Consider the following 262,807-nt stretch of genomic DNA (forward strand, 5'->3'; position numbering starts at 1 on the left):
AATTATTTGGGCACATATATATTTATGCTGTTGCTTTTGATATAAGCAAGAAAGGAAGGTACACCATTTTCAAATCTAGGCCCAATCTTCTCCTTTGTCTTCCAAACCTTCTGCTAAAAATGTGTTGAGTTTTTTAGCAATCTTGTGGGAAGACAGGGCAAAGAAGAACATTTTTTCCCCACAAAAAGGCATTGGCTGGAACACCACATCTTTTTAAAATTCCTTTCATCTTCCAAAGAAAAATATTATCTTTACGGTAAAAAGGATGTTTAATATTTCCCTACTTTTTATAGTTTTATAGTTGCCGACTGGTTTTTCTCAAATTTTCAAATTTTTGTGCCAGTTTTCAGCTAGGAATAAAATTTTAAGCCAAGTTATAAACCACTGAAAGAGAAACATTGGTACAGCCTTAAGTATAATAACAATGCCTCTGTGTCCAGTATTTTGATATCTGCGATATTAATTTGTACATGTTGACTTCCTAGATACACATCTGCAATAAAAAGTGCAGGATTTTTTTCTAATTAGGAAATCATTGTTCCTTGCTGGTTGGAAAAGCAGCTACCACTGGTTTGTGTCATGGCTGAAATCCCAAGAAGAAATATGGGAGCTGCTGTTTTCCCCAGTTCCGCTGGTGTCAGCAGGAAAAAAACCTTGCTGAAGCTCATGGCAGAGCGGAGGTGTAGAGACTGTGAGAGATCAAAACCATCCCTGTTATTTCCAGAAGACAAATGATGGGTCCCACTGAATACAACAGGTGCTGTTTCAAGGAGAGAAGTGCCCGATAATGAAAAAAAATGTCACTTTCTCAACTTTATGGGAATGGCTTTCCACCGTAAGTTTAAAAAATTAAGTTAATTATCTGCTCCTTTGAGGCAGCCAGAAGTGTCATTTCCAGTGACATCTGAAGCGTTCACATCAGCAGCTCTGACAGCTGAAGGAGTGGCCGGCGGAGGGGCCGGCACCACTCTAATTTGGATAAGAGGAACCTTCAATTCCTTGATTGTTGGTCAATACTGTAATGGAGGGGACATCTCCCTGGGTGGGCACCAGGTAGCTGCGATCATCCCACAGCAAGATGGGTCATGCTGGAGGGGTTGGCTGAGCGATACTGATTAACCTGCTCAAAACCACCTGCAGAAGGACACAGGTTGGTGGAATTTCAGAAACGAGTTTATTGTAAGATAATGTGTGAGAGAGGCTTGGGCTGCATGTGCGTGTTTCTTTAGAGTACTGATGATTTTAATATAAAATTTTTATATCTATTATCAGTATATATATCTATATCTATAGAGTTTAAATACCTGGGCATTCAATTTTGGTGCAGCCAGGGCTGTATCCCCTGCATGGTGCATGAAGGTTCAACCTGCCCGTTGCCCTTGGTGTTCGCAGGTGTTCGTGTTACACAACTCATTGGATTCAGCTGTGAAAAGCAGGTTTAAAATCGGCTGTGGGTGGTGGGGAGCTGGTAGTTGGTGTCTGCAGTGCTGGGTGAAGCCTCTTCTTCAACTTGGGAGCTGGTAGGTTGTTCTACTGATTTTTATTTAGCCTAAATGCTTAGGATAAGTTTTTGTGTGAAAGTTTTAAACTTCTCTAAGCTTGATTTGTGGAATTCTGCAACTTTAATAGAGAAACAGTCTTTCAGCTTCCCCTCTACGTTTTCTGAATCTGTTAAAAAAAGCCACAAACAAACCCTTTCTTATTTTCTCTTAATGCTAAAATGGCAACTGGCTTCTTACGGCTTGAGCTGTGTGCTGTGAACTGGCTGCATGGTGCTGCTCTGGAACCAGTGTTCTTAACAAAATAAGCATGTAGAAATTTTGATCTTTCGGAAATTAGTATCAGATTTTTCAATGTTTTTCTGCTTTTAGCAGGTCTGGTACCTGCTGTCCAGGATTCTGCTCTATTTGAATGTGAATTTTAAAGTGAGCTCAAATACAAGTTCTTAATCTGAGCAGCTCCAACGGTGGAGGAAAGTCTGTATTTGAGTTTGATGTCTTAAGCTTACGTGTGATGAACTTCCAAGAGGGACATGTGCTTGAGAAAAGTTTTTCCCCTCCTGCTGAACCTTTAGAAAACTCTATGGGCACCACTCTACTGTCTCTGCTGTGTTTCCAGGTTTGACAAAAACTCAATGATCTTCACCATTATTGAAGTGACATGCTTAATATGCTAAGTGGGATGAGTGGGAATTGTGCCTGTGTAATAGCAAATGGTGTTTTCTTAAGGTCACCTTCAAGATTTTATTACACCGAAGCACCTATAGAACAATACATTAGATCAAAAATTGCGTGCTTAAACATTGAATTCTTTTATCACTCTGGATACTTGGACTTTTCCCATCCTCCACAAACATCAAAACCTTTCTTGATTGATAGAAGTGAAAAATATTAGGCTGCAGGTTCATTGCTTAATATACATTTGCTGGTTATTTTCACTTTATTCCTTTCAGTAGCATCTGATTATCTGTTTAAATAGTGGAAAATTCGATTAGGAAGACAAATAATAGCAATGGAGTGAAGGACAGAAACACAACTGTATTCCAATGAAATTCAATCCCTCGTTTTAGAATATTGTTAAACTTCCTCAGAGGTTACTGCAGTGGGTACTTAAATTGCTCCATCTTGACCTGTGCAGGATCAATAATGCTTATAAATATAAAATGTAGCTGATGGACACTTCAGACCTTGTCTGCTTGAGTGGAGAAATGATGGCTTGTCCCAAAAATAACACCTGCAAAGATGCCTGGTGTCACATAGAGTAAGTCTTCGTGTGTCATTAGTAAATGGTTTGAGATTGGTGCCCATATCAGAAGATCAGTGCAATGAGATTGTTAGCTGGCTCGCTGTGGAGAACATTACATCCTGGGGATTCGAGAGGTTGTCTGCTCCCCAAAGAAAGTTGCTGATGAATCAAAGTGGAGACAAGCCACCTTCTTTCAGGTATTTGCTCAAGCTATCTGTTAGCTTGGGTGGTGCATGGAGAAGAGACATCTGTGCTGCGGGTAGTCCTGGTGGCAGGGGCTTAGTAGGAGGTGTTTCTCTCTGAGCTGCTGCTGGAGCTGTGCTCTGGTTTGATGTCTGGGTGTTGTCAGTAAGGTACAACTGGGTCATGTTTTCAAGTGTTGATCTGTAACCACAAATACAAGTTGCTGACTTGTGTTTTAGTAAAAGTTCAGGTGTAGTCTGTTTTCTCTGCCCTTTACAGCTTTAAATAAAGCATTGGAATCAAGGAAAGGGCTTGTGATAACAGTGTGATGCTGATTATTTTTTTGGTTTTTAGATGTGAAGCCACTTGTGGTTTATGAGAGCCCCTCTCTGATCTCATAGCAGAGATTTTAGACACTGTGGTTGTGTCCCAACTGCTCTTTAGGTGTATATGTTCTGCTAACTAGATACCTCTGTGGGTTTAAATGGATGTTATTTATCAAATCTCTGTTTCTAATGCTGTTTGCGTTGTAAAACAGCCAAAATCTTTGAAACTGGAAATAAACTCATTTCACTGAAAGGAGTGATGTATTTGCATATTATATATGTCAGTTAGACTTTTTTAAAATGGCTTTTTAGGATGGTTTCATATTAAAGGTGGACAGAGCAGTTTCCTAGGAACCAGGTACTCATTGAGATGTCTGTAAAAGCAAAGAGCTGGGAAGCTGCTGATTACTGTATCTGTTCTGAGGCTGGTCTGCCTGGGTAAGAGGCCAAACCGTAGATGGTGTTTGGATGGATGATGTCACCTCCAGTGGGAAACTCTGCAAGGTCCCACATAGCTGCTGCTACTTGGCAAAATCTATTTCTGATGAGGAGGGTAAAATATCAGTGTTGGAAGGAGGTTATCAGGAGCATTGATAGCTTTTTACATATACCTACATAGTCCAATAATCGGTAAAATATGTAGGAAAAAATAGACTTTACTGTGAGTCACAACTTGTCTCAGAGATCCATTAGTAAGACAAAAGTCTTGTTCGCATTAGAATAAAAATTATTTGTACAACCAAGCAGCACCATAAAACGGCTCTATAGAATGCCAGAAAAGTTCAGATGCTGCTTTGTGCCTTCAGCGGGCAGGCCAGAGTGTGAGCTGGGCTCTGGGCATCTCCTGGAGAACATTTCTGCATCCCAGCATGGACAGAGGAACAGGCTGTTCCTATGCCAGGGAGGGTTGCTCCTTTCTGGGCAAGGCTATTTGTTAGCAGATGTTGTAGTCATTTATAAAAGAGCAATCCTACTTCCCTACTATCAGAGCTCCTAAAATGGCCCGGGTCCATCCGAGACCATGCATGCACGGTACCATGCTGGGAAATCCTTCGACTCTGGGGTGCTGCTCCCTGTGCTACGTGCTTTCAAACCGAGTGCTGAGACAGCCCCACTCCTGCGCAGTAATACAAAAAGGGGCTGATCAGAAGAAGTTATTAACCCAGCCCTGTCCTTATATATAAATCCTTGTGTGGAGGCTGGTGTGCCACAGGATTTTTTTTTGTGCTGGCTGCTACAGTTCTCATGGGCAGTATGTGAGGGCTGCTTAAGTGAAGAGCTGGTGTGCTTTGGGGAACAGGACAATCATGTCATTCACTTTTTTAGTGCATACTTCACTTATGTAAAAAAATCTGTTAAAAAAAAAAATCTTCCCTAATAGAATATTTCTTCCTAATGAATAGACCCCCTTGTTATGGGACAGCTTAGTGCTGTTAACATTTTTCTCTCTTGTTTGGCTTTATTAGGTGCTATCTCCCATGGCTATCTGCAAAGCCAATTAGTGGAGAAAATAACAGCCATATTAATCTCCCAGAGCAGTGCAAGAAAAAGAGTCATAATATCACAGGGAAATTGTTCTAAGTGTGAAAAATTACCCACTTCGTCTACTTCATTTTTCTCAAACTCCAAAATTAATGACTTTCTGAAAAAAAGATATATTTATCTCTGAGTAAAGGGAGAGATTTGATGAATGCTAAAGAGAAACCAATAGAGCTTTAATAAAAATGTGTATGTCCATAATCCTATGAAATCCTATGAATCCTATTCCAGCATGTTAAACTGCTGATTTGTATCTCCATGTCAAATATAATTACAGGCAAACAGGAGCTGTGTTATAATATCTATTAATCAAGATTATAATTAGGATTTTTAAGAAACTGCTTGCTTGAGTTGGGAACTGCAGCAAGGAAGTGCTGGAGCTCCTGAGCCTTCAGTGCATGGCACCGTTGGCAGCCTGGGCACAAGTCTTATGGGTGCTGTAGCCCAGCACCCCATGGAGGGCAAACCCTTCTGCTGAGTGGAGAGGACTGCAGTCCAGACGAAGTTCAACCTGTATTGCAGCATACACTTGGAGATGTGAATGGGGAAAAGTGGTCACTAGCTAAACAGCTGTTCGTGTCAAGACAGCAAAGAGTGTCAATTTTTGGGAGGTGCTTCATGCCATTTAGTGAGTCCCACCTGGTGGTGTTGGGTCCTTGCTTTAAAATAGTCCACTGAAGAACATCTAGATTCAGTCTGTTTCCCAACGTGGACGTTAAGAAAAGGTGCACCAATTGCTATAAAGAATATTTTTGAACACTTACGGGCCTTCTGACCTCTGTAAGTGCCATACAAACAAAATAGGGTTTGGAAAAGGGAGAGGATAGATGCTTTTGTTGTTGGCACAAGAGAAAGTAGGCTCAGAAAGTCCAATCCACTGTTAAAACTGTTGGTGGTTTGATATTTCAGCACATTCAGGATTTTGGCTCTCAAAACAGTAAACTTAAGTGGTTGGTTGTTTGGGGGTGTGTTGTGTCCCCCCTCAAATTTTTTGTCTTTTAAAAGACTGTCTGGTGCTCATGAGTTTGGTGAATTTGGATCATCTCCTTTGCCTGCTTTTTCTCTTTCCTTTCCTTTTTTTTTCACTTTTTATTCTTTTTTGTTCTCCAGGCGTATTTTAACTTCTACCAGGTCTAGTCATAACAACCTGAACATGGCGTGAATGTTCCCAGCCTCATTTTAACTAAATTAACTACACTTACAACCTCGGTGTCAAAGCTCTGAACAATGAAAGCTTGCCACCGAACACATGAAACAAAAATGAAATTAGCCAGTGGTAGGAAACTACAAACAGCTGAGGCATTCAATTGTTAGCCATTTGAAGGATTAACTTCTAAATCATGTAGAGCTCCCTTGGTAGTTTAGCTAGTTGGGCACTCAAGGGTATATAAAAACCACACTTTAAAGTAGAAATGTATTTCTTCACCTATAAAAAAGAGATTTACTGGCAGGTTGTGTTATTATTAATACTGGATTTTTCTGCCATCATCTGTAGTACTTAATCACACTTACTTTTACTTTCTACATACGCTTTTCTGTAGGATTCCCAAGGAAAGACAGTATAGATGGACTTGGTGTTGGGAGACAGATTACCTAGAAATATATTTTACCAACCTAAGTTGGTAACAACTGCCTATTATATGCACTTCTTGCATGCGAATAACTTCTTCCTATGAATACTTATCCATTAGATGTATAAAATACTCTTCTGATCCTAAATGTTTATATCTGGTGGTTGTTAGAGAGTTCTTTATTAGTGTAACTTTCTCACTCTACTGAAAGCTAAGATATGCCAGTGAAATAGGTTTTTAGTAAGAGCTGGTAAAAGATTTTCTTAGCTAATTCATTGCAAACAGTTGCCAAGGGCTTAATCAGAACCACAAGAAAGGAAAGTCTGCTAATTATGGTCATATGTTTATTTGAATTCAGTCTTTTCCCTATCACATGAGAACACTGTCATGGACCTATGGAGCTTCATAGGGGGAAAAATTCCCCAACTCTTTCCTTAATGTTTCCTTCAAACAAGACCCTGAAGTCTTCAGACAAGTGTTTATTCAATCAAAATCCTTCAGATTGCACAATTAAGATTGATGAATTTTATAGGGGTCTTTTTCTTTTTAAATGAATAGCACTAAACAGAGGTGACTTCCTCTCCTAACACAGGCTTGATAATGAAGCCACTGAATTTACTTATAATATAAATATATATTTGTCCAGAGAGTCTTTTGCAATAGAAGTCCAAAGCAAGAAGCTCATTTGGAGGAAAAAAGAAATAACAGCAGTAAAAACAACACAAAGCTGAAATAAAGGGGGAAAACGTAGAATCACAAAGAAACCTAAACAAATAAAGTGCAAACGGAGAGTGACAAGCGCACTCAGCCCCTGGATTGGTTATGGATGAGACGACAAGTATATGATGAAATTAATGACCCTCTGTCAACTTTTTAGATCTCACTTTTAAAGAGAATGGACCAAAAATCAATAGCCCCCAAACCACTAGTACTCCAGTGAACCAGTTTATCATTTATCTTACTGCTGGCACTCATATAGAAAGTGCAGCCAAGCACAGCGTAGGACTTTCATTGGTAGTCATCATTACATGCAATGTTTGAGCACTCCAGCTAAAGGTCAGAGGTGTGCGGTACAGCTCCTCTGAGAAGTACCTATTTGAAATTACCAATATCTGTGTATGGCTTACCCATGCTCTGCACTACTACTATTTTTCCCTCACCCATGCATGTTTCCCCTTTCTGAGCTTTACCTGCCAGCAGAAGCAGTGGGGCTGTAGCCCAGCAGTGGTGGCCCTGCACCCAGGGTTGAGGTTGAGCTGATGTTTCTATTATCCGTTGTGATTCTCAAAATGTTGCATCTCGGCTACTTCTAGGGGCATCAAGCTGAAATCGCTGACATGCGAGCTAACACCTCTAATGAAAATTGTTCTCAGCTCTCTGCCTTCAAAAAAGTTTTAGAATCGTATTTAACATCTGGTTTTTATATGCTTACTTTCAGAAGTCTAGAGCAAACTCAGCTGAATTTTAAGTCTATGTATTGTAAATTACTTTCCTGGTAGCTACTCCTAAATCTGGAGGGCTAGCAAGATCAGTTTTGAAAAAAAAAGATATCTGGAGGAGGGGAAAAGTGTGAAGATGACCTTTTTGTCACTCCTGGTATGCCATATTGTTGTATGATAGCAGTGAGATCACAACGAGTTTTGCCAGTTACTCTGCGCACAGAAGAGTTGTTGCCTTGAAATGCGCATGGTCCAAAGGGATGAGTTGGGATTAAATAGGGCAATAAACATCATCCTTTTATACAGATGGGAGACTGAGGCACCAAGCAGCTAAGAGGCAGTTTTGAAAACCACCTGAGTTAGAAACTGCCTGTTCCCATGGGAAAGCTAATGAAGTAGAGACATGAATCCAGGTTTCCTGAGTCTTTTTCCAGTGTTGACCAAAGATACCTCTGGACTGCTGGTGTTTGATGTTTGAGCCCCATTGGAGGGGATGTGAGCTGATACCTTCCCAGGTGCCTACACCTGTGTTGTGCTGTGACTGGGAGGGCAGTTTGATGTGTTTTGTCCATGTAACCGGTGTGTCTGTGTGCTGTGGGTATTAAGGGTTTCCTCCTGGGCTTTGCTGTGTACCTATACACGCTCACCCACACTGGTATGCAGGCAGGGCAGGCACTGGTTGCTTTGGGATCAAGATGGGTGTGCAAACAGGGCTGTCCTGACCCCACATGTGAGCCTGTCTGTGCCTCCTACTTCTGTGTGTGCCAAGCGCAGGGTCAAAAAGTCTGCCTTTACAGAGCCAAGGCACTCTGGAAATGTTGGCACAGCTGAGGGAGAATAAAATATTTCCTGCCACAGCGCTGTGGGAAGGACAGCAGTGAGGTATTTTAATGCTCTTTTAGAGCAGAGAAGTTTTCTCCAGATATCTGTAGTCGGTGTGCCTGGGGATGCCACCCTGGTCTGCGGGAGGGAAAGCTGTGCAGCCACGCTTCCATCAGTGGCTGTGGGACAACACAGTGGTGGCTGTGGGAGGTGGAGCACAAGTCCCCCAAAATACACCCTTGCTGCCTGATGGGTGTAAGGTTGTGTTGTATGTGCCAGGGAGGCAGACAGAGGTTCTGAAGGACTTGTAGGAAAGGTTGTGAATAACTACAAGGTTTTGCCTCAACAAAAGTTTGTTACTTTTGTGCTGTGCTAAAACAAATGGCTGTTGCTCTCCCAGATGGGGCGTGATGCAAGGACAAGTGTTAAGGGTAGTGGGAGACAGCAGCAAAGGGAGATGCAAGGTGTCCTTGGAGGGAGTGGGACTGACAGCACGGAGCATTGCCGAATTTCAAGTGAGGTGCATGTTCAGTAAAGTTCAGGCTCCTTGTACTGTACTTCAAATCTGCTGGACATGAGCAGTGCTACAGGATGCTCCAACTGCTAAGTGAGAAAATGCCTTTGATGCTCAACAGGGTTTTGAGTGCAGGGGCTGAAGTGGGAAGTGGAGTATCAGCATGTACACCAGTGTGATGGGCAACTGGAGACTTGAAGGTGGCAGCTCAAAAGAACAAAGATTTCAATTAATTTTGTGCCAAGAATTAGTTTTTTTTTTGGTGGATGAGTGTTAGAAGGCTCAGCAGAGGGAAGAGCGTTTGCATACACAGGTCACTGGGATTTAGTACAACTTCCACTGACGTCAATGGAAAAACTCCCATCGCTGTGGAAGTGGGGGCTGGATCTGCTATGGGTCCTTCTCAGAGCTGCAAAGTCAGTAGATAAAATTAAAACCACCATCACGCCTACGAACAACCAACCAACCTCTTCAATATTCAGCCCATGTTTTTTTTCCCAGTATATTGCGCCCATATTTTATCCGTGAGGATGAATGGAGACAATGACTGGAGTCACACCTATCGTATCCTGTTTGCTTGTACAATCAGTGCCCGACAGCAGAACGGTGAGCTCGCACTGTGTGTTCCTTTCAAACAGAAAAGGCAAGTTGCTTCAAGTAGAACAATTCTCGTACTAATTGCCGCCATTTCAGGTTTGCCACTCCAGGCTGGTTTCCTTGAACGAACAAGCTAATCTGTTAAGACTTGTGATATGTTAAGACATTTAATAAATATTTTCTTTTTAGTTTTTCTTTTTTGTTTTACAACTAGACCAGAGACTCTTCAGTGGAGGAAACTAGGGGAAAGTCTTGTTTACTTTGACATTAAATCATTCTATATTCAGTGTGGCAATAGCTTAGCTCCGGGGGATACTTGATAAGGCGAGGGGAGAAAGGGACTGTCTTTTACGCAAGCCTGTTCCTGGTTTCAGGCAGAAGTGCTTGAACCAGTTTGCTTCTGCATCCCTCCTTACAGAAGGGCAGGCACCATTACACTTGCATCCAGTGCCAGATGCATCTATGTTTCAAAGCGTTTATGATCTAGGCTTTGAATTTTAGTCAGTTCACTGGGAAAAAAATTTAAATAAAAAGATAGGTTTTCCTTCCCTACCTCCATGAGCAGTACCAGCATCAAACTATTATGTTTACTAATTTGTGCTTTTATGATTCGTGTTTCTAACTCTAAAGTAAATGTTCAAATCTGGGTCAGGACAATAAAAACTCACAAGTTGATTTAACGAGCAGAGCTTGGAGCTGCTCTTTGGAGTGTCTTTCGGAATGTGTGTTTCCTGCTGCGGGCAGACTGTCCTACTTTGCTCCCCCTGTCCACAAGCTGCTTGTTGAGGTGATGCTCCCTGATGTGGCTGGTGGGTCCTGGTCCGGTGGGGACCACATGTGTCCCTGCTGTGATCCTGCTGCTCTAGGAAATGAGCGCCCTTTAGCTGCTACCTGCATGGAGATCATGTAGGATCTGTAACTAATTAGTGACTGCACGCCTAATGTGTATGTTGTTTTTAGGAAAAGGCTTCCCATATCTTAACTCAGAAGGGTCATACCTGCTTTTGTGCATATGAACTAGGAATCTTTCTCTTTAAAATTGAGTATTGGACATGTTGTGTGTGTTAAGCTCAAAAGCTTCAGTGGAGCTGCATTTTTGAGCGTCGTATTCATTCTGGAACCGCACCACAATTAATCATATTAAACTTCATTTGTTGGAAGCCTTGCACTGGAATATGGGCTTGGTCTCTAAGGAAGTGCTTTGTTTCTGTATTCCTTACCAATAACAGCACACAGCACTGTCTTTTTATTACTCTGTGGCTAACACCATTCATATAGTGCATTTCTACATCAGGGCTGGAGAGACCCCCATCCTGCTGAAAAATTTAGACGGCTACAGCAGTAATCAGAAATACCAATAAAGTGTCCCTGGTCCTAGGTGGTGATGTGGGATGGAGGGAGAGAAAGATATAAAAATGAATCATGATGTGAGACAGCATTGCTCTGGCAACCGCTTCAAAACCTGAGAGCAGTGAGACCGTATAAAGGCTTGAGAATATTCCTATGATCCTAAAGAGACCCGCAAAGACATTGCAAACTCATCAGGCGGCCAGTGCTGCAAGGAGGAGGAGAAATGCTGTTTTGAGTCATTCATCCCCAAACAACAGATGTGCCTTAACCTAGAAATAGCTAACATGGCTTCCAACTGAGGTGAGCTACTTTGGATAAACCTGGTTAAAAAACAACCATGCATTTAATGCAGGAAGCTGTCGAAGGTGTAAGGAATGGCTAAGTAAGCGAGTGGGACACCATTAATCTTGGTTTGTTTCAGCACTACATCTTTAGCTGTTGAAGAAAAAAAAACCCCTTGCTCCTAGCTCATAACCCGAGTGTTAAAACTGATGTCCTCCCCATTAAGGCCTGTAAGCTCATTAGCACATGGCAATTTATCCTCTTTTATTTCTTCTCAATTATCCTATCATCCATTGTATCTGGATCTGATTACCCTTTCCCAGAGTCAAACATTATCTTGTAAATCATTCGCTTTAAGTCTAAGCCTGCCATTGCATTGCCCAGGCTTTGCTTAGGCAGGTAATAAATCAATTAGCATTAAACTTTTGGCGTCATCAGTTTTCTTTCCTTGTGACTGAAAAAAGGAGCACCTGAACTTTGCAAGGGCGTATCAGATTTCCTTAGGCTGTCCACACTGAGGTTTCCCTCTTCTTCCCTTCCTTTCCCCCACAACCCAAATCAATATCCATATACTTGGTACTGAATCGCAGACTAAAGCGGTCAGGGAAACCACTGTGGACCCAGATGGAAGGTGTATGGAAAGAGTCTCATTGACTTGGGATCCCTTGGATCCAGCCCCAAGTGAGACCCCTGTAGCCAAGGGACTTCTGGGCTCTGCTATTCTATAAACGTCAAAACCTGCATAGTGATGGTCGTCTAGCATGACAAGCCTGTGACCTCAGGAATGCGAAAATAACGTGATATTCCTGCCCTTCCAATGCTCTGGAATCTGCTGGTGGTCTGCCAGTCCCACACTGCCCCAGGGCTGCCTGTGCTGGTTATCTTCAGAGCTTCCCTCTGGTGCAGGCAGCCCAGGGCGGTGGAGGCATGGTGCTGTGCTCCTGTCCCCACTTCCTTCCCCGAGGCTGGTGTGATCGGTGTATCTGAGGTACCTCTGCCCAAAGTGGTGCTTTGACACAAAAGTGACCCAGAACTCTGGTGCGGGCAGCAGGAGCACAACTGGCTTTCATCTGCTCCTACATGCTCCTCCTCCAGACTTGCTCCCACGACTTTTTGGCGAATTCCCCAGGATCTGATCTGACAGTTACAACAACATTTATTAGCTGTAGTCTGGGCAAATGATGCAAAGGGAAACATTTCTTACACCCTTTGCACATAACCCCCCCAGAGCAATTGCTGAATCAGCTTTCTTGTGTTTGCATTTTGATGTACGCAGCCTCTATAGCATTATGCCCTTTTTTCCACATGAAGCCTTCAAAATGGGAGATGCAAAAATTTTAGCAACGCTGATTTTTGTGTTCCATCCACTAACTGCATGTGAGACCTGCACCGAGACCTATTCAGTGGAATGCCTGAGATCAAGTTTATCCAGTTGTCTCGCTTATTATGAGACATGTATTAAAAAGGTCTGAAGAATTGACTTAAAATACATTTTAAAAAAGGAAAAGCAGACTTGTTGAGACATGAACTTACACATGAGGGCTTTGAGTGCTAACTCTTGTGGAATATGTGTTGCTCCATAACTGCAAATTTCCCCTGAAAATGTTGTATCTTCCTTTGGAGGAGCTGGTGCTGGCCACTGCCAGAGATCGTACAGGGTCATCCAGCACTTGGGTTTGAAGTCACACATCTTGTCGCGTGTTGCCTGCTGAACCCTCCTGCTAAGGCCATTGCTGATGGATGTACCCAGGGCTCCTTCAGTGTCTTTGTCTTTGAGTCAGTGTTTCCATGGGAGAAAGTCCTCTGGTTTGTTTCAGGGATTAGTTGGTTGTTGCTGTGCCTTATATTTTGGTTGCTTCAGTCATTTGTGAACATCATGACTACTGTTTTTTTGTAAAAAAAAAAAAAGTGTAGTAGGAAATAAGAAATGCATACATATGGGTGACATGAGCTCTTCATTCTGAAGGGTGCTCATTAGATGTGCCTGGCTGTCAGTAGTGAGGATTTGGGTTTGTTTTTGTGGGTGTTAGAAGGTTTCCTATGGGTTCCAGTTGTTGACTCAAGTTCACCTGTGTAGCTAACGCACAGCTGCAGGTTTCTGCAGGAAGGGCCTGAGGAGTCTGGGCCCTCTCCTGTCCTGCCTCCCCCATTACCATCACCTGGAGAAGGTGTCAGCATCTCCTTTCTGTTGTGTATCTGTTGCTGCTCTCTCCAAATAAAGGAAACTTGTCTTTGTGCTTAACCTCGTATAAGTAACCTAGCACAATTGCTGAAATTTCTTCAAATGTTTTTGCTTGAAACGTTTTCCTAAGCCACGTGTTACACAATTTTTGTGATTCTGAAGGCAAACAGGCTCTTGCTTTGATCAACTGGCCGGTCACAAGTAGAGGTGTTGTAGCATCTGAGCCATAGAGTGAAGTGGCCTGGTGCGTTCCTGAACAAATTTGCAGGAGAGTTGTCTAAGATGGGCAATACAGCACTTCACAGATATTTATGAACTAGAGAAACTGAGGCAAGCAGCAATGCAATGGCAAGGTCACTCAGAACCTCTGTGGAAGGGATGAGAACAAAGCAGCCCAATTCTCAATCTTGTGGTGTAATTCCCAAGGCTGCTTATTTATATCTCGCTCTATTCGCATCCTCTCAGCATAAAGCATGTAAGAATCAGAGGGAGAGAGCGGTTCTCTTCCCAAAAGTTAGGATTTGAAATGGGAAGTTTTTGAAAGCTTTCATTAAAATCCCTTGGGATGACAGATAGAAGGCATTTCCTGGGACTCTTAAAGGTCATTTGTTGAACAGTTTCCTCTAAGCATATATGACAAATTATTCCCTTGGCACAATAAACAGGATGCAAGCCCTTTAATTATAATATAGCACTCAATATCTTCAGACATTTCAACGTTTCCTACGTATCCTACGCATTTCATTACAAGGAAAGGTTGAAGAGAATTAAAAGGGTGACGTTACCCAAAGATTAATAGTTTACCTGTCCAAAAGGGAAAAGTCGCAGTATAAGTGAGCACAAAGGAAAGTGGGATCCAAAACAAGTTTTGATTGCAGAGGAGACTCGGATAAGAGAGTTTTTATTATCCGCAGCTTTTAGCCTTATTTACCATCAGGCTATCTTGCCACAGGCATGCTTTTTAGTTCTGACAGCTCTGAATTATGACCATTGTGGGATCCTATCTCATTAACTGAAATGGGAGAATAAAACATCAAACAATCATAAAAATAATTTGGCACTGTGAAACCACTTAGGAGCAGCTGTCAAACAGGTTGGAAGATAAAGTTCTAAACAAAAAGAATAGAGAGAGCTGCAATGTCCTGCCATATGCTTCCTCTGCATTATAGACTCCTTAATAATATGAAGTGCCTGTGTTTATGCAGAATAGGCCAGACACTCCATATATGATATTGATTATGCCTTAACCCCAATTTAGTAAAGACATACTCCTCCTTCTCCTAATCAGATATTGCAGAAGCAGTTTTCTGAAAATGTCCCTAATGCCAAGACATATTTTATCTCCGAAGGCTGTGGCAGGAGATAGGGCTTTGTCTTGCCGGTTGTCATGGCTTGGAGCCCAGTTTTAGGACAGCAAGGCCCCTGTGGGGCTCTTCTCCAGCAGTTTTCATCCAGCGATTCAAAAACATACATCTTTATCAAGCTGTTGTTGTCAGACAACATTAGATAATTAATAGGCCATTTGTCAGCCTGCACAAAACATGTTAAAATCCCAAACACAATCAGGATAAATATAGTTGCCTGCTCTCTGAAGGCTTTTTGTTCTGACATGCAGGCATTGCAGGCAGATATTTACTATTAAACAAGACTCATTATTAATCACATCTAATGTTAATTAATTAACCGCCTCTGTGCATTGAGGGCTCTCTGTGACTTTCAATTGTTTTAAGGAGCTAATTGGTAACTTAGCAGTTTGCATGGAAGTTGTTTCTTGTTCAGTTCACATCAACTTTTTCAGCTTAATAGAATAACCGTGTTCATTAAAAAATATAAATAGAATGGGATATTTTTAGCAACCTAAATTAATATTGAAATAAGCCCACATCTGAACTTTTTAGGAAAGGTGTAATGGTTTCGTTCAGACCTGGCTTTATTACTGACACTGCTGAGTTAGGGCAGGTGCATAGATACAAAGCTCTCTGAGGGCTGAAAGCCAATTAGATGGGATACAGATGATATTGTCTCATGCCCCCACAGCCCAAGCAGTGCTCCTGGCAGATGCTGACCACCTGGAGACAGCACAGCAGCCTTCTTGAGCTACCAGCACTCAAATACAGAGCTGCTGAGGAGCAGTAATTAGAGATGTCTTTGAAAACCTTGGTGCTTTTATGGTTTGGTACTAATTCTCCTTAGCCCTACACCTTGGCTTATCATTGAGCAGTGGAGAATGAGTGTTGCTCCTACTGGTAAAATGCCAGAGTCTGGTTTGCATCCTGTTTGCCTGATATGTTTGACTGTCGAGGAAAGGAGCTATTGAGAAGACCCTTTCTACTTGAAGATGTTCTTCTAAACACTATTTATTTCTCATGAAAGGAGGAGACAGACAGCACTTGCCAACATAGGTTAGATCAGTGATCCACGTGGAAGACAACATGGCAACGCAACAATTAAGCAGTCACTTGGCAGAATTCCTGATGAACCAAACAAGAGGGCTGGGTCATGGGCTTATGGGCTGTGTGATGTACCAGGCTGTAGGTGCCACTTGATAGCATTGCAAGAAAGTTTATTTTTTTCTTTGTGTTTTTTCTTAACATGCCTGTTTTATTCTACGCTCTGAATGTGCCTTGACTGCTGTGATGTCTGGTTGTGCCGAGTAGGCGTGTGGCAACTAAACACACACATAAGAAGTATTAGCTTGCATAACTGTATGAAACCATTTTGTGGAAATGAGGGGGTGAGTGTTGCTTAATTACTGTTCCTAGAAATTTTACTCCTGCAAAACTTCCATGGAAATCAGCAGGAGTCCTGCATACAGAGAGCTCACAGCATAAATCCCAAACATGATTTTGTGAAAACTGTCTTTCCTTCATGTTCCCATTATATAACTTGGGGACATAAGTGTTTGGGCTACAAAAATGACAAATCTTTTAAAATAGTCACTGATTTCATCACCTACTAAATAAAGATGACATTTTTTGTGAAATATTTCATATTCAGGCTGTCTGTCTGGCCATGCTCTTGCTCTCTCTCCTCTTTGCTGTGTCAATATTTGCATTACCAACCCTATTTTGGAGGGTTTCTAACTTGATCTTACATTTATTTTGGCAAAGAATGTGGAACACAACTTCTTACTCTGAGAGACAATTTGTTTTCAGAGATGATGATGATGGGTTTTGACTTGGAGAGGGGCTGGAGTCCTTGAGGAAAATGCAGCCCTCCTGGGCTGGGAGGGGTTGGCTTAGCTTGGCTGGAAGTGTTGTCCTGCAGCTCAGAGGCACCCTGGTGGGAGAGAGATGTCTGTATCTGATGAAGGTGGTCCATGTGCTTCTCTATTGCCATAAGACATCACCTCCCTGTTGAGTCTGAAGGTTTGGTCAGTGGGGAATGGCTCACATAAGGCAATTGGGTTTTAGTTAGCAACTGGGTCTTGTAGCTTTGTGAGTCTTGGGTACATGTCCTGCTGCCTCTTACCTCTGGTGGGATCTGCAGATTTTCTTTTCCTTGTAGGAAGAGTGGGCCAGTCTGTCACATGTTGCCTAAAGCTTCTCACGGGTCAGCTAGCAAGTGAGTCCTGCTAGAGCTGGCTCGTTGCCCGGATCTCAACATTTGAGGTTGAGAATTGCATCATGGCTCAAATCTGTTGAGCTTCCAGTCAAAAATTCCTCAAATAATTAGGGAAATGGACTTTTTTGGGTTGTGGATGCAGATACAATTCCTGAGTGCCTTTGAGACTGTGTCTATAATTTCATATTTTAGCCATGTATTTGCAGAAACATCTGAAAAATCTGTCATGTACTTGTGCCAACATGTATATTCCTACAGATACATATGTTCGTAATCACGGATGTGCACAGGTAGATACATTTCAGACTTGCATTTATAACGTGTGTGTATCAAGTACTTCCTTGCACAGACGCACCTAAATAGCTCTTGCACAGCAGAACCGCGGAGCTCGGATTGTTTTACTCCTGCTGGAATGCTGACACCAAGTTGTATGAAAGGGGGAGCTTAGTCCAGAGTGAAAAATGTTCTTCGGCTCACAAAGCCTGGTGCTGGGATTAAACTTAAATCAGTGTTAGCATTACTGAAGAAGCCTCATTGGCTAAAACCGCAAGTGTTGAATGAAGCTGCAGTATATTGTCTCATTGTAAGCCCAACAATGTTCTTTGACTAAACATGTGTCAAAGGCACTTATCCTGAGGGCATGAAGCTGTTGCTGTTGGGAAAAGTTTGGTTTCCATTTGTAACCTTGCCTTCAAGTACTGAGTATTTGGGTGCATCACACCCCCATCCCTTTTGAGTACGTTTATCCAGGCTTGAATTTTAAGGAGATGCTTGGGTTGTCCATGTCACCTACCAAGGGTGTTAGTCACATTGGGTTGTGTGCTGTGGTCTTAGTGGATAAAATAAAACACCCTCTCATAGCAGCCTGCTCATCACACCATGCATTGCCTGCTGCTGTGGGCTTGTTGTTGAGTTCCTGGGGTAGCCCATTCATCTTACCTGTAGCCCCTAGGTCTCCAGCACTGCCCAAGAACTTTGTGCCCACATTGTGACTGGTCCGCACGGATCTGCCCCACATAGGAGCTGTAGCTGCATCGTTGGTTTAGTGGTATGTGTTCAAAAATCTAACAAACTCTGTGTTTCCAACAAGGGCTTCAAAAGATGCAGGATGAAGTGGTTAGGTTGGTTTAGGCTAGTGTTTCAAGCAAGGCACATGCTTGAGAAATAATATTTGTATTGGCTCTGTGCTAGCAAATATACAATCAAGAGACAAACCAGAAACATTTTGTTTCGAGCTGTAATGCTGTTTTAGGAGGAAGGGATACTTCATTTCCCAGATAGAGGAAGAAGCTTCTCTCATCCAAACTCTGAGCTGTGAAATGCTGTTTCAGGCAGAGAAACACCCTAAAAATCATGGAAATAGTTTTAAATAATAACCTTCAACCCTCCCTCTGCTGTAACCCCAGATGAGCAGACTTCCAAGGAAGGAGATTAAAAGCACAGCAATACCTACAGAGGACGCAGGAGTCTGGCATCAATTTGCATTTCCCCACCTGTTCTGGACAGGAGGTTTGCAGCCCTTCTTGGTCTGGGTTACACCTATGCCACTAAAAACACACACAAAAAAGCTCTTTAGCCCAACAGGCGATTTTATTGAATCACGTAATGATTACCAAGTGGTATCTAAGGCTGACCAATAAGGTTGTAACACAGATTTCCTTCTGGACTTTTAAACTAGGGGGTTGGGCAGCAAGAAATTTAAGGCTACCTTCACTCTAAAATACAAAGCCATTTCAAAGCAAGAAATAATTCTGAAGAAAATTTGTATATGCTTGATTGATTATCTTATTTTAATCCATATTAAAGCTTTAAGTCTTTAGGTGTGGCTCTTTAGTTCTAACATCCCATAAATTATGGCTATAATGAAGCAGTCATTTATCCAGGGCTGATGATAAATGGCTTGCCCTAGGAGGAACTAAAGAATAGGCAAGTAGATCATTTTCATATTTGGTGAAAACAATATGAAGTACCCAGACCTCAGTGATTGCCCTAATAAATGAATAATCTGAGGTGAGGGGCTTGGCAGTCAGTGTAAAAAATAACCTGAGCTTTCTCTGTCATTTGTCAGGCTTTGCTATGACAGCATGCATTATGGGTAAATGAGCAATCAGCAAGAACTATGTTATGGCTGGGATGTTTTTGAGAAATTTATCATATGCATTGCTTGGTACCTTTAAGACCTTAAGGCTTAATGGCTATAGTGCATGACTGCGAGCGAACACAGTTCTTATTTACCATCCCATGCTTCATTTGCACTGGATCCCCTTTTTTCCCCTGTATTAGGGGAATGTGCCTCTGTTGGTGTTGTTTCCCAGATTGACTTTCACTTGTACAGGATTCTGGCCTGCTCCATGTTAGTTCTAAGGCACCAAGATCTTTAAGGGATTTTGAGGATACTCTGCCCAGTATGGTAGAGATGTCAACTTATATTTAATGAGCTAAGTCAGTAATGCATGGATAGGATGTGTAGGAACAAAACCCAGGGGAAAAGTAAGGAAACACAATAAAGCACTCCTCCAAACACCTCAAGTGCAGTGGGAAATTAGGTGCTGTTACCTCTTAATTAGCCATGAAATGTTCAGGTATAGAGCGGAGACCACAGCAAAGGGTGTTGGCAGGTGTCCTGGCATGACATAAACCTATTTTTCCAGACTGCTCCCCATGGGAGTGCAGCACCAGTGGTGCACCACGCGATGCAGTGCGTGATGGCTAATGGGTTTGTGGCAATAGCCAACGTTTCTGCTCAAAGAGTGCCCAAATGGCTCCATTCTGCTGCTGAGATTTAGCACTTTATCTGACAACTCTACTCCAGGTCCTTTCAGCTGTAACTTAGTGGAAGGGAAGACCCAAAAGCAGTGAAACTCTGATTTTTTTTTTTTCTCTCTTCCATAATCATTTAATGGAAATAAAAGAAGGCATCAAACGATGGAGAAGAACTGGGGGGGACCCAGATGTGCTGAGGCGCTGGGAGGAACGAACCGGCGGTGCTGGGACTGCACATGTGGAAGGGGAGTCCCATGCAGCAGCCACTTCTGGAAATGTTGACATAAGTGATATCCTCAAGTGGGCACAGATGTTGAAATCCGGGGCCTGGATTTCTGTGAGACTTTTTAGTTGTGACTGAAATGGATAGGAATTTCTCTCTCCCTAAACAAACACAGATTAGCAGGAAAAGCAGTTAGGCGAAGGAGCGAGCAATGAAATGTGCTCTTTCGCTAGGCTGGGGCTTGTGAAACAAAGCTTGTCCTGGCATCACACCTACCTCTTCATTGGATGGTTATTGTATCAGATTGTTTTTCTCTAAATTTTCTCAAGGTTTTTGGAGGAGGAAGTGATGCGGAGACAGGAATAATCTTTTTTTTAAGATCTGGAAAGCAAAAGTGTACAAGCCAAGTCAGGACGTCTTCCACTGGCAGCAAAGACTGTCAAGAAGCAGCTTTTAGGGAAGTTCTTATCTGCAGCTTTCTGTTTTCTGCTCCTAAGAGTCATCCTGCAAGGTGCTGAGGACACTACCAGCAATAAGGTGTCTTTGCTTACTTTTATCTGGGCACTGTGCTGTTGTAGAAGTGCCAGCTCCGAGGAGCATGTTCCAGTGGTTTGAAGCAGGGCAGAACTACTCAGCATACTCCGGGGTGAAGCCCACAAAGTCTCCCCTCTGCCCTGCTCAAAGTTTGTCCTTCTGCTGATGTGCCATCTCCCCAGCAAACACAACTTTGGATTTTACTGGTTTTGTAATTTGCTTTCTTTTTTTTTGCTGTCATGGAAGAAAGGAATGCCAGAAAATTCTCTGATCTAGCTTTTCTGAAAATTTAAATGCTAGTCTGCCATGGCTTTCAATATCTCTTTACCTGCTGCCACTTATACCTTTCATTTCTCATTAAGGAAACGAACCCAGAAGATTAAAGCACTCCCAATTTAGCTTTCTAAATAGGAAGTGAAAGTTGAAAGCAGACCAACTGAGAATAAGCACCACGGAGAAGTGCAGCTGGGCTGATGCTATTAGAAAAAAGAGACCTCTTCTTGCTTCTGATCTGTCATTTAAGGAAGCTTGTTTATGTGTAGGCCTGACATCAGATGAACATGTAGTGACCTTTCTCATTGAGATGAAAGTTTTACTTTGGACTGATCAGATATCGCGTTGCTAAATACTAAGAGTTTTTTAAAAGCAGGGCAACAATCCTGTCTAGAGACAAGTTCATCTTTGTGAAGCCCACTAATATCCTAGAGATCTGCACGGGATTGGAGCCTGAGATTGGAGAGACTGATTTCAAACTCTCTTAAATGAATTTTGGGAGACTAAAAGATCAGGGAGATCTTATCCTTTCAGTACTTAAAGGGGGCCTGTAAGAAAGATGGGGACAAACTTTTTAGCAGGGCCTGTTGCAATAGTACAACAGGTAATAGTTTTAAACTAAAAGAGGGTAGATTTGGACTAGATATAAGGAAGAAATTTTTTACAGTGAGTGGTAAAACACTAGAACAGGTTGCCTGGAGAGGTGGTAGACACCCCATCCCTGGAAACATTCAAGTTCAGGTCGCACAGGCCTCTGAGCAACCTGATCTAGTTGAAGATGTCCCTCAGGGTGGTGGGACTACATGACCTTTAAAGCTCTCTTCCAACCCAGACCATTCTATGATATCTAAAGACTCTAATATTCAAAGAAAAACAATTAAAAATACGATACAAAGCGGCATTTCTAATGATACTGGCAGCTGCATCTATATGTATAGTTTTGGTACAGGTATCTTGGTAACCATAAAGTAGCGAGATAACATTAACAGACACATCTCACTAAACCAGTGCCAATAAGAACAGCTTGTAATGCAGAATGCCTAAAGTGATTACGGGAAAGATTAGAAATATCTGTTGTGTTAATGTGTTTTAGGATTTGTGATTTAGGCTTTGTGTCCGAACATCCGATTCATCTCTCTGAGTTAGTATCAGCAAATCGAAGGCTTCACTTTTTCTTGAGTTTCTTTAATAGTACAGTCTCAAATGGAAAATAGAAGTAGGGTTCACTGGTTGGTATTCTCCACAGGGGATGTGGATGCTAAATCTTTAACCCGGACTATGTGGTGTGCTAAATGATCTCTGTTTATACTACAGTATGTTACGAGTATCCTTTTGCTCTAAATAGATTGCTTCTAAATAACTCCTGACAAAGAAAAGGAAGATCTGAATATACCATGTCTCTTTTATTGCTTAATTGTTTACACTGATCGTAAATAATAACAAAAAAGTAGACTGACTACAGAACCCTCCCTAGTAAAATCTAGGAGCATTGGTACGGCAGAATTTCTCAGTTTGATGTGACTCTATCTTTGACAGTTCTCCTAAGGTAGGTTATTTTGGAGAAAACATATGTTTCCATTTTCTCTCCCTCGGCATCCCTTTTAGTCCCCAGGCTCTGCTAGGGTCACAGCAACATTAAGGCTTTTGTCACTGTGATTAATAGCTCTTTAGATCATCTTTAATTCACTCACTAATGACTGAGGGTCTTTCTGCTCTCCAAGTAATCGCGTGATGTATGAGCCGATAGTACACCTTGTGGCAGAGGTGAAAATCATTCAGGCAATGCAAATATTGTCACGGGGATGAATGTTTTCCCTGTTAATAAAAATTAATGAATTCTACCCAGGAGCTAGTTAGAGAAGCTCTAGTGAGAGAGATCCAAACGCAAACAAGTTCTTGCTGCTTGGAACCATTAATTCACCCTTTCTAGATATGTGGGGAGAACTATGATTAGTATTTCTGCATCTGCATAATAGATGAGACAGTGGCAGGTTGATTTAATTACACAAACCCATTGCACTGCAGGTAGATCTGTCTTTCAGTGATGCCCACGCACTGGTCTTCGCTGGTGAACTGGTGTTTAGCTTTGCCATGGTTGTACTATGGGTTCCAACTCTCTGCAGTCTCTAAACAAGGAGATGCCTGTTCCAGGCTGAACGCTTACGTCCAACCAGGAACCGCCTTGGTCAGGATAGCGTAACTGTGAAATGATGCAAAGATGTTTATGTTTTTTCGAGTCCCTGTTACACATCATAAAAGGCTGATGAAACAGGCTGTAAATTAATCGCTTGGAAGAGGAGGAAATGCTTTGAGTATCTTATTGTATTTATTGCACATATATGAATAGCAATAAAAATGCTCCATCCCTCAGCCAGGCCACTTTACGGGACAGTCGCTCCTGTTGCGATCCCTCCCCTCACTTGGGATTTGGGCTTCGGCGTGCGGAGACGTTGGAAAGGTGCGTTTCTTATTTACTGATGGAGCACGCGCCACGGTTAATGCTGTTGTCTTTTTGTTTCATTTTGATAGTTACCACTTCTTTCTTCTGATGACAAAAAGCTATTGTCTCAGTGGAATAAATATTTCTGAATTACTTCCCAGTCCCAACCCTATCGTTTACATCTTAGAACAAGAAAACAGTAAACTTTTAAAAGACATAATTTTACCTCTTCACAGTGCTTATCTACAAAGGAACATATTACTGAGGAGGGGAAAGAGCTCTAGATGTTACTATTATTTCTGGTAGACACCCAAGGAGAGTAGCTAATTTGTTCTTCATTAATGCCAAGGACAAATAAAAAAAGCAAGGACTGAATTATGCATTTATTTCCATTGTGCCTCTAACATGGGCTTCCATTCCCCATCATCCTCCAAAAAGAATTCCCAAACCTTTGCCGTGCATTTCATGTGATACCGTAGGGTGCAATAATATGGTTTTAAAAGAAGATGAATTTAGTGGTGAATCTTAATTGAAGGCAGAAAATTACATACAGCCCCCCTGCTGAAAAGAGGATGGACAGTCGGCTGCAATCAGAGGAGTATTTTTGCTACAGCTCAACAATAACCTTTTAGTGTCAGTTCAGAGGCCTGGCAAAAAATCTGAGAGTCAAATTTCTTTGGAATTTGAACATTTTTATTATTTTTTTAAACTTGGGCATGGAGGCAGTTCTTTGAATTGCACCACTTGTCTCCATTTTGTGATGCACTGAGATAGTCTTGGACCTCAGCTTGAATTGCAGGTAACTGGAGACGAAATTCCCAGCCAGTACAACCCCTTGGAAAATGAAAGTCATACAGAGCTGACCTTTCAATTATTAGCACATGAGTGTATGTACCTGAGTCCTTTTTTTGACAGCTAAATGCCACAGGGTCCCAGCTCAGCCCCTTGGCGTTGGAGGGCATTTTAAAGTGATTCACTGGGCTTTGGAGTGTCCCTCACAAAGGTTTTACACTTGTGTAAAAACCAAAGCACTTGGACTTGAAAAGACATTAATTAATAGATTTTTATGTGAAAACTTTTTTTATGCCCTGTAGAACACTTAAGTGTTCACTAAAAGGGATTTTTAATTTTACTGTCAAGAAATGTTTGGCCTTTGTCTCAAAATGCTATGACAAATTGTATTGTCTCATATATATAAACCTAATAAAATATTAAAAGAACTGCTATACTGTACAATATGTGTTGCTACTAAAATGTGTAAAGCAGCATTCAGAAATACATTGCCGTGCTAGAGACAGCTAATTTTGTCCCAGTAGAGTAACTCTGTGGAAAATTAAGGATTATTTTCTGGTATGTTTCTGTAGGTGTAACTGTGGTGTATTTGGGGAAATAAAAATCTGGATTTCTCAGCTCGCATCTAACTTCAGAAAAACAAGATATATTTTTTTTAAAGTTTGTTTAAAAAAAAAAAAAACATAAATTGGGAAGGATTTCTTACTGCTCCTCAATGATAAATTGCTGCAATGTTTTCTTTTATTATCACCCTGCAAGTCCTCTACTGCTCAGCCCTAAGTTAGGCATCTAAATAAGATCCAGATTTACCAAAGCGCTCAGGAGTCAGGAGTTTCCACAGGGAGACTTTTTCCTGAACTTCCAGAAGAATTAGGTAACGGAGACTGCCCGTTCAGTGTCACAGCGGGAACCAGTCTGTTTGGCAGCCTTGACCTGAAAGGTTTCAATTTTCTGGGTGGTGTTGCTCCTGCAGTTTCAGGCGTGTCTACAGGATAACGTAGCTATTTCTGCATCACCTCTCGCTGGAGAGCTCTTGCTTCTGGCATTGGTGGGGGTGAGAGGCGACGTCTCTCCAGAAAGACACTCCATTTTCAAATGCCTGAACCTGTGCTGTCATTCCGGGTGGTTGAATGTCAACCGCTTTCCTTGGCACCGAATTACAAAAGATTTACTGGAGTGTAATCTGCCTTGAGAAAAATTGTGGTGGTGTTCTGGTGGAAAGTTCTAACTCTGTCAAAGGTAAGTTATTAACACGTGAGTGTATACGCACGCACTGATTATTAGTAAGGGAAGAGCACTGCATTAGGACAGCACTTTGTCCAACTGTGGAGTGTTTCTTCCCTGTGAAGAACTAAGTCACCCAGAAGAGCCTCAGAGCACACCTGGCACGTTTGCATTTTGGAGTTTGTTGCTGATTTTTGTTTCCTTGGGCTTAGTTTCTCCTTTTCAGTTTCTTCTAGTCCAGCTCTCTTCTGTGTGGAGAGGAAATATTTTTGTACTGCAGAGAAAATGATAGCAGAAGCTAAACCAGGCTCAGTGCAAAGTAACTTCCCTTGCTTGCTAATCAGTTTGAGGTGGGAAAAGCTGAGGAGGGACATCAGTAGGACTTTCCCAATCCCTCCCTCTTTGTTTTCCCTTCAAGCTTCATGAGCCGAAGCCCAAAGGTCATGTGTGCCTGGGCTTCTGTGGGATAAAAGCCACCCTAACAAGTCTTTATCTCTCCAGGTCCAGGCCAATAGGTAGTGAATGGGTACAAGAGAAGGAGGGCTGAGAATTTCATTAGACCCATTTAAAAGAGAAATTTAAACAATTGCATTAGAAACTGTGCACTATATATTGTATAAGACGTGAAGGATTTATATCAGATGACTGTCTAATCTTCTGTGTAAGTGGAACTTCTTTGGCCTTATTTTGAACCTGAAGTAATAAAGAAGGAAACGAAAGCAAAGGTAAACTTAAAGTATTGTTTTACTCTAAATGCTTTCAGTAAAGGACCTTGTTATCTAATGATTGGTACTAGATGGCTGGTATAAATCGTGGTGTTTGTTCTCTGCACTCATGGTGGAGGAAAGCAGAGGCAAAAGGAAATCAATTGGAACTAGCAGGTAACAAATGACCAGTCTTAGGCAAGCATAGCAGATGGGGAAAATAGAGTTGTGGGCATACATTATTAGGAAATGCAACAGTGACTTTTCCCCGTTATTTAGGAAATGCAGCAAAGAAGGAATATTTTTGATGGAGGGGGCAGCTCAGTCAATTAAGAATGTGCAGGTGTTTCAGTATTGAGTCATATTTTCAATGCTTTCTTGGAAGGGGTTTTTGCCCTAGATGCTGAATTTTCAGTATCAACAGGGGAAGCAGAAAGTGTGACGGCAACTCTTGTGGAGACAGGCAAGCCCACTTCATGCCAGCTTCCCAAGGAGAGTGCTGATGGAGCCAGCCTGGCAATGTGCGGTTCAGAGGCAGCTCCAGAGTTGCCCAGGACTCTGGGAAATATTTTGGCAATTTGGTGCCAGACTGAGCCCTGCAGAGTGGCTACAATATGGCCAGATCTGAATTCAGATGAGGATAAGTTCCAGTGACTTTCTGTTTGGAGTTCTCTCTCTTCACTTACAGACTTTTATGTTTGTTCAAAAGATTTGTGTCTGTGGAGCACAAAACCCCCATAAAATTAACTCGAGAACAAGCTCTCCTACAGTGGTGGAATAGGGTTTTTACGGAGATACAAGCAGGGAAAGGACTAACTGAGCAGCAACTCTTTTCAAAAGGACCTGATGGGCACCTTGGCAGTGGAGACCAGGGGTGGATCGACCTGAGTGTGGATGCTAGTGAGTTTTTCTCCAGTTTACTTGCCATCTGCACCCAAAATACCAGTTTTGCACTGCTGGTGCAAGCAAGATTTTGGAAAACTGGAGCTGGGTGTAGGGAAGAAGAGCATCCCATGGATGAGTAAGCACTGGGACCCAGCAAGGTGGGAAATCTCCATCCTTGCTGGCTATGAAAACCATCCAGACCATGCTGCAACGAATTCCATGTTTGCCCTGTCTGGAGGCTGATGGTCAAGGTCACCTCTGGCTGACCTGGTTCTGGATTTGCCCTCCCACTGTGCTCGTTAAGGCTTCTTTGAGAGCCTAAGGACTGCTCTGAGTTATTAGTCCTTTACGTGTGGGTGTATGTGTGTAGGTAATGGGGAAAGCTTGCTTTTTTAAAAAAAAAATTTTCTCAAAGCATCTGAACAATATTCTCTGTATGTTGCCACAGTGTATTAGCTCTGCAAGCAAATCTGAAAGTTCTACTGAGGGGACACCCTAACACCTTGAAAAGTATCGGTAAAAACTGCTGAAAGCATTAAAAATAAATGAATCATAGGGTGAGAACAAGCATGACAGGTAAATAGGCACGACATCAAATGCCTCTGGAATCTGTGGGATATTTGCAGGTACAAGGGGGCTTCTAACCATGGTTCATTTACAATGTCTGGTTCCTCTCTCCAGGAAAGATTTCTAATAGATTCAAGGAGACTCCAAGATTTTTAGTAGGTCTTGGGAGAAGAAAGGGAGCTCTGTGAGGGAGAGAGGTTTGGTTTGTTTATGGAGAAAACTCACCTCTCACGTTCCATATTGTGTCCAACTCGGAAGAACAACTGAAGGCTTTCAGGCCGTGGAGATGGCATTTCCGTACAATAGCCGTGGCCGTGGAAATGCCATCTCCTCTGCGGCGTGAAAGCTTACCTGGAGACAGGCTTCCAGCCTTCTAGAAAGCCCCTGCTCCATCAGGAAGACATTTATGTTTTACAATGAGATACTAGGTATTTTGGGTTTTATTTTTACTGCCCCAGATCTGTTCCAGCCTGTGGCTGCTGCCGCATCTGAATGGTGGAGTTTTGCCAAAAGCAAACGGCATCGAACACTCTGTTTTCCCATAACAAGTGCAGAGGTGACTGAACGCTGTCAAGAAATGCTCTGTCGAATACTCTTTTCTGTTATTAACTGAAATTACTATTTTGCTGGTAAAAGTTAACAGCAGAAGGGGAATGTTAATTTCACATCTGCATGAACTTGTGCTGGAAATGTTTGGGGGCTCATTGGGTTGGGGGGAGTAGAAGCAAGCTTTGACTGCTCATTGCTAAACAAAACAGCTAAAATTACCAATATTTCCAGCCAGTCATGACTTTAAAAATATCCAGAAGCATATTTGAATAGGGGGACATGTAAGAGAATATCATAATCTGCTCAGGCTATTAAGTGAAACAGAAACACATTGAATAAATAAATCATTACCTGTATTTATTCATCCAGCTCCTACTTGTCTCAAACCACAGGCTTGTGATGCCTCAGCGGTGTAAAACAATATGCCTGGCCTCCTCCAGCTGCACATCAGCCCCAGTAGTCACTGGAATGTTGGATAATCGAATATGTTTTTATTTATACTTCATCAACAGCTCTGAGCATCTCTCTTGGTTCATAATAGCCAAAGAAATTGTAGTAGGGCTTTCAGTGCTTGGACTCTTCAGCCGAATCCAAAGCTTGAAGAAAACCAGTACTATGACATGCTCTATACACAGAGGAATATTTCATTCACTTTTTTCTTCTCGAAGAAAGCTCATCATTCGCCCCAGGAGGATTCAATGGCTATATCCTCCTAGAATGATGCAAGAAGATAAAAACATCCAGTTGATCTATTCAAACCTCCAGACTTTGAGGGTTGAAGGGATTTGAAGGAGCTCTTCAGTAGCTTAGGATTACAATACTTGAAACCAGCTTTGACACAGCTCTAGGACAGTTCTCCACTGTCCCTAAAAAATTGCCATGTGTTGCTTTGAAGGAGGCCTTATTCTGAACCCAGTGCTGGGCATGTGAAATGCGATGGTGTGACTTGGTCAGGCAGATGTCAAATGCAAAATGACCTAATTGATGATGAAAGGCAAAGTGAGAGGACATAATTATTTTGTTAAAACATCTGAGGTGGAGTTATTAGTGATAGTAACTAACTTCTCTGAGATGTGGGAGGTTTGACGTGACCATGTCCTCTCAGCTCTGTTTCTGGGAGAAGAGACTCTTTCCTTTTTGATTTTGGACAACACTGGGGGATGTTCAGCCATTACAGATTATTTTTTTCATGGAGAAACAGTTTTGCAGTGCTGATTATCTTAATTTATGGGCTGAATTCTTAGAATGTGGAATTGACTTCACTGAAGTTTAGTTGGTTGTGTTTTGGTTTTGTTTTTTAAATTACAGAAGCAAATAGAAATATTCAAATCAGATCACACTAATTAGTGAAACTAATTATGTTTTTCCAAGCACCCCTCTTCTTACCCATTCTGCAATGAAAAATCATTTGCTCATGATGTAAAACAGGAGAAAAGAGATTGCCATGACAATTAGCAGTAATTAATGAGAAGCTTTGAATTGCTTGGTGTTAACCTCAACATCTATTAGCAGGCAAGGCTTGAATTTGCTGGCTGAGGGGTGCAGATACAAACAAACTCCTTCCCTCCCAAAGGGAAGCAGAGAGATTTGGGAATATGACAACAAATTAAAATGGTTTCACCTATTCTTTAGTGAGTGTTAGAAATAGTCATGTGCACCTGCTGCAGATTCACACCTGTCATCATACTTGCAACAAACAAAATAAGTGTTTTAATTAAAAGGAATATTTCACTTTTTAGGGCATGTTTAGCTTGATTTGAATAAACACATGATCACTGCTGCTGTTTATCAGATGTCACTTATTTTCTACAGAAGCTTTTTATGTTTCAGAGTTTATTTTTATTTTACATTGGAATGAAAACAAATCTTTAGAAACTTTTTGTGAGGGAGCTGTATCAAAAAATAATGTTTTTTTAATACCAGTAAGATCAAACTTCTTCAAAGAAAGGTCTTTAATGAAAGGTTCCCCTCTGTCCTGAGACACACAGACACATACATACACATATATATTAATATGAGTCCACTTCTATTCAAAACTAAAAAATAAATAAATATTTTGCCTGAAAATCTCTTCAGCAATGATGCCTTTCCAAAGATGTTCCCATTTAGGTTAAATAGAAATGATTGAAAACACTAGGTCAAGCTCATACAGTTGCATTTTACAGCTTCCCCTTACTGCTTGTCACCCACATCCATGGCACATGTGAAATTTGTATGACAGAGCCTGATACCAGTGCAACAGAGAGCATGGATGACATCTTGCCCCGTGTCATCAATCTGTAGTTTGCCTTTAACAGCAGAGAGATCAGGATTTAATTGATGTATTTTGGATTGGTCTGTAAAATGTTTCAAAGTGTTTTGCATAATTTGAGATCCTCTGTGGCCAGTAGATAATATTTGCATTTAGGGATGTTTTCCTTTGGAAGTATTTAGATTTGAAGATGTGAGCCACACAACCAGCTCCTTCCTTAGAGGTGACATGTGGAAGAGCTGAGAAACAGATCCATCTTCTGCACTGCTGCTTCCCTGTAATTGCTTCCTGAGAGCAACTTGTCCTGGACGTGATTTCTGCAGCAACGTGCGAGGAAGTCACGTTTAACCCACTGAAAGGGGAGATGCTGTTTTCAATTCTCCTCTTGCTCCTTCTTTCTCTCCTGATTTATGGATTAATTGAATACTTGTTTTCGACACAACTTTGTGTTGTTTCCATCACAGTGGCTGGGATGGTAGCTCCTGTTCTGAGGCCGCTTGGTGTTAGAGTTGCACCGTCTCTAATTGAACAGTTGATGATTGATAATTGAATACAAGAATAGGCTAAAAATCTTGGCTTGTTTAGCTGAGGAAAATGAAGGCTGATAGAGGTCATGACTGATACTGAAGGTGATAAACGTGCCCAGCAAACTATTTAAGCTAAAAGACAATAGTGGAACAAATACAAATGGACAATAAAGTGCCCATGAATATTCTGAGGCTGGAAATGAGCTTTCTAGCAATAAGAGGGGTAAAGGTGAGGACCAGCTTCTCCACAGGAATGATGGAGCAAAGACTGTCTACTGGTAGAGCTGTGTGAAAGGTGCCTCCAAACACAACATTGGTGCTCCAGCACCCTAGTGGACCAGGCCACCATGAGACCAATGCTTTTGGTGGATGTATAACAGCAGGCACGGATTCCCTGGTGTTGCATCAATGTTTATAACATATTTTGCTGTGGATAAGAGCAATCCGCCTGTTTTGTTGGTTTTCACATGCTTGAAAGGGAACACTGTAAAAGGAGGAAAATATCTGAAGGTAAAAGACAGTAAAGAAACTAATTTTCTTCTTTCTGTCACTGCCAGGCTTTTCGGACCCCAGTTTGAACATGGCAGATGGAGAGGTAGGAAGCCAACCCCTTGTGAGATGGCGATATTTGACATTGAGACCTGGTGAGGTAGAACGAATGTGGAGACCCTTTGTCTCAAGGAATTTCATTCCTGAGCCTCGCATTGTTTCACTCCTATGATGTACTACCTATTTTGCCATGTTCTCTGCTGAGTTGGAGAAATAATCTGAAAGAGGTTCTTAGTGTGAAGGTCTGTCATTTTGTCTCAAGCTGTGGTGCTGGAGTCTTGTGCTCAGTCCTCAGTGTAATAATTTTGCTTTCAAGAATTGACGTTTTCAAAAACATTTGTTAGCCTCATTTTTCTTCCACTGACCTGAGCAGCAAACCCTGAGAGTGGAGTTAGCCAAGGTGGCTGATTTTTGAGAAGCCTTTTCCAAGCCCAAGGACTCTGGATCAGGTCTTGCTTTGCCTCTGCGAACCCCTGAGTTGCTCTGCGTGTCGTGCCTTGCTTTCTGTCACTGCTTTTAAAGCGAAATAGTTTGTTGCTGAAGTTTGAAAGTGCTTCACAGTATTTAATCTAATCAGTGAAAACTTCCTCATCTCATTATTTGGGCAATTTTGGGGGAGGAGTGGTTGTTTTCGTTTGGGTTCTATGATTTACACTTTATTTTTACTGCATGTTTGTTCAGGAGGAGGATTTTTCATTACTTTCCTTTGTAGCAATTGTTTTGTACTTTCTTGGGACAGAATCGGCTCTTTTGAAGGTCAGCGTGCTTACGTGCAAAATATTGGCAGATCTCTGAGTCTGAGGAATGCAGTGGAAACCGTAGTGCATCCTGTGCTTTGATTCCTGCAGATCTCCGTGTGCTGGTCGTGGTTACGAAGCAGAGCTTCTCACTTTTCGCTCTTATCAATGTTAGCTTCTACCATCGTCTTGTATTCCCATCGAGTTCATCGATATACCCACTGTGAGCTGATTTGGTTCCACTCCGAGCTGGGTTAAATTAGCCCTGGATCAGGGCTGTAAATGCTGTGAACAACGCTACTGGCAGTTCCTAATAGAACCAGGAAAATCACAAGTTTGCTGGCTTAGTTGTCCAGTTCGAGGCAGCTGCATGATTTTCTGGACTCCTACCAGGGGTAGGGTAGGTGCTTAAGCACCTTAGGGAGCCATGCCGTTGGTGGAAAATGAAATAAAAGGTTTCTCCATATATATAATGTCCTGGGCACGTTTTCTTCAAATAACGGTAGGACAAGGGTGTCTTTACTCGCACAACTAAAACTGGATTTAAGTGAACAACCACTCCTCAATGAGCATGAAGATTTTACGGTCTGATCTTCAGTTTCCTCTGTAGGAACTGAAATCTGTTTACCAGCGATAATCTGCATCGCCCTCCTCGATACGTGTGTCAGCAGAGCTCGTGCTGCAGTTCAACCAGTCGGGAATTGTATTTTACGTGTAGCTCGTAGGTTGGGATTAGGGAGAAAGAGGACAACAGTAACACTCAGGAGTTGCATGGGTGTCATCTGAGCTGGTTTGCATCTCCAAACATACAATTTGGGAACAGCCATCCTGCTAAAATCAAAGAAAATTGACTAAATCCTCTTCTGTTTTTGTTTTTGAGGGATTTTGGGGGCGTTGCTGCTTGTTGTTGTTGTTGTTGTTCTGGTAGTTTGGGTTAATTTGTTGGAGCTCCTTTTCCTATTTATTTTTATGGTTGCTTCTCTTCTGAGTGCTAATTTTCAAGATTACATCTTGTTTAAACTTCCCCGTTGCATGTGCCTCTTTAGCTTGTTCTTCTGTGTGTTATTTTCAGGGGAAGTGGAAGAGGAAAAGAGAAAAAATAATTCTGCGTCATTGAAAATAATATGAGCTTTGAGCGTTGTGATGTCCGCTCCGTATCATCAGGTGGCTCTTTTCCACTGGGAGGAACACAGCATTTGAAAAAAAACTCTATCCAGCAGGAGCTCTTCATGGGGTTAATGCTTTGAATTTTGCTGTTCTTCATCCCTGCTTTTCTGTGTTTTTCTTCCCCAGCCATATGTCACCTTGCAAACTCTGGCAAAAGTGCAATTATGCGCTCAGAACTCATGAGTTAAACTCCCTCAAAATGGAGACTTTTGAAAGAAATCCCATGGTATTCAACAGCGTGTGGTTTTGTGTGCTGCAAAGCCCTCTTGCCAGGCTGGTAAAGCAGTGCTCAGGGGATTTTGTCCTCCCCCACCTCCATCTCCATCAGACTCCTACATTTTAGGGCCCATCTTCTTCTTCGTTTCACTCATCTCACGGGGTTTTGGCTTTGTCAGGAAGTCTCCAGGTTGAGTACTAGTTATTTTGGGCTGTCAGACCCTGCACAACCCACATTTTGGTGTATTTTTTTTCTCCAGGAAATAAGTTATGACAAATCTGTAAGCATCTATTCTCTCCATCGCCATCACACATCACTCTGATTGTTGTGTAAACACCAATCCTCAGGATGCACTGGCACGACAGGCCTCCTAATATGTTGCACTTGACTTTTTTTTGGTAAATATTCTCTTTGTGGATATTAAATAGTAAGCAGATGTCCATCAGAAAATGTGCTTTATAGGCACTCCTTTGTTTGACAGAACTTTGAAGAGCGGATACGTATCGCCTAGTAGCTTTTATTTTTTGGATCTATTTATTTTAACAACTCAGAACAAGAAAAAAAAATTACAAATTAGACTCTCACCAAAATTGTTGTTTATATTGCAAGTCATTGTATTAGCCAGTTGTTCCCAGTCCCTTATTAAACTTAGAGTTATAAAGCTACATGATCACCCCCTAAACACAGACATGTACATGCAGAGGTGCGTGTACATGTGCTGGGTGAACGACAAGTGTGCCACCGGTCCCTAGAACTGTCACCCTAAATAACATCTGGCTTTTTCACATCAGGTGAGCTTTTGCCCACTGATTTCAGTGGATGTGGACCACATCCTTCTAATCTGACTCGAGTCTGATAGGGTCTCCTTGATTTTGCCCAAGAGCAGGGAGTGCTGCCAGGGTCTGAACCAAAGCCTCTTATACTCGGGCATCTGATTTTGGCTGCAACTTCATGTATATTTTACTACTAAACTAAATTTGCCAAATGATTTCCTAATCTTCAAAACAATTTTTGTCGTTTCTACCGTTAGCGAATAACACCATGGAAGAGCTGCTCTGAAGAAGGGAGGAATCACAGAGGGGAGCTCTTATCAGTATATTTCTCCAGCAAAAGCTTTGTGTGGCACCTCTGGAATCGATAGGAGGCTTGTCCCTGATTTCAGTAGGAATGCTTTGCTTTAAAAGAGGAATCAGACAAATCCCCTTTTCTCCATATATTTGATATATGGCACAGGATGCACAGTTTTTGCTGGCACTTCCCAAGTTCGTAATTTGTATTTCACCTTAATGCCACTTTGTGAATTTATTGGCAGTCAGAAGCACTCCATCAGGGTTATAGAGTTTTTCTTACCTTTTGGTGGTTATCACTTTTTTTTTTTAAAACAACATTTGGTTATTTTTACTTAGGTGCCACATGGGTGGGTCGGTACCAGCCTGCCACCGGAGCAAAGATATGTTTTCAAGAGACTGGGAGAATACATCAAAACTGCTAGTAGTTTCATGGATGGGGGATACTTGGTTAAATAGATGCTTATCTGGGAAAGTCATCATCTGGCCAGCAGCATACTGAATGTTTCTAAGCAGCTAACTTATGTATACTAAACAAATTTGGTTTGGCTGCAGCTAGAGCTGCCCTGTGGAAATTCTCAACATACATTTGTTTGATTGAGCTGTCATTTTCAGTTGATCTGCTGATGATCTGTGTCACTTTGTTTAAATGTCCTGGTGGTTATTTTTTTTTTTATACAGTGCAAAACCAGTCTGCTTTCTGTGATGGATTAAATTGAGGTGAAATTCGAGAGTTACTCCTGTTTTTGATTTCTGTGCTCTGAGACAGGTGGGCTGGAATGACAAAGAACTTCACACACAAACACATTAAAACCAAAATGGAGTGGATGCCCTTATGATTTAAAACATCCGTAGACGTGTCAACTACCAAATGCTCCTGTTCAAAGAAGTTGCTGGGATTTGCACTTTAAACAACAAATGGTATTTTTTTGGTCTATCCCGTTCAGCTAAAATACCTGCACAAAACCGATGTCGAGCTCTTTTTCTCCTGCAAAATTCCCTGTGGATGGACAAGTGCTGGGGGTTTGGCCTTTGGTGAGAGAACACAAGGTTAACCCCGAAATGAAGTCCCTGGTGAGCATCAGAGAATGGAAATGGGCTCTGCTGCATGGCAGGAGTCTACCAGCCCAGTCTGGGAACTGGGCAGCATCTCTGGTGGTCCCAGCCCTGTAAACGTGCTTCTTGCAAGCACTTTCTAATAGACCAAAGCTCCTTTTGGATTGCAGCACTTGGTTCAGGTTTTTTTTTTTTGATTTTTGGGAAGTATTGAGCTTTGGGCTGTCGGTTGTCCCTCATTGAGGGAAATCTTGGAGAGGAGAGGTGAAGGCTTCAGTGGGCAAAGCGGGATGGTGCGATGTGAGGAGGGGCACAGCCAGCTCTGAGCATGGCACCTGGGAGATGCATCCCATAGCCAGGCTCATCCTGGTGCTTGGCCCCGAACCCCACCTCCTCCAGCAGACCTTTCCACAGCGCCCGTCCAGAGCCCTCACTAAAATGCAGCTTGTCCCTCCCTGTACCCAACGTGGGCTCCTGTGTGAGGCTCACCAGATTTCAGTCTTCACTTTAGAGCTCTTCAAAGGCTTGTTTTGCTGATCTCCAGCTTTTTCCGTTCGGGCTGTGGTCCTGATGTGAAGCGCTAACTAACACTCTGTGGAGCAGCCGGGCCGTGGCTTTGTGGGGAAGCACTAAGGGATGCCAAGCCCAGACAACTTGCTTATTTTCTAAACCTGCCACCCGTTTGGTTTGTGACCCTGGGTTGGTCGTGTTCACCCACGTGGCTGCAGTCTGCCCAGGGGTGAGACAGAGGCACGGTTGTGTACTGAGTGGTCTTTCAACATGTCCTCGTGGTAATATTTTTATTCGTTTTTTCCTCTGACATGCTTGGAGTTACGCATGGCCTTACCCAACTTGCTGAATTAAGGTTCGTGGGAGTGTGGAGAAGGCCAGCTAAACACCAGTTTGATGCCCGCTTTGAAAAGCGCTTTAGGAAGAGCTGCTTTTATTTGACTTCAGCATCTAATGAGCTTAACAGGGAAAGTTTTTAAACTGCTATTTGTTGCTTCCACTTCCCCACTCAGAAAATCTATGCCGTGAGCAGCAATTGCATCGCTGCTGCTGGAGCAAGTGCAGCCCACGCTGCTCCTGCTGTGCTCTGCTCTCCTGGGACAGGTGCTGATGCTATGGTGAAGGGTGTCTGACAAAAGATCTCTTTTGTCACCACTTACGGCTTTGCAAAGTGTAACAGTCTAGCTTGAAAATTTCTGAGTCTTTTTGGCTTTATTTTGGAAAAAAGGAATCCAAGTTGCTCCCAGAACAATATCAGGAAAAGTCACATTATTTTCCTCACCTAGAAAAATACTCCTCAAGCCATTTTTGCTCAAAGACTCCATCGCTTCCATGATTTAGGATGTGTCTCTGTGTGTATATAATATTATGTTACATATACATGTTGTGTATATATACATTCTTGTCATTATAAACAGTACTTAAATCCATGTCCATAAACATAAATAGATATATAGTTAAGCACTCTTTATAACAGAAGATTAGTCTGTAGTGACATAATAAGTAGAATTAAAGTATGTAACAACCACATGTTAGTTTGAGTTTGTAGGGTCCTCTGCTATCCTTTGGGATGGAGAGCACTGCCTGGGCAGAGGTCTCTAATGGCATGGCATCCGATTACACCAAGGCTGAGTTTGCTCCATTAAGTGCTATGTATTTATTTAAGCTGTCATACATCAGCCTGCACGAGAAAACAATAGAACTTGTGAAGATTGCCAGTTTGGCGGGGGGGAGGGCAAAAAAAGAAGATTATTTTTCAAATTTGCTTCCAAGCTATTGGGATGAACCAGAAGCTTTCAGATTGCTGATTTATTGCTCTCTGCTAGTGGCTCACCAGGACCCCTCTGCTTCTCCAAGATCAACAGCTTCATAGAAAGCGATACAAGGTATATGGAACAAAGAGGGGAATAAATTACATTAGCAGTTAACTTTCTTTACAGTTAATATATATCAATAAATATCTACAAAACATTTGAGGCTTTGACCAGGAAGCCATGTAAAATAAACTATAGTCCCACTCTTTTTCTTTCTTTCTTTTTCTTTTTTTTTTTTCTAAAGTCAAAATAGATCTAACTGATGTTAACTGTTTCACAGCAGGGGTCTCGTTCTGGTTTCACACTGGTGTCACTGTTGATTTTGGAGGGGGGATGTGATCAGAATGAGGACTGTCACTCCTCCTGCCTTACAACAGGCTACTGGTGCTACGGGAACACTTAGCATTTCCATACTGTCCTGCTTTGCATCTTCAAAGCACAGGGAGAGATGAGCTATTCACCATGGGGCTCATCTGAGGCAAATGAGATAATATGATCCCGTGGAAGAAACAGGAAACCCAAGAGGGAATGGGAGAATTTGTTAGTGGATATTTTTGCAACAGCAACTGAACGTGCAGCGTCAGAACTACTTGTTCCCAGTACAAGCAAAGGCTCCACAGTTTGATAGACCCAGGAGGTGAGAGCCCAGGAGATCTTTCCTTTTAGTCCTGTGTGTGCTGAAATACCTTCTCCATCTTTTTTTCAAATTAGCTGGTCTTGAAAAACTCTGGTCTTTGATGGTCAAAAACTCCCCAATGGTTTCTGGGTCTGTAATATCTCTATCCATGAAGCTTTGGCTTGCGTGGAGGTCTCCAAACACATGAGACAAGGGTGCTGTTGGCAGTCAGGCTCCTGGTCCCTGAGAACAGCAGGGGAAAGATTTTCCCTGCGAGAACAGCAAAGCAGATGGATGTAACCAATTTTGCTCATTTTCCTCTGAAGAAAAAGGAAAAGGGGTGAACAGTGAGGTGTTATTCTGCGTCCAAGGGAAGGGTGTAGCAAGGGGTGTTTTTTGGCTGAGGTTGCAAATACTTGTGAAAGAGGGAGCAGGCACCTCCTGGCATCGGCTGTGGACACCAGCAGAGGAGAGAAGCAAGAGCGGAAAACTCTTAGATAGTGTTGAAAACCTCAAAGCAGTCAACCCACAGAGAGCTTACCCTTCAGAGACGTGCTAGGTAAAAATACAGCCTGCCAAACACTCTCTGAGAAGTTTCTAAATTGCATGAGGAGCAATTTTGTTGGAAAGAGGTGACAACATCCTGGATTTGCCTAATTTCTGCAAACACTTTTCCTGTTAAAACAAGTCTCTTGATTGCTCAGCAAAACTCTCAGAGCTGTGATATTTGGGGTTTGGATTTTATTTTATTTTTTAACTTCTCTGAATGTTTTCTTTTTCCATGAATTTTTAGTAACAACATAGGAAAAAAAACTGAAGCAGTTATGAGGAAAGTAGGAAGAGACAGAGATGGGGGACAGTGGAGAAAAAACCAAACAGTTTGCAGGGAAAAAGCTAACCTCTGTTTTTTTCAGACACCTTCCTGTAGCAGAGGATGCAGACACGGCCCGGGGAGGGAGCTGTGGTCACTGGCAGGGAGGTGTTGCAGCATCCGTTCGTGGGGCTGGAGGAGCACATGAAGCATCGTGGTGATGGAAGGGCCAGGCCCTCGTTTTATCTCCGTATGGGTGGTTTGGTTGCAAAAAACTAACATTTCCCTCTGTCCTCCCATATGAAGGCCAAGGAAAATAATTGCTACACATCCTTGTAGCTCATCACAATCATGTACGCCACGCTTTCTAGAAAAAATAAACTATCTTGGAAAGGCAACGGAAAATTGTAAGTGTACTTAACGGGTGTAGTTTTCTTTCGCCTCCGTCCTTGTTTAAAATCATACTGCCCTGGGATCTGGGGCTTGCTGTATGGCAGCAAGCAGCTTTTTCCCAGTTGTGCTTGGATGCCTGCAATAAACGTTGTCAGTTTTTACCAACAAACCTTACCTGCATCCCACTGACTTTAAGATATCCCATAAATCCCAAGTTTGCTGGGACAGACCCACTTTCCGAAGTGTGCTGTGAAACCCAAATATATTTTATTGATCACAAATATTCAGTTGATATTAAAAATTAACAAGTGTTTATTTAAAATGTGCAAGCGGGACGGGTAGAATTTGGCTTGTCAGAACAAACTGTGGAAGTGTTTGGAGGAAGGGGCAGTGTCTGGAGCAATAGGAGAGTGGGATCAGGGGAGATAATGTAGATAAATCAGTTCAGAATGCTTTTTTTTTCCTGGAGAAATGAAGCAAAAAAAGATTCTTGCTCTCTGAAAACACATGTATATTGTGATGAGTGAGATACTGATGAGAAGAACTCATCCAAGTTACTCGTGCCAGCTGAGGACCTAGGTTTCACAGAAACAAATGGGAACAAATTGTCATTCATGTCTTGGAATAATCCCACCCAAAACAATACTGTTACGCAGCAATAATTGTGTTCCTCCATACAATGAGATAAAACTATCCCAAAGGGTTTCATTGTTAAAAATATGACTTTACTCATGCAAATGTGGATATAAACATAAGCTGAAGCCCTACAGAATGACAGAGAATACACCCGCACATGTAACATGAAGTATAGTTGCTCTTAAGATTCATGATTTTCCAATCAGCTAAGTACGTCCTGCTGGTTACTGGGCGACCTTGTGGAGATACAGCTACAGCACATGCTGCTGAGAAGTCACTGGCAGGACAAATTGTGGCCTTGTGTCTCCTCGGAAACAAATGCTGGAAACCAGTCTTGCCAGACCTTGAGTTTTTGAAGTGGGCAGTATTGTAGGATTAATTATTTGATACTTTTCCTGATTAGTGTATTTGTTATGAGTACTTCTGTTAGTGTTTCAAGGACTTAACCACAGTGCATCACAGTGTCACTCAGATATAATTAAGACTCTCTCACTGTAATTACATAATTAAAAAGCTGTCTGGCTGCTGATACAAAACCTTCTGTCTCTGCTCTACTGCAGCTTGGTTTTCCAGAGGCAACTCCCTGAAACTCCAGCCCTTCCTGAAATACTTGGCTTTAGCATGCGAACAAGTACATCATCGGTACCCTACCGTGTCCACGGGGCCTTCTCTGATAATCCCTCAGCTCTTACTCTCATCCCCAGCTTCCTTCTCCCCCAGGTCCATGTCCTGTACTCTTCCCAAGTGGAGTGCAGGCAGTGCATTCCTTTGGGATTCAGGCAGGGCAGATCCCCTCCCTGATAGTTTCCCCAGGACCTATTTGCCGTGAAGGTACGACTATACAGGCATGAGAGCCTGAATGGGGTGGCTGAGCCTTCACCAATTCATTTATTTTTTTTAAGCTATCGGCGCTTAGAGTGAGAACTGCTCAGCTTCCCAAAGCAGATGTATGGGTATTTGGAGGCTAGTGCTGAAGTGGCTGCTGGCAGGAAGGAGTTAAATTCCTTTTTGTTCGTGATGTCCTTTTGAAAGAAAACTTCATGACCCGGTCTTTTTCTCCTACTCCCCCCTCCCCAAGTGACTACACTTCGCCGCATTATAAGGCAGCGAACGCATTTGTGTCTCAGGACCGTATGCTACCAGATACTGACATGTTCAACATCTCCCGTGGCTTACAAAACACATCAGGGATGTGGACCTCCCTCTGTTTTCTCATTATGCCAAATAATGAAATGTGGAAATAATTCTAATCCTTTCTTCTGGTTGTGCTGTACCTCTGAAAATATGATAAACTCAATCCAATTAAAAGTCATTACCTCTACAAGGCTCAGGCTCTATCTGTAACCTTTGTTTTATAATTCACTCTGTTATCTGTCTTCATTAGAATTGGGTGGAATAGTCATGTTTTATTGCCGCTTTCTGGTCGAAAGTGGCATGTGATTTCCAGTGCTATTTTGTGACATGTCTCAGTTTAAAACAGTAAAGGTCTGCTAATGAGCAAAAAGAAGTTCAGTTACACTGATTTATTACATGGAGATAAATTTTCATTTGCGTTGGTTATAATACTGTAGGTTTAAGTAAGTGTTTTGATTTAAAAATGTTCTTTTGCAGCAACAGTTTTCACTGTGTCAGGGACTGTTAAAACACGTTACCTTTCCTCTCTTACCCCAGCTGATGTGCATTTAGTAAAATTTTGTTCCCAGTTAGTGTTTTCTTTATATAAGTGGCTGATCTCACTAATTCACATTTAACCTTCACGTCCTTAGTTTTCTCCTAAGGACGTTGGCTTCTTGTCCCGTGTCAGCATGAGAATATATGTCATGTTTACCATTATGGCAATTGAACAATGAACAAAAGCTGGTTCCTCTAATCCATTTTCTCCCCATAGCAGTGACCAGTACTCAGGGCTCAACGTTTCAAGGCAAGTTTTTTTTTATTTTATTTTTTTTCCCTTGGGTCTACTCCATATAGAGAGTCACAAAGGGCATTAGTGAGTATGTGTTAGCTGCTGCATCTCTGCTCGGTTGAAATATTTTACTAAGATACAAATTTAAGCTGTTAGCTAGAATTTCAGCGTGCTTTGGGCTACCTCCCTGCCGGTGTGGATCTCTTGCTAGCTGCAGATCTGGCCCTCAGTATATCAAACCCTACAGCTGGCATTTCCCTCTTCTCTTACCCCCCACCCTGCATAACCCAGAAAAGATTTTGAAAGTCAAATATATATTTATTCCATTGAGGAAACTTTATCAACCAGCACCAAAGTTTATTGGCGCTAGCTAGTGATATAATGGGTAGTTTAAACCCTGCTAACTGCGAATAATTTTTCAGCGGTGTTTATGATTGCGGTAGACTCTAACAGACCAGAAGTACAGATAACATAAATATTTCTACCAGAGATGATTGTACTGGAACCATAAATAAAATTAGACTTAACTTGTAAATAAATTCAGTGCGTGCCAGCCAACGTTTATAATTCTCTGTTGCTGTGTGTAATAGTAATTTATATGGAAAGTGCACAGTAACACAAGCAGCCAAATTTTGCTTTTTGGTTACGCAGGTGCAACGTCCCCCCCATCAAAGAGAGCAGCTCCTGCGTGAACGAAAGTAGAATTTGACCCGTAGTCTCTCAGTGCTGGACCCTAATTAAAAGCCAGCGTCTGGTCCACGTCAGATGCTTTTGACTGTGTTACTCAATGAGACATGAATGACACTAGACAGAGCACCAAATGCTACTAGTTATTGTAGGGGATGATGGAGAGAATTGCCAGAGACAACGGGCAGGTCCCTACGCAGTTACTATATTATGACTTTGCTGATGTAGTATCAACCCTTGGTGATGCTGAAATTATCCTCTCTCAACGGCCTGATGTTCTGGAGCGTGGGTAACTCCGCTTCTGGCTTGTCTGCAGATGAGTTTCTCCCAAGCACTTGGTGCTCAGTGCTCATCCTACTATCAGGAGCTCACTTCTACTCCCAGTATGAACCTCTTGTTTCAGGGTTATTTTCTGTAGACACGATAATTTAAGGAGCAAAAGCTACTTCCCATGCAAGGAAGGCTTTTGATTTGTCTTGGGAATTATCTGCGCTGTTGTTACTGATGTGTATCTTGCCAAGAGACAGTGACAGAAGCTGCCAGCAGCCCTTTGCACGGGACGCTCCAGTGATGATCCAAACCCTTTCCGTTTCGTGGAGATACTACAGCCCACGGTGCAGCGCCGTGAGAAGTTGGCGATTTCCTTACTCCAGGCTCAGGCTGCCTTTTCCTCCCGCCTTTGTCTGCGCAGCTTTTCCTACAACTCCCTCTTCTGCCAGCGCCGCGGAAGGGTTCGCTCGGCGCCGCGGTGCAGGGAGGCTTTGCCGAGCGCGCCGTGCAAATGCCCTCTGCGAGCTGCAGCGTCACGAGCATGGAGGGAAAGCTGAAATCTGGGCACCACATTTCCCTCTCATTTTCTTACATTAGTGTCAATCTGAAGAAATTCGAGCGACTTTGGCTAAGTCCAGGACAGACGCTGATCTCATTTATTCCTTGGTGGAAGTCTAAAGCAATTACTTTGGCTTTAACAGTCGTGTAAGAGAAATCAGAATCTGGCCTCTGGGGCCACCGCACAGGCGCTTTAGTCCCCCTTGCTCTCGTTCCGTGGTCAATGAACGTAGTTTTCAGGGTTGGACCTTTTGAGTGTGTTCAGGACTCAGCTTTGGTTTTCTTGTGCGTGTGTTAGGGTCAAGTAATATCAGTATGCAAAATACCTGTGTTGTTTGAAGGGTAATGTTTGAGAAAGTATTTTTTTCCTTGGTAATTGAAGTAAGGATTTGAAGCTGCTTCAGGCACCGTGTTTATCTCTACGCTTGCTTGTGATCTCTTTCGTTTTGCAACCAAACCTTCTATTTGTAAAACAGCTTTTCTCTCCCCTGTTAGTTTGATGATTTTTGCCTAACTGGGGATTACTGGCTCTCTTCTGTTTAGAATCTAATTTCATTTGATTAGGTCTATCTGATGCTTTTAACAATAGGGTCCTGCCTGGGGCCCCCAGACTGTGTTACAATACAAATAATAATAAATAATCGTCGTTAGGTCCAGCTCTACAGAACAGTTCTGTGAACAGGGAGCGGCACAAACCAGTTTCAGGTGCATTAACTGATAAAATATTTAAGTAGAGTAATGGAGCTCTTGGATAGAGTCCCTTCTGTGCCTGGAGATAGTGACCCAGTCTGTGTGTTCCTAAAGCCAAGGATCCTTCTCTTCTTCTCCTCTAGAGGACGTAGAAGTGGCCACCTCTGAGCCATGCCTACCTGGTGTGGGATGGTCAGGTGGCTCCCATTTAGTTCACCCTGGCCATATTCTCTTTTTGAAGCTAATGGGTTTTCTTTTTATTTTCTGCTTTTCCTCACCTCCTGTGTTCTAGACCAATGTGGATATATTTTGTAATCAATCAGCCCCTGCCTGTAACAGTTTTCTCTTTAGCACTTGTTCAAACAGAAATTCAGATAAAAGTGTCTCGTTTGTATGCCACAGGAAATGCCTACCTCCTTTTCAGATATCCCTGCAAATATTCCACGCTGATTTCCTCAGCACTGAACAGAAATGCTAGGTCAAACAGATTATGAATGCTCTGTGGTCCATTTAAAGGATCCAGTCCAGGGCTTTGTGGCGCATTCAGGTCCATCCTCGCCTTAAGCAGGAGAAGGGACTAATTCACCCGTTCCTAATATGTTCTCCCAAAGCCTTTGTTACAGCATGCTTGCCAAAGGCTCCTATCAGGCATGGTCAACAGTGCTAGAGGAGTTCAAAGCTCCTCACATGTGATGGACTTCCCCCATTGAACAGACCCGGGTCCTTTCGATGTCTGGTCTTTGGGGCTAGGCATCATCTTTCTTGCCTTTGAGAAGTAGCAGGCATGAACCTGTGTGTACTTTCTCATTGCAAAGACCCACTTCCACGTTTATCTCAGCTCTTACTTTATCCTACCTGGAAGATGATGACATTAGAAACACTTCTGAAGTAGGCTCTCTAGATGCTTTTGCTTCCAGCCTACTTGCTTCATCCGGAGTAATCAGCCCTCCAAATTATGATTAAGTCACTGCTAGCCATGTGCATGACTCCAAGTGCGAAGAACTGGATTTATGTGCTAGAGAGCTTATCAGTCAATAGTTGCCTTGGGAATATATATCCTCAGGCACAAATTGCCTCTAGCAAGGGAGAATGGATAGTCTGTTTGGATACGTTTCTGTTTGTTAGGGGTGGCTTTGGGTCTGGAGATCTGAATGCAGACTTGATCCTCAGAGGACTTTGTGTGAACTTTGAATTGAAGACCACCCTGAAATGCTGCTAGCGCGTCCCCTTGATGTGAGAAGTCATGCAGCATTTTAGCTTCAGAAAGGCAGGATTTTGTTGAATGTGCGGCCCAGTGTGCTTTTGAAAGCAGCATGCTTGTGCCTCGCTAGCAATTGCAGGCAGCGCAGAGCAGTCGGGTTGTGTTCAGCAACCTCTGCCTCCCTTGGTCATTAGTGCCTCCTACCTAATTGCTCTTGGAGAGGAAGAGCGTGCCGAACTGCTAAGAAACATCCAAATGGAAGGAAGTCCTCTCCTCCTCCCAGCCATGCACAGGAGCCCTCTTGGTCTTGAAATGACCCCAGGCCCCAGAGTTACAGCGGTAGCTTTGGCACGTCGCTCTCCCATTCTCATCAGGCACATCCCCAGCACGCAGCCACGTGGACTCTTTCCTGCTGGCATGCAAGGTTGTGTCAAAAATGCAAACGCAGGTGTCCACCCTGGTCTTTTAGTAGCAATTAACCTTTCCTCCTGGGTTTCCTTTGAAGCTTGCTCATGTTTTTATTGTAAAATAGCGGTGAAGAATTTTATGGAGGCTAATAACCAAGCTTCCACATTACCTAATCTCATCTGTTCCCTTATCAGGGACCCTGATTTTATTTCATCCCATTTCTACTGTGGATAATTACTGGACTTTAAAGAAGCCATCTTGAATTTCAAAATTGCAGTGATATCTGTGTGAATGATTTGCAGTTCACTGGGAAAATGATGCTTACTGGCACAGTCGTTGGGTCTAATTCTAACCTCAGAAAGATTTTCTATCAGTCAATATCCCACAGTTTTGCTGGAAGTCCCTCTGATCCAAGTGGGTGTAAATTTTAAGGGGAGTAGTCCCACACCCTTTGAAAATGAAGACCAGATCCTGGTTCATGGACATTGATTTTAATACAGCTTCTTCTATCATTAATTTCACAAATACGTCTTAATGGTCTTCCTGTCTTTTGGTCAGTCGTAATTCAACTTTCTTGTTTATTTTGAGGTTTTAAAATATATTTTTGTTAGAATACGTTGCTATTTCAGGCAGAATAATATTTCAGTAATCCGTTTTACCCACATTGTTAGGGCTTTGGGGCATATAGGCGGATTATATTTTCCAGAGCTTTCAAACCGAAAGCCCGTGTTTAACGACGACATCGGGTGTGGCTGCTGGAAACCAAAGGAGGCACAATAGACCCAGCAAACGGACTTGTCTCCCTGCCAGGCTTCCAGAGGCCAATTTATCAGCTGCAGGTTTGACCCTATATGGCTAAAAATGAGCGTAGCCAGAATGACTGAGATAAGTATAACCGAGGCTTTTGAGTCTGCGAGAGAGAAATTAAACTGGACTGTCCCAGGGGGAGAAGAAACATCTGCAACGCTGTGCTTGCTAAATGTTTGAGGCTCAGCTGGTGCTGGCTTTGGACGGGCGCTGTCGGCAAGCGGGGCTGAGGAAGGTGGCCCTTCGGGGAAGGGCACAGAGTAGGTTGTTGCTGACTGTGACTTGAACGAGTTGACTGAGCTGCTTTGTTTTTTGGTGGAGGAGAGTTGAGCATGGCCGTGGGGCGCAGGGGGAGCCTTGGTTTTATGGGGCAGTGCTTGGTGGGATGGGTACAACAGTAGTGAGCATGTGAGATGGGCTTTTTAAGGAGTTTGAGTGTCAGTCACCCAGCTGTCACGGAAAATCAGTGGATTTAGATGCCTGAAGTTTTTTAAAATCCCCCTTCCAGCAAGCCATGTGCTTATCATCATCCAAATCACTTTCCTTGTGTGATTTCTCTTCCTGCACCCCATGTGTATACATGGGTTAGTTCCTCCCCTCCCGCCCCCCATTTCAAAGAGACGGCTGAAGTCTTTTAGGCAGGACTGCAATTTAAACAGTTGGGGAAGACATCTGAATGGGAGCGAGCCTGCACTGGGTGGACGCAGCAGCACTGCTGGCCCGTGAAGGCAGGGAGCACATCAGAGTTTTGGAGAAGCTCACGAGGGTGCGGACCACCATCTCTCACCTTTCCCACCACGCTGGAGCAGAGCTGTGCTTGAGGGCAGCAGTGACACCACGGTGTAACAGAGAGGGCTGCTAACATGGTTGTCTTGGTACAGGGCGAAATGAATGGTGGCATCCAGGTGGAGCTGTGTCTCTACCCTTTTCATGTCTTCTTCTAAGTCCAGGTTGAGTTCTGCTGTGGGCAGGAAAGCACAGGCCTGGGCTCATAGGTGCTAGGCACAGCGAAAGCTCTCCGCACTGGTGCTTTCACGAGCCCTTGAGCATCTTTGCCAAACTCGGCACCGCTGAGCTCTGACAGGCGGGATTTCTGAAGCATAAGCGATGGAAAATCCCTCTGTTATGTCCTTCTCGGCTAAACGGTACAGTCAGTCAAGATTTTCTACTTCTCAGAGAGCCAGGTATTAGAAAAGTGACAAACTAATCAATGTTGGGTTCAGTCGTTAAAGTGCAGGGAGAGTCTGCCAAACCAGAGGCCGAGGGAACGGGTAGCTGAACTTTCTTGTGACATGTATGAGGTCATAGCCAGTGCCACATAAAAGAAAGAAAAACAGTTCATGGCTGTGAATAAATTGCTCGCAGATGAAGAATCCAGTTTGCCAGTCATGTGATGGGAGCAATCTATTCAAATGATTTGTTATGTCCCAGTGTTTGTCTTAGGCAGTACCAGAAGCATGAAAGTACAGATATAAAACTGTGAGATAATATGTAACAAAGATGTGAGAGATAATGGGCTATGACCAGTTTCCAGTGGAAAAGGCGTACGATGCTAATCTACCATGGATAGTTTCTCAAATGAGCAAGAAATTGAAAGAACATTTTAAAGTTTCCTGTTTCTTCACTGAAACGGAATCATTCTGAACGCCAAGCCCAGCGTAACACTTTAATTTCTGGGCCAACCACGTTATGCAAATATCCTCATGCTCAGATCTTAAATTCCCCATCTCTCAACTTCATTCCTTGGAGAGCAGTTTTCTCGCCTCCTATTTGAGCTAGAATTAAGTGGAATGAGTTCTTGTGTGTAGGAAAAGTATGGTAACATTAATAAAGTTAAACGAATGTAAATAATTAAGAACTTTTTTTGGTTAGTTTGTTTTTTTACTCCTTTTGCATGCCTTATTGCATTGAATGCTGCATTGCTGGTGCAGCTAAAGCCCCTGCTGAAGTCACTGAGTGTTTCGACTAAAAGGAATTTACAATCAGCCTTACATTTAGAGCTGTCAAAAACAGTGAGGTGGTTTTTTTTCTCTTTCTTTTCTTTTTGTTTGCTGGCTAAGCCCTAGAGACGATTTTTTTTTTTTTTTAAATGCATTTTGGATCTGCCCCAGGTTATTTTGCAACTGTAAGAGGAGAAGGTTCATGTTCTCTATAAGGTGCTGTTTGGATCCTGAACTTATTTTAGGCCACTGCGTTTCTTGGAGGTCAATGGTAAGACGCTGATTTACATCAGCTGAAGTTCTTGCCAAGAGTTGTGTGGTAGGCTGGATCCTTTCCTCCAAAGACTAATTGGAGGCCATCAAACTTAATTTTGACTACTTCAGGTTCAACCTGTCTCTCTGAAAGACCAGTAAAGCTTTCCTGCTTTTCACTTCACTTCGAGTTCAGTTTTAACGTGTAATGCTGGCTTTCAGTTGCAATTTCAAAGAGTGTGCGATGCAGAGCGCTGTATCCGGACCAGACTGGACAATAGGGTGTGCCTGCATATACATCTGTATGTAATTCCCTCGCTTGTGTTCAATGATGTAAACCACTTTCGATGTCAGGAATATTGAGAAACACTGTGTACCCCCAGGCCTACAACAGGAAAAAGGCTCAGCTCCTTCTAGGGTGAGGCTCTGCTGCAGGACTCGTGATTGATGAAGGTGGTGCCCGCCTACCAAACTGTCCTCTCCATTTCATGTGCAGGCTGAAAGGGCTTCATATGCAAAACCTGTCAGGATTTTCAAACCCTACTGTTTGGCTTTATTTTCCAGGTGATGAATGTTTGTATGAAAGCTTTCCTGAACTTCCTTTGGAGGAAGTGCCAGAAGCTGATGGAGAGGCCTCAAACGTTCAGTGTCCAACATCCGTCAGCATTCAAGAGCCGTCTTCTCCAGCAACCTCCAGCGAAACTTTCACTCCAAAGGAGAGCTCTCCTTACAAGGCTCCCATATACATTCCTGATGACATTCCCATTCCTTCAGAGTTTGAGCTCCGAGAATCCAACATTCCTGGAGCGGGATTAGGGATATGGACCAAAAGGAAGATTGAAGCAGGGGAAAAGTTTGGCCCTTTTGTAGGAGAGCAGCGGCCACACCTTAAAGATCCCAGTTACGGTTGGGAGGTAAGACACTTTACATTCTTTCGGTCTGTTGAGCTCTCTTGCGTGTCTACAAACACAGAAGTATTTGCAGAATTTGAGTCCTATCCTGCTGCAGCCAGGGGATGTTTGTGTGCACAGAGTCTGCTTTGTGGCCCTTTGGAGACTTTCTGGGCAGAAACAAGTGTAAATTAAAAAAGAGAAAAGGCTGGAATTATTGTTGCTCTTCTACCATGAAATCTTTCTGGGTGGATATTGGCAGGTGATGCCTCTTCTAGGGAAGGAAAGGAAAGAGTCACATTGTCTGAGCATTTCTGTACCATTTTTAGTTTGCTCTTTTGCAGTCCTGCAGTGTCTTGTGGGTGAGGGATTTCCAAACAACACTGCGCTGTTTGGAAAGAAGCTGGATGCTGCTTTCAGGGTTGTGCACTGCCACTTTCTGTTGACAGTGGTTAGAACAGCCTTGAAATCTAGCCTTGCGTGGCTAAAATTGCTGTTGCAGAACCTTGTGCTACTCGGGGACTTGAAAAGCTGGAGGTTTGATCCTGCTTCCATTTAACTTGATGGGAATTTTGCTGTTCATTTGGTGAAATATGTTTGGATGCTGGTGTCAGACCTAGCACACATGGGGAGGATGTGGCTCATGTTACTTCTGCCTATGCTCTGAGAAGTGCTGTTTTTCCTGAAGGAGCTCAGGGCCTCCTTTGGCGAGTAAAGTAGTTGCCTGTTGCTTTCCCTGCCTTCAGGGACAACGTGTTTTCCTTGCTGTGATATCACTGTGGAGCTGGCTGAGCTGCAGGTCAGGACTTTAGACCTCAAGTGGTGCACGTTGCCAGTTGTGTTATGGTGTAACAAACATTCTTGCATGGTTTTATTCATAGTTTGAACAATGTGCTGTAGAAACACAGGGCAATCTCAGCTTTCCATCTGTACGTTTCCTCTGGTTTCTGATAAGGGGATAAGTGCAGAGTTTGCATGGCTCTCCAGGGGCACGACTGACCTCTGGAGAGTTGGGAAGTTCATTTTTCCAGGAAAAATGGAGTTTCACTGTGGAGCAGAGCCTTGCAGATATGGTGGAAAACAGAGGTTTGATTTGCTCTTAACTGTCCATAAATACTCGGTGAGTTCATTCCAAACTTTCCATCCAGTTGTTTAAAATCTGGTGAGACCTGTAACAATGACAGAATAGTGTCAGGAGAAATTATAGACTTGGCAGCACTCTATCGAGTTAACAGACCCTGATGAAATATAATTGTTGGTGAGAAATCTTTATTATTTGAAAAAGGCACCAGGAAACCATAAAATCTGACCTTTAACCACACCACAATTAAGCTCAGATATCGACAACAGAAATTGGAGCAAAACTGCTGAGACACAGCTGTACTTGCAGGTTTAACGTATACCAAAATGAGAGTATTTTAGGCTGGATCCTCAGCTGATGTAGTGCAGGATAGCCCCACTAAAACTGAGGGAAACCCATCTTGATTTCCACGCCTTAGGTGCTGATAATATGGTGTAGTATGAGAGACTAGTTTTCCTGCTTAAAATATTTAGGGGTTTGAGGTCTACGAAATCTAGACAAGAAATGTGTGTCTTGATAGTGCTGGAAGCCCATCTGGCCGATGGAATCCCTTTCAAGCTGTAGGACTTTTGCCGTTTGAACAGTGTTCCGTAGTTGGGACAGCTGGGGAGAAGCTATTGAAAAGCGTTGGAGCAAAATCACACAAAATCAACAATCAAGTCCCTCTGCAATTTGGCCACTCATCTAGAAGTACTCTGCAGTGCTCAGGGGAGCCTGAAACAGAGTATTTTTTCAATAAGTGGGTTAAGTACATTTATTGTAATTGAAGGGAGACAAAGAAACGCTGGTTGCCAGAGTTTACACAATGAGTAAAATGGCATGTAGTGAAGGTTAAGGCTAAAGGACAGATGTAGGGAGACCTGGTAGTGCTGGAGAAGACCTTACCAGTGCCCATCCCAGCCCACATGCTCATCATTGCACTGCTCTGGAAGCCATCACTTCCTTGGGCCTGTGCTTTGGGGTAAAAAAAGGAAGAGAGAAGGTGTTACCAGTGTGTGGGCTCAGGCAGTGGCAAAGGAAGCACGGGATGCTGAGGGAAAGCTGCCATTTACTGAGGTTTAAGTACAGTCTTGGGAATTTACGCTTTTCTGGTGTCAGTTTTTCTCCCTGAAAGTGCAATTCTGTGAAATTGGGCATTTCTCCTGCCAGGTGCCAATATATCTGTTAACAAATGGGGGGGACTCAGTCTGCTGTTGCTGATATCAAGGTGAAATTTCATTGTTGTATTTTTAAATGGAGGAAGGATGGAGCCAAAGTTTCTGTATGGTTCTGACCGTGAATTTAAGTGACTTTGTAGTGTAAGAGGTTTTAAAATATTCTTTTTTTTTTCCATGACGATGCTTGTATGTTGAGTGAATTGCACTGATTTAACTACTGTCATGATATTCTTTCATGTTTGATTATATATAATTCCTAGAGTAACTCATGGTGCTATGGAGGTCAGTTGTGTCTGGTGGCTTCAAGAGACAAGATCCCTCAAGCTGCTTGAAGTGCTCACTGGTCCCACAAGCCAAAGAAAGCATTTTACTGTGTCCTAAATACATAGTGGGGTTGCAACATTGCTAATGTTTGTGTGCTTATTTAATTCCCTTGAATAGAGTCCCCTGCGGCTACAGTGAGGATGATTAAGGGATTAGAAAATTGATCTTTCCATGTTACCTGAATTTTTCTAAGTTTAAGGTGAAACACCGGACATGCAATGGTGCTTGACTTTCAAATATGATGAAGGAAGAATCCCTTTTCAAGAAAACAATTAACATAAACACATAAAAAGATTTTTTTTTTTAATGAAAGCTGAGCATTATTCTACCTGTTTTCTGGTGCCGCATATATTACTGATTTTGATACAGAAGATTTGCTCTTTTTTTTTTTTTTTGCAATTGTTTGGGATTGCTGGGTAACCTAGAGTCTTAAACTGGAAAATTTCAAACCAAAACCCTACATACACATTGTAGGGAAGACTTTACAGGTATACACGGATTTGGATTGTAACTATGTTTTTTGGAAAGGACAGTTTTATAACAGACTATGCTAAATTCCCTTGCAAAAGGTTGTCGTAATTTTAGGTATTTCCAGCTGTGGGATATTTCTTACTTCTGATTTTTGTGTCTGAAGTTGACACTAGGATTAGCCCATAGTGGTGGGGAGAGAAGTGGAAGCTGGAGGAGTTGCTGCTATTAAATTTTTGCAGCCAGGCACTTGATGCTAAAGAAAAACTTGCTGTAGAAGGCTGAGGGATTTCACGGGGCCTGTTCCGACATTCCCCTATAGCAAGACTCCATATGACATCGATGAAGAGTTTTGTCAGAGCAAGTCCAAGAAAACAATGTCTATTGTGTCCATCCATTTATATACCTCAGCCATAAAACACACTCTGGGACAAAGAGAATTTGTTGTGATGTAGTTGCGCTTGGGTCATGATTAGAGTGCTGTAGACCAGTTTAAATGAAAAGCCATAAATTTGAATTTTATCTCATTTTGTGGGTCTAGAGCCGAGCATTATCTAATCAGGTATTGGTTAGCTAAAGTACGAATCGAACAGGGGGTCACCGGACAAGGGGAAAGGTCGAGCTTTTTGGCAGTTTGTCACCGAGGTTTTAGTATTTGCCGGCAGCCCGAATATCCGAGGGGGTCGGGAGGCTGTTGCTCAGTGGTTGTTTGAAAAGGGAAAATTGACTGCTGCTTAATCAACAAAGAAAACAAGCTTTTAAGGGATGGCAGTAATTTTTTTTTAAACAAAAGCAAGCGAACACAAAGTTAGTGATTTCATCATAGTTCATGCCCTGCTATGAAAAACAACTGGGACAGTATTTCAAGGAAAGCCTTTGGAATAGGTCACCAAAGCACACGCACCTATCTTCGACCGGCACCTTCCGGAGCACGTCGAATATTCAAATCCAGGTCTCTTTCTGCTACAGCAAACTCAAAGTCTCATTCATAGGAACAACTTCTTCACTGCTCTTTTTATTCTAAACTTTTATTTTTTTGCTTGGAAGGCAAACCCAGGAGTAATAAACTCTAATAAATCAAAATTGTCACAGAAGTAAAAAATATTTTAGGGCTTTATAAAGCAGCATATAACCTGTTTATAGAGCAGAGTATATTTTCCTGTCATGACAGTGATGCTGAAAAACATCTCAGATTTGGTAGCGTGTGCTCGAGCTGATGCTATTGCTTCTAAATGGAAATTAGGAGGCCATTTGGCTACTTGTTTACTTCTCTTCTAACATTTTTGATGAAAGTCTTTGGGGAAAGCTGCACAGCTTCCCAAAAATTGTTCTGGAGTACAGGCTTCCCACTGCTTGATAGGGACTGTAATAGTTGCAATTTTAAGTTTCAATTCTGCACTCTTTGGCTTTTTTTTGGCATTTTTAAAATTTAAATTTCGGTTTATTTGAGATTCTAGGTTCTAGGTGTTCCATCTATCTCTATGAAAATTAAATAATAAGTTACAAAATGTAAAGGTATAGGCTTTTAGAGTTGGATTCCAATGTATATGCTCCCAAATGCGGGTTGTAGCACCTAAACAGGTAGCTTGAGTTTCTTGCTCTTAGCACCAAAAAACTTTCACTGTAATAAATGGAAGTTACCAGCTGATTTCTCTCTCTATATAGATGTTATCTCCTATTTTTGAGTCCTTCTTTGGAAAATCTTTGTCAGAATTTCGAAAGCAGCATCTGCCTCTTTTTTTTTTAATTTTACTTTATATAAAAACAGAACAAAAAGTAGCATCTTCTAAATAACTGCACATGGGATTCACACATCTCAAAACTCATGTTAATCTGTTATTAATAAACAATGACAGTGCTGAGGGCAATAACTCCCTTGCAGTCAGTGAAATCACACAGGGAGAGAGCAGTAGATTATGTCTTTTTGAAAAAGGGAAAATAAAGGGAACAAAGACTTCATTACTTCTGAATATTTTTCTTTGGGATATAGAGTTTGTCCTAGTGTCAAATAAAAAACCCCTTAGTTTTCTGCTGTTGTCTGACACTTTCACACTGCACTGACTGTAACAGACCAAATCTTGACCTTTCCTTCAATTGTTTTTAAGAGCATTAACATGCAAAGCTACTCCATGCTCAACTAGGTGGTTGGAAAGTGGGGACATATAACGCAAATGCCTTGCCTACATTTTCTCCTTGCGTATGGGTTTCAGCAGTATTGAGACTCCAGGTACCTTTGCAAAATTATTGCTGAAACAAAAGCAGGAATAAGAATGTGACTTATTCTCTTATTCGGAATTAAAAAAGAATAATTTGTTTTATAGTGAGGGGCAGGGATGTTTTTTGATCAGTACAAGACCAACCTAGTTTTGCAGATAGCGTATTCTCCCCCAGATCAGTGGACCGTTCGTGCTGGCAGCTGCAGGTGGGGGTGCCATCCTTACCTTTTCTTGAATCCATAGGTGATGTTTTATTCCATTTGGAGCTCAGCTTTGCAAGGCATAGAGAATCTGGCTGAGATCCAGTAAAGCACTTAGGCACGGGCTTATCAACAGGATTACCCAGGTGTTTGAGTTAAGCATGTGCTTAGCTGCTGTGTTAACCTCCCTGTTAGGGACAGAGTGTTCGGTGCCACATAGGATGGAGTTCATACCGTACGTCTTGCCTGGGCTGAGTATGCACGAGGGTGCTTAAGACAGCCCCTCAAAAGTTGCATACAAAAAAAAGACATTATTTGCAGTGCTGCTAATGTTACCAGTCTGAATTCTTCTGTTGTTTGCATCTGTGTCTCGTGGTGAGACTGCAACTGAGCCAGATGCCACCACAGCAGTAGGACTCCTGCAGCAAGGTGGGCAGATGCTTCATGAGCAAAGTGTCGCTCTAAGAGGTGATGTCAGTTGTACACCCCAACTTCATCCCTGCTCAGAGGATGGACGGTTTACAATTACATATGAGCAAACATCAGGTCCTCAAACAGCGTGATGTGAGTAGGTGGGCTTGGCATTCAGTTTGAATGAAATGTAAAGGGGAACTGTTGGTCCTTGGGGTTGTTTCCTGTGAATGGAAGAGGGTTAGGACATGGGGACAACACAGAGTAGTCAGCTGTTGTCTTTACTGTTCCTTACTTGTACTCTTCAACTCTCCTAATTCTTTGATTTACATGATTAAACAGCATCTCACATCATGAGGTCAGTGGGACATGATGCTCTGTTTTTTTGGACAAAGACCACAACCTTCTCTTGCTCAGGCAAAGCTGCTGCTCACTGGAAGGGGAGCACAAACAAGATCTGCAAAGCTCCCTCTTTGGCTTTACGACGGAGCTATTCTCAGAAAACATTAGAAACTATATCACATGAGGTAGCCAAGAGGCTGTAGCAGCTGCCAGAAGGGAGGTGCCCCTCACCCCTGTCCTGAGCCAGTGCTGGCATCAGGGCTGCTGCTCACAGGGCTGATGACTTGCTGAGCCAACCCAAAGTCAACGTGGCAACAGCATCAGGAGGCTGAGCGGGTGCTGGTGCGCGGCATGGCTGTAAAATCTCACACAAAACCTTTGTCTCAATTAAAACTGAAATGATTTGTGTAGAATTGACTACGTCTCCATCCATGGCGGATGCTCCACCGTGTCCTTGACCTTGGGGGCAGGAAATTGCCCGTTTCATGGCATGGTCTAGAGCCACAAAAACCTCTCTGTTGGTCTGTGTACGTATTCCCCACAAAGCCACTGAGGTTTTAATTTAATCAGGAGAAGCATTAACTCCTGAGGGAAGCAGAGTGGAACCGTAAGGGTCAAGTGGACTTGGAAGTAGGAAGGGGAGAAGGAAGTTTTTTTACCTTCTTCAGAGCAGAACTGGGGGGATGTTTCAGGAATTTATATTCCTCTTCAAACTAAGGTGGTTATTATTTACTCAGACGTGACCCAGGTAGATTGTATTTGAGTTCAGTAGCACTTTGTCTAAGCAGATAATAGCACTAAATAAACTGAGAGAAAAGCTGACATTGGAGTGGATCTGTGAGATTATCACAATCTGAAGAAAAATAATTGTGAGATATGCCAGACATCCCTTTAAAAGACAAAAACTGTAAATTGAATTTAGCCATTAAGAAAGACAACATCAGAAAGAAAAATAAAAAAGATGGAACTGAAGAGAATAATAATTGCATCTAATAGAACTGACAAACATTCATAATTCTTCCCATTAAATGAATATGTTATAAAAAATTTATTACGAAATGCCACATTATGCAAGCCAGGATTCAAAGATGAGTTCTTTGCATTAAGTACAGTAGATGCCATTAAGGAAAACAGTCAATATGTCACTAAGCCACGGCCTGTAAAATTAAATTGATTTGGTAAATGTAAGTAAGATAGATCTGTTTGCTTTCATCATCAATTTTGAGTGGGTGAACAGGTGATGTCACCAACCTGGGAGCGATAAAGATGCAGGACCATCTGGAAAGCTTTGTGATGGATGGGCAACTGCTTTTGGATAGTGACAGTGCTGTGGTACTTTGTCACTTGGGATGCAGTACTTAATAACTTTTCAATACCATCATAATAAATTTCACTGCCTTATTAATATAGAAATGGTGAGTTATTACTGTGATGGCTATTGTAAATAACAAGAGATGCAGCTGTCAAAAGCTGATTGTTTGGGCATGTTTCTTTAAGCAACACAGTTGACTTAGGATAATCAACGTATGTCTATACCGGCAGAGTTTATTGCTCTTGTCAAAAGAAAAAGCTGCATTATTCAAAAATTATATGAAGTCCATAATAAACAAGTTTAATATATTATCAGACTTTTCCTATAAGTTTCCTAACACAGAACGATAAATCACTTTTAATAATGCCTTTCCGTGTACAATAATATCCTTATGCTGTAATAACGTCCTTTCCTAACTGTTCACCAAACAGAGAACTTCTGAAAAAGCAGAAAGGTATCTCGCACTCATCAGAACACTTACAAAATTAAATCCCCCTATTTCATTAAAAGGCTACATTTGATATAAAGCTGACGGGCTCTAGCTGTATCTTTCTTTTTTATTTTAATTGAACAGATGTAGTTAAAAGTCATCTATGACAAAGAAATACAGACCAAATTATAACCATGTGTCCCTAAATACTGGCAGGAAAGAGCATCTGTGGGTGTTTTATGAAAGCCCAGGACTGCTCTGTGACATTGCTGCTAATGTCATCGGGCTGAGGACTGGAGAGAAAAAAAATGCATAGATAGTTGTTAGCAGAAGATGAATTACCAGATCAATCATTTAGCACCATTCAGAGTGTTGTACCATTGTTCCCTGGGAAGATAATTAAATCAGCGATGTCTGTCTTATTTGTGTGAAGAGGCACAAACTTGTAAAGAATATCCAAAGCTCCTCAAACATATTATTTCTGGATTATTTTTTTTTTTCTTGAAAAAAAAACCCAACAAACCAACCCTACTGACTTTGCCTTTCAGGCTCTAGCTTTGTCCCTCTTTTCAATTAAATGGCTCTCCACCATTTCTATGACTGCTGAAAAGAGAGCCAGCAGTCTATTAACAGGCAATAAAGTTCAGGAAGCCCAAGACTAGTTTCTTGGGTCAGAGGTGAAAATTGCATACTAAATGAAACAAAGGTGTGTCTTGATGGCTCAACAAGCAGTGGAGAGAGGAGCGTACATGTGGGCAGGAGGAGGTGGTCATCATTAAACAGAAGCAAACGAAGACAGGAGTTAGCGTGCGGCAAAATGTTTATTAACCCGAGCGCACGCGTGCTGCAGAGGACACAGCGCTGAGGTTTGGTATTAAACCACCGCATCGTTTAACAGTACTGTTGAAATCCGGGCGTTTGGTCTAATAAAGACAGCACTAAACTTGAAAAGCCAACCAAAAAACCCAACTCCTGCTTGGCAGAGCCTGTAGATTGAGATGTATTTGTCAGAATGGTACAAAAATATACTCATTTGGAAGCAAAGAATTGAAAATAATAGTTGCTTAATAAGGTATTTCCACCCCAGAGAGTATTAATATGGCGTTTTATTGACGTGACAGCCCTCGTGTTTCCTGGCTGGGCGGTAGGTGGCACACGCAGGAGTGAAGACATATGTTGTCATGATCCAGCCCGATTTTTATGTGATCGCGTTAACTTTGGGGCATACGATAGCATCGTTTTCGGAAAAAAAAAAATACAAATTTTAAGTAGCCATTCCTTTTAAAGTACAGCTCTAGTGTTTAGCGTGGAAAGACGTAAAAGATCCCACAAAAGGCATAACATGTCATCAGGTGAAGGCTACAGCGTAAAGGGGCTCTTGTGTATAGTGGGTTTCCCAAAATGTTGTTCTTAGTCTTAACTCGATGAAGTGTGTTGGCAACACGCACGAAACGGGCTTGGGTTCACTCAGAGAGTTTTAACATGCCGTGTTGGAGACCTGGTGTGTATCTGTTTGGGATTTCGGAAAGGAATTTTCAAGGCCTTCCTATCTTCTTGAAAAGGCCTCAAGTGGTAAATTGGCTTTCAAAAAGCGAAGCTGACTATATGGATATTTTATTAAAAATGAAATCTGAATATTCATGTTCCCTAAGAGATTTTTTGATCACACTACTTCTGTTGCGTGTGGCAGCGGGTATTTCAAAACCGTGTCAGTAATGTTGATTTTGTGCAAAATTGTAAATCAATCTGGGATGGCAAAATGGAAGTTTGGGGTATGGGAAAGCTTCAGCATTACTGTATTTACAGAAAATATTCTTTAAAGCTAAATTTTAAGCAGTCTCCTAGTGATAATGTCTGCATAAGCCAAAATTTGCATGTGAACCTGGAAAAAAATAATTTTTCTTGCTAGTGTTAACTTGGTATCTACCCGTTTGGAATGTCTATGTGCATAGGTGTCCAAACAAGCAGCTAGCAAGGAGGAGAGAAATTAGTTTTGATGTCTTCCTTTAATTTTAAAACCAGACACAATCCCACCAACCCCTCTGTGTCTGCAGAGGAAGATGGTGCTGATGCCCAGGGAGAGCAGCGATGTGCTGCGGCACCTTGCCGTGCCTTTTGAAATACTCCTTCTCTTTTGCACAGAAGGACAATACCTATTTCCCTCAAGGTAAGACTATGTGAAGAGGCCTCTTCTCTTATTTGTTTGAAGATTTGTGATCTCCAAATGTGTTTCCCTTGACCCACCAACCCCAGGCAATGCACTTCTCTTTTTTTTCCTTCATCAGTTTTCCTTCTCCTCCTCTAGCCAGTGCTACTGCCCTCCATGTTGTCCCAAAACCTTGCAGTCAGCTGAGATTCTTGTTCAGCCTCTCGGAAAAAACTGGAATTTCCTTCTGTTCAGCCTCTTCCAAATCCTTTGTAAGTCCCATCCATCTCTTCCCCTTATAGCTGGCCCTCATTTTCCTCACTTTATTTTTCAGCTGGTCAGTGCCATAATGGGCATCTTTGCCTCCAGCATTGACTCTGTACAGTTTGCTAACCAGGCTCTGATTGCCTTTTAGTACCTGCACATATTTTAGTTTTCTGCTGCTTTCCTTCGTATCCCAGTTCTCCTCATGTCAACATTTCAGTGTCCCTCAGTCCATCTAGGCTCGATGCTTCACTGTTCTCAGGGACACAGTCTGCCCGCACCTTCCCGCAAACTCTTTCTTCTGCTTGAGATCATCTCTTGCACCCTTGGCCAAGCAGCTCAACCCCTACCAGTGCAGGGCCCCATTATTTCCCTTCAAAAGTTGGTTTTCTCAAACCATCTCCCAAATTTGATGGCTAGAATTGTTGTGAAAAAGGTGACGTCTCAACTTCTGTCCTCAAAGCCTGTTCCCTCCCGCCGATGCAAGCCAAGCTGAATAAAATGTGTGTTTTAGGCAGAAATAGTGATGCCTTGTTTTCACACTACTTTAAACAATAATTTGAAAATTACTATTTTAATAGAAGCTGCTGGGTGTGTAAAGAAACCCTCGTGGTAGGGATTCAGCTCCTTACATGTCACTTGTTTGCCATTTGCATTCAAATACTTCTGTGCTTCTGGAGCGTTTTTAAGACTTGACTATCTGCTCCCACCACCCATGACAACAGCGCAGAAGCAGAAGATGAAAATTCTGGTTTTCAGCCCCAGCATTCCTGAATAAAATCGAGCTGATTGCAACAGTATCATTTCGGGTGTGATTTTTAGTGGGTTTGTGTTTGAATGGGTTTTAGAATAGGTGCTTGAGTGGCTTTTGTCCCCATGCTAATGCCCCCGCAGCAGTGGGAGTCAGGAGGAGTGAAATGATGACCTGAACTAGCAGAGGGCTCCAAACAGAGCTGGATTCATGTGAAGTGGGGCCCTGGTCCCAGCCAGCCAGGAAGCCTTCAGCCAGCCCAGGGACACTCGTCCCATATCCCGTCCGGGATGCCCCCTAAACCCTCCCCACTAAAACCACCACCACCGAGCCCCAGGTCCTTCTGCAGCAAAGAAATTCCCAAAAGCAGGTCTCCAGCAGCCCTGACGGATGATGAGCTGCGTTCTGTGCTGAGCATGATGCAGCGGAGGGATTAAAACCCAATTTGCCCGTATATTCCGATGGGCTTTGTATAATTTTTTTTATACGTGTCAGATGCATTTGATGTGTTTGGAAAATTCAGCAGTAGCATTCCTCCTCCTGTGGTATTGCCAGGTTTGCTCTGTAGCTCTGAAGAAGAAGAAAAAAAATAATAAAAAAAAAGGCTTAGTGGTGAGAATTATAAATAATTTGATGCAACAGGTTTAAGTTACCATTTTTGTGGTGAAAAGAAAAGCTTAGCATGATCCAGATTTTCCTTGGTTTCCTCCCATTCTGCTGAGAAGCAGAGGTATTCACATTTCTTTGTCTAACAGTTTTATAATGTCTTAAGAGATTAACAGTGAGCATGAATGAGGGGCTGAGGATTAGACGACAAAAAGCCCGGCCGTCCACTACCTTGTTTGCACATTTTACATTTTTCAGCATTGCTGAGCGAGTAGAGAAACTAAGGAAAGATAATAAGGACCAGAGTCCCAAAAGTGTTTAGTGATTCAAAAAAATTCAGATGCCATGTCAGAACTGACAGAATGATGGAGCATTATGTGGCAGGACCCACTTTTTTGTCTTAGGGGTAAGCTCTCGCCCTGAGTGAATGCAGATGTTATCGCAGGATCCCAGACAGACAGTCAGTGAAATGTGACAAGCTGTCAGCAAAGTTACACTACGTTGAGTTTGCTAAAATATCCCAAAGCTTTATACATGGCTTTTTTTTTTTAATATATATAGAAAACTCTTAGCTCAATCAATTGGAGGGAAAAAAAAAAGCAAGGGGGGAATGGAGAAATGGTTACAGTAACCTTTCCAGTCGGGAATCCTTTGAATTGTTGAGACACGGCTGCAAAAGTTTTTTAAGAGTAGGGGGAAATTATCATGGGCAATATTTGGAAGGTTATGTTGGCGTTGGTAAAGTTTCTGAAAGCGAAGCGCGTGCATGGTGAGGCTGTTAACCACACGTCATATTGTGTCAGTCGTTCCTCGGATGATTTGGGCATTTGCTCCTGTGAAACGCGTAGTCAAATCGGGAATAGCAGCCAGCAGGAGTGAATCCTACCAGCGCCCAGCTTGGCTTTCTCTTCAGTGGGTATCAGCTTCAAAACAGGGGGTTTGTCAGCCATTGCAAAGCCTTTACTGGTTTTTCTTTCTCTTTTTTTTTCAAACCTTAGAAATAGACGCAAATAAAGCTGGTGAAACTGCAAACTGAATGGCAAAAAGGATGTTAAGGGAGCTGGTTAAAGCACACTCAAAATGAAAATATACGTCAGGACAAATTGATGTAAATGAGCTGAATTCAGATGCTCTGAAATCTTGGTGAGGCTCAGAAACTGACTTTTGCTTTGAATTTTGGGTCTGCAAGAGATATTTGATTTGTAAATACTGTAACAAGATATAAGCATTTAAAATTTTGAGTTAAAAAATAAGGTCCGCATTCTGCGTAATCTTAAATATTTAACTCTCGAGGAATCTGCAGTGAAGTGATGTTCTTTGTGTGCCAACACACTCCCAGGACTGTGCTCGGTATTTTCTTGTTTCAATACTTTATTACTTAGAAAATATAAATATATACTGGAAAACTCGAATATTTTTACACATGTAAGTGATTTTCACTTTCGAATTAGGACTGCGTCAGAGTCAAGCTTTTACATAATTAGAGGACAGGGAGCCTAAAATACCGATGTTTTCAATTTATTTCACGGATTTATTTTAAAGGTATATTTCCTTATACAGGCGAGTAGATTTTGATTTGAAAATGCCAAAGTAAATTGCATATCTGTTTTGCAAGTAATTATATATATCGTTCACAGGAACCCCTTTAATAGTCCGTGTTCTTGTCTTATTACTGTCAGCTGAAGCCTAAATTTAACGAGAAGGCTGTTTATAGTGGCACAAACTAATATATTTTGCTAGAATACGAGTTGCAATATGTTCGTTCTCTTCGAAGCAGAGCAGAATAATGCGTGTGATTTATAATCAATTTAGGTCTCCTTTAGAACGAGATGATCTTGCATTATTTGTTTCCATATGCTGAAAATATTAATTTACTTCTAGAAGCAGGGGAGAACGGGAAACATACCCAGCCACAATTTAGTGCAGTTTGTGTTATAACAAAATGCATTACCGGACAACGCAACAACCTTTCCTGATTCTGAGAAATGGGATGCAAAGACACTTAGGAGATAACATCTCGCACCATGTTTTTGCAAAAAAAAACCCCACAAAACACCTCGAAGTAAACAATCCAACTAAATTATGCATATGGAGGAAATGATTGAGAATATGTTTAGCTGGTAATCGCACTCATACCGAAGTTTTAAATTTCATCTGTCTGCTCAGATCTATTGTGATCCATTAAGTGGCTTCCTTTTTTTCCGACAAATTGAATGCTGCAACTGCAAGGAGCTCTTTTGTTCTTTTAATTCAGTCAGCATGGAAATGATTTTCTCATTTCAGGCCCTTTTCTGTCCTCTCTTCATTGTGTCAATAAAATAGAGTTGTGCAGAGCTGCTCTAATCAGCTTAGAGTGCTAATTCATTGCACTGGGATGCTATCTGGGTCCTGCTACAGGTGGGCACTATAAGGGGTCAGTCTCCAGGGGAGTCTAATTGTGTCTCTCTTGGGTCTTGTTTGCAGAATAACTGAAATCTCAGACCCCGGCTTAAGCAAGGAAGGGAAAAGGCACAAGGAAGGGAAAAGGCACAAATGCAGGCGTGCAGGAGCGCGCGCGGTCCCTGGTTGCACCGCTCGCTCTCAAAGTTGTTTGCGTTTTGACGCTGTTTGGGGAAGGGAATGGTTTAGTTCAGTAGCAAAAGATTAACGGGAAACATTGTAGGCAGATTTTAAAATTTAAATAAGAATGTGGTTGGTCTGAGATAGAGGTGTGCAAGAGGGAAACGGAATCTGTGGGTGCTGGTGAGGGGTTTCGGGGAGGCTTGCCTTTAAATTTTTGCGGCTTTCAAAAGGCTAACAAAACCCAAGAAAATGTATTATTTAGATAACAAATCCTTTCTGCCTGTGCCAGCGGTGGTCTTTAGCAAGTTTTGTGTCAGGGCACCAGGGTATGTTGAGTGTGCAGGTGTCTGTCCAGCTCCGAGGAGCCCCAGGCAATCCTTCGGCAAGCGAGGCAGGGAGCGTGGGCTGCCCCCGTCCCACCCCAGTGCTGAAACCCCTGGCAGCCTTCCTCCTGGCACAGAGGGGCTGCACTAATGCCAGGAGACGATGCTTTCTGCTGGAGATTTTGGGTGCTATCCTGGGTTATCTCAGAAAATTACTCGGCAAAGATCAAGAGAAAGAGGAGTGTGAGGGGAACGGAAACCTCATGTTCACCTTCTGCCCCAATATCGCACAGTTTTGCCTCAGAACTGGCCTTGACACAAGACAAGCAGACTGCAGGCTTTACTGGTTTGTTTGTTGTTGTTTGGTTTTTCTTTTTTAATAGATGATCTTATGTTTGCCATCAACCACAAAAAAAACTGACAAAAGGGGCACTGATGAGGAGAGGGGTAGGGGACTCCTGGTGAAGCCTCTTGCCACCTTGTCCCAGGGTGGAGGGTGTGCGAGCATCTACCCTGGGCTTCGTCCTTGCCTCTGCCAGCCCTGCACCCCTGGGGCAGCCCTGGCACCTCTTCCATCCGGACTGATCAGCAAGTGCCCAAATTTCCCAGGCAGCCATGACAGACGCTGCCAAATCGCTTCCTGATGTAACGCCAGCAACCCCAGTGATGTTACAGGGTACGCAAGTCTGCTCCCAGCACTTGCTACACAAGCCAACAGAGGTGGGCATAGATGAAGTAGTAATTATGGGGCTCCTACCAAAAGCTTCTCAGCACCTTAAAGGTGGCAGAGCACCCTGGGCACACCTCTTGGACAGGGAGGAAAGGTATGGCTTGTTGCAGAGCAGGCAGCGACTTTGCAGAAAGAAAAATGCAGTAAAAGTGGTAAAGAAAATTGAGCAAATAATAAATTTCCTAAACAATGTAGCAAAATGTAAAAGGAACTTTATTTGGAGAGCGTTCTGTTTTTAATTTGACATGAAGATTTTCCCAGATAACACATTTTTAGTGCTCACAATTGCTCAAACAAAAATTGGACGCTTTTTGGAATTATTCTTAAAATCTCTGTCCTGAAAAAAATATTGGGTCTCTCCCAGCCTCTTTTCCCCCTGTGCAACTGTGGTTCTCACTTGCTTATGTGTAGGAAAAGTGGAAAGGGCATGGCCATGGCACGTGGCCCTGGGGTAGGAGCAGCCGCCTTCCTGGAGCACAGGGGGTTTGGGGAACAGAGATGTAGCAAAGTCTCCCAAAAGCCGATGTCTTTTCTGCAGAGAGGCCAGTGCTGGCTGCAGAAAGGATTTCAAGGCAATGTGGGCTCTGCAGGGTATCAACGCTTCATCCTGAGCTACTTCCATGATTGTGGTCCTCCTTCACTCCAAAGTGAACCTGATTGAATTTGGGCAGGACTGTTCCCCATCAGTGGATTTTCTACAGGAGAAATAAGCTTGTCAGTCTATTGTGGGTTTGTGGCAGAGCCGCCACCGGGAAAATTAATTAACATACCTGAAGACACCCCTGAGCAGGAAATCATAGTGCTGCTCTGTGATTCCGGGGTGAATAGGATCTCTCTATTATCAAAAACTCCATCAGGGAAGAGGAAATTAAGTTCCTAATTAGACAGTGTCCAAAGGAAGAAGTGAGGCATTGAAGAGATGAAGAAAATTGAGAGGTAGCTGATGCACGTATCAGGCTAATGATAGAAAAGGAAATAGTAGAGCTTGAAAGGTCGCTGACCTTATTAGGCTAGGAGAAAAGTAGTAGATCTTCAAAAGCTTTCACCTATGATAGGTTGACAATGTGTGAAGTTCTGTAGATGGTCAGAGAGGAAAGACAGCCCAGAAAGAGCATGGGAACAAATTAGGTAGATTACAGTGAACTGCATAAATGCAGCATGAAAAGCATGTTTAGAAAAGAGGAATTCAGAGTAGAAATAGACAGAAACGTTTCATTATTTGACGAGCTCTCTTTTCAGTACGAGTACAGGATTTTCATTCCCACTTGGTAATTTTATTTTTTTTTACTATCAATTAAACTCAATAATGATCCCTCACTGGGTATAACATTTCCCTAATGAAGTATTTGCTTTCTGCTAAACTGAAACATTTCAGCAGTAGCCAATTCTGAATGCTAATTTCAGTGAGATGAAGATAGGGCTGCTAGGAGCAGCTTCAATGTTAGTTTTTGAATATAAGAAACACGTTCTGCATCGCTTAGTGAAAGCACTGCGGTTCCCTTAGTGGCAAGAGACTTTTACCTTGGAATACCAAACCTGGCCAGCTGCGAGGCTTTTAAAGGCTGTTATAGGCTATTTTCTCAGTAGGTAAAAACTCCCTGGCTCTTTAAATGAGATATTACAAGAAACAAGTCTATAGCAAGTCAAATGAAATACCCCTAAAGCCTGCCTCCTCCCAGCCTCTCTTCCTGCAGCAGTTTTGTGCTGTAAGTAGATGATTTCTTGGAGCCAGCGAGGCCTGATTAAAATCCTCCCTGCTGCTTCATGTACGAGCATGGGTTTGAGTCTGGAGGTGGAAATGTTTCTCTGTCTTTCTGGTAAATGCTCAAGTTTTCTTATTCTGACTGTTGGTAGGCAAGAGGGAGACGGAATGCAAAGAGGAAAGAAAAGGAAATTAAAAATACAGCACCGCTTATTTTTCATGCAACAGGACCAGTCCATTTACAATAAAACATAACAGCCGTTTTTCAGTCAAAATAAATGAGGACAAATTCTCTGCTGATAAAAAAATAAAAAGGATGTAGCACCATGCTTTTCCTTTCATGTAAGCAGAGTATGACCCACTCCAACAGTACTGGTATAAACCCAGTGTAATGACAGACCATGAAAGAGCCTAAATATTTTTCTTTTCCTATGAGAAAGTTTAATGCCTTTTTTTTTAATGCTATGAATAGTAAGGCTGATTTTAAATAAATACTGATGTATTCAGAAATTAAAAAAAACCCTTTGTGAAAAAACACTATCACGTGGTGTTTCACAAATAGGGTGAAAGATGCTTCCTGAGTCTACCTAGAAGAGGTAACACTTTCTCATCGTTGGAAAGAAAACAAACACAGGAGGCTTTGTATGTTTTTCCGATGCTTGAGATCCCGTCCTGAAGCAGAACCACTTTGCAAGACTCCACCTTGGAGGGCAGAAGTGCCGCTGATCCCCGTCGGCAGAAGAGCACGGCGTACCTCCGTCCCTAGGAGGGCTCGGCAGAAAGGCAGTATGGTGCTAACGTTCCAGAGCTGGAGAGGGGCTGCCATCCCCGATTAGATGTGGTTTGTAATAGTATCGTCCTGTTTTCACTCACCACAGTAGAACGTTTCTACTAGGCTAACAAGGCATAGGGTAATGAGAAACATGCCAAGTTTAAGGGAAAGAGGAGTCGAACCTATGTACAGGAAACAAATGTGATCAATTACCCCAAGTGTAGAGCTCACAGATACCTTATCTTAAGGCTCCTTAAAATAAGAACTTGATTGTTTCCAAATGCGTCTAAGCAGCTAGTGAGAGAAATGCATTAATACAAGAGACACATGAAATTTTATTACCTCCAAAAATTGTCATTATTATTTGCTTCTAAAGATATGGGGGAATCAACACAACCGCCTAACACATGATCATAGCAATAAATCTACAACTACCTATGTGTGTAGAAGCAGAGTTTTAGTATTATACTATTAAAGCCTTCTAAACAATATTTCAAAAAAGCCACCAGAATTTATCACAATATAAAAGTGCTCTTTTGCAGTTTATTTTTATTTCGTTGGGAATTTTTTGTTACCATTGGACTTGCTTCTTTTCTTCAAAACAAATATTTTAAAGATGTTTTCCTGGTGATTATTCTCCTCATAGGTGCTACACCATCCGTAGACAGCTACTGAACTTGGGCTGACGCTAGAAACGGAGGTCGTTAGCTGAAATTTCTGACAAAGTGTGTGTTTTCTGAAAATACATTAGGAGCAGGGAGAAACGTGTAATGGCAAGCTCATACTCAGGTATGGCTTTGACCTGAAGTTATGTGACTCTCTGCTAGGTTTTTAACGTAAATCTGCTACGTTTAGGGCAGGAATATATTCTTGTTCATGAAATTGCTACTGTCTGTAGGAATGTCACCCGTGGATGAATTAGCAGCAGAAGGGAAGCCACTGTGGGAAATCTAACATACTCTTTCCATGCATGCAAGTCCCTTGGGCACCGGCAAGTGTTGCACGTGAGGTCTGATGGGAGGTATGCCACCCAAAGGCTCACGATTGCATTAGAGTCATTGCCCAACTTGAACGTCATGAGTGGATTTACACAGGCTGAGACCGCGACTCTGGAGCAAGGCAGAGTGTTGCCACTGGTTTTAACAGGAGTAACGCCAACCTCTTGTGTTCGTACACGTGATGGTATTCAATAGGAAAGCAGTTTAAAAGTTGGACGCTTGGGACTGATGTGTTGGTAGAAGGAATCAAAAGACTACCTTGGTGTGTTTCGTCAGCGAAGAGTCCAGTTTGGATCTCGAAGGAGTCTGTTCACTTTGTAAAGCCACACCTGATCCACCTTTGCATTATGTTGACTGAAATGGGGACTAGAACAGTTGCATTTTGCTAGACTCCTCTTGACATAGGTGTTGCTATATGAATGGGGTTCTTGCTTTGTTCTGCAGGGACAGGCCTCTTTCCTTTAAAATATGTTTGCCTCTCTCCTGAGATGACAAATTCAGCAGTATCTTTAACACACTGTTCTATGTTAAATCGTTGTTTTGCATTTGAGATCACAACTAAGTTATTTTAACATTTGTGCACATTTACTGTTTCCAAAGAATAAGATGTTTACTACAAGTAATCATTTAGGTGCAGCTTAAACTCTTCAGACATGTTTGTTATAGTGATGCATGGGGCGGTCATTTCAGGGAACAACGTTAAAATGTTTAAAAAAAGGAAAAAGTTTCAGGCATTTAGCTGGAATTATATTCAATACCAACCTGTTATGGTTTATTAAAGTTCTGCACTTTAGCCTGGAGACGTTTGCCAGTGCAAAAGTAATGGCTGCTTTAACATCCGTGTACAAAAGTGGAATTTAAGAGATTAACTTGCATTTGACCTACTTCAGCTCTACTGGTAATGAGGGGTGCAGGGGCACAGAATTAATTTCTCTCAATTTGTGGTTCTCAGGGGTGCTGCTAAGTTTGAGAGTGCTTGAATTTTAAGAGTCTCCTGGTGTGCTGAGGAGGTTTTGTTACTGCACGGAGCTCTGCTAGCGGCAGGGATTGAAGTGCCAGTTTTATCTGTTTGATTAATAGCCCGATTGAGTTCTAGTGTATCTTTGAAAGAAAAAACCATATTTTCTCTGCCACTCAAACAGCATTTTTTCCCACATGTGCTGACCCTCCTCTCCCACCCAGTAACGGCAACTCGAAACAGCCAATGGACTGAGAAATGTCTGCTGGGCCTAACTTCTCGTCTGCAGCTCCCAAGCTGGGTTTTACACACCGGATCTGTCTCATCTTCACAATGAGCTGGGATTTATTCAGGATCTGCTCTGCGTTTGGTGTGTGTGATATTAATGGGCTGCTTGTACCGGGACATAACTCAGAGCGGTATTATTTGGACTGATGCGATTTTAAAAGCTGGCAAATGACTGTGCAATTATTACTCCAGCATCGTGTCTTCACCGCAGTATTAATGCATCTAAAGAGATTTTCGGCAAAGCAATTTTATGCTCTTGTGAAATTGGCTGTAACTACTGCATGTACAACATTTCCTTTTCTCCCTGAGTTTAGAAGGTCTGGTTTAGTTCCTTATCAATACTCTTCATCCCTCCTTTTCCTTTTAAAATCGGCGCTGTTCAGTGGGAGATTTCTTTGTGCAGAATCAGTAGTCGCATGACATGATTTATTCCAAGCTTTCTGCAGTTTATCAAGGAAATAAACAGAGGAAGCAATAACACATGTAGGTACCGTCCTGTGTCAACTATGCATATTAAGAATAGGATGATAAAAGATTTCTGAAGTTTTCTAAATTAATTTTTATTGATTCATCAGGTTATCACAGAGGAATATTGATGCTGAGAGCTTATATTTTTCCAGAAATTTTTAAGCAAAAGCTCCCTCTGCTTGTCTGAGATCTCCAGGTGTAAATCATAGCACAGAAGGGTCCGGAGACTGTGTGTATACATGTTACTATTTACCAACACGCACAATACTAAGCCTCTTCTACCTAATGGCAAAAATACACGTTAACTCTCACAACATGAAATGTGTTTCTTTGTGTTTCATACCATATATGAAAAAAAACAGTTGTGCCAGACCCCATATCAGCATGTGCAATGCACTTCTTAAAGGAATGCAGTTGTATCGTGTCACGTTTACCTATCAGTTTAATAGAGACTAATTGTCCTTAGATTCTTTTCTGGAAGTTCACAAAGCCTTTGCCAGGTCTTGTTGTCAGCTCCTCCTTCCAAAAACCTGTGATTACTGGAAAACACAGCTTCCCTTTGGATCTGTGATCTATCAACACAATGGTACTTGTTGCTTATTTTCAGCAAGCCTGGACTGACCAGTGCTTTTACGTTAAGGAAATGGTTGATCTTTCTATTTTCAGGTTAAGGAAATTAAGATAGATTGTTAAAATAGGGAGGTTTTATACACAGAGCTCTTCCACAGGGCTTCCTGTAACGGGATGCACGCAGACATACCTCAATCCAGTTGTTTTTGACTTGTAACTGCTGTTAGAAGGTCATGAAGGATTCTCATGGTTTTTAGGAAAATAAAAAAAAAAAAGTAACCATTTTAAGGTTTTACTATTAAAACATGAAACCATATTCCTATGATGATTTCTTAAAAAAAGTATCAAGACCACCCATTTCAGCTCTGGAGAAGCAAATACTGCTATGACATGCTTGCTTGATTTTGTGGAATTTTTTTAAGACCGTTTATTAAGGTTTGCTAAAAAATGCTTGAAAACTTTTGATTTTAAATGTTTCTTGCTCTTCTTTCATCCAGTGGAAAGCTTTAGTCATTGCCATACATGCTTCAGTGAAAAGCAGCAGCACCAGTACCCGACTCACTGTAGAGAGTTAATGTCCTGCAAACTTTCCTCGCTCCTGAGAGTCAGAGGGAGTTTCCAGCTCCACTTTTCCTCGCAGCTGCCAATGTTGTCAGCACTGATCTGTCAGAAAGGATTTTTCCTGGCAAAACTTTGAAGCTCCTTTCTGACATCCCCAACAAACTAATTGTTGTCTCCTGCCTCCGAGAGCCCTCTGAAGTCCCAACGAGTTAGTGTCTTCTCAAGAGATGAGAAAGGGGACTCACAAAATCAATTTATCAGGCTATTACGCATTGTCATCAGCCAAAACAAAAACCTGCTAAAGACAGGAGAAAAAGTAGAAGAAATGGGTCTCTGAGAAAAGGTTACAGAACATCCATCTTCTCTCCTCTTCTGATTGTTTCCTTTCTTTACCCATTTTCATACCCATTTCCCTCCACTAAAAGACACTTTATGACAAGCATTGTAATCTCTTTAGACCAGGGGGGGAACCTCTTCTTTAGCACCGAATCTTTGCAAGGCGTGAGTGACAGCGGGAAGGGGTCCAATTGCCACCGAAGACACTAGGCAATAAATCATCCACCCTGGCATCAAGTGGCTGGACTAGTCCCCACTTCCTGATGGCCACCAGTGCCTGGCGGTGACAAAACAGCTATTGTCGGCGCCCAGCAGCCACATTCCCTCCTTCTCCCCGCCGAGATTTTAAGTTTACCTAAGGCATAAGGAGCACAGATTATAGCATCAGGAAAGAAGAAAAAAAAAAAAAAAGAAGAAGGGGGGAGGGGGAAGGGAAAGCCCACGGCGAGTAGAAGGGACACGGGAGAACGATGCTATCGTTGCGTACTTTTGTAAGTCCAAACAATAGTGGCGACTGGAGAAGAGCCATCAGCTTTTTATTGGTAATTACTAAAATGTCTTTTGAAACCCTCCAGTCCAGACAGTGATTTTGTTTATTTTGTTTGCGTGTTTTTAAGACTTTCCATTTCCAGGTGACCCCTGGTGCTGTGGTTACTCTTTAACCGAGGCAAGGCAGTGCTGGGAGGTGTGCAATGTTAGAAGCACAACAGCTCTTCACCAAACAGAACAATCTTAAGGAGGAAATACTGGATGGAAAAATAAGTGCTTGTCACCCAGATACAAAGATTGGAGCGTGTTTTGGATTCTTTCAGGCCAAACCCAAAGATCTTTGCGTTGTCAAGTTATCACACGAAATACCATCATGAATTTTTTATCATTTGTGACTAAGTTGCCATAAAGGAAGCTAAAAAAAGGCGTCAGGTTTGTTGCACTGAGAGGCTTGTGCACTGCTGCTGCATCAAAGACATTTATAGGTAAGTTGTAATCAGCCAGGAGTTACATATTAACTGATGAATTATGGTAAAGAGAAGAATAAAAGACTGTAGCGGGATGAGTCTTTAAATCCAAAACCCCTCAGAAGGTCACCAAAGGATAAGAGTAGCAGAATATTTATCACTGCTGCATTTTTATCCTTATTGATTTTCCTCCTCAGTGTCATTAGGGTGTTTCCTTTAGACAAATGAGCTAGAGAACACTAACCATTTATTAATTATTGTTGATGCTGGGAAAAATGACCCATTGCCTCCAGAATACCCCTCAACTGTAGTGCACTTGCTAAATGTAATGCAAGAGAGGAACTTGGCTCTGGAAATTTAAATAATGAATTAGTTAATGTGCCATTGACTCCACTATCCTGTTGTGGTAAGTGGAAATCTATGTGCATTTGTTTCCCAAATGTGCAGTTCTGTACGTCCACTGCCTCAGTTCTTAACTATAAGAACTGTTTTGGGGCATGAGAATGCAATAGATATTAAAAAAACAAAATAAAAAATTTTTCTGGAGCTCCATAGTCAGGCAGACATGCCTTTCATTATCATAAGAGACATTGAGATTATATCATCCTTCCAAATATCAACTAGCCTGGGGGTGAATACTTTTTGTTTGAGTGAGTGAGTAAAACATCATTAGTTTTTTCATGATCGCCATGGGAAAAGCTGACAAGTAGATTTTTCTGTTGGCTGGTATATTTTCATGACAATTTTGTGAGGCTGTGTTATATGGTTCTCCATATAATGAAACTCCTCCGTAGTTTAGTAACAAGGAAAAATATTGTTCCTTTTCTTTTTAACTGTAAATTGATTAGGCTGCACTGAACTACCAAAAGTAACCAGGACTTGCTGGTTTAACATTTTGAATTATTTAATGAAAAGCCTTTAAGGTCTTTGGATTCACAGTCAAATTGCTACAGAGAGTAAATGAGATGAAGGTTTTTCTAGGCTCCATGACAGTTCTATCCCATTTCATCATCTTAACTAAAAAATAATCCTATCTAACTTGAAATCCACAGCAGCTGTAAGTAGAAAATAAATCCAAACCACAGCTCAGACTTGTAACCTAACAGCCATCATAAATAATCAGAACCTATTTGAAGGTGGAAGATGGGACATTAGAAGCTATTTACACTACTAGAGTGATGCCATTGATCAGTAACAGCAACCCGTAGATAAGACTCATATGATGTCATGGTTATTTATGATGGGAATTGACAGTAAAGCTACTATAGAACTTTCTTCCCGACAGCTTCATTCATTTCTGTTTGTGATGCATTTTGCTGTTAAAGAAGCAATCAATAGCAAAATTGTGGTGATAAAAGTTATTACTGGTTAAATATATGAAAAATGTGCCTGTGTATGTATACATACATAACGCCAACTATGAAAACATTAAAAAATTAGGTCAGCAGAATTTATTTAATATTTTTTATTACCAATGTACGGTAAAGGCATTTTATGTTCTTTGACGGTGAACATGTACTACAGTCCGATTTATTTCCTAATCTCATCAAACTTATTGCAACCGTGAGAAATGCAGTGTTGCAAAGATTTAACATAACGTTACGGGTTCTCTGCAGGATGCCTTATGACTCATAGTGCATTGGTGCAGGTCAAAGAAGAGGAGAAAAAAGCATTTTCACACCAGTATCAGACTTGGGAGTCTGTCATGCAGGACACACGAGTCCAGCACGAAGTGTTTGCATCCAGCAGTTGAAAGGGTTTTAGCAGCAAGCAAAGGCTGCTGAAACAAATACTCCTGCGCCAGGTCCGGCGTGCATGTGTAATTTTGTGGACAGTTTTTCAAACAAAATAGCCAAGAAACCGTTCTTTTCTTATATATGTTCCTGGTGGGAGATGTATAATAAATGAAGGTGAGATAATGGCCAGCCTCAGAGCAAGAGGTCTTGTTGCTGCCTCCTTTAGTGTCGTGGGCTGTCATCCCCAGGCTGGTGCTTCCTCCCCATGGGCGTGTGCAAGGGATGGGTACCTGCGAGAGGAGTTGGATGAGGGGATGTGGGAGAGGTGTCCCAGAGGACAGGGATGATCCAGCCAGGGTTGGGTGACATGATGCTCCCCACGGTATCAGGCTTGGCCCAGATGCAGAACACGTGTGAGAATTAAGGTGGTTGTTTCTATAACTTCTATAGCGCTACAAATTAATGGATATTTTGGTTGCTGATTTTGTACCAGCTTTTTACAGCATATTAAGACAAGATGTTAGTAAAAAAAGCAGAAAAAAATCCACAGAAGAAATATGAAAGGATAGTTTCCACATCATATGAAGGATCATGTTAGCCTATTGCTTCCTTAAGCTCTCCATTTTTTTTTTGCGTGTTTTACTTTTTATTAAGTAGTTTATACCCAAAATGAATGTTTCATTCTGGTTTTATAACATAAGATTTGTGCAAAACAAATTGTTGATCAGATTGTCTTCATTAAATGAAAAAGATGTGAAGGTGGATGCGTGTTTAGGTGTGTAACGTGCCCTGCAACAGTCAGTCGATTGGAATTACTGACCCCAGGCACTACGGGCACCAGCACCAGGGACTGAAAACTAAAAGTACACAGAAACTCTGTAAAAAGTCATGTGAATCATAAGAAATTAAAAGGCAGCATGAGGAGGGGAGAGAGAATGACTGAAATATTTTTTTTCTGCAGTGTCCACATAGGCCATAAACTGATTATTAAAAATATACTGATGTTTTTAGACCAGTATTAGTCCAGTATTATCTGCTAATCAGCAAAGTCAGAGCGATCGATGGCTAATATTGACTGTTGTTTGTTTCTTAAGTTGATTTTCTCTACCGAACAACTGACAGAAAATACGTGTAGTATCATAATCATCCTAATCCTGGCTAATTTATAAAATTCTTCAGTAAGTATATCTGTATTTAATCTTCTGTGCTCTGACTCCCCATCCTCAAAGGAACTGGCTTATCTTTTAAACAATCCAGGCTCTATTTGGTATAGTCCCTTTATGTATGTGATTGTGTGTACTCAGCAGGTCAAAGGCAGTGCTTCCCAAGACCATTGTTGGCCTGGAACAATAAATATTAGACTTAACTTAAATGGGTCAGAGTTCATTCTCATCCACTGCCCGTCTATACAGCAAAACCGTCTGGACAGTCATTTAGTCGAGACAGAAACAGTCAATGTCAACAAACTGTTAATGAAAAAATGTACTTTTGATGGAGCTTCTTCAAAGCCATGACAAATAGATAGGAGATGTTACATACATGTACATATGTCCTTCTGCTGATCTATAGAAAACAGTAGATTTCAACAGTTAGCTTTACATTGCAGCATCTGTCTCAAGATGGGGTTTTTTTTGAGATTTACGCTTTGTACCTAGAAATGTGGTTATCCAGTTAAATAGTGGTATACCTCTTGGTGGGATTTCTTTCTTTTTTTTTATGTGATGAAGAAATATTGCCCTTATTAATATTTCACACGTTTTATAGGTAATACTACCTCTATGACTTCACACTGTTCTTCCCAAATGGTCCCCAGGTTGTACTCAGGCAATGTTATTACAAGACTTTCTGTTGTATTTTGTGAAAGGATGGGTTCCTGTGCTGGGCCGAGAGCAGGGGCAATTGCACTGGAATTTCAGCCGCCCTTCCAACAGCCGGGGGTTGTTCTCCCTTCTAGCTCCTAATTGTCATCCACAGGGTAACAGCAAACTGCTAAAATAAGGTAGGACAACTGGGTGGATCACAGACATTATGTAGGAAACAAGGCAAGACTTCATTTAGTGGCAGCTTATGCCGGAGTTGCATTAAAACTGTTGCAGGGAAAACCACTTTGGGATGGCATGAAACGTTTTCCAACGGCCATTTGCCTAAAATGTCATGACTGGGCAAATTGCCTAGAATTGGGACTTTCTCCTTGGAAAATGAGGGTAGGGCTTTTCTCTCGTCCAGCATCTTTCAGCTGTCATTTCCAAGGCACTTTACAGATATTACATTTCTCAACATCGAAATGTTGTGCATTAACATTCCCTATATTTAAGTTGGTCTTTTACAGGGAAACAGAAGCATAGGGAGATTAAAATGACCGTTTTCAAACTCACTACCTAAGAGTCAGGCTTATAAACTTTATTTTTCTGTGTCTAAGCAGGCAGCCCAATTCTCAGTGCTGCTCAGCAGCCTCCATTGACTGCAGAAATTATGGGGTTGGATAAGTTTGCCTCTTTTGTTTTCAGTGTTTCAGAATGTGCTCGACTCCAGCTGTGTTAGGTATTTTTTGGGTTATTTATGCCCAACAACAGTCATATGTTAATGACCCATCTGTGCTTTGAAGCTGACATGTCTCTGAGGTGAACTGGATGAAGAAAGAGGCTGCTTGTTGCTATTTGGGATTTTATAACGTTAAATGTGTGCTGATCGTGTCGGAAAGAAACGGGGATGCACCTTCATCCCGAGGCTTTTGTTGCTCCAGTGGACCACAGTGCCTCCAAGGATCATCCGCAGAGCACTGTTGTGCAAGGGCATGGCCAAAACTGCAACACCAAAGGGTCCAGTCCCGGAGATCTTTCTCTTACATGCAAGATGTAACAATTATTAATGATTACTTAGATATTCTCTAGTCAATAACAAGGCAGTCCTGTTGAACACAACCAAAATCTGTAGGAAATTGCTCCAGTGATGTTATTTCAAGTGCGTTAGAGATGAATTAGCTAAATGTTAAAGGAAAAATAATCCAAAGCCCAAAAGCTTATTTGGATTTGTATCAAAATTGAGTATAGTTTATGGAAGCTCGTCCTTATTAGCTGAACGCTGAAATCCACCGTTGACCTGGGTAATCACCTCCAAATGAGCTGCTCCTGTGAAGTTACAAACAGATTTTTACAACAGTTTTTAAGAGTAAAACTCCCTATCCCCCGACTCTTTTGCATGCTGTAGCACAAGTCCCTTGAGCTCAAGTGTTCAGAAGTTGCCACCAAGTTTTTCCACATGATGTGTTTTCTAGCGGATCTGACCATCCGACTCTTGCAGGGATTGTAACCTGCAGGGATTGTAACTCCTGCAGGGATTGTCTTGGCTGCTGGGGTCAGGTCACTGGCAAAGCTTGCGCTAACTAGGGGCAGAAAGCTCACAAAAGCAAGGTGCTTCTGAAAATGTGGCTCTTATACATATGGTTTTTAATTTATAATCAAGGGATGTATTGGGTGCTTGGGGCGTTTGTGTGATTGAGTGAATTACTAATGTAGAAATTGATTGAAATTGAAATTCTTAGAGAGAACATGCAGTGTAAGAGCAGGGTCTATTCCTCCCTTTGAAGACAAACGTCTTGGAGACCACTTCAGTTTAAATTAATGCCTTTTTTATCATTTGACATGCTTCAGATTTCCAGTGAAGGTGAGTTTCCTGTGCTAGGGCTGAGCTTGGGAGCTACTGCTGGCATGAGCCCTGCTCGATGCGGGGGACATCTTGCACAGCATTGACAGGCTCTGGATCCAGGCATCCGTTAACTGCTTTGCTCCATTCTTTGAAAAACACTGCTTTTACAAGACAGCAAAGCCCTGAGACACCCAACATGTAAAAAAAGTTGCCTTTGCCAGGGTTTATTAGTAGACTGTGTTGTCTGTTTTATTGTAGCGTATAGGTTGTGGCCTCTGCTGAGCTCACATCCATCTTTGTTCTTGGGTAGGATCTCTCTGAATTAAAATCTCTCTGAATGACTTAGCCCCAGTCTGAGTAAGGGACTTCACGGGATACTCTCTTCTTTTTTTCTCAGTTTAGTTTACGCTCAGGTTTCTTTTGTTCTCTTACTTTCTTAACTACATGTATCTTTGATAAGGAGGAACCCCAACAGGACACAGGTAAACTGCGAACAAAGATTTCTGCTGCTTGGAGTATTTGACCCAGAAGCTAATTTATCTGTGGACGTGTCTATTCAATCTGCGGATCCTACAGTTGGGAATTTGCTCTGGCAAATTGGTGCTAACAAATGCAGCTGCCCAGGCTGCCCCTTTCGCACGCACATGTGCATTTATCCAGATGTTCGAAACACGTTTATCTTTTAACAGCTTGTCAATGAGTTATTATGATGTATTTTGACATACCGGGGAAGGGGACCTGTTTCTTATGAGAAACAATTGTGAGAGAGGAAGAAAAAATAAAATCTGCTGCCTTCAGGACTTTTGCTGTCTGCCGGCTACTGTTGAACTTGAGCTTGGGATCGTTCCACCAATTTCCTGGGACTCACTGCAGAAGTGGATTTGTGTTTGCTCTCCATTTCTGGAAAGCTCCACTGTCAGTGCAGCCGAAGTGGAGACTTCAGACCCTCCTTTGCTCGGATACTTCTGCCCCTAAAAGATCCTGCAATATTCTCTCAACAACAGAGCTCAGCCCCCATCACGCTGAAAGGATGATGACCATGTAAACAGGGCAGGAAGAAGCTAGGCATGAAACTGAGGACAAAACCGGAATTCTTTGGACTTTTGTTTTCACGTGAGAAAGGGGAAAAGAAATTACAGAGAACTGAACAGCACCTGCTGAGAATGCTGACAACTGATCGCGTGCCTGGATAAAGCGATAATAGGTAAACGCTGGAAAAAATAGTTGGAGGAGACTGTTTTGGAGCTGGTCCTCACTCTGAAAATGAAATGTTGTGAAGGCAGGAGCTGGCTGGCAGAACACTTCTCCTAGGGGCTGGAGGAGCTTCTGCACCAAGCACCTCTTCCAGAGACCATCAAACCCTCAGAGACCTTCACTTCTCCAAGAGCAGCCATGGCTCCCTGGAAACCCAACTTAGGGACAGTAAAGATGGTAACGAATACAAAGGTTTTGGTTGATGTGATATCCCCTTTTCTGCTGTTTTACTCTCTCTACAAGCCTTGGCTGCAAGTGGTGGCCAGTCAAGCAAGCGCAGATTGCCAAATGCCACGTCTGGGTCTGAGCTCAGCAAAATGATGGTGCTTAAAGGAACTTGAAGCAATTTTTGATTCTGCTTATTCTACTCTTGGGGACTAGACACTGATATTGCTCCCTTACGGCATTTCCCTCACCCTTTCTCCCCTGCCTCAGACTGCAGAAACCTCTTCGGTTTTGAGGAGTTTTTCACAAGGCTACACTTCCAACACTGATTTTTTTTTTTTTGTTTTCTTCTAATTTCCCCTTCCTCGTTCACCCTAACTTGTAGAAATTTAGAGATTAGGAAGAATGCAAAAAATAAACCATAATAAAAATACAGGTTAAGTTGGAGTCCTACCAACCTCGATTGCGTCCTTTTTAGATGCATTTTAAGCCATCTCTACAGTTTGTGTAAATTACACGCACAATATGGGCGCACGAATACATTAAATATGCTTTCATAGGTTTGCCTGTCATATCATAAAAGCAGCAATAAAATACTGAGAGTATATTATACTTATTAATGTACATTTGTAATATACCATCATTAATCACAAAGTACTAATAACAGACTTTTTTATCGTGTTGAGGCAAAACTTGCCAGCTCTGACTGTTATGGCTGACTTTACAACTACCTGCCTGTCAGCTTTAAACACAGTGGAGGGAATATTTCACTGGGAAAATGCAAGGTCCCTAAAACATCTGGTTGTAAACCTGCAGTAGGGTCTGAAGCAATAATAAAGCTTGTGATGGATGAGTCACGTGAAGCTTCCTTCACCAAAAAGCTGTTGCGTTTCAGGCTTATTATTCTCTAATAATAGACTTCCAGGACCTGGACAATAGCTGGAGCTTTCCTCTTATTCTTGGAGAGTGAGTGGCAGCGCTGGGCAGGGCGCAGGTCTGCAGTGGGGCACAGGTGATGTCACACTTTCCCGGCCCCATGGGATGAGAGGTGTCTTCAGCCCCACACTCAGTGCATGGCTCTTCTCATGGCACCGGGCAAGACGGAGTCTCGTGCAGGAGCAGAAAGCCCTCCTCCAGCTCCTCCCTTACTTGCCTGCCCTTTGCGTTTGCAAAAGGCTTCCTCCACTGTAAGAGGACACAGACCTGCCCTACAATTTGGTGGTTGCTGCCCATGCAACTCATTTTACCTCCTTTTCATCCTCAGTGACTACCATGGTGCTGGAAGGTAGATGAGGATTTTCCCTTGAGTGCCACTAAGTCCCAGCTGAGGCTGGTGGGATCAGTGCCCAGAGCTGGGGGCTTTGGGTTTGCCTCTGGGATGGTGTAGTTAAGCTGCTGATGGACTGCCTTATTAACTCAGATACCATTTCCCTCCAACCGGCCTTTGATTCGCGGGATTTTTATCCATTTGACAATCAGATTCTGTGAAAACATCTCAAGGAACCCATTTACAGCCAAGTGCAGTTTTCCCATAGACATATGTTTCCTATGTAAATGTATGTGGTGACCTTGGAGCCATCTAAATCCCTGCGCGCATCTCACTTGCTCACTGGCACTTTTTTTTGGTGAATCAGAAGTAAAATCAAAAGCCTCTTTGAGGATTACCGAAAAGGAATTCCACATGTGTTAGTGTGTGTGCACACAGGCCGTTTATTTTAGAGCACAATCTCACTAAAATCAAATGAATATAATCTGAACATGCTTTTAAAAGATTAAAACCCAAAAAGATGAAACTGGAAAGCCTTTTGAGTTTTTATAGGAGACAAACAATTTATGTGGTCCATCATGTGCGTTTTCAGACCAGCCTTGTTAGAGCAGATTTTCAGCATAATAAAAGAAAACTGGGGTTTCATCATGGACTGTAGACCTCAACAGGCTGTTGCAGTCCAAACATTTTTTTAAAAAAATCTGTTCTTAATGCCATCTTTCTAGAAGGAAAACAGTTAATTCATCCTAAAGTCATCTGTCAATAGGCTTTTAACCTTTCATCCTCTTTCTGGGGAGGTGCACAGCATCCTTGAGCTCCACTAGTGACTGGATCCTGGAGAATCAATTCCACTAGTCTTTACTCAAAAGAGGCATTTTGACCTCAAAACCCCATAGGAACTCCAGAAATGATCTTGTAGATACAAATTCTGCCCAGGTCTTCTGTACAATATTAAAGAGAGAGCAACTGGAAAGACACTCTCACTTCTTTTATTAGGGTAAAAACCCCTGCCTCTCATCATGTTCTCTGTCTTTATCTTAACAACTCCACAGTAAATTTAGAAATTGAGGAAAGTGCTTTAGTGACAGACTTAAAGACTAAATCCTCTGTCCTCAGAACAGATACAAATCAAGGTCATGCCCTTTCTCTTGTGCTCTCCCAAAGGTGCTCAAAATTTGGTTTCCTCTTGCTCACTTTAAATCGTGTCTTCTCTAAGAAAAGTTAGTCTTCATTCTGTTCAGATACCCCACTGAGATGGACTAAATGGGACTGGCAGAGAAAGTTAGCATCATTTCACTCAAAGATAATATCCATCATTTCTCATGTAGAGTGTAAATTAAATTTGCAGAAATTAAAGTCCCCGGTTTCAGAATATACTATGTATAACACATATATTACACATCTTGCCCGTAGAACAAGGGAAATATTAATACTCTGTATCTGTCTTTTTGCTGTATTTAGGTCAGCACAGTGATTTTTACATCCCAAGATGAGTAATATGGCAGGGGAAATATTTAAAGAAGTTGTAAACCATCACTCGGGTGATGCAAGCACCCGCTCCACCCGAAAGGCTGTAACTAGTTCTTCCTTTGTGTTTGTTTCCATACGTGTATGCGTACTTAAATACAGAGGTAATATATATTTCACAAACCCGTTTGTGCAGCCTGGAGTGCTCTCGTTCATGCCTGTGGATTTCCCCGTGGTGGATGAATGAATTGGAGTCCGTGCTCTGCAGAGGGACAGGCTGTGGCAGCATCCTACCGGAGTTACCTGGGCTGTTTTGAAGATGGCTTTAGGACCGTTCTCAGGCTCTGTACTCCTGTTTTGCAGGCTCATTAGCTTTCATGGCTTGATTTCAGTGGTGTGTCTACATGACATTTATTTGCTTTATGAATTGAGGTTTTAATTCACTTATTTTGCTTTTAGCGAGTGAGTGGATCCATGCCGTAAAGTTTTAAGACTTGCTCTTGAAACACTATCTTCTTGGCTAATAAACCCAGATGATGACAAGATCTGTAGTGAATATTCAAATAAATGTGATTACTTCATTTCATGTCAACAGAGGAGGTGAAAAGTGCAGCTCAACTGGCTTGGTAAGATTGGAAGGAGGGGCTGGGAAAAAGCAAGAGACAACAAAGAGATAGTTTGTAAGATTTAGTGGCTTTTTTCAGCAGGGGTGTTGAGAAGCCAGCGTTGCAAAGTTCAGCAGGGTCAAACAAAGTGCAGAAACTTTCTTATATTCATTGAGAAAAGCTTGATACGTGCTTCCAAAATTCAAACGGTAGGAGAAAAGTTGATGAATAGATGATGTGCTACTTTTACCTAGTCTAAACAGGCTGAAGTTTGCACTGAGTATATATTACCCTTTTTATATCAGAAGGTAGAAAGTCCACTGTCTTTCACAAACTATAACTGTGATAAGATGGTCTTCCAGGAAACCATAAAACACCGTTACGCCCAGTGATGGTGTTTCCTGGCTTGAAGATCGACCGACCCAGAAAGACATCTATTATGATACATCCATTAGGATATTAACAACATCTATCTATTGTTAATAATAAAATAACAATTTTCAAAGGCAGATCAGACAAAACTTGTTCAGGATTATTTGCATGCAGGCAATCGGCTGTGCCACGGGCACGCTGAATTTGCTCTTCTGGCATTGAAAATGCAGAGTCACCTCCAGGAAGGCGATGTTCCTGGGAAAGGTGGGCCAATATTTGGTTTATCTGTAGACGGTACACAGTGTTATCCAACTAAAGTGGTGATGCTATTAACGTGGAGCAATAAGATGTTGTTTACAGAGATAAAACCTTTGTCTCAGATGAAAATGGCAATGTGGGTCTGTTCCATTAACCTTTGCTTTGACGGCGGGGCGTCCTTGGGAGCGTCTCTATGCAGGCTTCTATACACTGACTCATCCTGGGTCATAATCTTGCTTCAATACTTAGAAAAATATATCCTCTGCAAGTAGCAGTGTTTGGGGTGTTGCTATGTATGTGAAACCATCCTAGCTGCGTGGAGTTTTCTGTGTGTAGTAACTTCACAGCATGTTTAGAGAGATGGGTACCCTACCCTGCAAAACAACTGGGTTGTCACCACCCGTACCTGCCCTTGAAAATCTGCTCTTGGACACCAAGGTAGAGGCAGTTAAAGTGCATTGGATGTTTTCTACCGACAAAGCTGTCTTTCTCCGAACGCAGGCAGTAGAAATATTCTCAATGATATCAAAAAGACAGAAAGGTACATCTAGGTGAGAGGAGAAGAAACATTAATTATTAAAAAAAAAAGCATGGTATCTATAGAAAGTACTGCAGCCAGTTCAATAGATCAATAGTGATAATGGGTAATTGCATTTTTCCCTCAGTAATTTTTCATAGAGAGGTGTGGCTGAATCAGGGACATTCCTGGAGTTGTAGCACATTATAATGCATAAAAACATTTCTAAATACACTTACATTTTTATCAAACCCATTTTTTTTTCTGTTTTTGGCCTTTTTCTGTATTGATTACTTGGACCATTCAGACTGTCCATCTGGATACTCCTTGAAAGGCCGCACATGCTGGACCTTACGCTGCAGATGTTCCTGCCGCACGCAGAGAGGGTGCGCAGTGGGACACGGGTTCTGCATACCCCTGGCTGCTTTTTCTTCATGATTTTGGGGGATCAGAAAAGCCGTATGGACATTGAGTGTGAGCTGATTGACAGCTTCATGGCAGTGAAATGAAGATAGAGATGCAGCAGATAGGGAATTTTGGAAAGGCTAAAGCCCAATAGCAGAAATTCTGTCTCTTCCTTGGAAAAAAAAACCCACCAACCCTTGACTGACACGTAGCTCCAGGTGGGGCTTTATTAACGAAAAGCCAACAAGAATGAGAAGACTTATTGGCCTTGGTCTGTACTGCTAAGTTGTCTGCAGAGTTAAAAGTTAGTAGGGGCTCAGAAGGAAGAGGTAACTGTGTGGGTTACTCTGTGGAGACCCTACACATTTTCGTTTGTGCAAGGTTGGGTCTTAGGAATTGCTGAAAAAACTTGTTTTTTCCAGCCAGTCGTCTTGATTTGCTTTTGGAGGGATTCATCGTTGTGGACTCGCAAGGACTTTTGTGGGTAGAAAAGGAGGTTGATTCAAGGGACTAAGTTCCCTCTTTCTTGCAGATTCCTGTACTGGTGGATTTTCTGTGCTTATCTGTGCTCTAGTGTCTCCCAGTCTAAATGGGGATCGTAAGTCTTGCCTGTCTTACTGGACACTGCATTGCTAAAATCATTGGTATCTCTAAAGAGCTCTGAAATCTTCATGTTCACCGTCTCATTCATAAAAAATCTTAATTTCTCTGGTCTCCCATTGTAAGAACATACGCAACCTCACCTTCCAAACCTTAAGCTTAGATTGTTTGTTCCAGACATGATGGGAAGGGGTTTTAAAACTCTTGTCCAACATGCAAATCAGTTGATAAGATGAGTTATCAAATTTATTTGGGAAAATATTTCTCTGGCTTCAGGTGACACATGGAAGGTGTCACGCTGGAGAGAGGCGTTGTCAGAAAGTCATAAGCGAGACAATATAGAAGGCTACTGTTAATAAAAGCTGTCATGACATGCTGGCTATAGTGCTTGATGACCAACATAATAAACTCCTGTCTTCTTCCTCACCCGGGGAAAAGCTAATTTGTGGTATCAGTGCTGCTGTGTTGTGCTGTTATTCCCTTGGGAGCTGTTATGGTCCTGGCGAGGGGCACAGCGCAGAGGTAGTTAGGCAGCATTTAGGTGTTAAACAGAATATGGTCTGTTCTGATGGCAGGTGACAGAGGACTTGTCCTTGGAAGTATTTTTATACCACGGTGATTATGCTTCAGACTTGCCAAATGGATTTAGAGATGGCATGGTATTAAGTGGACTGAGAAAAGAATGCAAGGAAAACTTTATAATCCAGAAACCAGATAGGTGCCTTGGGCAGAAGAAGGGCTCGTAATATCAAATGAGAGCTTCACGTGGAAATAAGACCGGTGTTTGGTTTACAACGTCTTCCAAAAAAACTCTGCAAATTCAGGGTAATAATTTTTCTTTTTTTCCAACTGTTAATTTTACTTAAGAAAGGAGAGGCATTGACCAAAAAGGCACTAAACACTAAAGAGAGGGAATTGCGTTGCTGCTGCTTTTTTTTCTTAAAGCAACTGAAACAACTGTTACCTTTTCTCTTGAAAAAAAAAAATTATCTCAACACATGTTTAGATGAGTAGCTGATAGTCTGTTGGTTAATACGTTCTTGAATGTAAGACTAGAATACAACTGTTGTTAGTTTTATTTATGCTTGAGATATTTAATCTTTGATTTTTATTATAATTTTACCTATAAAAATAAGATTTCCTCAAAGTCCCTTGTGGTTTGATGAGATCTCTTTCCTCCACATCCTCATTTCTGAAGCCTCTCATGGGACTTTTACAACCGGGAAACTTGTCTAGGTGACGAATAAGCTTCAAAAATTCAGTTTTGGTTCTCTTTGGCATACCACAAGGAGCATACTCTGAAAGAACTTAGTGAATTTGAAAATTTGCATTGTAAATTGCACAATTTAGAGAAAGAATAAAAAAAAAATAATTTGCAACTGAGTCTATTCAAGGGGACAAGAGAATTCTCCCTTAGTTAAACTCCTCCCTTTGATTTTCCTGGTATTTCAAGATACCTTGGTACCCGTGTTAGGTCCCGGTTCAGCACTGTGATATTGAAGCAAGAGAAGACAAGCTACAGGTTTTCTCATGAGATTTGGGGGCATCGTGGCCCTGTCAGAAACGCTTATAAAACTTTTTTATAGTTTACTGGCACTTTCTGTCCAAATCCAGGCTGAATCTGGAGGTGCAAAGTCACTTACTCCAATGGCTGTAATGACACAGAACCATGGTTCAACAGATCAAAAAGCTGCTGAAGGTTCGTGGTCATAGGAGAGCATTTCTCACTTGAGGCAGCCTCTCTGAGACCTGGCACAGGCTGGCCAGGATGATTTTTTTCTGTAGTTTTGCAGAATATTGCTGAAGCTGGATTCTGAGTAGATGCACTCTCGAATGCTTCCTGTACTGTGTGTCCATACCACTCTCAGCATCCAGCCAGACAGAATGCAAACAGATTAAATTCAGAATATCAGATGATTTTGCTAAAGTGTCCATGAGAGAACTATGGACCTCAGAGTAGCTGCAGAAAACAGCTGTGAGGAAATATTGAATAACAGAGATGACTGAGAAGGTTTCAACCTTCTTAGAAGGCTTCAAAGAGGGTTCAGGATGGACTCCATCACCTGCTGGGAGCTGTCTTCTCTGCAAATTGTTCCCAAGCTGTTCTTAAAAAGGTTGCTCGAGGGCCATTTGTGCCCAGTATAAAATTTAGTTGAATAGTTAATGTTATAGTACCACAATAAAATAGTCATACTGATACTATAATAATAATAGTGAGCCGTCAGTTGAGCGGGCCGCTCCGTGTGCCTTTGACAGGTAACAGCTACTATAGGACCAACTCTAAAATTCCACTTTTCACTTACAATTACCACCCTGACTTGGCCTTTTTTTATGAGCTCAGTACAGCGATCGAATCGCACAGCTCTGCTGTCTGAACCTGAGCGTTTAAACTGCTTTAACATAATCCATTTTGCTTTAGAATTTGAAAAATCAAAAGGGAAGTTTTGAAATGCTGTGGCTTGCTCTAATTCCAGGGGAATTTTTATTCTGGCTAATGTACAGAATAAATGCTTTGGAAGCATGGTCTTGTTCTTCCCATTTACAAACAAGCAAAACGAATGATCATTTTAACAGTATTGAGTAATTTTAAACACATGAGGCGATTATTTCTGCAGTTTATTTTTTCACCACACGGATGTTAAGGGTTAACAGTTCTCCAGCATATAACTGACAGTGGTAATATTCTCTTTAGTCCAAAGCGGAAGAAGAGGGGAGTTGCTTGTTGTTATAAAAGCAGGGAATTTCTGGATCTTAGTAAAATAAACCAGGACTTTGTTTCTTGAAGTAATTATTCTCTGGAGAGAGAATAGGAAAGATGGAGGCAATTAGGAGTGACCTTGCATCGCTGAATTGTTGAGAACTTCTGGATCAGTGGCTGATATTTTCATAACTCCATTTCAGCAAAGCTTTTTTAAGCTGCTCTTGCCACCACTGGAGAAAACAGAGCATTTAATGGCTGGTCCAAAGTCCACGGATGTCAAGGGTCTCGCCTTGTTCTTGGGTGGGGTGAAATGGGGAGTGGGGAAGGAGCGGGAGGAGGTTGGGATGAGCACAGGAACGCCTCCCAGGGCACAGTCACCCCATGGAGAAACCGAGCTCGTGCGTGGTCCTAGCCTGCATGGGACACGTGCTTTTGGGTGCTTATCCCCCCCCAGGCTCCACTTAGGTGAAGCTGTGCAGGTCGTCACATCTCGGGTGGCTGGGGTCACCACGTTTACTGGAACAGCGAGGAGAAACAAACCTGGGAACACTTTTCGGTAACCTCCACCTAACCCCTTTTAAGTAGAGATTTGCGTTCTGGTGGGTTTTTTTTTCTTCTGAAAACTATCTTTTGAGTGTTATCATTTAAAAAGCGTGTTTAACTTTTATGTGTGAAGTTGGCAATGAATTACTATAAAGCAAACAGAACTGTCCTAGCAGCCTGCAAGTGGTGATATAGCAGATAGCATTCACACCCTCATCTTTGTATTCCCTTCCTTCAGGGATATCAGTAGGCAAACAAGACTGAGTCTCTAATATGTTTAATAAAGGAGCAATTTCTTAAGTTTCCTGACCCAACTGTGGGAAAGGTAATGCACTCGTCCCATTCCTCTGCTCCAGACTGATAGTGGCCCCCTGGCACGGTGGGATGCAAACGCTGTCAGTCCGAGGTCCCTGGAAGCCAGGTTCTGGCTCAGATCTTCTCCCTGGGCCACTAATTTGGGAGCACTTTCCTTTCTGTGGGAACTGATATACAAAGAGTCTTCAAAATAATGAGCAAGCCGTAGCCCAGTAGTACAAGCAGCTTCAGCAGCGCAGACGTACTTTTCTCCAACATGTTTCTCAACTACTGTCACTTTCGTAACCTGATCTTATCAGAGCCCAGCAGAGCCACATGAAAACTGTTTCCCTGGATGGCAGATGCATGTAAGGACCTATCTCCGTGTCGCATACCGCTGCACAGGAGGTTACTGTGAAAAAAGGCATGCAAATTTTTTTCATAGCTTTCATGTTGTTTGGTTTGTTTGATGTTCTTCTAGCTCTGGCAGACTGCAGAAAATTGTTTTCTCTCATAGAGGCCATCGCCTTTTGAATAGTATAAAGGAGTTGCTCTGTTCTTTTCAGTTGTTTTTTTGCTACGTATTTACTTAACAATTTCATTTTCTGAGTAGTTGTTGAAAGAACGGGAGTTTGTAAATTATACAACACTGAGCAGTGCGAACTGTCCATGGCTTTAAGCCCAGACGCTGTCAAATGCTTCTCCAGATTCTGGCTGATTTGAGCAAATCATTGCGAATTACAGAAGTATCAACATTTTTTTTTTTTATTTAAATATTTTGTTTCTTTGTTTTTGCTCAGTATATTCTTACTTGCCCCCATAGCTGGCAACTAGCTTTCAGAAGGGATTGGAGCTGGGTTGTTGCACATATGGAACTGAACATCTGTGGTCTCAATTATTTAAAAATTAGAAAGTCCAAAAATAAAAATAAAATGAATGTTCGATCTTCGAACCTCACTCGCTTGCTATTTGTTTTCTCTGTGCATGAGAAGTAAAAATGCCTTCTGTCCTAATAATAGTATTTCTCTGCACTATTATCCTGGGATCTTGAATTACTGGATACACATTAAAGCGTTATGTTTTCTAATACTCTCACAAAGTTAAGTCTTATCCCCCCTTCCCATCTTCCAGATGGGAAAACTGTGCTACAGAAATGAACTTACTTAATGCCATACAGACACTTCCAGAGAAACTGTAAAGAAAACCACTGCCCTCTGCTCCTCCCAGTTAACCGCAGCACATGGCTTTTTCCCTCCCAGCCTGTGGTGTGAGCAGAATTACACATTTGGGAGTAGGGCCATGGATGTGTGGCTCTGGGCCGGAGCTGTGGGACAGGATTCGTCCCCATCACGGGGTGAGCTGGCACAGGGATGTGTCTGGGGTTGCGTGTGCCATGTTTCCCTCCTGCGGTTCTCGCCACTTGGACAGCCCGGTGGTCTCAGCCCCAGCCTGTGCCATCTGAAGCATCTTCTAAAATCGCTTTGGACATGTCGCTATGAATCATACCTATATCCTATTACTGTGAATGGAAATCACAAACATGGAAATTAGTCTGTGTTTTAGTTATTACAGCTGGGTTTGGAAAGAGCAGGAGCCGCTCCGAGCGGCTTGCTCAGGGCTGCGCGAGCCATGTCGAGGGCATGAGGGCTGGGCAAGCACAGGCCTTTGACCTCAGCCAGCAGATCCGACCTGGATTATCAGTCTGTGCATCTCTGCATTGTCGTTTGTGAGAATTAATGGTGTTTCTTTCTGTTTAGGTAAACAGTTTATCCATTTAAGATGGAAGATTTCTCAGCTTTCTGTTTGGTTTACATATACATAACTCAAAAGATCCATTATTGAGCTTGTTGCTGCAGACTTTTTTGAACCAAAGCCATTGTATACTGATCCTGGGCTCTTCTTTCATTGTATGATATTATAAGCATCCATCATTCGCCTGACAAAGATACTTATTTTTATTTTTTTTTTACTTTCCTGGGGTGAAGCTGGGGAATTTTCTTGCACTAACTGACATAACTAAACGAAATGTCCCTCTGCCAAAGTTTGCTGATGCACTCAGAGCACGTCTCTGCTCTATCTATAGCCGTTAACCGTATAATAATCCTTTCCACTGAACCACTCCAAGTGAAGTGCAGGAGTAATACACACAGAAGCGGCAATGACTGTTGTCATTGATAAAGAGATTTTTTTGTTTGTAGTTGTTACTTGTAGATTATAAATTAGTTCACATATTGGCAGAAAAAAAAATCCTCACCAGTCAGATGCTTATAAATATACTTCACTTGAACAAGCCTGAAAGTACCACGTTTCAGTAAAACTTTTGAGCGTGTGCCTCGACAACTGCTCCAGTCACTGAGCCCAGGCTCATCCTCAATATTCCCATTGACTTTCACTGCCACAGGCACCATTTCCCTCCGGACTACTAGGTTTCCCTCCAGAAAAACAAATATTAACAAAATCCTTTCCTTTAGGACTATGCTGGGTGCTGAGCCAGCTTGATGGAACCATCAAGATCTGGGACAACTCTCTGCCTGTGAGTTGCTTGGAGCTGGTGACACCAGCCTCGTCTCCCTCCTCCCTATCAGTGTTTCCCGCTCGCCTGCACACTGTCATCCAGGAAAAAAACCTGCGTTTTGCTTGTGGAAACTGTCCAGCAAGAGGCACAGGGCCACCCGACACATGACAGGGACCCAGTCCCAGCTAATATGGGTGGGTGTGACAGTGAGGAGGAGCCCCTGGTCCAGGGCCGGGGAGAAACAGAGACAAGTGCAGAGCTCTGATTAACACTCGGGGCTGAGACTTGATTAATCTACCCATGATTAATGACATCCTGTGCGTGCCTGAGTCACGCAGCTCCGTCGTGCCTCGACTCCTCGCTTGCGACACTGAGGATAAACACCTGCCCCATTGAGCAACTCTCTACTCACCAAGCCTTGGAGAAATGGCTCGGAGATCCTCAGGAAGAAGCAATATCACAGATGTGAAGTGTCCTTAACGGTAACAATAAAACTGTTTTATCATTTCCTCGTGCCGAGTTTGAAATAGGCAGAGCACACAGTCACACCAGTGTTTTTCTAATGACTGTGTGGTGCAGTTTACAATAACCTCATAAAGACATTCTTCCTCATCCAGACTAAAACCTTCTGCAGAGTAGTCCTAACGACACTTGCAATCGATGCCACTTCACTCACAAGTGGTGGTTTAGTAACCTTCAATCTCACTTTCTGTGTTTTAATGTGATTACAGGTAGCAATACAGAAGTAAAGCTCAGGTTTCAATGTATCTTCCAGCTCCCACCTAGAACTCTGCAGATCTAATACCCTCCCTACTTCGTCTAAAACATCCTTGGTCCTGTCTTTGGTGTGCAGCGAGGAGATGGTGTAATTTCATTTAGGTGATATTTAGAATTTTGTTTAGTGAATCAAATTTTGTCTCGAATGCTTGCAGACCAGTGTTTCAAAGGGATTGCTTTTGTACCTGCTGTTATGAAAGTCAGCAGAAAAATATTGTTCTTGGCTACTGTCCTGATTAACCCAGACATTTTAATGTGTGTTACGATAGGTCATTTGATGGATGGTCACCTGTACCCTGTGACCAACTCTGACTTGGCCACTGGGACTGAACTTTAGCAGCTAGGTGTCATAATTTCCCATCTTTTGCTTGATAAATATTTCCTTTTGTGATCTATAGGGAAAGTGTCCAGAAAGAACCTTCTCCATATACCAGCCAGCCTGGATTAGTGGGAAGGGGCTGAAGGGGCTCTTCAGTGAAGGGATCCTGTGAAAAATACAACATGGACATTCTCAGTGTGTTGGTGCCTTTCCTCTAGGTTTGTGGATAGTATTCCTCGCATAGTTTCTGTGCTCAGAATAGTTTTAGGGTGTACCTCGGCTTTCTGTGTACATCCAGATAAAAGCCTCTGTGATTTAAATACCATGTGGTCATGTCATGATACTGCATGTTCTGAAAAGGGCTTTGAGTGGTCTTCTGGGATTCAAATGACACCAATACAATATCTACATGAGAGTTTAAAAATTCATAGAGAGGATATTTGTTGTCTTTTATGTTCTCCTGTACTATTTTCTATAATGTTAGGGACTCGAAACATTTTTCATTGACCTCTGCTAGGTAACTCCTTCCTGATTTCATTGATTTTTAATTGTAGAGAACTTTTCCATTCACTTAGCTCAGTCCCTGGGGAAGGAATAAAACGTCCTCAGAGCACTTTGGCTTAGACCGGTGGACATTGATCCCACCACCTTCAGCAGTGCATTCAGACTTGTCTCTGTTCCTCACTACATCTTACCTTTAATATTTTCTTAACTTACACATCGTAATAAAAGCTTTTCATAGTTACAAGCTCTCACTGATCACCACTTGATAGCACAGTACTGAGCATCTCTGTAAATAAAGTTAGTTTTCTGTTACACGCAGAGGTCAGAGCCTTTTGGAATTGCTCCTGCTGGTATTAGCAGGTGTTTGGGCATCCATATAAAAGGCAAACACTGGAATGCAAATCTTTGCAGATCTCAGGTTAGTTGTTCAGGTTTTCATCCATGTTCACCAGCGATGAAACAAGTGGGAAAACACAGGGAACATCAGAAGTATATAAAAATGCCAACGTTAGCTTAAAATACGTATGCAAGCCCACTGAGCTTTAAACAATTTGGCTGGAGGCTTTGAATTCAGATGTTGGAGGTAGAGTTAAAGTCCAGAGTTTAAAGAGTTGGGTCATTAAAATGGGAGGAAAAAAAGGCCTCTTGTAACAGGTGAGTAGAAACAAGAACAAAGGGTCTATAAAGAGAGCCAGGTGAAGCACTGAAGAGATAAGGAATGATCTTCCTGTGCACTTACTGCCATAACTGAAAGGATAACCGTTTGGTGTGGTTTTTTTCCAATAGGTAGGGCAAGAAATGACACTAAACCCTCTCCCACAAGTACAATGCTAATTATTTCTTCCTGACCCTGGGAGAGTCATCTCCTGCAGGTCAGTAGATTTGGCTTGAGTTACTCTTGTAAACCCTTTTAATTTGTTCATGAGTTTGTAGCTCTGCCATAAACATTGCTCCCAAGCTGCTGTTCACCCTGCAAGATCCTTTGCGATATTCCTTAGAAAAGCTGCTGGAATTTTCTTCCTTTGTAAGGATTTAAGTTTTTTTCACCTGTTCGCGTGGTGGAGCCGACACACAGAGCTGGAGCCTGCCCTGCTCTCTGCTCCGCACGTGGATGCGATGGCTTAAGCCCTGATTGAGCAACAACAGGTTGGGTTTTCAGATCTGAAGTGTTCAGTGCTACAGGTAAGAAAATGCCTGATTTTAATTTAGAAATACGTCGTTTTGGACAGAAACAGTTGGAAGTGTGTGAGAAAAGGGCTTTCCAAAGGCCGTTTTCACAGACAAAGTGCTGCCCTTTATTGGTCTAGTCTGGAGGAGAGATTTTATCTCCCATTAGTTCCCACCTTGGAGAATCAGGTCCCATCAGTGGCACACGGCTGACGACAAGGGCCTTGTGGGCACATCACAGCACCAGCTCTCACCGCAGCAGTCAGGAGGAAGCACGGAAGAAATTCAGGGAGGAAGAAGAGGCAGCACAGAAAAACAGTCGAAATTTTATTGGTAGTGAAGCAGGGTTGTTTAGGAAGCGGGATGAAAGGATTCCTGTGATTCATAGGACTCAAACGCAGATGTCTGTTCATCTGGTCGTATTATCTGTGCCTTCATCTGGCCGTGGGAAGAAGTGTGCTGCAGGGACGTGCCACCGTCCTTGAGCTATCTCATATCCTTTCCTGCGAGACCTTGCGACAGTTCGTGTTACCGTGAGTCATTGTTTCTTTAAAGCTCATTCCTGGCAAGGGCTCACAGCGAGACACCGCAGCGGCGTTATCTGTGCTTAAGGGGGCTGTTAACGTGTGTCACCGCTGAAGTGTCATCCAGCAGAAATGTAATTCTGAATTTCGGGTGCGGAGTCGCAGCGCTGTGTTCATCCTTTGTGTCCAGCCAGGCTGACACTCAGCACTGTCAAGTGGTGTCTCAGCTTACCACGTCGGTTTTAAAAGGTTTTGGTTTCACTCTAATTTATGTGTGTAATCGTGTCATGAGGGAGGGTCAGGAAGGGAAGGGGAAGGAAGGATGGAGGGATGTTCCTCAGAAGTCAGTTCTCAGGTCACATGAGCACCAAAGTTTCTTTTCTTACCTAAATCCACCATAGTCATCTCTGTTTGCTGCTTCTTTCTTTGAAGCTTCTTTTCATAGCTCTGGATTACTGGAAAATAATGGGGATGTTGCAAGGCCTGGAGTTCCACAGACCTCTCTTTCTTCATGGGTACAATGGGAGAAGAGATCTGTCAATGTGGTGTCTTCAAATGCATACGATCAAAACGGCTCTTCCGTGTTTGCAGGAGCACAGCCTGTCTTTTAACCCATGGCTAACTTTGGCTTCGTTCTCTCCTCCCAGCACCTCTTGGCACTTGGTCACTATATAACAAATTACTCATGGGTTATTGTGTTACAATTCTCCACCTGAATTGGGATTTTCTTAGGCTCCATCCATCAAGCGTTTGATTCCTCTAGAGTATAGACAGAATGAAATTAGTCAGCCATTGCAGAAGAGCGAGTGACTTGCACATTTCCCCTCTGAACATGGTCGTTCTGATAGAGCCACACACCTCCACCCCTCCTGCCCGAGAGTCCCCGAAGGAGACTGTGGCACCTGAGGGACGTTAACTTCCCAGAACGTCCTCGGCAGAAGATCTCCATTAAAGCCAGTGCAGAGCTGGGCAGCTGCAGCTTGGGAAAGTTTCTGTGTTCTTGCCTCTTTTTAATGAACTATAAACTGTTTTCACACCTCTGCCTAGATTTCTGTCACATTTCTGTCTACATATTTCTCCGCCTTTTACTATCGTCTCTGACACACGCCTCTGAAAACATCTTGGACTTGTCGTAATTCTAGAACACTGATACTTATCAACGTAACATCTATTTTTTGCAATCTTCTTTGAATCCAGAGCCAATTTTCTTGTCTTTTCCTTCTCTTTTTTTTTTTCTTTTTTTTTTTTAAAAAGAAAAGTCTGATGTATGGCTAAAGACAATAAACTTCCCCAAACATTTGCTGTCAGAAAAGATATTTCTGGCATTGACTGTCTTTTTTAATGCTCGTAAAACAGTGTTAAAAAAGTTAGAGAGTAGATAACACACATTAATACAGCAGCAACCTTTGCATTTACCCTCAGCTTTTTTTTTTTTTATGCATAGGTATTTGGCCTTCTAAAGCAATTAAAGGCGAGAAAACACGATAAGGCTTTTTGTCACCAGTAATGTGATATTTTTCTAGCAGAAACCTGGGGCCTTTTGCTAAACCCTTTAGGCGATTGTTCTGGTGGATTTAGAGGTTTTCTTGGTTTCATGTATGGTTAGGACATCGAAGTGCTGTCTACAATAACTTCCTTGTTCTTCTGTAATCTTCCTCTGGCGTGTGTTTGATACCAGCAGGCTTGTCCATTCCCATCTGCTCTGTATTGGTTTTATGCAAATTCTCTCTCATCCCTCTACAAGTCCTTTCAAGTTAAAATATTGCTTCCTCATGCCCGCTTATATTACTTGTAATTCCTGCACAGTGACCTGCTAGCCACCCATATACTGGGCACAAAAGACATAATCTTTGTGAATCAGATATCTCTTATCTCATCCCTGTTTGCATTATGTGTTCTCCTCACAATACACTTCTCCAGGACGCTCATCCATTTAATGCCCAAATACCTGAGGTCTCTTATTTCTGTTCAACATGCTCGTCACATGACTCATGGTGAGCTGATGAGCAGGGAGATAAAAAGACTTGCTGTAGGTGGTGCATGGATCTGTGGCATAGCCAGAAGAGAAAATACACTGTTTGAGCCTCGTCTCTGTGGTTTAACCAGGGTTTAGCAGTCAAATTCTCCCTCTTAATGAAGTTACACAAAGGCAATGGCTTGTTTCGTGGTATGAGTTTACTGTGTCCACAAATTTGCAGCGGTTTAAGATGAAACAACTTTTAGCGTGTGTGAAACTGTCCCACCAGGCAAGGGGATGCCTGGAGCTCTCACATGTTGATTTCATACTGGTGCTACACTTGTACCCGGGTACAAAAGCAAGGTCAGGTCAGCTGTACGACACTAGTATAGGTACACCTGTACACTGGGGAGCCACTGTCACCACACTGAAGGAGGAGATGGGAGGGAGAAGCAATAGCTCTATAATACCTGTGCCTTCAAAGGTATCGCTTCACCCTTTAAAAAGCTGATGTCTCTGGGACTGGTGGAGAAGCCTCCTTCCTCCGAAGATGCACGGGGGCCTCCCTGCAGCAGCTACGTTTTAAATATAACCCCAGACCCTTTCTGGCAGTGGGAGCAAATGAACATTTTTCTGTACGAAATCCTACTCTTTATCTCATATAGGATCCCTAAAGTAGACTTTTTTAATTTTTTTTTTTTTTGTAAGGATATCTCCTGCGACTTGTTTCAGATTTCAGTAGTATAATGCTGTTTTGCCTTGAAAAAGTTGAGATGGCCTTGAGAGATTGTGTTAAAACTTGTAGTATTCTGGTCTGCACAGTAGTCTAGTAAACAGCGGAGGCACCAAGGGAGCAGGGTTTGCTGTCAGATTAATTTACTGAATGTCGGTGTTGGTCTCCGTTCTCTAAAATCTGTTCTCTTATTAGGCTCAATGAATGAGTGTGAATACCAAAGCTAGAAGTAGTTTTTAATGTAAAAATGCTGTTAATTTTATCATTTGATTGTATTAGTTACAGGGTGTGAAAAAGAATTTAATCAGTGGCATAAAATATGAATAACGTAAATACCTGTAGCATATTAAATCAATATTTTTTCTACTTACATTTCAGAGGAATATACTTGTCACGTTTTGTTACATTCTTTTTTTGTTGGATGGTTTTATAAATGTGATTCCTTCTAAGATCATTACCGTTGATGTCAAAAGAAAAGCCATAGGCAGTCCAGATTGGATATCAACACTACTAATGTTTAAATTACCAGAAAGAGGAACAGAGATACGAGATTATTTAACTACCATGGTGCACAACAAAGGCAGTCTGCTACTATGTTGAGTATGCTGTGTACTCTTCAGTGCTCTGGCTGTTCATAAATGTATTTTATTAAGCCTCAAAGAGAGGTCTTCATACCTGGGAACTGAAAATATACAATTTATTTTTGGGCTATTTTCAGAGTTTCACTTCCACTTTTGCTAATTATCAAGGGATATGGATGTATACAGGAGCTTATTCCAAACATATTTTGTGGGCCTAATGGTTCTGAAGTGAATGGCTCTGATTCTTTCTCTTAGGATGATGTAAATTTGAAGTATTGTCACTGAGCAGAAATACAAAAATTGCAAAAATTGTATGATGTTAAGCAGAATGCCAGGTGAAATTATTATAATAGTCCCTTCTGGCCTTGACATCTCTGCATTTAAGAGTTCCAGCAGCATCATATGAGAGTAAGTAAGGCAAGGATGAGTCTGATTTAGTACTTTTTTTCCAATCTCCAGTCTGTAGTAAGGCTGCAGAGTTGCCCTCACTTCTCAGCTACCTCCATATACATGGAGCTTTCAGTAAATATGCTTAAGATATATGGACTGCAATTAAAACAGCCTCTAAGAATGTAAGAGCCTAATGGTCTAATTTTTCAATTATGTCAATGTCTGTGGGAATTGAGGTTGTGCTTGTTATCTTCCAGAAGGCACCTTTCAGACAACGTGGCCTGAGCCAGACAGGAGTCTGGGTTTTCAAGAAGCACAGACTCAATTCCAGAGCCACAGTCAGAGACCGTCACTTTAATGTGAGAATTTTAATGTGCTGTATCCCACAGGGAAGGGCGGCACAGATCATGCTCACAGCACATACAAAATTCAGCCTTTTCTGCCAGAAGGAAGAATGCAGTGATGCATCTCAGCAGTCAGTTGTTAGCTTTAGAAGCTCTTGGCTCTTTGTCCCAACAGAAGGTAGCATCCACGTTAACCAGACTAAATTTGTGAAACGCCATATAACTGGGAAAAGAGAGGGTGATTTCGGAGGCAGGGTAAGGCATGGGTAAACTGCCTGGCTGTGTTTAAGGTATTCCCCACTGCTTTGCTTCCCACCAGACCTAAGCTGCTGGTCAACTACAGGGTCTCCCTCCATCCCAGCTCTGCGTGTCTCCTCCCAGGGCTTCTGCTTCCCTGCAAACCTCTCTGGGCCTCCTGGAGGGCATTAGCCAAGGGGCAGCACCAACAATATGGAGACCAGTCCAATGCACGTCTCGGCCAGTGGACAAAGCATGGTGTTCTTGTGTCTCCGGTTTGCACACGTGGTCCTTGTACGTCTCCGAGGGGCAGAACAGCATGGAGAGAGAAACATTTGTCTTGTCCTCATATAGCCTGACTTTTCCAAGACTGAGTGTTTCCACTGAAGCTGGTCGTACAGGATTAATGTCAAAGGGCTGTTCAGATGTTCAGGGCTGATAAAAAGTGGTTTGCCAGTGTTCAGAGCCCTCGAGCCCATGCTCAAATTAAAAAAAAAAAACAAAAACCAGAGACCAGCAACATTAAAATAGTTGAGGTACAAAAAGAAAAAGGAAAAACCTCCTCAGTTATCTATGATAACACTACTGTTTTTATTTTTTATTATCTTGCCTGTTACATGCCAATGAGAAACAACCACGGATCGTCAATAAGGTTTTTAATTGCAAAGATTTCCTGTGACGTGAGTGTTAATGAATGTCAAGGCAATAACACAAAAGACATTACTTGTTTAATGATTGATAGAACAAGAAAAGCACGAGGTCTTTTGCAGGATAAATGGCTACTGTTCTGTGTTCCTTTACATTAACGGTATCAACACTTAGATCACATGGCAGGAGATAATGCTTCAGGAGATAAAGTACAGAATCAGAGTCTGTTATACAATAACAGACATAGTAATGATAATTAATGTGCATTTCTTCAGCCATTCTCATACTTGTCAGCGCTGAGCCATGGGGACCGGTGTTTTGCTGTTGACTTAAATGGGAGTGAGACGGGACACTTGGTTGGTCCAAGAGTTTTTGAGTTCTGCTCTGCTGCAAAGGTGTTGGAGCTTAAAAACTTTTCTTGTCAGGTGGTTTAAGTGTATGTTCACGTATGTAGATTCCGTGTGTTGTAATAGTAATACAGCACCATGGCTCAGAGTAACGTGGCCGGAAAAAAAGGCGTTTAAACATGCAGTGTAACGGCGTACTTCAAAACAAACCTTTGTGGTTTGGCCAGGAAGGGTCAACATCATGACGCCCACTAAAGGTTCATCACCTTTCTTTTCACTAACAAACACGTAATAGCTGGAGACTTTCTCCCCAAAAAAGAAAAACATCCCAGTCAAGGATCCCCTTTGCACACAAAAGGTAGCACAGAAGGTTGGCCAAAATCTAGTCTGTAAATATCTTCTATATCTGAAAACCGTCTGAGGAACGCTTTGCGGTGTGGGCAGCTGGCCCTAATGACACGTGGCTTTGGGTATGAAGTTCACGGAAAAGTTGTACAACTTTGGTTTGGTTTGTATGATTTCTGACACACCAGGTTTCATTGAACAATATGCACTTGGCAACTTTTGACCGGTTTGCACCGCGAAGTTTCAAGTGCCCCTGGAGCTCTGCCGAGTGACCAACTGTCTCCAAAAATGTGCTAAATATGAGAAAGCCTTCGTGGTGAAAATTAGTTCATGGTTTGGCAAAATGTTTAGGGAGTCAGAAAAATATTTGGATGGAACCTGGATGGTTTAATTATTGGCCTTGAACCACAAATTAATGGAGCTGCACGTGGCCTTTGGTTTCAAAATGCAGCACTGGATAATGTTTCCTCATTTTTTAAAGTTGTGTTGGTTTGCAGCTATCTGCGCTGCCACAGGAGTTGCTGCCTGAAAGCTGTACTGGTAAAATTGTACATGTTTTGCCTAAAATAAGAATCTTATTCAAATTAATAATATAGTTTAAAATCTCTAAAAGCGTTTGCTTGAACTAGAGCATCTCGGCCGACTCCAGCTTAAAAATTCCAGAAGTTTTAAAAAGCCCTTTGTAGCTCTTGTGAGTTGCCTGATAGGATCGTGTTTGTCAGCTTTGAATCAAATTGTTCAAATGTTTTTTGTCCTCTGAAAGCTCACCAAAGCTGTGTTTGAGCTTTACTCAAGTAAAGTATGCACAGCCCTGTGCCATTTGTCTTGCTTTAGAAAACACAGCTTCCAAAAAGTCTGTCAATAACCAGTTTGACCTCTGAATGTGTGTACCAGTCCCGGGCAGCGTGGCATGGACATAGAGAGGTGTCAGAGGCTCTTGGACAATCTGAAGGAGACGTGGGAAGTCCTGAATGGGCTGATTTCAGGTTTCAGTCCTTTGGGGTGGGTGTCCATGGGTTACGAGACCTACTGTGCTTTCCTCATCCTTCTAAGCTGGTTTTGGGCAATGCAGGTGTGCTCCTGTGTTACACCATTAAAGCTTTCCCAGTCCTGGCTGTGCATCCTCCTCCTCGTCCCCTGTGAGTTTGGAATTTTCAGAGCTCAGCCCCACTTCGGAGGTGACTGAACTGTGGCAGGAGCTGCTGGTGTTGAAGGCAGGAAGCAGAATAACAACTTAAAGAGGCTTGGGCTGCTTTTATTTTCATGTTAAACGTCTTTAACTGTGATGCCAGGGAGAGCAGGACAGCATGGTAAGTGCGAGCGGGTGTCTCGCGGGGGCCCGGGCCAGGCTCTGTCCTGCTGCCGTTGTGCTCAGCCAGGCATCCCCATCCCCGTGCTGACCCTCCAGGAGAACGGCTGAGAGGCTTCTTGCATCAAACGAGACTCGTTAACGTGTGCCCATCCGTGCACTTTGTTTAAACAAGTTAGTAGTCACTTAAAAAGTTCTGATAGCCTCTTCCGTCTGCTCTGCAGAGCGTACACACGTGCAACAGCAAGTGGTTACCGGGGATGTGTGTGTTCAGCAAAAAATCAGAAAATGGGGAACGTAAGAGAAAGGACTGGAAAAAAAAGCTGGCTTTAAAATATTCCATCAAGAACACTTTAGTTTAGACTTTGTTTTGGCTGTTCTGTTATGAAATATCACAGAGGTAACTCCTTCAAAACATGGATGTACATAAAAATGCTTCAGCTGAACTATAAGAGATCATATATCCCAACATAAAACCCTGCATGAGATATTCTGAATTTCAGTTTTCCAAATTACCTCATATTCAATTTAAACCCACCACGCTTTGATCTCTGGTCTGCAGATCAAGTAGTTTTTGTCTCCGTTTCACTCACGGCCTCAGGGGGGGTGATCGGGGGATAAGGGAACTTCTACCTGTCGCTTCCAATTTTAGGATCAGGACCTGGATTTGGGAAATCATTTAAGCATGTGCCTGTCTTGAAGCGAAGATTTCCTTGTGTGGTGGTGCCGTCCCGAAAAGAGATGTCTTCCTTGGTCTCCTCAAGTACCTAATGCTTGAAATTAGGCTGACCCAGGAAAGTTGCTTCTTCCCTGGCACCATGGAGGACCAGACCCCTGAGAGCCCAAAGACTCGATCCCATTGACCTTCCTGCTGCTCTTCCCAGGCAAAAAAGGTTGAGAGAGCTGGAGCAGCCTCCCGGCGTTTTCGTTACCCTCCCTGCCGGAACAGCGCCCGCCGCTCTCCTCATGGGAGCATGTTACGGCATTAATGAAATGCACAAAGCAAAGAGGCTCATCCATATAAATGGGCGATTTGAATAACGAGGGAGGAGGAAGGATGTGGTTCAGTGTCAGTACTGATTAATTAGGGCATAAAATAAATAACCCTCCTAACAACATTGGCTGCTTCCACTGTAACTTACTCTGTTAGCGGGTGATGGAGTTAATACAAGTGACAGTGTAATTACAGGTTAGTTAACCGGCCTGTAATGACGTTTGCTTAATTTCGAGGGATGGGCCTATCTGCATGCACCCATTTTCCTACTGCAAAGAGACCAACAGCAACGGACTGATAAAAGTTGGTTGTTAATCCTGCAGTTTCACCACTCATCAGGCAGTTTTTCTGCTCCTCCCCTTGCGAAAGTCAACCACACCGACGCCAAAAGCACGGAATAATTCCCCCGTGCGCTTGTCTGATGTCACAGCTGAGGTCACGGTTGGGTATTGTGTTCTTATGAGTAAGGACGTTTATCTAACGTGTGGCCGCACAATGAAATGATGAACAGATGTTAACGGCGAGTTTTGAACATCTTAGCTCTCTTGTATGGAAGTTTTATCGAAATGTTTTGCCTGTTATCTCTATGAGTGTCAGGGAAAAGCAAGAAAATATATACCAGGATTTATAGGGTTTTTGAGTGGATTTTTAAAAACAGCCATTGCTGCACAGCAAATAGCTGCTGATGTAACAAACCATTTACATTTAATACTTTTGTGGCTGCAGGCCAACAGCTTCCGCAGCTCGCGGTATGGATCACAAATTTCTCACAGAAAGAGAAGCAACGCAAAATTAGATCTCCTAAATTATAATACATTACAACCCAAACTTCACATTAACACAGGCCTTCAAACATGACATCAAATCCTTGGTTTGTTTAATGGCTCCATGGAAGTCCTGAAGCTATTCTGAAATATTTTTAGGGATTAGCCAGCGCTGCTTACTTTTTTCCTGTAGGATGGGAGGAAGGAGGAGAGCAGGAACTCAGACAATTTTCCTCTATTACTACTATGTGACAGTGACATTGATAGGATATTCTTAAGGGCTCTTTAGGTCAATACAGCTGAAAACAGGATCTATAAATGGGAGTTTGTACAACCTTGACTACAGGTGGTGCTGCCAGTATTGTACACAATATATTGTTGTATAGGACTTGTATAAGGTCTAGTACTTAAATAACTTGTCTCCTTTCTCAGCGTTATTGTGATTTTTTTTTTTTCTAAGTCACCTGAAATGCATTGAAGCCTTACAGTGCCTCAGTTTCTCTACTTACACCTGGGAGATGAATTTGAGTTTGAATTATTTAATGCCTCCAGAATATTTAAGGATTTGGAGTAAAACACCCAAATACTACAGATTGTCACTGAGAGAGCAACAATGCTTGATTCTTCGGAATTCAAGGCAAATATCCATATTTCTGTTTCAGTGCAAGTCATAGCATTATCCTTTTTTTTTGCAGTAAGTCACTTTTGTATACGTTACAGAAAGTCACTTTGAATTCAAACATAAAATGAGGCCATCCATCATGTTAGCAATTTAATTACCTCAGTATACGTTTTTCCAGCAAAAAAACCCACAACAAACCCAAACACAACAAACCACCTCTATTATTTGTGGTGTGTATGTATCTTATTACAGATTCATTGCCCGAGGACAGGCATGGCTGTCAGCGGGGCAGTCCTTGTGGTTAGAAATGCCGAGATGGGGAGCAGATAAGACATGAAGTCCTTGTGTCTCCTGCTCGGGTCCGCTCTGCGCCGTGTTTGCTTGGGGCCTTACCTGTTAGATTCCCTGTAATCTTTGTTGCAACAGTGAAATGGTGCCTTGTAAAGCAATGAAGCGTGACAGGGATATTGAAAGGGTCGAATGAGGTAGAAATGTGATATTTTCTATCTTCTGCAGGCCCAGGAAATAGGAATCTGACGGCTGAACTGGGATTTGGCATTCACCGCCGCGTTCGCGGCAAGAAAGTTGTGAGATTTATTGTTTAGTGCTTACAGAAGAGACAAAGTAAGCAATGCCCACGATTTATCTAATTGTTTAACCATCTGGTTTCACAGCGACTGAAGAGAAAGCATTGAGGAAACTGGGAAGCTACAAATGGTAGGGAGAAGGACTTTTATTTATTGAAGTTTTGCTAGTAAAATTCATAAAATACTTAGGTGTCCTTCAGAAATTGAGACAAAATTCGTGGTTGGCGGGTTTTTTTTAAAGGGTTGAATAATTTCATGGACAATAAAATGTGTAGCAATAAAAGCTGAGATAATGAGAAGTACAATGAAATGACTTGGTTTAGGGCACGAGTGGATTCAAGAGTTGTGGTGGAAGAGGAGCCATGCCCACATCTCACGGCACACAAGCTTTTTCTAAATCATTAGGTATTAGCTATGCCAGATATGAGACATCAGATTTAATGATATATGTGATATTCAGAAGGACTCTGGCTCTGGTCCCACTTAGGCAGCTCTGTGATGTGCTATTTTCAGCACTCAGCTGATTTTCTCATTTTAACACGTTTTCCACAACAAAAACTGGTGGGTGCTTGTCACTGCAGAGAAATTATGCTTTTCCTTTACATGCCTGAGCAGGAGCTGAGCTTGTCTATGCAGACACATAGAAGGGGTGTAGAGGTTGGACTTGGCTGAGTTAGCCAAGTCATGAAAAGTAGACCTTCAAAGCTAGCTAACAATAAGTAACTGTTTTGCTGCAAGAAGAGAGACTAATTCACTGATTTCCCAGTATAGCTCTTGAAGCAAGCAAGCAAAAACATCTTTTGTGGGGCTTGAAAGAAGCAGGAAAAAGCACATGGGTGAGATATAAGTGGAAGAGATAGTAGGATAATATTTAAAAAGGACACAACTCAATCATTTTTATTCTCTCAGGTAGAAATCTACCCTGTGGAGTAGATGAGAACAGATACTCTTTCACTCCCTCTGTTGTCCTACATCCGTCTTCATTAGGAGTTTTGCCTTACCAAGGTCTAAAGATCTCAGACTTTTGATTAGTTTCAGCTGGACTTCAGTATCAAACCTGAAAAACAGTTATTTTGTCTGCACATGTTACTTTTGCATAAGCGAAGGCACATCCTACAAATAAAGTCTTCAGGGAGATTTCAAATTGGCCTGCAACAGCAAGAAGAGAGAAACAAGCTGGCTTGCTTTATATAAAAGACTATGCAGGTATTGACCCCAGAAAATTTGTCAAGTCAACACTTAATGATGGCTTAGCTGCTGGGCTGGTCCATGCAATATTTAAATCAGGTTCTGTTTTTTTACATCTTGGTTTTTAACATATGGGGCTGGAATGAGTGAGGAGAAACAGAAGCACCATGTGAGCATTTCTCCCCAGGAGCTGGAGCAGCTCTGCTGAAGTTTGGCCATAAACTCTTTAAACTCCTACGTCTCTGTGGAATGGTTGGGCGAGCGTCCTCACATCTGCCATCAGTTGTGTTTAAGATCAGTCCTCCAGGAGCTTGTAAAGCACCACAGGTGATGGGAGAAGGTTTTTTCCAGAAGTAGGATGCTTGTCGCACACAGCAGGTGAGGTGCAGAGCCTGAGGTGTGTGGGCAGAGCGGTCCCAGGAGTGGGATGGTTACTCTCAGCCCAGGGAACTGGGAGCAGCTGAAAAATAGTTAGCTCTTAAGCCAGAAGATCAGGACTCTACACAATACCAGTGTCCAGCCTGGAGCTGTTCATGATTTTCCTACTCAAAAAAAAAAAAAAAAAAAAAGAAATGATTTTCTATTAGAAAATCTAGATTCGTTAAAACCAAGAGGTTTCCATGAGAGTCTTCCACCTGAAATTGAGGCTTCCTTTTGGAAATACCTCTCAAGGTTGAGCGTGGTGGATACGGGCACAGAAAATACGTCTACACTGAGTGGTGAGCATGTCTGCAGCGTGCCAGACCCCAGCCAGGCTGGCAGTGAAAGAAACGAGCCAACTTCAGGTTGGTTCGGTGTTCGATCCGGAGCAGGGAGCTAAACCTGACCCTTGCACATCCCAAGATGTGCCCTGGCTACCACAGTCTGAAAGCCTTCAGTCTCTCCTTGCAGTCTTGCTCTCATCTAGAAAAGAAATCAGGAATAATAGGAAATTTTAAAAAGTGAGAGATAGCCAAGAAAATAAGCGTGGCGGCTTTTCTTTTGCAACACGCGGCTTCGCAGCCACCTGGGTCACTAAAGATGTGAAAAGACACGGTGGTTTCACTATGCAGGTATCAAGGAACATCTGGCATCTTCATCCACGCAGCATCTGATAACGATATTGTTTAGCTGTCAGGAAAATCATTGAGAGGTCTTTCATCACATCTTCAGTGTTTTGGGGCACAGTGTCTATATTTACATACTTTTTATGGGAAAAATTGAAGTGATTTATTTAAAGGTTATCATTTGTTTTCAGCTTTCCCACTTTGTTTCTCTAGTGTCAGCATTTTTCTTGTTTTGAGATATATCTATCTTTGAATCATCCGTTTATATTGAATGTAACTTTGTAATATAACACATTTTCTCTTCACATTTTTCGGGCTTTAAAAGAAAAAGTAAAAATGAATTTAATTAACCTAAGCAAGTTTAAATACTAAATGAAATATTGCCTTAAGTGTTTAAGTGACTCTGAATCCAGGATCTTTTCCTGAGTATTTATTTCAAGGGTAGCATTGACCTTTTACTTTTCAGTTCTGATTTAGGTGTGTTTTTTTTCCTTACTGATATTTCAGAATTCCCTGAAAATTTCCCAATTCTAGGCAGCTCTGGCAATTCTATAAAACAGGTTTTCCAGGGTAAGAAGGTAACTGAGACACACAGAGATATTGTGGTATAGCTAAAAATGGAATCTTAGTTTATCCTAATCCGAGTCCAGTGACTTAAGCAGAGGGATTTTAACATTTCTTCTCTCTGTGACCAAAGACAGTGCCAAGAGCTGGGTGGGAGCTTTTGCTGAGTGTAAGAACAGACACTCATGCACACACAAAAGTGTTAGTAACGTCGCTTTAATAAAACAGAAATTCTGAGCCGTGCTCCCTGCCAGCCTGATGTGGGTGGACTCTCTTCAGCGTTTTTCGGTCGTGCTTGCAGGCTGGGAGGTTGCGATGGGAAACCCACGCTCGCTGGATGTGATCCAGGGAGGAACTCCACACGGAGTACAGCCAATGCTGGAGGACTTCTTCCAGGTCCTTTAAAGTCGGAGCAAGGGAGAGCTCAGACGCTCAGCTGAGCTAATGAGGAATTTTTGGGAGGGTTCCCCAGCTGTTTGGTGGGCTCTTGGGGGGCCCTGGGTGCAGGGAGCTGTCTGCAGAGGCTCACGGTAAACGAAGGTGATAAACCACTACAGGAAACCCGCTGGGCAATGGGCAGATTCCTCATCCCTTGGGATCCGTATGCTTTTTGGTTGTTTTTGAGCCAAATCCAGGCTTTTCAGTTGCTTTTGAGGGTGTCTGGGTAGCATGTAATAGCCTGAGTTACACAGTCAAATGGGATAGCTTCTTCTGCCCTTCTGTCTTGTGAATGTAAGAATAAACCCGATTTAGGGAAAGCAGCTGTTTCAGATACATATTTCCATATCCAATAGGAGTTTTTAAGCTGGGCTGATTGTCAGCATCTCTGCCCGAAGGGAATGCCCCAGTATTAAAATGGGTTAATTTTGTTACTTAAGCAAAGTGTATGGGTGTGGTTACAAACACTGTCCTTTTTTTGATGATAGTCTTTTTAAATGTAACGGGGAGGAAGGATCTATCATTTGTTTTTCTTTTGCATAATGGAAAAGAGAAAGAAACATATTACTGCTTTAAACTGACAACATACAAGTTTTAGCATTTGATTCAGGCAAATTCGTGTGGCGTGTTTTTTAAACCAAGGAAGTATTAATCTGAACCTGTTTAAGGAGTGATCCAAAAACAAATATAGCTTTTCTAGCCCAAAATTAAGACAGGCTTTTCCAACTCTGAGTTATCATTCTGTTTCAGACTTAGTATCAGAAAAACATACCACCTCATTATTTTGTACAGATTTAAAAAAAAAAAAAATGGAAAAAAGTAGTGAATGGGAATGAAATGTATCATACCCCCGCCTTGTTTCCTTTCTCTTGTAGACAGCAGAGACACACGCTGTCTGTCTCATAACACTGGGCTGAAATCTCATCAGAAAGAATGCCAGGTACCATTGTTAACAAAGCAAAGCGGATTTGATGTCTAAGTTTAATAAAAACTACTTTAAAAAAGAGTTCAGGTTCAAAGAAGGAAGTTCACTAATAGGTTTGAAGCAAACGTGTTCCCGATTACACCCCATTAAGAAAGTGGAATGCAGCGAGCGCTGCTTCCCCCAAGGAAGCCCCAGCGCGCACGGGATTTGAAGTCTGCAGCCAGCCCAGCAGACGATGCCAGACCTGCTGACCCTGTGAATTTTGCAGTATATTTTCGAAGATAATGTGCCTTTTGGGGTTCAGTGGGAAGGAGGGGAAGAGATACTTCACGGCACAGATTTCAAAAGGGTCTGGAATAAGATCAGCTTGTTGTGTGTTTTGTTCTCGTACGGGTTTGCTCATCTCTAATAACATAGTAAAAACTCAACAGTGTCTTCAGCTTCACTATATTTTGACGTGCTCATTTGTTCCACGACTGGCTGTGTGCGTCCAAAGCGACGCCGCCTGTTCCAAGCGGTTTCTGGAGAGGCAGAGCTGTGTGATTCCTTTGAATCATAACATGAGTCCGGTATGAGTCTTGTCGTGATGTGTCCCTGTCTGTGGAATAGGAGAAATTTCTTCATTATTTTTCATCAGACGATCTTACGGAAAATAAAGTTCATGCGGTGAGATTGCAGAGGCAAAGTGATACAATATTCCGGGGACCATTGGACATGCAGTGCCTGCTGGACTGGTCTGTATGCCTAGGGATAGAAATGCTTCAGTGGCTTCTTTCTGATTAACCACCGCTGGAGGTGGCTGGGAAAACTGCACGTGCTGGTTTGGAGGTAGGATGAAGGGAAGGAAAGCTTGGGGATCTGATTGGAGATTGCACCGCTAATGTCATTGGCGTTTCTTGGGAGGGCTACGTTATAACTCAACTTTATAACTGGGAATTTGTACATACGCCAGCTATCCCGGGGGGTGCGGATTTTAAATGCACACACATTTCATTCTGCGTGACACCACCTGGAAAACGTAGGTTAGTTAAGACAAACCACCGTCAATTAAGTTTATTGGATGATGTCAGTGATGCAGGTGATACATATATATAATCATGGATTTAGAAAAAGGCCCACTCTTCTCTGGATCTGCAAACAGTTTGTCAATAACGGGAGAAAATTTACAGTGACGGTGTGATTTTGCAATATGTAAAATGGACTTAATTATCAGCAGGAGAAATCACTGCATCCCGTGTAAGGATTTTGATTTGTGTTTTTGTTCTTTGTTTTCAAAAAGCACCATCTGCAAATGGCAGAATTATTTTCATAGTCCGTTCCTATGGATTTCCTAGAAAGAGACCCACCTTCTGCCCTTCAGCTGGAGCTGGACATGATCCCTAGCAAAGTGCACTAAAAGCAGCTGTGCCTGGTTCAACAGCCTTTTCCTATAATCAGAAACCAGTTGGTTTAATTTTTCCTGGTGCTTTTTTGCCACTGGTAGATGACTTTGCCAACAACAGACGCTAAATTTTAATAGCTTCTCATTTTATTTAATTGCAAGCTGTGAGTAGTGACAACTAACAGTAAAGGAATGAAGACTTCAGAAACTATCCCCAAATTATGTATACGTGCTGTTATTGGTAACTTCAGTTTTGTATTTTAGGAGGAAATCATTAAGCTGTTCTTGTGATTTACATCATGTCAATTATGGGTGAAGTACCCTGCAAAAGCTCCAGGAGATTGAAATTTATGGCAGATTTCTCTTCAAATTCTGAAAATTATGCCTCTTAAATCTCACATGTGTAATTCCTTCTACTCCGGACTACAAATATACTTCTGACTGTCACCTCGGATGTCGTCAGGACTACGGGTGTTCAGCCAGCTCAAATCAAAGCCCAATAGCTTGCACTGCAATTGCTGTCTTCCTCAGCCTCTCAGTGGCACTGATGAGTTTTGGGGACCAGAGAATGGCACTGGCTCTCGAAGAATTTGATTCAAACTCCTTCCAAGCTCCTATGGGGTTGATAGATTTGAATGTGGCCAAAACATGTATTAAATATTATAAGGGATTTATAATAATCTCGATTAATGAATTTTGTAATTGTTAGAATATTTATTATTATTATTACTACTAATGAAATTATTTAAAGCAAGAGCAATTAACTTAGTCTCAGTAGAGGATTTGCAGTGCAAGCCATTGAGCATGCTGATGGTGTCCCATCTACTTGCATACTTAGAAATTTGGCATCTGGCTTGCAGAATTGTTCAGCGTGTTCAGAGTGAAGGATTTAGCCCTTCAAGTTTCTCTTCTCCACAACATGTTGGGGATTAGCTAAGAGTTTAGGCATTGTATTTAAGTGTACTCTCTAGGACTGATTTCGTATTTGATCAATCTCTCAAGATGTGTTTCAAATCCAATATTGATGCATTTTTTTTCTCAGGACTGTAAGTTGTTTGATGATTCCTTGGAGCTACTCTTGTAAAGGCTTAACCAACTATTTGCTTATACAAAATAAACAGTTACAATAACAACTTCAGTAATTTCCAAATCCCTTCTTCTTAGTTTATTAAGTTAACACAAACTGAGCACTACCCCATTCTCCTGCAGGCTGGTACCACCGTCTGTATTGAACATGACACCAATTTGTTGGATTTTGAAGCAATGTCCACATTGCTAGTAAGCCTGGCCACGGCTTCTTCAGTGTGTTACAGTTCCTTTACTATATTTTTAATGTCCTCTCCCTCAGCTTGATTTACTCAAGTCTGTGCTTGAAATTAATGGTAAATTGATCCAAACAAAATTAAATGGGACAAAACCATTGCTTATGAAGAAACAGCTGTGTGAATTCCGCCGGACTGATGGGTTCTCAAAACCTAGATTTTTCTTACAACCACTTATTTTATAACGTCATCCCAATTTACCAAATCAGATTTTTAATTATCTCCTTTACTTCTGACTCAATGGCTTTTGAGTTTATTTTTGTTTTTCCAGCTCTTTTGCTTCTTGCCTAGCAGTCATGTTCCAGTTAAATCCTTGTTTCATGGGGCAAAGGCAGCTAATATTATGTGTACTACAGATTTCTTCCCTTGGAGGGACTGTAATGTGTACTGATAACCCTTATTTTTGTACAAAGTAGTTTTTATTCTTGCGTTGACTTATTTTTTTCAATACTGCTGAAGAAAGGAGCTTCAGCATCTCAGATGTGTGTTTTGACATACGTTTTCTTATGAAGTGATCTGTGTTTCAGAAATAGGTTACACTCGTGGGTCAAGAGCTGTTGCTTTAACTAGTGCTCATGCCTTGTATTCATGAAAGGCTGTAATTGATTCCCGTCTCTTTTATGGAATAGTCCTATTTTTTCGCTGAATAGATGCTTCTGGTTCTTTTAAAGGTAGCATTCATCTCAATCAGCTCACTGTTGCTTTTTCACTACTGTCACCCAAGAATAAGCCCTATCGGCCCCCTCCCCCTTTCAAATCAGAGCATTCAAAATTACTATTTTTTTCTGTCTGTTTAAGTCTCTAGACTCACTGGAGAGCTTCTCTTCAACAGCAAGCAAAATACTAAATGTTTTGAGATTTAAGATAAAATACTAAAAGTTGGTCACTCTGCTTTCAAGTGTCTTTGCTATAGGTGTAATTTTGGGGGAGGAAGCTGAAGATGAAAGGAGCTGAGGGATTTCCAGAGGCTGTAGCTAATAGCGTGGGCTTGTGCAGCTACCGCAGAGCTTAACGTTGTAAAGCTGCAGAATCAAAGGGCTGATAGAAAAAAGTTAAGTGCAAATCGGGTAAAGAAGAGAAGATCAATGTTTGTAACCTGTCATGAAGAGGGCGTTCTGTCTTTCCATTCTCCTGCTGCATTTTGGAAATCTACAGTTACCTGGGCTTCACGCCTACAGGATCTGTAGGTGAATAAAGCTGCATGTGGGGAACAAAAATACCCAGTTCACACTCAGGAGGTGTGGATTGTCCCTCACTGCAGTACATCTAAGTACTGGGGGGAAAAAAAAAAAAAGCTTGGTATTGCTTATTTTTATGTATAATGTGTTTCAGTTTTGACTGTTTGCTACCAAAGAAGAAATTAAATGTTCCTTTGACCACCTCTCTCCACAGTCGCCTATTTTGCAGGCACCTTCCTGGAAGCTTATGGGACAATTTCTTGCATAAAGTTTTACCCAGCAAGAATAAGCATGGCACAATGTGACATTAGAATAAGCCTTTTTCAATGCCATTTAAGGGACACAGAGAAAGTCTCAAAGTTTCTACTTTGTCTCCTCATGACCTATAACTCCATAATGGAGAAGGCCAGGAGAAAAAGGAATGAGAAACCAGAGCCCTGCAAAATATTTGCCAGGAAACCTGAAGTCACATGGAAAGTCACATGGAAAGCTGAAGTTTGCAAACCTTTTTGCACAAATCTAGGCTCAGTTTCCCATAAAACCTGGCCTGATTTATCGTTTTACATCAAAGCCAGGTGGGATTTCATGTGATTGCAGGTGATATCTGGTGGCCTGCGGTGGTTTTGCTCCTTGAGCGGAGGCAATCAAACCCTCTGTGATACAAGGCTGAATTTTTTTTCCATGGGCTCCTGCAAATCGACACTGGTTTATGCAGGACAAGGTTTTGGAGTGGCTGGAGGGCAAATTTCACTAGAGCAATGTTGTGTGACAACAGGCTTGATGTTATCCCATGTCGTGGGACCTCAGCCCCAAAGCTGGTGTGATATCCAGGGCTTGTGTTATATCCTGGGATGATACAATCTTTGAAAGGACCGTACATCTGATATGCCTGCAATTAAATACTAACATAGTCTGTATGCCATAATGCTACTGTAATTGCCAGCGCTGTTGTAACAGCACTGTTCACATGGCATATATACATCAGAAAATTAATGCTCTAATGGATTTTTCTTTTTTCCCTTCATATTGGCCTGATAGGGGAATATGCAATTAAGAGTAGTTGGAAATTTCTTTGGAATTTCCCAGTTAATTAAGATATTTCTATCAAATAGCTGCAGTCCACCAGCAGGCACACTAAATCCTGAGGCTCTCACCCGCCTCCCGTCCCAAGCTCCTCCGTTTCTTTAGAGTTTGGCTGAAAGTTTGGACACTGGTGGCCCCGAGTTATGTTTTTGAGATCTTTTCGAAGGTTTTATGGCTTTTTGTGGAACTGATTTTAGTGCGGAGGTGAACAAGTGAGTCATATGCTTCTGCGTTAAAACAAATCGATGTCCTATATCATGATATTTACTTTATCATTGGGACGGAAGGGTGGAGAGGTGGAAACGATTTTTATCTTGTTAGGGAGTGGAGGAGGAAACAAAGAGAGAGGTGTTAAAGATTCAAAGGGTGAAGATTCCAAGTTGAACTTTCAAAGGGTGAAAACACTTCTCTGACCTGATGGCACAATTTCATCTTCAGAATAGGTTAATTCACGAAGGACCCAATTCCACCTTCGTTTTGTTAATAACTCTCGCTGATCTTTAAAACATACGTTCAAAGGGACAGCCAGATATATGGGGCTGGCTTTAAAAATCTATAAGGATCATTAAAGATCAGAGTTAAAATATTCATTTGCCCATGAATGGCACACAAAGACATTAAGCCTTTGATGGCTTTAGGCTTCTCAACAGAGAAACAGGGATTAAAATAGATTTCATAAATAAGCAAATAAATAATCTCAGTAATGTCGCCACACTAACGTGTCTGGACTCGATTAAACTGTTCTCCATTAGAAATACTTATCCTGGAAGAGGCTGATGTTCGGGGTGGGCACTTTTTTCAAAGTTTAGGTTTTGTGTAAGAGGAAATGTAAGAAATAAATGCCGGACCAGAGCACAACTGCTTTATCTTTCCCGCAGTGGGCCAGCTGCTGTGGATTTCCAACCACCTCAGCTCCCAGCAGTGGGAAGCAGCCTGTGCTGGAGTGTTTGCCCATGGTTTTATGGGGTTGATTGTCACCAACCTTCCAAACATTTCAAAAGATATGGCTTTACCTTGGTACTGTTTGTCCCAGAGGAGGATTGCAAGCTGACTTTAGAAGGCTCATGCTATTTCTGATATGCTATTTTAGAGTTCCTCAGACACAATTCAGAGCTAGATAATTGTTTTATGGGTTACTTAGCAAATCCGGATATATTTATTCAGCATAAATATGCCGATAAGTGAGTACTACTGAGGAGGTACCAGCATGTCCTCAGTTCAGCGCTTTAGTCTGTAATCTTTGATATAATAAGAAGGATCTTTGACATCATACCATTTGTTTAAACTAGCATCCTACGTCAGTCATTGAATTTCTTCAAAGAATTAGTTGGGTCAATTAAGTATTTTAATAAACGTTCTTGAAAAAACAATCAGTAAACAGCACTAAATGATGTGATAGAAAACGTAGCTGCTCAGTTGAGAGAGGGTGTGTGTCTGCTCTTGACGTTTGCTTGGTGGGTAGTGCTGGAAAATTGGATGTGCCTTTTCTAGACTTAGATAATTCATAAATCTGTTGAGCAAGGTAAGTTCCATCATTAACCTTTAATCTTTTAGAAGCAAGTTGGCTGGAATCTATTTACTTTAACTGGCTTGTTCACTGATAATGCATGATTTTAAAATTTCCTTTTGTGCATTCCTTAGCTAAAGAAAAACACAGCTGTGTGTGAGACAAATTCTATTTATTTTCTCATTAAGAAAAGTACAAGAAGATAGTATCATTGGAAAGCTAATAATAAAGAACTACTAAAGAACGCCCTTCATCTGTTTGCTCTGCCACTTTACGAAGCCTTTCCAAACAATCTTTTCAGATGTATTAGTAAGGAAAGATATCTTAAAAGTCAAAGGAAGACAAAGTTAATGCATTTATAGAAGTACCATTTCAGATAACATTTTACCTGAGTGTTTAGATTAGTTAAATATTAGAAAGGTAGAGATAATAGCGTTGTTTGTATTCATAAATGTGGAAAGTTGCATTTTCAGGGCAGTGGAGTGTAAGGCATATCAAAGGTTTATCATCCTGGAATGCGTGGGGAGCTGCGTGCCCATCCGCGCAGGGAGGCTGCAAGGTGCTGCCTCCCACGCTCGCTCACCAAAACCCAGTGAAGAAAATGGGTGCTTTGGCTTATATTGTTGAATCCCTTTCTCCCCAGTTTTCTGTCCATAGTTAAATAGTGGGAAGTAGGAAAATTAGCTGATGCCAGTTAGCTAACTGCCTGGTCCCAGTGAAACCGCGCAAGCACTCGTGGTGCTCTGCGTTGAGGGAGATTCACTGATGCGTCAGGGAAAATGAGACTAGACAAAAGTCTGGGCATTTTTAGGGCCTTCTGCTATAACCTTTCAGAAGATAACACCTTCTCTCCTGTAAAGAAAACATAAAAGGGACATTCACAAAGCACCCAAGAGCCTGGAAATGGCTCACTCGTCTCTCTTCTAGGCACAGGCAGACACGTAAGTGTCCTGGCACGATGCTGAGAGCCCAGCCACAAATCCAGAGGTGGTGGTGTGAGATGGAGAAGGCACAGCCAGTACCCACCTGCATCCATCTGTGCACACAAATACAATCGTGCACCTCTGGCACTACCACCCTCTCTCTGCTCACCCGCATCTGAGGAGGAAACAGCCCACATGCAAACTTCTTCCAGAGGGGTGCAGCAATCCTGCCAGCAATCCCGGCCAGTCTTTTTAATCTCGTTACCATCCTTACAGTCAAATCTTCAAATATATGTGCCGAAACGATCTGACGATAATGGCCCTGGCTAAAATATTATGTTGTTTTGACTGAATGTGGTTTAAACTGCCATCTGCTGGCTTGTACTTCTCAGGGCTGATATTAAAAACAATGTTCCCTCTTACAGTAACCCTCATTCATATGGAAGTAAAGCAGGCTGAGTAATACCTTCCCTCCTGCAACGCACGGCCGAAAATTGCACCCAGGAATACAAATGTGGCCAAGTGCAAAGGTAAATCCCAGCGCCTATAGGTAGATTCCTCAGGGATGTTTTTGTTCAATCTATGCCTAGAAGAGAAGTTTAGTTGCAAGCGTGCGCGTGCAACTTCCCCTGCAGCCAATGAGATACACACATACAGATGGCGAGCTGAGAGAGAGGCTTATAGTTTTTTTGCTTATAAAAGTGGCTTTCTGGAATATTACCTGGGATTTTTGCCAGAGCAAGGACCAAAGACAGCCTAGCTTGTTCTATTCAAAGTTACTTAAAAATAATTAAACTTTTATTTTTTTTCCTTTCCCAAACTGTGAGAGGAAACTCCAACTCTTTGGCTTGAAATTTGGCAGTTACTTGAGAAGGGAGGAGATTAATACCAATAGCTGCTTTGAATTATTTTCCCATAAGTCTTCTTTTAAAGCTTTTGAAATATCAGGGCATCACTGTCACTCGTTGCTCAGAGGCATTGGCAAGATCTCTGGAGGACATGACTAGCGATGGGGCGACATGCAGGACTGTGACATGAGCTTTGGCTGCCTGTCCCTACCAGGAAAGGAACAGGATGCTCAGCTGGAGAGGGTGGAAGCACTCAGCAACAGGGGACATTACTGCCTTGTGTGTCTCTGCTCTCCAGAAATGCAAAAAAAAAAAAAACACAACCCTAAACAGAGAAAGCAAAGGGAAAAATGTAGGATTTCTTGTGTTAAAACCAACAGAACTTTCTTCTGCAGTTTTAGGGAAAACTGTGTCCTTGAGAGAAATAGCCTTCTTGAGAGAAATAGAGGCAGGATGGGCCAGATCTGCAAACACCACTGAGGACCTCATTTGCAGTGCCCTCCACCAAGCTCGTGAGTCTCTTGAAGACCTTACCATCTTTATTGGTGGTGGCAAAACGATCTCGCGACGCAGTGGGTCAGAGCAGGTGTGCCAGCATCCTGCAGCCCAGTTCATGTTTGACTCTGGCTCCCATCAGTGAATTCAGGGTTGTCCCACACCCCCAACAAGCCAGCACGTGCTACACGGGCACTTCTGAGGAGCTCAGGTTGTGAGCAACCTCCTCCAGGTCCAGCACTGCTGACTTCTTGCACTTCTTGGTTGACACAGGCTGGGCAAGCCAAGAGGGGATTATAAAACACCTTTCATCTGGGGGATCTCAAGGTGCTTTGCAAACATTGAGTCATTAACTCCCCCGAGTGTCCCTTTGAAGTTGGCAGGTATTATTGGGGAGCAAAAGGGAGAGCAACAGCGGCTGCGTGGCGGCCGTGGCAGAGGCATGCAGTGACGACATTGATGACATGACTAATTTATTTAGCCAGCTGAGTTTAGCATGGTAATGAGGATGTATTTGCCATCATCCCATCATTCATCAGATTTATGAGGCTCTCCAGGCAATGAGCGCTGCTGTGACTAACTTTAGTTTGATTTGTTCAATTAATTCTTCTAATTCATTTTGACTGAAGAAAAACCCAAAAAGATTGTTTGGCAGGTCAGAGGGATCCCAGTGTGCGTGTTTCTATATGCATTTCTTTATCTATAGAGAAACCTGCAACTTGGGGTGTCTATAACTATAAAGTCCATTAAGGTGGGTTTTTTTACTTTAAATCAATTTACTATTTTTATTTCTTTCTTTTGGCTTCATAAATATTAGCATATGTGTTCTCATCTAGACTGTTTTGAGTCAAGGTAGAGTCTGTTTTTTGACATAAATGGGCGTTACAGCAAGGTTTGGGGAGCATTCATGTTCTTGCTTTGGGTATAATTCACCATCCAGGAAAGTAATATCTTTTATATCCCATGAAGAGCAAATGATGTCACTGCTCTTGGTACCAGAAACAGCATGTGGCTGAGGCTGAGGGACCTCTGGAGCCATTTGGGCCAACCCTCACTCAGAGCAGGTGCAACGCAGATTGGGTTGCTCAGGGCCTTGTCCAGATGAAATCAGAGTGTCTCCAAAGATTACCCCAGGGTCTGACCATCTTTGTTTTGAAAACATTTCTCCAAATATCTATTTGCTGGTGAGGCAACCTGTATCTGTGGCTTCTTGCCCATTGCTGGGCAGCTCAGAGGAGCATCTTGGTCCCCTGTGGACACTCCCAGAGGCAGTGACGTGCCTCTTGCCTTGCTGGCCACTGAGGACATGCCACATTGCAATCACAGAAAACAATGAAAGCAGTGGGTAGCAGATGTTGCAGACACGCCCTTCCTGCTGAACACTGATGCCTTTTTCCATCCGTGCTCCACTTGTTGATCTCTGGGACCACTGATGCATTAGGAAGCATTGATATCCCAGCGTTGACTACAGCTCCTAGCAGCCTTTTCCTTCAGCTTGGGAGCTTCACGTGAATTTACAAGAAGCCTATGATGTTGCGGAATCCGGAACCAATAAGTAGATTATGTCAATCCATAAAAGGCATTTTATTTCAGCTGTACCTAACATTTCTAATATTTGTCCTTTGTCTCTGGGGCTTTACGATACTGTCTGGGAGAGAGCAGGGCTTGGTTGTACCAAGTCCAAGCCAGGTGCCACCACCAACAGCCTGCTTTTTTTGTCACCTCTGGTCACTGCTTTTATGGTGGAAGCATCTACCCACACCAAGCAGAAATGAAGGCTCAGCTTGTTGGTTAATATACAAAAACCAATGCCCTTAGAATTTAACAGTTCTATCATGCCTCTTTTTAAAGTAAGTTTAAAAGATTTGTGAGCCGAATATTATTGACTTCATCCCTAGGAAAGGTGTGCCATGGGAAAAGGAAATGAAGTCGTGGTGAAAAAGCATCACCTTGACTTTCCTCTGATGCTTAATTTTGAACAGAGCCAAGAAGAAAAATTTCCAGCCCCACTCTCAGTCTCTTGTGCTGGTTTAAATCAGTCGTGTGCTTATATACCTTTCGGGTCTGTCTGTCTTCTCACGCAGCAGCCTCCATCTGCAGTGTGAAATGTTTCACTTGTTCCAAATCAGCCAGATATAATTTGGGAAATGATAGCCGACAGTGCGTGCCAAGACCTGGCCGCAGCCACGAATTCACCCAGCCACTGCCCGTAGCAGCAATGCAGGTACCCAAGGCTGGTTTTATAGGGGAATCTGTTCGTGGAGATTCAGGGGAACTCAAAAAGCAGGTTCTGGTCGGGGCAGGACAGCTCAGCACGGACAGTCGGCAGCTCCTTAAACAGCAGTTTTCTGCCCTGCTTGTAGCCTTTAGCTAAGGAAGCATATGGAGCCTGATAAAGAAATCAGTCTCTGAGCCATGTGGGATGCTCCAGCAGGCAGCCAGCAGCGAGGAGTGGAGGTATAACTTTCACAGATTTAACCAAGAACAATGACACTATTTGCAACCAAGGGGCACAGCCAAAAAATTATTTGCCAGAGTGCCAATGCGCGTTCCCTAGTGTGTAATTGGAAAATGAGAACAACCTGTCGAAGATTAGTCCAATTTCTAAAGCAAGCAGAAGACAGTCTGATTTTGTTTATGAAAAAGGGGCATCTAATTAAAACTCAGATTTGGGTTTCAAAGTTAGTTATTTAGAGCTTTTGACTTGTATGTACACACTCATTATCGGTGCGGGGTTACAAAGCATGGCTAAATTCCAGCCAAGGTGGGTTAACCCTGCAGGAGCCGAGCACGGCATCTCCCAGCCTGATGTCTATCTCCTCCTAATATCAACACTGGTTTTACAGAAAGCAGCTGCTAATGCTCATAGGTTTGAGGGCTACGGTAAAACCGGTTTTCATTACCATGTTTATTTTATGAGATACATAGTATATTCTGATGAGGGCTTCTGGTAGTAAATCTTGAGATTTTGGCTTGGCTTGTTTCCTCATGTGTTGTGATAAGACTCGGGGAGAAGGCATGCCACTGGATCTAGCGGAGGGATGGGGAAAGAGGAGACGGCGAGGGGAGGGGGGCAGAGCCAGGGATTGGCCCTGAGCAGCATTTGCAACCCAAATCTGACCCCTCCCAGGGAGGTTAACACGGATTTGCATCCATAAACCCACGTTGGCAGTGGAGTTGTGTGGTTGGGAGCCAAGGGAAACACAATCCCGCCCTGGCAAGCCCCCCATCGCCGGCTGCTGAGTGCTACACGTGTCCACGGGCGGCCCGAGCTCGCTGCGCTGGGCATTGCCATCACGTTGCTTTCCGTAGCTGATGGCAGCACATCACTTCCCATAATGGACCAGCGGTCAAGGACAATGCCTTTATGCCCCAGAGAATGAAAACGCTTTATTTTTGTGCTATTTGAAACTCTCCTGTGCATTTAGGATGATGTCAGGTGAAGGGTGAGTGTCCCTTGTGTGTCTGAAAGGGACCCCTCTGTTTACTGACAATACGCTTTTTTTTTACTTGGTATCTGTCAGCATGTAGCTACATGGAGAGGTTGTACATCTGCTCACAGATGCCCCTCTACCAAGTTTCTTTTCTGGTTTTCTTCACAAATTCTTGTGGAAAGTAAGAAAGGGACTTATTTTATTGTTATTATTAAAGACATTCAAGGTGGAACATAATCCTGCCTCCTCGAAGGCTAGTCCAGTATTGGGAATGTCATTCCCTCCATGCAGTGCCCTTTGAATCCCATCAAAGTTTGGTGCAAAGCAACGCAAGATCCCACCTTTGCAGGACAGGTGACCTCTGCAAATTTTACAGGATGACAGCAGGAAAAGGATTTTACTTTTACTGTATATTCCACTTTCATTGCAGTATTTGTCCACGAGCCGTGATGCCCTCAACTTGCCAAAGGGGGTTTACTCTGCCTCTTCCAGAACAGCCATTGCCCCCAGCTCAGCCAGCTCATCCCATGTGTGCGGGTAGAGAATGGATGGCTTAGACCCCTCCGTCTGTGGATGGGTGGGAGATGTCCCCATTAACACCCCCGTGCTGTGCTGAGAGAGCCCTGCAGCTCAGCTGCTTTCTGCAAAGCTAAACCTATCGTCCCGATGAAACATCTCCTCCTGCCAAAGACAGCCCCGGCACTTGGAATCTATGTGCTTGTCACCAGAGCTTTCGCATATAACAACGCGATGCATTGCAACTGCGTTAGAAGAATCATAAAGAATCCTGGCACGCATAACACACTCACTTCATATAAATATTTCCAAAAATTCAGTGATTGAAGACTCAAATCATATCGCAGTGCAGTCTTGTTTATTCCATAACAGTATTTTTATTGCAGGATGACTTATGCATAACCTTGAATTTCAAGTTCAGTGGAACAGACAAAGTATTTGTTTAGAGGGCAGGACGATTAAACCCATTCTTTTTCCCCTGTTTGAATTGGATAAAATTGCAATATATCCTTTACGTCACAGTAGCACCCTAGTGGTTATCATATTGCATTAGTTACATGAGTTTTCACTGAACATTATACAGTATATACTACTTTCGGTAAATAGACCAGTCATGCTTATAGTTACATGGAAAACGCCAGGAAATTTGTGATGACATTCCCTGCAGGTTAGTAATTCTACCCATTATTTATATTGGTTTGATTTGAGCTTTAAAATAATCTGGTGAAACTAGATAAGGCTCACCATTCTGCAAAAACTTTATTTCATACAACTCTAGAAATACTTTCGGCTAAATGTTAGCGATTTACCAAATTCTATCATCAAGAATTGTCTCCTTATACCTTAGACACAACAGATTAAAAACTCCTGAAAAACTCTTTGAGTAACATAATTGCTGACTATTTTTTACATCCTTGTGCATCATTAAAAATAACATCGCCTTAAGTTTAGAGCGAAATTTGTTTCCCAAGTGGGTTGGAAGGCACAGTTCCTCTCTGGTACCAAGCCCTTACGAATACCACACCGCGTGCTCTCTGCATCTGCATCGCCAGCCTAATGTACAGCAACATTTGTGCTACAGCCCAACTTTAGCAAGCGACCACCTGCCCAAGTAACCATTACAAATGGTATTAAATAACCACCTCTCCAGCATGACCAGAGACCACCCAGCGTTTGGGCAGCAACTTCTCAGCTTCAGATTTTATTGCCCGCGCAGCGTGTGCACGGACACGGAGCTCCCTGTGCTCCCAGGGGACCCACCCACGTGCACCCACGGGTATCAGCCGAAATCCACCCAGCACAGGCTCTTTCCATTATTTGGAGTATTCACCAGAGGTTTTACACGAGGCAATGGTTAAATAACGCCGTGCACTTAACACATGTCTGAGCATGTCCATCCTGATTTTGCAGAGCTCTTAAGTATCTGCTTAAATTGATGCATATGCTTAAGCTTATCCCTGTAGAGTTCAGCATGAAAAGTATGTATTTAACCTTAAACATATGCTTAAATGCTTTGCTGAATGGAGACCATAAGGCCTAATCCAGTGATCATTTAAACCAATATCGCATTATTTCGGTGGCTGCTGTGTGTGTCCATTCGTCATAGAAGTACTGTAGATAGATGAAAAAAAGAAGCAGCTGTATCAGTGCTTTGTTGACATGCAGCCCTTTATAGGCAAAACCCTTTTAATTCTAAGTGTTCTGCTCCAGCTGTTTTTAAATGGACAGAAAGTGTCAAAATGTTTTTTTTCATAGTGGTAATATCCTAGTATCTTTTTTCATTTTTTTGGGGGTCTATCTGCATGGCCTCTGCGTTCCTACATGCAGCATCTGAGCTCCTGCTCAGCTCTGTTTAATAAAAAACCTGTCTCGCTGCGGAAGAAACTATTTGTTAGCCCTGCAGATGTCTCATGGTGTGTGGTTTACTGACAACTCTAGCTGAAGCAGGTGACTTTCCAACTGGAAAAAAAAGGAGAAGAAAACCCTGATGGCCACCTCTGTCTCCCTGCAAAGCCGAGTCCCTCCACCTGCCTGGGGGCTGCAGTGGGCACATGTGTGGATTTCGGTTTGCTAGGGCAGTTTTTGAGTCTTATTTTTTTTGTGACCTGTGGATTTTTTAACAGAAACGCATAGCTTTTTCTTCCTGATGACTGCCTTTGTCTCCCCAGTCCCTGCTGCCGTGTCCCTTTAGCCCTGCCAGCAGCTAATGGTCTAGAAACTAGAAAAACCAGGAACTAGATGGTCTTTAAGGTTCCTTCCAACACAAACCATTCTATGATTCTATGATCCTTCCTCTGAGGTATTATTTCCGTTTCCAGTGATGCAAGACAGAGATGATGTCTTTAATTTCAGCCCTTGGTCGTCTTTGCATCCTTTAACTTGTTTCTAATTGTGGGTCTTTACTGACTTCTACTGAAACTGAACACAGTGCCCTACTGCACCCCAGAGCTGCCATCACTGATCCTAATGTATTTACCATGAGCGGTGCCGGGTCTGTCGCTGCGCCGGAGCACTGAGCAGCGCACCAGCAAGCGGGGCAGAGGTGCTCATCCCCTTCCTCTAAACGTCTTCTCATCCTACCACACAGAGGCTAAAGCACAGCCTCAAGGGACCTCGATCTTCTCGTAAAATAAAGTTACTTATAGAAGTGTCCCTTTCTCAAGTGCTTTGGGACTTGGAGAGGAAAGGAAGCTACTATGTGTTATTGTTTGTTTATTGAACTCATCGGTCAATAGTTGGCTACCACCACCCTGTGATTCACAGAACTTGGCTGAAACAGACTATATAAAAAAAGAAAAAGGTTTTTTTGGCTGTTTTTCCCCCTGTAATTGTCACCAACAGCCGAGTCCCTAACTGAGAGAGGCTGGCAAACTTTCCCTGATTCATCTAAAACAGTCAGAGGGGGATCACACTTGTGAGTGTTTGTAATTTAAATAAAAAAAAATATATTTAGCAATTTCTAACTTGTACGTTCAGGCTATAGAAAACAGGACAAAAACATACACCTCTACATAAGCAGAAGCTCCTGCTAATTTTGCAAACCTCCCAGGCTCTTTCCTTTGCTACAGCATAACAGGAGATAACCCACATTTTGTTTAGTTTGACAGTCATTCGCTCCCAGACTGGGAAGCCGTACGCCGGCTTTTGGTCTGCAGCGGCTTTTTGTGGCTGCGTTGTAAACCCTTTAAAGAGATTTGTGATGGGAATGCTGATAAACGGCCCGAAAAGTGGCACTGAATGAGCAGTGCTATAATATTTTGCAGCTTTCTAGGAGTTTATAGATAGCGAGTAGTGAGTTAGGCTGGCTGGAAACAGACTTTTAGCAATCCTGGATCTCCTATCCCCTTGGTGCATGCGTATAATTTCAAGTTCAAGGGTAGAAGCAGGAGCTGTGGTCCTGCCCTGGCGCGGGGACTAGTCCCATTGGCAGCTGGTTATGGTCGCTGCTGGTGTGACTCTGCTGGTGGCTGGAACCAGCAGCTCCGAGACACGTCATCGCCCCGACTCACTCCCCTGACCTGTACCATCGGGTTAATATTTCTGTGTCTCTCACTGGGTTATTATAAAGCTAAACAGGGCTACCATAGTATTCAAGTTTTACACCAGGTACCTACAACTTTCTGGTGATGATGGTTAATACATTGGATTTTTTCATGAGGTTTCCTTCTGTGGCAAACACCATCTTCACACTCTATTCTCATTGACTGAAATCTCTCGGATGTATTTTAGCATGTGGGATCCCTGTTAATTATTTGGTGTATGGATTACCACTGAGCACAGTGTTTTATAGACTGAAAAGAGTCTCTAGGTGAGTAACGGGGCTAATCTACGTACACACGTAACTAAATATTTAGAGGGGAGGATACTGGGTTCTACAATATGGACATTGCGTACCGGGATGCTTTTGCTCCTGCGGACATCAATAACAGGTCTCACGGGTTTCAGTGGGAAGAGAGATGAATTTTTAAAATGCCCCATAAAGAGCCCGATCCTGCCACCCTCACTCACATGAGAAATCCCACTGATATCAGGGAGTCTATTTGCCTGATTAAGGACTAATTCTGTGAATAAGGATTTGCAGGAAACAGCCTTATCTCTTCTGCATACCACAGATCCTGCTCTCTAAAAGTGTTTGCTGTGAGCGCTTATCGTTTATGTAAGTGCCCTTCAATGGACATTTATATAATGGGGTAAATATTTAAAAAGTTGTGCGGCGCTTTAGCTATGCGGGGCTAAAAGACGTGAATGCTGCTGGCTGGAGCGTCGGGCACCTTTTCCCCAGGTGCCAGGAATTATAAAAGGGAAATCGTGTGACTGCAGCGAGGTTTGGGAGACACGAGGCCATGCAAGAGAGATCTAAACGTTGGCATTTTTAAAGGGGTATTTATTAGGGTATAAAATACATCTCTGCTGAAAACGCGAGTAGAAGCAGCTTAGAAATAACATAGTTGCTTAATAATAAAAGATTTGTTGTAACTTTGCTTTCTGGTGAGCTGTCAGGTGAAACTTCAGCCTTATAAATAATGGTGTTTCAAAAGGAAATCGAGAAGGTAAAATGTTTTGAGGAGATGGTGGAACCTTGAACAGTGTGTCTTTCCCCGGAATATAGATATGCCATTATTTATGGACATTACCGGAAAAACGCATGCAGTGGCTAAGAGGGGTTGTTTGGGTTTTTTTTTTAGTTTGAATAAACTCTTTTGCATTGTTTGTTAACCAGCAGTAGAAACTACACTTACCAAATTAATGAAAACCAAAGGCATCAGCCTTTGAAGAATTTTTAAATGAACCTTATCCGCTGCCTACGGCGACTTGCTCAAAGTGAAAAAAAAAAAAAAATTAAAAAAAAATTAAGGTGAACTAGCCACTGTTACTAAGAGTCAATTGACAGAAGGCATGGGTCATTAATTTTGTGTCCTTTGTTTTGTCAGTTTGTTTTCGTGAGGCCTGGTAGAGAAAGTAAAACCAGTCAAGCTGAAAATTGTCTGCTCTGTAGCTTATTTCCCCTCCCAGCACGCCCTGACCCAGGGGAGCGGGTTGCGGGGCCGCAGCCCTCCCGCCCCTCTGCGCGCTCCTGGTCCCGTGTAACCCCCCAGAACAGACAAGGTTTTGTTAGTGGAACGGTTAATTCTGCCCCAGCTCGGCTTTAATCATCTGCAGGTTGCGTACGTCGGGAGGAATGAAATATCTTCCCGCGCGCAATGATTTTAGCGAGGGGAAAAAAAAAATCTTCCAGTCCTTTTGGCCTGAAAGTAAACTCTGACCGAAAGTCAGAAAAAAAAAAAACAAAACCAAACATGACCAAAGGGAAATATAAATATATTATTAATTTTCAAACATCTTCACAATTATTCCTTAGCCTTTTTCTCCTCTGCATCCTTCCCACTCGCCTCCCTGGGGTGCCAACTTGGTGCTGGGATGCTGCAGGGTGAGGACCCTGGTGCCCAGCCACCATGCCCTGGGTGGGATTGTTTCTCTCACCAACACCCTACTCAACCTCTGTGAGGCTGAACTCTTTCATATTTACCTAAATCCTGAGTATCTCCACAGAAATAATCACGACTAGTCCAGTTTTATACGGATAGGAGTGTTTTAGCCCTCTGATTGTGGTGGGATGAGAGGTCCTGCAGCTGGCACAGACCATGTCCCATGCACAGAAGAATGCATTGTTCTGCATCTGCTCCGCAGATACTTTTCTCCTTAAAACACAAGAACAGTTGGTGGGATTCAAAGAAAGCAAATATTACACGTTTGCAACCCAATCCCATAAAATTAGCAACGAAAACACTTTTCTTTCTGTACTAGAGATACGGTAGGTGATAGGAAGTCATCGGATACACGAGGCAGATGCTCATTGTTTTACTTTTCCCGACCAAGCGCACCCACATGAGACCCGGCAGCCCTCCAACATGACCAGTCATTTCCGTGGCCGCTGAGCTGAACCCACCTAATCTCTCCCTAAGATTTAAAAGATAACTGCAAACCCTTGATACATCATTGTAGCAAATTAACTTGTTTCTCCGTGCCTGTAAGGTTTAGGCAGATAATTGAATTCCTCTTCATTTTTGGTTCGAAACAATCTTTTTCATCATTAGGCTGGTTGCCAGAAGTGGGTGTTTGTGGCCGGGTGTTATCGCTGGGGCTGAGGGCCAGCGTGCTCATAAACAGAGAAGTGACATAATGTCTTTGGTATAATGAGACAGCTTAATGCAAAGCACCGCAGGAATTAGGGGACACGCTTCAAGAATGGAAATAAAGCGTATGGAAAATGTGCATTTAGTGCTCTGTCAAAAAGACACTAGGAAAAAAGCCCACCTATTTGATTAAATTCTCTCGGAATGTAATGTGGATGTATTATGATAAAATGATTACTGTGGCTCCATTATCTTAACCTTCATTGGAAATAAATTTCAATTAATTGAGTAGCCTTTAAACCAACAGTTAAAATTGATTTTGACACATGCCAAAACCTCATGGTTTGGCATTATCTTCTAGATGCTGGATGTTGGCGGGAACGTGCTAAAAAGGTCTTTCTTCCTGTTGAGAGAGCGCTAATGTTTTTTTGTTGTGTAATTTAGTATTGATGTTGCTTAATATTTGTTTTTAAGAGACCAAAACAGTTTGCTGAATCACTTTCATGCTTCATTAAAGCAAAAGCTGCAGCTTCTGTTCTGACTGCCTAGATAACATTTTCAGATAAACACAATTTCCTGGAGTTTGTGCTTTTTTTGTGGGTTTTTGTTTTGTTTTCTCCTAGGTCAAGCCCAGAACCTTTACCTTATGAAACAGATTATGCTTTCAAAATACAGTATGTTAAGTGTGTGTTGTTGCTTGATATCTATAAATCAGATGCAGAGTCTTAATGCCCAAGAATGTTCCGTTAACTCTAAAGAGAAACGTTCACTTTTATATAGGAAAAAGGTCTTGGCAGACAAGTTGGAAGTACCAGATGGAATAGGTTGTGCCACACGGATTATAAGATTTGCCCCCCTCCTCCCTTCTTATTGATGTCTTAAATTGAACATGTTCCATCTGTCTGCTCTCAATAATGAATAGTTACTTTTTTTTTTATTGGAAAGGTAACAAATTCCATATAGAATAAATTAATTCAAGCATGTAATGAAATGTGCTAGGAGTGTGTGTGTGTTGGAATTATGCGTAGAAATCTAATATAGCTCATGAACTGCAGCAGGTAAGACTAGTGGCAGAATTGACAGCTACTCAGGGAAGGGCAGCTAAAAATTGCTATTAAAAATGATGCTGGGAGAAGTTTGCAGCAAGAACCTCAGGACCTCATAGGAAGAGAAATTCACTTATGCCACAAGTGTTTATTCTATTTAACAGTACTTGGATGTAAGGCTTTCGGTCGTGTCAGGTCCCCTTCCAGCATGAAGGGGCTGTAAGTAGGTGGAAATGTGGTTGTTTTTTTTTTTTTTGACCTATATCAAGGCCTCTTCATGCTGCTGGAAGGAGATGGACCATAATGTCCATTAGGCTCCAGTTCCCTCTGCATCTTCTGAAGAGGAGGAACGTTGTGCTGTTAGGCCAAAAGCATTTTTAATTTCTCCTCACTGGAACAAGTCCAAAGGACGTAAACTCAAAGAAACTCAAGTGCTTGGTACATTGAAGCAAAAACAACGTAACTTTTTGATGCAGTGATGAGCTGTTGGGTTTCAGAGACTGATATGTTTGGTTTGAGGTAATTCCTTGTTCCTGCTCAAGAGCGTGTTTTACTTTCTCTTCTTTGCTCTGTAGTGGCTTGAGATAAAGGCACTGTGCCTTTTTTGCACATGTTGCTATAAATAGGGAATTAAATGCAGAGCTTTAAATGCTAAAACAGGCACCCTTTGCTGTTAAAAGTTGATTTTATTTTCATATGAACACACAAATATATGTATTTTTGTTCTTGTATCAATGAATTTTAAGAGGCTGGCTCTTTAAACTTTTGGGAACAGTTGGTTTTGATTTTGGATGTAATAATCTTTTCTTTCTGTGACAAGGGTTTTTATCTGGAATTGGAAATTACTCTTTCTTTACTTACAGATAATTGATGCAGACCGAACTTGTTAAAGTCAAAACAAACAACTCGGTTCTTTATTACATGCTTATGTGCTTAGTCACCGACTTTATATTAGATTCTGCAAATGGTACAATTTATGCAGTGACATGTCAGAGACTTAATGTTGTAATTTTCCTGTTCCTAATGGAGAATTAAGAACCCAGAGAAGCTCGGAGGTTCACATGCGCGGAATCCCTACTGCTTGGGTGCAGAGGTCTCGCAAAAATTTAGTAAGTGAGAAGGAGAACAAAGATCCTTAGTTGGGGGGAAAAAAAATTGGATAGCCTGTGGCTGAGAAGCTGATTGGGACAGGTAGGCACAGTGGGGCGCGGGATAATGAGGCACATGGCAAATGTGATGCACAGATGTGAAGCCAACTGTAGCTTTGGTTCCAGGAGCTGCGCATGCCACAGCGCTGCGCCTCGGGGCTATGTCTACACCAGAACATTTGGAGCAGTAAACGACGGGCAACATTAGGTTCAAATTAATCTATTACTCCAGAGCTGTGAAATGTTGGTTGCTTGTTGCGGAATTACATTGCCTCTGGGTGAAATGTTTTAGGGAGATTTTAATGCATGCTCATGGCTCGCAGAGCAGATTAAGAGGAGAAAGGGAAATTAGAAGGGTTAGGAGGGCTGTCGAGGTGCACGTTTCTGGTTAAAGTATATGAAAAGAGTATTACATATTTTGCAAACAGGCCTGCTCTCCTGTTGTCCACCTGCTGGGACTGAAATATCCTACGCCGTAACGAAGGCAGGTTTGCAGAACCCTGTAAACAGTTTAGAAAGCAGATAGAGACTACGTTGGCCTTTCCGGAAAATTTAGGAATATTTCTTCTATCCTACTCTGGGCTCTTTAAAGCCCCGACAGAGACAAAGCCAAACTTTGGCTCTCAGCTATTTACCGCTTCAATTTTGACCACGCTACTCAACGACAGGTAGTCTCCTAAAGTTTCACAACACGTTATTAGGATTAAGTAATCAGATCCAAGCTGTTTTCCCCCGGTACCTAAGTGGTGCTGGCAGGCCCCTTTAAACAGATCCACAGTCCAAAAGGACACGTATTCCAAGCTGTAGCATAAGATAGTCTAAATCCTCGTCAATTAAATAAACTTTATTCGATCGGCACAAACCGTTTGGAACTATCTATAAAGAATATATTTCTTTTACTATATTGTTGCTTTTCTTATAAAAACACTTAATTGAAATGCCTAAGAGCTGCCCAGCACAAAAGTCAATAAAAAACCCAGAATAGAGTTTATAGGGGTTGTCTATGTACATAATTAAATCCTTCAGGCACTTTAAAACTCTGCAAAATAAATGGTTATGCAAGAATGGCCTGCTGAGAGAAGAAATGCTTGTATCAGCTTTAAGCAGCTGCTCTCTGCTCGGTGTTTCTGGGCTGGAATGAGAAAGCTATTAGAAGAGGGGACGACTGCAAGCCCCATACAAATCATCTTTGTTACTGACACTTCGGGGAGTGCTTTATGGGGGCTGTCAAGCCCGACACAGAACTTGGGCTGTGCCTGCAAAAGTCAGCTGGCATTATTTAAAAAGGAGACGGCAGTGACAAACCCAACATCTATGCCCAAATAGCGTTAGGGGCCGGGATGGAGGGAGCTGAGCCGGGAGTTAATGCGGGCTGCGGCCAGGCGCTGCCGGGCGAGCGCGCAGCTGAGTCCCGGGTCCGACGGAATAACAGAGGTTAATTGCTTGCAATGGTCTATTGCTGTAATAGGAGTAAAAGGGGAGGACTGTACTTAGATTTGATTTCACTGTTCTTTAGGGAATATGGATCGAGGGGGTGGGATTGTTATTAGGGGCAAAGGAAGTGGTGCTAAAAAAAGAAGAGTTTAATGAATGTAACCAATAGAAAAATCGTAGGTTTGTTTCTCCCTCTGGCCCTCGAAGTTATGATAAATGATAGCACAAGGAAAAGATAACCTACCATGAGAGTAGGATCACCAAGGCCAAATACTAAAACTCCCAGCTGACTGCCCCATACACTGCAGCCTCTGTTCGTGTTTATTTTTTCTGCTCACTCTTGGTTTCGTCAATCAGTATGATAGACGATAACTCCTGACTAGAGCAGCCTGTGTCCTGCTCTCTCACGGTGGGTAGCATGTTGTGGTTGGCGCCGTGCAGTCGGAGGATCACCCGCATCAGAAGCATCAGGGGATGAGGTAGGGAGCAGTCTTCCAGCAGCCCAGCTCCTGGGAGAATAGCAGGCAGCGGTGTTATCAGCACGCAGCCGCGCTGCCAAGAAAATGACCACACATTAGTAGCTTTGTTTGGGTAAAGTCTAGGGGGGACGTCGCTCGCAAAAATTGAGACGCTCTCTTTCTGTTAAATCACCCCGGTGGCGAGCGTTAAAAGATAGCTTGTTCAAAAAAGAGACCGGACGCGGCTTGCCTGCGACAAGGCTGCGAGCAGCGAGGAATTCGGAACGCTGTATGTCTCGAGAGGCAGACGCACGCCCGCTTGTCTCCAGACAGCAACAGGTTTGCCCCTTGCTTCTGCGCCCAGACAGCTTCTGCCGTGCCCGAGGGCAGCCGTGCCCTCCCCACCTCGCCTTTCCCAATGCCGGGCCTGGCTTTTCCTCTGCCCCTGCCTCGCCTTTCCTCCTGCCTTTCCAGAAAATCTGTGAAAGAGAAAACGGGCTTTCGCTGGCCGCTGACATGCGAAAGGCTGCTCATTAAGCCAACAGCTCATCAGATGGATGGAATTTCCTGCGCGCTATCCGCAGGGCACTAATGTTGTTTATCCCCGCTCTCAGCGCCTATAGTCGCCGTGTGCGTTGTCGTTGAAGGTTTTGCTCTTATTCTGTTAATTAACAAAAAGAGAAAGTGTGTTTACCGTTGCTGAAACCTCAGCTTTTTGGGAGGTTTTGGTAGAGCCTCTGGGGCCATTTTATTTTCGAGCCGAGCACACCCTGCCTCCCCCAGCGAAGGAAGTAGCCAATGTGAAATTCTTTTGATATCTTGTGATGTAGTAGTGGTCAAACATTTCCTGTTCAACATTTTTTCCAATGTATTTGTGGTTCTTTTCCCAGGAACAAATGTTTCAGGATTTTGGTGGACTGGGCTTTACCAGACACTTCAGGCAAAGCTGATAAACACATCCACCTCGGAGCAGGGCAGACTGATGCAACTGCGCTCGCTTGGAGCATCCAAAGAGGCTTTTTAGGAAATAACCCCACGTGTGCTTTCCCGCTCGGCGTAGATTTCTTAAACGAAACACATCTTTCCTCATTCTCACTGGTCTCTCCCTAATAACTACTACTCTGTGTTGAGGTGAAATTTAACACTAGAATATGAGTTTTATTCTAGCTAATTATGTTACTGCTCATGAACCCTTGGATTTAGGGTTGGTCTGTTTCTAGTTATCCTGCCAAGTTTTTTACTTGACGGAGGGGGTCTGTTTCATACTACTTGGCCTCCCAACCTTTGTAACCCCTGGTTTCCTCTCTTTTCTGAATCACAAGTTTATGTTCTCCCCTTCTGCGAAAAGATTGAAAGCTTGCTCAAGTACAAACTGACCAAAAAGCAGTAGTAATTTTTAGTAGATCTTTTCTTAGCAAAATATTTTGGCTGAAAAATAAGGTAAACGCAGTTGCAACTGCTGATAGAAAGGAATCCAACTACTAATAAAAAGCAGAGAGGGATTTTGAAACAGGGCTTCCACTGTTACAATGGAGACACTTTCTATTACTTCATTTACTGCAACACCTGTGGCTGCTCACATTGCTCGTGTCTGAAATAGTCCAGGTCTATGCTGAAAAAAATAGTGCAGTTTCATTAACTTATTTGTACTTTATGTCAGTGCTGTAGCGAGGGCTGGGCTCACAGGGACCGGGCTTGGGGAGGGGGAGCAGAGCTGATACGTGACGGATGGAAACTGGTGAACAGGGCTCTTGCGCTGGGATGCTTGGATGATATGTAGATGACCCCAAATCCTATGCATCACAAGCGAGTGATCGCTCGTGTGACCTACTCGTCTCGAGTGGAGTCTGTGTGCATGCCCACCCCGAGCATCCGGGCTGGACCCCGTATTGCGGAATGTGCGCACTCACGCCCAGGACCTCGCTGCCTCCTGGCATTGCTCTGCTACAGCCGAAGCGCAAATCAGAGGGAAAAGTGGAGTTAAAAGCACAGCAAATGATAGAAGAGGAAACCGTTGGGTATCCGTATCTTCATAATGTCCAGGAAATATCCTGGAATGATTAAACTTCCCTAGTTGAATCACTTCATGTTCCTGCTTGCTATAAAAGTTGCTCAGTGTTTTCAAAGTCAGATATTGCTGATTAAACTGAATCAAAAATATGTCATCTGAGTTTTGGCTGCTCCCCGCATGCCCAGACCTCTGGCCTGCCCCAGCCACCATTCATGCCTCAGGAAGTCATCTGCCACCTTCTGCTGATAGCCATGCAATCAGTGTCCACCTCCCTCCTAAGAACAGCCGCATCACCTTGGGTGGTGTGTAAGCCAATGGATGTATTTGCTAAATCTCTCTGTTACGTTCTGCCAACCAACACTCCCATTAGTTTTCAGTCACTGGCTTTCCAATATTCATCCAGAGTGGCTTTGTCTACTGGGTCTAAAAGCTGCAATTGTCCATTCTACATGAAATACTGCTGCAGAGGATCTGAATGTAGCATCTTCATAGCTGAGCTGTGAGAAGTGTATGGGAGTGTGTGTGCAACAAGGACTAATTCTGTCTTTTAAATACCAGGAGCAAGAGGAATTCAGATGTGTGTCATAGCTGTGAGATTCTAATTGCTCTGGGCATAGAAGGACCAGCCAATGGTGCTTTAATTGCTTTTCGATGAAAGTGGATTTTGCGCATATTCAGGAAGTTTTAAAAAGGCAAACAGGACTCAGGTGCTTACAGGGTTTAAATGGGCCTCCTTGGACTCTCCTCTTGGTTTCCATAAAAGTTAACTCCTGAGATTTATCTTGGAAATAGAATGACATGTCTAACAAAATAGTTTACTTTCTGCTTGATAAATATTATAGACAGTAAAACACTGCTAAGCTGGTCATTGAAATTAGGGGCAGGAAACGGGATTCCAGTCTTTTGACACTGCAGTGGAAGAGCTTCTGAATCTAAAGCGTGGGAAAAAGTTGCTTCGGCTCTTTATTATTCTGTTTCTGTAGACGAGATGATTTTTAATAAACAGGTTTGATTGCAAGAAGACAACATAGACTTACTTGAGCTAAATCCAAGCATGTTTAAAAATTATATATATCCAGCACTTAAACTCAATTAATTGTCTTGACCAACGACATTCAGTGATACGCGCTTCTTTTAGCTCATATTTCAATATGAGTTTTATTGGCTTTTTATAGCCCTGCTCAATTCAAACCAGAACGTGCTGGGGCTTTCCCAGCCCTGGCTCCTCTGGGTCCAATTCTGTTTTCCTTCTTCAAGATCTGATTCTGCTCCCATTGTGTTCAAGGACAAAACCTCCAGTAATGTCAGGAAACCAACTGCCTTTATTCCCACTGAGGCTGGTGGGAAGCAGAACTGGGTAAGAATTGCCAGGTTCTTCTGTTTTCTTAAACTAAACAATCCAGACTCCTTTGGTTCCTTCTCATAGATGGTCCATCCAAGTAACCCTATTGTGAACCTGTTCCAGACTGAATTTTATTGAACGTGGATGACTCAATTACCCGTAGTGTCCCTGAGATCTCAGCAATGTGTTGTGTAATAGGGTGAATAATCACTTGGTTTAATTCATCTGAGATACACTTTGGCCCTTATAAAGGTGTGCCTCGTTGATACCGCGTAGTCATCCCTAATCACTACTCCATGAGCCTTTCTCAACCCGAAGGGGTGAAGGACGAGTTTCGGGTTTGTAACAGATAACTTGGTATTTGTATTATTAAATGTTGAACAATTTCTACCCTTTTTGCTTACATAACCCTACTTTCTGTGACAAAAATCTCTAATGAAAGCATTTAACAAGCCCTATAGAAAAGTCCATTAATAATCTCCCTTCAACTCATACCACTTGCCTTTTCCTTCCAGTAACAATTTCTTGATGTTTCCGGACAAGCTGGAAGATAACTGAAAATCATGTAGCAGAAGACCTCGAATAAATGCAAATGTTGCCTAGTTTTCAGCATCGATTTGCAGATCCAAGCGTGCAGTAAGCTTATACTGCAAGCTTTTATAAGTGAGAAAAGCCCCACCAGATCTAGCAGTCTCCCTGAACAAACAAAAAAGCCTTGAGATTTCCCTAAAGAGGCTAATAAAGAAGAGACTGCGTTGCTGGAAGTGCAAAATATACACTTTATTACTTTGCGAAGTGATTTTATTAAAGTCAAGCAAAACTTGTTCACCTACAAGAGGAGCACTTCTCCTTTTGTGCGATGAGACCTTTGTTCCACATGACATGCAAAATTTCACCTTAAACTTTGGAATCTTTTACTCTAACTGAAGGAACAAAAAGATTTGACTGTCCTTTCTATCCAGTGGCTTTCTCTGCATAGTCCTTCTTCCCATGAATTTCAAATAGTTTGCTTCCAAAATGTAAAATCACACTGAATTCAAGCAAAGTGACAGCATGCACTGGTTCATTACATTACGTGTCAGAGTAAATCAGTGGTCTCCCAGCTCCTTTTTGTTAGAGATCTCCTCTGCCATGGCTTGGCAGATTGGCACTGCTTCTGTCTATCTATCTCCCATGTCACCTTGCTTCCTACTCATGTACAATTACGCTCTACATATGAGCTGCTTTTGCCACTTGCTCTGGTTTAGGTCCCTGCAATACCAAAGAGAAGCCGCTTTGCTTTCAAGGCACTAGCCACACTAATGTCCTTGAATCTCTTTCATGGCTTTCCTCTGATCTCTGTCTTTCTCTCCACCAAGAAGAGGAGGAGGAGAAAATACATAGTTTGGGGTTTGCTCTGAGTTAGCAGTGTTATGAGTTGTGCGTACAACGTCGGCATTTTTCATCTGAGGATTGCTGAAAAGAATTGGAAGTGCAAGACAAAACAAATGACTAGACTATTAAAATATCTGCACGCTTTTAGGTTACTCATGCATGAAGATGGATGCACTTGAAGTTTCTCTGAAGACCTTACCCTTATGCAAAACTTGATCTAGCTGTGAGGTTTCACCTTCGCTATGGCTTCTTATACAAAAATCATTTCTTTTGCAAAAAGTTGTTAACATCCTTTGCCTATAATCTTTGCCACAGTTTCTGCCATCCAATGTGCAAACCCTGCTATGGATTCAGAAAAGACAGACCAGTTCACAGCTAAGAATGTTATCTCACCCAGCTGACTTAGCATGAGTTTCCTTATCATACACTGTCACGCTGCATTGAAGGCCAAATGTTGGCTTGTGCTTGAAGCCTTCAGGATTAGTATGGACAAGGAGGGGGAAAGGGCTCAGGGGAGGTTTGTTTGACTCCTCTGGTGGTGAGGACCCAAAGTCTACAGCGATAGGCTTCTACTTGTTTTGGTGATTTTATTTGATAAGACCCTCTCAGGACTTTAGACGTCACAATTAATTTGCACGCGTTTGTGGATGAGGATCTGCCGAGTCGTATTTTTTGTTCTTCGCAAAGTTGGAGGCTGTCCCTTTCCTCTGCCACAACACACCAGGGCTGATGTATGGTCGCCGCAGAGTACAATGCGCTTCACGCTGATTAGACACCGGTCCTGGCTGGAACAAAGGGACACGTCCATGGGGTGAGGCGGGATGCCGGGGCTGGGCTCCTGCTCCCCGGCCCCTTGGGCTCCATTCAGCAGCAGCGTCTCGCGGCCGCTTTGTTTATTTGTTCCGCGATTACGTGTATGAGCTTCCAGAATTTATGAGATCAGAGGTCAAGTGAAAGATCACAGTTCACAGGTCAAGTGAGAGGCTAAAATTTGTGAAACCAAGGAAATGACAGGACAGTGCCAAGTGAAAGGTCAAAAGTCAAGTGAAAGGTTCAGCGTAGATGAAAGTGAGCAGCCTGCGTGCCGACTGGACCACACACCCAAGTGGGTCCATACCAACGTCCTCAGCATCAAAATGCAGCTGAAATTTCATTCTCTGGCATAGACCCGGGACAGGAGATGGGCTGAGCAGGCATTGCTGAGATCAGGCTCCAACGCTGGCTGTGGTGGTGCAGTTTGAGGTTAATTGAGGTTGATTCAATCTTGGGCTTGAATAGGTATTGACAGTGATGAATTCTGAGCTTTTCTCACAAAATTTCCACCAGGCTGTGACAAGTCAGAGCCAGATCCTCTCCTCTTTCCAATAGTTCTAGTTTTATTTCTCTAGTACAAGTCACCGTCAGTTCATCCTTCTCACCTCTTCCGCTTCTGCTGCCATATTTACATGCAAAGTCATTCTTGCATACAAGTAAACTGGATCAATCAAGATGACTGTTCCACATTTGAACACCATTGCATCAGAGAACAGTAATTTTGATTTGAGTCTCATTTCATCGTGCTTTCCCAACAGCAGCTCGAGCCAACAGGGCACATGCTCGCTTCAGGCTTCTGGTTTGTCCCTTAGGGATCTGTAATTGTATGTGCAAAGCTTTCCTATCTGTTTTTTTTTTTCAAAACAGAACAAAATTCAATGTTGGTCAAGACATCAGTTCACCTAAAATAGCTACTTTTAGCCTTGTCACTGTTTTGAGGTGACTTTTGTCTTGTTTATGTTTCAAAGAGTCAAGAAATTTGTAGTATCCTCATGAGCTGAGAGAAAGAAAAAATACAAGGAAAAATTATGTCACCTTTCCTTTCTTCCAGACATCCCTTTCTTCAGAAAAACTTCAAACAAAACAACGAAATCTGGGTTTTAATGCAGGGCACTAACCAATTAGTAGAACAAAGTTAATATTGGCACACCTCGTAATGGTGTAAAGGGCTGTTACAATAATTAGGCTCCATATGGAAAAAAAAGAGGCCTTCTTTCCCCACCTAAACTACTTCCTTGCTGTTATGATAAGCCATGGTCCCCAGTGACATGACCCCTGGAATTTGTCTTCCATTTGTCTTCTGTTGAGTTAGATCCCTGAGAAGGGGACTCATCTCCTGGTCAGAAAAAGAGGAAAAGCAACCATTAATTGGGACAGTAGGGGAACGCAAATCAGTGCTTTATTTCCTAGAGTTGGTAGTCCTCACAATGCTTTATCTTGCCTACACGATTTTCATCCTTTCCAAATTAAAATTCAACATCCCAGTGTTTGTAGAAATTCCTACCCTCCTCTGAAAGGGTATGGGGACATGGAGGGAAACATTGTGTGCTTGATGAGAGAGTCTGAGATTTTGATGCCAACCCATGTCTACTCACAGTCTTCCTAGAAAATTGACATTTATGCTGATTAAGAGCAAAAAGAGGTTCAAAACTGCAAGAGGCCACCAGTTGTTCTTTGATTTAAACCTAAGTCCACAGATGGATTTAGGTGCTGCAGCACTGAGGTCTTCAACATCTAATCATTAAGCGTCTGGCTCCAGCAGTAGCTTTCCTGTAGCTGTGTAGGAGCAATCTACTCCTTTGAGCAAAGTGGCCCACCTCCCCCAGACCCTCCTACGTACCCCAAATTGGGGTTGGCCAAGCCAACATGCTATACCATCTACATTCGCCATCAGGGCCCGCAGTGAAGTGTGCAACACCTCAAATCCCTCTCCTCTGCCTCCCAGTAGAGAGGTATAGGGCAAAATTGGTTTGAAACACTTTGATTATATTAATATCATGTTTGTTCCATGGGGAACACAGTCATCTGCTGACTGGTGTTCCCCCGCTCCAAATTACATGGAGTGTTATTTATTCTTAAGAGTGGTTTCCTTGTTAGGAAGTACAGTGAATCACATCACTGTTCTCATTTGCTGCACATTTGTTATCTGCCTCGCATGGTTCCCAGCAGTGTGGGGACAGTTTGTTGAGTGGCATGTTAATATCATTTATTTTTTTAAGCCTAACTAGGGGTATAAAATTCCTAGTCAAAATTCTGTCACGTTCTCTGAGCGCTGGTTGAATGAGTATCTCCTTACAACTGTTTTCTTTCGAGCAGAAAAGTATAACTTGGTGTATAGATGTAGGAGTGTTCAGTGTTCTCTGGGAAATGGGATTGACAAAGAAACCTCTGAAGTCATCTAAGGCCAAATTCTTTCCACAGAAATCTGTATGTATGGGACCCGCTGAACTTGCACATGTATATCTGAGGGCAGATTTTGACCCTAGGTAAGCAAACAGCTACGACCAAAGAGTTGTTTACTTTTCCTAAGATTTGCCTTTCCTGGATATTAATATTACTCTCATAAATTTTGTTGAGCTACGCTTTCAAAAGTTAAGACTCCAGGTCCCAGAGGATGAAATACAGCAGCCCAATTACATACAACCAGAGTCAGGCTCTAAAAGACAGGAGTTTTTGAAAGACATGAGCAATATTTAGAGAGCTGGTTAATATTAATTCCTCTGGGAACTATAAGTCTGGCCATTAATAGGCTTAGAGTGATAAAAATGGCAATATGGTGTGCACGTATAGATGATATTGTCAGAAAGAGGCAATTAGTAGCACAGAAAGCATACGCACATATGGCAAGCAGGTTGAAATGAGAAATACTGCCAGCAACGTGATAACAGAGTTAATGGCAAAAGAAGAATGAAACAGTAGCACAATTTGTTCCTCACCTAAACAGAGCTAAGATTTTTTCATCCAAACAGATTTTCTTTCTCGAGGATTTTTTCATCCAAACAGATTTTCTTTCTCATTCTCCCTGGTTATCGCTAAGGTCCTGAGCCAAGACATCAGACAAATGCTTCTTGTCTACCTACATACACGTATCTGACTGAGACTAGAGAATGTGATTATTTGCTGGAGGATGTCTCAGAAATTGGGGTTGAAAGCCACGATCTGAGTCTCTCCGGAGTCAGTAGAAATACCGGCAATGACATCCCAGTCTGAAACGTTCCCTCTGCCCGGGTCTAACTTGTCAAGTGTTTTAAAATTGGCCAAATATTATGTTCCCTACCAACTCTTCTCATCTTAGCAGAGGAGTATTTGAGCCCAGACTTGCAGATTAACAGACTCTAAGATCATGATTTCAGTGTTGTTTCAAGTAGGTACCAAAAGCCTGGAAGATGCTGCTTCCAGGCTGCGTAGAACCCCTTCTGATGTTACAGATAATCGACTGACTTATCTTCCAAGCACGTTCAATGCCTCGTACGCTTTCATCTTTATCTCATTATGCTCTTTTAGGGTTAAAAACTAGGAGTTTACAGGGCAGCTAAAATGCTCTCTGTATCCTTGGGGAGAAAAAAAAAAAGAGTTATAAAGAGTTATCATAAACATAGCCCTGCCAGCCTTTGAGCTGAGTGAGAGCTTTTGCGTTTTGGCTTTGGAAAGGTATACACCTGTCACTCTAAAATGGAGCAGATGGGTTATAATCTTATCTGCTCGCCCTAGATTTGTTGTCAGAAGGAAGTGAGGTAAGGGCAAGTGGTAAACGCAGTGCAGTTTATCTGTGATATGGGCTATGCTTTTCCCTCGATGCATTGACTAAAGAAATTAGTGAATGGGAACATTTTGACTTCCCCTCAACGATTGTGTTCTCAATTCTTATCTTATGTCGCTGGATAAATAATTGATATTATGGGAACAAAAGACCCTGAAAACAAACTGGCCTGTCTTATGGTTCCCTGTAAGCTGAAATGCTATTTTGATTACTTTTCTCTTTCTTACTAGTATGCTTTGGCCTGTTCACTACACTGACTGCTAATGAAAAATCTTAGCATTTGTTAAATATTTTGGCAAGGCTGCTGCCTAAGATAGTGTCGTTTTCTTCTTTGGACATACTTCATGAGGTAAACCCGTGCAACCTGAGTTATTGCTGGTAAATAACGACTTTTTATTAGTATTGGCTGTTGCTCTGCCCAATTCTGTTATTCTCTTTCTTTTAATCTTACCAATTATTTAGAGGTTATTGCACAGATAGTAGCAATTTAATAATACACATATAATATAAAGAAGCCTCTATGGCAAATACCTGCTCTTGCCGCTGTTGCCACTGAAATTCTCTGATCATGCACACACTATGTGAAAATTACTTGTGCTTTCCTCAAGATTTTGTCTTCTAAAAATTGCACATAACTTTAGAGATCCAGGTCTGATTATAGGGTCAGCAAAGGAAAGGGTAATCACTCAAGCTTCAGCAGGCCTAATCACTCCCTGTGGAGTGATAATTATCGTCCTTCACCACGCTTAGGCTGCAAGCAGTGTCTGCTCTGTCACATAGCTTTACTTGCTTCCTGCCCTCTATTAGGATATTAAATCCTCCAACTGGCAAGCCGTTTTGACTCTCTAGAATAAAAAAAAAAAAAAAAAAAAAAGATGCTGTCCATTGAAGCAGAACATTGAGATACTCACACAATAAAACGCGGCACCTTATATATCACGCGCCGAGAGAAGCATCAGGACAGTTTCCAGCATGAAAACTACTGAAAGCTATGTCAAATATGGGCATTTATCATTTGTGTTTAGAAAACAGGAAATGATTTGGCCCATGTCATCCTGACTGGAATGTGGAAGACGAATCTGGGACTGCAGAGCGAGATTATTTGCAACTCAGAATATGAAAACCTGCACACCACAACTGAAAGCAGGCCAGGAAATAGCTAAAATATCGAAATGACCTGAGAAGGAACAGAAGGTGTCAAAAGGTTGAGAGCTTGTTAAAAACTGACCTGCACTTAAGGGCTTCGTAGAAAATCTAGAAAGGATTGGAATCAGTTTGGGGCAGTTAGAGGAAAATATAAAGCCATTTCCCAGCTTGGCAATTGGAAAAGACTGGAGTAAGCTGGAATTTGTACTTTTTTATCTACTGGAAATATTAGATATCACATTGGTGTGCTTATTGTCTAACTTCAGTAATGCAAGAGTGGCAGCAGTGGCTGGCAATGCTTGAGTGCTGGAGGCGTTGCTGCTCATATCCCAAGAATTTGCTGTCTCTTAGTTTTGGGGGCTAATCTAAGGGCCACTGGAGTCAACAGGAGTCTTCCAGTGGGACTTGGATCAAACTCTTTAGTTCTGTGTTTACATATTTATAAAACTCTTCTGTCAGGAGCAGTTCAATAATGGGGGAGGACAAGCCAAGGTTTCATAAATCCTTTCTACTGCCTATTTACAGAAGATATTTCTCTTTCCAGTCCCAGCTCCACTTTTGGCATTCTGCTCCATCCTACAACATTTAGGCTGTCTGATGTCTCCAAGTCCTGTAGAATCAGTCTCCCAGCTGCTAAAACTGGCTCCTAAGAAAACGCTTGTTGTGGTTTCCTCCTTGGCATGCTTTGGAAAGAGAGCAAATAGCAGACTTGAGGAGTGAAGCTGGTGTATTAGAAAAATGTCAATTATCCTTCTCAAATATCTTACAGCTGTGAAACAGTCTTGACATGGCACAATAGCAGAGGTGCCACCTCACTAGGATGCAGATATGGTTGCTGATATGAGCAGATGCTGGAGTAATCATGGAGATTTTCACGCATGAGTCAGGAACCGAAAATCCATGAAAAGATTTAGAGTAGGATTCGCTTTTGGGAAAAAGGCAAAGTGAACTGTTAGGAAACACACCAAAAGTTTTAAAAACTAATGCCTGAAGTTGGGCTCCTACACCTATAATTATGTTTCTGAATAAATTTAGTCTGATTTAAAAAAATGCTGGCGCTAGGGATCAACATGCCCAATTAACAACTCTTCGCACTCTATTTTAATGAAACAAAGTCAAACTTAGAAACTAGATGATGTCTTTCACAAAGAAGCATCCATAAGAGAAAGACTTACTCAGCAATGCAACTGCTAGAGTTGCAAATTGACCTTAGGAATCCACACACTGCAAGTAAATATTTATTGCCGTTAAATGGCTGGCCCCAAAAGCGAGCATTCATATTCTGGCTAACCATGTGGAAACTGAGTTCATGCACATGTTGTCAGCCATAGGCCCTGCACCACATCATTAATCTGCGATAAGTATTTGGGAGGAAGAGGCTGGGTGTGCAGGGAGGCTGCGAGCTCGGTCCTGCCGTGTGAAGGGGAAGATCACATAATAACAGAAAAATAGAGTGGGTGTCACAAAGTGAGCTACTTGCCTCCAGCAGCAGTGAAATTTATAGTAAAGTTGCTCTTCTTTTTCTACCCTACGTAAAAGGAATGTTGCAATACAGGTAAATATAATGTTTTGTACAAATATCTGCTTTTGTGCCACCCACCGTAACGTTTTAATTAGTACATCCTCCTCTGAAGGACCAGAGCAACATCTGCTGAAACTTCAGTTGTATCCTCACCACCTTTTTCCTAGTTATTCACATATTTATGAGATATTCTTTTAGTTCCGTCATTAATTGATAAGCTTCACGAATGTATTATCGTAGATGTCTTTAAAAGTGTAATAGAGTTTTTGAAGTCATTTCATCCGACTGTGAGACCGTTGATTACCTCCTTTTCATGAGCAGCTGGAAGAACTGATACCACTGGCAAAATCATTAAGTGCAGATTTTATTTTTTTTTTAAATGTATGTGTGAAAGAATTGTACTAAAATCTCCTCAAACTTTTGGAGTTTCTTTGTAATTTTTTAGGAATTTGACTCAAAATTGATTAAATCAGCGGTTACAATTTTGCAGAAGCCAAAAATGTATCCCTGAAGCACTAAACCACCTTTGTTCCAAGTTAAAGCAATTTACTATGTTGTCCAGAGAAAAACGATCCCATTTTGGCAGAAGACTATCTAGAGTATGCATTTGTTGTTTCAGGGATTTTTAAGATGGTCACTGTGGGCTGCAGTTTGAGGAAAATGGAAGAGGACAGTTTCGTATATCCCTGTATGTATCAATACTAACAGATTTAGGGATTGCAATTTATGTTTTACAAGAGTCCTAGGGCTGAGCCCAAGTCGACCAGTTCAATAAGAATCGAGAGCCGTGCACGTAAGCAGCACTCTCTGTTTGCTGTCCAAAGCTCTTTGCTATTTATGGTAGACTCGTCTGGGTGAACAAGGGAAACAATGTTAAATTTAAAGTTGAGTTTTCCTGCGCTACCACTGTTTTTTCTTTTCTGGTTGGTATTGTGACCATGTACTGATTTCTGTGGGTATCTGTTCTCTATCATTAGTAAGTCTTTCTGGTGTTTTAAAACCCATTTCCCATGAATTCCTCATCATAATGAGTGCTTTAAAACTGATTTTTTTTTGACCAAAAATCATTATTCTTTGCTCATACAAAACCTATTAAGGATTCCTTACATGTCAGACCACTGCTATGAGAAGAAGGTGTTTTTTTTTCTGAGCTACCACAGCAGAAGTATTTGCACAATTGTTAATAATCTATTGGTGTGTAATCTGCCATTTGCAGCCACTCTTTCCTCCATCAGCCTGAAGTATTAATGCTGCCTATTGGCCAAGGCAAACACTCTTCTGAACATCTCTGGAGGCCTCATTCAGGATTTTCTAACCTCTCTGTTTCAGAGTTGAGATTTTTAAGTGGTTTAATCCAACTCAAAATAAAAGCAGTGAAAGGGCTTGCACTCATTTCAGCGAGAGCTGAGTCTGGCCCTAAACCCATACAATAATTATTTCCGAGTTTTTCCTAACAACGGACTTGCAGATTGCCCCCCATGATCGATACTCGCTATGAAGAACGAGTTCAGGGACAGCAAGTTGCAATCTGAGACGATTTATTCGTTGCCATTGTGATGGCATAAAAGCTGGTGGAATACAAAACCCTTCTGAGTCTTAACTACAGTGCTGAACGCTATAATTATTTTAAAAAAATACATATCCTGACTCTGCTTAGAAGCCTGTTTGCTATAATTCACCCCTGTGTTAATAGCCTCCTAACATATATGAATGTATGCTAAAATGGGTTTTAAACTACTAGATTTATGGCTTGGCAGACTGGTAAATGCACAATTATAGTTCATAATAGGTAGGTATCTGCTGTCCATTGATTTTTCTCTTGTTCTATTTCCTTCCAGAGTGATGTCATTAGACATTACGCGGATGACTAATAGTCCTAAGGAATGACATTCACGTGCCAGAATGCCACAAGTCGGTGTTCCCGTACAAGGCTCCGGCACCGTCCGCCGTAAGATGGCAAAGGCGCCCTAAGCGTTTCCGCTACGGCAAATCCCTGGCCTTGCCAAATCTGTGGCGGATCGGCAGCACAGAGGCAATTCAGCCAGGGAAAAAATAATAAAAAAAAAAGATAAAACCACAAAAGCTATTTAAGAGCTCTAAATCTCTTTCTAATCAGATCGCTGGGAGTGCGTTTGGACTTGTATCTATTCATTCTGCGGTGACGGAAGTAAAGGAACTATCCAGTGAGCTATCTGGTTTTCCCAGAATTGTTTGTACTGCTGACCTTTATATCTACTCATTTATCCTAATTGTTTTTAGCTGTTTGAGGAAGAATCTCAGATGAGAAAAGCAACTCAATATGTATCAGAGATCCTATCTGCTACGACTTTTGTTTTAATTTAAAGCAGACCCAGCACCGTTTTGGTTGCGTAGTACCAAAGGCAGGAATTTGTTGTGGGATTTTTTAATAAAATCGTAGGCCCGAGACAGAGGTCCCTGGACACAGGGAGTGTGATCTGGGGGTGGGGTTGCTTAGACGCCTCTTGCCCAAACGCATTTCCTGATGTTCTCCGGCTGGGGCAGCTTTTGATGTGGTACTTTCTTGTGGGAGAGTGGGGAGCACCATTTTAGGGAGGTGGCCAAACTGGCTCCATCAGCTTTGCCTGAGTCCAAGATAGGAGAAATCCACTGCCAGAGTGTTATAGAGGGAAATCTGGCTCTCAACATCCATAAAACTCCCTCTCCAAGTGGAATTTCCCAGATTAAATGAGAATATTGAGTTTTCTCAGTATCCCTTTTTTTGAAACTGGAGTTGGGCAGGCTTCTCTTCTTCCTGGGGATGTATTAAATCTATAGTAGTCATGTTTTTCTTCCTCCTTCCATCAAATCTCAGTCTGTTGGAAAGGAGTAGGAGGCTTGTGACATATACAAAGTGTTTGCTGATGGTTAATAGAAAAGAGTCTGGGTTATCCAATGAACATGCCCCAAACTTTCAACTCGTAGGGAGCTTAGGTTCAAACAGTAGCTCCGACTACTGCAAAGCGGTTACGGAGCAAAATAGCAAAGTGATATGCAAAAGCTCACACTAAGTATATCACTTTGCTTCAGAATTCCTGCATTTACTGCTAATGCAAGAAATAGCCTTTGAACTCTAATCTGGTGTCTCCGGAGTGGTTCATAACTGAAGGCACTTCTTTCATCGTAACAGGGTGACAGTGATCCAGGCTTGCAGAGTGTTTGGTACGGTCCCAAAGCAAGATAATAAACAAGATAACGCTGTAAGCTTTGCATTTCTGAGCATACCAACCTTTTACAAAGACATTTCAGGGATCCTGCCTCGCAGCTTCCATGAGACATAAAGAAGTATTAGTGTCGTTGTCTTGCATGAAGGAATACAAATGTCATTGTCTTGCATACAAGGAAAAAGGAAACATGGCATTTTTGTGACTTTTGCTTGGTTTGTGCATTAAGCCACCAGCAGAACTATTTCTTCAGCTCTTTGGAAGAAAGTGCAAGACCAGAGAGCAAAGTGTCTGTTTCTACACTACTGCAAAGTAATCACCTGTAAGGAAATTTTATGTGTTTAGACTACCAAGTTAGCCAGAGGTTATTGCCACCAGGGATGGTAGTGAAGTAAGATGTTGGTCTTAACCACCTAGGATCTAGGAGAGCTGGATATTTCTCATACTTAGTTGAATTCGCCTTGAAGAATCCTAAAATATTACAATACAACCTGGGTTTTTTTTTTCTTTCTGTAACAAATACGTTTCCATTTTCACTTGTAAACCGTTCGTTTGCCTGGGTTCAGGTAGCAGACATCTCATTTTGCTCTTGGCGAGGGTTGGGCTGTCCACTGGAGCCCTGGCCCAGTGGCGTCCAGGATCCGCGGCTCCCGTGTATCCGCTGCAGAGCTCCTGAGAAGCTGCTCAGCTGCACCCCAGTATGACCCTGTGCCGGAGATTAACTATCCACTTGGGAAAAATGCTGAGATTTTAAAGAATTTTAAGAGAGACCTCAGGTTAATTTTATATAGCACCAAAAACATTTTCCTGGTCCTTTTAACGGGGTGCATCCTTTCTGTTTTCATTAAGAAAATGTTGCAATCTCACTGGTTAGTTGGGTAAGACACAGTTCCTCCAGAACAGCATTAATTTTTTATTCAGTTTTTATGTGTCCTCAACTTGATTACGAAAACAATGATTTAATTTGAAAAACCTTCCTTTTTTTTTCAGCTTCAGCAGTGCTACTAAATGTGGGTGTAGATAAATGACCACACAAAAACTTCACAAAATTAGTGTTTACACATAATCTGGCAATAAGCTATAATTTGATTGGTAAAAAAATCATTTTGTGTACCTCTGCCCCTATTCTGCCGGATAATGAAAATTTATATCTATGTTTCAGACATCTGGGGAGGATGTGACAGCTTTGGGGCTGAATGAAAGATTATGCCACAGTGACCCCTGTCAGCATTTCCTCACGGACTGGTTACCCGAAACCCAGCGGCAGTTAGACTACTTCTTTTTTTTCTGCTTTTTTCTTTTTTCTTTTTTCTTTTTTCTTTTTCTTTTTCTTTTTCTTTTTCTTTTTCTTTTTCTTTTTCTTTTTCTTTTTCTTTTTCTTTTTCTTTTTCTTTTTCTTTTTCTTTGTCTCTTCCTTTTTCTTTTTCTTTTTCTTTTCTTTTTCTTTTTCTTTTTCTTTTTCTTTTTCTTTTTCTTTTTCTTTTTCTTTTTCTTTTTCTTTTTCTTTTTCTTTTTCTTTTTCTTTTTCTTTTTCTTTTTCTTTTTCTTTTTCTTTTTCTTTTTCTTTTTCTTTTTCTTTTTCTTTTTCTTTTTCTTTTTCTTTTTCCTTTTCTTTTTCTTTCTCCTTTTCTTTTTCCTTTTCTTTTTCTTTCTCCTTTTTTCTTTTTCTTTTTTCTTTTTCTTTTTTCTTTTTCTTTATTTTTTTCTTTTCTTTTTCTTTGTCCTCTTCTTTCTCTTCTTTCTTTTTCTTTTCTTTTTCTTTTTTCCACCAGAGCAGACTCTCATTTTATTTTAGAAGGTTAACAACACTGTAAATCTAATAGGCCATTTTAGTGCCATCATGTGGGTGTTAAAAGTCATGTGACTGGTCAGGATCCCATATGGAGTGTTTTGAGGTTGTCTCAAGTAGGAATGGTAAGGCTCCTATATGGCTGTAAGAGCTGAGTATGTTTTCAATTACTTTCCAGGACAGAGCTGCTTTGAAATTAATTTAAAATCTTTGCCTATGGTTGTGTTTGCCACCTCTCTCAGATTTTCCCTAGTAAACGCTTGTGTATCAAATTCACCTTTGATTCTCTCTAGAGATAATCTGTGCTGTTTAACTTATTTATGCCTCAGGACTGCGAACAAACGTGTCGTTGTGCTCGAGGTGCAGAAATGGATCAGAAAAGGAGGATTTTCCCAAAGTCGGTGTATTCCCTTGTCTGTTCCAGCACCGAGTTTTTCCATGCTCCTTGTGCTCTACTTTCTGCCCCCAGACCAGTGTACATTCCCTGTACTGCTATGGTAACACCCCTTCAAAGCCTCAATTCTTCCCATTTGCACCGGGAGAAGCATTTAAGGTCTTCTAGGGTGTACGCAGGCTCTGAAGGCAAAAAGGAAGTGAAACATAGGTAGGAAATAAATAGAAAAATGGCAGCTAGAGGGTACTGAGAACATCTCGTGGAGAAGAGGTCTGAAGATCCTGTTGGGAACTGCTGTAAGTCCTGGATTTGGTGCAGATAAACACAGTCTTGGGTTCACTCTCATGTGCATGGTTCAGTTGCATAAAATACATCCAGATGTTTTCAAGAACTGACAAGTGACTGATGTTTTCAAGTTTTAATGAAGGATTTGGGTGCCAAGGCTCACCTTCAAAAATTGTATTTCCCTCCTGCCAATGACAAGATATTGAGACCATGGACATTTTAAATGTATTATGTTCACTTGGTTGACACGGGCCTGTTCTAAAGTCTAGGTTTCTCTTCCCAAATGTCCTTTTATTTTTAAAATCAGTTTGTCTGCCACAAAAGATTTCCACTGAGCCCCACCAAAATTTGTTTACTTTGGGAGGAGAATCTCCTAAAGCATAAGGATGATATAGAGTTCAAAAATGTGAATGATGTCGTAACAGAGAGAACTCCCTCATGCGCTGTACATTTGGATATTTCGAAGGGTAGTGACTGTATCATTTCCCATGGACACAGCTCCAGGAAATGAATAATGCTCAGGAATGGTCAGAGATGAGGCTGCAAAGATTCACTCACCTCCTTCGCTTCTTTGCTTTTCCTCCTCCCCCTCCACTTTGTGTCTGTCCTTCTGAAATATGTATTTCTATGGGGAAAAACACATCTGAGGAGTTTGGAGCCTGGGGAGTGGGATGGTTTCTGAGGTCTTCTTAGCATTCCCACTTTTACTTTGCTCTCTGTTGTTTCCTATCTGTGTGGATGGGTGCACAACTGAACGCAGTGCAGGTCCAAAGGAGGGCTGGTTCCAGAGCTCAAACACTCCTGACCTGGGGGCTTCTGCATCATGTTTCCGCAAAAGACGTGCCAATTTGGGTGGTTGTTTAACAAACACTGCTGGGAAGGGACAATTTGTTTTTGACATGCCAACTCTTCTCTTGGTCACTTGCAACCTTCTGTGTCTCCAAAGGGAGACAAGCCCAGGCTTGTTCCACCAGGATGTGCTGGGGCTGCTGGTAATTTCATCCATCAGGGAAGTCAGAATAAACGTCTTGCTGCTCAAGCAGCTTAAGGTGCCTTCTGTAAGGCTGGCTTTATTTTCAGCCAACATCAATGAATGGCAAAGGTCCTTGTAGCATGGTTATCAGGTCTCCAGTGGAGCGTCGTGTGGCTCCCAGGGCCCAGGCAGCTGGATTTCCTTTCCAGAAAAAACAAAGAGCAGAGGCATGGGGTACATCCTGTGTCTTCCCTGATATACTGCAGGATCACCCACACTGTATGTAGCCAAATAGCTCCTCAGCAAGTCGCACACACTCCAAAATAGGAGACCTGATGGTCTCTTGGTTGTCATGGAAGAAGAAACAATGCTGCTGCCTCTACCTCCAGAAGGTCCGAGAGTTACAGTGTGCACACTGGAAATGAGCATCCCAGGGGGAGGTCCAGGTCATCGCACTCTTACCTTGACCCTACCCCATACCTGCCTTGATCCTGCCCACAACTGGTCCTGAAGAGTCACATACTGTATCGCGGCGGCGGGTCTGTGGTGCGAACGCTGCCAGCACTCCAGCCTGTTTATCTTTCGTGGTGTGTCATTCTTAAACATCCATCTGTGACTGCAGCCCCACCTTGCTGAGGTCAATCAGAATTTTGACAGTGCTTATGCTAGAAATCTTTGAAATGCTTTTTGTATCCAGCACACGACACCTGTACTTCTCCAGAAGCAATGGTTTCTTTTCGTTTAGGCATTTCTGAAATCTTTTTAGCAGACAGAAGTTTTCAGAGGAAGGACAAGTGGCAGCAGTAATCGCTACCTCCCCGCAGCCCAAATCTGTGACCTGAAAAAATTAGCAGTATCTGTCATAAAACTGGCATATTCGAATGCTCATTTGTCCTTTTCTTTTTAAGCTTTTATTTTGGCAACCTCTTTCAGAATGAATATCCCTCACTTTCACATTCACAGCCTGTGGTACCAAATTTCATCCTAGTGTGACTTAAAATATTCACGCTATCAGGTCCACGAGCATTACATCCACATTTTTTTGGGGGAAAAAAATATCTAAGTTATAAACCATAGGAAAATAGGGTTTGTAATGAAAATGCTGACAGCACCTTAACTGTCACTGGGCTTTGCTATAAACAAGCAGTTTATGTGCACGAGAGAAAATTCGTGCAGCACTGGGCTTTACCAACTTTGGGGACAAGCGGCACACAAATATACAACTTATTTATTTGTTTTCCATGAAAAGGCACTGGATTGCAGTGCCACATTCGCAGCATGTTGCTAATTAGCCAGTGCTCTGCTGATACAGTAACTCCCTGGCTTCACTGTATGCCGAGATTGGCAAGTCAGAATTTGGAAAGCCATGGATGTGATTTCATTGCTCTCTTCAACTGTGGAACAATTAATTGTTCTGTAAGCAGTAGTCTATCCCTCATTTTCATTTCTAAATCAGCTCTGGCACGATGTGTTTTGCACCAGGAACCTGGCATATTAGGCAGTATTTAATGTTTTAGCAGTGCCTGTAAATTTAAATCTGTCATTTTAAACCACTCCTATTGCTAATTTTATGATTTAGAAGATAGTTTCTGCTCCTCTGCTAAGAAATTCTGGGGTGCTCTGAAGGTACTTGCTGTCACTTCGTGCCAAGGTCAGGTCCATGAATATCCCTCAGCTCTTGGGAAAATCTGCCTGTTCATTGACAAGCATCCCCGCTCCCGTGGTGGTCAGCAGAAGATGGGTTTGATGTTGGGCTGAGAGCTAACGTGAGGTTCCCTCAGCCTTCAGCTGTCTCCACAGCTGGGGCTCTGTGAGATGTTTCCAGCAGAGCCAGTACCATCTCCTGGCTACATATTTTGGGACAAATATTTCCTGCTGGGTAAGGCGGGTGTTGTGTTCGGGTGCGAGCCTGGCCTGGAAAGCAAAACCATTTACAAACAGGTCATTGCCATCTTGTGCTATCAGAGCTGGCAGGAGGAGGAGAAATTTTAGGGAATGAAACGACGACACAGAGGAAAAGCTCATGTTAAACAACACAAGGTGCATGGGGCAACCGAGTAATTCTATATTTACGTGTACATTGCACCAAATGCCCCTTAATAACAACTTTTTTTTTTTTTTTTTTAGCTCTTTAGGTTTTGTGTTATGAGAAAGTATGAAACATAAATCACACGGAGCTACTCCTGGCTTTAAGCCTTCAGGATGCATTTGTTTGAAATCAAGAGCCAAATTCCCTGGATCGGAGTAAACTGTTAGGTGCCAACTGGGGCAAAATGCCAGCCTTTGAACTCCTGCACGTTATGGCTGATGCGATCCATATGCAAGACTTGCGTCTTTCTCCAAAGTGGTTTCTTTTAATTGATTTAGCAAATTAACAATATTAGACCTTCTGTAGGATAGAAAGTACATTACTCACCATGCCCTTATATTACCCTGAAAGGAAATCTATTGTTCTTTTGTAATGAAATGGTATCACAAGGAAAAAAAAAAAAAGGTAGCCATAGCAGGTAAAAGGAATCACATTCAGCTGTCAAGCATGTTTAATGAGGAATTTTAATTATGAGGCTGGAAATCAATGAGCATAACTTTAGCAACGAAGTCTTAAAGGGAAACTAAATTGCTTTCTATCTTGCAAAGTTTACTGAAGCAGTTTGAGCGGCTGCCAACCATCATTGTTCTGAGGAAAGGAACTTGAGGAAATTGCAAGTCACACTGTAGCGTTTATTGTAGGCATATTTAACAACAAAAAAGGAGGATTTCCATGGATTCATGCTTAATGGGTTCTTCCTAACTGATTCATCTCTGCCTTACGATTTGTAACAACCTTTGGTTTCACGTACTGTATAAAATATGCTCTTAGGAAAGCGTGGATGAAAGACGATTGAGTGCGCTGGAAACTGATAGTTCATGATTCACAGGGGATAAACATTATCTTATTTGTCCTTTATTCTGCGAGAACCTGGACTGTGAGGAACAGTGTGTCATGAATTCTCAATGCAGTGAGAACCTACACCTCTGAAACCAGAGCTAATGTAACAAATGATCTTCAGGTCTCTGTAACGTGGGGCTGTGTTTCATGAGCACAAGCTGTAGTGGTGTCTTTGGGATGCTACTGTAAAGTCATGTTGGTGTTTCCAGTGGGACTGAAACTTTTGTAGATTTGGAACTATACCTTAATGTTTTGTTTAAGCTATAGCACATCATGTAAGGCCAAATCCAGTGGCACTGGAAAATGATCCCCAATATACATCTCGGCAGCACCTGTGAGGCTGGGCTCAACCTTTTCTATAGCTCTTGCTGGAGAAACTATAGCGCAGAATTAACCCAAAATGCTTTGCAGTACCTACAGGTGTGCCCACCACAAGAGGTAATGTTGGAAAGCCATCTTCCCATCTCTGTTTTAGGCATATCTTGTCATGAAGCTACGAAAATTGCAGTTTCTCAGTGTTAAATGAGCCATTCCTTCTCTTGCTGGTTGTTGTTGCTGCTGTTGTTTGGGGAAGCTGCATTGCTCCCTGCTTTTTTTTTACATCAAGGCACATCTCTGACTCTCCCACTGCCCCTTGGAGCCCTCCCACTGCACAGGTGCCCAGCATTTGGGTGCCCACACTTGAGGATTAATGGTCTGAATCAGCATCTGGATATTGCAGCAAAGGGTGTTTGACAAACCCTTAATGCAGGTAGGGCAGAAGTAGTTTTGAAACCAATCTAGTTGCCATTCCATAGGAAATCCAAGTCATAGATCACGGTTATTGGTATTTTAAAAGTGGCAGTGCCTGTTAAAGGCTGGCTATTCCCTAGAATATAGAGGTATTTGGAGCTGCAGTGGAGACACATTGGCAGCAGAGTGGAGGCTCTGAACTCACCTGCCAATGCTCTGCCGAGCTTAACTGCTATCAGTCGCTCACTTTCATGAGTCTGAAATTCATGCAGCCCCAAAAGAAAGATAAATAAGAACAAGTCAGTTTTCACCCTCCAGACACAGGCCGAGGAAATTATTTCAAATAAAATATATCATCTCAAGCAGGGGCAGATGAAATAGTTTTCTACTGAAGTTGTTCTCCCAGTTGCCAGAACAAATTACCAAGTTTCCTTCACTGGATATATGAAGTATCTTTTCTAAATTCATAATTACATTCAACTCTTTTGCAAAGATACTTAATTCTGCGTGTGCAGTAAGCTGCTTAGTGATGCCTAAAAATCTTCATGGTGAAAGATAAAGGTAGCTTGTGACCCAGCTACTGTTAAATACTGTGAATCGGATCTTTACCAGATATCTCATTGATTTAATCATGACCTTCATGGCCTCAGTGGAGCTGTAGTCGCTGATACAGGATGGGGCTTCATCAGTATAGCAAAACCCCTTTGAGCTCAGTGGGAGCAGAGCCAGGCTCACTGTTTGTTCTTTACTACCGTACACTGAAACCTAGGTCAGCTTTATTAAATGAGAAGTAATTTTAAAAGTCCTGTGTAGAACCTATTCCAGGATCATTCCAATCTGGTTTAAATAATTTCAGGGAAAAAACCTCCTATATCTATGCTCCACCAACTCTACAGTTAGCAGCCAAGCTGGGATTAAATAATGATGAAGGCAGCATATAAAAGAGCAAAAAGGTATTAAAATACTTTTGCAAAAATTGAAAATATTACCTAAAATCAAGTATGTTAAATGGAAACTATTAGTGGCCTTGTGCACAGCTGAAAAGCTTTGAGTTTTGTCACTTGTGACTGTGGAGCGGTTTCCAGCCCCGGGAGGATCCAGATCTTGTATGGCCTCAGCACGGGGACCACGGGACCTGTGGTGGGACAAGATCTGTGGGATGCCACATACCTGCGGGAGCTGCTGATTACATGAGTCTGGCACGGTTGGTACCACCTCCCCGGGCGCCCTGAGACACTGATTTCAGAGGAGTATTTTGATCTATGCCCTGGGGAATAAGGGGAGGCTGTTCCCTTTGCGTCATTAACAGAAGCATCACTTCCAGCAGATCTCCGGAGGGAACATGGATGAGCAAATTTCCCAAATGAATTGGTTGGTTTAGCCTTGGTGTCCATAGCAGGAGACTGATTTTACTAAGGGTCTATGACATAATGTGGAATTCAAACAACAGAAGGATTCCTGGGGAGATCAGAGCTCTCTTCTAACCCTTTTCCTTTAAGGTAATTTAGGGTTGTGTGTTTATGATACACATATTTGGCTTTCTCTGTCTCATGGGGGAATCACTCACCTTGACCGTCAGTATATTTTTGATAAAATTAAGGTAGAGATGAAGCAGACTACGTTCCATGAGAAATCTCACCCACTATATCTCTAAATTCTCTCTCTCATCTCCCACGAGTGTTGAATGAGTATTCAGGTGTCTGGTGCTATTTCTCTTATGGTGATCCAAGAGGCCACATGAGATTGAGTGGGGGCTGCAAAGCCCAGAAAATTTTACTGTGGTCAAAAATAAAGAAAATCCTGCTGCTCTCTCACATGCCTTCACCCTTCAAAGGCAGGTGTGTTTTCTCATCACTGATGCATTTTATACTCCTGTATTTATAGCAAATATAGAAATTCATGTCGCTTCAAAGAAAAGATTTTGCCTTTGAAAAGGTTGAGATAGGTTGTTTTCAAGCATATGCCTTTTTTTTTCTCCTATTGGGCAGGCAAACCATTGATGTGTACACAGCATACATTCAAGCAAGACCCAAACATTTGCATGTGGAGGAACTGGGGACCAAGGGAGGAAAGGAAAAGTGGGCTTCTGGTGGAGGTGTAACAGTGGAAATGTATTTTAAAAATATTTTTATTTGCTGAAGGGGTATTTATTGCTAAACATTCACATGCCGAGTGATGTGTAAGGCTGTAAGAGGCTGGTTTTAATGTCAGCTGTGAGGCCTGTTACTACTTTTTGGCTGGATCCTTCCATCCTTCTGTGCAATCAGCAGCCAGGGGCTGCTGTGGAAATACGGTGGTCAGCATGGTGCACGTACGCAGCCAAATACTGAGTCGTTGGGTTAAGGGCTGGTTATTCTAAGGATTTAGTAACTTTGCTATCTTTCCACAGTCTTTCTGAACCTCCCTGTTGCTTGTCCTTCCATAGAAGTATATATTTTATATGTATAGATCTTTATTTTCCAGTCCATTCACTCATTGATGAGCCTATTTCTTGTCTATTCTGCCCTTCTTGGCAATTTTGCTGAAATCTGCAAAATTAATTCCAGCCCACGTCATCAACCAAAATCCTCATCAATTTTTCAAAGAATTTCTAACGCTATCAGAGGGTTAATATATGAGATGAGTTGTGTCAGAGGAAAACCTTTTGAGCAGGGGATGGATGTACAGTACAGCACGGCATATAAATCATTTTCAAATTAGTATTCTGCACATCTGGAGAAGAGTATATTTGTGTGCCCGCATAAATTGCCTGTGAACACATTTCAAAACCCTACGCTTAATCTTAGCAATGAACATTTCAAAAAGTAAATTAATATCTTCAAGGAGAAGAAATACAGTATATTAAGCAGAAGCCCACTGGAAACTGTATAGTTAAGAATCTGTCAGCCTTTCCATTATAAGCCCTGTTTTTTGAGGGGTTTATAACTCAGTTATAAAATTTCACACTAGGCTAAAGGTTGGCACGTATCGTCTCAGTTTGGCAGAGTGACATTTTATTAGCTCTGAAGGAGTTTTGGATCCCACGTCAATGGGATATTATTTTAAACCACAGAAATGAAGTTTAAATAACTTGGGGTCTGACTTCGTCATCGGAAGGTGAGTCGAGCAGGATTGAAGGCCGAAGCGATGCCGTTGACTCGCGGAGGGGTGACACCGGAGGTGCCACGGGGCTGAGGGCGGGATCACGCGTCAGCCCCAACGCCAAATTTCTTTACTTTTGCCTTTTCCCCTTAAAATGACTTTAATTCACGTCTTTATGGTTAAATGTATATTGTGCTGAGGTTACGGGTCTAGTTGTCGGCTTATAAATTAAGTTAATTAACATTAAACAGTACTTTGTGAGCGCCCGAGTGTTTGCGCGGGTGGATGTGTGTGTGTGTGGACAAGAGCGCTCCTTGTAGAAGCAGAAACAGGATTACAGTGTCCGCGGGAATTGTAAATTTATTGTGTAAATAGCTTTATGATTTGTTGTGTGTTTGGATTAATGCAATATATATCCATTTTAAACATTGATCTTTAAGCGAGTAATGTAATAAATCTGAATATTCCTTCAAATTTCTGTTTACACTGGCCATGCTATAGATTAAAAGAGACAGTTGCCTTTATAAATTTACTTGTAGAGTACACGGGTGCGTATAAATACTTCTGCTTCCAATTATACCAAACAATGATGATAAACTGTTGAGAGTTGCCTGGACAATCGTACACAGCCTGAGTCACGCGGAGGGATGGTGCCGGGCAGTGAGCGATGCGCACATGGCATGGGGGGGCGGGGGGCTATTGTTTAGGCCAGGAAACGTGTAAATAGGCACCTAGAATAAAAATTCTATAAACGTATTGAAAAGAAGATGTAGTTCCTTCCCAGCTGTAACGCTTCTAAAAGGGGAGACTGTGTAAACTCACGAAAACATTGGAACACGATCGTTTGGTTTGTATCTGCAGCCATTTTGAATGGTTTGCAAGAAGGTGTTCATGAAAATGTATCTGTAGGTACCCCCGGGCGTTGGGCTGCTTTTGGTTTTCCATATCCTTTCCAGGGCTGCTGATGGTGCTGGTTTTCATGCTTTGTGTTATTAAACAGGCTTAATTTGGTAGTTGGGCAGCATCTCAGAAGAGATACTGCATCATCATTGTGACCCCTTGAAAATGCATTTGCACCAGGCGTTGTGGCTTTAAACATGAGGTTAAGACATGCCAGAGTTCATAGGCTTGGAAATGCACTTCAGGAGATAAATACATGTGCTTAGTCATAGTTTCAGTCTTTAAAGAGAAATCCCATGGCCACCAGAAGCCCTCTGAAGAGTCAACTGGCTGCAGTCTCGCTGGCCATGGGAGGCAGAGCTGGTGGCTGGGGTGGTCCACGCTCAAGGAGCAAGTAACTTCCCAGGCAGGCTTCTTCCTTCTCCAATTCACCAGGCAGCCTTCCCACAGCCGGGGGACATGGTTTCCTGGCTTTGTCCTGGTTTGGAGCAATACACATGGAGTGGTACAGCTGAGGTACACTTGGTCTTTTGCGGATGTCCTATCGTGACATCTTAGTGTACAAAGTCAGCTTCCAAACAATACACAAAAAAAATCCTCATCCCTAAAATAAGTTCCTTTTTCAGACTCAGTGGGGAACTGCTTTGTGCCCTTTATAAGCAAAAAAATGACTTTTTGAAGTGCTTACGTTTTTCCACAGTTCACGGAAAGCTTGCTTGGGTTGAGTTCTTACACCAAATCCATTCCCTGTACGAAGGCAGGATTAAGAGCTGTCCTAAGCTGGCACCTCCCAGGGAGGTGACACCCTTGTCATACCAAGGGGTTGCATGGACAATAGGCAGCCAAGCTCTGCTCCCATGTTAAATTAATTAAATAATACAATTTTAAAACTCAGGAAGGAGAGATCACAATTGGCCCTCTTGGTTTTTTCGCCTTCTTTGTTATCCCTCCTCTTTCACATGTATTTCTAAGAGCAAGAAAACAGTGATTATCATAAATTATAGGAAGCTGGCAGCAGCAGTAATTAACAGGTAATTATCAATAAACAATTTAACCACAAAAACTTGGATCCCACCTACCACTTGTCAACAATAAAGTCGTGGAGGCTCCACAGGCCACTGGACAAACAGTCCACGGCGGGAGCACGGCCGGCGCTGTTAGTGCAAATAAACAACACTGTGCCGAGAGGCTAAACAAAAGCCCAGCGAGAGCGACCGCAGGGAAGCGGGAAAGAAAAAGCTCCCTCAGCAGAAAAAACAACACAAAACTCAACAGCGGTTACAGTTTGAAGAGCCAACCTCAAACCACTCGCAGTTTATTGCAGCCCCAAATAAGCAACCCATAAACAGCAGTCAAAGCCCAGCGTTTGGCGTCTTAAAAAAACCCATCTCTTTGAAAGCGGAAAAAGAAAAGGCATTTTGGGGGAGATAAGGGGAGAGCTGGAGGGAGAGAAAACTCTGCTATGTCATCTAGTTGACTGCAACAGTTGCCTAATCGTGTCATGCCCAATTTGAAATCTCTGTTTTCATGATGCTGAGGCAAAAGGAGATGCCTTTGGCAACCACACATGTACTAAAGGGTCCCCCAGATGTGCATGCAGATGTGTTTGGCCAAACATCCTCCCATCGTCATCTTTGAGAATCAAGGGAGGTTTATTGGTGACTTCCAATGGAGCAAAGCAGTCCTCCTCTTGTGCATGCAAGTGGGGTTACTTTTCTCTCTCTTTTTCCTTATATATGATCACAATGACCTCAGAGGAATGACAGCCCTTGTTAACACTGCCGTACTTCCTAATGATCTTCATCTTGCATTCCTACATTGGGATGAAGGCCAATTTTCTGCTGAAGGGAGTCAGATAAGGACAGCAGAATGAAATAAGAATTTGCTGAACAGAGTAAGTTTTGTGTGAGTGAATATAATGTTGCAAACTGATGTAATGATATTAAAGCACTTGGATTTTGGGGGTTTATGAATTAATATCAGAATCTTTTGTAAAAATTAGTTGCTTACATGTTAACTTTTATGTTAAATGGTTGACATGACTCAATCTTTAGATTTGCCATTAACAAGCCATATTTTAGTGTCCTCCTGGAATGCTATATATTTAAAGAAGAGAGTGATATCTTGATTTGAAGCCTTTGTTGTCTGCCACTCTAAGGAAGCCCCCAGCATGTTTGTCATGACTAACATGTCTCCTCTGTGCTGTCCAGTTTCCTATCAGCCCTACCGCACCTACCCTACAGATCCGCTTCCCAGCTATGTCTGCACCTGCGTTAGATGCTGCAATATGTCTGCCTATTTTTTCCTTTAGATTGTCCGTAGCCTGCTGTTTTTTCCTGAGGTTCTTTAGTCAGTGCCACGTTTTCTGAGATTTTTTTAATTCCAGTTTTTTTGGAGAATCCTAGATCTTCTAACAAACCCTCATGCTGTGTCCCCCAGTAACTTAAAAGTAATTAAGCAAAAAGTAACGATTTTCAACATCTATCATTTAATTTGAAATTACATATGGATTTAATGGAGGGGGAGGAAATAGTGCTTTGAGAGATTAGTTCTTAAATTTTGATTTAAGAACTGAGTTATTAGCTGAAATAATATGAAGTGGGGCTGCTTTTTTGACCTTTCTAAAGTCTAGCCTAGTCAATTATTACAGCAGAGCAGGGAACCAGCGAACAGCTTTGAATCAGTCAGACCCAAACTGATTTAAGTTTGCATGGGGTCGAATAAGACATTAGTTAAAAATAACTAATGTATTCTTTGACCTCCGTAATGAGAAAGGACATTTACAGGTTTTTCACTATACATCTGATCCTGTTTATTTCGTCTGGTGATTTAAAGATGGACTGGGTGTTCTCATAGGGTCTAGATAATATATTTTTTTTTTAGTTTCCTGCATCTAAGTATTCTTTCAGTTATATGTTTTGTCCATCGGTGTCTATTGTGGCTGTACTTTGAGGGAAGATCGATTAAGAAAGACAAAGACAACCACGGATCCCAGTGCTGGAAGGAGCAGGATCACTAGGGCTCCCACCTCCCTGCAACTTGCTTTAAGAGCAAAGCCCAGGTTAGTGCTGATAAACCTGCTTTATCGTTGTTTTCCAGGCAGAATTAGGGAGGCACTACGGCTGGAAGACTCTTTCCTCCTGAGACCTTAATTAACTTGCCTTTCTCTTCTCCCTGAGCTCCTCTGTGTTGAGGTGGGGGGAGAAACCTAAACCACAACCCTGTGAGCTGGGGGAGAGCAGCTAAAGGCAGATTAGTTCCCTATTCAGTGGGGACAGAATTTCTGCAAAACACTGGTTAAAGAAGGAGAATATTAAGCAGAAAAGAGAGCAAGTGGTGGAGAAAAGTGTGTGGGAAAAGGAGAAGGAACCCAGAGAGAAAGGAAAGGGAAAGGATCCTTGATGGCAAAGTGGACCCACCCTACAGAAAGTTTCATGTTAGTCGAAAAGGTCCCAGCTTTGGCTATTTCTTCAGGCTCCAGCTCTTTCTGAGGACAGCACAAGAAAACAGAAGTTGTTTCCATTTTTCATCTAGCTATCTTTCCTTTCTGGACTCGATTCATTGTCACCTTGCTGCCAACCAATGCTTCTTTCGTTTGGTCCTTTGGTGCGCAAAGGCTTGGCAGCCCTGATTTATGCATCTGCCTTTTTCTGTCGTATAACCTGAGAAGACGCCTCTGTAACTAGTGTATTCGGTGCTGTAAAGAAAACCTTAGTATGTCAAGTTTCCAGAGACTTTAAAACAGGCCAGCTGGCTTCTCCGAGTGCACAGCTTGAAATGGTCACTTCCATTTTTGACTGAGCAGCACTGCCGTCAGGAGGAGCGTTGATTAAATTGACCACAGTCCAAGGTTGGTAGAGAGCATAACACACAGCAACTTCTCCCCAGAGTGAGCAGAAGATTTCCGATGTACACAGGGATAGAGTATGATCTTTTTTCCTCTCCCATGCTGCAGTGTTTACTTTAAAATACTGTGTTTCCTTAATATGACCTACAGAAAGAAGCATTAGTCTTCACCATTACATTTGCTCAGCAATTTAGGCTATTTCATTGCTTGTACCCAGCTTCACACACCCCTGCTTAGCAATATAGATAGCCCATGTTCTCCTCAGCTATCAGCAATACAGTTTTCAGGAATAAAGGCTGCTCATGAGTAAGATTTTTGTAAGATTAACAAATATAAGGCTTTATTTCACAAAAAAAAAAAAAAAAAAGGTTCCCATGCTTGTTTCTGTTTAATCAAATGGCTTTCGTGATATTCTCTTTCCTCATCTTCAGTGAATGCTTTCATAGGGATGTACCCTGGTCAATGGGAGAAAATGAGAAAGGGGTTTATTTGCACGATCTGTTGCTCCCATTCCTCTATGCAGGACCTAGAGCAGCAAGACCCTGATCCAGCAAGGTGTTGGACCCCTCAAGTCTCATTTAAAATCCCTGAGGAAAATGGAGTTTTCACCACATTAAAAGAGAATATCCAAAAGGTGTCATAAAGAAAGAAATATTATCAGTGTAACAGTACGTAAGGATAGGGGAAACTCCGTGGGGTAAATGCATTTCTGTGTGCTTCAGGAGCACCCCTGTGAATGGAGGGCACTCATCAAACACAGGAGCCATCTGAGGAGCCTTTCTTTTGGTGGTAAAATGTTAACACAACGCTCCCAGGGCTTCCTCCAGCTCCTTGGCAGAACAAAACTGCTGAGTGAGAAAAGATAGGGGAACCCCAGGCTAATACGCGTGTCTGCACGCTCCCCACCTGCTTTGCACCTGAAATATTATCTATTGCTTGGATTTGTCTCCAAATCCCATCAATCCATTGTGTTTCTTCCTATTCCCTTTTTATAGATTTGTGGGGTTTTTTAGTTATGTTTGCAAAGCTTTCTAGCAGCCTGAAAACAACTGGGTGTTTTGGAAGCAAAACACCTGAGCACTTACTGCAGATGTAACAGTCATCTTTTATAATGAGAAATAGGTATAATGGTGTCTCTCTGGCAAAGGAGCTGAACTGTCAAAGGATTAAGCCACACCCTGATCAATGGAAGTGACTTCCTAAAAAACAGGCAGGGAAAGATTTCCTGTAGTTAACAGCAATAAGGGAGAGGAACTTTAAAAACAACTCTCTATTTGATAACTACAGAAATCTAGCTAAGTCTTAGGGATTTAGCCAGGGAACATATTGGTTCCAGCAGACTATGGTAAAGTTAATTAAGGATGATTAATGGAGCATTTTCCTTCCAATGATATCTGTGACAGAACAAAGCTGTCTGAGGCTTGTCAAGCAGAATTTGAGTTGAATGAGTATTTATGTGATCAAATCTGAAGGGCTGCCTCTTGACAGAGCAAGGATTCATCAATCAATTGCGCTGGCTTGCAGTGGTGGGAAATTGGTCTATCAGCATAGCTCTGCTCCCATCCCCCATTTTTTCATTCAATCATCCCTTAGGCTACAATGCATCTTTAGCTTTTACCTCTGACCACCTTAAGGGCTATCAGAGAAAAGTAAAAGCAAGAGCTAAAACATCTATTATAGTGGTTATTTCTCAGCTGTACTCATACAATTGATTTCTTTTAAGCAGAGGCCCGGGCACTGTAAAGCGATACAAGCCTGTTCAATGAATTAATTGGTTTTAATAGAAGTTTAGCTTTGAGCCTGAAGAATATATAGTGCTCTCTTGCTAGAAAGTCTCCTATTAGGGAAACCACCTGCACAAAAGGCCCTGGTCCTCTCTTAATCCCACTGCCCTCATCATAATCACTTCGTTTAAAAAGGCAAGATCCTTAATTTAGAAGGAAGGGGCACCACGTGTGCTCCAGTTTCTGTGCATTGAATCGTACGTCAGTTCCTGGGAGGGGAATATTGGCTGTGCGCGCTTGGCTGTGGGTTGCCCACACAGCCCTTTGATCGCCAGGACGTAAGTCATGCCAGGATCTGGGCAAAGGGATAATGCCGTTGTGAATATATCAATATCTTTGTTTAACAGATACCTCAGTTGCTTTCAATGCTGTAGGGATTTAATGGAACTAACCAAGAATCATGTAAAATGATATCTATCTCATGGAAAATTCATACAAAGACAGGTCTGAGTCCTACTCTGAATAAAGTCGAGGCAGGTATCTTTTGTACTTCAGGAGGCACAGATTTAGCTCCATTTTCCAACCCAGTAAATAAATATTTTTTATTTAACTGCTGAATGTTCAAGCTCTGTTCTTTTGGGCCCTCGTCAAGCAAAATACACAAGTGATATTTGAATCTGAAGCACTAAGACAGTCATTAAACATCTCTATCTCTAGCCACATAAAGCGCCATCATTAGACATCTAGCCTACATTAGCCATTTATTGTTCAGCAATTTAAATTGATCATCAGTTTAAAAAGAGAGGCACTTATTGGGGTAATTCACCCATTTTTCTATAAACACTTAGGTGAGGATGATGAGGGTTGCATTCAAGAAGCCTAATCTCTCTCTAAGTGGAGCTTGGACTCAACGCTTACCTTTGAAAGGTGTAAAGCTTCCAGTAAAAATAAAATCTGTGAGAAGTGGATTAATTTCTTTGGTGCAGTTGTAAGCTCGGTTGTGTGTCTCCCTCATCGGATTTGCACACTAATCTTCTTTCTTAAGTTACTGGTAGAAATCAGATTTCCAGGACTTTTGTGAATTGAAGTTCTCCCTGGTAACAATTTTGAGGTTTGGTACCTACCTCAGCTAGGTCAGCTATAAATTAGAGAGAATAAAGTCAAGACTTCACTTTTTCCCCAGACTTTACACAAAGAAGCACAGAGGAGGAAACAACAGCTCTCCAGTGTGCCCTGACTTAAAGAAGAATAGCTCAGTCACGGGTTGTCCTTACTTTTTAATGCAGATTTCCATACCAGATTATTCTCCTGAGAGCAAGTATCTTCCCTGTATATGCAAAGTTTATATAAATCCAAAGAGATCTGTAAATGCAAATAAGTCCCATAGACTTTGTTGGCCTGATACGATTATTGTTGAGAGTGTTTCTTTCCATCAGTAGAGAACACTATTTCGTACGTGCAAGCAAGCTTAGAAACCAAATGTCTAAATATTTAACCAATGTTATTTCAAAGAATTTCGTTATTTATCTTCTTTATGATTTATATTATCACATTCTCTGTCTGTAGTTGTGGTTTATCATAAGCAACCCATCTGCTGTAACAGCCAAATTGGAACATTCATATAAGATGCGTTCCGATATCATAAACATGACAAAAGATAGATTACATTTAGTCTTTCTCCATGTTTAACCAGTTTAATTTGTTTCCTATGCAGAAGAGGCTCTAAATTTACTTAATATATGTTAGCACTTAGGAACATGGTTAGGAACATGACTAGGGTCTTAACCTATTCGTAAATAAATGGGAAGCTTCCTGTCTGAGTAAAAGAAAGAGAGAGAATTTATGTCAAACAATCAGGAATTTAATACATAGTGCTCTATTAGGATGTCCAGTTTGTGTACATACTCTTAAGGCATGATTACGAATAACTTCACTTCTTATAAACAATGTGACTGAAGAAATTACTCACAGATACAACAAAAAGGGAAAGAAAGGTAGGAAGTTTTAGCTGCAGCCAATAAAGGAATTACTTTCCCTGAAAAGGTTAAAAACTCGCGCATTTATTTTTGTTGCCATAATATTTGTCTTTGCAGGTTTAGCTTTCTTAAGAATCCCAAAGAAGATGCTGCGTCGGAAAAGATTTTAGTGACCTGGGTTCAAAGTCATATCGCAGATCCAACATTTTCTCCGACAGCTTTGATTTTAAAGTAACCCTAATGCTGGACTAAATCTGTGAAGTGACTGTCCGTATTTATATCACTCTAGAGAGAGCTTTTAGTGATTACAGGCTTGATCCAGCAAGTTGTTGAATGCCTTCAACTTCTGTCGGCTTCGGTGGAAGCCAAGTGTCCTCCGTGCACGGCCAAGAGTGCTCAGCACCCTCAGGACCCGGCCTGATGCGGTTTTTCACATTGAAAGGTCAAGTAGAGGGCTTTTCATTTCAAGCTAGAGAGTCATTCATTTTTCTCTCTTAAGGTAAAAGTCACATGATTAGAGAGTGTGTGTGATTAACTGTTAAGGAAACAATGTCCATAATGATATATAAAGGTGTTGCTTTCAAAAGTTACGGTTGGATTTCTTCAGAGGTGTTAAATATATGGTGGTCCGATTCCACGCAATTCATGAATACTAAAAATAAATATAAGCTTATTTCTGTGATGGTGATTTACTACCAAGCAATTTTGAGCAAATATATTCACATTATAGGATATGAATACAAATCAAACGTAACTGAGCTGGCCTTTATGAGAATGAAGTGTCAGTACATTTGAAAATATGTGTAACGCCAAACTTTAATCATTTTACCAGCACGTTAATATTGCAATTGATTATTCTGTGTTCCTGTATGTTTAAGGTTTTGCTATTAATTTGTCTGCTACAAGGATTGCACACCTTCCAGGGCTATCTGGCACTCAGTCCTTCACAGTTTGGGATACTACGGGTCTGATTCAGTTTGATAAAAGAGCTTATGCTGTCGCAAAGTCCTTGTCTCCAAAGAGCATTCACGCAATACGAGTATAGGGAAAGGGAAAAATAACAGTGGAACTAACAAGTTACACGTGTGCCTTCGCCAGCATCAGGTTGGCTTTCATTGCACCTCTTCTCTGCTCATGTCATTTTCTTGGAATGCAGTTCCCAAGGTGGAGACTTCATCTTCATTTCTATATGTGAAGTATGCTATAGGCTGTTGGCACCAGGAAAAGTAATGGATAACACTCTGGGGTTCTTATTACTTGCTCAGATAGGAAGGTGGCGCTGGGCCCGCTCCTTTTAGCTGAGATCATAACCCTTCTATGTGTGCAAATGGTTAAAGCAATGTTTTTTCAGTCTTTACTCAAAATGATTTGGGGGCTTCATCACTAGGACAGCAGAAGCCGGGAGACCTTTGCGATGAGCAGAGAATAAAGGCCATAGGGATAGTTCTTGCTTTAGAACCTTACAGAGCGAGCATTAATGGAAGTATGTGAGAGAGAAGGAAACCAAGGCTTGTCTTCTTGGCAGCAGCTGTAGCATACCATGAGATTAGTCCCTATTAATTCAAAGAGGAATTTGAAGGAGAGCTGGGAGGAGCCCAGTGATATAGCTTTGGAGGTGTTTGCAGGGAGATCCTCCTCCGTCTGGAGGGTAGGGCTGGAGAAACCGCAGCATTTCAAGAGTCAGCTCTGTGGTCTGTTACTGGAAGAGGAGTTGTCGTCATGTTTCTACATGGTGATAGCACAGACCATAAGGGGCTGAAGCACCGAGCACCCTGAAAGTGAAGGTGGCAGTTTTTGCTTGATGGGATGCACAGAAGAGAGGCAACGGAGGGATTCAGAGATGTCGCAGGGCGAAGCAGTGGGAAAGGAAAGAGCAGCAATATTTGCCTGTGATCTTGGCTAGTTCACCTCAGTCTGGCCACAGGACCACTACTTATGTTTTTTTAAAATACTTTATAGCCAAAGAATGTCACATTGGTAATTAAAATGATGATGGTAGTGCTAAAAACAGTTACTTCCTATAGGACCTTTTAAAAGACAGACAGATTGAAACGAAGCAAAAAGAAAAGAGGAACTATCTGGAAAGGCAGGAATAAATCATGACCACAAAATCCTGGCTATCTAGTGCTGTTTATCCCAGCCTTACTCTGCTTCCCTGACTGATAACACAGTTTAACATACACCCGGGCATTGTTCTGACACTGAAAGATGAAGCGGCTTTTTATGAGCCGTACCCCTCAGCCACACTTTCCCTCGCAATACCGACTGGCTGGCTCTTGTCCCTTGATCCCATTTTTCTTCCCCTAGAACCAGCGTGTTTATTGGGACCAGTGCAATGGAAATTCCACCTACTGTTTATATCTGAGGTTTCTCTTCCCTTCCTATATTTCCCTGGGAATCGGGGCAGTATAGATTCTTGTTCCACACCCATGGCTTTGTCTTTGGCTTTTTTCCAAAACTATTTTCCCCAACTGCATTTCCATGGAGCAGCTGTTTGTGTTTAAAAACCACCTGCACAAGTAGTTCTGTTTTCAGTGGAGGAAAATGTCACTTGTAAAAGGAAAAAGCCCTAAGGTGTTGGACTTTGCTGGGAGTTTTAATTTGATGTGTATTTTTTCCTACCGATTGATGAATGTTTGAAGCACAACTCTATCCCTTGATAACCAATGAAACTGGGTGGTACTAACAGTCACCGTCTGGCATGGTGATGTGTGGTTAAACTGATCCCCTGCAAGGAAGGAGATTGGGTTTTAACCCAGCAGAAAAATCCCAAATCCCCTGATATCAGCAGAAGAGAGAGTGAGAGAGAGAAAAAGATCATCTCTATAGAGAGTAAAACTACCAGGCAAAAGGTTGAGTTCTTGCATGGTTGGGCAAGGACTAAGAAGATGTGATGCATGCAGGACATAAGATCTCCTAGGAAAGAAGGACGGACACCAGGGGAAAATCTCGCCCTCGTTTAAAGTCGTGGGAATTTTGGGGACTTTTCGTGAAGGGCTCCTGAAGTGTAATGGGAAGCGATAACGTTAGTTCCCAGCCGTTGCTAATCTCGAGGAGCTGAGGTTTATATTACACTCATGTGTTGTGCTAAGGTGTTTGTGAAGCCATCAAGTGCAGACAGGAGTGGCCCCGAGCCTATCCCAGCCCCCAGGAAGCCCTCTTCACTCTCTCCATGTGCCCTCCTTGGCCTTTCTGCTGCATCTCCTAATGCCCTCCCACCTCCTATTCCTCTTTCGTTCTCCCCCATGTGGTATTATTTTAGTTTAAGTCTTTTCTACGTGGCATTAATTCTTTCATTTTCAAAGAACCAGTTGGACTGACTATTTGAATCCTCTCCTCTCTCCCAAAAACTGCCGGCGTGGTTGATGCTGCCTCTGCTTGGCAACATGGGATGCTCACAGGACAAGAGGCCACATCAGGCCAACAGTAAATGGCAGCAAATTCTGGCTTTCAGCCCCTGTTGAGGCTATTAGACAATGATTTCTTGTGGCAAAGTTGGCCCCAAACCTCCCTGGACCAGCACTACATTAGAAGGTCATTTATACGTCAGATGATGGGACCAGCAGCAGTGAGAGCAGTAGTGAGCTAAGAAATAAATTGTACCAAAGTTTGAAGAGATTTACACCATTATTTATAGATATATACATATATGTAGATAGATGTATTTAGGACTTAATGAGTATATTTGTTCATTCTGCCATCGGTTTGAAGAATTTGTCAGTAGCTCACAACTCAACATCAGCAGAAGCCAGGTCATCTGCATGTCCCAGCAAGACAGCTTCTGGAGTGTAGCAAACGTTTGTGATTTGGGTCCTCATCGCAGGCTGGTTCGCTGCCTCTATCACCTCCTGGGCTTTCCCTCTGTCTATCTGCAGCTTTGCTGTCCCTACGTAGCAGCGGCTGTGTCCTCCAGCTGCCGTTTGGGTGGGGTAGTCGAGCTCCTTCCTTCTCCATGCCAGCTAGACTCAGTTGCAGTAAATTGGAAATCGGAGAGGTCTTGGCTTACCATGGCTTGTAAAGGCCTTGTAAATGGCTTGTACGAAAAATTTTCCAAATGGAAAGAGCACTGTGCCTTAAGTTTAAAGTAGTTTTGATAGGAAAGAGAGGTAAATATATGCCTTTCTACCTCTGCGGGTATATTGTAAATGCCAGACAATGGAAAACCAGTACAGAAAAAGAAAAAAGCATCTGAAAGCAAAGAAAGCACTTGGGGGAAGTTAGACTTGCTTTTTGGCTTGTGTATCAGCTAAACTCAGCAGGCTTTTCAGACACAACTGGTTTTAGCACGGAGGCCACTGCTGGATGTTGTTTGTGAAACCGCTGGATGTTGCGTGCTGGTGGAAGCTGCTGTCACTGTACAAACCCTGCTGGAATCACCAGGGACCAGCAGCCACCTCTGCTGGTGTTTTAGGAGGGCTGTCTAAGCATGAAAGCACAACGTTCTCTTCCCACTTAGTGTATCTTCTCAGGCTCCAGAAACTGGTGAAGTGTTTGGTGGAAAGCATTCTGCTGATGTTCCGGTTGTTATGGCAGGCTGGAAAACTCCCCAAACTATTTAGGGAGGAGGGTGGCAGGTGTGTCTGGGATACATGAGAGGGAAGGGGAAGCATGGCAGACGATGAGCTACTCCTTCAGCAGAGGTTTGATCTGATTAGGGGGCAACGCCAGGACCACATCCGTCGGGAGACTTGTCCTCTTCTCTCCCTCACCTGCAAAGGCATTTTGCACGAGGCCAAGTAAGATTCGGAACCCCAAGGGCCCAAATTTGTGTGAGCAGGCTTTGAAAGGTGTTTGGAACCAGGCAAGGAGGTAGTGAGCTGGGCAGCTGTATGATGGGTCCATGCGGGAAGGTGCTCCCATGTTCCCTTCCTGCTCCCCAGGTGCAGCTCACCCTTGCGTGAGGACTTGCACCAGCGAGCAAGAAGCCACCTCAGGCAGAGAAGCTCTCAAAAAACCAAATCTTACAAAACTCAATAGTTTCCTGCCAAATTAGCTACCTGAGCTGGCTTCCCAGTGCTCCAGATAAGCAGTGAGCTGGCCCCATGGAGAGGCCAGGAGTGGATGGCAGGAGCAGAGGCTGGCAGTTGGCTCATGTCATGGGGCTGGGCTCAGGGTGCCATGGCTGGGTGGGAGCTCATCCCACATACCTCCTGTCTTGACCTTTCAAAGAGCCCGAGCAGGTCCCGGGTCATACCCAGAGGGTAGCGTGTCTGCAGGCAAGGAAGAAATGCACTGCAGTTAGGGAAACTATCACTTCCATCGCTGGAAGTGTTCAAGGCCAGGTTGGATGAGGCTTTGAAAAATCTGGTGTAGAGGAGGGTGTCCCTGCTCATGGCAGGGGGGTCGGAACTAGATGATCTTTGAGGTCCCTTCCAACCCCAACCATTCTATGAATTCTATGAAACCTTCTCTCACCTGGAAGGATAAGGGCTTTACGTGCTCCATACAGTAGCCCAGAGAAAAATAAAAAATAAAAAAAAAACCCCACAAACCCAAAGGTTCTGATCTTGAGACCTGGTGGCAAAGCAATAGATAGATCTCCAAGAGAGGAGCTCCGACTGTGACAGCTGTCCTCAAGGGAGGTGGCATCAGTCTCCAGGAGTGACAAGGACACTGTTGTATTTATATGAAAACACACAGCTGTAAAATTGGAGCTAGATGTTTGCAGGGTAAAGAAGTGACTTCAGTGGGAAGACTTCCTCAACAAAGAAAGAAGAGTGGGCAAATCCATCATTGCTCCTTACTCAGCCTTCGTGTGGGTTATCTTTCTATCAGTATCCTGCTAATCTCTGAGTATCAGAGCTTTATTTGTGTAGATGTTGGTGCTTAAATAGGTCTGAATACAATTTCAAACATTATATTCATTTATAAACGTCACCGTTCACAATCACATCGCAAAGAGAAGCAGCTCTGCAAAACCTGTGTGACTAAAAGCTAAACAAGTTGCAAGCAACCACAGCAATGTGGGTTGGTTTGCTAAAGGATAGTTATTTGCTGAAGAATTCACCGTGTAATGTTTAATAACAACAGCTGACAGTTTGGCTGTATACATTTCAGGAAAGCGGTGGAGAAAGGGCTGCGGACAACCTTCTCATTGCTATTTTGGAGCATAAATTCAGTTTGTGGCTGCTTGCAAAATTTCTGTTGTCATCTGCTCATGCAGAACTTATCTGCAACACCTCCGCAGGCAGGTGCTCTAAGTGTATATATAAATTCATCTTCGTAGTGGCCACTGGTGCCACAACAAATGTCATTCCAAACAAACTCTCTGCTACAGGCTGTGTTGGAAATCATCATTTAACACATCATTTAGAGCACATCAGAGTGAATCTCACGCAACCTGACCGTAATAATTCCCTACTGAAATAACCTCTTTTTTTTTTTTTAGCATTTTGACATGAAGAACAGAATCAAAGTCCTTAACGTGTGGGCTCTTTGGTTTGGTGCTTAGCGTTGGGAAATGAAGGTTTATAGTGCAACGCCTAATTATTATTTTTCACGTGAATTTCACAAAGTAAATCACAGAGTATTTACTGATATCGTTACTTCTGTATATGAACAAAAATTACATGCACAGCCTGTTCACTTGCTGATTTATGAAAACTCAGCTTGCTGAGCCCAAGAAGGTTGCCCAGAAGTAATCCTCTCTGCTCTCCCAGCCCATGCAGGAGAAATCCAGAAGACATGATCTCAAACCACTTGCCGACATTTCCCTGCGCTCAGCATGGATCCATAACTTACTTTTTATTAACACAGCTCAATTCAATGGGTCCTTTCAGCTGATTTCATTCACGCATGGAAAGTAACCACACAGTCTTGCGTAGCCACCCAGACGTTGCACGCAGAGCTGGTACTCCATGGTGTATTTTTGGAAGGCGTCCATGTCTTACCAGGAAAGTAGGATGGGCTGTGACTGTCCTTTGTTTCCAGTCCACCTGTCCAAGGTGGCTGTTTTCTGCCCTGTCTTGCTCTCTGCTCTCGCCCACCCCACACAGCACTCTAAGGAGTAATAACTCTTTGTAGCACCCAGTACCCGCCTGACCTACATTTTCACTCTTACTTTGGAGTCAATGCTGCTGTAGATATAAATCAGTGCTCTTGGTTCAGCGTGTTCCCATTCCAGCGCTTTTGAAAGGGTGTGAACAGTTACATATTTATTCAGACTCGTGCCTTATAAAGTACATGGCTGCGGTGACAAACTCTTCTGGGTTGTTTGTTTTATGGCGCTATTAAACAGGGTGACGTGGGCTAATGCCAACTGATGAGTTCAACTGTAAAATTATGGTAACATGAGAGAAGAAATAGAAGAAGAGACAGGAAAATTCAGGATGCTGAGCTAGGAGAGCAGGATCACCACCATCCTCCAGCTTCTGCTCTTCTATGGCACATAATCAACCCCACCTTTCCCTGTGATTTTCCCCTTGTAAGCAATAGGAGTTCTGTGCAAATACCTGTTTTATAACATGTTTATCACAAAGCAGTGTGGGCTGTACACCAGGTAATGTTCCTTCTCTGACTGCTAAACAAACACTAGAATTGTTGCTTTCTCTGTCTAAAGGCAATCAGAGTTTTTCTACTGCCCTCAGTGGGGTCAGGATTTCACAATGGAAATATTTTATGCCTCTGTTCTGCACTTTGAGCCTTTGTTTCTGGTGACATTACAGTGGATCTCTCTGGTTTTATGATCCTGGTTGTCTTCTTCAGTCAAACTCTGACAGCTGTCATATGGTAGAGGTACCTCCTCTACTTCCAGAGATTTACAAGACACACCCCTTAGTAGTTTATTCTTATCATTGCCGTGTGCCTTCAATTTTAGGTAAAGATATCTCAGAATAAAAACTTACCGAAGTTCAAAAACTCAATTTTTATATTGCCTTCTTCTGAAATACCCTTCATTTTCTCTCTCTTAAGAGTGCCGTATTCCACACATCAGCTCTCAGTTTCCCCTTGGGAATTTAGGATAAAAACATAGCCTTCACCTTTGCCTCTGTGTTGTCTCTGTGCCTCAAACCCTCTTCCAGATGTCTCTCCCTCTGTTTCACATCTATTAGTGAGCTGGTTCCTGTGACACAGCTTTACAGAGAAAGAAAAAATACGTCACAGAATTCCCTTTCCTGAAGTGATGAAGGAGGTCTTACTGGCCTCAAGGAATCAATTCCTCTGATGCATAGCCAATGGGTTCCGCAGCAAAAGTGTGAGCTCAGGTGAGACCAGAATATGGAGTTATGCTTCATGTCCTGTTCTTCCAACTGCTCATCAAAACCTGAAGTATCCAGAAAAGTGCAATTTTCAGTTAATTGGCTGTTTTTCTTCAGTGGTGCTCTGAAAAGATGTTTCAACCCAAACCTTTCACAGAAAAATATAATTATGGCTGTTTATGTTTCTAAGGCTTGACTCCTAGAGATAGGATGCTAACTCCACGTGGAGTTGATGACCATGGCCATGCTGGGCTTACATCAGCATTGCTCCACTGGCATCAGCCAACAGCAAACCCAATCCTACACCTGAATCTGGGGGGCTTCAGAGAAGTAGATTTGGCTCTAATACTTAAATTATTGTTAGAGTACTTCCTTTTAGAAATAATTTTCTGAGAAGCTGGCTCAGGCGGCCATGCTGTCCCCTGCAGCCCCCCAAACACCCCCTGTCCCAAACCAAACAGCAGCTGTCGGGAGCTGCCCGGCATCGGTGCCTGCTTGGCTGGGGGGGCCCTGTGCAGGAGCAGAGGGTCTGGTTGTGGCCGTCTCCCCCCAAATCTGTCGTGTTCTGAAGGGATGGGCTGGCTGGTGGCGTTTGGCACATCTCCAGCTGTGCAAACAGCGTCAGCCCCCCGTTCCCTGGGTTTCACCCTTGCACGGGGGCCAAGCCTCGCTCTGAGCCTTTTTGGGACGTGGCCACGAGGGTCTGGCATGCCGTTTTGGAGCAGCGAACAAGGTGGCGTCAGTACAGGACCAGCTCTGCAACCTCCTGGGGACTCTGCCCAGAAACAGCTAAATATATTTTTCCTAGTATATGACTTCACTGCACCAGCAGCAAGATACCATCTTGCCCTTTGTGTTCGGGCTGGATGACATTTTCTTCTTTCCCAAGTGGCAGGCAGCACGGCCCCGTCCCGGCTGGCAGGGAGGAGCGGTACAACCCTCTGCCGCTGCCCGGCAGCTTGCCTAGATCTCCCCCTGATAAGGAGCAGGGAGCTGGGAAACTCCACCATGGGCTCCTGTTCCGATGCCCGCGCCGGGGGTTGTAGGTGCGACGTTCTGGATTCGAGCTCGAAAGGGATTATTTTTGAGTACTGAGTGTACTGTTTATGGAATAGCACTTGGCTTCGCTTTTCTCCCCTGGGAGCGTTGGGTAACAGGCGTTTCTGTCAATACTCATTTTTGTTTGTTTTACTCATTATTAAACGTGAGCAAACATTTGGGTTCGTGGATGTGCGTGGATACATACATGTGCTGTGCTTACACCTACACACGCACGCACAGGCCGCTGCTATAATTGGTTCACTACTCAGGAGCTGGGAGTACTTGAGAAGAGAGGTGGGAGGAAGGGCGAGCAGCTGGGTGCCAACACGACCTTCCCAGCCCCACGTCTGGAAAGGGTTGGAGGTCGCTTACGTCCTTCCGAGCGCACCTCGTACCACCAGTCGATTCGCAAAGAGGCTAATTTGAAAAGAACATCACTTTGGGTATTTGCAAGGTTTTCATTTTACAGCTGAATCCGAGGTCTGCAGCGAGGTCAGGTCTAGCAGCTGGATTTACAGCTGCGTAGGCTGGGTCTTTTCAATGGCAGGTTGAGCCTCCCATGGGCAAACTGGGTGTAAAGTTCCGCTCATCTGAAGGCTCCATCAGTTGCTTAAATATTTCATTTTCACAGCAATTATCATAGAATTTAGCATATGAACGGAGTCAGAGCCTCATAACCCTTAAATTTTGGAGGGTCAAATACCCACCGATTGCAACTCCGAGCTCCCCAAAGGTTTGACGTATCTCGGCGCAGTATTTTTGTAGGTGTTGATAATTGATGAAATTAAACAAATAAGATGCCATCTCAAGTAGTGATACAACCCAGAAGAGAACAGGCACAAAATGCCCCAAAGCATGAACTATTACCAAACGTACGTGAAAGGCTACAGCTGGCGTTCGTACAGAGGCACTGTTAAAACCAAAGGGCATTGTTTTAGGATTGGACCAAATAGTTTATTTTGGGGGAAGCCTTAAGCAGAATCTACCCATTTGTGGGGTTTAAAGAGTTTGGTTCACTTATTTACTTTGGATTTTTGCATTCCCTTTCATCCCCTTTTGTACTTCCTTGGACAAAATCCAAACAGGCAGAGTAACTACAGAAAAGCTGTTCTCACCATGGGGAAATAATGTATTATGCTAATTCCAATTAAAGGAAATTTCTTAAACTGTAAATATAGCCTTCAAGAGAGAAATGAAAAGTGTGGAAATTAACATTCTTGCCAGATTTCCAGCTCAATTCTGCATACTCAGGGGGTTTGGGTCAGGCTCAGATAAGCATCCAAAATTTGGGGATGTTTATCCAAACCTTATTTCTGAACCTTCTAAGTTCACTCCTGACTAATCATAATGGAGTTAGTGGTAGCAGGATATGAATGTACAATGTTTAGCTTAGAAATTGGCAGCTCCTCATCATTTCACAGCTAGGAGCCTTTGACCAAATATCAACTCTGCTAACCAAAACAAAATAAAATAATGCCTTGACTTGGTCTCCAGCCATACCACCTTGTGCTACAGCCCTGAAAGATCTTCCAAGCAGGGCTGGGCCAAGGCAGGCTTTGGCTGGGGGACCTCCCGGGAAAATATTGATGTTACTTGGAAGCATCTCTTTTGATTCAGGAGGTGAGACTTTCCCTGGGTCGGTGCTGAACTCTCGTTAACGGTTACATATACGGAGGCGTTCTTTCAGATTTGGGAAATTTCCGAAGGCTAGTGGGTCGTTAATGATCTTTTCTGAAAGGCTCAGATGTTAACTGCACATTCACTTGAAATGCTCTTGCAATAACCAACTATGTTACATGGCCAACGAGTTCCCAGCTGGAGCTGGTACTCCTCACTTCACTGGCTCCCTGCTCCATCCCTGGGCTGCTTGCCTGCTCAGTCATGAAGGATGTGAGCTCCCTGGAGAGTTTAAAGTTGAAAGTGCTTGGAATATTTTATCAATGAAATGAGTGGAGGATTGACTGAGGGTCACGAATTAGCTCCTGAAGAAGCAGGCTTTTTTCTCTCTTCATCACTGCTTTGGCCATCACACCCTTTGCTTTAAACATGGGAGAGAGGAGCTGCGTCTTGCTGCCTGGCTATAGGCACCTCCCAACTTATTGTAAACTTTACCATAATGTAGCAAGCCATAATATTAGCTAAGGAGATGCCATGGATCTATCTTCCATGGATGTCACCCTTCAAAACACCAACAGGCTACCCCCCAGCGGCTCGCCCATGTTTTTTCCCCATTTATTTTATTTTAGTCAAGGGATATCACTCTAAGTAGCTGTACCTGATTTTTATTCTGGCATTGAAATTCATGCCAGGAATAAATCCACCCACGTGCAAATTCTTCCCAAGTAAAAAAGCACTGAAATGTTCAGTGAAGCTGTACCAGGAATGACTTTGAGCCACATTAACTTGGATTGTAGGTACATACGTTATCACCTAAAATCCCTTCAGATTTGCTTAGACTTACCTCTGAATTACAAATACTAAATTTGCAGAGTTGTAATAGAAGACATCCCATTGAAACTTCTATTTTAAAGAAAAAAAAAATCTGTCAACTGAGAGTAACAACAGACATCATAAAAACACAGTAAGAAATGTTCAAAATATATTCGAATATAGTCCTTACAGCTAGAGAAAACACTAGGAGTTTTAAAAGTTCAATGATTACTCATTCAAAATATTTTGTGACATACATTGTATAAACACTACTTATATTCTTGCCATTTCTTTTGCATCTTCCTCCTGAAATCAGCAGAAATAATTGCTCACCTTCTACCAGACCCTCTGTCCACCAGTGGCATAGATGTACAACTGCAGAAAATTTTTACAGTAGCACTGTGGCAGTTTAAACTGAGCACCTGTTTCCATCTAATGCAGATTTGGCAAGATGCTGGCTTTGATGTAGCTCATGCCACTCAGATGTCAATTTTTTCTTCATTAGGCCAATATATTAATGAACTACACCACGCTCTAAAATTCACATCCATCTCCCATCGTGTTTACTCTTTTTTCATAGTTGCCTTATCCTTCCAAGGGAAGTGAGCAACTCTTCACACATTGCTTTTTTCTCTTCCCAACACGAATCCATGCGTAGTTCCTATTTGAACTTGAAGTGGGTATTTGGGTTGGAAAGCGGATTTTGAGTGTGTGCGCGTGTGATGCCCCGTAGCAGCTGCATCACGAGCATTTCAGCATCCTGCAGGACGGAAGCTTGTGGAGGGGTCACTGCCCAATACATTCCGTAATTATCGCTATCGATGTCATTGGGAAGTCTGTAATGATGTGTCCAAGGATGTTATAAGGAACGGAGAGAAAATCTGAATTGCCTGATGCTTGTATAAAGAGTTCTTGGGAGTTATAGTTGTAGCTGGTTTTGGTTTTAGAAAAAGCAGAAACAGCAGAAAAAGTGTGACGGGCTTCTGTAATTTCAGGGAGAAAAATTGGAAAATCATGTAACATATGACTGTTGATAACTGCGAGAGGAAGAAATGTTTTCCATCCCAAAACACGTTATACCATTAGTGTTCCGACAGCTCCTATTTAGACATTAAAAAGAAGACATTTTTTATTATGGTTTCTGCCTTGGGCTCTGATCAGCAATGTAGAAAAAAGCAAGCAGGAGCGTACGGTTGCTTATCCTTCCTTCTTGTTTCCTTTTACTCTAAGTTCTTGAAAGGTCATAAAATAGAGATATAAAAAAAGAAAAGCCACCGAAGTGTAGTTTTGTTAACTTTATCTGAACATTAAACTTTGTTTCAAATTTCTTACGGTACATAAAATGTTTTGCCTTGCTGTATCACGTATACAGAACTTCAAAAAGTAAATGAGACAGCTCAGAAAATGTAATGGATGTGTAATAACAGCTCTTTAGATCTCTTGTTTTTAGCAAAGCATCTTTTTGTTCCTAAAGGTGCTTTTAACATGATATCTAAAGCTATTTATGAAGTCATTTATTTTTGCATGGTGATAGGTCTTATTTTGTAATTAGCCCATGCTGTCTCTCTTGCTGTCGTGAGTGAGGCCCCCTGAAATGTTGTTTAGTCTCCATCAATCCCTTTTGTTTTCCTTCCAGAAGGCATTCACCTTAATACCTTCCATTTCATGGACGCAGTACGTCCTTGCTCCCTTGGGCACCTTCTGCAAAACCATTTTGAAATCATTGCGTCAGAAGAGCGTTCAGTTCTTTTTGTTGGCCATTTTCAACACCAAGAAGTCTTCCTGTTTGCCTTAAATTCATTCATTCATCACACGAATTTCAGCCGATGGTTTTTAACCACTTTTGCGCCACATCCTGTTCCCGCGGGCCGCGGCGGTGCCGCGGAAGGGCCGTCACAGTGGGGAATGCGGCACTGCTGGTGGCAGGCATGTCGGTAGAGACTGGGTTTGCCCCATCTGGCTGGACCTTTAGGCAGAACTGAATCGCTAAATCATCATTTAGTCTGTTTGGGGCATCTCTAGCACATCCAGGCACAATTTATTCCGATGCGAACCGGTGGTGAGCTCGGTGGGAGCGGCGGCCTCGCTGACGCTCTCTGATCCGCTGTCATTTGCATATATGCAATCCAGTGAAGTTAACAGGATTTCCCTGACGCGCTTGCCAGCAGTAGCAATGGCACTGGTTTCCTCTAATATGTCAAGCAGACATATAGCGCTGTTAATCAGTCACCGCCGGGCTTTTCGTGCCAGCTACTCTGCTCGTTTGCTGCTGCTGTGTGTGGGAACAGCTGGAGCGGGGAAAGGTCTTTTTAGGTGGCCTAAAAAGCTCCAGGGGTAAAAAGAACAAATTTTGATATTCAGTGCAAAATTTTGTCCACTCCATCTCTTCATAAGCCATCACAGAGGGGCGTTTGAAGGCACGGCTGCTGGGTGAGAAATACCCGGGTGCTTTGGCTGCGCTCAGTCCCTTGGGTTGTCAAAGCCTCCTTGGAATGTTGGAGTGTGGCTCCACATCAAGCACTAGCAAAGGAGGTTTATGAACTTTACCTTCATGTATTACCGACCCTGAGTATCCTGTGGCAGCTCTTTGCATGTAAAACTCCTTGAGACGCGACCTAGCATGTGCCCACTGAAATCGTGTGCAGGGGCCAAAGGGGGTGGTTGTGGTGGGACCTTGCTCAAGTGGCCTGGAAGTGCCGGGAAGCTTGGAAGCAAAGGTATGGAGAAGAGCTTGATAAATAAGATGATGAGAAACTGAATCACTGCATAGAGATGAATCAAAATTATAAAATCAATAGGTATTGATCTGTATATATCACATAAATAACTGTGCCTGAAGAGGTGCCCAGACTTAACACGCTGATTATACAGCAGTCAGTAGAAAGAACTTGACGTCTGAAGAGCTATTATATTTTAGTTGTTCAAAGCTGCAGCTGAAGCTGAAAATATCTCAGTTGAAGTCTCTTTTAAAGTTTTTTCTACCTGAAGATCGTGGTAACAAGCATATTTAATCAAGAAACCAAAACCGAAGAACAGATTTTTGGTTTACAAAATACTCTTGAACCATCCAAAGCTGGAGTCCAAACACTACAAATTCTTCTAAAAATATACACCTTTCATTTCAACTTCCATTTGTTTTTACTACTGGCCTCGCTCACGCAAGCCAAGGTCACTGCCCTTCAGATGTGTCAGCTGGCCACTTGGCTACTGACAGGAGTTGCAGTAATCACCTGGAAAAATATCATCTGCAGTCACCAAACCCTTTGTGTGGCTTGTTGGAAATCAGGACAACAAAGTGTTATATCCCATTCATTTATATCCCATTTATATCTTATTTTTTTCATGCCCTTTAAACTGGTGGAGCTGTACTGTAGCAAAAGGAACAAGGATTTACCGGAGTTTTGGGGTTTCTGGTCAGTCTTAGCATCTGGCGTTGACCTTCCTCCCTCTTTCCCTTCAGCAGACATGTTAATGAAGGACGTGCTTAACTCTCAGGGTGGCACGTAGCTGTGGTTATTATTGCTTTCTCTGAGGTTATCACCGTGTTCTTTGTCCCCACATTTTGCCTACTAAACCCAGTGTACCTACAAACCTAAAAAGGCTCCAGACCAGTTCCTTGTCATACATGAGAAGGTGCAGTCTGAAACTGCCGCAGAATTACTTTCCATCTTTATTCATGGATTGATAATGTTCATTTTCCTTTGCTGGATTAGATTTGCCGAGTAGATTTCGGGGCATATAAATGACGTTTTGGAATGAAACCCTCACATTTTACAAATCATTCAACCCAATTCAGTTTCTTCTTTCTGTAGAAGCGTTTCCTGGTCCACAACGACCTCAGTCTAAACCTACTTTTCTGTTTGAGATAAAATTAATCAATTAACTTAGAGAATTAAAAAAGAATTAAGTCATTCTGAAGTGCTAAGAAGCACTCACATCTTTTACAGCATTGTTCAATATACCACAAGCAGTAGGCCAAATCGTGGTCATTCATATTGTAACATATATTTGTACTTTATCAGTCAAGGTGACAAATTTCCTTCATGCAATACACAACTGATTTGAGCTTCTGTTCACAGTGCCTGGCAGGAGAGCTTCTATCTTCATTTTATTTCTGGAGATGTCACAAATATTACATTAAAATGACAGGATGCACAAATATGTGGCACATCCTGCGATTCCTACAGGTTCCCAGAGGCACCATGGTTTCGTTTGATCCAGTCCTTGTCCAGGTCCTGGAGCTCATCAGGGGCTCTCTACAAGGACATGTAGTGATAGGACAAGGGACGATGGCTTTAAATTGAAAAAGGGGAGATTGAGATCAGATATAAGGAAGATATTTTTTATAATGAGGGTGGTGAGGCACTGGAACAGGTTGCCCAGAGAAGCTGTGGATGCCCCATCCCTGGAAGTGTTCAAGGCCAGGTTGGATGAGGCTTTGAGCAACCTGGTGTAGTGGAAGGTGTCCCTGCCCATGGCAGGGGGGTTGGAACTAGATGATCTTTGAGGTCCCTTCCAACCCAAATCATTCTATGATTCTGTGATCTGGCACTGGTTTTTGTCCAGAGATGTAGCAGTTCCTCGAGGCTGCTACAGCCCTGGGGCAGCCTGAGACTGGGCTGAGCATCCTGTCCGATCTCAGGGCTACACAGTAATTTTAGGTGGAACTTACACTCTGTCTGGGCTTGATCAATACTTTTGGCCACCTGTCTTACACCAGCACTATCTTCAGCTTTTTGAGCTGCTGGTGCTTCCCTGGTGACTGTGTGACTACCTTCCCAGGCATTGATCTCACTGTAACTTCTTGAAAAGCCAACAGAGATGACCAGCTCCCTCAGTCGACACATCCCATGATAGCTCCCTTAACTTCAGTGAATCTCTTGCTTCACCCCACATGAAGACTTGGCCTGAAGGATGCACCTGGTGCACCAGAGAAGATTTTTATGAAGGGAGAGACATAATATGAAGTGCAATCTTTACTATACTGGATTTTTAGCAATATAGATCATCCAGTCTCTGATATCCTTCCAGGTGGAAAGAGATCTATTCTTAACATGTTACCTCCTTTTGCTTATATGGACCAAAAAAACTGCAACCTCTCTTGAGCACATGCCCATGCCCTGCTGCTTTTTGCAGCCACTCGGCAAGGTTTAGCAGAGGCCGGTGGTGTGGTTGGGACAGGGGTGGAGATAGTGATCCATCCTACGTTCTGCACTTCAGTGATTGCTAAGGTGATTCCGAGCATCACGGCTTGACATCATGAACTCCATTTCACATTCCTGCCATAAAAGTTGAAGTCAGAGCTTTATGCATCTTCCCCAAAACTGTTTCTATAGGAGGAGCTTTCATTTTTGGTACCGATCAGCACAATGTGCTTATGTTTAAAGATCTGTTCCAAAGCATCAGCTGTTCATTTCCAAAGTTAAAACATTTTCCTAGCTAAAAAAAGGATGATAAAGTACAATTTCTGCTACAGATGAGCCATATTAAAGCATGTAGAGTTTCAACTTTTTTAAGTAAAAAAGTAATTTCATTTCAGTGAATGAAAGTTATGGGAAACTATTGCACGAGGTTCCTTCCCAGCCTGCCACTGATTTTGTCCATGAGCAAATCCATATTCCATCGGTCAAAACAAAGTGATAACCTTCCCATCCAGCACACTTTGTATCCCGTCCATGCTGACTGTAAGCTTCTCAGGGCAGAGACTCGTGTTTACTATTTTTCTACCCAGGAAGGGTCCCAGTTTCAACTGGGGCCTCTATGTGCTGCTGAAAGACTAATATTTCTAATACTCATAATTCTGCTGGTGGCAAATGTAGCCCAACATCTTAGGCTTAAATAAGTTATATGACAAAATGGTTATAAAACAGCCTCCTTCCTCCTTCAAATTCTGCAGGTCATTTTGCACCTGCAAAACTCAGTTTATGGATTGATATGCATCTTATATATTGTATCTCGGGAATGTTTTCTCTATGAATCTCACACAAAATCTGCAGCATGACTTGTGGATAAAAAAGCCACAGGAAAAAACGCCCGAAGCTGTACCGCTTACCTCCCTCTTCCTTCACACGCACACATGCCCAACTGCTTTTTTCTTTTTTTTTTTCTCTCCTTTGTTTTATCAATATGGTGCTAAATTACCAGGTTTGAAATTTCTTCAGCAAATAAGGGATGCATGCCAGAGCACAAGTGCCCCGAGGGATCTGAGTCTTAGGGCAAAAAGCCCTTAATTTCTAAGTTTATGGGTAGCGGCACTCTCTCGAAATTGGAAAATGTTCAACTCATTTATGAAAAAAATCTGCCACAAGGATATGCTGATGTTCACAGCTATTTCATTAGTAACCCATTGTGATCAACACACATTTTTTTGGTTATAGGACAGGTTTATTTTGACACCTGTATCGAATATATTCTGCCTCCCCTGCCAACCCTAGAGATTTTCCCAGTGAGCAAAACCTCCTTGTTGTGCTAAATCTCTTCAGTGCAAACCAGGTAGCTCTCAGAGTAAGATTTTTCAAAATTAATCGGGCACCTTTACCCATGTGTGACTAATTTATGTGGAGCAGCACTCCAAACGCGGGCCCAGGCGGGCTGCTGCGCACGCCCAGGGCTGGTTAAGCGTTTACCCCTCCGGACTCTGGTTTGCACACCCAGGGTGGGTGCATGCCAACAGCTCTGCCCGCCGACAGTGGGGAACCTGACCCACTCCCATGGCACCTGTGGTCTGAATACTTTACGACTTCCCAAGGGGAGATTGCCCGAGCACAGGATAAGGGTCAACCTTGCGTGTTCCTCCACCGGCTGAATAAATGAGCGCTCCTGAGCTTCAGTCCTTGGATTTCTCTACCAAGCACGACTCAAACTGTTGATGGGGATTTTAACCTATTTATACGTTTCGTAACCAGCCCGTAACGAAGAATTCTCCCTCTCCTACTCACACGTAAATAATATATAATGCTACTGTCAGGGCTTGGCAGGGCAGCGATGCTTCTGAGGCAGCGCGGACCCTCAGCCTGCCTCTGGCGGGGATCTCTCCGCTCGTAGGCAAGCGCCTTGCCATAGGAGGAGGATTAATCGTCGCTATTAGAGCCCTTGCTTTCCTCCGCAACCTCCTCTTCCCAGGGATGATGAGTTAATTCAGCTGGAACAACGTTAGTTCATCAAGTTTTGCGGTTTATCTGAAAATCGAATTGCAGTAATTCCATATGCCGGCTGACTTAATGCCTGTTTAGTTCAGGTTTTAGACAACTCCGGTCGATGATCACAACGGGTTTAATACAAAATGTTGGTGGGATGGAACTGTTAACACGGAGGCTTTCAGGCAGGTTTTTCTTCCCCGCTGTGGGAGCTGGTTCTGTTGGCTGTCTGCACGTGTGTTTCTGTGCGTAGGATGCGGATCTGCCTCCTCTGAACCTCTGCTAGAACCATCCACACATGGACATTTAAAACAGCAAATGCAAACCTGAAAATTTTAAAATGAGTGTTTGACTTTTTATTGGGTGATAAATTGCTTCTTACTCTTATAAAGTCTGCAGGTGTTTATGTCCACTCTTGTACGCCTAGTTAAAACTTTGGCTACAATAGGAATGCTTTGAAAATAGCCAGTCACTCCTAAAATTGATTATTAAAATAGAATTACCTGTTATGTATCACATTAATTTCTGCAGAGGAAAGTTCTGTTGTTTAACCCTTCCAGCCCCTTTAGGACTGGCATTTTCCCTGCCTTAGTATTTTCTTTTCCATCCTCTTGCTTTGCAAATTCTGTTGCCAGGCTCCGGCTAGTGCCAAGACCTGAACGGTGCCCCAGGGCTTGTGGCCATGCACCCATCCTACCTGCCCTTCCTGATGCCATCATGGACTCTGTGGCTGGAAAAGGTCTTCCAAAGCAGGTCCTCAGACTACTTGGCAAATGACAAGGCTTGAAAATTAAAAATGTGTAGGAAGTGAAGAGTTAATGAGTCCCTGATGAATTCTTATGCACATGCATACAAAAGAAGTCTGCAAAATCCCTTTACTGTGCTTTCTACCCCCCAAGTATGGGGTGAAGCAGGAGATTCACTGAAGTTAAGGGAGCTATCATGCCTTGGTTTTAGAGTTCTTCCATTTTTAGAGCAGCTTCTGCAAAAAAAGTTGTGTTACCAGGCAGAGGAGCAGCGGTTACATCAGGTGGGAGCCTCCGGCCACCCCATGTACAGGGTCCCACTGCTCCATCTCTGGATGAGCAAACGGTGTAGATTCCTTCATTTGTATTTCAGCAAGGATGAATGAGAGAGTGCTAAGAAAAAAACCCAAATCAGACTTTTTGAGTCATGCTGGTAGGTTTTAGAGAGAGAGCCATGCTCAAGGTCTTTTACTCTTTGGGTGGTTAAGAAAGAAAAGAACCCTTCCAGGCTGCCCAGCATGTGGGGGAGACGCAAAACAAGGGCATCACGGATGGAGTTTCCCAGATTCTCCAGAATTCTGGCTTGCTTTCAAAACATGAGAGAGGTAAAGCACAGGAAAACACAGAGCTTCTGGGTGGACAAGAGGCCAGCACCCACATCAATCAGCCACTGCCTTAAATTGGTGTCAAAATGAGCTAGCTAAGGTGGGTTTCTCCCCTGACTTTTATCTGAGCACACGCTCCTGCCAAACTCGCCCGGCGGGTGCAGCGACCCTGAGCGTGAGAAGGGCCCGGGCTGGATTTGGAGGCTTCCAGACTCTTCTGCAATGGAAGTAATGAACACTATGAAGGAAAACAGCAACAGTCCTCAGAACACACCTTGGCAGGGAAACCTGGGGGAAGACATGGAGGAGGCAAAGGAGATTCTCTCCTGTTGCAAGGAGAGTGCTCACAGCGGAGGGCGGACAAGCATCACCGCATCCCTCAGCATCAAACTTCAGGGTTGGCTGTGAGGGCTATCGTTTGTTTGCGATAAGGTTTTGCAACATCTCCTCTTGCTGAGAGGAAAGGCAGTTTCTATGGAGTTTCCAAGCCCTTCCCCAAGGCAGGAGCAAATTCACCCAGGCAGCTGGATACCAGTCACTGGCATTTTTACATCTCCCTTATTGATGAAGAAGTTAAAGCTTCTGAGATCTCCCTCCTTCTCTTGGTATGAAGTAATGCCCGAGATCCAAAAAGATTGAGGCTCGAACCCCAGCAGCATGGCTCGGCGCCTGCCAGAAAACTCCTTCCCACTAGGCAGCCCCTGCTCAGGAAGTTTCCCCTCATCCATCAGCCGTGACAATACCCACACCTGCAGGGACACCCTCACCGGCAGGATGCAATGGAGCCCTTGGCACACACAGGTGCCTGGACATGGCGGTGCTGCCCTGGTGCTGGGCACACCAGTGGGTTTGCATGCATGAAAGCGGGGCAGGACACAAGGGCAGTGGGTCTGCTGGGTCCCCTGGGCTGTCAAACTCAGATCGGTGTAAGAAGGAACGTGCTATTTTAGTGCATGGATTTTAATAGGAGAGGAAAAGCGGAGCCTTTCCACTCGGTACTCCGTACAAAGAGCTGTGCCAGGAGGTGTCAGGCAGCAGGAAGAGCGGAGCAGCCCTCCGTGCACGGCTGGGGGCTGCGTGTGCTCTGCAGCCCCCCGAGCACAGCCCCGTCCCCACGGGTGTCACAGAGGCCCTTCAACTTTTTTATCGCCTGCACACGCACCGCTCTAATTTTTTTGCAAGGATATGGAGTTGTTTATTTTTTTTTCCCCAGAAGGCAGTAGGTATTTTCGGCAGGGGGTGCGTGTCTTTTCTGCATACTCACCTCAGAGCAGTAAAATGCTGCCTGGTTATGGGGGGGACAGCCCAGCTGGGTGCCCCCAGCCACAATTGGAGCCTTTAGGCTTCGCATCCCACAGCTGCTGAAAGGGGACCCCCTTTGCCAGCGTGGTGAGCCCCGGGGGTCCCTGAAGCCCTGGGGAGGAGGGTACCGGGTGCGGCAAAGCGTTGATCCCCCTGAGTCTCACAGCCAGGCTGGGGGGAAGGAAACCTACCCTCCAGCAGTGCCGGCAAAGCCAGCCTGACCCGAGCAAATGAAAATAATCAAAAGTAATTAGAAGCGTGCTGGACTGCTCCTCGGAGATCTGTGTGAGAGAATAAACATGCCGGAGCCCTCCGAGCCACTGCAAAGGCCCATGTCTGAGCTGTTAGGTGCCCTGACCTTGTCCACATAAAGACGTGATTTATGAAGTGCAGGGCACAGCAGCAGGGCTTCTGTCTTCTCCAGAAGAACCAAATTACTGAGGTGGAGATTAACATGCTTTCAGTTGGGCCCATTTCCAGACCAAGGGAAATTTTTTATTTACATTTTTTTACCTTTAATTTCCTCCTCCTCTCCCTCGCTCAAAAACTGCCTTTTGGCCAGAAGGGACGAGGCCGGCAGCGTGTGAGGGCAGGAGGGGTGGCCAGGATGGGGCAGCGGCACTGGGGGGGCACGACATGGTGGCACCACGATGCCCACCACCACTGCTTCACGCGAGGGCTGGGAGAGGTCTGTCTCTTCCCCCTGAAATAAGCAGCAACGCTTCTGGTTTGGCTTGATTTTCTTTTTTTAAAGTCGATATCCCACAACACGGGGTGGGAGCAATTAAGGTGCAGAAACTGCGTCGCTTTTCCTGCTCGTCACTGTTTTCCTGGGTCTGTCCCGGAGCGTTTGGCTATGTCGGAGGGCAGTTGTTTTCTGCGTGTTTGTTTTGCTTTGCTTTTCCTTTCTCCCTCCCTGCTTGATACGCTCGCCCGGTGTTTTCAACGCTCACCGCAGTGTTAGTCAGGATGCTCAATGTTGTGTTTAGTCACCTTGAGAAACATAACATTAAACCCCACTTAAAAATGTGGTTATGAAGTGGCTTGCTCCATAAACGTAAGGATAATATTAAGCCTAATGTGAACGCTTACGGTATTTTAAAAAATCGCCAGCGACTTGTCTGATTTTCGACCGTTTGTCCTCTGCAGTGTTTGTCCACAGGAAGCCCATTAAAAGTGGACAGTGCAGTTATTTCATCTGGCTTTGGCTGAGCTGCGCTGCTTTGCTTTAATGATGTGCTGGAATGCACGATGCCCATAGGGTCTCCATTATGAGAACTTTTACTTCTGGGACGACCATGAAGTTAAAGGCTTAAAAGAGGCATCAGTTTACAGCCTGGTGGGAATTACTAGCAGACTCGAGTACTAACTCCTTACTGCCTCCACTAATATAGGGACTTATTTTAAATAAACAATTGCAAAAGGGACCCTGTGGAAATATTTGGGCCTCTCGAAGCGCCTACCAAACCGTCCAAGGGCAGAGAGAAAAGGCTGGAGATGTGTTTAAAAGATTCTTCCTTGAAAAGAATATATATATGTGTGTGTGTGGAACAAATATCTATAGGGTTGTGTGTGTAGCTCCAACGTCTCCTTACATGACCGACACGCTCGGCTCGCCCCCAACGCGCCTCTCGCCGCGCCCCGTCACGAACCCCTCCGGCTCGGGGGCATGTGCCTTCCTCCTTCTCCTTCTCCTCCTCCTCCTCCTCCTCCACCTCTTCCTCCTCCTCTTCCTTCTCCTCGGGCCGCGCTCCCCTCCGCCCGCCCGGGGTACAGCCGAGCCGCCGGGAGCAGTGCGCGAAGGGGAATTACCCAAAAATAGGTTTTCCCGCCCCCCCAAAAAATGGGTAGCGGCGGGTTCGCAGCTGCGCACCTCCCGCGCTCGCTCCGGCTCCGGCCCCGCTCCCGCTCCCGGCGCGTCCCGCCGCGGCCGCGTGCCGTGTCCCGGCGTTCAGCGCCACCTGGCGGCCGCGGGCGGCGCCTCAGCGGCGGCGGAGCCCCGGTGCCGGCCGGCCCCGCTCTGCCGGTACCGGGAGGCCCTTTTGTTTATCCACCGGCGTTTCCTCCTTTTGTGGCAAAGCAAAAGGGGGGTGGGGGTGTGTGTGTGGGGGCTCCGGCTCCTACCGGGGCCTCTGATCAGGCCTATGGGCTCGAGCAATCAGTTTCCCAGATTACTTGTATTTAATACACAATGCATCATAAAACAAATCCCTCATCCTGACAGGAAGAAAATAGAACAGCTCATAGCTCGAGCCGGTCCAATTTATGGCTAAATTAAAAAAAAAAAAAAAAAAAGAGAGAGGGAGAGAAAAAAAAAAATAAGAAAAAAAAAGCTCCAACAATGGGCGAGTGGAGGGAGGGCAGGAAACCAATGGTCCGGCAAACCGGGCGGACGGCGCGGTTCTCAGGCCCGGGTGCTATGGGAATCTCCCACCAGGTTTTTTGAGGTTATTGACAAAGGATTTTTTTTTATTATTTTTTTTTCCTGTCCTACCTACCACCACTGCGTGCTTCCCCCCCCTTCTCTCTCCCCTCCCCGTCTCGAACAATAGCTATTATCTGAAATAACAGTTCAATGTCACAGATAACAGGCCGCTGAGACGAATTAATCATCATCTCTTGTCACCCGGCTTCTCGCCCTCCCCCTGCCCTCCTTCCCCGGCCCCCTCCCCGGCCCCCCGGGAAAGAAAAATCGACTTTTAAGCTGAGAAATATATTTGCACTTAAAGAAAAAAAAAAAAGTGGGTGGCACTTCTGGATCGTGCAATAAAAGATACAGTTCAACCCTCTTTTTTTTTTTTTTTTTTTTCCCCACCCCGCTCTCTTCCCCAAAATACACATATAGACGCGTATCTTGCCGTAGTTTGCCCGGACGGTGCCAAACTTTGCGGGCCGGTTTGCGGCTTTGCGTCGCGGTGGGATTTCGGGGCCGTTTGGCGAAGCCGGGAGCGCCCCGGAGCCGGCGGGGGCTGCGGCTGCCCCGCGGGTGGGAGCGGGCCCGGCCGCGGCCGCTGCCCCCGGCGGCAGGCAGAGCCCAGCCTCCCGCCGGCTCCATTCATGGGATTCGTTACCAAATAAATAAAGGGGAAAAAAAAAAAAAAAAAAAAGAAATAAAAATCGTTTAGGAAGCGCCGGCAAACGGGACGCTGGTTCCGCGGCACCAAACGGGGTCGTCGGGAAATTTGAAAAAAAAAAAAAAAAAAAGAAGGAAAAGTTGCATTTCATTAAAAATTATTATTAATAACCACAGTGACGGCGATGACGAGGATAACGCGGATAACGAGCCGGGCGCGCTGGCTCCTGGAGCGCCGGGAGAAGCCGTCGGGGCGAGCGCGGCTCCCCGCTCGCCGCAATCCCGCTGCGGGGCCGCCGCGACGGCGCTCCCGGCCGCGGAGCGCGGGGGGCGAGCGGCCGGGCGGCGGCCGCCGTATAAATAGAGGCGAGCGGCGAGGGCCCGAGGCACCGCGCTCCGCCGCCGCAGCCCCCCGCCGGCCCCGGGCGGGGGATGCGGCCGGAGGGGGGGGAGAGGGGGGGGCTGCCGGTGAGCCCCCGCGGCGGGGCCGCTCCTCCGCGACCTGGCGGTGACCCCCCGGCCCCGGGGCCGCTGTCGCTTTAAGCACGCCGGGAGCACCGCCGCCGCCGCCGCCCGGGACGGGGCGGGGGGGTAGGGGGGGGGCGGCCGCCGGCGCGGCCGGGGCTGTCCCGCTTTAAAGAGACAGTGCCCGAAAGGGGAGCGGCGGGCTGGCAGGACCCGACGGGGTGGGCGGGGAGGGGGGGCGGGCAGGGTCGGGCCGGGCCGGGCGCTGCCCGGGGGTGCGGCAGGGCAGAAGCGCCGCGGGCAGGCTGCGGGGGTGGGGAGGGGGAGAGCCGCCCGCCCGCCCACGCACGCACACTTTTCTCCCATCCTCGGCGGAGAAGTGAAAGAAGTTTGTTTTGTTGAGCGGTGTGCGGTGGGTTGTGATTTTTTTGTTTGTTTGTTTGTTTTTGTTGTTGTTGTTTTTCTTACACCTCCCCCCCCCCCCCCCCCAAGAGGGTTGTGTGGTTTTGGGGTTGTTTTTTGGTGGTGTTGGTGTGTTTCTTTTTTTTCTTCCTTTCCTTCCCCCTTCTCCCGATAACTTTCTCCGCGCACACACACACCGAACCAACCGATAAGACCAGGAGGGGCCGAAAGGGGAAGGTGATGGTGAGCCGGCAGAAACTCGCCGAGCCCCACCGCCGCTGAGCCCTCCGAGGCCGGCAGTCCCTTTCCAGCCTCCCCGCCCGGCGCCCCGGGCCCCCGCTGCCCCCCAACAAATGGTCGAGCGCACCGCGCCCGCGCAGCGCCCGCCGCAGCAGCCCCGGACCCCGACGGCCGCGGCCTCCGCCCGCGTTTGACGCCAAGATGTTGCTTCCAGCCGCCTGAAGGATATTTTTCCCCTCTGCCCCCCCGCCCCTGCCCCGCAGGCTCCCGGCGACACAAGGTAAGAGCGGTGAGCGCGGCGGCGGCGCTGCCCACGGCCCCGCGGGACGGGGCCGCCCTGCCCCGTCGGTGCCCGCCGCGCCGCCGGCCCCTGGGCAGACCCTCCTCAGCCGCCCCGGGGGGTTGGGGGGGTGGTGGGGGTGAGGCCCCCTCCCCTCCCTTCTCGAGACAGAGCGGGGTTTGCTTTGAAAGGGAAAATTAAATGCCCCCCCTTCCAAAAAATAATCAGCGGTGCGGGCGGCGGGACAGCGTGCGCGCCCGCGGGGGCTGGAACTCGCCTTGCGCGGCCGCGGGGCGCTCGTGGCTCCGCTGGGCCCCGCCGGGATTTGGGGTGGCGGGGCGTTTGGGGTGAGCTTCCCCCCCCCTTTCTTTTTTTTTTTTTTTTTTGGGGGGGGGAGGTGGGGAAAGGCTGCTGGCGAGGCGAGGAGTAACCCGCTGTCCCGGGCCAACGCTCGGCGGCCCCGGGCGGGCAGACACGCGCTCGCACCCCCCCACCACCACGGGCGGGCCTGATCCTGGCACCCGGCGTGGGGGGGGGAGCGGTGGCGGGGGGGGGAGCGGCGGGGCCGTGGCCGGCGCTGGGGGCGGTGACCCGGGCAGCGCCCGCCGTACCTGCGCTGCCCCCGGGGCCCGGCCGCCCCCGCGGGGAGAGCAGCTTTCGGCGGGGGTTCGTTTAATTAGCGAAGGGGAGCGGGCTGAGGCGGTGCTGCGAGCCCCGGCAGGAAACTTCCGCGGGTTTTCATTAACTAAACGGTGCACAATGCCGGGGCTCCCGTCCATTCAGCGCGGAGGCCAAAAGTGCTCTGCGGCTGGACGGCAGTACAAACGTTTCCCATCGGGGAAACAACCTTCCTCTCCCTTTGCTTTTCGTCTGGGGCGTGTGTTTTAAGTTGTTTTGTTTTCTTCCTTTTTTTTTTTTTTTTTTTCTGTAATAAAATCGAATGGTTTGCTGGCGGTGCCAAGCCGGAGAAGTTACAAATGTAGCAGTGGGCTCACTGGGATGCTGTGGAAAGTTTAGGATAGGCCGGTGGTAAAGCTTACAAATAAATAATGATATTCAGGCATATTAGTAATTTGTCCTAATATTAGAATAGAACATCCTCTTTAGCTTGTCCACGAGCAATCTCATTATACTTGTTTATTGTCTGCATAATTGGAACCATTTATTGGTAGGTATTGAATACTGCCATGTTTTGTATGAGTGTTTACATTGTTTTTCATTTATTTTCTTTAGTTTGGCATAGGGAGTTCTAGTATTTGCTTCAATTAAGGGGAGTGATTTAAGTGTTGCACAGAAGGGCTGTTTGGGAAGCATAATGTTAAAACAAGATAAATAACTCTGCCTGCCAAATAAAGTTTGGTTCAGAGCAACAAATAAGAAAAGGCTAAATGGATGCTGCAAACAACGTAAATCCTGGAACGAAACAGAAACCTCAAATGAAGCCAACACCACCTATTTTAATAATTTTTGCTATATTCCCTGACAGAATCATATTCGATTAAACTCGTAATTTCAAACACAGTCACTGACGAATGTGTAGCAAATCAGATCCCTCTTAAATCAACATACTGTTTCTTAGCAATAATTAGACATCTCAATTACATGTAAATGTTTGTCAAGACTTTTTTGGTACATTTATTGTCCTTTTATTGTTATGTATGTATTCTGACCCTTCCTAAAATAAGAAAAAATCTCACCAGAGAAGCATATTTCTGAATAAACATGCCTTTATTATTATTATTATTATTATTATTATTATTATTATTATTATTATTCATTTGTTTATCTGGAAACCTGTGATTTGTCTTCTGATTAGTGTGCCCAGACAGCGATAGAAAGATTTACTCTTTCCTATTCTTCCTTTTAGATTTTGGATGAGTTTTGCAATGTGAAGTTCTGCATAGATGCCAGTCAACCAGATGTAGGCAACTGGCTCAAATATATCAAGTTTGCTGGATGCTACAATCAGCACAACCTTGTTGCATGTCAGATAAGTGATCAGGTATGTGGTGTTCACTTTCTGGACTTATTTTGTTAAGGAACTTTAAGGTGTCAATGGTAAAAAAAAAAAAAAAACCAAACCAAACCCAGCAATTCACAACAGATTTTGGCCTGTTTGCTGTTATGGCAAAAGATAAGGCACAGATGTGAGATGCAGAATAGAATAATTTTGATTATGGGCTAGAGATAATATGATTTTTCTGGTTTTCTACATTGTTATTCAACTCATAAATAATAATTTATTTTTTTTTATCTTATACCTGATAAAAATTGGGACTGCTTTCTTAGGAATACAAAGTATTTGTATTTTGCTGATTTTGAATTAGCAACGTTTTCTGGCTCCTGTTCCAGTCTTGGATTGTTACGTTAAACTGTGTTGTTGATGGGAAGCTGCAATGTGAAATTAATGGAAGAGCGGAGGGGAAGATACAAAACTGATAATGTTCCAACGTAGTTGCGTGTGTGGGGCTTTGGATTTGAATGCACACGTGCAGGAATATTATTATGTCTTCCCATACACTTTGCTGGAAGTCGTCTGCTGAACCATGATCTTCAGCAGTTTTCTTTTTCTTTTCATTTATTGCATTTAAATCCACTCTTTGTTGGGCTGAAACGTTATTTGTCCTTGTGTGTTTGGAAAAAAGGCTGGGATAGGCAGAGGAAGGATGCAGTGAAACATTTTGCTTTCAATTATGCTGATGAGTTATTAGGTGTTTCGTAAATCAAGGTTCGCTTTAGTCTGCGGATAATACATGCCATTGTGAAATATTTTAATGGGTGAAGTTAGGTTAAGAAAGCTCTGCTTCTTTAAAGTGAAATATCTAAAAGAGCAAAGCAGCAACTGACTGTGAATTCTTGTTTCCAATTTATATTTGCTACCTGCAACGTAGGATTTGATTCATTTCATCAGTGTTTCATTTTTCACCACTTAATTAACTGCATCAGGTGAACGTTAAAGATTATCTTTAGCTGATTTAATTGCCTTGACAGTATTGAAAGAAGAATCACAACCAGGCACAAAGCTTCAATTAGAAATCATTCTTTCTAATCAAATTCCTTGCCTATAAGAAATGAATGTGAGACAGCTCGCTATTTCCAGCACAGCGTTATGTATTTCACTCATGCGAGATAGCTGATTAAAACTGGTCAAAATAACTTTTTTCAGAAGCTATGAGGAAAGATTTTTATGGGTTTTTTTTTAAATTTTCAACTTTTACAGTTCAGCCCTGAGCACACGTAACACAGAACGAGCCAGCCGACTGAGATATAATTTCTTTTTTATGTAGCAGCTGGTTTAACTAAAGAAACCATAAAGATTATTAGTAAATGCAAAATACGTTTTCCAAGTTGAAATATGCTTTACACTGAAAAACGATAAATTCTCTCGACGCAGAGCATTTATGGAACAGTGGTGCGAAAAGGAAACTATATAGATTAATTGAAACAGCAAATCCAAATATTTTACGTTTAATAAGAGCTGGCGTAGGTAGGAAAGATTAGAAGTGGAATCACGTGCGTTGGTCAAAGCAACTTACTGTCTGTGCGTCGGTGTTGGCGATCTGCAACTGAAACTACACGCTGGGCTGAAACATCAGCATCTACCGACACGCACCCGCGTTTTGACGTTTTTGGAAGGAAAGTTATGGCGCTTGTAACTTTCCCTTTTTTTTTTTTTTTTTTCAGTGCTTACGTTTGTGAGATTTGGTAACGGTGGCTGTACCGCTGCCAATAATTTCTTTCGTTCACTGGAGACTTGTTATTTATTTTGCACAGTATCGTGCTGTTCATAATTCCATATTTTAATAGCTTATTGTTGCTGAGATTTGCAAATTAAGAACTGGTTGTCTTTCAAGTAGCGTGTCATGAGCTGGGCGCTGTCAGCAAGAGATTGTTGTTCATTTGGCCCTCTGGAAACGCTGCAAATTTACCCACAAAATCGTACGCGGGCTCCAACGTTTTATGACCAGAGCCTAAAAAGTTAATGCTAAAAATGTGCTCTCGAATCTTAAAGCGAAAAAAGCCTTTCTAACAGCTCCTCCTTCTGCTTTCTTCTGGCACAAGCTCACCAGAGGTAATATAAAATATAATAGGAAGGCAAACTGGGAAATGGACGTTACATGGCCAAGCGTGTGCGTGTACGAGGAGTGACAAACGCAAATCAGGACTGAGTGTGCACGTGTGCCTGTGTATAGGCTGCGTGGGGCTGCCTTTGGGTCACTCTGCCTCTGTAGCTGCTGGGAAAAAAAGAAGGATAAAAGGGAAAAAAGAAAGAAAAAAGGGGGAAAAAAAAGAAGGGAAAAAAAGGAAAAATGAAAGAAAAAGGGAAAAAGAAAGAAAAAAGGGGAAAAAAGGGGAAAAAAGAAAGAAAAAAGGGGGGAAAAGAAAGAAAAAAGAAAAAAAGAAAGAAAAATGGAAAAAAAAAAAAAGAAAAAAGGAAAAAAAGGGGGGGGAAAAAAAGGAAAAAGGGAAGCCTGAGGACATGTGTCAGTGGTTGCAATGCAGCCCAGCTGGGACAGGAGGCCCCAGCTCAGCCAGGGCTGGGTGCAGGCATGGGGAGGCACCCTGATTCCCCCCAGTTCCCCCAGGAATAAGAAGCAGCTCCGCAGCCCTCATGGCACCCGGAGCATCCCCGCTGCGGGAGACGCTGCTCGGCTCCCCAGGCACAGACACTTGACCAGCAGTAATCGTTCACCTCTAATTGCTTCAACTCATCTGTAAAATTCACAAGCAAACATTGGGCTGTACCTGAGCAGGTAGAAGATCCCGCCAGTGCTCCCAGCCTCTTGCTGCCCACAAGTTCATGCTGCTAAATTCAAGCTTGACTGACAGACAGGTATGATGATGCCCAGACTGCTCGAGGCAGGATTTAGATGCATCTCAGGGCGATGTGTAATCTAGTCGCTCTGCTAAGCTCTACCTTCTGTATTTAACAAAAAGAGCGCAAGGAAAACATTTTTTGTTGTTTTCTCTGTTGGACTTTTTTCAGAGACATACCACCCCACCCCCCGACTCACGGTTGAGGTTGGGTTTCATCCCTTAGGATCAACTTTACAAAAGGCCTGGGCTCTTTCTTATGACTGTATACATGAGCTTTGCTAAGATGAACAGCTCGATAATGGTGGGATGCAGTCAAAACATGCACGCTGGATGCAACTCGTGTTTCACTTGATTGGAGGTGGAGTAGGGTTTAAAAGCTGCGGGTTTTTTTTTATTATTTTTATTTCAAGTGAGGTCGATCTAGGATTTCGCTTTGCTGTCTTCCTATTATCTCCTGTCATTCCCAATCTAACCTGAACAGATGTAATTCAAGTTGTATATGAATAATAAAATTCCATGAAAAGGGCACTCTCATTTTTTTCCTTTCCCCAAAGAGACTCCAGTGTGTGCAGAGCTGCAGAGAGTCTTGTCGCTGTTACTGCCCTGGAAGGCATTTTTCAGCTTGGAGTCAGTTCGGATTCGATACCAGTTTTTGCTAACTTAGATGACTCCTCTCTCTTATCATTAAACATCTATTAATTTGACTTTTTAATGACTTCAGAATGATTAGCCCTGTTCGGCTTTCTGGCAGTGCTGTCATCCCAGCAGCAGCATTATTTTAAAATATATATGTTAATGAAAGTGCAGTTGTGAATCCAGCAGTGACTGTAGCAATGGCATGTCAAGGGCTGTCACACGTTCCAGGCACATTTTCAGACTGGGATCACGGTCACCTTCAAGCTATAATTTTTTTTTTTTTTTAATTTCTTTTTTTTCTTTTAAGCAACGTAGTTGGTAGCAGTTAAAGTTAAACCCCTTGAACATTGTTTTTATCTTGCTTATTGCTTGCAGAGCTCTGATAGCAATACAGCCACATAACGCTGCGACGCTGCCCTGAGCTTCCAGGTCTCTTTCCCCTCCTGAAGATTCCCTTGGGTTTATCCACGAAAAACTCCCAAGTGACTCGGGATCAGTTTGTTGAGGTTTTGGGTTGCCGCGTGTGCTGAAATAGGTTTTGGGGGTTCTTTTTTTGGGTGTGTTTTGTTTTGTTTCCTTCTCCTCAAGTGAGAAACGGGAGCAAAACCAGCAGCGTTACGCTCGTAACAGCGATACAGACCTACGCGGGCGAGCGAACCCGCTGCCGTAGGTTTCGCCGGATCCGATCCCATCTCACCCGTTTTACAAACTTTCGGAATCTGCAGGCACGGGTTCGTGTTTCGGGTTTTACTGCCGCTGCCCCCCCGCCCCGCGGCAGGCAGCGGAGGGCAGAGGCTCCCGCAGCAGCCACCTGCAAAAGTTGTGTATTTAAGGAATAGTTTTGTGGCGGTGTTGTCGGAGAGCGAAATTAAGGTTTTGGCTGTTGCGGGTCAGGAGGGCACGTGCATGCCGAGCTCATACGGGCCCCTATTCTGCCGTGATTCTTCCTATGAGTTATTAGTTTATTAAGAAAATAAAGCTTAATCCGGCTCCCACTGAAAAAAAAATCTGTCTCCGGGAGAGCAGGGTCGCGTTAGCGTAGGGCTGGTGGAACGAGGAGCTCGTCGGTGGTGATTTTCCACTTCTTGCAGTGAGAGCTGAGGCTGGGGGGGAAACTCAGCTCTCTGTGTCCCTGTGCTACCTGGAGCTCAATGCGGTGGTGGTGGTACCGCGCTCGGCCTTGGCCTGTCCTGACGTGACCTAAAAGAAATTGTTTAGAACCAAAACCAATGACTGGTTGTGGCTGTTTCTGCAAAGCGATAAGCTTTTTATCGATAGCTCATGTTTAATAAAATCGGGACAGCATCTCTAAGCAAAAACAGCTTTTTGTGATGAGAGCCATCGAATCATACCCCTGTACTTGTCTCAAAGAGTGGAGAGGAATGTAGATGTCCATGGAGCCAGGACAAGGCTGTAGTTCACTGGGCACTTTGTGTGGGTCGTGAATGAAAGGGGGATGTTAGAAGACACCTGTATGGTGAGGTCACCTCTGGAGAACGGGTGGACACATAGAAGTTGTGGTCTGGTGTCAGTGGTCAGCGACCCCCAAGCATGGGGTTTTGTGTGGACGGAGCAGCTCGGCTGGATTGGGCAGCCCCTCACCTGGACTCTGGGCTTTCATAGAAGCAAAAATTCACCTACAGTGGAAGAAGATATAAGTATCACTGAGAGAGTGGCCTGCAGCTTCCGAGATGTTGAAAAGGGTGTCCTGCAGGAGCAACCTATGGAGGGACAGCTTCCAGCTTCGGGGGACAGGAGGCACCTTTGCTGCAGAAGATGGAGAAATGGGGATTTCTGATGCCATTTAAGGAGAGCATCCTTGCTCCAGCCCCTCCTACTTGATCCGCCTTGGCAGTTTTGGGGCATTTTGGAAGTGAGAAAGGAAAGGGTTTGCAGTCCTGGTGCCAACGTGCAGCGTTACTCCCCCACCATGGGCAGGGTGAAGGGGAGGGTCCCTCCTGCCTGCTGGGCTCACACCCGTGCCCCCACAGCCACTCACCCGCAGGCACTTGCTGAGTTTCGCCTGTGGATTTTTGCAGAAGTTTTCTTTGGGCCCAATACAGCACTCGGGAAGGACTCCTCTACATTAGCCCTGGAAAAAACTCCAGTTCACTTCAATTTGTCATTTGCCTGAGCATGGCAAGAAGAACCTGGCTTGGGTTTCATCACACAGTTCTCCAGCTGCAGCAGTTGTTCATTATAGGAGCTAAAACTGAAGCTTCGCCGTTTGGACCCTTCTTTTTTTCCCCTCAGATGCTTAATTATAGCTCATTGTGAGGTTATGTATCTATTCGTCCTTCTCATTTTTCTGGTGGGCTTAAATCCTGATTTCGATCGAGCTCCTTGAACAAAATGCTTATTATTAATTTTGGATGTTTAATTTGTTTTGCTTTTGGGACAAGCTCTACTCTTGCTCCGAAGCATCGTGGAGGCGAATGCCAGTTGGCAGGGTGCACGCCACCTCTCCTGGCACTCGCTTTCCTGCCCCGACTCAGGTCATGCTCCGCTCCGGTGCACCATAGCCCCCGGAGGTGGCCAGGGGCTGGGGCCAGTACCTTGCCTGCCGTAGACGTACCCTTGGCATGCGACGGAGGCCGTGAGCCTGTGTGGCACAGGGCGGGATGTCGGAGCAGGAGCAGCAGCGCAAGGCTCTGCAGGTGCTGGTGGGCTTCATCCGGATTTGCTCCACCATTCCTGTCTTCTGTTCGTTCCTACCATCCCATCCAGAGTGGATTCTCCCACTTGCACCAGTGTGGTGCAGGACAAAGTCGCTTTCTTCCCCCATGGCACCAGCTGTTAGATCAACACATCCCCTGGGGGGTTAAAGTACAAACAGCGCCGACTCCGAGCAGCATCTCTCGCCTCCTCTAAAATCTGAATTTCCCAGACAGCGCTGGGGCACGCGCAATGTTTTCCAAAGCTCTCCTATACGTGAGAGTAAAGGATTTAGTTGGACGTAGCAGAATGTAACTCCTCTTTGGGGCTGAGCATGACAGATGTACACGTAGCAGCTGGTGCCTCTGCTCGCGCTCCGCGGCTGAAGTGTCACTTTTTCCCCCCAAACCGCCGTCCCTCGGTTAAACCTTCCCGGGGGGCTGAGCAGGGGCGAGGGGGGTCCAGAGGAGCGGTGCGGGTCTCACCAGGGCAGGCGGCATGGCCCGGGCACTTCAAAGCGCGCGGGCGGCAGCGACCGAGCGCGCGGCCCCGGCCCGAGCTCGCGGGGAGCGCGTTTGCGCTATTATTTCAATTATTACAACTTCCTGAATAGGTTGAAGGTCGTTCATAATTCACACTTCTGTCATCTTTACACATGCCAAATGCAGTCTATTAAGCATAAATAAAATTTCAAGTGCCTGACCAGGAAAAGTAAACTGGGATTCATAACAATGAGGCCTTATTCATCCGTTTAAAAGTAAATTGTGTGTGTTCCTTTTTTTTCCCCCCCTCTTCCTCCCCTTTCCCTTTACAGCTTTGCAGTTTGGGAGCTTTTATTTCTGCTCGGTAGCATAAATATACGACCTGCGGTGTAGGCAGGCACAGAGCACTGATGAGTTCAGCCTCCCCCGACTTCTCCCCACCTCAGACCCCCTGAACTTTGAAAGTGTTTCCAGATCTGGATCCGATTTTGCTCTTCCTATATAAACTGCAGTCACACACCGCTGATCCCAGGGCATGTGAAATGTGCATCTGGACTTTGCTTTTATTTTTTTTCCACCCCCCCTCACCTTGCTATGGTCGTTCTTCTACCGTGCAGCAGCTCTTCCTATACCTGTCAAGGTCGTGAGCGCAGGTTAACCCCAGAAAGTCAGGTAACGAAACAGGCTTGGACCACTGAAGAGGTGCAAGCCAGAAAATTAAAACTTTTCATTAATTACAGCAGAGGCAGGACTGCATCCGAGAGATATTTGAGCTTCATGATAAAAAAGTCTGTTTATTCTACTTTACTGTTTCCTAGTACAAGAAACTGCCTGCGGTAGAGGTTGCTGTTTTGCAAAGCGGGGACAGGCAGGAGGGGACTGCGGGGCTTGGGGGGTCATTTCGGCGTTTTCCCACCCGGGGGCTTGCAGGACCCTTGTGCCGTCTGCCCCTGTGGGCTGCTGCTGCCGAAAATCCCAGGCAGCGTGGTTCATTTCCACGGTCAGCTTCTCACTTTTTCTCGGACAGGATAATTCCAGGAGGTTTTACGTGGAAAGAGTGAGGAAAGAGCCTTTCAAATGAAGTAATAAGGAGAGCTATTAAAATCAGATTAAGTTTATCTGTGCGATCGTTTTGGTTTAAAGTTCAGTATGTTTTATTTTAGATCCTCATTGGAACACAGTCTGGTATATAAACAGTTAGTGCAGGTGGGGTTTTTTGTACATACAGAGATTTTAAAACCTATTTTTAATGATAATTAAAGTTAATAATAATAATAATAATAATAATAATAATAATAATAATAATAATAATAATAATAATAATAATGATGTCAAAATGCCAGAGCTGGAAATCTGTCACCTGGACCTTGTTTTGGAGGGCGTTAGTTCTGAGATGCAAAATAAAAAACCCATCACTCAACCTAAACTGTGGACTTTTTCTGGATACTCTGTTTTTTCTCCCTGCTGAGGTACAGAGAGGCTGGCCAGGTAGTTTCTGCTGGGTACCTTAATCATCTCTGATGTTTTCAAATGCCAACGCAGACAGGACAGTTGGCTGCAGAGTTTACACCCTGGTTAGGGATTTGTCCCACAGCTGCAGGAAAGATGCTGCATCGTACCAGGGCTTCCCAAAGAGAAGTGGTGCACCCCAGCACAGCGCTTCAGGAACAAGAACCTCTTTATGCCCGTGTATGGTCCATGTGTCTTCACTTTGCGACGAGAGGTGAAAAGGTCTATCAAAATACCTTTGATGGGACAGTGTGAGCAGAGGAGGAAAAATACTGGAGAAGGCTTTGCCGTGTTTTTTGTTTGCTCCTTGGCATGGAGGCACCACTGACCTCAGAAGAACAGCTGAGTTTACCCGACCGTGACACAAAACCCCAGAGCACTGAGGCAAGTCCTGGGCAGAGCAGAAGCTTTGGCATGGTCCTTCTTAGATGGTGGAGGTCCCACCCCAAGAGGGAGGTGGGTGCTGTTGCAGCAGGGACCTCTGCAGATGTCTCTCTGGTCAGCGTGCAATGCCACATACATGTTACTTCCACCCAGAGCAATCCAGCAACCAGGCTTGTCGTCCACAGATCGGTCTGCAGCTTCCCGTTCAGATGTGTGGAGGCCATTACACTTCTGGAAGAAAAAAGCCGGTTTTCAAGACATTTATCTTAATAAATGGAAAAACAAGCGTTGCTTAAAGCAAATATTCCCTGGATGCGGCGCTGACATCAGATTTATTTGCAGGAGTTAAAAGCTGGCTTCGCTTAAATATGTTCCGGCCTTTGATCAAACGGCTCGCGTTGCCCCAGCTGCGTCCCCAGCACAGCAGTCCCGCGTCCTTCGGCACCCGCGGTGGCATTGGCTCCAGAGGGGATCGTGGCACTGGGCATTCACCCAGCTGCGTGAGGAGACACGCACGAGACCCTGCCACCACTCTTCTGGCCCCTCGCGCCCTCCAAAATACTTGGTGGAGTTCAAAACCCCCCTCTGCAGGGGGAAAAAATGGCAAGCCCAAGCAGACCCAGGCAATGGTTCAACCAGGACGGTGTAGAAGAGGAGGGAGGTGCAGCCTGGGCAGATCAGGCTGCCCTTAAACTCCTTCTCCTGGCTTTTATGGGGAAATTTGGTCATAAGCAGGGTGTTGTGGCACGGATGTGTTTTGCCAGCCCTTCTGGCACCCGGAGAGGGGTGAGCGCCGGAGCGGTGGGACGAGCTGGCCCCGGCAGCCTTCACTGCCGTTCCCCAGCACACCTTCTCCAGAGCAGTTTTTGGGACAAGGTGAAGAAAAGACAACGAATCCGAGGAAGTGCATCTTCTCGAGTTGTTTTTTGGTATTTAGCCCGCATCTGTGGGCAAAGGCCGGTTTTGTGCAGAAAGAAACGATTAGGCTGTACAGCCACCTCCTGGAGGACACCGGTATGTGCTCGGTGCCGGGGCCACCGGTGGGTGACGGTTCCACGTGTCTCTAGATATCCATACCTACCTTGTGACAAACGTGTCTGACTTCAAACAGCAGAGGTGATTTTCTGCCTTTCTCCCGATGCACTGGAATGAGTATTGAGAGTTCAGATTTTCAGCACGAAACCTTCAAAAAATACATTAGTCCGAGAAAACACAACTGTATCATTTTTTAGTGTAGGAAACTTAACTGTCGTGTTTTTCTTTAACAAGGCCTGAGGAAGTTAGTAATATTTATTTGAGCTGCTTCATGGAGCTTTTTAGTGCTCTTCACATTTCCTGCTGAGACAGAAAGCAGCCAGATGGATTTTGGGAATTTCCTTTCAGCAGAGCCTCCCAGTGCCAGCAAGCACTTGCTCAGGGTGCATGGACCCAAGGGAGCTGCTCCCTGCTTCTCTGCCACGCTCCTTCCCAATGACAGGCACGGAGCCCCATGTCATCTGTGCAGGTGGACCAGGTGCCACCAACCAGGGTCACCACCAGCGGCTTTGGCTGCTGGCAGCGTTTCTTCATCTCAACTGTTTTTTCCTTTGATTCCTGTTTGAAGCTAAGGAATAACCAGGTGCACTGGTTGGTGTAAGCCTCTCACCTCACAGCTTTCTAGACTGCTCAGATGATTGAACCTGGGGAGGGGGTTGGATGCCTACAGTTTAATCAACAGCATCTTCTCAGGACAGTTTTATTAGCTTTTCCCAGTGCAGCAGGGGTTGTGTCCCCTACACGGTTCGCTCAGGGATGACTTAGAAGCCAAAGCCCCGATGTCTCGGGCTGGAAGGAGCAGAGCTGCCGTAGTCAAAGTTGGCACTTCTCTGGCAAACGACAGCCAGCACCCACGCTGGGGCAGGGTCCAGCTGTGTGGTCTCGATCCTCCAGCAGTGGTTTGTGCCTCTTTGCCTGTTGTCATAGTCACGTTGCTTTCTCTTTTTTTTTTCTTTCCCAGATATTCTACAGAGTGGTAGCAGATATTGAACCAGGAGAGGAGCTCTTACTGTTCATGAAGAGTGAAGATTATTCACATGAAACAATGGCTCCGGACATTCATGGTTAGTCATTTCTTACTGCCTAATGTGGTAGAAAGTATCTTTGAAATTAAGAAAAAAAAGCAGAGATTGCTTCTCTGTTAGAATCCTTTTCAAATCCAGATGGCTTTCAAGGAGGAGAGCTGGACCACAGTTGTATATGTCTATCTTCCGCCCGTCCGTTTCTCTGAAAGTATTCAGTGAATAAACTAGTCTAATACTATCATGACTCTTTCAGTCTCTCTGAAGGGTGGGTCTGCTCTCAAAAGTGATGCCAGCACTGATGTTAAGGGTTTTCTGTTTATTTTCTTCATCACTCCTGGTCCCACTTCATTGAGTGTTGCATTTTGTACCTGCTAATCTGACGAGCTCTAGTTTGCATAGTCGATAGTTCTCAGCATTGCATCCCTGCACCTCCTGATGTTGTTCGAGTTCTTACCCTCGCTTACTCAAACCTCCCTGGCAGAACCAGAGGTCTGTAGATGTAACTGAGGGCAGTAGTAAGGCTTCAAGATTGAAACTTGATCATTTTGTGAGTATTGCAAAAAGAGAACAAGAGTCAATGTCCTTATCTCTAGGCTGTGCTGCTCCTGCAGGACCTGTATGGACCTTGATTATAGGTTATTTCTTGTCACTTAGCCAAACAACTGTTATTCTGTCCTCCTGAGAAGAGAAAATCTCAGGTTGATAATGTTGCTGTCACTTGTGAGAACGTTTGAGCCATTCTTCCTCCTCGCACTCATTCGTGACTTGTCTGATGCACAGTGGTTGCTCAGATTTGTCCCCCACCTCCAAAAGCTCCTTTTGCTCTGCTGCCCGTCGGGCTGTGGGTCATACGACCTCAGCAGGACTGAGGGTAGGATATCTGCTTGGTGCCCGTTGGGTTGCAGTTTATGCTGACGTGGACATTTTACAAATTCTCAAGGATTCAGGGACTGTACACAGGGATTTTCCTGTGGCTGTGCTTTTTTATAACTGCCTGTACGTTTAGAGCACTATCTTTTGTTCTCTTAAGAAAAAGGTGGGAATTATTCATTCATTCATTCTAATTTGGTTTTGTCTAGTAAACATTGTTTAGTTATTGCTAAAGATGTCCCCCTTTTCAAGTGTAGTGTTTTCCATGCCTAGTCTCTGTGGTCAAATAGCTGTAGTGTAGATGCCACCAGAGGAAATCTCTGCACTCCCATGTTCCACAGGGCGAATTTAGAAGCAGACTGAGCCAAAGTATTGCTCGTGGACAGTGGACGACAGAACTCTATGATGCTTTCTCTGGATCAACTCAACTGTCACGTAGCAACCAGCTGTAATATATTTGAGATTTCAGCCAGACTCCTCAGTGCCTTTCTGACTCAGAGGCCCTGGGCATTTATTTATATCTGCAGGGCAGGTAACACTGGAACCAAACCAGGGTGTCTGGTTCCTCGTATGGACCATCGGTATAAAATCCAGCAGAAAAAAATACCTTGGGATGCTCTTCTCCAAGTTTGCTGTTTGGGATTTTCTTCAGCTAATCTATTCTTTTTCAGGAATTACTAATTAATGGAATGCAATATTCACTCTAAAGTGCCACTCTAGTGAGCTTCTACACTCGATTTCAGTATGAAACGTGTTGTTACTGGTTTTATGGAATTGAAAGCAAGGCCCCCTATCTTCATTACCCCAATTTCATGTGTCTTTGGGTAACTTTGAACAGGGTCGAGTGCTGGAAAAGAAATCTAAGGGAAATAAAGAGCCTTTTAAAAGCTCCATAAACACCCTTTTGGCTATTTTAGATGCTGATGTTCATATCTAAAAAAGATAATTTTTTACTCTAACCATTCTATGATTCTATGATCTAAGTCAGTCTCCTTCATTGAGAAGGGCAGAGACTGGCAGCCTCCACTGGATATCGTAGAATCATCATAGAATCATAGAATGGTTTGGGTTGGGAGGGACCTTGAAGGTCATCTAGTTCCAACCCCCCTGCGGTGGGCAGGGACACCTTCTGCTAGACCAGGTTGCTCAAAGCCTCATCCAACCTGGCCTTGAACACCTCCAGGGATGGGGCATCTACAACTTCTCCGGGCAACCTGTTCCAGTGTTTCACCAGTCTCATTGTAAAAAATTTCTTCCTTAGATCTAATCTAAATCTCCCCTCTTTCAGTTTAAAGCCATTGCCCCTTGTCCTATCACTACACACCTTTGTAAAAAGTCCCTCTCCAGCTTTCTTGTAGCCCCTTTAGGTACTGGAAGGCTGCTAGAAGGTCTCCCTCGAGCCTTCTCTTCTCCAAGCTGAACAGCCCCGACTCTCTCAGCCTGTCTTCACAGGAGAGGTGCTCCAGTCCTCAGATCATCATGTTCACCTTAGATCTTGTATATCCCCATTTAGGATAGTATGTAAACACACTGACCTTTGTCCTAAGCCAGTGTTAGGCATCCCAATTGGATATCACCCAGGCAGCTAACAGATAGTACTGCACTGTCATATATTGTAGAATTAAAGTATTATTGTAAAGCATTCTAAGGCCTCCTTGTTTCTTTTGAGAAGTTGTTTCTCTTTGTCATCGAATAGCCCTTTATTTAACCACACTGTCATGGAACTCCTGATGGCATGGTAGTTAAAAATGACTGAAAACTGATGTGATCTCCCTGTGTCTGACCCATTTGTCTTCCAGAGGAGCGCCAATATCGCTGCGAGGACTGTGACCAGCTCTTTGAGTCCAAGGCTGAGCTTGTAGACCACCAGAAGTTCCCCTGCAGCACACCTCACTCCGCCTTCTCCATGGTGGAAGAGGACTTCCAGAAGAAGCTTGAGAACGAGAATGACCTTCGGGACGTGCATGAACTCCAGGAGTGTAAAGAGTGTGATCAAGTCTTCCCAGACTTACAAAGGTAGGAATAGATGCTTAAAATGTGATTAAATGAGGCCAATTCGGTAATGGCTTCAGTCAGATCATGCAGAGCATCCGTCAGGGCAGAATCTGAAGGTATGAAAGTAACCAAAGATGAAGGTGAATAAGAGTTCTGCACCAGTTGATGTTTTTTGGCATAGAGAGCCATGGAGTCTCAATAAATCAGAAATTTGGTCCTTGTATTGAAGTCTTTAGTGGATATCTTAAATTAAGAACTGGATCTTCTGATAATCAGATCTTTAGCTGGCATGAATTGAACTGGTTGCAGTGAAATCGGAGGAATGTTTATAAGTCAGATCGACTAAGTTCTGGGCTCCTCATTTTTAGATAGAAATAAATTAGAACATCTCAGAGTGGTGCTGACTGATGTTACCGATTTTATCTTTGCAAACAAGGCATGCTAGTTAGAGGCAGGTTCTAGATGTTAATATGTATGTCTGTATGTTAGTGTGTATTTATAGCCATACTGTCTTGAAATGCTGAGGTTCATCTTTCTCTCATACATATCTGTCTATTTAAACAGATAGACCCATGTGTGTGTACCTGGGGTATACATAGAAGATAAATAGAAAGTACGACTGCTATATGGTGAAGATCACTTACATATTTCATGTCACTATAGTTTTTGTGACTATTTAAAATACCGTATTGCAGTGCAGATTACGGAAAATTTAGCAAATCACTGTGAGATTTTGAGAGTACACAGGAGCTTCTGCAGCACATCCGTTGCAGATTGAGATCTTAATGCTTTCAGGACAGGGGAAAGGTTGACCTCAGCCAACATTGGATAATAATGCTGAGATATCTCAGTGGCAAAATCCTGGGCCAGATCCTCCTGCACTGAGAAGGAAGCTGGTTTATAGGAGCAGCAGACCTGGGCCGATATCTCTTGCTTTCAGCCAGAGTCTGTAGCACAGTTTCCACACTCCCACAGTGTCTTCTTTCCTCTCCATGTTGTGTGAGCATGACTTGAGTGACTATTAACTGCCCTTTTAGGGACAGCCATGTATTTATTTGCATTGCTTAATAATCATATGCCCCTTAAGTATTGACTTGTCGATTTAGAGTATTTTGTGGGTTCATATTTTTCATAGAAGTCTTTACTAGTCTGTGATTGAGGATGTCGTGGTGTCTGTCGGAGGTTTGCACAGATTTGTGCACACCCAGGGTTAGCCCCTTCGGACAACTGCTCCTGGATGCTTCAGGTGCTGGTTCTGCAAGATGGAGCCTGCTCTCCTGAAACACAGACACTCCTTGGCTCCTGTTGACGGAGCGGAGGTGGCTCAGCGTCCCATTAGCGTGTCGTATGACCTAATCCTTAATGCTTCGGCAAAAGTAATGACCTCAAAATTAAAACGTGGTTAAAACGTTGCTCCTCGCATACTAGGTCAAGCCAGCTGAGCGGGAGTTTGTGCAGGTGCGAGGTCTTATTCACTGGCTGATGTTGAGCAGCATGCGGCTCCCTGTGTCCAATTTTCAATCTGGGTGATGGATTTGAAGGGAGCTGATGTAGGTAGATGAAGTTGAAAGGGTTGCAGCAGCGTGGGTGAGGCAGGAGTCCGGACTGTAACATTTTTCCACGTCGTGAGTTATTCAGTGTTAAAGTTCGTTTCTGCCTGCGAACCAGAGGACAATGTCTAACATATGAGAATCATTGAGCAAATGTAAATTTAGCTTAAAATATTAAATATTGAAGAGAAAGGGCAGAAAACAAAGAACGAGTCATCATAAATAGATGGGCAGTACTGTGAGAAAGAGTGAAAAATGAGAGAGAATGCAGTCACTCTCCGAACTCCTGAATTATTGAAAGGCTAATACACCACAAAGACAGTTCACAGCAAAAAAGTACCCAAGTATGCTATAGCCAGATTATATAAAACAAAAGGCCCCAACGAGCTGTGCTGGAGGGTGTGCGTAATTAAATGGAGAAGGAGCTGAGCAGAAAGATGGAGATCTGGGGGCTGGGACTGCCCAGTTCTGGTGGCAGATCGAGTAGCTGCGGTGGGTGTCTGGGAGCTGGTGCCAGAGCCAGGGACAAGAGTCTCTCTAGCTCTTACGGCAAATTTGTTTACCGGTGTGTGACGAAGAGTCAATTGTTATAGAAGCATTAGGAGGAAAAGCCAGAATTATATTTTTCCCCCGAAGGAAGGAATCTGAGAAGGATAGAATAAAGAGCATCCACGGGATGAAAGCATTTCCATTACCTGTGCCTGAGAATGAAGGTTGCTATTTGGGCTGTACAACCCAAACCAGACCGTGAACCTGGCAGGTTTAGTCCACTGATTCAGCAGAGATCAGTGAGAGCTTCACATGAGGAAGCACTGATCCAGTTCGGCATCCCAGGTTGAAGATCACAGTTTCCAGTGGCTTTTCTGGGAATCCACTCTTGACGTTACGTAGTGATTTTTCCTCGAGCAGTACTGTGAGTTATGACTTTGTATGTGACCAAGCAGTACAGGTGTTTAAAAAATATATTTGCTGCAAATGAATAATAAAACAGGAATTCGGAAGATTCAGAGACAAAAATGAATTCAAAGATGTGCAGCGGTAATTAGGTGGAGGATTAAATACCTTACTAATAGGCTGAATAAACTACTGAGAACTGAGTGAATAAACAGCTACACAATTGAACACAGTTAGTAATAATGTAGTATAACTCCAGTTGTAGCGTGCCGTATTTAGAGGCTTCTCATGCCAATTTTGTCCTTCTCCAGTGGACTTATCCCTGATCTATTCCTGCTGTAAGAAAAATCGATTCCCGTCAAAGGAGCGGAGTTATGTCAGGTGCTGGGATCCAAGGTGTGTTTAGAGGGAAAGTCACAAGGCAGAAATAATTCAGACTGCAGGGAAGAATGAAGCAGAGTGAAATACTGAGAGGTGTATGAAATAATGTCCTTAGGGAGCGATGGCAGCAGCATCTCCAGCAGCAAGTGGCCTGGCAAAACATGAGAGGATTTGTTATTCTGGTAGGGAGGAGGGTGTTCTGCCTCCCGGCTGGGACGAGCCTGGTACTTAAAGGACTTGGGTGCGTCAGGATTGGGCCTTTGGGGCTTTCTAAATTTTTTTTCCTGTAATTATATGCTCTGCTGTCTCCCCTTCCTATGCTGATCTGCAAACCTCTGATAAACCCGTGTGTGTGTGGGACCTCACTGAGCCCTGTTCCTGTTTCCGCAGCCTGGAGAAGCACATGCTGTCGCACAGCGAGGAGAGGGAGTACAAGTGCGACCAGTGCCCCAAAGCTTTTAACTGGAAGTCCAACTTGATACGTCACCAAATGTCCCACGACAGCGGGAAGCACTACGAGTGTGAAAACTGTGCCAAGGTACAGTGAATTTGTAGGCTGCCTGCGCTTCTCGTGCTGCTGGATGGGCGAGAGCATGGGACTGGGGGTGCCCAGGGCTGGGATGCACGAGGGTGTAAGGCTGTTCTCCAGACGGTTTCTCAAAAGTTTATGCTTCTACTTTATAAATATGTCATTTTTCTACCCCCTTTGATTTTGAAAAGGCTGTGGGGTCTGCACTGAGTGCTGATGCAGGATGCTGAGCATCCCCGAGCTCAGGGCACCTTGCGAGGGCTGGTGGGGTGTAGATGACCACTGAGGGGTAAGAAACCCTGGGGAAAAACTGGGTGGATGGATCCCCAGGCTGTGTGCAAGCCGTTGGGACCAGAAACTTCAGGACACTATTGCAATATAAAGCAAAATAAGAAATAACAGTGGGCCCCAGCTGCGCTAAGTGAACGCAACTGTCTCATCTCCAGAGCATCTCGATCACTTCCTAGCACCAGGCTTGCTGCTCAGAGTGCTTGCACAGGATGCGGTGATCTGCATTGCTTTGTATCAGATTCCCAAAGCTTGGGCCTTTTGCAGGAAGACTTTCTTGGGTTTAAGTGGATTTGCTGCAATAATGGCCATTTTTTATTGAGCTGACAGTCGTAAGATGCAACCAAGCCCTGGGTGCTAGGACTGTGAGCGGGATTTCTTACTGTCATGCACTCAATTGTCGCTATAAAATATTTCTATTGCAGTAATGCTTAGAGGTTTCAAGCAGCTGCATTTTAACTCGTTTTCTGTGAAGTCTCTGACCTCAAAAGCACAATTTCTAACGGCAGGGTCAAATGCAGCGGCTGCAAAGGGGTTAACGGATCCACCAAATACTTGATTAATCCTGGGAAACTGAGGCCCCATCCTGCAGGCACAGCTCCCACTGATGTTCATTAGCGAGGTTTTTAATCTTAAATACTCCCAAATAGCTCCAAGGTTTGAATATTGAAAGAGTCTTGTAATAACTGGCTTCTTCTGCAGTCAAGTTTCTTGGTTAATCAGTACTCATTTCCTAGCAGGTTTTCACGGACCCCAGCAACCTTCAGAGGCATATTCGTTCCCAGCATGTTGGGGCTCGTGCTCACGCGTGTCCAGAGTGTGGCAAAACCTTTGCCACTTCGTCAGGCCTCAAACAGCATAAACACATCCACAGCAGTGTCAAACCTTTTATATGTAAGTCTTCAACTAAACGTCTTATGGCTAAAGTGTTATTCCTTTTGTCGAGAAGCAGCGTTGGCTGGAAGCAGGAGGTTGTGCTGTGCTCCCGTTGAATTTCCCGCTGCCTTCGCAAGGGCTCTGAGTTATTAACTGAGTGCTGGGTAATCCATAGTTCGATGCAAAACGCTATTTTCATGCAATTTTCCTTTTCAGGCAGATGCTGTATGCTGTATAAATGTTGTCCCTGGGATAGTTTTCCACGGCGCAGGTGCAAAGAGCAAGCGGGGAGCGGGATTTAGTGAGAAGGAGCCGTGCCAGGCTCGGCAGCTGCAGCCTCGTTGCTTTGCACCGCGCCGAGCTGGCTGCTCACCTTCCCGCTGCCCTGCGCCAGCAGCAGCACCCCCATCCTGCACCCGGCGCCGGATCCGGCCCCGCTGAACGGTGCAGGAGGTGGCAGCACCACGGTGGGCAGGGGAGGGTGGCAGCCGCTGCCACCGCGGTCGGGACGCGCTGGGAATTTGGCAGAGCCGGTAAAGGCTGCTTTGCTTTAGGAGTTAATTTTGGGCTTCCGCAGCAGATGCCGTGACTTTTGCTGGAGTTGGGAAATAAACCTTAGAGGCAGTGAATTTCGGTCGGAGGAGCTCGCCACCCTCCTTGAGCCTCTTTTACATGCCCCAAATTTAAGTATTGAGTTGAGCTGTTAGATCTTCGCCAACAGCTGCTCCAGCAATAAAACTTGCCTCGTACGTGGGCCTGACTCTGTCCCGGGCTGTAAATCGGATCCTCGAAGTCTCACGGGTCGTTTTTATTGCTGAGCCAGATCCTGCTAGGAGACGGGGACGCTGGGTGCACGGGAATGTTGCAGGTCGCTTTTTCTCCCTTTCACCAGGGAAGCAGAGACGCAGAAAATATTTAAGAATATTGTTCTTGGTAGCACCAATCTTCACCACAGTCTTTTCAGGCACCTGCTATGGCTTGAAAGGCACCTTGTGACCACCTCCCCGACTTGTCCGCTAAACTTCTTAGTCTTTTGCTGCTCTCAACGACAATTTACCAAAATATCAACACCGCACCCAGACAAAGCAGCAGCCACACACTAAGATAATTCTTCAAGGGGAGAAGTATTGGCTTGAGACTCCCATTTGTGCAAAGTCTGTATAACTGCCATTGCGTTAGATAATACTTTTGGTTTGGGCTTCTTCAATGGGAAAATGTACAACTAGATCCAATAATAAATATCGCTAGTAATTTTTAAACCTGATTCCAGGTTAAATAATTACACTTAAAGATTATAATTGTTAGAAAATAGTAACTTCCAGCTAGGTAGGGAGTCTTCATGTGGTCCCTGTTGCAATGCCCTACGTAAAAGTCTGTAAGTGGCACCTCTCTTAAATGAAATAATCTCTCCAATGCTCATTGTTACTATTTATTCCGATAAATCAAAACAGTAACTGGTATTCTTCATATGTACATTGCGAGGGATGAAAACCCATTGAGCAACCTACGAATAACAGCCATGTAATTGCAGAACAAAAGGGTTTGGAGACCACATGTCTGGTAGGCTTTGCTGAGCGATGGGAGGGAGGTAGGGTCACCTAAAGGAGATATCTGTTTTCCACCAGAAGGCCACACACCATGATTTACTCGTACCAGTCTGTTTATGGCAACTGTCTCTTATTACAGTACACCGCCCAAGCTTGAGTGAAAACTCACCAACGCTAAGGTAATTACTCACTGCCTTCGCAAAATCTCCAGCCTCTCCAAATAGAAACCACATGCCATAATAGACTGAATGTATTCAAAATAGTACTTACAGTAATTTTTTTAATAAGCAGAAAATATGCAAACTTAACTGCTGGCTAATTTGGAGCCCAGAGACAATCACGGCATAGAGCGTGCGTAGGCATGAGACGAATTTTTGAAATTTGGGAGCCAGATTGGGAGTTTGTGTTAAACCTGGGATCTGTAGAGCAATAAAAGCTGCAAGGAGGGAAGCTTCCCTTACAAGTTAGCTGCTTAAAAGTATGGCACTGAGATTTAAAGGGTGTAATAAGGTATAATAGGAGAAATCAAACCCAGCTTCTGTTGCTTTGATACGTGGAAGCAATTAAAGTTGATAACCGTCCCCCATCTACTAAAGTTTAAGCAAAGCTTTACTTGGAAATAGAAGTCATGTGATGAAAAAGAAGTAGATCTTATAACATAAACTCATCTAAGGAGTCCTGGCTCCTGGGAATATCCATGGAGACTGAGGTGCCACAATAGATTTACACACAGAGTCTCCTCCAAAATCAATGGGGCATCGGGTATGCTCTTCATTGGTGCCGTGTTACACACAGGCTTCAGGTGATGGTGCCCAAGAGTAAGACTGCTCTGGGGACTAAGGGCTTCGATCTTGGCCCCAAAATTTCTTTGCCAGCCTTGAAAAGCCACGGATTTAACTGACTGCCTGTTAAATGCCAGAGGCACCTTGAGCAAGCAGCACCTCATTAAATAGTTTTAAATAACTTTTATGCTTGAAAAGGTAAAGTCCTCGGTACAACTGTTAATTGTTTGATTGGGTTTATAATAACAAGTGTTTACATATTTTAATGGTATTGCCATTATTGGTTTAGTTAGTTTTAAAACTGAGCTAAAATCTATTTAGTCAAATGGTTAATTTGCACCTTCCTTAATAGTTTGTAAGGATATCTCTTAATTATATCTGTGTATTTTTGCCTTTCTCTGGAGTAGAGTTTTTCTCAGTTCGGTTGACTTTTGAATATATTAATGGAGAATAATAATTTAATAATATAGCGATGTTCTTTAAGGAAGAACTTCCCAAACTTTAAGATGATCAAATCTGTGCCAGTACACCCTTTCTCACCCGCTTACTGGTCTAGCCTACCTGACAGAAGCATTATATTTAATATAGTCATGTGAATAAGAAGCAGGCCCTCAACAATACCTGGTAGAAGATCAAAAGTTCACAAAACATGATTTGTTTTTAATTATACGTTAGCCTAGTCTTGTAAATGTATGCATTGGAGATATATTTTCTGGAAAAATATATACTGTCTGATGCTCTGCTGCTCTACGTTAGACATAACTGTATCAGTGTTGGCCAGGGTTATCCTGCATTAGAGAAGGAGAGCAGCTGGCCCATAATATCCAAGATGAAGCTTGTGCAAACGTGTGAATATGTCACTTGAGTTGTACCATTTTGATCCGTTTAATTTTGATTTCTGTGATCAACCTGATGGGAGCAGGGGGAGCTTTTTGTGTAAGACCTCGCAGTGAAGGTAAGGGGCCTGATTCTGTGCCGTGAAATACGGAGGTGACTTTGTTTGTGGGAGCAGAAACCTTATGCTGCGATTAGGCTCAAAATAGGAAAAAATAGGGGAAAAATCAGAGCTTCATATGGCAACAAATAAACAACAAATAGTTCTGTATTAAATAAAGAATAGTTCTATGCTAAATAGGCAACTAAAATATTTAAAAAAAAAAAACCGAACTTCTTCAGAGAAAGAAAAACATTTTTAAGGAACTAGAATAATTTCTCTTCTTTTTCTTTTTCTTTTTCTTTTTCTTTTTCTTTTTCTTTTTCTTTTTCTTTTTCTTTTTCTTTTTCTTTTTCTTTTTCTTTTTCTTTTTCTTTTTCTTTTTCTTTTTCTTTTTCTTTTTCTTTTTTCTTTTTCTTTTTCTTTTTCTTTTTTCTTTTTCTTTTTTCTTTTTCTTTTTCTCTTTCTTTTTCTTTTTCTTTGTCTCTCTTTTACCTTTTCTTGCTCTTCCATCTTTTTTCTCTTTTCTTTTTAATTTTCTTTTTTATTTTCTTTCTTCTTTCTTGTCTTTCCTTGTGAATGAAGATTTCCAGCAGGAACAGTAACTGATACACAGCAACAAACATTCTTCCTGAATTACCGCATTGCGAATTTCCTATGTTTGGGCCCAATTCTGCACTCTTTACCCCATGAATTGTCCTGGTGATGTCAACGGGACATGAACAGGGAAAACGGGTGGATCAGGCAGGATCAGGCCCTCGAACAATAGGAGCATTGTTGCTGAGATATGAAGCAGCCTGCTGAAGAGGTAAACAGTTAAGAGATGACAACAAGTGGTCAAGTTTCTCAAGGGCAGAGATTTAGAGGAGCAGGAAGGTTAGCGTGGGCCCCGGTGCGAGTGGAAGTTAGAGGACGTGATTGCAGTTCATGGGAACCGAGAGTGCAGGATGGGATACATTCAATTCAGTTTCCTTTGCAGGCTTAAAATAGAGCCATTGTAAATTATGTCAGTCTGTCTGAAATCATGAAAATGATTGTTAAAAAGGCCTCAGAATACACAATGTGCATTGTTGTGGGGCTTTGATGTGTGAAAGATGAGAGCTTATGATATAACACAAATTAAATAAAAATAAAGTGGCCACATGCTTTTTCCTGGCTGGGGAAAAAAAAAAAAAAAGAGGATTTATTACAGAGGGATAATGCTGCTTGCTGAGAATGCTGGTGCCTTGTTTTTAAACAAGGCTGGAGCTGATACGGACAAATTTTAGCACAATGAAGAGCACAAGACATAGGGCAGCCTCGGGACTTGCCCGATGCGCCTGCTCGTCCAAAGGATGACAAAAAGGGACATAAAAAGGCACAGAGGAGCTGAGCATTATCCTCTTCGAAACCACGTTTGAATTCAGGGACCTGTAATTTGGTTGCTGCCCCAATTGGCTCCCTGAGGTTTGTAGCAGTGAGAAAATCAGGGACATTCAAAATCCCATTTGCTTCAATGACACGATTCACGCTTCATAGTGTCCCACTCTGCACCATCGGGACCACTTTCAGCCTCCTCCTACGGGAAATGGTTGCTGGAAGCCGGGCTCCGACGTGCCGAGTGTCGCAGGCTCAGGCCCGTGAGCTCAAGGTAGATCTCCTCCCTTCCCTGGTGTCAGGCTTTCTCCAAGGGCAGCTTTTGTGAGGCTGAAGCTCTTCTTCTCCCAGAGGAATTTGAAAGGAAATCCATCGAGCTGTTTTGAGCATCAGACATGCAAATAAATACAGCTGCATTCTTAAAGGAAATTGTTGAAATACAGAGTGTTTTTTCATGTGCAGGAGACAAATAAGCAATATTAAGACTAGCAAAGTTATTAAGATGTGGGATTTAGAGTTACAGCATCCCAGGCACCTGTAGGGATTGTATGCATTATACCAATAGAAATGCTTTGGAACATGAGAGCACTAGACTGAGGTTACTCAGGCTCTAGCCTGGACTTTCACAAGATTAAATTCTTAATTGTAAGTGGGAAAAAAAAAATTTGTTTGTTAATAAGGTTATGCACTTGGAAACACCTGGTCGTCTCCTCCTTCACCTCTTTCATATCCCTGTGGTCTTGCAGACTGAAAGCTCTGTGAGGCAGCTCCGTCTGGTCCTGCAAATATTTGTTTTAATGACTTAACTTTCCACGTGTGAATAGTGACATAAATGGATGTCATTGGAAGACGGGGGTGCTCGCTCGCACCGGAGCGCCGTGGGCTCACGCGGCGCTACGGCCCCGAGCCGTGGCTCGTGGCGGGGCTCTGGGTGCTGACGCAAGACGGAATGACGGTACCGAACATGCAACGCTGTGCGATACAAAGAGCAAACAAGGGAACGTTGCCTTGTAGTGATTTCCGACCTTTTCTGGTTTGTCGGAGCGGGTCTTGGTGCTGCCTTGAGACATTTGTCTGCTCGGATGCCTTGCTTTGGAAGAGGACAATAGCTTTTTGTACATTTGTGTACTCTGACTTCTCCTTACGGCTTCCTAATTGACATTTGGCGGGTTAAAAAAATGGTGTTGCTTGCAAAATTTTGAGGGTGGGGGCAATTATCATAAAGCCTGAGATGTGTTGTTGTTGTTGTTTACATACAGGTGAGGTCTGCCATAAATCCTATACTCAGTTTTCAAACCTTTGTCGTCATAAGCGCATGCATGCTGATTGCAGAACCCAAATCAAGTGCAAAGACTGCGGACAAATGTTCAGCACTACGTCTTCCTTAAATAAACACAGGAGATTTTGTGAGGGCAAGAACCATTTTGCAGCAGGAGGATTTTTTGGCCAAGGCATTTCACTTCCTGGAACCCCAGCTATGGATAAAACGTCCATGGTTAATATGAATCATGCAAATCCGGGCCTTGCTGACTATTTTGGAGCCAATAGGCATCCTGCTGGTCTTACCTTTCCAACAGCTCCTGGATTTTCTTTTAGCTTCCCTGGTCTGTTTCCTTCAGGCTTGTACCACAGGCCACCTTTGCTACCTACTAGTTCTCCTGTTAAAGGACTACCGAGCGCAGATCAGACAAACAAAAGTCAAAGTCCCCTCATGACAAATCCTCAGATACTGCCAGCCACCCAGGATATTTTGAAGGCACTAAATAAGCAACCATCAGTAGGGGAGAATAAGCCAGTGGAGCTTCAACCAGAGAGGTCCTCTGAAGAGAGGCCGCATGAGAAACTCAGTGACCAGTCAGAGAGTAGTGACCTTGACCTTGACGATGTCAGTACCCCCAGTGGCAGTGACCTGGAAACCACCTCGGGCTCTGATCTGGAAAGTGACATTGAAAGTGAGAAAGAGAAATTTAAAGAAAATGGTAAAATGTTCAAAGACAAAGTAAGCTCTCTGCAGAGCCTGGCGTCAATAAATAATAAGAAAGACCACAGCAATCATTCCATTTTCTCACCATCCTTAGAGGAGCAGACTGCGGTGTCAGGAGCGGTGAATGATTCTATAAAGGCTATTGCTTCTATTGCTGAAAAGTACTTTGGTTCAACAGGACTTGTGGGGCTGCAAGACAAAAAAGTCGGAGCCTTACCTTACCCTTCCATGTTTCCCCTCCCATTTTTTCCAGCATTCTCTCAATCAATGTATCCATTTCCTGATAGAGACTTGAGACCGTTACCCTTGAAAGTGGAGCCCCAATCACCCAGTGAAATAAAGAAGATCCCAAAGGGAAGCTCTGAGTCTCCCTTTGACCTCACCATAAAGCGTAAGGAGGAGAAGTCACTCACTCCCATACCCTCAAAGCCAACAGCCCCCTCTGCAGCAAGCCAGGACCAGCCTCTAGATCTCAGCATGGGCAGCAGAAGTCGAGCCAGCAGTGCAAAACAAGCCGAGCCTCGGAAAAACCACGTCTTTGGAGACAAGAAAGGAGGCGATCTCGAGCAAAGGAAAGCTTCGGAGTCCTCCTTGCAGCACGCCAGGCCCACCCCCTTCTTTATGGATCCCATTTACAGGTAACGGACTGTCTGCTGCCTTTCGACATCCTTTGGTACCAGCCGCTGGGTCTGCCAGGGCTGCCTGCCCGCAGATGCAGGACAACCCTGTTCCCCTCCCACCGTCCCTGGAGGTGTCACCCCACCGCTGGGACATGGGGTGGCCCAGGCTGCATGCTGACCTGCACACCCCACCTCAGATCCAAGCTCCTCAGAGTGAATGCCGGGTCTGGGAATGCTGCAATTAGCAAGTCTTCATGACTGCCCTCGCAGTGAGTCGTTAGTTTAACCTGTGTAGCTTGACATGCAGAAGTTGAATGTATTCTCTTACCCAGAAATGAATTGGCATCGGTATGGAATATTTGTGTATTTATGGTGTATTCGACATCACTGGTTTGTCCCAAAGTCCTCTTCTTCCAAAACCGTGTCCTCTACCTTCCTCTGAAAGTTAGAGAGCATCTCACCAGGGTGCCAGTGGTGCACCACCTCCTTAGTTCCTCCTGAATTAAATATGAGTATCTCGTAAGTACAACAAAGAAGCAAATTTGTCCTAAGATGTGTAAAAAAGTATGGAAATTGAGAGTGATTTCTGCCCTCTTTTCCTTTATTTGAGCAATAGGTAGATTTATCGGGCCATGTCGTTAACATAGTTGAAGGCTCAGTGTCCGTGTGGTTAGTTAATCTGGTCTGCTTCATGGAATCAATGAGCGCATTGTCGTTGGCTTCGACGGGTGCACAGACAGACACTGTCAGTAAGCTGAGGTTTTAAAAAACAGTGGTAAAATCCTGACCCCTCAGTGTTTTCCAGTAATGCCGAGATGGTTCTCACTGGGATCTGGATTTCACCTACATCCTGTGTACATCAGCCCCTCTTTGCCCTTTGCCTTTGTGCTCGTGTATCTGTAACCAGCCAGAGCCATGCATCAAAATTAGTTTAGAGAAATATTAACCATAAAAATATTTATCTGTAATATAAATGACTGATTTTACAGCCCGTTGTTTTTAAAAAAAAAAAAGTTACTGCCATGTAAATGATGTTAATTTCTTACTTTACCTGAAAAAAGAAATGCTATGGGCAAAGTTTTTGGAGAATGCTCTCGGATAAGACAACAGGTATGCATTATGAAGAAACAGGATATGATGCTGTTTACCAAGATGGTTTTAGTCATGCCAGATTGATATCTATATTAGACCGTAGGGTTTTTTTTGCGTCATACTCATTTTAACTGCCTGAAGAGGTGGAAATAATGATCCGTGGTTTATGGTGCTGCGTTACAAACTACTGAAATCTGTACAAATTCTGGCAGTGTGGCACGAGGCCAGTTGTTACCGAGCCTTCCCTTGCCCTGAGTTACATCTGCACACAGACAACAGGATCTGTCCCCTAAACTATACACATCACTAATGGAAAGAGCACAAATCTCCAATTTTCAGACTGCTTCTGAGTTATCCGTGCTGCGTTTTGCTGCCTAAACGCCCACGTGAGTCGATGGCAGTCTTTGTTCCTGGCACATCAGATTCAGCGCGTTCCTGCAAGCCCACCTTTCTTGTGCACAGCCATGGACAAGGAGAGGTTGCCAGGGTGGTGGCTGCGATGTCTCGCATGGGCAGATGAGAAGGGACCTATTGCTCAAGGCTCCTGTTGCCTTGGATTCCTCTCCTCTGAGTGGAGAGCGCACTCGGTTGCCTTATTTCTTCATAAAAGTGCTGAGAAGTTAGTCATTGGTTCCTATTCTAATTATTGCCAGTCTTTTGAAATGGGATTATTTCCGATGTAAATGGTATAATTTCCCTTTAATGGCGATTCACAGCCCCCACCCGCAATAACGAGCCGTATGCGGGAACGGAGAGTTGACTGTACTTCCTTATCTTTTACCGTTATCTCGGAGAAACAAATTACATGATGTGTAATTGACTATTTTAAACGTGAGTAGCTGTATAATTGTTGATGTCTGAGACTGATTCATCACAAGCAAATCTAATTTTAACGTTTACAGAGTAGAAAAAAGAAAGCTAACTGACCCACTGGAAGCTTTAAAAGAGAAATACTTGAGACCTTCCCCAGGATTCTTGTTTCATCCACAAGTAAGTATTTTGGGAGTTTTGATGTTGTAAACAAGCCTGTTGATGCTTCAAAGCAGGTGCAGAGAAATGAATGCAGTCTTAGTCATTTTTGGATTTCCTAAAACACACAGTTTTTGCTGTACCATTGTGGTGGAAAAGCGTAAGCATTGTTCTGAGCTTCTTGATGTTTTGCAGATGAAACAACATGTTTTGATTATAGAGGAAGCCAGATTCCAACTACATGTATGTTTTAGAGCTGCGTTCCTCCAAAACCATAGGGTAGCTACAAGCACTTGCAGCTACCTGTGTCTTCTTCAGCACTCTCCCGTGCTCTGGGCCATTGCAGTGGAGTCAATATTGACTACAAGAAGACGATGTAGATTCAAAGTCAGGCCAGCAAGCTGAGCATCCTAGGTGTCAATATTTAAAGAGTCCCAGAAAAGAGATAAAACCTTCCACCCAATGCTTTCCAGTCTCGTAAGCAAATGCTCCATCTCTTTTAGGTAGCTGTCGTGGACTTTACCGTGTGCAGTGACTTTGTAGGATCCCTGCTCCTCCATGCCTGAAGACATGCTCTATGAGAGGGCTGCTGTCTTGTTCATAGGCCATAATCCTGCTGCTTATTTACTGGCTAACAAAAATTTAGGAAGGTCTCCCTAAAACGGTGTAACAACTGCAATATGTATGTGGTATAGAAAGAGTACCTGTATGCAAGCTATACGTTGCTTTTCTTCAACAGCACTGCACCCTCATTTTGTCCTCCTCCTACTTGCTCAAGGAGATTTTGCTAAAAATTTGGATTAAATCTTATGCCTGAAATAAAATGCACTGTGGTGTTCACAAATTTGAACCCCTTGCTGAATATGGGCTGTTTATCCCACTAATGACACCCCATACGGGTCTCGTATTCTAAGCACACAACCTGGAGCTGCTGTCTCTGGTTGAGCTTCCAGTTCCTTGGATTCCTGGGCAAACCATGCCTATAATCTTCCACCACCTTTTTTTTTTTTTTTTTAATGAAGGCAACAGTTGTTATGTCCTAAGTTGTATGGAATATATTCTGAAATATGGGACTGGGAAGAGCAGCTGATGGCGCAGCTGCACAAACATAATGCTATTGCATGGATGGAGAGTGCAGAACAACACCACGTTCCGGTTCCAACTGATCTATTAAGTATTAAAATTATTGAGATTTTGTGAAAGGATTTAATAGCAGCTCAGGACCTTTTGCTGAGTTACCTTATTTCCCAAGTTGCAAAGCAACAAGTAAAAATTCCCAGCAGATAGTACAAATGCACAAATACACAAAGAGGAGCTCAGTCCTCTTTGTGTCCCCTGGTGTAAAACCAGGCCGGTTCCTCTCCATCAAGCGAGTGATTCTGTTAGAGCAGGTGAGTGGCTGTAAGTTAATAGTAAATTATTTCAATGAGGGCGTTTTAGGTGGTGTATCAATGGAAGAAACGATACTATTTTGCTTAGTGCTAGCTAGATTTTCAGAAGGTGTATCTCTGTGTCGTTTAGTGAAGTTGGTTCGAGGGGCTCAGAAGGTTTTGCCGCATGTTGGCGTGATGATGGTGGTAGGTAGCGTGGTCGGTGGGTGGGAAAGGAGGCTGTTTGGGTAAAATGCATTGGTAGGGGTTTGGCTGTGGTGGGCAGGGAAGGAGTTGGTTTCTCTTCTACGTAGTGTTGCTTGACTCTGGGTTACGTGGGGAGCTGGAGGAGGGTTAATGGGAATTAGGCGAGGATGCCGTAGGCACACAGGTGAAATGGAGACACTGGGCATTCAGGATTTCACCCTTCATGTTTTTTCCCAAAGAGTTGGTTAAATCTGTGTTGGTGCCCAAGGAAGGTCCCAGTGAGGTTGCCAAGTCTGTCAGTGTGAGCAGGAGGTGCCACATGCCACCTCCCTGCTGCGGTACCAGCCGAGGTGGGGCAGAGCCAGCACCCTTGGGCTGGAGAGAGGGCTGGTTGCACATCCGTGGTGCTGAACACATGCACAGGAGAGCACAAACATGCCCATTAGACCTTTTTTTAGCCCATTCCCCCACATTTCTCATTGTGTAGTAGAAAAAGAAAAACCCGACTGGCTTTCATTTTATCACTCACCTACCTGCCAGGGATCCTGTCTTCAACTTGGTGTGAGACGGATGGATACAAAGGTCATGAGTGTAACATGCACTCTTAAAACAGTGTAAAAAAAAAACCAAAAACAACTAAACCACCATCACATGTCCTGTCAATAGAGTAAATGCCAAAATCTGCTTTCTTGCTGACTTTAATAGAAAGGAGTCTCCTGTTTGCAAAGGCAGAGTTTGGCTCGGTATTTATAGAGGACTGGGGAACAGCTTGCAGAAAAGCTCTTTTTCCTTTATAGTCCTGTTCACCCCTGTAAAAGTACAGGTGTGGAGTGCACCGCCAGTTTTCATTTTCTGCTGGCAGGATTTATGTATGTAAAATATGAACAAATTATTGTTTGTGTCCTACGAATTTCTGTAGGTGAATTTATTTCTGAAATTTGCCATCTGATGAAACAAGAATTTGGGTTTTTTTTAACTGAATAATAATGACGGCTAACAGATGGATCTTTAAAATAGGTTTCTGAAGTAGAGATTAAAGACATAAACTCTGCAGTCCTTACCTTGTCCCTGCCTGGGCAAAATTCCTCCCAGCGGCAGTGGCCCGAAAGCTGTGAAAATTAGATCATTTAACAGTATTTCACAATAATTTGCCATTACGAGAATTGCGTTTCTGGGGAGACAATACCCCGATGCAACAAATCATTCAAAATAACATTTTAATTAGTATCTTTAAATAAAATCTTAATTAGTAGATTGATTGCAACGAGGGTTCCAACGCAAGAATAATGTGTTGTTTTTGTTTCAATTTTGCTCCCAGTTCCAATTGCCTGATCAAAGAATTTGGGTAAGTTCATTGCTTATATTTTTGATTTAATCATTGTGAAATAAATTGCATAAGAAAAATATAATATGAAAGATAACTTACCTCTCAATTACCAAGCATGCCATGCTTTCCTACAGAGTGTTGTAGCTGTAGCAGATAAATATCCTCTTATGTCAAATTGGCTTGATTTTTACCTACCTAATCCTGCCGGGTTTATTTGGTGAAGGCAATGGGAGCTTTACCTGAGTGAGGATTTCTAAATGCAGTCTTTGTTTATATTTAACTGAAACTGTTCCAAGCTGTTTCCTTCAGCGATTGCAGTGAAATTTTGAGGCTGAAATCCTGTTAGATTGCAATAGTTACAGATATTTAAGCTGCATTCGAGACGTTAAAATGCAGAGCCTCAGAGGACTTCACGTTTTATCTCGCATCGACTTCAGTGGGAGTTAGTCACTTTAATAGCTTTGAAGTTTTGAGCTTAATTGCTCGTTGCTGTAGTTAAAGCAGAAATAAAACATCCATTTATTTGCCATGTTTGGGTCAAATTTGCCCTGTGTGTATACTTACATCGTCCCCCTTATAAGAACAGGGATTGCGCTTTTAGTACTGTGGGATAAATTTGAGCTTGCTTCTATTTTTTTAAAATCTTATTTTTAATACATCTAAATTGTTCAGGAAAAAAAAAAGAAAAAAAGAGCCACAGCAACTGCTTTTGCAGATGCAGCTCAAATAACACCGTGTTTTGCTTGTGCGTTGCTGGCTCCTCAGCTGCAGCACTGAACCCATAAATACTTGTCCCAGGTTTTTCCCAACCTTTGGGCTTTGGAGAGGAGAGCTGGAGCCAGCCGGCTGCGGCTCAGGTCCTGACTCACTCTCGCTCATCACTCGCAGTGCGACGTGGACTAATTTCACAAGATGAAGCCAGAATTTCACAAAAGGAGATCTGAGATCTTCCTGTACTCTTTCCCATTTGCGTCTCTGTACGGGGTGAGTGCAGGAACCCTCAAAGGTGCTGCCCCTGCAGATGGGCACTTAGCCCCGCTGTCCTCTGCGTGCCATCCATGGCATACTTCAAAAGCAGCGACGGACCTTCGCTTTACGTACACGTGGCTTTTAATCCCATTTTCTTCCTGTAAATTGATGGTTTGCGCAGCTGCAAAAGACACACTGGGATCCTGAGATGAAAGGATCTAAGCAGGCACTGAAGGACTCCTGCAAGCCCCCATAGATGCTGCATGAGCTCAACAGATAGGAGGTAGGGTTAGATGCCAGACTTGGGGAACACAAGAAGTGGTTTCCAAATATTTTCTTTGCAGTGGAGGACATTCAGTGTAGCACGTGACAGGGCCATGGTAGGATTTGTGATTTGGCCCGGGCACTCTGAATCCTCTGCTCTCAGAAAAGTGGCTCTGTTTGGGCATATTTGGGAAGTTGAACAGCCCAGTGCAGTCTGTTTCTTCTGTATGCTTTCCTTGACATTGGCTTGATCCTCAAATTTCCATCATTCTGCTTTTTTTGGTGAGCATGTGTCTCCTGGCCGTGCTAGTGCTTTGAGCAGCTGCAGCAGAAATAGGTATTTAAAACATAAAAGTGCCTAGAGCAGGATGCTAATTCATGGGTGAATCTTCATCTTGAGAGATTTGAATATCTCAGACGAGCCTTTCTATCTCAATCCGCAGTTGCATGTGCCATATATTTCAAGATTATTTCAGATTGTTCTTCACTGTTTGGCAGGAACACTATAGTGCAAATCAATGGGCAACACCCCTTCTTGAATGGATCACGATTTATTTAGTCTTTAGGCTCTTTCATCCCCTTCTGGTCCCATCAAGAGAAGGTTGCTATGAAGAGGTTCAGACTTTATTTGCGATAGCTTTATGGAGAATCATCGTAAATCATTAAAATAGTTTTACAAATAGATGAAAAGAAATTTTGGTGAGTTCATTAACAAAACTTTTATTTTACTGGGCTTATTTTAGGATACGATCCATTCTGTTAGATCAGCTAAATCCCCACCAACTGCATTAATACAAATAACGTTCTGGAACTATACTGCAGATCAGCAGGAGTTTCTCGCTACTGCTTCATAAAGCTCAGCCGTGTGTGATAGGTCTCTTGAACGTGAATATAGCTCAGCCAAGTTCTGTGGCTGGATGTCCAAACACACACAGTTTCAAGACAACAAATTCACAAGTCATAGTTTTTAGAGAAAGCGTTATAACTTGAACTGGGGAGGAAGAAATCCTGAGCTTTACTGTTTGGGTTTTCAAGGTTTCTCTAAATAACACTAGTAAAAATAGAAAGCAAACATTTGAACAAATTTTTTTTTTCCCATGAGTTGCAGCCATAAAGTTAGTTGGTTTTGCGATAATAGCAATGAAGGAGTCGCGTCTGTAAAACATGAGGTCATGTAATTCATGACATTGTCTGCTAGATTATTTCATATCATCAGGTTATTCTTAAAAAGCAGCAAAAACAAACCTTTGCTTTATTTATGCCACTTTTTTTCTGCTGGTTAATAAATTTAAAGGCAAATATTCAAGGCCCCTGCTGATGATATCTTGCCCGTTGAAATGTTTATAAATACTTGTTTTAGCCGATTATGGTAATGTCTGCATTTTTGAGTCGGAGCTGGGGAATTGCGACTGCATATTAGTTTGCGTCAGTAGGAGGTTAATAGCCTCTTGGGGAGCGGGAGGGAGGTGGGGGAAAGCTGCTTCCTTTTCCAGACATCTGGACGCAGATAGAATCAACAACTCTTATATATGTAAATCAAAAGTTACTGTTCTATATAAAATACTGTCATTCACTGATCTCAGATTAGGAGCAGGCATGACTTGTCCATAAGGCAATAGCTGTATGTAAAATATGTAATAGGATCTTCTTGCTCTCCTGCCTCCTCGGAGAGCTTTCTCCGTGGACATGGCAATTACGCTAATCCCATCCTTGGGGTCAAGCTGTGCCTTCCTCCCTGTGCCCTGTTCAGGGATTGTTGCAGCCCTCGGGCACTTGGCTGGGCTGCAGACTTCTCCCAAAAGCGCTGCCCGATGGCTTGAGCCACCCACCTGCCTCTCTGGTGGTCCCCAGGCACCCTCCGAGGAGAGATGAGGTGGCCACGAGCACCCACCAAACCTCCCAGGACAGATGCTGTTGCTAACAGCCGGCTCCAGGAGTTCTGCGAATTGCTGATCAGTAGCATCTCCATGGTCAGCACAGCTCCTGTGCAGGCAAGTCTTGCTTTACCATCAGTAGCAATGGTGTTTTGAAGGAGTAAGAGCTACTTCGGTTGTGTTTCAGCTGAAAGAGGGAGTTTCATTGTGGAAGAGGGAAAGTCATCCCCTGGGTTAGTAATTAGTCCAAAATAAATAAAAAAAAAACCACCACCCTTGGGAAAAAAAGGTTAAGAATAAATGACTGATTTTTACAATCATTGAAGATTATCAGAGAGTCAACTGAGGGGGGTCACTGGGATCTGCACCATGATGTATGTCTGTATATGACATAGGAAAAAGGGTGACCAGGCAAAGAGCAGAGTTCGTGATTGTTTATTGAGAATAGCTAAATCCAAAGCTGACTATGAAGATTTTGCTGAAGATTCACAGCAAGCTGCGTCACCAGCGATTAAAATAGCAATAAAACTCAATGTCAGTGAGTACCCAGTCATACCAATGGAAAAGTGTGACTCTTAATTTGTGTCATTTGGGAGAAAGATCTTGAAGTCGATAGTTTTATGAAAATATCATCCGAGTGCTTAGCAGTAAGGAATTGAAAACATTATGTTATACTGCTTTTGAGTCTTGAGTACAGCTGAAGTCCCTCTTAAAAAGGACGTAGTAGAATTAGAAAAGACACAGAAAAGTGCAACAATGATGATCAGAGGTAGGGAACAGCTTCCATACAAAAAGGGACTAAGTAGGTTTTGATTTTTTCAGCTTGGAAAAGAAATGCCCGAGGGAGCTGTGCCCCAGCTCAATGAGACCATGAATGGTGAGCAGAACCTGAATGAGAAATGGTTATTCATTAGTTTTAACAATACAAAAAAAAAAAAAAAAATGAGGGGCACCCAGCTGATTTATCAGGCAAAAGGCTTAGAAGGAACAAAAGCCAGTGTCTTTTCATATGCACCTAATTAAATTGGCGAACTCTCCTTGACAAAAATATAAATGGATTCAAAAAGGGTTTAGCCAAGTGAATGGGATCCGCAGCCACCGATGGCCGTTCAACACCGTGATCGAGATGCAACCTCCAATTAAGGCTCTTTCACCTCTAGTTGCTTGTGCACGACTGAAGACACTGGGGAGAAGGTCTGTCCCTTGCCCACCCTCCTGCGCATCCGCTGGGGCCACTGCTTGAAACCAGGGTGCTGGCTTTCCAAAAGCAAGTGTCGCAGGTTTTATAATTCCTGCTTGGTTTTGGTGCCTTGAGTTAGTCTTCAGTGTGACAAACCTCAGATTCCATATTACCCAGTTAAGATTTTGTGATTAGACTGATGAGTGGGGACTGTCTACCTGAATATAAAGTCATGAGAGCGTGTTGCGGGTCTGGGATGGCAGGATTTTATGGGCTCTAACAAGCCCTTGCTGCCCAGGTGTCCGTCTCACGATAGGGAATTGCATCCTGAGGGCCCCAAGCACCAGCGTGCTCCAGGACTGCTTAAGAAAATGCTCTGGTTTTGGTTCCTGTGAGCCCTGTCTCCAGCAGATAGTGCCTGCTATAATTACCCTGACAGCAGTGGAGAGCCACTGACTCATATCAGCAAAGGCTGGGGCTGAGCACTTCCCGTTGTTCCGGGCACATTTCTTGAAAATTATAAATCATACCAGGTAACTACATAGATCAGTCTTCAAAAAAAACCCCAACAAATAACTAACACAATAGTCATTCCTACGGTGAGAAACATATTTTTGGAAAGCGAGTAGTACTTTAAAAGAATTGGAAGAGCTTGTGTTTCCTCTGAATGAGGGATTTAAGATTAGATGCTGATTTCATACCTATTTTGGGACTGATGTAATCCTGGAGGCAGCGTTGGAGGTAGGGCTGATCTGCATCGCCGGACATTAGAGAAGAATCAGTCTCAGTTTCTCCTCTGCAAAATCCTGGAAATAAGAACTAAAAAAAAATAAGCATGACTAAGCCATTTTAAATGTAAAGGGGAAATAGTTGTTTTAATATATTACTGTAGGGGACCATGTACATGAGAAATGGTGATCCAAAAATGATTTAAAACCACTAGATAATGAAACTGACTTGAATATTAAATGTAAATAAATAAAACATTTATTATACTTCTCAATGCCCTTATTATTCTTCACCATAAATATGTGCTATCGTAACCCATGCACTGTCTTGTCACTGCTAATCAGCCCAAAGGCCAAAGGTCATTTTTCATCCAAACCATTTATTTTCTGCAATTGCAAAATAGACGAATTAATTCTTGCGGGGAACAATTAGAAAGGCAGTGGAAAGACTATTGTAAAAGCTTTAAGAATCAATTCCGACTAAAGAAAAAGCTCAAGTCGTATAAAAAGAAATATATGGTAATGTTGAGGTGTATGGGTTGATAACGACATCTCGGTGCCGAGATAGAATTACCTCCTCTCCCAGCAGCATCATCATTACATATCTCACGCCTGTGATCAGTACGTGTCAAAATCCTTCATATTGACGAATGTGCTGTCCACTTGCATCTGTGGAGAATGTTTTAGCAGCTGAGTGATTATGAATCAAACCCCAGAGCTCACAGCCCCTACTGCCTCGCAATGCTTTCACATTTGTTGCCTGACAAGTAAATGTATCTTGACTTCCCTCTGAGATTTTTTTTTTTATTTATTTTTTTTTTCTTTGCACCGTGTTTGATGAAAGACATTTGGCAAATTGGCAGTGGTACCCTGTACATTGCAATTTGTACTCGGCATTAGGAATCTGAGCATGAAATGAGAGGGCAGGCTACAGGCTAAAGGGAAAAAAAAAAATAACAACCAGCCCAAAGCCACAGTTAACCGGCATGTGAATAGTCATTCCAGAAGACAAACCTGCCATTCTGCTCAATAAAATAAAATTAAAAAAAAAAAAAACAACCAACAAATATGCAATTCTTCCCATTAAAATAAAATTTCAAACCCCCAACAATCAGAGCAGTCTCTCATGGATTTTGAAGAATGGACTGTGAAGGTATCTGAGGAGTGTCCAGCATCTTATCTCTCATATAATTTCCTCCTTTGTTACAGGCAACATATTGCACAGGGCTCATGCTGTGGTTTTTATGCTCTGTAGGTGACATCTTGGGTTTCTTTTTTATTTTCATTTGTTTGTGGTGTTCTGAAGAGGCAGATGGTTACTCTCACCTGTCAGTAGGCTCAGCAGCAGTCCTGAACTCTCTGATTGACAATGTTTTGAGATTTTGGAGCAGTTTTTCATGGTCAGTTCCAGACACCTTAAAGGAAACCATTCTCTAGAAATTATTTAATGCCTACTCCCTAAAAATTAAAGCCCTTTAAGACAGGTAACCAAGAGTGGAGACATCCCAAAGTATATAGGGTTTACAAGCAACTAAAGGTAGAACAGGAATGTTAAGAGGTTGTAGAAAAATAGGATAGGCATCTAACAGGTAAAGTAAACACATAGCACCAAACCCACCAAAGCTTAATTTCTTACTGATTTATCTCATGGTCTTTGATTAATGGGTAAGAAGACTGGGATGAATGGTTGGATGTGACTGGGACATTCACAGAGCCTCTCTGGATCTGGCTTGTTGCAGCCCTTGGTTGAGCAAGAATGTTCATAAGATATCCTCCGAATATTTGTCCTCTGCAAGTCCTTTGAAAAAAACAACAGAAAAACCTGTAGGAATTCAGTTATTGTTAGGATCTCTTTTTATCTTCTGTTGTTTTGGTGAAAAATGGCCAATGGTTTCAGTGGATGGGACGCATAGACTCATAGGCACACACCCACAGAGCATGACCGCATAAACCGGAGTTTTGTAGAAGTTGAGGCTTAAAAATAAGAAGGAATGAACACTGTCTAATTTGGATTTTGTGTGGAGGCATCTTTCCATTATAGCCATCAGGACAGGAGTTCTGCTCTATGCTGGCCTTGCAGGGAAACACCACCCTGCTGTAGCAGTTAATGGGCATTATTCCAAGTGGGGCAACATCGTGGCCACCACGTTGCCTAACGTGCCACATAATTTTTGAGACTGCAACTCTACGTTTTTTTGTTGTTGTTTTTTTTTTTTTTCCTCTTGGCAGTGTACGTTCTTTGTGTTTCGGGTTGCCAGTGAGGGCAGAGAGCCGAAGCGATGTTCCCCGTGACGGGTTCTGTGCTATCTTCTGTTACAGATGTCGGCTATAGAAAACATGGCCGAAAAGCTGGAGAGCTTTAGCGCCCTGAAACCAGAGGCCAACGAGCTGATCCAGTCGGTGCCATCCATGTTCAACTTCCGCGCGCCGCCCAGCGCCCTGCCCGAGACTCTGCTGCGGAAGGGCAAGGAGCGCTACACCTGCAGGTAGCCCCACAGCCGCCCCGCGTTGCCCTCCCGGGCTCCCCAGATCCCTCCTGCTCCCATGGTCCATGGGGAACGCCACGGGTCTTCCAGGGCTCTCTGTGCCCAACGAAACATGGAAAGCGTTTCACTTTGGAGTCCTTACTTATTAAATTACTGGTGTTAGGAAACAAAGAGTTTGCCCTGTATCATACCGGTTTGATAAATGAGGTGGAAACTATTATATAAACAATTCTTTTTTCCAAATTTTCTCATTGCTTTCATATGCACAAGTGTGCTTTCATTATTGATTTTTTTTGATCATAAACTACAGACGTGTGTTTTTTCTCAGGCTTCTGGTTTTAATATCCAAAGGGATCAGTGATAAAATACATGACTTATTAGGACTTATGTGTACAGACTTAAAAAAAAAATACAATGAAGATAGTCATTGTACATGCAACCAAAATGAATGGGAGCTTTGTCGAGGAGAGTAGAATTAGCTGTGAGTGTTTTGAAGGCTTATACATCACGTTGTGAAAAAATAAATGGGATGTTAAAGATGAAGGGATGCAATCTTCAAAGTTGTCACGTGGAGCAACCACCACCCTCGTTCACTTAAGAGAGCTCTGTGTGCACGCTCTGTCCCCGTGCAAAAAGGGGCTGAATGTCATTAATAGAATGGGCCAATTATAAATGGAATAACAGTATGATATTTGAACAAAGAGGGAGGGCCCACAACAGTTTATTATTTGTTTTGCCATTAATGTTCCTGTGACATATTGTCGAGTTTGGAGAATGGTTTCTAAATTGTGTTATTTAGGTCTCTATATCATCTCCAGAACACGCAGGCATTTGACACTGGCATATCAGTTTATCTGATCTTTTTGAAAACATGTCACCTTCTTTCAAGACATGTTGTTATAGAAACATACCTTGATGGATTAGATCTTTGAGTCTTGTCTGCTCTGATCCTATTCAATGCACAGAATGATGTCACGTTTGCTGACACGTAGAATTGGTTGAAAGGTTTGAAATTTGCTTACATGGAGGCAGAAAGCCAAGGCTTTAATAACAGGTTCTCTTGATTCCAAATCTGAACGTGACGGATAATCGCCTAGTGAGCTTAGGAATTTGGGGTGATCTTTAAAACTGGTATGTTTTCACATATCCCTTGCTTATGCACAAGAAAAGCCTGTTGGTGACAGCAGTTCCAGTCCCATTCTTCTGTATGTGTGTCTCTCAATCACTTGTATTTGCTGAAGGCTTTTATTGAAATGTCGTTACACCAAAGCAATGCCAATAGTACCATATATTAATGATTGAATTTGGGCTACGCATCCAGCGCGGCTCAAACTGGGACGAAGCCATTGAAGGTTGCGTTGTCTCATCAAACATTTTCTCATCACAGATACTGTGGCAAGATTTTCCCGAGATCTGCAAACCTAACACGTCACCTGAGGACGCACACTGGAGAGCAGCCCTATAGGTACTGTGACCCCTTACCCGTGTCTGTGGTGTGGTCAAGTGAATAAAGCAAGGGAATGAGCTCTCAACAGCCTTGCTCGGCCAGCTCCAGCACTCCCTCCTTAGCACTGATGACCCACAATTGCATTTTGGTCTCAAAAAGGGCTTTTTGCATTCAACACTGATATTCAGCGTTGGAGCTGCGGAGATGAGGGAAGGTTTTGGTCCCAGTTAGTGAAATTCTTCTGGCTTAGGCAGCCACCCTGGTGCTCCTAAGTCCTGCCTTTGCCTCACGGGATAGCTGGCGCTTCTGAACCAGCATGGTTGAAATGATTTTCAGTAGGGCTCGTGGTCATATTTTCCCTTGCAAAAATGTATTTTTTGTAAGAGCTCTGTGGTGTTATTTGCAGCCTAAAGTTGGGTGTTTCGTCAATCATCTGATTTCTGAAAGGTCCCGGTTGCAAAGGCGTTACTGTATTTATTTGTTTCCTGCCTCATCTGGATCCTTTCTGAGATCTGCTTAACCAAAACCCGTGTGGGTGTACTCTCTTGTTGATAAGAATATGTGTGTGATATTGTATCCAGGGACAGTCACATGCAGAAATGTGTATAGAAGCTTCACCTTATTGAATGCAAAAGACTAATTTAAATCAATTGGAAAGAAGCCAGTTCATGTTCCCTTAAAACAAATGCACCAATTTCTGCATTTTATGAGCTGTAAAGAGCAGAGTAAGCTCATTGTTTGTGAGGAAACAATACGTTTTTTGCCTCTAGTCTCTTTGGGAAATGAGATTCACATCTAATTTTATTGAAGAAAGGTCTTGATGCATGTTATGCTTATCCACTACATAAAAGCCATGAGCAATTAGTAGCATAATGGACGATTTCAGCACTAAAAAAAAAAAAAAAATGACATAACTGACAAGCGTAAGAGAAGCACAGGAGAAGTAAAAGATTGAAAAACTAAAGTGGTGAAGACTGTTGGCTAGTCGCCAGCCAGAGAATTTGGAATAGTTATAGTGTGACTTAGTAATGGCTTAAAGAGCGATACAGTAAAGGCTTTAGGGACTCCACATCGCTACGGAGTATGAAAATTGATGCCTCTGGTACCAGAGTGATAGACTAAACTACTCACATTGGCACAGTATTAAAGGTTGGGATTGTTTATTGCTGGTTTTTGCAAGATAACCAAATTTCCTCTGGGATTAGCAATCGAGCAAGCTAATTCCTCAAGAAAAGATTTAATCACACAGTATAATTTAGAATAGGAAAAGAAATAGCTCTTTTTTACCTTATTTGAGCATTAGAAGAGATCTGTTTCATGTTTTTTCCAAAAGTGTTTAATTGTATTGTATTGGCAGCACATGAAACAATAGAGTTACTGCTCTACTGTTTTCAAACTTCCCAACTTTGCGTGCAACAGTTTTCAAAACATGGGAATCAATTACCCTAGCTAATTTGATGCCATTAACTCTGTAATATTATGCTTATTCCTAAAGGCAGTGTTTCAAATAGAAAGTCTAATGTGAATGAAAGCTAAAAAACCCACCGTAGAATTGACGTCTCCATTCCAAGAGCACAGCTCTCCAATTATTCAGCCAAAACTTGTCTTTATTTCAGGGAGGGTTTTGCCTCAATAGGGACCATGGAACTGTAGTTGGGTACTGAAGCTGAGCCCAAAAGGTGCTTCATGTCTCTTAGGACAAATTTTACATTTCCAGCTACTAACAAACCCTTTTCTACCCCCCTGTTTCTGTTTTTTTAGATGCAAATACTGTGACAGGTCCTTTAGCATATCTTCTAACCTGCAGAGACATGTCCGTAACATCCACAATAAAGAGAAGCCATTCAAGTGTCACTTGTGTGACAGGTGTTTTGGTCAACAAACCAATCTTGACAGACATCTAAAGAAGCACGAGAATGGGAACATGTCTGGTATGTACGCCTTTTCCCTCCCTGTGTGCCCTGCATACCGCCGGCGTTCGTATATAGGGACCTCACCTTCATTTTCAATACAACTGAGTGTCAGCAGGCACACGTTGCTCCACACCATCTGCTTGGATGAGCAGGTTTGGGGAAAATATGTAAGTGCCTAAGCTCTGCTGACATTTAAAGTGCTTTGAAAATCCCAGCGTAAACTCTACTCTTGTATAACTTAATACCACTGGATGATGTCTTTTCTTATGGTTTTAATTAAGCCCACCGTAGCGTTTTGAGAACGGACTGGGAAAATTGGTTTAATCCCATGTCCGCAATCAATTGGCCCTCAATGGGAGCCCTAGATTTAGAGTCTCAGGGCGCACTCTAAAAGATTTTCTTGGCACCCTCTAAAATATTCCCACTGTCAGGAGCTGAAAGGCACTAGCTGTGATGGAGGTAATGGTGCCTCCGCAGCCCCAGAGCAAATTGGCCACCACGCAGCAGCAGCAGCAGCAAGGCAGCAGCAGGTAGCGGGTATCACTGGTCTGGTTTAGGTATCTGCAGGGTTTAATAAAAACCCTGTCTGCAGCCTTTTCAGTTTACATTTTGCTCCGCTGGAAATAGCCAGGGACAGGCAGTGAATGCAGAGCTGTCTTTCCCTGATGCTCAAAGTCATCTGTCCCTGGTTTCTCAGTGCTAATGAACCTGGGTGATTATGTCAGTGTCTGCTCCATATTTGAAGCAAATCTGCATAATTAGGAGGTAAAATGAAGGTCCATTTGCTCAGCAGTTCAGGCATTGGTCTAACACAGTTGTTGACTGACAGTCTTGAATTCGCAAGGGAACAGGAGGGAGATGTTGAAATAGATACTGGGCAAAATCGATGATAGATGAACCATGGAAATGGCACTCAGCATGCCAGAGTCATTTTGGCTGGAAACCACCTTCACCGATGGATAATACTTCCTTACTAATTACCAGATTTATGGCCAAAAGCTGATGGATCACTATGACCAACTCTTTCTGGCTCTCACCCGTTTTAACCATCGTTTCAATTTCAGTTTTTTATAAATGGTTAAGTACGGGAAATGTAAAGGAGCAACAACAGAAGTCCTCTGTTTTGCTTTAAGGTACTGCAACTTCTTCACCTCACTCAGAACTGGAAAGCACAGGGGCAATCCTAGATGACAAGGAAGACTCTTACTTCACAGAAATTAGGAATTTTATTGGAAACAGCAACCACAACAATCAGTCCCCCCGAAACTCAGAGGAGAGGTGAGTTGTCACTGATCTGCCTTTAAAAGGGGCCACTCTTCGTTTTCCAGATTAAGCCTGATTTTTCACTTTTGATGACATCTGGAGCCAGAGTTACTTAAGCAATTGGATTGCTTCAGTGCTCACCTCAGTGTCTTATGAAAAGAAACGTGTCAATTCCCTCCCCATCATGCATGAGCGTATTCCCAGTGGCAGACACTGGACAGAAGGTTCATCTATGAAGACGTTTCTCCTTGTATCAGGAGCTCTCAGTTTCAAGTTCCCATCATTGATTTAAGTCTGTGGAAAAATACCCTCGTTTGCATTCACTGCGGAGCAGGTGAATTCTACATCCTGTAGAGAGCCTCATGGTTTAGATGCAATATCAATGTGTAATTAATAAAGTAGACTAAGCTAAATTCTTGGATCAAATAAAAGTTTGTAACTAGAAGTCCTTTCCCGTAAGTAACTTGATCCCAAGAAAGATGCTGACTAGCAGAAAGTCTGTGAGGCCGTGGGTAGGTGTTGGTAGTCCACAGTGAGAGACTTTTTCCTTTTAAGTTTTATTCAGTATATGAGTGTTTCAGTTCTTCTGGACTAACAGAAGAGAGACCACTTCTAAATATTTTCAGCTAATAAAAATACAGCTAAGCAGAAAAGGCTGTAGCATGGGTACACGCCTCGGCTATACATATTTCTTTGAGGTTGCTTTTGCATTATGCATTATTTGAGCTTTTGAATTGGCATTATGTTATCAGCATCACAAATTTCTTACTCTTGATGACAAACTTCACTGTCTTCTCCATTTCCAGATGCCTTTGTGAAGGGATAAAAATGGTGGACATAAGACAATTTCCACAAAAGTATTGGATTAAGTGATTACATGCATATTCAAATTTCATTCCGTCTTGATTGGCAATGAGGGCTTGGGATTTTTTCCTTGCACATCTGGTCTCAACATGTCCTCCGACAGGAAGTCGGCAAAGTGAAAAGGTTGCTGGGTTGTGCAGTGTTTCCTTTCGAAATTTGGCACTTCAGACTGCTCTTGATGGATATTTTATCCCTGGCAAATTGCTGCATTTGAAAGCATAATTAGAGAATCTGTTTTCTTAATCACATGGCTTTTGTTTCTTTGGTTGTAGTCCATCTCTCTTTCATTTCTAGCAGCCTCAATTGAGCATAACAAGCAAGTTGGCAGTCCAAACCCTGCTCAACAATTTCTTATTTCTGCCTATTTAAATAAAAGATGATAAAGAGATATTGCTCTGATTATCTTAGAGGGGGGTGGCTGCTTCAGCTCTCCCGACTCTGCACAGCCTCAGATTTTTTGATACTGTGATATAAACAGACCGTTCCCTACCTTTTTTTTTTTAATGCAGTAAATTACAATTGGCTGGAATTTGCTCGGAAAATGGATGAAACTATTATGTTTAGGAAAATGATGCTATTGTTGTGTAAGAAACTAGCTTTTGCTTGTGTACGCTCTGTAAGAAAGTATATCTGTTAGAACAAGAAGTCAAACGTTGAATACCAAGTAGACTGCTTGGGCTCGTCCATATCTTGCTCAGACTTTGGGTATATTCCATATCGTCCCGCACAGTTTGAAGCACACAGAGTCGAAAGCAAACTGCGGGCGGACAATAAAGTTTCCATTTTTATAACTGTATTCCTGGAAGAGTAAGGACCTTTTGCACAATGAGAACAATAGATGAATCAAGGCCTCCGTGCGACGTAACGCGGCGGAGCAGATACGCTGGTGGCGTGAATTGGTGCGGCTCCACCGAGTTCAGCCCTTCTGCACCGCTGGTACCTCTGGCCATGTGTTTGCCAACGCGGCGGCGGTGCTGAATTTCTTTAGCTGTCATTTGATGCGGTGGGCACGATGCAGCGGTGGATGCTCTGAATCCTGCAGGGTTGAGGCCATTAGGCAAATGAGCCCCTACTTCAGCGTGGGTATTATGTCCTTGTAAAATCCCGTAGGAAGTAGTTAAGAGAAGTCATTGTCTGAAAGCAAAAGAGAACGTAATAACCAAATGGTTTTCCATGTGCAGATTGCTATAATTACTCATTTAATAAGAATAAATGCACTTAAAACGCTACATGACCTTTCTTTTCATTACTTCTTACCCTTCAAATCAGTCAATAATGTAGTTCAGCATGGAGACAATATTGCAGACCACTCTTCAGGTCTTGAGCTGAAGTCCCTTAGGTTCCCATGTATGTAATCCATACGTTCAGTGACGTAGTATGGCTTCCAAATGAGTGGTAGTGTGCAAAATTAATTATGCATGTAGTTTTGACTTTGAAACACTGCATGCAGTATTGGATGTCGTTTTTGAAAATGACAGATCTGATTTTCAGAGTTTCTCGTCCTCTACAGCTTCTGTTAAAAGGCAGTGAGTTGTTTTGCCCAGACTACATAGGTGATTGAAAACATGAGTGAAATAATGCAGGAGAAAATTTGGGATGGATATCTGACCATACCTCCGCTTAAATAGTCGTTTTAGCAGGATAACAGGAAGATCCCATTCCGATGGTATTGTAACGTCCCGCTGATTTTTGAGTTGAATTTTCTCCAATACTGCCTAAGTGTCTGAAGCTGAACAAGATCTAAAATACAGAAATCACTTTATTCTACTGGGACAGATCCTTTTCAGATCTGCCTCCGACAATCTGTTGGCGAGGAGCTTTCATAACTGATTTGTGATTATTGCTTGGGTTTGTTTTGGTACTTTCAGAATGAATGGCAGCCACTTTAAGGATGAAAAAGCCATGGTAACCAGCCAGAACTCAGATTTGCTGGATGACGAAGAGGCAGAAGATGAAGTAATGATGGACGAAGAAGACGAGGAGGGTGAAATTGCAGGGAAAGCAGTCAAAGAGCCTGTTACGAGTGACATGCACGAGGGGACCCCGGAGGAGGATTACGAGGAAACGAGTACTTTGGACATGAACTGCAAAGCTTCCCCTGGCAGGTTGGTTCCTTCCGAGAATTGGTGCACCCGATACATGAAATAAAAACAATAAACCATACAAGAGTGCCAGCACCAAACCGTGTGCTGTGGGAACCGGTCCGGAGTAGCCAGCTTCCCAGTTACGATAGCAACATGTGTCTGTGTTTGGGTCAATCCCAGCCTTGTTTTCGGTCCCTTCGTGCAATCTGTGGCCCTTAAGAGGAAAAATAACTGTGCTTGGGGAGCTATTGTCAGGTTCTGGGTGAGACAGGAAACGTTCATGGGAGAGACGTTATCTGCTCCATAAACCGACCTGGCTCTCCCATAATGGTCTTGTGGAGACACCAGCAGAAAGACGACCTCTCCCTCCCCTGCTCCCACTGCCCACCCTCTCATCTTTAGGAAAAAAAAGGGAATTTCTTTTATTTCAGGATCACGATCCCACAGGGCAAGGTGGTTTATAAGTGTAAAAAAGGGGGAAATTGCTCAGATGTGTAAATCTCAGAGGAGGAGGGAATGCAGAAGGATCATTTAATTGGCGTTAAAACCTCCATGGTGTTTTTGTAGGTATAAAGAGGAGGAGTATAATAAGACTGGACTTTCGGCTTTGGACCACATAAGGCACTTCACAGATAGCCTCAAAATGAGGAAAATGGAAGAAAATCAATATAGTGAAGCGGAATTGGCAGCTTTCAATACGTCCCAGCTGCCAGAGGACCTAAAACAACCATTGTACAGGAAATCCAAATCCCAGGTAAAAGCTTAACTCGGTTAAAACATTATTGTTGCCAAATACCCGAAGGATTAAGCCATTAGTGTGTGGCAGGCAGGGCCGGTTCAGCTTCATCGGACAGGGCTGTGCTCCACGTCCGCTCACCTCACCGGGGAGGCATGGCTGGGTGCTCTGCTCCTCGATAACGGAGGATTTTCATACTTTTTTTGCTATTTTCGTTCCTGTCTACCACCCGCAGAAATGCCGTGATAAGCAATAGTCCTGCTCTGCTTTCGGACTGCCGGCGCGGTCCCGCTGAGGCCGTGGAGTTTAGCTGCAGCCTCGCAGGGATGGGACTCGATCTGGCTGGCTTGGCTTTTTGTTTTTTTTTTTAAAGTCTGTTGGATGTTACCACCTCTAGGTCCTCAACGTGTTTTTAAAACGGTGGTAACTAGACTGATATCCTAGTGCTGTTTCATGAAATTTTTTTAAACATCATTAAAATGAGTCTTTTTAGTGCCTTTAAAAGATTCCTGTTTTTAAAACTGCAGAATATGCCTGTAGAAAAGGTCAGTGAAGGAGACTGTGGTATTTGGTGAAACACAGGACCAGCCAAGGGATAATGTGATTCCTCAGGCTCTTGAAAAGAGCCTCCTGTGCCAAGAATCTGAAGGCAAAGGAGACTCAGAGACCTTGTCTACTATCAAAGGTTTCTCAGAGCTTCGTGAAGCCAGATGAAAGCAGAAATTATTACTGCCATTAGTGAGTCGAGAGTGTTGGTGAAAAGGTTGGCAGTGGTTTTACCTAACGCGCTTTGATATTTTTTAAAGAAGTTGAGAAGAGCAGCCGTAGCCTAAACGATGCCCCAGCCGCGTAGGGGTGGCGCGGGTCCAAGCTCAGATCCACGCCGCGGGATCGTGACCTCTTTGTCCTTCTTCTTTCCCCGTCCAGGCGTACGCGATGATGCTCTCTCTCTCCGACAAGGACTCCCTTCATTCCGCATCCCACAATTCTCCCAATATGTGGCACAGTATGGCGAGAGCCGCTGCAGAATCCAGCGCCATTCAATCCATCAGTCACGTATGACATTGTGAAGTCTTAACCGAGGATGGGACCAAGTCCAAACCAGTAGCATGGCTCTCTCATATATGACTATTTAAAAGACTGCTGAGCAGAATGCCTTATAAATCTGCAGGGTCACTCATTTAAAGTCCGGTGACCTTAAACTGAATAATTTTAAAAAGAAAGAAACTATTTATTCTCAATATTTTGTTTTGCACAGCAAAGGCAGCTGCTGACTTCTGGAGGATCAATGCGACTTAAAAAAAAAAAAAAAAAAAGTTTCAGTGGATTATGTAAACCAGGGCCGGGAAAAAGTGTCTTCCAGTTCACCCGGCTTTGAGGGGCAGGGGCAAAAGGGTTAAGACTGCATTGATACACACATGGGCACTCCTTTAAAGTAGGAACTGAATTGATTTTCTTTTTGTATAAGATAGTTGGACACAGGATTGGGAACAGTTGCTTTTATGTACAAATCTCTTCATTAAAGCTTTATGCGTTTGAGCCCTTCAAAGAAAGAAAATAGTTCTATCAAATGCACACTGTCCATCGTAAATGTAGAAAGAAGTAACAGGGAATATTTTGTTCTCTCCGTAATTCTTTTGCCTTCTCAACTGCATTGTTAAAAAAAAAAGGAAAAACAAGGAAAAAAAGAAAGAAAGGAAAAAAAAAAGAACTCTGAGAAACAATATGTAAGAGGCTTGTGTATATTGTAAACTATGAATGTTCACTACTCCGAGAAGCTAAATCATCCAGATAATTCCGTGAAAGCACCGCGTTCATCGGCAGCACCACTAGTTCAAATCATTGTAAGGAGATTTTGATTTTCGACAATCATGTCACTGTTTTTGTTGTATTGTTTCCTTTCCCCCCTGCCCTCTAATTTCTTCTTCGTGTCGTGTGTACCATGTATTTATTTGTTGGCAAACGATTGTTTGTTGATTACAATAGCACTGTTCCTGTAACAAACAGCACTGCTCCAGTCCCCCACTGCGTTACCGTGTAAGGCACCCGTGTACTTCAAAAAAAAAAAAAAAAAGTGAGGTGAACTGATCTGTGTATATGGGAGTGCAAAACAGTGTTTGAAATTTTCTTACATTCCTCTTTTATTTTATTTTTGCCTTTTAATGAACTAAATAACTAATAGATGCGACTTAGTTTTGGTTTTGTTTTTTTTTGTAATACAGTAAATTGATTCAATTGTATAAACAGTTATAATTTCTTCATGAAAGCATGATTCTTCTGATTAAAAAACTGTACCCAATATTTTATGCTGGTTGTCTGCGAGCTTGTGTGATGTTATGTTCATGTTAATCCTATTTGTAAGATGAAGTGTTCCAAATTTATGTTTTAAAAAAATAAATAAATAACGGAAGGTATTCAGTTATTTTTGGGGGTTTTTTTTGGCCTTTAGTGAGGGACCAGATTTATTTTTCCTTTTGTTTATAATCTCATTTTGAAATAATCGGCAAGTTGAGGTACTTTCTTTAAATGCTTTGTACAATGTAACTGTTACGCATTTCAGTACATTACTATGGGAGGATCAACTTAAAAAAAAAAAAAATAAAGGACTACAAAACTGAAGGGATCTTTTTCCTTATTGTCTTGGTTTTGTCTGGGTCAAGGCAAAAATGACATATTTCTTCTGCAGCCTGGGGAGCAAAGGCTGTTTCTGAGGGGTCCCAAGGATAGGGGTAACCAGAGGATGGGGCACTGTGAAGGGTCTTGGACTTGGTCATGCAATTTAGGACTCAATCCAGAGTCTCTCAATAGACCACTGGAGGGTTTTAGGTCAATCCTTTAAGATTCAAAGCCATATCTGGGAAAAGAGAAGTATTTCACTCGTTTTACAGGAGGGACTGGTGCAAGGTCATGTTTGAATGCTGTTGTAGAGCCTTGAGCTCGGGCTGGTGATGCTCCCACAGGCTGCTCATGGGGACAGTGTTGGGAAGCAGCGTCTGGGCTGGCTGATAGCAAACCATTGACTCACTGGAATGATAAAAATCCATAGTTGAGAAGCTCTTTGGGCCTCCAACTGTATGAAATGAGCCTTTAGGGTCTAAAAGAAAAAAATAAATAAAATTGAGTGTATCATTTGAAATGGGTCCAAAGCTCTGAGTCTTCTGGGCAAGGTGCAGAGCGGTGGGAGGTGGGATGTCCAGGAAAAGCCAGTGTTGGCCCAGGCAATGCACTTTTTCCTGCCCTTCCCATCAGTAAAGAGAAAAGGACTGAGCCAGCTCCAAAGGAGACAGTGGGGATGTCCCTGCCTGCCAACCCCAGCCAAGCTTGGTCTTTGCAGCTACTGCACAAGGCTGTCCTTCACATTTAAGTGGCTCGAAAGACTGAATGTGGCAGACTGTGAAGTTTTTGTGCTATAAGACCAAGGGTTTCTATCACCAGATGCAAACAAGCTGGCGTGAGCGGGCAATGAGGGAACGGTGGGTATCCGTGACCCAGGGCAGTTCGTAACAAACCGCGTATTAAATGCAGCACTGCCCCAGTGGGAAAGGCACGTTTAGGGAAAACAGCTTGTTGGAGGTTTGATTAAATCTGGCTTCACTGAAGCCAGAAGTACCTCCAAAGACGGAGGCCTTGTCTCCAGGCCAAAGGCACAGGGTGCCTTTGGTTTGCTCTCACAGCTCCTGAGCCTCATGCACAGGTTGCTGGTAAGCTGAGACCTACAGGCCAGTGGTTTTCATGTGAGAAGCCTAAACCACACCTGGAAAAAAAAAAAAAAAAAACAAGAAAAGAAAAAAAAAAGTCTGTGTGCATGTTCTTGTGCTCACTTTGTTGGCCTGAGCCAATGGTCAGCTACATGCAGATAATTGCATAAATAGGCTATTATTTTTGGTGCAGTTAAAGTCACTGTGAAACTTGGTTTTAGGTTTCTGCCAAATAAAGAGAACAAATAGATTAATCAAGTCAAGTTTTATCTGCAAACAACTTTCCAGATCGTTTTCCCCTTTAATTTGATGCAATGACAGTTCTTATCAGTTCTGCCCTCACCTGCCCTAGATGAAAGGGGTTTGGGGAGGTGGAGAAAGGGTGGGACAGGTTCTCCTGGGTTTAATGTTCTGGGCTAAGGTAGCACACTCCCATCATATAACTGTCAGGGAAAGTACTCCTTGAGCTGAGCCCTAGGGTTAGTTTAACCTGCGTGTAACCAGGTCTATTGACCATCAGGGAGTGGCTGCCACCGCCTCATCGAATCCGCAGGGTTAATATTCCCATTGAGAGCCTTGAGCTTTGTATTTCCACGTCAAAGTACCCCACTGCCTACTGGATGTGATGAGCAGAGGGGCGAAACATATCACAAGAGGTCCTTCAGCTCTCTGTAGATACCTTACTGTGACCTTGATTTTCATTGCCTTCTCTGAATGGCAGAGCAATTTACCCAGAGGAATGGCTGAAAAGCAAACCCAGATTTGATTAGCCATCTCATCCCCTAAATAAACAAGGAAAACTGCATAATTGTTGTCTTTGTGTCATACCCTCCCTGGTGGACCACACAGATGCATCTGTCCAGATTCAGACAGATTGCTAAGTGAGGACCAACATTTCTGGCTTTCTGCTACAGTGATTTTTTTTTTTTTTTTTTAGAAAAAAATAAGTTCAACACTTTTTAAAAAAAACTTATTTCAGCATCATCCTACTGTTCACCCCACTGTAGCAGGTTTCTGTAAGTCAACAAATCATTTCCATGTGATACAGCAGCCTTACTAGACGGAGGAGCTGCATATTATCACCTCAGTTCCTATCTACAGAATCTAACAAAGCACCAGCATGACAAGATGATTAATCAATATTTCACCTTGGCCCAGATCCTCAATACCACTGCGGGTCCCAGACAGTGTTCCTGCGTCGACCCCGCTGTTTTACTGCATTAACAGCCACGTTTGCGGCGTAATGGGAGGGGAAGTTATTATAAAAAGATTTGCGAGGCTGCTCGTGCTCAGCGGTTCAGTTTGGCCCGTTGCTCCATGCGTGCCTTGGACTTTAAAACTTTCTGTCAGATCCCCCTTGCTCAGGCGTACGGAGAATTTCTGCAAAGACCTGAGTCGTTTCGCTGCACCCTGCTGCCTTCCAGCTGTATTAAATCTCGTTTGTGGTTTTGCTGGTCAGTCGTACAGGGGCGCGGAAAAGCCAGTTCATTTTGAAGATGCTTCTAGTAATGATTCAAACAAAACAAAGGCATCCAGCACCGAACAGAAGACCCTTTCTCCATGTCAAAACCCACGTACCTTGCCAGGACTCCAGTTAAAAGAAAAATGTATTCTGCAGCCTGGCCAAAACCATCTTCTTTCCCATCGTGTTGAAAGGCTGTGTAGGTGTGGGAGGGAGTACACCTAGTCTGTGGTTTCCAATAACCTGATTAATTAATCTTATGGTTTGATACAGAAAATGGTGCCAGCTTTAGGAAAGGCTCAGCTTTACAATTCAGATTCACTTAATGAGGTCTGGGGATAGGGTGAAGGGGAGAGCATCAAATAAAAAGTAAAAATAATTAATGATTGTAATATCATATTCCCTTTCTTTTCCCCAACTCAGATTCATTTGCTGCTAGAATAAAACAAGTTTCAGCAAAATCTACTGTTTTCCCAGAATTTGGATTTAATGAAACTAATATTTAAATAATCCCTGCAAAGAGGCCCCACTGCCACACAGTGGTTCAGGAACTCGCGGTACATCTTGCATGACTGAAGCCTTTTTCCCAAAACTACCACCTAAATTTTGCTTGGGACCTGTTGCCCCCCTGGGTATGACCATAAACCAGACTGAACACAGATCCCTTTGCCACTGAGTGTAGGAAGCAGACCCTCATCTTTTTGATCTAGGTGTGTCTGTATTTTAATAAAAATGTAAGCTATTTATATCTATAAATCCGTTTGGGGAACTTTTTATTATCAAACGTGCTGTGGAAATATAAAAGTAGTCTCATATAACGTGCTGGGTAGGAGTTTTAGCAGATTCTGCTCCTTTGTCTGAGTGGAGGCTCTGAAAGAAGGCACCTCCAGAAAGCACCCTCCTTTTTCTTGCTTTATTTTAATACTAATTAATTCCAGAAAGGCTAAAGAAATGTGATGAAATGCTACACTGCTAAGAAAAAGTAGTTTTGCCCCAGAGTCTTAAAGCAGGCCTCCCAGCTTGGGAGGGTCTAGTGGGAGAAGGGGTTAGTGGTCATTTTGATGCTTAAATTATCAGTAATTAAGAAGTTGATTTTCTGGGATTGAAGAAAATTTTAAACAGCTGCTTCTTTCAGGTCTTTTGCTCCTCATGTTCATTAGCATGTGCTAAGGCAATCTGGAAAATATATTTAGATCCACATTATGCTATGTCAAGACCTCAGCATCTGTACCTTGGGGCAGATACATGCGAGATAGCCGAGGGTAGATGTGCCAGCACGCACATGTGGAAGTGTTCAATTTGTAATATGATTATAGCCCCAAAACAAAGCCTGCTTGATACCTGTGGCATACTTGCTTCATGGCAAGCGCAGAAAATTCTCAAAAATCGTGTCGTGTTTCGCATCACCGGCCAACTCAAACTCGAGAAGTAGCGCTTTAATTCCTGGGGAATCTCTTTCAACAGGCACGTGTCAGGCCCAATTAAAGTCCAGGCAGCCCCACACTAATTATGTTAAGGTATGCAGTGGTGTAACGTGGTCATTTAGCAAAGCAGCTCCTTTGTCCAGGCCAGTGCCTGCCCTCGTGCCGGCCCGTCTCTCTTCCCGAGGTTGGCCAGTGGAGAACTCCTGCTAGAAAATCACCTGGAAAAAGTTAACAAGTGGAGGGAGAGTTTTCAGTAGCGGTGGATAAGGCAGCTCGGGGTGCTCAGCCGCAGCTCACCACGTGGCCTCCTGCAGTAAAGTTACCATCACGGGAGGCAAAGGTGGTGAGCTGCATCCTCTGCCTACGTAATGCCAGCCGTGGCTTTGGCTTCCTCCAGGGATGGTCTCTCTTGTCTCATCTGCAGCTCTTTCTCTACTCTCAAAATAAAGAGTTGTTTTTTTTTTTCTGGCATCTGAAGTGCTAATACGCTAGAACAGAGAAAAAAAAAAAAAGTATGAGCCAAGACACGGCAATGAATTTAAGTGTTCATCCCTCCTGAATTTCAGCAGGATTTGTGTGAAAATCCCAGCAACGGACTCAATTTCAGGTCATCCATGATCCAAATGAAAGTGAAATGTTGGAGGACAGAGACTAAGGGTCTTCAAACTGATTCTTACAAACATTTTAATGATTTCAATCTTCCTAATTACTGAACTGGGTGTTTTACTGTACCCAGCTCTTTCATAGAATCATAGAATAGTTTGGGTTGGAAAGGACCTTTAAAGGTCACCTAGCCCAATCCTCCCTGCAATAAGCAGAGGCATCTTCAACTAGATCAGGCTGCTCAGACCCCCATCCAGCCTGATCTTGAATGTTTCCAAGGATGGGGCATCTACCACCTCTCTGGTCAACCTGTTCCAGTGTTTCACCACCACCACCCTCATCATAAAAAAATTCTTCCTTATATCTAGTCCAAATCTATCCTTTTTTAGTTTAAAACCATTGCCCCTTGGCCTATCACAACAGGCCCTACTAAAAAGTCTGTCCCTTTTCCACTGTTGTTGCTAGGTGTGTTGGGCACCTGTCTGGTATGTCTTCTCTTGAATTCATCTGTGTTATGAGCATGGCCAGGGATCTTTCCTAGCACCCAGCCTCTCTTGGCTCATGTCTCAAAGGAGGATAGTCTTTGCCACCCTCAGACCAACGTGAAGTCCCTGCACGCTGATACGTGCCCACTCTTTCTCAGGAGAGGACTCCCTCAGATGTGAAGTCCAGTCGGCTGCAATCACGACCGTGTAATAAAAATTTAGTTGAGAAGGATCCACAGGCCCTCTGCTCTGTGTAACCACAAGCCACAAAACACTTTGCAATCCACTGTAACGAAGTAAAGACCTTTATTACATTTAGACTTGATTCCCTGGTACTCTTTTTGGAAGCAGTTCTGCTGTTTTTATTACTTAAGAGCTATTAAAACCTTAACCACTGCACGGAGCAACTCGCTCCAGCTTTACACTCGTCCATAAAAACTCTGAATGGGAGATCAAGAACTACTTTTTGGACAGAACACCCTGTCAGCTGAGAAACGCCAGAATTAGGTCTGAACTTGTCCCTGTCACGACTGAGCGTACAGACCAGGCTGAGAGATGCTGAAGGGCAGGAGCATGACTTGTAACTTGGATTTTCCCTTATGCTTTTCTTCACTGCTTGTAAGGAAGGACAGAAGCCACAGTGACCTTTCCCTCCCACTTGTGTCTGTCATAAGCCAAGCTCTGCACATGCCACCCACTGTTAGCTTAGGAAGGAGCAAAGTTGGAAGGAAAGTCATCGTGTGATGAACTAAGGAGAGCAGGAACAGACTCTGGGGTAAAGCCCTTCTCAAAAAACTCCAACAAAAATCTTCAACCAGCTTAAGTTTGGTATCGTGTTGGGAGAGAAGCGTGCATGAATAATGAGCAGGATGGCACAGCGGCGTTGGACCAGCTCAGTCACCCCTTCAGAAAAAGCCCTCTGAAGCACGAGTGCAAAACCGAAACAACCTGACATGGTGTAATGGAAACTGCACTGGCCAAAAACTTCTGTGAGGGACCTCCCTATGTCGCTCTTCACGTTGCTCAGCTCCCGGTGGTGTGTGTAATACAGAAGCTAGCTCAAAGCCTCTCATTATTTTCACTTTTTTTTTTTTTTTCTTATTATAGAGTCAAAAAATCTGGCTTTCTCAGCTCACTGCTAGTTCCAAAGCATAACTTCCTCCTCCTCCACTCTGCCACTGAATTTTTAATATTTCCTTTTTGGAAAATGTCAGGAGTCTCTGCAGGGTGTGGGTTTCTGCTCTAATACAGCTCTGCCGGGGGTGAGCGAGGTTGGGGTGTCTTAGGGCAGCACTTTGCCCTTGGAAAATATGTTCTATCTACTCTCCTCATAAGAAAAAAAAAAAACAACCACGATTTTTTCCAAAAACCTAAGGAGCCAGCCTCATAAATTATCCATTTATAATGTTTCTTCGTTTCAGCTGAAACAATGATCCTGGTACATTTTCTTTTAAACTTTGTCTCCCAGTCCAAGCGGCCACCTACTTTGCTGTCCAAATTCCTCGTGCAGTTCGAATCCTACAATGCGTAATCTCAGTAGGGTTATCAGTTATGTCATGCATTATACAGCCTCCAATCAGCGTAGTGGGAAACAACATTTTCATTTAATACCAGGAGAAACAGTGGAAGTCAGCGATTGATACCAACACAATGATGGGAAAAAGTGTCCAGAGGTGCTACTCACATAATCTCACTTTACAACATCTTGAAAATTCAATAGAAAGGACTTTGCTAACAATACCAGAATGACATACCACTGATTATTGTTCCTAAAGCTCTTAACAATAAGAAAGCTCTCTAAATATATCCCAACAAAAAACATATAACAGTTTGTTTCTTTTTTTTTTTTTTTTTGCAAAGCACATATTAGTCAACAATTGCTGTCAATGTGAGCCCATTAGGGCTGTTGGCTGGTAATGTCCTGGGAAATGAGCTCTTGAAAGACCTTTTTTTTTCTTTTTTAAACATACCCAACAATTGTATCTTAAAACAATCCTGGAAGCATTGAGTGCCTGCAAACTTCAAGGACCCACTCTAACTTATTTTCTTCAGACTGAAGAAAGAACTAGCTACCCTTGCATTTTACTCACTCTTCAAAATTCAGCCCTGAGAAGTAATTTTTAGCTCAGAACAGAAAGGAGAACCTTTTCAAGGACCAACTGGTTCTTGTTAAGGCTCTGGTCTCCACAGGGTTGGGTGAGTTCTCCAAACGACACATGAGCACTTTACTGGTTAACGTCTCCCCAGCAGCCAGAGTCTCCAGTTTAACATGACTTTAAGAAAGCGTTAAAATGCAAATAAATCGAACATTAAATATGCAATGACATTTCCCTCAGAAAGATGAAGTAGGCATATTTACTGCTAAACTCACACTTTAGAGGTTGATCTAGCAACCACTTAGTAGTGTCTACTACTGAAGAGCCCTGAATACAATTCCTTGCTCAGCAGCCTCCAAGTGCAGCACCCACCTTTGGGCTGCTCCTGCCAACACCCAAGCACACAAATGAAGCCACATATGGCAGTAAAATCTTTCACTGGCTTTGCAGCATCAGCCCATGACCACGTTTCATTACTACTTTATCGTACAGCACTTTTGGTGTGTACAGCCATCCAGAAACTCGTTGGTGAAGATTAAATAAGGATTTAAATTCCTTTGATATTGTTTACATTTCAAAAGCAAACCGAGCCCTTATATGTGGCGCAAATCTTCACTGCGTTTGTAGCATTAAAAGGCCAATGAAAGATCCCTAAAAATCATTAACTGAAGTAAACATTGAATCGCATTACAGAGTCAACAACAGAGAATTTTTGAATGGAGTAAATGTGTCGTGCTTGAGGATATCGAGTGAAATATCCACTGGATTTTTTTTCTTTTATTACATACTTTTAATCTCTCTGTTTATTATTGAAGCGATTAACAAGCGATTCCTAAAACAGATCCAGAAGGTGTCTTTAGCAGCCTGACTGTCAGTCCACGCCATCCAGATATGTTTTCCACCAGCCCTTTGCAATCCTAGCTTGATTCCACCTTAAACACTTTCTGGCATGATTATTTTTGTTCTCTGAACTTAGACATTAGTCATATAGATTCAGTTAAGATCTGTTTGCCATCTACATAAACAGCATTTACTGGGTACAAGATATATCAGAAGGAATAATTTTAACTTCTGAAAACATTTTAGGATGATCAAATGAATGGAGAGAGGAAACATTGTGAAAATCTGACTTGAGCACAGGCCTCTTGGCACTGATTTCTCCCCAGCATCATCACACAGTGTTTGTTATTGTCTGTCAATAAACCCAAATTTATTTAGAGAAATAGACCCATTATGTACTTCACTTGGAGATTTTTTTTCCCTTCCCCACTAAACACTGTGAGAGTCCTTCAAAGCACCTTCTGGCACAGTTTGTGGCAGAACCTGGTGTTGAACCAACCATCTGATCACTGCCAGTTGAATATATTTTATTAAGTATTAAATCTTGAGTATTTGTTAAGTATTAAGAAAGATTTTGTTTTCTTATCCTTTCTCCAGTATGCAAGTATAGACTTAATCAGGGTATTACTGCACATGGCAACCTGAATGAAGCATCAGCTGAATTAGGGGCTGATGCTCCTAAAGGCAGGACTGGAAATAATCCTGGACTTAATGTGGTTTCTAATGTGGTTTTGCACATTTTCCTGCTTTTCACTCCTCCCTGATTTTGTATACTTATATAAGTATTGCATATAATAATAAGCACTTAAATATAAGTATTGCTTACAATTGCATATATACTCATGCAATGTGGAGTTTATCGCTCACCAAAGGGATGTCGGCAACAGCAATGGCTGTGATTAACCCTGGGAATAAGGAGATGCCTTCAAATTATCCCGGGTGAAAGGTGTGGGGGTTCACATGCCTATGCCCGGGCAGGGGCTGTGTGGCTCCTGGACCGGGGTCGGTGCAGGCCATGAGATGGTGGTTGTTGTTGGTTGGTTTTCAAGTCAAGTCATCGGAAACCACTTGAATGGTGGGAGCAGCCAACACAAAAAAAGCACACAGGGCTGTGTCGGTGTTTAATTACTTTGTTGTTTATAAAAATGTTTTTTTATCCCTGTTGAAAGTCTCCAACTCGACCGCACTGGAGAGCAGGGCTGAAGTTGCCAGAGGCTCCTCACTGGGAGCCAGGTGCCTTTTTGAGGACGTGGGGCAAAGCAGCAAATTCCACAAACCCTTCGGCATCTTCTCCCACCTCCTCCCAAAAGAAAACTTTCCCAAATCCAGTCCAGGAAGCAAAAAAGTCTCTCCCTCAAGGGATGGAGCCTTGACTCAGGGAAACCCCACAGCTGAAACCAAAGAGCCAAAGCACTTTAGCTGGGAGTATTTACTGTGCCATGGGGGGCATCACCTGTGCCCCTGCCCACTGGAGAGGATCCCAACCCCAGCCTCGCTGCAGCACAGCCAACCATGCTTCTTCTGGAGGTGTGTAAGTCACCAGCAGCTCTGGCAGCAGGACGGGATCGAGCCTTGGAGAGCACAGCTCCGGGCCGGGCACGCTGCCTCGGACTCGCACTGCAGCCGAGAGCCGCTCTTACACGCCTGCGAAAATATGTACCCCAGTGACCACACAAGTAAACATGTGCCTCCTGAACTACATGATTCAGATGTGATCTGAGGTTTTAGGAGCAGAGATTTTTGCATTTTTTTTTAATACCATCCAGCATGTTTGAAAGCGCTGTCCAGGAACACGAAGCCTCTACGTAAATGATTTTCCATTATTTATTGTATTTATGTCTTCTTTTTGATAGCTCACCTCAAACCTGACAGTGAAAACCAGCATGAACTCTCCGAAAAAAAAGGTAAAACTTTAACAAAGGTTTTTTAACTTCTGCAGGGAGTGCTGCAATTCTCCCCGTGAGCATCAGAACCAGTGCCCTGGTGGGGACGGCGGCGGGTGATGACGGGGCTGCCCCTGCCTCCCCGCAGACCCCCGCCCCGCGCCTGCTCGCACGCACAACATTTCTCGTCCCTATCGGTGTATCTAACACGTGAGAAATAAAGTGTGGAAAACTTATTTCAGCTGCATTTCACGGGCAGGCTCTTTGATCAGCCCATGCCTGAGCATTATTCAGCGCACAGGAAAACGGACGACTGAGGTAAAGAGCCAGCCGCCGCTAAACGGCTGTCGAGGTTGCCAGCGGTCACTAGGCAGCCTTTGGCTTTGAACAAGGACACCATAAGCTGGGGGACAAACTCTTCCTTCCCCTGCACCGGGGCAATGTTTCACAGCTACCGCCCCGCCGCACCAACCCACGGCGAAACCTCGCAGTGGCTCGCGACTCCAAACAAGTAGCCAGGGTTTAGTTAACCCCGGCTTGCGTTCCCCACCGCGATTTTGTTTGAAGAGCGTAAGGCGAGGAGGGAATCCTGCGAAGGGTTTCTCTTAACGCTGTCGGTGATTTGTTTTCCTCGGCGGAGCAGCCCGAAGCCCTCCCAGCCCTAATTGCCGGCTGCTCTCTCGTGGCTGCTCGGGGAAGTGCTCACCGTCCCTCCTCCAGCTCAGACCAGGTTTTCTTCTAAACAAATTAAAGAAAAGGGCCCCTCGCCAACTGGAAGTAACTCTGGGTAACTGCAAAGTCCCCAGTAAAAGGATTGCTGAACGTTATCATCAAGGCTCTTTACAGCTCAGTACCCAAGTCCTGGGCTACCACAGCTCCTTGCTGGGCTGGCGTTGGGGAGCAAATTCAGATTTTTACCTAATTATTGCCTGTTTGAGGAGCCAAGAAACAAGCAGGAGCTAAACCAGGTCTTGCTGGGCAGAGGTACCAGTGATGACCTCCTTGTGCCAGCAGCAAGTTTCTCTCCATTGTCTGGTAGTTACTATAGCCGTTCTGAAATTCTGCTTTACCTTTTTTTTTTTCAAATTTTCCTGGTTATGTCAAGTGTGAGAAACAGAGCATACGTTAGTGCGCGGAGCGTTACACATGAGCCAGACCTGAGCAGTGTGAAAAGGCTGTCTTGATTCATTGCACTCATATGATTTTGGCTGCAGTAAATTCACTGTCCTGCTACAGCATGCAATTTGAGGGTTTATTGAATACTGGCACAAACAGAGGGAATCATCAAAGTCTAGGTAATTGCAGGGCTTTTTCTTGCTTCCACTGTCATTGCTTTACCAGCCATTGTCTTACTGCTCGGGAACGCACGGCCAAATACTTCTCATAAGAAATAAAATATTAAAAAGTAAATTTTATTCCTTCTTCTATTATTTTTCCTTGTGGTAGGACTTACTCTTATATATAATTCTTTACAGTCTCCAGGAAGTTTCAGTTTTCTCTCCTATTTCAGTATCCTTTTATTCAGTGTTGTCTCTGAAAAATGTTATACAAGATTCCGTCCTCTTATTTTGTTAGCACCCAAACTCTTGGCCTCTTTTGGTGAGAGATGGAAACCTAACACCTCGTCTTCAGCAGAAGGAGTTTGGTCTGTGCAATCCCTGGAGAAGATTTTTGTTCACCTCGGCGAGCACCAGACTGCCCGCCTTCCCTTCTCAGCCTTCCCCTTCCATTTGCCTTCCCTGCTATCCCCAAGTTTCAGTTCCCTTAAAAATCACCCCGAGATCATTGGCCGTTTCAGAAAAGACAACTGCTCCATCGCAGTCGAAATCTGAGCTCGCACATATGGTTGAAGTTAAGCTAAGGTCTTCTTCCCAGAAATGCTTTGTGAAGTTCTTCTCCAGGCAAGTCTTTTCCAGTAAGATAGTGTCTCCTTGCCTGCTATTTTGCTTAGTCTCGCTTTCTTTTATCTTCCTTGTCGAACTTAAATGTCGCCATTCACTGCTAGCAGATGTGGTTTGGGATTCCTACATTCTTTTATGCCTTTATTTCAGTGCTTTCATCACAGCTTCTCTTTCAGCTAGGTGAATCAAAGGCCTTTCCATAGTCCGGTCAATGCAAGCTATACATGATGGCTTGTTTTATTTGGCAATCTTCTCCAGTATGTGATTCATTGTCTGCAGGTGATTCATAGTTAGGAAATTACTTCTGAACCCTGCCAGTGCTTGTGGTTGATTAAAGTTCAGAAGTCCCTGTAGTCTGTTCACCAGCGCTTTTTTGTCAACTCAAATATTTGTATGCAGTAAAGAATGGTAAAAAGTGGATGTGCTATTGACATGAGCAATTTACTTGAATGTTTGCATCTTTAGAAAGTTCTACCAAAATCTCTAGAACTGGCATGAAACTGTTTCACAATGTCTGACTAAATGAATCACGTTTTACAAATAAATATCTGTCAAATTGTTCAATTACTTGAGATCCAGTCATTAAGCAATAAAATAAAGCAGTAAATAGGAGACATCTGCTGCAAAGTGCTACAGAAACATAAGCATCTTTCTCAAGTTACCTTCTTTGCATTTCGGTATAATGATTCACCAAAAATGTCTTACCCAAGGCGATCAAACATCAGAAAATTGTCCCCCGCAAAACAATATTGGCATAGCATGGTACCTTACCCAAAGCAAATACAGCTTAACATCCCATTGGAGGCTACCTAGGAACAAAGAGGAGAAGACTGATCAGTTGACGTGCTGCAGCGTTGTTAGGTGAGATCAGATGGTTCAGGACACTGAAGCCGTGAAAGAAAAATAGTCATTGCTTCTGAAGTCATTGCTTCTGATCTTGAATTCATTTTTTAAAGATGTAAATGCTGCCCTTCCTTTGAAAGATAATACTTCCCATAATGGCCTAGAGAGAACCTGACTTTCTCTTTAGATCAGACATGCTTGTAGAAATAATATTAAAACTCAAGGCGTGGATGGTTGAGGGCTTTAAACACTGAGTCTCTAAGGACCATCTGGTCAAATCCATTGGGATAGTAACTGAACGCCAAAGGTTGGCAACTTCTGGGTAGCTGCTGTCAAACCAAAGAGAGGATAATGGCTCGTTTTGGTCGGGCGCATTTCCACATCAGGGCTGCTGCTTTCCCCAGAAGGATGAGGGGCTTTTTGGCAGCATCAGCCTACAGTGTTGACCCAGAAAATGGTATTTCCAAGAATACAAATTAATTAAAATACCTTTTGGAAAGGCATTCAGATAACAGTAAATTTAAGGAGCTGTAGCCTCTTCCCTTTGCTTTCAGGCAGCTCAGGCTCATTGCTTCATCTAGAGTGTCAGTTTGCAGAGCAGTGCTTGATTCACATTTCTTTGAAAAAGAAAATATTTTTAAAACTTATCTTGATAGTTATAGAATTTCCTGTGAAAGATACGTTTTTCCTGCCAAAAGATTCCTACAATGCTCGAGTAGTACTTCAAAAACGGTAAAGCTGGAATGACACTTGCATATTTTACTGGTAATGGAGCATAGTAAAAACAGAAATGGAAAGAATACTCAAGTATCCAAAGCTGCATTATCACAGAAGTATCAGCTGCTTTCAGACCTTTCTCTGTACAACATTTCAGCACCAGCAGCTTTACCTATAAGTTGGCTCACGAATTGTTTAAAATTAGAATTACACGTATTAAACCCACAGTGTATGAAGGTTTCTGTGTATAATCCAAAATTATTTTCTAGACAGAAACCCCATAACTTTTCCATGCTTCAGGTTGCAACAGTTTGTACATATACCCACTTAAGGGATGGGGTGTTCTTTGCCAAAAGTGAGGTTTCGAACACCTATTTAGTGATTTTAGTTACTTTCCACTGCTCTCCAGCAAGTGCAGTGTGTGTTTTAAACCTTCTCTCAATATGCTTGTTTAGATGAATATTTTTGCTCATCTCAATTCTCCCAGGGGAATTTACTTTGGAGAAGAACAGGTTAAAAAAAACCCAAAAACTCCAGGATTTGACTGTGTATCATTGGCAACAATTTAGCAAGAGCATTGGGACATCATGAAATGCAAAATTGGATTAAAAAAATTCCTTAAAACAGGAGGTTAAGACCTCAGTTTGCCATTTCATCCAAGAAATTGCATCCAGTGCAATTTAAATAAAGATGTTCAACAAGTAGGAGCTGGACGCTTGACTTGTAGTCACCCGTTAAACCTGTCTCAGAAGACATGGAAACGCTCCCTCTTAGGCATAATTTTCCAAAAGCCGTTGGCTCCTTTCAGCTGGCTGCCAGGCGTGTTTGTGAGTCTCGCTGGCTCAGCAAACCTCCAGGTTAGATTTGCCCATGGAGATCAGCCTCCTCTTTTATAAAATCTTCTGCAAGCAACGACAACAAATTTGGCATTTTGTTCATATGCAGTACTTCGTTTTGAATTCCTGCCTGATTTAGACAAAGATATTTGGCTTGGTCGCTCTTCCCTTTTGATAGTTTAGATATCGGTGCACTTTGCCTTTATGCAACATGTGCTTTTTATTTTAGGCTATGCAAAAACGATGGCACGATGCTAGGGAAAATATATCCTCCAGCGTCCCAGGATAAAAGGACGGTAGACGATTCAAATTGGTACCTGCTCTTCCATGACAAGAGCCTGCACATCTAGCTGATAAATATATTTGTTTCCAGTGTTTCTCTATAGTTCAGACATGAAGAGAAGCACAAAATTCACCATGGGTGGCAGAAGGACTTCCATGAGAAGCCATGCCTCTGGCTCATCTACTCTATTTCTAGATTATCTTTGTAATTAACCTAAAAATGTCCAAAATAACAAATGTGTCTTTAAAGAAGGACTCAAAAGACAACACACACACCCCAATAAATCATAAAACTAGTGTGGGTTTGCTTTTTTTTTTCTGAAAGAAAAAGCAGTGTTATTAAAAACTTAGCTATGATATAGAGACTTATCATATATAGGGGGAGAGAGAGGAGGTAGAACAATGACTTTCTGAAATAAACGCCCATGACTGCATGTCACACTCAAGGAGAAGAGAGTGGAACTGCACATGCAAACAAATCCTGCTAGAGCTGATGTCCACTTGCGTCCCGACCCGGCTGCCCGGCTGTCGGAAAACGATGTGGAGGTTAATGGCCTCAGGAGGTGACCAATTCCACTGGCACATTTTTAGGACATATAAAATAAGTTTAAAACAAACAATGAGCACGGAGCACTAACGTGGTGAGACCTCTTGAAAGCCTGGAGAGACAACTTGGAAACAGCAACTCTTCAGAATCATTTACAAATGCTGCCCCATTTGTAAACACAAGAAACATCCTTTATGTAAACAGCGTCCCTCGCTCTGAAAGTGTGAGGAGAAATGAACAGGAAGCAAGGCAGCAGAAGGAGGAATAAATCAATGACAGACTTTTATGAAACAAGACATCTTGGTCCTTACGCATATACTCACAGACCAACGTCGCTTATTAACTCCACATGGATCAAGCAAACTCTTTGGAAAAGAGAGCCTAAAGAGATGAGGAACATGAAAGGAGCATCTAGAAACAGATGGGATATAACATTTTCAATAAACCCGAACATAGATGGGAATCTCACATAGCAGCAGCTAAACTACCTCGTGCTGTGAGCCCATCAAATTTCACAAGCTTAACAACATTGGACTGAATCTATACATGTGGATGAGAATTTGCAGAGGATAAATCTAGCATGTTATTTGAAGCTGATGAGCTGTGTGGTTCAGCAGTAGGGATGGTCCCCCCAGGTTAATACAAGGTACCCACGTAGCACATCGCTGGAAGCAGCAGCTTCTCAATGTGCTCTGAAAGCAAGGGTGTAATCATTCCTCAAAGTATCTCGCTCAGTCTATGGTTAATTAACTGATCTGACGATCCCTTTCCTGTTCTCTAAACTGCGACTGGGCCAGAAATTCTTGTCCTAAGCCTGGATCTGGATCTCACTTTTAAATAAAATAAAAAGTCCCCAGTGTCTGTTAGTATTCCGTAGTTATTATTTGCGTAATAGGAAAACCAACAGGTCCAAAAATAAGATCAGAGCCAATATGTTCAGCTCTATACAAACACAGTATAATTCTTCTTGCCTTGAAGAATTTACAGTCAAAACAGGCAGAAATGACCAGAAGTTCAAATGTAGGTATTTAGCAACGCAGAGAACAAACCCCCAGTTCCTTTATACCCCACGTACTGTCCTGTCCACGCTGCCTGTTCATCCCAGGCCTTCTAATGCCTTCTAAAGACCACTGAAGGTTGTTTTTTGATCAAGAGCTGCTGCAGTAGTGACAAATGCAAGTGTTTCCTGGGATAGAGAAAAGCAATCTTGACTGCGGAGAGAAAACGCCCCCAGGTGCCATCAGACTTCCCATTAAAAAGCTTTGTGTATCTTCAGATCTGATGAGACACTAATAGCCACCAGTTAAACCTGACACAACAGATAATAAAAATCTGTAGCTATCTCTAATATATAACAGTGCCCACCACTTAATTACCTTAATCACATTTACCCTTACTGTGAGGCCAGCAATTCATTCCACCGACCTCCATCAAGCATTTGATAAAACGCACCTTTGAGGAAAACTTGCACTTTACAAGAACGCTCTATTAGGCTATGGATTAAGAAAGGAAATTAGTACGGAGAGTCAAATAGTTTTGGTACTATTTACACTGGAAAGGGGCTCCCTGATTTATATCTTTGTAAATATTATCTCCTCGCTAGGTGCCAGCTGCCAGTGCTGGACAGGCTGGACTGCATCGGATGTAAATCGGGACGGGACATGGCCCATCCTCTGTATCTGAGGATGATGAGACCAGTAGAAGGGCAGGTCTCTATGGGACAGCATGGTGTGATGGGGTGGCCTGCCCAGGAGCTGTCTCTGGTGATGTGGGTGGAGGTGTAGGCTATGACGCAAGATCCTTCATTTTGAGCTCCAGGAAGTTCAAGGCAGAAATATGAGCCCAGAAACAAGCATCATGGGCACAGAAGGTGGGACACGTAGGTATATACACTTACCTATACTGTCTCCCCCATTTAGATCAACAATGCACATGAATTAAGGGATATCCCAGTAATTTGTAAGCACTCCTTTAAGTGGGACCAACAGCCACCTGCCTGACTTGGGGCAGGATTTATTTAGAGGACAGCAAATGCACCTTGCCTTTTCCCCCAGGTCAAAACAAATCCATACAAATCAGGCTGTCCTCAGGAAGTTGGATTTTCTCCCGACTTTATCAGACATTATCAGCTCTTACCATGAAGTCCTGAAAATGGCTTACAGAGTGGGTCAGTCTTGCCTTTCCACCTCTTTCTGTGCTGCGAGGTCAGTCCCAATGGGTGATTGAGACATGAGCATGGTGCTGGGTATCCCCTTCCTGCTCCAAAAGCTCTTCAGGACCCACCTCATCACCCCATGTCTTTCTGGTGCACAAAGTGCTATCAGTGACTCCATCACCGCTTTTTTGCCATGATTTTGTGCTGTCCTGACCCATCCGTAAGAGAGAAGGTGATGCCAAAGCAAAGAGCCCCGGGTTCAAAGCAGAGCTGAGCTGTTGCCATGGGGGATTCCCAGCAGAGATGGTGCTTGGTTCACCAAGCCACCTTCAAGGATTTTGTCTGTGAAGTGCCTTGGTTAAATAAGCAGAGGCTCTGCAGTGCACGGCTATTTGCAGGAGATGTTTGGGAGAGAGAACATAAATTCTTTGCTCTACATTTCTGAAAAAGGCCTGTGCTGGTTAGACTCAAAGATATTTTTGTCAAAAGATGGCACAGCAGAAATATTTCAAAGAGGAAATCTGGACAACTACATACGGCGTTACTCTCTCAGTCCAAATATTAGTAGGATTTATGGTAAGATTATGCCTTCAACTATTTCTACCACAACTGCTAGTTCTAAGCAGTCATTAAATATTGGTTTTTTGGAGAGCCTTTCAGAGTAAAAAAAATATAAATGTACTTATTTTACTATTGGAGAAACAGAGATAGAGAGCAAAGACTTTAGATCTTCCTGAGATCTGAGTCTGTGAAATGTCCATACTGGAAAACCATGATGTTTAGAAAAAAAAATTACACAGGATCTAAGAAAGCTTCAACTGTTTTATAGAAACATTTACACACATCAAAACATTTCATCCCAGGCCACTGCCACTGCAGGTAGCTGCTAATTAAAATCTTGTGTGCTGTGGCTACCGTCTTTAAATCTCTGGCCAGCATATGTTTTATTTCTCTTCATTCTTTTTTTGGTTTTAGCTTCTGAGCTTGTCTGCTGGTATTTTCAAAATTCAGTTTCATGTTTAAAGTTTGAGTTTAATAAGCTTGTACGATATATAAGGAGATTATAATTTATTATTTAAAAAGTTTCCTGACAAGATGTCTACGAGAAACATGACCCAAACCACACCGGCTTGTAATAATACCTCTTAAAAATTCCTAACCTCCCACTAAACACTCCTGCAGACTTCCCTGCTTCAGTCCTCACTGAACATCTCATATATGTCCCCTATAACATTACACAGGAGGAAATGAAACGGGAAAGTCATCAGCTCAGACAGACAAACGATGGCAATTATGTAGCACTGTGTTATTTTCTCTTAGTATCGACACTCTGCACTTTTTCTGACAGTGAGGGGCTGGAGGCTCAACCAAACTGTTTTGGGTCCCCTGCGACATTCGGTGCATCTTCTCTCTGCTTAAAAATTGGCCACTAAGAATATGCTGCACTAGAAAAGGAGAAATCATAAAATCATTGAGTGGTTTGGGTTGGAAGGGACCTTAAAGATCATTTAGTTCCAACCCCCCTGTCATGGGCCAGGACACCTTCCAGTAGACCAGGTTGCTCAAAGCCTCATCCAACTTGGCCTTGAACACTTCCAGGCATGGGGCATCCACAACTTCTCTGGGAAAACTGTTCCAGTGCCTCACCACTCTCAGAGGGAAGAATTTCTTCCTAGTATCTAATCTAAATATCCCCTCTTTCAGTTTAAAGCCGTTGCCCCTTGTCCTATCACTACACATCTTTGTCAAAGGTCCCTCTCCAAATGACACAGGCTGCTCCTGCGCATACAGGGCGCAGTGAGTACAGGCATGAGAAGTACAATCATGAGAATTACAGGTGTGAGAGGTCCAGGTGTAAGAAGCACAGGCACAAACGTGAGGAATGCAGTGCCTGTGCCGTCAGCCCCAGCTCACAGGGCTTTGGCGCTCTCATACCCACATCCAGGCTCAACCCAGGGGAGATGTTGCCTCCTCCTGCCCCCCTGGCAGGACTTCTCAGGGGCTGCTGTGTTCCTTGACCCTGCTCCTGCACATCGTGCTCGCTGCAACAGAGGCACTCCAGGCTGAGGGTCATGTCTCCTCGCCTGATGGTTTCCATGTGCCCGATGTCCCCTCTCTCCTCATGGGAAATGACTGTCTCCCTCCCCACCGTTACACCACCTCGAGGGACTTTGTTTGCAGTAACTGCTGAGCCTTGTCTGCAGCTCCCACTGCAAACCCCTGCTGGGCAAGGCACAGCTGTGGGCCACTGTTCTGGCATCGCTGCCCCGGGTCCCTGCAGCTGTAGGTGACAACCAGGTCAGTAGTCTATTGACACAACAATTTGCCAATTTACAATTTGTGCCAGCAAGAATTTCATATTTGCTAAAAAAGGACTTGCTTTTTTAGCTGAAAGAGAGCTTTTAATTTTTTATTATTATTATTATTTGGTTTTTTATTCCTTGCGATAGGGGTTGGTAGCTTCAGGAGCATTACTGGAAGAGCTTTCGTGTGAGCTCAGCCCACAGCATGCTAGCAACTAGTCACAATCACTAATAGGTAAAACTACTCCGGGATTTTAAAGCTTTTAACAAGACCTTGTCTAGACTGGTATTTAGTGGCAATACAATTAAATCAAACTGAAAAAAAAAAAAAGAAGAGATTAAATTATTTTAATTACCTTTTGAAGCCACTTTTCCCCTGTAGAGGTCAGACCTTGATCTGATTTAAATAGGTGCACATCAGGTGTTGCTCCACTGACGCAGCAGCAGTGCAAAGGTTAAAGGGATGACAGCGTCAGTCCATAAGACTAGCTAAAGCCTGGTCTATAGTACAGCTGCATGTGCAATAAATTAGGAGGATTTCTTTTTCTTTTTTTTCCTATGACCTTTGCCAAAGGTACCACAGTGCGAGGTGATGACTCAGGACCTCACGTGAAACACCCAGAATGCAGACACTGGCCATAAACCTTCCCGGGATGTGCGGATGTGTTTTCCCCTCCTACTCCCCACAAGCATCTCCTCGCCCTGGCGTGCCACCCTATCCTGCAGATCCGCAGCATGGAGCAAAGGCCAACAACGGCTTTGCTGAAGGCAGATGCCAATGGGCTCCCACCAGTGACTTGTAGGAGCCATTTGTGGCTGTTCGACATGGCACTGACCCAGGGACAGTTTCACCTCTGAAACGGGCTCATGATCCCAGCCCTGAGTGGGAGAGGGCTGGTCCCTGTATGTTTCTCCCACATCATCCCATTTATCGTTTCCCCGTTACGCTGGGGTGGGTGGCACAACAGCGTTGCCTTGCTCCTTGGGCTTTTGCAGCCCTCCACATCGGATGCATCTCCAATGCCTGATACTCTTTCCTTAGATAATTAAACCTTCATTTGTTGCTTCCTTGGGACTCCAGATTTTAAAACTATACTTTTTTTTTTTTTTTTCTGTTGGGTTAGGATCGCTTCCAACTTCCAATCCCCAATTTAGATTACATGCTCAGAAACTAACTCCAAACATTTACTGCGTTTGAAGGTCACAGTGCTATTGATTGATTCCCAGTTATAATGTATGTTGTCCTAACATGAGTTAAAAACATTCTGGGCTAAATCCAAAAATGCTGGGATCAAAGCATCTGGACTTGTTGCTTTCATGTTTGGCACATAAAGGGGCTGGCAGTCACCAATGTGGTCTTGGCTGGGCTATAGTTGTTTTCATTCTCTGATGTGAAACAGTTGGGAATCACAGACCCTCCAACAGTTATAGTGGACTAAATAAAAATTGGCTTAATAACCTGCCAAGCATTTGAAAGTGCCAGTCTCCACAGTTTTTCACAACTTATTGGCTATGGCATGTTTTTCTTTTCATTTCTCTCCGTTTTGTTTTTTCTTTTCTTTACCCTTCCTTTCTTTTTTCTTTTTTTTTTTTTAAAAGAAAGAATTTTCTATAAAATCCAACTTTTCCAGTTAAGCATTTGAAATAGATAAACTTTTCGTCTCATCAGACTCAATTTATCATCTTTGATCTGACTTCACTCATTCCTTTGGCTGCTTCATCTGATTTTTTAATTTTTTGATAAAAAAAAATTATAAAAACATTTTCCCTATCTAACTTATCACATAAGAAAATAAACAAGGGTCAATTTCTTGGCTAGCCCGCCCTGAAGATCTCCCAGCACTGCATCTGCACATCAGCTTTTCACTTTCAAATTCACTTTAAACAGATTATGCCTTAAGTTTTTTTATTGTCTCCCTAAAAGTCTTCTATTTATATTTGCTGTTTATAAAATAGCATCCAGAGGCCATTGTGCAATGTGCTGCACATAGTCAAAAGCCATCAAGCTCTCGAGACAAACAATGGAAATACTTTGCAGATGGGAGCTGTTTTACAGATGGCGTACAGGGGCAGGAGAGACGCGAAGGTTGG

At 43.1% G+C, this 262,807-nt stretch overlaps 1 protein-coding gene across 5 annotated transcripts; it reads left to right on the top strand.

The window, feature by feature from the left end:
- Positions 1–49,209: 49,209 nt before the first annotated feature.
- On the top strand, positions 49,210–239,703 carry MECOM (MDS1 and EVI1 complex locus). Of its 5 annotated transcripts, none has more exons than XM_086618102.1 (16): positions 49,210–49,551; positions 192,586–192,720; positions 203,199–203,301; positions 205,932–206,148; positions 209,343–209,490; positions 210,507–210,663; positions 216,524–217,886; positions 219,863–219,950; positions 222,825–222,851; positions 230,168–230,334; positions 231,722–231,799; positions 233,543–233,712; positions 234,828–234,972; positions 237,690–237,926; positions 238,473–238,659; positions 239,569–239,703. In XM_086618102.1, exons 3-16 carry the CDS (start codon positions 203,253–203,255, stop codon positions 239,701–239,703), a joined length of 3,168 nt encoding a protein of 1,055 aa, XP_086474228.1. In that variant the 5' UTR covers positions 49,210–49,551; positions 192,586–192,720; positions 203,199–203,252. The 5 variants fall into 5 exon arrangements, with proteins under 5 accessions (XP_086474228.1, XP_086474229.1, XP_086474230.1 ...); XM_086618103.1 differs by having other exon boundaries at positions 210,510–210,663; XM_086618104.1 differs by lacking the exon at positions 222,825–222,851 and having other exon boundaries at positions 210,510–210,663.
- The last annotated feature ends 23,104 nt before the right edge of the window (positions 239,704–262,807 follow it).

Source organism: Tauraco erythrolophus, chromosome 11 (assembly GCF_009769465.1).
Source record: "Tauraco erythrolophus isolate bTauEry1 chromosome 11, bTauEry1.pri, whole genome shotgun sequence".
NCBI lineage: Eukaryota > Metazoa > Chordata > Aves > Musophagiformes > Musophagidae > Tauraco > Tauraco erythrolophus.

Excerpts from the sequence above, each read along its gene's own strand:
- MECOM (XM_086618102.1), top strand. The coding sequence starts at position 203,253 with ATGAAGAGTGAAGATTATTCACATGAAACAATGGCTCCGGACATTCAT. Across the intron at positions 210,664-216,523 it reads CAGTGTCAAACCTTTTATAT|GTGAGGTCTGCCATAAATCC; the intron begins GTAAGTCTTCAA and ends GTTTACATACAG. Across the intron at positions 219,951-222,824 it reads GATTCTTGTTTCATCCACAA|TTCCAATTGCCTGATCAAAG; the intron begins GTAAGTATTTTG and ends TTTTGCTCCCAG.